This window comes from Colias eurytheme, chromosome 21 (assembly GCF_061535395.1).
Source record: "Colias eurytheme isolate Ceu_HAF_F1 chromosome 21, ilColEury1 Martin Lab GWU primary, whole genome shotgun sequence".
In the NCBI taxonomy this organism is placed as follows: domain Eukaryota; kingdom Metazoa; phylum Arthropoda; class Insecta; order Lepidoptera; family Pieridae; genus Colias; species Colias eurytheme.
Window position 1 is genome coordinate 5,885,542 of NC_143000.1, and position 218,881 is coordinate 6,104,422.

General features: G+C 32.1%; 6 protein-coding genes across 11 annotated transcripts; 3 read left to right on the plus strand and 3 right to left on the minus strand.

Annotated features, from left to right (window-relative positions):
- The first annotated feature begins 5,461 nt into the window (after window positions 1-5,461).
- On the plus strand, window positions 5,462-34,274 carry LOC149899164 (uncharacterized). Its single transcript, XM_090114113.1, has 8 exons — window positions 5,462-5,773; window positions 21,939-22,014; window positions 25,860-26,042; window positions 26,347-27,707; window positions 28,136-28,951; window positions 30,504-30,698; window positions 32,089-32,210; window positions 32,935-34,274. The coding sequence occupies exons 3-8, from the start codon at window positions 25,860-25,862 to the stop codon at window positions 33,171-33,173; spliced, it is 2,916 nt and encodes a 971-aa protein (XP_089970239.1). The 5' UTR covers window positions 5,462-5,773; window positions 21,939-22,014; the 3' UTR covers window positions 33,174-34,274.
- Window positions 34,275-36,638: 2,364 nt separating this feature from the next.
- LOC149899165 (uncharacterized) lies at window positions 36,639-94,774 on the minus strand. 2 transcript variants are annotated; one of them, XM_090114096.1, is made up of 7 exons: window positions 94,508-94,774; window positions 82,873-82,904; window positions 56,430-56,621; window positions 55,881-56,062; window positions 44,816-45,075; window positions 43,716-43,940; window positions 36,639-38,600 (listed from the first exon to the last, which is right to left on the minus strand). In XM_090114096.1, exons 3-7 carry the CDS (start codon window positions 56,592-56,594, stop codon window positions 37,468-37,470), a joined length of 1,965 nt encoding a protein of 654 aa, XP_089970222.1. In that variant the 5' UTR covers window positions 56,595-56,621; window positions 82,873-82,904; window positions 94,508-94,774; the 3' UTR covers window positions 36,639-37,467. The 2 variants fall into 2 exon arrangements, with proteins under 2 accessions (XP_089970222.1, XP_089970221.1); XM_090114095.1 differs by having other exon boundaries at window positions 44,801-45,075.
- Window positions 94,775-121,073: 26,299 nt separating this feature from the next.
- Window positions 121,074-168,420, minus strand: Rilpl (Rab interacting lysosomal protein like). Of its 5 annotated transcripts, XM_090114267.1 has the most exons (9): window positions 168,021-168,420; window positions 163,031-163,163; window positions 159,327-159,466; window positions 133,954-134,028; window positions 132,774-132,872; window positions 132,143-132,321; window positions 131,150-131,272; window positions 126,311-126,396; window positions 125,326-125,464 (listed from the first exon to the last, which is right to left on the minus strand). In XM_090114267.1, the coding sequence occupies exons 1-8, from the start codon at window positions 168,318-168,320 to the stop codon at window positions 126,321-126,323; spliced, it is 1,125 nt and encodes a 374-aa protein (XP_089970393.1). In that variant the 5' UTR covers window positions 168,321-168,420; the 3' UTR covers window positions 125,326-125,464; window positions 126,311-126,320. The 5 variants fall into 5 exon arrangements, with proteins under 5 accessions (XP_089970394.1, XP_089970392.1, XP_089970391.1 ...); XM_090114268.1 differs by lacking the exons at window positions 125,326-125,464; window positions 126,311-126,396 and adding an exon at window positions 121,074-122,973; XM_090114266.1 differs by lacking the exon at window positions 126,311-126,396 and having other exon boundaries at window positions 125,225-125,464; window positions 163,046-163,163.
- Window positions 168,421-169,269: 849 nt separating this feature from the next.
- Rph (Rabphilin) lies at window positions 169,270-206,324 on the plus strand. The gene is made up of 9 exons (XM_090114509.1): window positions 169,270-169,422; window positions 174,912-175,057; window positions 189,568-189,712; window positions 191,024-191,192; window positions 195,558-195,683; window positions 204,086-204,434; window positions 204,884-205,028; window positions 205,375-205,608; window positions 205,989-206,324. The coding sequence occupies exons 1-9, from the start codon at window positions 169,355-169,357 to the stop codon at window positions 206,284-206,286; spliced, it is 1,680 nt and encodes a 559-aa protein (XP_089970635.1). The 5' UTR covers window positions 169,270-169,354; the 3' UTR covers window positions 206,287-206,324.
- A 1,136-nt stretch (window positions 206,325-207,460) lies between these two features.
- On the plus strand, window positions 207,461-212,380 carry Dlish (Dachs ligand with SH3s). Its single transcript, XM_090114553.1, has 7 exons — window positions 207,461-207,660; window positions 208,078-208,271; window positions 208,497-208,684; window positions 209,063-209,229; window positions 210,169-210,267; window positions 210,429-210,580; window positions 211,289-212,380. Exons 1-7 carry the CDS (start codon window positions 207,612-207,614, stop codon window positions 211,451-211,453), a joined length of 1,014 nt encoding a protein of 337 aa, XP_089970679.1. The 5' UTR covers window positions 207,461-207,611; the 3' UTR covers window positions 211,454-212,380.
- A 913-nt stretch (window positions 212,381-213,293) lies between these two features.
- On the minus strand, window positions 213,294-215,066 carry bonsai (28S ribosomal protein S15, mitochondrial). Its single transcript, XM_090114497.1, has 5 exons — window positions 214,782-215,066; window positions 214,538-214,671; window positions 214,330-214,403; window positions 214,126-214,247; window positions 213,294-213,640 (listed from the first exon to the last, which is right to left on the minus strand). The coding sequence occupies exons 1-5, from the start codon at window positions 214,967-214,969 to the stop codon at window positions 213,337-213,339; spliced, it is 822 nt and encodes a 273-aa protein (XP_089970623.1). The 5' UTR covers window positions 214,970-215,066; the 3' UTR covers window positions 213,294-213,336.
- Window positions 215,067-218,881: the final 3,815 nt, after the last annotated feature.

Genomic DNA, 218,881 nt, shown 5'->3' on the forward strand with positions numbered 1-218,881 from the left:
TTTTGCCCTTTAGCCTGGCCTCCACGGTTTCCGGACATAAACCCTATTGAATTTTTTCCGTGGGAATACTACAAAGACGAGAGACTGCCACAATTTGGACGAAATAACCCGGAAATTCATAGTTGCAGAAGAAACCATTAAAAATTATAAAAGAGCATTCAGACATTAAAAAGACAACTTTTTACGGTGATGTCGCACTTGCATTGAGCAACAGCGGGGCTATTTTAAAAAAAATCTGGTAATTTAACAGCTATTTATTAGTTTTAATGATCATCATGTTAATAAATTTTTCCACTTACCACATTTAGATTTCAATGTTTCGATTGAAGCCTTCAGAATAATAAAATGAAATTTTTAGGGTAGCTACCTGATCGATAGAGCAAGTTTTTAAAAGCCAAATGGAAAACCTTTTTTATGTGATTTTATTTTTTTATGGGCCCTTGAAGTTATGAACATACTGGGTAATTTTATCTTTCTTGGCATTTAATTCCTTTTTTTATTCCATTCGAAGATCTAACGATAGTAAATGTTACCATACTGAATTGGCCTATCTTTCAGCTTAGCACACAAAAAAAAATCAAGCATCTAGCGCAATAATTCACGTCACCATAAATAAAAATCTCATCGTACTCGGCGATAGATGAAAAATTGAAAAAAATGTAATAACTCCGAAAATACGAAAAATCGCATAACACACATGGGGGTGATTCGGATAGCCCTCTAAGTCCTCTACCTCCCAGCTTCAGTATATCACTACTTTTTGGGACACCCTGTATAATTCAGGTAAATCGATATTTATTTTCAACCGACTTCAAAAAAAGAGGATGGAGGGATTTTTTGCCTGCATATTAGGTAGGCCTGGGAAACGGCCTACATCTTTTTTTCATACCCTTAGGTGATACGGTTAAGGCAGAACAACGTTTTCCGATACAGTTATGTAGTTTGCTTATATAAGTAAGGCAAGATAATAAATATAATTTGATTTTCTCATTTCGTCATGATGCTCCTTGCATTAAATTTATGTACATCCTTCATTTCATCGCACATAATATCCACACATGTAAGGTAGGAATGGCTGGACACAGAAGGCTGACCACAATTACTTGTCCCCAAAGAAAATTGATCAGTGAAACAGATGTATGCATAATGCATCTGCCCCTTATCACACTTGGGGACACGGGACTTCACTTTAAGGAAGATGAATCATAATATTATATGGTTGGCCGAGTGGGGTAGCTACTCAGGTCCATTTCAACCTTCAGTCCACGCCTTCATTCGTCAATCGGCGGCATAGCATTTGTAGACTATTCACATGTTTATGGGCGGAGGTGATCACTTACCACCAGGCGAACCACCAGGTTGGTTGCCGATGCCGGTAGAGACGATTAGAATAATTAGAAGTTTCCTAAGCCAAGAGGCTTAGGTTACCCAAACCATTTCATCAAAATTTGTTCAGGTTTTTTCAAGAATACAACAGATATTACACAATACAATATTATATGTTAATGAAAGAGCGACGCAACATTTCTGTAACAAGGCAAATGTCGCAACGCAACATGTGCAAATGTGATTGTACTCATTATGCATCTATTCGTTTTAGTTGGGATTAACATAATCATTATAATAATTAGATTTAAAACTGCGGAATTTAAAATTTCTATGCTTCTTTAGAATTTCTTTTGTATATTCGATTTGACCGTTTGAAGAAAGAATAAGGATAATAGGAAATATGGTGGTATGTTTTTAATTCTTTAACGCAAGATGAAGAAAAGCCTGTGTCTAATGCCATCTGCCATCTTATGAAGCAGAAGTAGTTCTGATGAATATTGTATCGTGGTATTTATGAACTGCTACTTTTTTGGTAACGGGGAGGAAATCATTGAACGTTATTTTTTGGGAAAAAGGATATGGCATTAAATTGGCCCTCTAAAACTTTATCAGTAGCCAAACCCGAAGCAGTCCGGTCCAGCAGTCCAGCAGTCCACCAGGGTCCTGAATATACTGTATAGTATACTTTAGAAATATTTAAATATGTGGACTAATAAACATGTGTTTTTCAATCAGATTCTTTGTTACACGCGCAGTTTATATATTTATTTGTATTTTTATCATTCAGCATTCAGTTAAGCTATTGATGAGTGATTGAGCTACAAACAAACTTTCACCTTTATAATATAACTTACTTAAGGTTCATCTTATCTAGGTTACATCTTTTATCTAAGATATCCAACCAAAGAATTATATCAAGAGGCTGGTATTCTAACGGTGCGTCAGTTATACATATTAGCAGTAATACTAAAATTTCATAAAATAGCTCCAAACACAATTATAACGAACGAGCGCTCTCGAAGAAATCCTACATGGAGGAAACATTGCTGTAATATGTCTTTTGGTAGCAGGGCTTTTATATTCATGGGACCTTACTTATACAACAAAATGAACAAATTACTAAATATCTTTCCTATGACCAAGTTCCGTTGTAAAAAATTTGTTACAAATTGGCTATTTAATCTAAACTACTTAGAAACTGAAAACCTCGTTACCATAATTTCTTGATTAAAATATAAACTTAAACATTTACTGAATATTAAAATAAACATATCCACCCACACACATATACACGTGCGCATATACACACACACACACTCTCAATACTTAAAATGGCAATTATTTGTTTAAAATATATATATTTCTTTTTTGTTGTTCTGTTATGTAATATGATGAAAGAGATTGAGCCTCACAACACAGGGGATCCTAGTGTGGGGTTCAATGCAACATATGTAACAATATCATGTAAAAATTTTTTGAAACAAATAAAGAAATTTTTAATTTTAATTTTTTTAATTTTAATTTTTAATCTCCTTGGCACGTGGTAGGTACTCGCAACATGGCTACACCGATCAATATATCATGGATAAGACACGGTCGATTATAATTAGAAATTTAATGAGCATTTGTCTTAATCGCCGTTAGTTATTCAAGCGATAAGTGTACTGGAGTGCAATTATGAGCCGGATAACGGGTTATATGAATTGCTCTGGTGTGATAAAAGCGTTAATTCTAAGAAAAAAGTAGTTTCCATGTTATTGAGCCAGTGTATCAACTGCGCAAATTTGATCTATGGCCAACTATTGGATATGTTCCGCTTTTGTTATCTGTAAAATTTATTACGTAGGTATATAAGTTAAAAAATAAAAAGTGCTAAATAGATTATCAGTAAGCAGTGAAATCTAATTCTGAATATAATAAGGGTTTGTCGTTACGCCTCTTCATTTTTAAATGCGTTGGGAAATGTCAAGAAAAATATTTACCTAATTTGTGTTTAAATAATGAAAAAGCGTGCATTCCCGAATTTATTTTTAATAAATAATATATTTTATTCATTTTGCCCGTTGTTCTTAAAAACAAGGAGGAGATAAGAAAATTCTAGAGTTTTAAGTCATCTTGTTGACCTAATAAATTCAACAACAGACATTTAAATAAAATTTAACCAAGTTTTAACTTTTAACTATGAATTGGAATTAATGTTTCTAAACATTTTGATTTTTTATTTTAACGCAACTCAATACTAAGCTTACATTTCGAAAATCTTCAGCTCAGACCAATAACGGTATGCGCTAGATGACTAGACGCTATAACCTAGGGCGATTGCGTTCCTAGCGCATTTCACAAACATTTGCTAACATAGCTACTGGAAACAGTTCAAGATAAATGAATATTTAATACCAGACATATTATTTGCATATTTTTGTATTAAATGTCAATGCTTTAATTTGTTAAACGATGTTTCGAAGGTGAAATACTTTGAACTTTCTAATGCCAGAGGCGATGTATCGAATGTCATGCGAATAAAAATAATGTCGTCGAAAGATGCTAGCCAATATATATGAGAAATGGCCATTGGATGTTAAAGTTTTATATTATTTGTATAGCTTTAGTAACTGCATAATATTATCACAAATGACAAGTTATACCTAATATGTATTATTATTCAAATTAAAACTTAAGTAGTAAGTAATAGATTTCCCCATTATAAAAAGGCACATAGCATATGTGGGGAAGTTTAATGCACTTCATAATAAAACTACCTAACCATAATTGTTTCCTACAATGAAACAAACCACACATGAAGGTTAAGACTTTAACTTGATCATATTTCACACTGCTTGAAGTCGTGGAATTTCCTGACCACGAACCAATGGAGATATGAATAATGAGCACATACCTAAATTGCCAAATCAGCAAATATTTTCATGTCTCGCTCGAGTCCCCGGCTTTTTTATTGAAGTGCAAGGTGCAACCACTAAGCGCTATACCTACACCAAGTTATATCTTGGTCGACTCTATATATTTAAATCTCGATACATTTAACAAGGGATCTAAAATTAATCAAACGGTTTGAATTTCCATTGCACGCATGCATTATATTCCATTTTTTTTTGTTTTTCATATGACTCTACAAAATCTTATGTAGCAACAATAATAATCTATATACATATATAAAAATGCAACCCCTTTTCCTTGGTCACGGCATCACGCGTGAACGGGTGGACCGATTTCGATAATTCTTTTTTTATAATATTCCTTGAAGTACGAGAATGGTTCTTATGGAAAGAAAACATTATCATGTATCACGGGCGAAGCCGGGGCGGACCGCTAGTTGTCTATAAATTCAGTAAATTCGACAAGGTCGGTGTAGCGCACATATGCTCTACATTTTTATTTATTTGTTAATTGTTTATGCAAGTCAACAATTATTTACAACAACACAAAGGAAAAATACAAAAATACAAATTAACATTTGCACATTTCTGCATTTCCACATTTTAATTATCCCCACTTACCCACAAAACAACATTAAGTATGGTATTGTTATTATGAATATTTTCTTAACTCATTCTTATGGATTTACGTAAAATGACATATTGTTGAAATTTGTTATAAATTAGTACATATATATTTACACATATTTATAACGAACATTTCTGCGAACAATTACTCAAAAGTACCGCAATTAAGATATTAATTAACGATATTGTAGTGCAAAAATATTCATTACGTTAAAAATGTTAATTCATATTTTGCGCTTTCACAACCTAAACTCGCTTCGAAGTGTCTAAACACAAATGTTAACTTTCACGGTGAAAATATTTATGGTATTGATCGTTATGTTGAATATTAAGTTAATGTCACCATAAATCGTAAGTCCTCATATACTTTTAGATATTTTATACGCATTCCCATGCAAATCACCCATAGATACTATTCATTTATTTAATTGGTGACAAAAATAGAGCGTTTTTTGTTGAAACTAAAATATGCGGAATGCATTAAATTTTATCTAAGTTTTGTTAATTTGTTGTAAGGACATGATGGTGAATTTCGATTTCCTAACATATATTCCAAAATGAAGCGCATCGCTGATCTCAGTATAGCACCGTTGTTGTGACTTGTGAGTGTTCTAAGCTCCAAAGCAGTTGACCATCGTCCGGCGATCACAAAGCACGCTCCCCACGCATGCACATCCTCCTTCGGCATGCGTTGCTGGCATGTGAGAAATTAGAGCCGCTTGTTAAAAAGAAAACATTGTCTATGACAGTTTGCGCGCGAACTGAGTTCGATTTTTGAATTGTATTGTGTTGTGATACATTTTTGTGATAAACTTTTCGTGCTGTACATACATACCAAATAAAATAAACGTTTTATTTTTGTTTATGTTTTAATTTGCGGATTTATGTTCTGAATTTTGGATATTGCATCACAAAATACTATGGTGAGTTTTATGTTTTTATTTATTAGACTTTTTTTTCGCAGTAGGTACGTATTTTATGTAAGATGTTTTCGAATTAAGGTAATGAGTATTTTTAAGAGTATCTATTAAACTTGTATGTACTCTTTTATAGTGATGTAATTTATTATTGCATTTATTTCGAATATTCACAGTGTTCAAGGAATATATATTTTGTTAATTTATAAAACTGAAACCAGCATTATATAATTTCATTTGCTTAAATTTAGCAGCATTTAATGTGTGCTAAAATACAGCACGCAGAATTTTTTTCAGGGCATCAGTATTGACTACAATAATAATATAATAAAAAATTTCTCAAGCAAGGAGATCATAGAGCTCAACGTATTTAATTAGAGAATACAGTAATAAATCGATATAAAAATTAATTTTACAATTAAGTAAGTACGTGGTCAACGCGTGAAAATATTTAATTTCTCGATTTTTAGTCTGTTGATAATAAATTATAGCCTGTACTATCACGCTATGCGGTATATATTAGTGTCTACCTACTTACCTATTGTACCAGCAACTCCTTCTTGCACGATACTATTTGATATTATATTTTATTGATGTATAATATCTATATCATTAACCATTATGATCCAAAGCTCGAATTTATCAGAGCTTTCGAGATTTTACACCCTAGTTTTCTTAATAATTACAAGAAATATTAGTAAATATAGAAAAATAATTCTGTTATTTTCGATACAGATGAGACATGAGATTAATATGACAATTTGTGATATTTTTTATAGCTCTACATCGTAAAAAAATATCTTTAAGTTCTCTTTAAATGATAGTTTAAACTTTAAAGATTAGCAATTTAAGTATATATGTTACGGCTAAAGGTAGGTGAGAACATAAACTTAAGATTAGCCGGCTAAACTTAGGTTTATTTTCGACGAGGTGTTAATGTTAGTTTGTTCTATCTTTAGCCGGCTAAACTTAAGTGTAACCGCAGGCCCGTGGCTAAAAATGTCGGGGTGGGTAGATTTGGTTACTATAATACATGTAAGGAACAGGGCGAGTGTTTTCTGGCACTTCGCCGGCTGCTGCCGCAGCACGCTCGCTGCGCTCGCTCGGCTCGTGCGGGTCTTAAGAGTTCTAACCTAACCTAACCTAGCCACCAGCTTTCTGCCCTGAGTCGGGGTGGGTAGATTTGGTTACTATAATACATGTAAGGAACAGGGCGAGTGTTTTCTGGCACTGTGCGGGCCCCTCAAGCCCTCCACCGGCCCGGCGCTAACCAAATCTACCCACCCCGACATTTTTAGCCTCGGGCCTGCGGTTACACTTAAGTTTAGCCGGCTAAAGATAGAACAAACTAACATTAACACCTCGTCGAAAATAAACCTAAGTTTAGCCGGCTAATCTTAAGTTTATGTTCTCACCTACCTTTAGCCGTGACATATATATGCTAATTTGAAAATATTATTACGGTATAATATAATATACGATATTTTTAATTTCATAACGTGTAGCTAAACTATATTTTTTTATTTCAATGTTAAATAAAAACCGACCTTATTAGTTTGGCATAAGGTTGATGATATTATACCAACTTTGGATAAGACATCGTCGCTGATCGGGAATTCTCTATGCATATAATCTTTTACTCAAAAGTAATACTCAGGGAGTTTTTATGTAATAGACTTAATTTGTGGAATAGCGTATAATTATGCAAAAAACGCTACTCTTACCATATAGCGATCATTTACCATATATCTTATAGTCTCTAGCAGATCTGTTACTGAAAAATATAATAAGTACATAAGTACATATAATTTTCTTTAAGTTTTTTTCTATTGTTTATCATTGACACTTTTAGATATGAGATATGACGAAGTGTCTATGATAAACAATAGTAAAAACTGTATTATAGAGCTTAGTTTTTACGAATATTCAAGTACAGGAGGTATATTAAGTCTATCTCTTCGTCCAACTTGAACATTCGGGGCTTCTAACAATCAGAGAAAAAATCCAGAAAGGGCGACTCTCTCGTTCTTTTGTTTAGGCTTTTTATCATAAAGGAGCCTATAAAATTGTATCAACATTTTATAGTGTTGTAATCGTAATACGATGAATTTTGTTGCTTTGTAAACAACATTAAAATAAATATTCTCTTTAGTAGCTTTTTAATATTGTTTAATTGCATGCTTATCAAGAATTATTACCTATTAATCTTGTTAGCCGAAGGTGCGTTATAAATTCAAAATTAAAGTGAAATTTAATTTGAGCCTTCGCGTAAATGCCGTACTCGTTGAATCTTAATGTAAAATATGAAAGTGCTGCGTATTTACAAATTATTGAGGAAAATATTACAGTCATACTTTTAATAGGTATTTTTGCAATATCACAAGTATGTTACCTTTTTAATAGTGATTAATTTATATGAAGGTTAAAAACAATGGTTCCAAACGATATTCATTTTGATGAATAAAATTCGTACGAAATGAGGAATGTTAAATTATACAAAAATATTTAACAATTTATATAAAGACTGTATTTATTTTTGACATTTCATCAATTATAATATTTGTGCTACATATGAATAGAGTCAAACTTTGTTTGTATTACTTTTTATGCATGTTTGTAGAAAGCAAGTTCTTAAGTCTATATTTTTGATTATAAAAGCTTTCTTTTCGCGTAGTTTACATCTCATATTTCTTTAAAATTGTATACATTTAGAGAGCTTAATTTCGACTGCACTGTATTATCTGTATAGCTATTACATAATTTATTATCTATTAAATATAACACAGTGTAAAATTTCAGAACTGATTATAAAATTTGAATATCGTCCGTCCTAAAGTAACACTGATTTAAAGTAATTAAAAAATATGGCTTTCAAATGTTTTTTTTAAGAATCGGTCGAGTATTTTTATTTTAAATGCATTTATAGTAATAGTATATTTAAAAGTTTTACAAGCAATTACAACAAAATTTGAATTATTCATGATTTCCTATTATACATTGATTGATTTGTTTCTTCAAAGCATGTAAAAGCAAACAATTACTACGTGGGAATTGACCAAATAAAAAGCTATCGATAAGTGTACGTGTTTTTATGATAAGTATCAGGAAGACTGGTTTTTCATAAACATGGTATTATATAAAAAAGTGCTTAAAATAAATTTGGTATACGCTTGTCCAAGGTGAAGAATGTTCAAAAGAAGATTGTGCCATATAACTACGTAGATAGAAATAAGTTGTAGGGAGATATTACGAAGAAAGATAGATATTTGTCAATATATATAAAATTGGAAGTTTTTAAAAAATATATGATGTTTGGACCCTTAAATGGTTGTTAGTAAATGCGTGCTCTACATTCATACATGTTTTCAAAATACTTAAAGTCACACACATATTCACAAATGTTTTACACGTATACGTATTACGTACCCATTGTCTGGAAATATTCACGTGGATTAAACCTTTACCGGAAAATCGGTTAAACGCTACCAATTATCGTATATTAAGTGCTATATAACGCTTATAAAAAAAAAACTAATAAAGTAGAGTTAATCAAAGTTAAACCAATACCATAAAACAATTAATTATTTAAATCGACATTAAAGATTAAAATCATTCTCTCATTTATTTATTTAAGGCATGTGAATTTAAATCCTGTTATGCAAATAAATCTTTCTAAAATATCGGAAAAACCTTGGTTAAACTTTCAAATGCATCAAATTGGGCGAAACTGATCTTACATAAGCTTTTATTCAGATTTTATTGATAAAGCGTTTATAGTTAAACGGTGCCCTAGCAGGTGATGTTTTGTATAAAGCCGATTTTCTAGTCATTTGCATACAAAACTGTTAATATGTATAATACGAGAATGATACAGTGAATTCTAATAACTTTATTAGTCTTCTATTTTCATTCGTGATTGATATGTTTGATTTGCAATAAAAATATGAAAATAACAACGTTCTTCTAATTTCTACAAAGTATTTACCTATGTCGTTCTATTTTTCAAGATGTTATATCTATAGGTACCTATGTACATATATAAAAATGAAACCCGTTTCGCGTTGTCAAGGCATCACGCGTGAACGGGTGGACCGATTTCGATAATTCTTTTTTATTATATTCCTTGTAGTACGAGGATGGTTCATATGTAGAATAAACATAAATATATAGCACGGGCGAAGCCGGGGCGGACCGCTAGTCTAGAATAAAAATCGAAAGCTCTTAAATTTTGATGATTGCTTTATTCATTGTTAGATTAGGTCATATAGTGTTAAAGAAAATTAAATTAAAATATCCATTCACATTTATTGACTATAAAAAGTATCGTTTAAAAAATAAATCGAAAGAGCATTCACTCTAGATGAGATATAACACACTTTCTGAATGACTCGTGAATAACCAAAAGTCTTTGACATCTGAAAGCTTCGATGATTGTTTAATAATAAGATTATAACATTTTCTAGACGTTTCTATGCAAAAAAAAAAATAATTTATTATGGCAACCGTGATGATGATTATAATTATTTTGTTTTATTCTTTTTTAATGAATTAAATAAATACAATCAAATAAAGTTTGAAACATAAGGTCTTCTTATTCATTCTTTATTCTGCCTCCTTGCTATAAAATAACTATCATAAATTATTAAATGAAGTTATAATACTATAATCACCTAAATTAATTTAATATCTATATTACAGCCTTGATCTTCAAAAATCGAGACCATTTTTCAGAATTGTAAAATTGTTCATAATTATTATAAAAAAAACTATTAAGTTTTTTATACCATTTATGATTTATTATTTTGAGATTTTCTATATATTATTACCTAATTTGAATTCCCCCCTTACTTCCTGAAATTGTTTTAAAATACATCCGTTACTTCATTGCGTACGAAAGTGTAAGGAAAAGGCCGTTTGCATTGGATTCATTAAAATTGCTAAGTACATATATGATTGTCGAAAGGAGAATGCATTTTCAGCAAACAAAAGCGAATTTCACTTAATGTATTGTGTGTCACGTCTCTCGAGTTTTGGTCAAGGATTTATTCACGACTGTAGAGTGTAGAGTGTAGGTATATGACTAAGCATAATAAAAGTTATGTTTTGTATCAGTGAAAGTAAGTGTTAAAGGTTACGGAGAACATTAATTGTCAATTCTTTCTAGAAATTTATAATAAAACTAGCGGTCCGCCCCGGCTTCGCCCGTGGTACATATTTATGTTTTCTCTACATAAGAACCATCCTGGTACTTCAAGGAATATAATAAAAAAAGAATTATCGAAATCGGTCCACCCGTTCTCGAGTTATGCGCTTACCAACACATTTTGCGATTCATTTTTATATATAAGATTACAATATTTTATTTTTTGTGTGCATTGTTTAACCTTGTTTAGAATAGGAAGATTGCATTTAGATAAATGAAGAATATAAACAAGATATGTTAATAATATATGTAGTCTTAAAAGCGAACTTTTATTTAAAACATTTTTTTTCAAACTTTCTAAAGTGCATATAGTTGTTTCTATTTTTATTATATTCCTACTCGTGCATCATCAACTGAATAGGTACATACTTCTTTTATAGTTCTTTTCCGTTGAGATCGGATGGGTCATGTGTTCAGATTTTCGTTTTGACATTGTTAGAATCTCTAGGTATCTATTAGGTATAGCTGTTATTTCTATAATTATTTTTTGTTAGTGGATTCTTCTTAGTACATACCTACCCAAAAGTATGTGATATCTAAGTGTCCTAACTACCTTACCCACCCCAGAGACAATTGCGAAAGGTTTTATGAGAAAGTAGTCCTAACAAGTCCTGGCATTCATAATATTCGAAGTTCGAGCACAACTCCCTAGAGATCATCGTCTAACATAGCCAATGCTAATAAATCAAAATCAATATTCAATATACATTCTAGACTGCGTAGCTATGCCGCTTTCTATGACGGGAAATGATTGCAGTACATATCTCCTGGAGTACTCAGATTGCACGTAATGCGATTTTAATTCTAGGAAATTTGTTGAAAAATCAGCGCAATTACTACAACTGTTACGTGCGAAAGAACGAATTGCTAGTTTGAAGGGTGTAATATGTACTCTGGATTCAATAGTGAGATTGCATTTGGCGGGATTTTAGGTTTTCAAAACGCTGAAATGTGTAATTGGTTCATACAAAATATTATTTTAAATACTACGAGAAAATGGTTTGAAAAAACATATTTCAAAGATAATTGATAGACAATTCAAGTAGCTTTCATTGACTCAAAGTACTGTGACTGTTATCATATTAATATTCCTTAAAGCTAGCAACGAGCTAGCACGAGCAACTTTGTCTCCGCAACTATTTTGTCTCTCCCGTCAATTGTATGGGGAGTTGCGTCACTACGTGCGCGCACTTTCATACTAGCCCATGGGTGGAGAGACAAAATAGTTGCGGAGACAAAATAGTTGCGGCGACAAAGTTGCTCGTGCGCGCTAGCTCTTAATGTTAAGTGTTGTTTGTGCGATGTGCATTTTTGTAAGAAAACAAAAGCCGCACCATTATTAAGAATCAAATAATTAAATAAACCCGTTCATTAAAATTTGTGGAACAATATGTGCATAATGAATAATTAAACTACATTTAATTAGTTAAACAATTCATAATTGTGTTACTTACTACGCAAATCAATGCAAATGGCTTTAAAATGCCTCAACTTGTCAAAATTAATAACAAAAATTGTTCTAGATATGGAATACGGAAGATTTTTTATGGTATAACCAACGTATAAAATAATGTTATAACGTTATTGTGTTATGTAACAACAAACCATATTTTAAGTAAAATTAACAGACACGCATAGAGAGAACCATATTATGGATCATGACTACTTGAATTATTTAACATGACTGTGTTATGAAAAACATTGTATGTAATCTTATATCAATAGCTTTGAATTCATAATTAGGTACCAGTGTATAGTCCGTATAGTTTTTTGGCTGCAAATAGCGAACACGGCTTATAAATGTTATCATCATCAATCAATCAATCAATCTTTTTTTGTTGTCCAAATTGTGTTGGAAAATAAAGAATAAAATAAAGAATAAAGAATCATCAAATTTAAATTTACTAGGTTTTGATTGGGAATAAAATAATACTTTATTTTTATCAATCTGTGGATAAAATGATTTTGCATATAAAAAAATAGACGCTAGATATAAATATTGGCACTTTATTGTAAATGAATTATTTATACATACTTTGGGTGTAGAAAGTATTCTTTTAAACCTAGATAATTTCTAAGCTGAGCTTTAAACATTAAGGAAGGAATTATCATAATGAATAGAGATAACGTCTAGTCGATAAACTATAAAAAGGACGAAAATATCTTTCACATAAAGCCAATAGTTTCAAAATGACTTTTTAATGTAAAATTCTGAATAAATCTAGAATAAAAGAAAGAGATTTCGAAGCTTTTTTATTTATAATTTATATTATAGTATTTAGATAAAGAGATTTCGAATTTGGTAAGTGGTATATATACGTAACTAGCTTACCGCCCGCCGCTACGCCCGCTTTGTCTAAAACCTAATAAATTATACATATACCTTCCTCTTGAATCACTCTATCTATTAAAAAAAAACCGCATGAAAATCCGTTGCGTAGTTTTAAATATTTAAGCATAAAAAGGGACATAAGGACAGAAAAAGCGACTTTGTTTTATACTATGTAGTGATTATTTTGCAAGTGTTGTTACATTTAGTCACATCTTTAGTAGATGCTAACTACCTATTTCCGTAGACCGATGCCTGTCCGATTGTTACGCTTCAGGGTTTCCTGTTTAAGTACAGTCACTTTTAACACGATTTTATCACGTATTCAAAGTAATTTAAATAGTAACTCTTTAACAAAGTGAGTAAGTACCTACCTACGTTTAACATTTTAAATAGAAAATTTTACTGCTTTAAATTAAAGCTAATACAAGAAAAATTAAAAATATTTGTATACGTATATGTAAATTTGTCTAAATTGAGTATTAATTAGTGTTATCATTGATCTTTTGAATAGATAACAATATCGTGGAATTCTTACTAATGTAGAGTCCTTTGAAAAAAAGGCTTTAAAACTTGATAAAGAAAACGTGTATTCGATTTTGATTATATTACAGCATAATAAAGTTTAATTTGGTGAGGATAGTCGTAACAATAATTAACCTTTCTAAATCTAATTGCTCGATAAATGGTAAACGTCGAAATTTTATAACATCAAATCGATGTAATAATAATTAAAATTTGCCATAGTTTACACAATATATTACGTTAGCCATTCTATAGTATTACTTTCACTAACATTTATAGACAATTTTTAATAATCGTGATTAATAGCAAAAGCTTTTACTTTAAACGTGAGGAAAACGAATTTAAATCCACCTCGCAGGAGATTTGCATAACTAACTGGTTCCGACACGGATAAAAAGAAAATCTAATATTGCCTATAACGCTGATACTGTAATTTATTTAAATCAACATTAGTAGGCTTTAGAAATTCATAAGTAAACGTTATCAATTATCATTATATCAGCTCTTATATGAAGTATTTAAGCATATCAATCATAGCAGGACTATAATATAATATTTATTAAATACTAGCTTTCCGCCCGCAGCTTCGCCCGCGCAGTCAAAAAAAACACCGCATAGTTCCCGTTCCTTTGGGATATCCGGGATAAAACCTATCCTATTTCCCGGGGTAAAAAGTAGCCTATGTCCTTTCTCGGGTATCAAAATATCTCTATACCAAATTTCATGGAAATTGGTTCAGTAGTTAAGGCGTGATTGAGTAACAGACAGACAGATAGAGTTACTTTCGCATTTATAATATTAGTATGGACTAGTATGGATTATATCATTCCATGAATGCTCAAGAAATAGCATTAAGCTAACATTCCCTTAGCACAGTTAGGTGCCAGGGCACCTTTGTACGTCAGGGGTACAAAGGTGCCCTGTATAAAGGTCCTAACATCAGACCTACCTTCAATAGGTTCTATAAATTCTTCTTTTCGAATATAGCAACCTACAGTGTCACATAATTTGTATTTAGAGATAAGTTAATTGGTTTATCTATACAATGAGTTGATTATACTGCGTAGTTTAGAGGTTCTCTTCTGGTTACGTCGATATTGTATTCACGTAGTATAATACACTATCAAAACATAATTATTTACGTTACATTCATCTTGTACACGACTTTTACATCGTTATGCCAATGTCTTTATATAATACATATAAGTCATGTTCGACGGAGATGCAATCTATCTACTGCACAAATTACATTTCTCAGGTATAATGTTCCTGTATGAGGAACAAATACAATCTTGAATCTGTGTTTAAGGGTAATGAACTACTCGTATATAGGCATTTTAAGAAAAATATAATAATTTTGATTTTAGAAATCAGTTTAAGTTAATAATAGTGAAGAAGTGAAGTGATTTTGTTAAGTTTGCTTGAAAAAGAAAAGACTAAATTCGATCTCTAACATAATACCTTGAAACAATTTTATTTCGCCTACTAAGTATATACGACTAGGTATAGAATACGACGAGGAAAAGTTTCCCTCCAATTTACGCACATCAAAGTGCTTTTCAGTCATTTTACCATAACATGAGACGTTATCACGAACTTAATGACAGGTCGTTGCGCGTATTAATGAGCAAGTGCAACATATAAACCTACATCCAGCACTCAGAGCCTTCTCGATCCATTTGTACTAACGGCACTTTATTCTTGTAACGTTATAATACATCTATAATTTTAAAATTGCTTAAGGTATTAAGAAATATGGTTCATTACGTTGAGTAAGTTTTTTCACTAAGTGTGCAATTTCATAATTTATAGACTCACGCCAGAAAGGAATTTGAGTAACTGATGAATTGTTACTCATATACAAAGGTCCTGTTTCCGATGATGGTGCAATACTAAATAGGAAGGTTGTTAATTATTTTTTATATTTGCGCTCTAATTGTTTTGCTATTTTTTGCTGTTATGATGTAGGCGGTAGCTATTTATGTAATACTATATGGATTCTATTTATAATATGCTTAGTTATTATACAAAAGGTATCTTCAGACGGTAAGACTTCATTGTCTTCATTGCATGCTCTTAGCATGTGCGAAGTGAAAATTTATTGCGTCTTATTTGAATATTGGAGTGAACTGCGAAGTAGACTGCATTTCACACCTATACGAGTTCGTATTATCTTTAATTTGACATATGTACTTGCCACATATTATAATTAATATTACTATAATAATATCTTAATATGCCGTTATGATCATTGTATTAAAGTGTTTGTGTTTGAACACTGGACAGGATAAGCCGATAGCAGCACACTATTTTATACTCTTTCAATTCTAATTCTGACTTTCTTTAGATTTTGGATTATAAGTGTAGTTAAATCCTTTTAAATGTATGTTTCATTTGGTACGCACCATCTCATAATAAAATTTCTATAAGGTACTTAATTTCGAAAATAATTTTTGCAATAAAGCCTGCATGAAAGCTATGATAGAAAGTTTAAACTAGAGCCATTACAGCTATGACTAGTACGAATTCAGCAATAAACCCAAAATGTGTGTTCAAATTCAGTATTTTCTTAGCATCCAAGTGTCCATCATCAAGACGAATGAGCGTCAGTGAAAGCGGGTGAACAACGTCACGAGATGACGAGAAAACTCGTAAATATTAACATGTTTATATATGCCTTTATGCTCAGCTGGTTTTGTTTTAAGACAATCGTGGTGATCTGTGGTATTATGGCTAATTGACGTATCGTTTTCTATTGGTATAGGTAGTATATTGAAATTAATTTGAGACAATATTAACGAAACAATTAAATGTAGTTGATATCTCTATTCTAGTCCTTTATATTACGTTTAAGTTGTAAGGAGTTAATCAGATTGTTCTATATGATTGCTCTACATCATATTTCAATTATTTTATTAATTAATTTTAGGCACGTTTCCTGTTTAGTAGCAAATCAATTATAATATACCTAAGACAATTCAATCAATGATTAGTATTACTTTCTTACAAAATAATCAATATAAAACTGGTTAAAAATGCAAAAAGTGTATCGCATTAGGAGTGCAAACGCATAATAATGTCAAGGCATTAAACCTGGTTCGCGTGTTATAATTAATCGAATAAGAAAACATCTCAAACCAGAATTATCAAGATGTGTAAACGGTAAACGAGAAAATTTTAATAGCAATAAGACGACAGTGAAACTTTATAATAAATTCACGGTGCTTACAGTAAGTGGGGTAAAGTAACTGTATGAGATGTAGCAGGGCAGTACGGTTCTGACACCGTTATGATATGTTCGATACGATCTTTTGATTGAATGCATCGTCCAATTTGTACAATTTATCGACTCACACATTGTAGCGAGATAGCCTAATGCGAGATTAATAAAAAAAAATATCTCTCCATGTATAAATTATGTAGAGGCTACACAGTACATACACTAACTATAATGTGTATTCATAGAGCTTATCTCTTATATATAAAATTCTCGTGTCACAATGTTAGTCTGCATACTCCTCCGAAACGGGTGGACCGATTCTCATGAAATTTTCTGTGCATATCGGGTAAGTCTGAGAATCGGCCAACATCTATTTTTCATATGTACCACGGGCGAAGCCGGGGCGGACCTTTAGTTTTCTTATAAAGATATTGTTCTAAAACAATATGCATTTCTTTTAAGTCTGTATAACGTGTAAATCATTATTTAAGTTATTTATATTATGGTCAGCATACATTCAGTATTATCCTTTTCCTTCGAAGCGTTTGACATAGCGAGACAATCAAACAATGTTCTACCGTTTTAATAATACAGTGGACAAGGTATTTATGAGCCGTTATTTATTTTCTCTCTATATCTATTTTACTTGCCTTTACGCAATTTAAGAGAACGGAAAGTTATTTTATTTATTAATATCACAATAAATTTGCATAATAATAACTATTATATAGTGTTAAAAAATGAATTGGCTTAATATATAATATGTTGGTTATGGCAATAATAAACTTATAAGTGAGTTTGAAACGCTTTTAATTTTAAGAAAAGATTTGAAATAGCCCACCTTTAAGCCATCATCAATTCGAATGAGCTATTAATATTTTTAACTATGATTGATATGGTGCTTGCATATTTAACGACGTTAATGGCGTTGTTAATAGCTGGATTATAATTTAATCTATCAATCATTTGCTCCTAAAAATTAATAGTTCTTATATCTTATTTCGTAGCCGAGTATATGCATTTTAAGGCTGTTCGTAGCATTAGATGAAGCATTTTCGTTAAGAATTACTTAGGATTTGTAGTACGCTTCTAAATGGTTCATACTCATAAACTAACAATTAAAATTATCTATTACCCAATTAAAATTAATTAAAAGCAAATAAATAATACATTAACCATATAGGACGAACATAGAAAACCTGTACGAAGACACACATAGATATAACAGTTACGTGCTCTTACGTAAATTAAAAGTGCGGTTAATTCAAATAATTGTTACGACCTGTTTGACGCACACTATTTATTAGGGATTCAACGTTTCGCAATATCAAAATAATGGTTGTAACGGAACATTCTTGTTCAAGAGTTTAACACGAATTTTGACGATTTACTAGGTCAAAATAGCAGAGGTGTAATTAGAGGTAGAGTCTCCGCATTGTTATTACCTGAATATGGTGTTTATTTATCTATTTAAACTGTGGCAAGATTTTATTTTTATTTTTTATTTTATTTTATTAATAAAAGGCACCCTACAGCTGTTATTAAGATAAATTATACAAATAACATATAAAAACCCCAATTACAAGGCACACCAATAATAGTCCAATTGTGTGACAACAGGAGGCAAATAAACTAAAAGGGAACAATAATTGTTTTCTTTTTTTTTAACCAAAGTACAATTGTTCTTGATGAAACATATTGTTCTTGATGATCACATAAGATATGTCGTACTCGTACCGCCTTAAAATGATTTTATTGTATTTTGCCTGATTTTTAAATAAACTTAATCATTTCTGATTTGAGAATAATGGGAAAGCTATCATACTAATATTATAAATGCGAAAGTTTGTAAGTATGTATGGATGTTTGTTACTCCTTCATTCAAATACTTTATCCCGTAAAACCCAAAGGGACGGGAACTATGCAGGTTTTTCTTTGAAAACGAGGGCGAAGCCGCGGGTGGAAAGCTAGTTAAAATATAAAAGTATTTACACACATAATTTACACATAATTTAATAGCTTTGAAGAACAATATAAAACAAATAATAATTAAATTTTTAATTTGCGTTTAACTGTTACCTTACCTACTTGTCGTGCTGTTATCTTGTTAGTGCATAATATTATGTGTGTTTGTTTGCATTGTTCATATTATTTCACAATAGATAACTACTGTGAATGAATTATTATAAATCTTAAAAGAGTACATTAACTTGTTCACATTGTAAAATAAATAATATTATGTATATAATTATGACTAGTATGTAATTATTTTGCGATTCAGTATTGAATTTTAATTTGTGGAGTCATAAGAAATTAACACTGTAGTAGGTATCTGGGACAATTAATTAACGTGATACATATATAAATATATAGCTCTGTTACCATTTCTTAAATTAATAGGTACATTCATGCACTTCGCATAAATTTTACACCTCATATCTCCCTGTTTATCGTACAGCTTCTTAACTATAGATATTTTAAAATAAACGTCATCATCATCCATCATTAGAATTTCTAATTTGCTCTATCTAAAAATATTTCGTTTGTTATGTTTGTCAATGTGACTGCGCCCTAAACAACTAATAAGTAACATAACCCCTGTTATTACTCTTGTGTCTGAACTGAACTTTACTAATTACTTCTGCTATTAATCATTCAAGCTACTGACAAGAAATGATCATGGAGTTTCTAGACAAAGCAATGGTTGATTATCTTAAATGGTTCTTTGGTTTTCAATAATTTATGATATATTTGTACCAATCAAAATATATGTAATGTGATTATGAATCTACTCAGTTTTTTCTTGGTTTAAGCATAAAGATTTTTAAATTAAATTAATTGTTAAGAATTTAATTATTCAATCGATCTTAGTTATAAGGTCATCAATAGCTAAGCTAAGCTCATCAAAATTACAAGGATAAATTTTTGGAAATGAATATCTGTTAGAAAATACTCTACATATCACGTAGGTATGTGTATTACCTAAATTGTAAACATCAACAGTTAATATTACGAGTTTTGTTCTTGTATCTACTTCATTTCCAATTCTAAGAACAATAAGGAATCGTTGCGGTTCTTAACAAATGGAAACAGGATTTGCAACGAAGAAAATAAATTGTGAAACCTAAGAGAAAACGCATTTTACGATTTATGTTTCCACTTATGTATATGAAATGCAAAGCTTCCATGGCTATAAAATATTTATATATTCAAGTACAGTTATTGCAATGGCTTTCATCATTAAATTTACCCATGATTTTGTACGTACTAATTAGATATTTTAAAATGTATGTTAATTAGAAAAACAATGAAAATTTGCCCTTAATTTACAAACATTTCGTATCATGAACCAGCGGTATAGCTGATAAAATTACTAGCGTTATAACAATTCCATTCTTTGTTTAAAACATTTAATGGGTGACAGCAAGGTGATTAAAAGAAAAGTTAAATTACCTTATGAAAACTTCGGTTAGGTACCTACTTAAGTTAATTTAAATCGATAAAGTCGATAACTTTAATCGTTTAATGCAGTTCCAACCGTAGAGGTATAATCAACCAATATATTTTAATGCACATATGTACATAAAAATCTGCTGATTTCAGCACATGATATTGTTAATTTTATGAAATTTAACATTATTGCATTGATAATTTTTTTGCATCTGAGGTCAAAATCATCAGATCTGTGATATTATAATGGTCAAAACTTATTTGGTAATTCCAAGGTGATTCCAATACAATATAAAATGTAAGAAGACTACGAAATATAGCAATGATAATAAATAATAATGTATTAACTGTAAAGCTGTGTGTGCGGAAGCATTTACGTAATTAGAATTATAATTTAATTATTCATTAAAACATTGATACTCACTGAGCGAATCTATTGCGGAATATTGCTGTATATTGGTCGTAAATCATTGTATTGAATGAACATGCTTTCAGCGTTGTATTTCAATTGTTCTACTTCGTATATGGTAATATAACACAGATTGTTATTTTAAACTGAGGATTAACATGTAACTTATGTGGCTCATTTAATTGTTGAAGTGTATTTAAAATACTGTTGAGTAAAAATACTGAATTAAATGCAATATTAAAAAAATAGAGCAGAAAGATTAGACATCGGTTTCATTTTTTGGCTCTAAATAAATCGATCTCACATAGGACATGCATTATGCATACTATGTAAATTATAATGTTTTGTCTTTTATGCAGAGTATTTTACGACAACGGTGATTTGGACCACGTGCCACTTTTACTTTCACTTTATGGTATAATTTGAATATTTTAAACATCAAACATTTTATTTCGCGTGAACCGTCTTTATTAACAAGATGAACTATGAAATATTCTTAATTGCCTACAATTATACTTTAACTATTATGGTAAATGGTTGCGTAATTCGTATATATTAACTTTTACTTATGTTATTTAATTGTTGTTTTGGTAATTGATCGTAATATATGTAATAGAAAAAGTTTATGAATAGACAGATATAAAGACTGATAGACGTACCTACATTATAAAGGTATACATTAAGCATTAACTCTGTAAGTAAAATATTCAGATGTAAATAAACTTTTATAGTATTGGTGTATTAAACCGATAGTCATAAAATTTTCTAGATATTTAACCGTTAACGACATATTTTGATTTTATTGAACGTGTATCAATAAATATATATAATAATTGAACTACTCTATTAAATAAGAGAGCATATGTGCTGACCTTTGCTGCAGAAGTGAAACTTCTTTGGCAAGGTTTAAAGATACCAAAATCGTCGCCTAACTCCATGATGCGACGGTATTGCTATGAAGCGACCTTGAAATTTTATTAAAAAAAATAATTTATATGTCTTTTCACAGTTTAAAAAGGTATATTATTATTTCAGTGTTTCGGGAAAACGGACGAGAGCGACACAAAATGCTAGCGACGAACGGGCCGGAGGCCCATGAACAGCTAACGAGGTAAATGATTCTAGATAAGTATTTATATTTTATGGTACCTATTTGAATTTTAATTGAAACTAGATACTTATTAATTAATACCTTCTTCAAGTACTACTATATTTAAAAAAAAATGCGCTTCATATCAGACAGCGACTGCGACTTTTATAATATGCAGTGAAGAACATCCTATAGTTCAAAACTATAGGTTGTTTGTGAGCACGCGAACACATAAGGAAAAAAAGTTATACATAGTTGTTAGTTAATTGCTTCATATAAAAAGCTATAACAATAACATATTCTGTGATTAGTTACTATAATTCTTGGGTAATAGTGAATTGTTTTGTTACTCAATTGATAAGTTCTATAATTCACGACTTCTATTGTTATCCCATCAATATATTCCCGCTGTTTTGTGTGTCAAATTATAACTGAAGTACGGATTGAGTTTATGACCATACAGACCATATACCATTACATTAATTGATTATTGCTATCGGTACACTGGAGTAACGGTCTTCGGTGAAAGTTGCCAAAAGCGTCACGTCATGAGACCTTCAAATGTCTTTATTATTTTTGAATTCAGTAATAAAAACATATATATGGGAGAAAGTTTTTTTTAGTTCGTGATTTGTAATAGTAATAGTAACTAATGCAATTTATAAAATAAAGAGATGATTTATATATTATATTATTTTTCATGTACAGTCCAGTATTTGTGAGATACTAAGTTTATATTTTTAAATAAAAACTGAACATATTTTGTATATTTTAGTAACTTTTCGATGAAAGTGCACGTTTCAAAGAAAGATTTATTTGAAAATAATGTATTTATCTATACTATTTTTGTAACGAAATTTCGCTTTCTATGACAATATTTCCTCAATTTCGTATAGAAGCATTAGGAGTATTAATAAGTAGAGAAACAGGAAGGTGTTATAACACATCAATCCATCACTATAATACTAATTTTCCGGTGCATATAATTCTGACTTCAATAGGTTTTAGCCAGTCAAGTGTAGAGTTATTATGGTATGTGAGGCGATTACGAATTTCTTGATTGATCCTACCAATATTAGTAGTATCTTGAAAGTTTATATAGGTACTCAGAATTAAAAAAAAATCATTTATTGAACAAGGTTCCTTACATCAAAATACCTATAGACAATATAGCTTTCGCTGTACAATACATCAGAATAGTTCAATAGTAATTGAAGGACCTTTTTTTGATCTTGTACAAAAAAATTGATTCAAGCAAGCAAGTAAAAGAGAGATTGATAGAATGATAGAACTCTTTTCTAATGAATAATACATATTATATTGTTCATTTTAGCTCAAAAGATCTCATTAAAACGGCCTATTTAAATTATTATTCTAAAACCTCTTTAAAAATACCACACAGATTTAATATTATATAAATTGTGCAAGCAAACCTACACTTTTATAATCCAGGCCTGTGATGAGAAAAGAAGAAATTTCAATGACAAGTTAATAATTTACACCTTGAGTTCAATGATTACAGCAATCGACAGATGATTCGTTATTGTTACATTAATTAGAGTGTTTTTCGAATCATTGGGTTTAATTTAATTGACGTGTGCTCTCACTTGAGGTATGTTACCACGCCCTAAAATAATACCAATCTTATATTGGTATCTATATATATAAAACTCAAAGGTGACTGATATAGTGATCTATCAACGCACAGCCCAAACCACTGGACGTATCGGGCTGAAATTTGGCATGCAGGTAGATGTTAGGACGTAGGCATCCGCTAAGAAAGGATTTCCCGAAATTCTTGCGGGAATGGGGAAAAACGGGGATGCACGTACAAAGTCGTGGGCGGAAGCTAGTTATTTTATAAACAACTAGCTTGGTCTGCTTACTAGTCTAGGTTACATAGGCGGTATTATTTTAACCCGTTATTATGTTAATATAGAGGGAACATTTCTTTGGAGATATAAACGTTAATATAGGAACTCGTTGTAATTGAACTGACCTTTTTGTAGGACTTTTAAACTAAGCCACAGTTTATTTCAGATAATAGACTAAGCTAACACCTTAATTCTTGCCTTAATTGGATAGTGATCGCATTATTTTATATTTAGTTTAGTTTATATAAAGGGAACATTAATTTGAAAAACTGTATTTATCTGTATCTACTTAAGGAAGTGTATTTTAAAAAAAGCTTCATTAGCTCTAGGTTATGTTTACAAGAACTTTCTTTTTTTATATATATGCGAAAAGTAGGTAAAGTAGAATGAAATATTAATAACTTCTCTCCACACCTAATAATATTATAATGAACAGTAACAGAGTTTTATTATGCTTCGTCATACTAATTAAAAAATCCCAAATTTTTACAAAGAAGTAAAAGCTATTCAAAATTTACAGTTATAGTATGTAGGCTTATAAACAATTGTTAAAAATCTATGAAACTTAATAACAAGCTCTAAAATTAACTTTTAACAGAAAGATGTTCAAAGAAGATAATCGTTATGTTTTTATTATCTAAATAATCTAAGATAAGTGTGAAATTGATTGTTATATTTCAAATAAAAGACATTATAATATAATTTGTCATTTTATTATATGATAAAACGAGTAGATTCTTAAGAAATACAAGCTCTATCTCACTTTTCTGCTGTAGAGCAACCATACCTAAAAAGAGCTAGGTATATAAAAAAACTATATATGCCGCGCGATACCACCCGTACGAACCCGTATAAAGTATGTATCCCGTGTTTTATTCGAATATATAACCCATATTACTGTAAAGTTTCACCCAAATCAGTCCAGTAGTTTTTTCCTGAAAGCGTAACAAACATGCGTCTACACTTAAAAACTTTCGAATTTTTAAAATTAGTAGGATACCTACCACGGCGATCCGACGCGAAAATGTTAGTACAAATTATGAACTTTAGCTGATTATAGGAAAATTAATATTCTGCATGGAATAGGTATGTTATCGATATAGATGCTGTAAAATCTGCTAATTTAGAACAATTACATATGAGGGGCTGATTTTCCTTATGAGATTTCAGAAACTTTCGATCTTTATAATAGAATAATATCGATGTATAATGAAAAATAATCTCTCCAAAAATTAATATTTTATGTAACCTTTATTGTACCTCTAGAATAATCGACAAGTAAAGCGTGTTCCTTACTCTACCATACCTTCGAATATAACATGACTCTTGACAGTTCGATCTTTTTCATATTTTCTATTAAAAAAAAATCTTTTTACTAAGTATCCATATTGAATCAAGTTCAAAGGTGTTATTATTGCAACAAACCGGCAAGTTATTGTTGTTACTTTTTAAACGTGTAGGATGGTTTAGTATCACCTGTTCGTTTGCCTTTCTGTATCATAATATAATAACCTGTTTGTTATGCTCTTTGCCACTTAAACATACACAGCACTTGACCGGCGTATTAATTGTTCACGTAAATGAGTAAAATCACAACGGCGTTACATCATGGTCGAGTGAAAATTTTTGAAATAAAGTTTCACTTTTATGTTATAAGTATTATGGTAATGCATAAGACCTACGTATTGCACATTTGAGTTGATTTAATGATTTAAGTACCTTGATACTTTCACCTGTTGTTTGCAGTAAAATTTATCAATTAGTGTCATCATAACTTATCTAAATCTTCTGAACTAATATTACACATTAGATTTATAGAACATTTTCTGTTATATCGATACTACCAATACTATAATAAAAACAACCACTCCTATCCAAACTGGTAAAAAAAATCAAGCTATCCAGAGATCTTTTACCCCCCGAAGTCACAAAGTAACATATTGATTGATGGCACTCGATCACGCGATGTAACACAGCAATGCACGTGCGCAGATGGTAACGTGCGACGAGAGCACACCTGTCGGCGGCTTCCACTTGGGTGGTCGCGAGGATGAGGGGCGCGCGCCGAGCGTCTCCTCACTCTCGCTGTACAAGCAGAAGATTGACGCGCTGTTCGATGACACCCGCTCGGTCACCAGCCTGCACGGGACGGATGTAGGCAGGCGAGACAGCAAGGTACCTATATCTATCTGTAGTGCTTGTTAAGTGGTCTATGCTGCATGTGAGCAAGATTTTTTTTGCCAATTTCCATGGCATTTTATGGAAGCAATGTGAATCGAATATGCGTCCTTTTATTCCATATTGGAAAACAAATTTAAATATTTTTACTAATCCCTCCCTGTGCTAGCCTGTATAATGACTTACTTGACTTACGGTCCTATGGCCCCTATGTGGGGCAGAGGGCGTCCACAGTGCGCCGCCATCGCGTTCGGTCTTGGGCAAGCCTGTATAATACAACTGTTATTTATTTTTTCCACAGATAAGTTTGCCGCAAGACAGTAAGACGATATTTGAAGATGAAAATGACTACTGCGAGAACAAAATTAAGAAGATCAATAATACAGTCCAAGACCGTATAGAGAAAATGTTTGCAGATATGGCGGGAGAATCCAGGCCTTTTGAAGGCATTGGAGTGCACGTGTTCAATGTACACTACTTAGGCTCTACACCCTTACAGAGTAAAGTCACGAGCCTGTCTGGACTGCAAACGCCATTAAAAGATTTATATTTTGCCTATAGAAGAAATTACCGCCATAAAAGTACATTAACAGGCAGACTAGAAATATCAAAGAGTGGACTGAAAGTAAGGTACAAAGGGGAGAAAGGAGATTTAGAACAATTAAATCCATTCCCAACAATAGCTGTTTGGTCGGCTGTTAAATTTGTCGTCCAAGACACGGACAAGGAACCCAACGAGCAGAGCTACGCATTTTTGCCTCTTATTACCGACCCTGATAACATAGATCGTCAAGCGTTATTCAAGTCATTGGAAACATCTGAAAAGAAATATATCCTCTCCCACAACGAAAACACCCATTCACCCCTTTTCGCTGTTGTGATGAGGAAAATCGGAGTCGCTAAACAACTCGAGTGTCATGGGTTTGTATGTCAGACGACTGAAGACGCTATCGTTATAGCGGCGACGTTGTACAAATCCCTTATGTCACACATGAGTCGTCAGGGCCACGCCGATAAAAAGAAGTTGAAAAATCGAAACGGAGTCAGTTGTATGAGCACGGCTAGTAGTTTACCGGCGAATGATATCCCGGTTAGACCTCCACGAAAGAAACGCAGCACGTCGTCTTATAGCGGCGACAGTGATAGAGCTGATGGATTCTCAGCGAGCGAGTCGTTCACGGAGCAATCAAAAATGGATAACTTTAAGGAACTATCCATTTCATCCCCACCCGTTCTCCCGCTGGATGCGAAAAGAATTACAGTTGAAGAGGTGAAAGCTAAATTAGATTCGATTAAACACAATGGTGCTCGTGATCATGAATTAAGGAAATCGCTAGAAAAGCTTTCACACCCTGTAAGCTTTCTGAAACAAAACCCTCTTAGCAGTAGTGAATCATCAGTTCGCAGTAAAGTTTCAGAGAAAATTGAACTATTTTGTGAAATGGAGCGACGAAAGAGTATACAACGACCACCGACATTACCACCGCCGATTCCTGTTAAACCAGCCCCGTCCCCAGATTCGAAGGAGCCTCTTAGAAGGACACAAAGTGGTAGAAAATCATTGGGAGAGACTGGTGATATTCTAACGAAAGTCGCTATACCGAGGTCGGGAAGTTTCCTTAACGCAGGGGGATTGACGCGTTACAAATCTATTGGCCATAGGTACGTTATTACATTATTATATTATATCTAGTATTACATTAAATAATGCTACATTCAAGAAGAGTAATTTCCTCAATAAAAATTATAATGGAATTTAGATATGTAACACATTTAACGTTCCACTTGATCAGTAATGCTAAGCACTTGTATTTAGGCACTGATTAAAAATTTGCTAGAATTTTTCAGTGTATTGCGTGTGGCTAATTGCACAATCACTTGTACACTAAAAATTTTAATAATTAATTACCTTTTTTTTTCGATTATAAGATTAATGCAAATAAATTGATAAGTAAACTAAAAGTAAAAAAGAAAAAAGTTAAGTATAACATAAAAAATATCACTCACACAAATAATTTATAAAGAAAGTCTATTACACCTTAAATAAATGTAATTTCAAAATAATAAAACACATTTTATAAAAATTCCAGGAACAATGGGAAGAAAGGAGGCGGGTCACCATTGGGTTTCAATGAACTATTTAACGAATTCAAAGTGCAAGAAAATTTACATTCGATGGATGAAATATTGAATGTCATTATCGACCCGGACGGAATGTCTTTTAATGATTTAAAACCTATTTATAAAGAATTCCTACTAAAACTAGCGGTAACATTAACAAAAGACGAAATCTTCCAACACAGTAAAGCCATAATGAAGAAACAAAAGAAAAAGCTGTTACGAAGGAACAGCACGTTCCAAATCAAGAGGAGGACATTTTTCAAAGGTGCTAGCGGACTACGAATGGTATTCAGGTTACCGTTTGGAAAAGATAAAAAGAAAGAGAAGAAACGATTACAAGCGTTGGAAGCTACCAATCCGTCGAAGGCTAAAGATCCCATATCGGAAAGCTCTGTGTCTACATCGAGTTACGATTTGAGACAGTTCAGACCCAAAGAGCCACCTGTACTTGCTCCCAAACGACAAACGACGAGACAGAGAAATTCAAGGCGTTCAGAAAAAGGGGTTCACGTTTCTGAACGGAAAGGGAAATCAAGACCTGGAGAAAGGACTTCTTCGGAAGACTCAGATTTCTTAACGTTAAGCAACAGATTGGGATGTCAAAACCGAAATAGTTCAAGTGGTTACGTTTCGTGCTCCGAATGTGAATCCGAAAGCTGTATGGACAGATGTTACTGTTCTCTCAAAACCAACTGCAAGTCCAAGTGCTATTGTGCAGCTCTGGATACCGGCAAAGACTCCGCCAAGGCGAGACTGCTAGGAAAAAACTGCAAAGAATGTTCCAAGTAAGTAAATAATTATTAAGACAATCATCACACTTTCTCTTCTCGCATTACTACTCCCCTTTCCAATTTGGCCATTTATAACAAAACCTTATCTTGCAATAGCAATTAATTTTATTGCTCATCAAGATCGCATTTGAACGTTATTTAGAAATAACACGAATAAGTAAATTGTTTCTGTTGCTATCTAATGGCATGTAAATTGATTTCTTGACATTTGTTTATTGCTTATTGCACAATGCGCCTGAAATCTAGGTTTTGGAAATGTAATTCTCTAATTCGATTAATTTATATCCTGACTGGTTTTGGTCGAACAAGTTGATCACATGCATTTCTCTACTTTCGTTTGCTTCGTATATATCATTCGAGTCTAATAAGAGTGCATCTTTGCGAAGAGAATTAATTACATTAGCAGAGTGGACTGTAACGAGCTCAAAGGAATGCGTGCCTTATTTATTAGCTATTTATAGTTGATTATTAGATTTTCTAAGTGAAGAAATAATACGTTAGGAAACAGAGCGTGACGTGTCTGTGGCTCGAGATGGCTCATGAGTAACTAAACCGAATTAAAATTACTTTACTATGAATTTATATTATCACTAATATGACTTTCCTCATCCGAATTTTTACTTTTATTGGCCATATTCCGTAATTCCTAGATTGTATTGCAAATAAAATATATTGTTCTCGTTCAAATTTTGTTCATAACAAACATTTACATATGTGTAAAGAAAAGTTTCTATGGAAATTACAATAAAAAGATAAGAAATAGCTTTACAATTATGTAAAAAATTGAAATGAATTATCATTGCATTCATATATTTTTGTGATAATTGAATATAATTTTTTTGTTAATTTTAAGCGTCAGGATTCAATTAAATTCAGCTTTTAGCGCCCGTCTGATTACATTTTTACTGTTTAACCGAGGTAATAAATAGCATTTACAAAAAATATTATTAAATAATAATAGATTATAGAAATACCACTTAATTTACACGATTATTCAACTCAATGAAATTCAATAATACAGTTTTTATTCCGTATATTACGATTTATACATAACAAATAATTTTAAACATTATTATTTATACATGTATAAGGAAAATGGTATTTCCTGAGACATGTAAGTATTTTAGTTATACATATTAGTATTTTAGGCAAACAGTCTTATCTAATTTATGGATTATGAAATGATGAAATATTTATGAACTTAAATTATAATAATTTATAGACATTTTAGGAGCAATTATTATCATAAGACGTATCTGACGATAAAAGTTCTATTGATCATCAATCATGGTATTTTTCAATATGTACAAATTATTAACATTTTTTATATCAAATAGTCTAGCAGTCATCATTGATAATAATCATAAATACGATTGTATCTATTTATTTTTAATTCCGTTTAATTAATGTGAAATGTGAGTTCAGCAATTGCATAGCTAATAATAGTGACCAAACCTACCATAATAATTAAACACAAGCTCAGATAATATAATATTATACTAGTACAAGTATTCAAGTATTATAACTACATTATTTACATTTTCAGAGAGGTATACGAAGGCGACTATAGCTATTGCTCTTGCGACTCCGAGAGTTGTGACGAAAGCAATAAATGCTACTGCAACGGACCACGGGCGGTACAATCGTCACAAAGTATGGAGTACTTGCAAAACCCGTCACAGAGAACGTATTCTGATAAACTGAAGCGGGCCTTTGATCACGATGGGAAACCGAGGACCAGGTGATTATTTCTTTATTGACTTCATTTTGTGGCAGAAGCCTTGTTTTAAGTCAGATCCCTCCGAACAATAGTTTATTTTGTATTGTTTTGTGTATTGTTGCTTAAAGACCACTTCTTTTCCTTATTATAGATTTGCTTTGCTTGCTGACGTCACCAACTATTGTTTTTATATATATGTATATATATCTCTCTTTTTTTGCGTTTGTACTATTTAGTATGTGTATGTATATGTATTCTATTTATATAATAATATGTATGTATATGTTTATTACAAAGCATATGTATGTATATATATGTATTTCATTTATTTGTATTATTATGTAGTAGTATGTATTTATGTAGTAGGTATCTTTGATACTTACATAATTTTATTTATTTATTATTATTGTTTTTTTTTCTTCTTTTTGCACTATCCCATTAACTTCATACATTTCCTTTCCATCAGGTTGCCTGGTAGAGATTGCTGCTTAGCAATAAGGCCGCCTCTTGTACAAACTATGTCTTTCTTATGTATTAATGGTATTTTTGTCATATTTTAGTTTGTGCAATAAAGAGTTATAAATAAATAAATAAAATAAATATTTTGCTAGCTGTTATTTAGCTTAAAGATTTCGTAAATTATGTTTTGTGGAAGAAGAATAAACATACTACTTACTCCGTATAAATTCGATCTATAAAAGATTAGTTTTGCTAGTTTTTGTGTGAAATTCAAACTTCTAAATTATCTCTCTAAAATAAATAGTACGTTAATGGATCACCTAGTGGGTTCTATCCTCTGTGGAGAATAACAATAAAAAACTCTACAAGGTACCAAAGGTTCATGTAGCATAAAATCTAAAACATACCTATGTCAAAAATATATCTGCCACCTGGAATAAATAACATAAACCAACACGCTAGGATATACATGAGAGGTTTACCGAAGCTTTGCCAGCTTTTTCATTCGAATGTAGGTAGGCTCAAAAAACTGCACAGATATTCCCACTCTTTTGGCATTTATACACGTTACGATCTACCTTTCACCCTAACCTTATAGGTGGACCTTTCAGATATATACCATAGCGTGTGTGGCAGCCTTAAGACACTATATTTTCATGTTTGATGTCTTCCCTTTTTTGGTAAAATGTGTAGCCTCTTTCTTAAAAATGAAATGTACATAAAACTATATTATTAGATAATACTAATAATACTATAAAAAGACGTGTGGCACTCGGGGACTGCCGCGGTAAAGCTATTGCATGCTATGCCTTCAAGCCACACCTCCGCGCCCGTCGGAGTGGGGAGCGTGAGGTTTTTCCGTTACGGAATTTCTCGATTCGGTCCCGCGCTCAAGGCAAGCTATGCAAGCTTAATAATATTTATATTTTAATACAAATAATTAATTCCACAGATCTGTAGCAAGTCGTCGTCGTGAAGAGCGTCGTCGTGCTCGCAGTACCGACAGTGTGGCGCTGGACTATGAGCTGCTGTTACAGAATAAAACTAGAGCTAGTAATATGCAGCGGCTTACAGGTAATATACAATCATTACTTTAAAACAAAAAAAAAACATTTATCATTGAAATTAATATTAGAAAAAAAGTGACATATATTTCTTAATATATATATAAATCTCGTGTCACAATGTTTGTCCTCAATGGACTCCTAAACCACATAACCGATTATAATAAAATTCGCACACCATGTGCAGTTCGGTCCAACTTGAGAGATAGGATAGTTTAAACATGTAGGTACCACGGGCGAAGCCCGGGCGGACCACTAGTATAATGATATATTTATAAGCCCGTGCAGGGTTGTTGATGCACTCCAAAATGCATGCGAATAAAGTTATTTGAAAATCAGTGCTATAAAGCATGATTGTCAGCGACTTTGGATGTTTCACATATGAAGCGATCTTTCGAAACTACATCCAGATTAATTAATTTCAAACGTTTGGTAATTTATATTCAGAGTAATTTTTAGAGATAAATTTCATACTTAAATAATATCATTAAAATTTAAATCTATTCTTTTATCAAAAGCTCTCTGGTATTTTTTACTGCTTACAATCACAAACTCGAGAGATTGAATTTTCCTATACTTATTTATTAATATTAGCATATCCTATTTCATAATTTCATTATGTTTCATATATTATAATAATAATTTAGGAATAAATTATATTATAAATATAAATAAATAATATTATAAATATGTGTGTGTATAATAATTATTCTAATAACATTAAATCCTTTCAGTTCGCAGCACAGGCGCGGGTTCCCACGACGCACTAAGCGTAAAAAAGTCCGCAGAAATGGCGGCATTATTCGCAGATGTTCGACTCTCTCAACGTACTGACGTTCGTTCCCTTGCTCAGGGGCGAAGGGCTAGGCCTCCGCTCTTACCCCCATCTAGTGTTCCCCTCTCTAGAATGTTCGAACATAGGCCTTTGAGTCGGAACGCGTGTTTGGAAGATACGCTGGGATATTTCCCTTGAGAATTGAACGTTTTGCTTTTGAGAGCGTCAGATTTTTTTGCTTTTTGAATACTTAAATTAATTTACAAAAGCAATTACGAATAATTAAAAATATTAAAGGTTTATAATCTTATCTTAAATCTTATGACCTAAAAGTTCATTTCAAATTTACAATGAATGTTAAGGAAGTCCTACATGGTTACAAAAGTAATAAAAATTGTATGAGTGCTAAATGAAAGTTTTAAAATTAACATTTTTTGGGTTTATGTAATAGACATGGTATAAATTAAAGTGATGGATCACCCTGACGGTCTCAAGAAACGAACGAATTGTATATAAAAATATAATAACAGTCATAATTTTGCAGAAACTATGAAACACGTAATAAACCTTTCTAAAATTTGTAATTTATAGTATGTTTTAATATTTATTCTTACAAAATATATGATGCACTTATTGCAAAATCTCATACATCTATGTAGAAAGACTGAATACATTAGAAAATGTACCACTTTAGTATTCAGCTAATATTATTGTATATGACTTGCGTATCTCAATCAATATACCACCTTATTTACATGATAAGGACAATAATTAGGTATAAAGGCTAATTTATCTATGTATGTAGTTATTTATTCAGTAAAATAACGTTTATTATACATAGGTTAACTGTTGAGTCAAATGTAACTTAAGGATTGATAAGTCAATTTTTAGATATTTTTTTGGTTATTTATTGGGATTTAAAATGGGGAAACAAAATTGTAAAACCATATTTAATTATGATATTTTCAAAAATTGGTAAAACATTTTTATTTTCTTGTTTGTAATTGTATACAAATTCTTAGGAATTGCTTCAATCGACACTAAAGCCATTTTAGTATTACTACTAAAATATAGGATCCGCAATATGATTATGTTCCGATGTATTGTTTGTAAGTGTAAATATATATTAAGTATCTTTTATACATTTATATGGTTTTATTCTAATTTAGTATTGGTTTATACCTGTGCAATAAAATTTGTGCAATACAATAAAATTGTAATATGCTAAAGAAATGTTACTGCGTGTGCAATATCGAATGATCTGAAATATATTTTGTTAATAAACTACTTATTTAATAACACTGTTTTATTATTTACCCGATTATATTTATAATTCCACATATCTATGCTACTGATATTATAATTTATAACAGCGAGTTTTTATGGATGAAAGGACGTTTCATGCTAAACCAGCAACTTTCATGACATTTGGTAAATAGATTATATGCGATGCCCCGGCATGACAAAAGACGTGGGTTCGAATCCCACCTCGTGATAATATCTTTCCTATTCTTTAAAAAGTATAGGCATTTGAATGCAAAAAATCTAAATATTAAACGTATTATCAGTCTGGATTTGAATCTAGGCTATGTTTCAGTCGAGTACGATGCGAGTGAAGCCTGAAGTGTTGTTGAAAAGTTTTACATAATATTTTAAAAGTCAGTATAAATAAAAATATATGTATACCGAATATAAAATTTGGTATTTCTACTTTTTAAAATAATTTTCAACGTTATCTGCGTCATTAAGCCTACATATACGCACACAAATTTAAACAAAATTGCGAGTAAAATCTCCAAAAAATTAAACGCCTGTTAAAAAATGTAACGTTTATTTGCATGCTATGAGATATGCCCGGAAGGGAAGTTACAACATCGTATGTTTTTCTTTACAAATTCAGTCTCCGAGGTGCATTTAAATGAGTTTTACTCGATGTACAGATTTTTTATCTACAATCCAATACATACACACAAATAAGCGGTTGGATAAACAAAAAATGAATTATACTACGTTTTTAAAAACGATTTTATGAACTAAGCCTACATACCAAGATTAAGATACAATGCAAGTTAAGTCGAGAAATCTCAAAGGTTAAAAAAGTATGCAGGAATCTTAAATTTTTCTATATGCAAAGTGCAAACGTTCTTAGTTACAAAGCTAATACATTTAAACTTTGACCCGCAACAGAAAGTCTTATTTGACTGTCTACAGCCAGTGCCAAGGTTATTGCTTTGATGTAAATAATTTCGTCTTTATAAACGGCATCGTCCGACCGAGAAATCAGAATCAGAAATTATTGTTTGTTTTTGTTTGCGCTGCTACAGTGCAGTCGCATACTAGACTTTATACAAGTAAGGGCTGATTTTTCAATCCTCGGTTAAAACTTATTCGTCGAATAATGTATAGAACTACCATTTTAAAAACGTATTTTAATTGCCCGTATTTGACAGTTTACGTGACATTTTAATATTATCGTGTAATAATTTATTAAATAAATAAATAAATAAATAAAATTCATTTATTTCAGGCCACATAGCCCATATAGTATTAGTAACATCATAACCTAGTGTTAGTATTACAAATTACAATTATCTATTAATTACATACATTTATTCCTACAGCCTAATTTACAAAGCCAATGTTTGCTAATAACATTATCCAAATAGTTTAATACCTTTAAAACAATATTTGTACTTTTACTTATCCGATCTCTAATAGAAAAAATCTTTTTTCTCATTATCGCATAAAAGTCATTTACCCTATATAATGTAAACATCAAGGAGGCACTACAGTAACGCGGCAGACCCATAAACATCCTAAATGCGTTGTTATATTGAACTCTTAGAATGTTTATGGTCCTACGCGTATAATTAACCCAGAGGTTGCTCGAATAAAAAGACTGACAATACGAGGTAAAAAGAAGCTTTTTAACATTTTTACTGCACTGCTTAAATCTTCTTATAATCATGTTAGATCGTACAGCTAAACCTCGCCTTTCTCTCTCTATGTCAGCTTCGTCGCTTAGAGTACTGGTGACAAAGTGACCTAGATATTTAAAATTTTCTACAATTGCTAGTTTCGTTCCGTTCAAATAAATAGGTGGGATGTTATCGGGACCCTTTCCTGAGCGAAATACCAAGACATTACTTTTCTTCTCATTGTACAATAACCCGTGTTCGCTAGCAAAATTTTGACATATATCTACCAGTACTCTAAGACCCTTGATCGAGGGGCTAAGGAGCACCATGTCGTCCGCGTAACTTATGTTATTGACATTAAACCCGCCGATATGACAGCCGACATGGGCTGAACTCAGCTCCTCGATCAGTGCGTTGACATAAAGATTGAATAGGATCGGAGAAGTCAGTCCGCCCTGTCTTACACCACAGTTCAATATGTATGTATCTGAATATGAACGCTGCCACTTTACAACATTCTTTTGGTGCTGATACCAATATTTCAAGATACGAATAATACTATGAGGTACACCCGCGTTAAACATTTTGTAATAATTTATTGGACGGATAAGTTTTAACCAAGCATTGAAAAATCGGCCCTAAATAGATATTGATATATAACTGACTACTACTACTTCTACTACTGCTACTCCTTTTTATTACTATTTAAGGGATATTTAAAGGAAGAAATAAAAAAAAAATGCTGTAATTTTTTACCATTTATTTAATATATTTGTAACAAATATATGCTTTACAATGAATGTTGATCCTAAAAGGGCTTCCCTTGTAAATAATATTTTAATAAAGGTACAGTTCTCTTTAAATCTATGTTATATTTGATTTAAGTATATAATTTATATTTACAAGTATGTCTGTGACCATATTTTGAGTATTTATAAAAGAGCACATATTTTGTTGACTAATTATTCCACTTTTAAGATATTATTATACATAAATAGGAAGAATAATTCCTATTCAATATTATTAAGGTAAAAATAGTATAAAAAACCTTTGTTATAAAAAATGTTATAAATACATTAAATCATAATCATTTAAAAAATGGTAACAAACTTTATTATACGTCTATTTTTACTGATAATAAAAATAGGATCTAGTACATTTTTTTCACTCTTCATTAGATCTAAGCGAATGAGAGCGAATTTAAATTACCTTTATGGTCTTTTCTCTGATAGTTGAATCTTTATGAGACATTTAATGTGACTAAAAATGGAATAATCAGTTTAACAACATTGTTTATGTGCATTATACAACGAGAAGATATATAAATGGTTTCGTCTGTTACATAAAATAATAATTTTTAAAAGACTAGGTATAAACATGATCGAAATCTTAAACAACGTATAGTTTAATCTCATACATACATCTATATGAACGTCTCTCATTAAAATGTGATGACAAACTAGAAATAACAATAACGCTCTATACATATAATATACCCATAATAATTTGTGATTACCAAGTTTATTAATGCAGGTATCTTTACAATAACGCTCAGACTATCTATTATGGCATTTTCAATACGGTCTGACGGTTCCGAGGCGACCCCTGGATATCGGTTCCGCGTAACTGTGGCGGAACTTCGTCGGCTGTCTCTCAGCGAGGTCGCGGAAGTCTCTGTAGTCCCTTTCGTAGAACCTATCCCGGTCTCCCTCCGCGTAGGATTGTCTCTGCTCGTCGAGCAAACGGGAACGGCTGAACGCTCTCTGCCTGTCGTTCCAGTCCCGTCTCCGTTCTTCCACTACCGGCTCGATGATTTCATCTTCATCCACGTGGCGGTCCACTTCCCTTCTGTCGCGCTCGCGATATCTGTCATAGTCCTCTCTGAGCGGTTTCGGCTCGATTCTGTTCAAATAGTCTTCTGTGCCGTACTCGTACCGCTTGAGGTCGTCGCGCTTTCTGCCGACTCGCGGGAGTCTTTCAATCTCGCGGTGTCCCAAGTCAGCGCCGAGATCTCTCACTCTGTCCTCTTTACGTCTCTCTGGCTCTCGGTGTGAACGCTCCGCGTCGCGGTGCGGACGCTCCGGTTCCCGCCGAGAGCTCACTTCCCTGTGACGCTCCGGCCGCTCGTCCCGTCGTTCTTCCTCAGGAGAAGAAGTCGAGCGACTGTTCCTCGCCTCTAGCATGCTCCGCCTCATGGCCATGTGCGCCTCGAGCTCCCTGTTGAATCTCTCCCGTTCCAAGTTCTTGAATTTCTCCTTGGCGACGTTGAATCTCTCTTTCGGTGACGCTTCTGCTAGTTTTAGACTGCCCTCGCTGGCTCCTCGCTGAAGTTTGCCGAAGCGGCGATCTTCGACTCTATCTATACTTCTGTTTGAAGGTTTGGTGTCTGGGACGTATCGCCGTCTGTAGTTAGGTGTGTCGTCGGCATATTTGTCAGGTTTTTCTTTGTTGACGCGCTCGAGAGATTCGTGTCTAAATCGCCGCTCGAAGGTGGCTTCCCGGAAGGGGGCTAGCGAGTCTCTGAACTGGTCGGCGAAGTCGTCGTTGTAAGCGGGAGTCCTGTCATAGTTGCGCGGGGAGAGGGTGCGGCGCGGGGGTGAGGCGCGGCGGGGGGAGGGGGCGCGGCGGGGAGAGGGGGCGCGGCGAGGCGGGGACGCTTCGAAGGCTTCGTGCATCATGTACGCGGTGCTCTCTGCCCAGTCTTCCTCTGAAAAGGATAAAGAACAAATTAATTATAGATAATAAACTCATCAAACTCTACAATCTATATGCCAATACGGAATTTGGATATAATGGTTTAAATATTTGATTGGCAAATTAAGAACTGCCTTGTTGAAAAGGTCATGGGCTGATATTTTATAAAGAGGATATCGTATTTATTTAGATTATTTTACGTTAATGTTCCAAATTATCCTTATCCAATTAAACCAGTTATGTATGATCGTGAATCAGCAAGATCAATACGACTTAAATTCGCCGTGACATTGTAATAATGAAGGACTACGGAAACCAGAATAAACATGACCGTGGCAAATTTGGTTTCAATAAAAAACGCAAAATATTATTTGCATCTGCCACTTACGAGACACAAGTTGGCCTTATTGCCGAACGAGAACAAATAATAACTGCCCATTATCATCGACAGACTTCGCATAATTTCTGCTCTAGAAGCCTACTTCGTAATGTATAATATATGCGTGACACCTGCAAACTGCGGCATTGTCTGTCACTTTTACTAACGGGACCGAATATCATCTTCGACCAGAACAAGTTTTACTCATTTCTAAAATCCGGATTGACATAGAAAGAACCTGTTGTACGTGCCGCTATTTTGACATTATCAGGCATCTCGGCTAAAGCATACGAGATTCAGGTTTCACTTATTAATTTCCTTTTTTCATTGTTGAACTTGTGAGAATGGAATAATCAGCTTTTGCTTTTTACTCAATTATTGTTAATTATTGCTGGTGTTTATGATTTACTGGCAGTGGGTTAATTAATCTATTATTGTAGAGTGCTCCGTAAAAATAACAGAAGACTTACTTAGTGGAAACTCAAGGTTGTTTTAGTTGAATAAAAAGTTTGACGTTGGTTCTTATAATGCTACATGTGAACGTATAAAAATAAGTGTGCATTAAGAGCACATAATGCATTTTAAATTAAAAATCAGTTCACGTTAGCAGTGACCCCGCCGGTTGTCTCCCTCGTGTTATGTTTTACGCTAGTCAACGTGAGAGGTGCTTTAAATAGCATACTTAATTCGATCGTGATTAACTCGTGAGGTTAACCAAACTTAACTGTAAGTCGTGTTTTATATTTAAGTATGGGTGAAGGAGTACAGGTAAAAATGTTTCACGTTTATTTTTGCTCATTTTACTTTTACCGTACTCTTTGAATAAATGGTATCAAGTGCTTTTGATGTGCTCATGTAGACGTGGAACGTATTAATTTAAAACTAAATTTAACGGGAATGAGATCAAAATTGTAATATTGAATATTAACTTCGAAAAATTAAAATAAGATATTTAATGAAATAAATAGTACCTAGATAGTTATTCAGGGCATGTGTTAGTAAGAACATCACATGAAAAATACAAGCATGGATAATCACTGTAATAGTAAATTTTATAACTAATAGCACCAATCAGTCATTCGTATGTTAAACTTTTGGTTTGATTGATAAATACTTGGTTCTAATTGATTGATTAGCACCACACACGTCGGGAAACCTTCGTATTAATTATAAATGTTTAGAAAGTATACGTACTACACTTGTTTGCCTCGTCTTTGTTCATACCACAGATAAATAATTATTCCATTACGAGTGGTGACGTCATTTACTATTCTTACTATTATCTGCAAACACGCGCCGTTATTTTTTTTTATGTTATAAAAGTGAAACGAATTCTGTATTTATGTTTATTATGGACAAACCAATGGGCCAAATGAAATAAAAAGTAACATGGAATACGGATATACTTTTAAGACTATGATATACAGTAGAACCTCTATAAGTCGAATACCAAGGGAGACGCCAAAAAATTCGAGTTATAGAGTTTTCAACTTATGGAGGATTTTGAACAGTCAGTGTCAGGACACCAATCAAGCAAACACGTGTTTACGTGAGTCAAATACTCCTAAAATGTTTTCTAAGAAACAATAGTGTACTTACATTGTCGGCACGTTCTTAAAGTCGGTAATTTATTTTTGTTCAAACAATAAAGGTGATAAATTCCTAATGATCAAGTTGTAAAGGTTGTAAAATAAAAAAAACGTTGCTATGTTCGACATACAGAGGTCAAATTTAATTTTTCGAGTTATAGAGTACAAATATGTACCAAAATGGCTTAGAGGGACTCGGTGATTATTTCGACTAACAGAGGGTAGAGATTTCAAGTAATGGAGGTTTTGGTGTTTGAAGGGAAGGGAACAAAACATTTTTTCGAGATTTGGAGGTTTTTGACTTATCGAGGTTCGACTTAACGGGGTTCTACTGTACTATAAAGTTACACATAAGTTGACTGTTGATGACGATATGAAAACATTGACCTTTGGCAAATATCGTCGAAATTTATTATGTCTAAAATAATTATAAACTATGGTAAAATGTAAATATGTATATTTTTCTCCTGACTTACAATTTGACACAGAGTCGTGAGTGTAAGAGAATTATACAATTTATAAGTACATTTTGAAAGAATGAGGAATTTATGCGTGCAATGTTCAGCGAGACGGAATGAAGGTAAGCTGGTGTTCTTGAACCATTTGAGAAGTGAGAGATTGTGATGTATTATGTTAAAGGCTTTGTATTTATTTCTATTAAAACTATAATTATTCTACTATACCTACTAATAACTCCTTATATTTTTTCAATCTTTCAGTAAAGTAGTGCTGTAGTAGTTTCACTAGTGTGTGTAGTAGTGTAGTATATTTACATCATAGTAGGTAATAATAAAAGTTATATGTACGGCTGTATCAGAATTTTTATGTGCTAGTCTAATTAGAGATGGCTTTTAAGTTTTGATGAAGTATTTTATAATATTTTATTACTACAAAGTAACACTTATAGGCTTTTGATTACGATCGAATATGAAGAAATCGAGTATTAAATTTGTTGGGTATAACTTGTTATTTTTTACAAAATATAATAGCACTTAATTTAATTTTATGTATCTCAAATGACGTGGTGAGCAGGTGTAAATGTTTCAGAGGCTCCAAAGGGTACACAATTTTTTCCTAGTATCGATAAAAAAATGTAATCCAAATTCCAGAAGTTACCAATCCATACTAATATTATAAATGCGAAAGTAACTCTGTCTGTCTGTCTGTTACTCAATCACGCCTAAACTACTGAACCAATTTTCATGAAATTTGGTATGGTGATATTTTGATACCCGAGAAAGGACATAGGATAGGTTTTATCCCGGAAATCCTACGGGAACAGGTTTTTCTAAGAAAACGCGGGCGGAAAGCTAGTACACTATATTTTTACATTACAACCTATGATACAACTTTGTGATTACATGTATGTTTTAATTATATACCTACCTACAGTGTTTGAAGTTGAAATAATAAATGTACTATCGATATCAAATCAAAACTTATAGAGACAGATTTTAAACGAATAATATTTTGTTTTTGTTTCAGTATCGCAGGCGCCAAACATGAGCGCTTGCTGGTGTGATAATAATATACTTTCTATTTAAAGTGGCAAAATAACATCGTGTACTAAATTTCATAGCATAATGCAACCGTTCTGTAATACCCTATTGAAACGTGATAACTTAATTACATACGACGCTCGAACAATTGAAGTCCTGGGTACAAGACATTGCTTCAAAGCAATATTCCTATGCAGAAAATGTCAAAATGTTAGCAATAATTAAGTATTTTTCTATGTAAGTACATAGTTAACTTTATAATAACCTTCCCGAATTTATTTTTCATATTTAATTTTAAAACTACGTGTGAAATACGTGTATAAGTATACATATTTATAATATGTATCAGCCATCAGGGGCCTTAGACAAAGTAACAATTAAAAAACGATAACGAAGTTAGAAAAGGAAAAATGTATGGGATTGACATTAGATAGACCACGTGATCTAACGCGGCGTATGTCAATCCCATACATTTTTGCCTTTTCTAACTTCGTTATCGTTTTTCAATTGTTACTTTGTCTAAGGCCCCTGGTTTCTATAACACAAGCGAAAGCTTAGTATGGGATCAGATCGTGCTGTGTGTGACAATTGTCCTGAAATATTTATTTATTAAGTACTTAAATACCGAGAAAATCGTCTAAATCCTTATTCTAAGTTTACATATAATTATAATAGTAATATATGGAAATTAAGCATGAATACATAAGAAAAGTATGGTCAGAGTAATAATATTGGAATGCATAAATGGATGATTGGAAGGTGAGCCTTGTAGAGTCGTGATAATGTTGAGCAATCTATGTATTAAGATGCTGATTTTCTACCCATTGACCACCGAGCGGCCCGATCGGGCCGAGACACAATAGATTTTCTATTGTGTCTGTGATCCGAGGACTGACGGATTAATCTTTGAGAAGCGAAGTTGCATGTTATTATTAGAAGTAAACACGATATTACGAACTATTGCGTAAAAAATAGTAGTAAGCATGAAAAACTCGTCACAGTTAAAAAACAAAATAATGTTATTAACTGCGTCATTTTAAAAAACTTTAAAATAAATCGATAAAAAAAAAATTAAAACAACAGTCGAAAATATCCATGCGCAGTAAAAAAATATTAAAAACAACTGTGTTTATGTAAATCATGATATTTAAACTAATTACATACAATTACTTGTACAACGTAAGTGGATAAACGTAAACAGCGACTGGTCACGAATGATGACGTTATATTATAGCGATGGCTAAAAATATTTCCTGCAGAATGCTATCATCACATTCTGTAGATTTGTACTGTAAGGACTTTATAACTAAAACTTAATCTTGATGTTCGGATTATTCCTTGTCATTTGTGAAACTTTCGGTTGATGACTAAAAAAGAGTACTAATTGCCTACCTATCTCTTGTTAAGCTATGATCATCTACCGAGAACAAATTCATTACTGCAATAAGGTGGTGTGTGTATAATTCAAGTGTATCGAGTTTTCGTGATCTTTACTTAAATATATGTTTAATGAAGAAGGTACTAAGTATTCTGCTTATATACCTATATTTTTCTTTGAGTAGTCGGCACGTGGGATATCATTAAATATTTCCTCCATATTATTTATTGCTACACAACTATTTTGTTCAGTGTTCTAGAACTTATACTCAAAAGGAACTTACCACTAGTACTATGATTATCATGTGGTCTATATTCATTCCGCTCTGGCGATGGGGCCAGATCGCTTCCAATTCCGGAACTACCACCAGATGACTCCAGTTTACGTCTTGCGTTCACACCAACTATGTTCTGGTTCAAGCAACGACGGGTGTCGATGTTGTTTAGGTTTCCCTTCTGTCTGTGGACTGTGTCGTAGTCCCGTGGTGGTAGGAGGATCGGGCTTTTACCTATAAGAGGGGAATGTTATGTTATAATATTTGGCAACTGTAAAAGGGACTTTCGGGTAATATGAATAATTTTAATCCAGAGATGGAAGAAGATTTGGGCTTTATATGTGAAAATTATGTTAAGTAAAATAATTATAGAATAATTGGGGAATTTGCCTGCATGTTGCAACAGCTAAAATAACTTTGGGTTGTTTAATTTGTTTATTGATTTTAGGAAAATTGTTTGATGATATTTATTAGGTATCTACGTTAATATTAAGAGACTGTCATATAATAAATCGGTAAAATTATCTACACCAAGCACCGTGCATAATATTAGCCACTAACCACATTGTAAATTAAATTACTAACTACAGACATCTATTTTGGTACAATAAACATATAATAATAATATAAGTAAGATAATATAAGTAAGTATAGATTTGTATCTGTGTTCAAAAGTGTTATTATAGTCGTAGTGTGGTATTTTATTTTAGTTTATATTGATTTGAATTTAATATTTTAATAAATAAACTTTGAAAGAAGTAAAGTAATATATTATCTTGTTTAAATCTTTCACTATTGCTTCTTTACAAATAACTGTTAGTTTAATTTTTCACAGAGGCTAGTATGTGAAACAGATTAATACAAGTTTCTTAAGCACTTTATTAATAAAAAAATTACTGATATCAAAGTCCTGATTTTTTAAGCTGTGTATTGAGGTGCATGTTTTACAAAATAATATTATACAATATACATATAATTATACATAACATGTATACCAACTGGACTGCAACAAAAAGCACACATAAATAAAATACATACCAAGTGCACACTAGCTCTACGAAGCAAGCTACTGAAAATTAAAAAAATTGACTGACCTAATCCCTTTTTACCTGTAGACAACTTTTGCTTCAACTCTGCTGCCAGACTGTCGTACAGATTGGCTACATTTCTGTCTTCATTGCTTCCAGAATCCGATTCTCTAGAAACTTCGCTGCCCAGACTGGAGTCTGGCGGCTTCTTACTGCTCGGCAAGGCACCCCTCATTTGAAGTTTTCTCTCAATGTCTGCAAATTTCTTCTGATTTTCCGGTCGTTCGATTAATGCCAGCAAATGGGTGTATAGCATTTCCGCGGTATGGTCAGAGTCGCATCTGAAAGGAAATGAATAGATTCATTTGTGTATAAAGTTACTATAAACGCTAATGGTGGTCACGAACAGGATGTGTAAAAATAATTTGTATATGGAAAGCTGTTCTTCGAGTATATTTGTGCATAATTCTAATTATATGATTATTGGTTCATTACATTAATGATTTCTCCTATAAAATTCATATGTTAGGGATCAGGCCATAATCCACCACGTTTCCTCACGTTTTCCTTCATCGTTAATAGCATAACTTATTCTTCTATAATCAACGCCAAATAGCATCCAAAATTCCTAAGTACAATCCTACCTCTCACCCCAACGCTCTACCGAAGCGCGCACTAAAAACTGCAATCACGATCCCCAGTTACACATGTTCTAAGGCCCTTGCAAATTAGGTTATTACTGCACCATATAAGGACGCACCGTCACACGAGTGACCGAGCCACTTGCAAGATTCCTTACTAAATCCGGCTCAATCAGTTCTAACCGTTTTATGAAAACGTGTCACATGGACATAATGGTGAACTGTTAAATTATAATCAAGAAATTAATTCCTGTATTCAGATTGTACTTGTATATGATGAATTTCTTGTCATTGCTCTTTTATGGGAACGTTCATAAGTTTGCCTCAGATTGTTTGGTAGGTTTTTTTGATCATGCCTTAGGAGTTCGATCAAAAGAAAGTTTACCTTTTATATCAAAAGTAATGTTAAAAATATGCATTGCTTCATTCCTTATTAAAACCTATGATTTTCCTCAACACATTTCGTTTTGATACGTTTCTACATTACAATATTTTGGCTACCATAATTATGATGTCAATCAGTTAGCAAAAACATTCCTTAATCTAAGATTAATGGTCGTTGACCATCGTTACGCATACAATTTGTAAATGATGTATAATTTAATTTAATGAAGTCGTGAATTTCTTCTAATGCTAGTCGACAATGAGAATAAACATTTACATCTCATGGTTTAAAGCGGTGATTATAAGCAAAAAAAAAATACTTAAAACGAAACCGAAAGCTCTTCCGAAATACGGTAGTGTATAACGAAGATGTAAAAAGTCAACAATACCATAAACATGAACATTTACTCCCTAATTACATTAAATAGTTCCTACATATATCTCATATTTTTAGGAAAGTAACTATATTCAATCAATCATAACTTCGACTCAAAGATTAATGTTCTAACCAATTACGTCCATACTAATAATTGACCTAGGCTTTAATTGCGGGCCACGTTTTCTTTAACCATAATAATTAATTTGCAGCTACGCATAAAATTCAAATTACCAAAACCGTATCAAATCGTATCTTGTACCGCGTGCTCAAGTATTGTGCAGTCAAATAGCTGTGTAATGTCAAAGTTGACTTTACAAGGCCTGCTTTGTCACAACATTCATCACACCTTACTTCATTGATCGACAGCTGAATTAACGAACATTGAATGAATAAACACGTGTTAAATAATTATGTGGTTATTAAATAGACAAATTTATCATAGTAAAGCATAAACTTATGTTAAATGGATTGGTTGTCGAAACCTAAACATTTCAATCACCGGTGTATTGCAATACAATTTACATCTGACTGTATAAATAAGTTGAAATTTCCTTTCCCTAAAATAATAGAATGAATAATTGTATGCATTCTGTTAATTAATTGCACAATGCCTAATTTACACGAATGCAAATAATACTTACAGTAAAAAAACGTTTGAGGTAGGTACTTATTTTTCGACAACCTTCAAATACGACAAATTATATCACTATAACGAGTTATCTGGAACTTTTAAATTCACGTTCCAAGCGGAGCAAAAGAATTTCGCAATAAATTCAATGAACCGTATAAAAGTATCTATTAGTATAGTGACTTTTAAAGAGGATGTTGCAACACCAAGAAACGTACACATGGGCGGGTCACATACGAAATACCATTAATACATTCTTACATTGAGCACAGATAATATAATAAATATACTATACCAGTATAAATAAGTAAATAAATATTTCAGGACAATTTTCACACACGGCACGATCTGATCCCATACTAAGCTTTCGCTTGTGTTAGGGAAATCAGATGGCTGAAAAACATACAATTTTAAATTTATTCAAAATTGTATGTTTTTCAGCCATCTTAAGTTTATTTAAAATTGTATGTTTTTCAGCCTTTAAGTATAGATAATTAACACCCAGATAAGGAGCAAACATCTATGTTCATCACACAAATATTTGCCCCGGGTGGGAATCGAACCCACGACCTCTAGCTTGGAAGGAAGGCCAATACCAACCAAGCCAACCCGTCAGTCAAGTATATTGAGTAATATAATCAACAATGTAATATGCGTAACTATTGTTGTACAGATCTGAATCTGTCTCCTTCTGGGCCCTTGGCCACCCACTAATACATTATTAGACAGCCCCTATTATTACGCTTATTACTTATGAAATTTATATGAAGTAATATTGTCAGCACATTAAAGTATATCTTGGTTAATAAATATGGTAAAATATACGGATTGAATGTATTGTTGATCTTTTGAAATAAGAAACTGCCTCTGTATTCAAATTGATGCACCTATTTGTTAACATGAAGAATATAAACTGTTTAGTTTAATACTTTTTGGATTAAGGTTTGTATGGTACCTCCAAACATTAAATAACCTAATGTCTCTAATTTTATTAATATTATTATCTAACAAAGCACTCACACAATTTTATTAAATTATTTATATAAAATATGAAGGATTTTTTTTCAGAATAAGTAAATGTTATGAATATAGTTATCACTTATTATAGGTATTATTTTATTTAAACCACAGTAATTATTTTCTAAAAATACCTAATAAGGTACAATAATTTACAAATAAAAATAAATCCACAATAACCATACGTTAAAATTATAATTTGCATATATTAGAGAACTCCCTAGTGTTTATCTCGCATGCGATGGTAATTAGCAATTATCGTAAATACGCATACCTACATTGGATAAATACATGAATCGTACGGGTAATGTATGATCGCGTTTTATGTACCTACATGTTCATTGAACGTGTTGGTGTGGAAATCGAATAATTTATGATTATTTATAATTTTTAATCATGCTATTCTTGTCCTACTAATATTATAAATGCGAAAGTTTGTGAGGATGTGTATGTGTGAATTTGTTACTCTTTCACGCAAATACTGCTGAACAGATTACAATGAAATTTAGCACACATATAAACCTAAACAACATGGATGTAACATGGTGACATGGATTAACACATAGGATAGGTTTTATCCCGGAAATCCCACGGAAACGAGAACTATGCGGGTTTTTCTTTGAAAACGCGGGCGAAGACGCGCGCGGAAAGCTAGTTGTTAATGTGAGAGTTATTTTAGCGTGGATATATAAACTTGTAGGTTTATATACCTACGATATATTTGAATATTGAACCAACCAAGTAATTAAATTTGTATGATGAGAATAGGCCTTTAAATAAAGTTAAAATGAAGCTCATCTGATAATTATTGTAGTATCAAAATGCTAAATTATGTTGTTCAACCTCAACTTAAGCTTTATGAAATAACTTGAATATATATTTTAAAACCAATTTAAGCACTCACATTTATATTATTTGCGTGTTGGTAATTGAGCTCTATAATAACATGAAAAAACTTGTCAGAATTATTATTTTTATAAAAAATAAGTTGTTATGGCGACATTTATTCAAGGTGTTTTATATAACTTAGTTTAATAGTAGTGTTGATAAGGTCGTCTTGACTAATGCAGAAAAAACTACAAGGTAAGTTTCTTGTATGAACTAACATAACATACCTATAATAAATAGCTATACAAGAAAAATACACTGAAACGAAAAGAGCTTTTGCGCAGTTTACATTTATGTAGCGCTTTTTCTTATAATTTATGTAGATAGAGCAAGAGGATTCCTAACTAATTTAAAACATTAAATTCTTTTAACAAGAGAATTGACAAAAATATTTCACAAACATTTTCTCTCAAACTAGCGAAACGAAAGAAAAAACTTACGAAAGCTTCATTATTGCTAAATATAATAACGCGTTGTTAAGATACACATGATGTACAAGTACTAGAATATTCATTAATGTATTTAATTTTGTTTTCCGAAAACAAATACATAAAGACAAATAGAAAAATAAACATAAAAAAATATTTATGAAACTCACCATTGTATCACACACAACCATACTACATATATGCAACTATATTAATAAATAATAAAACCAAATTTGATTCTCCAAGTGCATTATTAATTGACACAAAACTTGTTTAGATAATAGTAACATTATTAGCAATTAGGTGAACAATTTAGCAAATCCTGTTTCATTAAACTAATGTCAAGGTCTGTGTTATATGTTTTCGTATATAAAACCACTAAGATAAAAAAGACATTGAAATTCCACTGATGATCTGTCTACTATGATATTTGAGTTTTGTTATTTTATTCGTATATACGTATTAAGTTTATTTCCCTAACATGTTTTTATGGACCAGCATTTTATTGTTTTAATGATCATCTATCCTCTTCTGTTTCTATTTGTTTGAGTCTGAGAGAGAATATTTGAACTTTTCAATCTTTTATTTATTGTTAATTTTGTTGTAATTTTATTGTAGGTACCTATCCCATTTGGGTGTCACACTTCACTGTGTCACGTTATTACTGCATGGACGAGAAATGAGGAAAGTGTCAAAATTTTGACCTCAATCGATGCAGAATTTTTTTCGTTTTTAAGAAGTGCCAAACCAACTTAACATTTAACACTAGTTATTACTAAATATTATTACTAAATAGTGAGAGATTCAGAAGGATCTAGAATAATAATAATTAAGATGCGATTTTGACACAGTCAACCCAAGTCGTACCCTTGCGCAAAAATGCTGACAAAACACAAACGCCAAAGTGTCAAAACACATTTCACTTCATGGTCCGTCACCACCCATTCAATCTCGATATTTTCAACATCTTATTTTCGTGCCGTAAAGTTTTTTTCATCGAAAAACCGGCGGGGCGCGATCAGTGAAAGTTTACATTTTTATAACTTATAATACAATCATTATTAAAAAACCTGTCATAAAGAATACTTCGCACTCGAAACGGATTTGAGGAATTTGTAAATTCTTCTCCATTTCTCGACTAGTTTTGGTGATTAGCGAAAGTTGAAGCAATTTGTTTGTCGAAGTATTGAAAAGGAAGGAAAGTGATGGTTTATGGACGATTTGAATAATGGACGTTTTTATTATATTTAAAACAAAATTGTTATATTTTTACCATTCATAGAAATATCCTAGGATATTGTATAAGACGAAGACGGAAAGACGACAGACGAAAATTTCACATCAGTAATCAGTATTACGTAATTTCTATACATACTAATATTATTAAGCTAAAGCTACCAAACAAACTTGTTTGGTTGCCAAAACACTGCAAATCTGGAGACAAAATTTAAAAGTTACTTTGTATATTATGAATAAATTGGATAGCCGATTTATTCATAACATCAAGCCTTTTTCTCAAATAAATTCATATTCATTTGAGTGCCTCATGGCTAAATATTTATAATAAATATTTCATCTTCCCATTAGAATGTTCAACTATAAAATGTATATTTTATCTACCACACAGAATTTGAACGAAGTAGCACACATAAAAAAATAGTAAAAGAAATAAACTGTTATTTTCCCGCAGAATTTTTAATCAGCAAAGAAAACAAAAATGTAGGAAACTAAAGTATCAACAATCGACCATTAAAGGAACACACGTTTTTCACGAGGTCACCGCGTTCACCTCTGCGCTACAAACTTCTATATAAACACACCTCATAATTAGAAAGCTAACTAGTTTGTGTTTGTATCTAAAATATAAATAAGCGAGATAATGTCCATCTTGACAGCTAAGCAATGGACAGAGGTACTAAGTGCTAACGTCATTCGTTTAGAGCTTTTCAATTGTTAATTATTTGAGTAAACTGAAATTTTCCTATGTTTTACGTTATGTTTTGTATATTGTTATATATTTAAATGTTATATTTGCTCGTGCTTTAGTACAATACTACTTATTCGTGGTGAGGAACACGTTTATTAAATGAAAAAGAAAAATAAAAACACGTGAGTTCTTAATTACAATGGAAAAGATAAATTTAAGTATGTATAATTTAAATAAAATGATATAGCAATTTTTATACTGCTTTTTATATGTAACTATGCTTTTTTGTTAAACCACAATGCAATTTTAAATATATTTGTTAAAAACAAAAGTTCTATAGCAATAGATTTATTTGTCCTCCATCCTACCTTATTGAGGACTATTTTCACTTGAACTTTACAGGCCTCAGATGATATCTCGACTAAATCACGATGTCAAACTAGGTTACAGATCGAACCTTCGCTTTACACGAAATACTACTGTGAAATATTTGACAGTCGATTAGCATAATAAACACGTTTTATATGGTTATGATGGATATTGGAAACTTAATTCAGTTAATTTCATACAGTATTTCAACTAAATTTATTTTACTGCGAAAATATGTCTTGTCTAATAAATATTAAATAAACACGTTTTATAGGGTGTCCCACTGTTGGTATACTAAGCTCAAAGGAGCTTATAGTTTTGCATACGCTGAGTACGTAAAAAATACTTATAAAATTCCAGACGCAGTTTTTTTTTCAAATAGATGAATTGTTAAAACTCTATAATATGTGTACACCCATAACAAGCAACTCTTGTTGTAAAGTTTTGATACCAGCACGTGATTATGTTTTCATAGAAAAAATGCTCACATATTAGCGAAGCGGTATTTGCCGGCTGCGCGAAGCTAGAGGAGTAATTTTAGTCCCTTCGCGCTTAGTATACCAATAGTGAGACACCCTGTATAGTTATGATGGATATTGGAAACTTAAATAAGATAATTTCATAAAGTTGTCAACTAAATTAATTTCATTGCAAAAATATGCCTTTTCTAAAATATATTAGAATAGATTTATGAACGTTTCAATTACTGGTAAAGAAATAAAATCTAGATGCGCGTGAAAGGCTAATTGAATTCTAATTTAAATTACAAGTTTACTAACCTTCCCTTATTTAATCTGTTTCTCTTATTTTAACGATCCAAACTGAACGAGGTTATAACGTAATAATTTGAAACATTATTCATAAAACATCGATATCCAAACCAGGCCATACAACCAATTATTAGAAGTATTGTATAATGAAGCATAATCACATAAGTGCAGAATTTCCGATGGCAAGGGAAATCAGATCGCGAGATTGTACAAATTCAAACGCAGCCAATACAAATTAGAAATCGGTCAATTATTTTCATTTACTCCATGTAAGAGTATGGGCTATATTTACGAGATTGCTGCTTTTGAAAATGATGAGAAAGTTTAAATTTATAACACTGGTGTTGGAAATATTTCAAACTAACTAGCCATGTCGCTCACTTCGCTTTATGTTTTGATATCTAAGTTATTTGGTTTAATTAAACAGAATTAGCCAATCGATCATGTTTGTGTTTAGGTATTTTCATTTGTGCGAAATGAATCTTTTTATTATAAATTTGAGAGATACTTAACTGTTGGGTCAGAACATTCCTAATTTCTTGTAATTCTTATCCTATTATCCCATATATAGATTTATTATACAATATCTCCATATTTCTCCTCATTTCATCTCATTTCATTAAATACCATAGAACCAGAAGGACAGGATTACAATTTTCAATTTACAATCGCAACATAATTTTTGCTTTCTACCCGACTCTTGCGGTCATTGCTACCATAGTATAAATTACTGAACAGGTATGGGCAGGAGTAATATCTAAATAGTTTCAAACTAGCTTCTAATCTGATCCTTCGACTAGTTTCACCGAGGTCAGCGTTAATAACTGAAGAATTCTAGTGTCCATCACATAGGAAGTAAACTCTTTACTATTTCAGAAGCTACTACAAATAATACTTAATTTGGTAAGCTTCGGTTTACTAAAATAAAATAAAAGTTGTCATTCGTAAAGAGGTCGGTTTTTCTTTTTCATTCTTGTTTTTATGTTATGAATGCCAAGGGAAAATTCTAAATAATATGCGTAATAAGAACATGTCTGAAAAAATTTCCTTCGTCCCAAATATACTGCATACAAATTGTGTGTTTTTAATTAGGTGCCAACAAGGTAATCAGTCAGATTATAATTTTTATGGCTGGCTATCCGTTATCTCTCACGTTGGATAGGAAATAATAATTACTATATTCATGACAGTCTTTTATACTAAGAAACATATAGGTAATTATTATTTTATTATAATAATAAACTTAAATTGTAACATTATTTTAAGCAAAAACTCGGAAGACACGTCACCTTAAAAATATTTCACCTGTGCAATATTCATAAAAAACAAAGGTCAACGTTGTAGAAATCGATTCACAAAAATGCTTTTATTATTTTAAAATTAGCGCTATATTCAATACAATAGTCTTCATCAATTTAGTTTAATGTCACACGTCATACAAGATTGCGAAGGTGCCTCATTCCAACAGGTATGTAAGGTGTGAAATAGCCACGGGAGAATGAACTTTAAACTCTATTACCTAAGAGCAGATGTACTGTAACATATTTTTGACCTTCGAGGTGAAGATGGGCCGCTACTTGCGCCATCGCATTGAATACGGTAAATGTCAGATAAATGCATTTAGTATTGTTTTTCCACGTTTGTAGGTAAAGGGCAAGTGTTTGGGTAACATTTGCTTGCTAATTATATTGTTAAGGAGGCAAGGAATTTCGAGGCAATTAGAATTTATTAAGGGTATTTTTAGGCAAAGATGACCTTAGAAAATAAATATCACGTATTAGATTTTCCGAGTAATGTATGTGGATGAGTGAAAGAAGTAAAATAACAACTTTTATATAGGTAACAATTGTAATTTTTATTCATGCAGTTATTGTTATTCAAAAATTGAAAACTATATTTTAGCGCTCTATATTTAAGAGCTCTATATTTTATCTAGAGAATAGCGTTTTGGATTCTATGGATTGTACCTACTTTACCATGGGTTCATACGTTTACCTACTTCTTATATGTATAAAAAACTACATTTCAAACAAGATTCGCAAAGAAAGGGACAATCTCAAAATTGAATAGAGGGCAATTACCTACTTTTTATACCATACTACGTCACAATCGAGTTTGTTATTTAATCATAGTAATCAATACATTGATTATACAACGCTTTAAGAGGCGAGTTATAAAATATAGGTTGTTGAACCTAGGCCGATGTTACATGGTTTGCTTTAGGTCAATATTATGTAATCATACCTTCATATGAGAGATTCATTACCATAATTATATATTCTATAACTTAACAAACAAAATTACGCGATATTTATCTTTTTTGGGTAAAGATATCGGCAATTTGATGCAGAAAATGACCTTTGTGTTAAGGACAAAAGAGACCTTTGTGTTAATTATTATTGTTGGAAAGAATTTGCGAATGTTTAAAGTCATACTTTAATGTAAAATAGATGTAATTTCAACAGATATAGAAATAATAATAATCATTAAATCATCTCGTCAAATGTAGAGTCATAGTAGAAACAGCGAAATCGATTTAAATATTGTTATTGCGTCGTATAAGCAAAAGTATGCGTATATTGTAACACAAGAGAGCTTTTAACTGACCAACAAAAGTCTAAAGTTGAATAATATATAAATTTCATTTTTTAAATTAATAATAATTGATTCCTATTTGCGCATATTAAAATATCATATTCAAAGCTAGAGGTTACCAATATTGATAATCCATTGTATTCTTCGCATATTACTGAAGATCGAACAAAGGTCGTGTTCACAACAAATGTCAAAGCTGACTCAATATTTTTAACACTTCAATGACGTACGGCTTACGAAATAATCCTTAAAACTTTTTTTTTTTTAACATTCCACACAAAGAAATGTCAAAGTAAATACCACCTACTTTTCCGAGATTAATTTTATTTTCGTTTATAAGTACATAGCTTTTTATTATTCCTTTTAATTTATGTTTCTCTTCAAGATCAAAAGTTATCGTATTTACAACGATCATCTATAACTGCATTATTTCATATAAAAAGCACATAACTCATTTCATTTGCAAATAAAAACAGATATTAATAGAGCCGATCTCATGTAATGTAAATAGAAACAGAAATGGATAGCAATGATCATCAAGACGACTTTTTATTGTCTTTTCAATTTCCTGTCCATTCACTGGGAAATATAATCACTTATGTGTATACCATGGGTTTGTATTCACATGCATTGCGGACAAGCTTTATTGCAATATCGAATAATGCCCTTTGTGAGACATTACGTAGTATGTACTGGTTCTTGTGATATAAACAATGTACGGGTTTTATTGTAGCTTTGTGTATATAAAGTATTTTAAAACTAGACGTTTTTAATGCTGTCGCATCTTTTTCTATGAAAAGATAATATGCATTGGCAATCTAGATATTTTTTTTTTTTTTTTTTTTTTATTCATAACAGAGCAGGCATTTGACCGCGATCCCGCCTGGTGGTAAGCGTGGATGCGGTCGATCGCAAATGATGCCTGTCCTGAAAAAGCCTATTCACTCTGGTTTTAAACAATTCCAGAATAAGATAAGAAATATGTAAAGATAATTACTAAATATTTTAACATTACGGACGTGGCAGTGGTACCAAATATATGTAACAGTTTGGAAATACAATACAATTATTCAAAATCGAACGAACGTTGTCTATGCAATAAAGCTCTACCCACACGTACCGGTAAGCATGCACATGCACAGGGCAGCCGGTGATGGGGTTGTAGAGCAGCAGCACGCACGCCACCACGTCGCCTTGCACCACCGCGCTCGTGATCGAGCCGTGCGGGATGAAGTGCTTGATCGTCTGCTGCTTGCCCTTGCTCGTCACATTCTGGATGATCTTCAGACCTTTGTGTGACACCTGCAGAGGAATATTTGATGTTACAGAAGTTAAAAAGAGCGTGTGTACCGAGCACACATGTCAGAAGTGAAACTTCTTTTGCAAGATTCAAAGATACCAAAATCGTCGACTTACTTCATGATGTGACGGTATTACCATGACGCGACCTTGAAATTTTAATCTCAACGAGCTTAGAGAAGTTCCATTTTAAAAGTTACAAAATATATAGAACATACATTTAATAATTTACGTAAACAAACACGATACATTAAAAGCTTATTCGGTATTGTCATAAATCACGTATAACAAAAAGTGCATAAAATACCTGCTAAGGTGGGTGCAACAGCACAGTAAAAACACAATTTATTTCCAAAAATATCTTACTTACCTGTAAGGTGACCTTGAAAGGTTCCAAATCCCTTGCCCTCTCTTCTAGTATGCGTATCGCAGGTAACGCGAACTCCTCCCCGCGCAGACCGCGCGACTCCTGCGCACCGAGGAACCACACGTAGTACGACGCTTTCTTTATGTCCTTCTTGAGTCGTAGCGCCATTTTGACCGTTATGTCATTGTTGGCCACCTGCAAAAGGAGGTTTTGTTAATATTTGGTGTTACTTGGTCGGAATGTGGGTATTTTAATTGATCAGAAAGATACGGCGAAATCTTTTCTAATACATGTTTCATAGAGAAGATAATTGAAAAAGTTAGCAGATTTGTATTCATAGATTATACCAACTTCAAGATTACTTATTGGATAACTTTCAACTTTCATTTATCCGTAAACAATTAACGTCTGTATTCGCTCTAATCATCGAGGAATTTCATCAAAAACAAGAATGTGCCGTATTGATATTCCACGTTGCTTTCATACCGATTGAATCTATGTTTGCATGCCATATTAGGTTGTTAACAACCAGCCCACGCGTTGTGATCAAATTTGCCTCTAACTAGCTGGCCGGTATACAAATCGTTTGTAAATATTGCCCACAGTTGCAAAATAAGGGCGTCTGTGCATATTTTATATACATTTGTTATTAAGAATTCTCTCACGCGTCTATTACCACATCTGTTCACAGACCTTGACTTATTTTCTTAATTGGCCGAGGAGAATTAACACTTGAAAACCGCTAATTTTGACATTAATTCAATGCGATGTTAATCCGCTTAATTATGTTTCCTAATGCCGGTTATTTAAGTTAACTATATCTTCGCATTGTAGGCGTTATGTAGATTTTATTGCGTGAAACTGCCGGTAATATTTGTTTATGTAAACATCGGTTAAACATAGTTATCCACTTAAAATTTATCGAAATAGACGCTGAATCGGTTTGATAATCTTATATAATTTAAAATTGAACGCTTACTTGTTTCCGTAATATTATAGTGTGTTCTTCTGTTATGTCTCATATAAATTTACGAATAACAATTTGTGAAATTAAATTTATTATTGAACATGGAATAGCACAATACAAGTTTATTCAATCCGCAAAGCTTTCAAAACTCCTGTTATAAAATTATCGGTTAGTTAAGTTACATAACCGATGGAATAATTTTTTATTTCCCAATTTACTTCTATTGCAAACTAAATATCACATAAACACCGGTATAATGACCTGAATAGCGGAACAAATTCACATGTCAGAAAATCATCGCAGATTGAGCAGCGTGCAACACTAATGTACAGTCGCATTCACAAAACTTTCATACGAAGTGATACCCTCTTACTTCCACCGAAGGTACATTTCAACAGAGTCTCGCACTCGACTGTACTTTGGCAATATTGTCGGCTCGTAATTTGATAAAATTACATTACGGTAAGGCGGAGCGACGATTGCTGGGTTGTGATATAAAAACATAGCATATTATGCCCATAAAAACTTAATATTAGTACGTTTAATGGGATGATTTATTCTCAAATCGTCGTAAAAAGTCGGAGAATGTACCACATTAAGCTTTTTTTAAGTTTTTTCGAAGCGTACTTTGAGAGCGGGCGGTTTGTAGCAATCTGTGGCAATTTAAACTTATAAACTGATTTTAAAGATGAGAAAGTGGCATTTATTGTTTGTGGTAGTAGGTAACTATATTTAAGGCAGTTTTTTATTATGTTTTTTACAAATTTTCTTAACGTTCATGTCCAGTCCTCGAAGACAAAATAGGTGTTCATAGACTGATAATACCTACCTTACAGGCTTACAGTTACGACATAATAAATAACATGTATCATATTATATTCATACTGCTTGAAAACTTTGTTTTATCTTGCCTACCTTTAAGTTATTTAATTAAATATAATCGTTTTGACCTACTATACATCTGTTCATGAGAGATTTTTTACATATAAATTCAAATCATAACCTCTGTTTGATAATATTTTAAAATATAACCGCAGGCATTCAGTTTAGACAACCGTTAGATGTTTTGGGAGCGGTATAAGAATTCGATGCCGTTACTGCACTGAAAAAACTCCATGTTAAGAATATTAACATATCTTACAAGATTAGATACAAAAACAACTCACTGCTGGTTGTTACAACTGTAAATAAGTTGCTTTAAGTACTTGTAAATGTGATTTCAAATAAATAGAGATTTAGAATGGAAGAGATATGTATCTTTCAAGTACCTATATACAATAACTACCTATACTATAGCTGAACATATTTTGAAGTTTGTAAGACACTAAAAACTAAAAAGGTGACAATTTAGCAAATTGTAAGCATACAAAAATTGGTATCTGTATACATATTAAATAGGAAAGTAAACATACCTAATACGTGTTCGTTTAGTTTTTTTATGTGAAAAGAAATAAGCGTATCTTAATTATTGCAATGCAATTTAAAATATGTCATTTGTCATTTCCATGAAGATTGTATTTCATTGGAATTTTAATGATGTCCAAAAAACAGCCAAACAATCCCATACAATTATATGTTAACATATTATGCTAATTAATAACCGCATGACAATATAATATGATTGTTTTTGTGGCGCAATCACTATTTATGGAAAAACAATGGACAATTATTTTTATTCTATCATCAGTATAATTATATCTTCACACGGCTTCAATGCAAATCGTCACCTCTATTTATTTTTCCTTTTTATGGTCTGTATTGTCATTTGATGAAAAACATGAGTAGGTACGTCAACCAATTTTTAGATGTGATCAATATTTTTTTATAAGTAATAGTTAGGTATTATCTAACTTTAAAATTCTAAAGTTATCCTATGGTTATCCTGAAGCTTAACGTCACAATAGGCACATTTTTTCTTTCATTAGCTTGGTCAAAACTTACAAGCTTAAGAAAATAAATAAATGATAAATGACCAACCTTACATTTAACACTTAATTAACTTCAAAACTCCGTCAACAACTTTAAGAAATAGAAAGAAAGGAAAAGTGCTCATCGCGTGTCTGTGAAATTAAATAGTGGTAAGAATATTCAAAAGAATAATAAGCCATTGTCGTTAAAACCAATAGTCGTGGTTAAGTTCACTAAACAATGAATAATAAAGGTATATTGTCAAAAATCGAGGCCACTCGGTTAGGAGGTTCACATACTATCTTCACGAAAGTTATGTTGTTTTCTACCACCTCGTTATGTAAATAATAAATAATAATTAAAAATAATTACTCCTAACCTTCATATATAGGTTTTAATTCGCCTTGAAATTTTTAACAACGTTTTGCAATTGTCTATTTATGTGGCGATAATTAATAATTGAAATGTAATTATGTAAGTACATTTGATACAATAGGTTTGTTTATTACCTACGATGTAAGATATGTTGAACAAAAAACAATACGTTTCCCGCCCTTTTTATGTCAACGTACAAGTCACAAGATAATAAATATTGAGAACTATTTATTAATTGTTGTTTATGGTGCCACTAGAGGTCCGCCCCGGCTTCGCCCGTGGTACATATTTCGCAATAAAAGGTAGCCTATGTCCTTTCTCGGGTATCAAAATATCTCCATACCAAATTTCATGCAAATTGGTTCAGTAGTTTAGGCGTGATTGAGTAACAGACAGACAGACAGAGTTACTTTCGCATTTATAATATTAGTATGGATTATTTCTTTAATGAGATTAATAAAAAGTTTCTAGATGAATTTTTCATTAATTTAATTTCAACTAAAACTTATTCCAGTTCTTAAATTGTAAATTTACTTATATTAACAACTTCTTACTGAACAAAATGCTTTTCTCAGAGAACGAAATAAAAGAAGACATGGAAAAACATATTATAGTGAAAAGTTGTTACTCTACTCAGACATTCATACAATAAGCTTTGTAACAGAGTCCTCTGCAATGTCTAGAAAATTCCTGTTACTTGAACATGTCGTTTGAGCAAATTAACGATTAACTGTCACCGTTACTATTACCGCAATGTTACATAACACGTATTCAACCTTGGTTAATTCTTAGTTGTTATTTAATACATAGATAAGGAAGTACCTACAATATTCGTGCTGATTTCTATTAGATAAATTCGTACGCTTCGTTAAGCGGAAAACTCGGAGATGTTTGATATACCTACATCATTAAAGTTACTCAATTATATGCTGGTTCATTTATACGTAATATCGATAAAGTGTTGAAAATATAAAATGATTAATCTTTATAGCATAACTGCATCAAATGCTCATAATCAGTTATTATTTATTACCAACTAGGTACAACTGTAAGTAAAACTGCAAATTTGATTTAGTTTTAGAAGATGGATATTCGTATGAGATGATGTACCTTATTACGAATTTCGAGAAGATATTTTAAATGTTTTTTTTTACACAATTCATATACACATACAAGTTAAATTTAAACGATAAAAAACCTACAAAATTTCGATGATTCACCACTAAAATAATTTTCATACAATACAAACCTTGATAACAATTAAATGTTAACAGGTTATATTTCAATTGTAGCGAATAATATAAAACCATAGGATGTTTCTATTGTCAGTTAAGTCCCAAGTTGGTTCGTCTGTCTTCCGTCCGCACTGCATAATAGCTCATTGTTCTTTAACACCATGGTATGTACAGAGCATGGGTAAAACCTCTCCTCCAATTATAGTTTTTATCACATAACCATAGAGGACATAATGCTATGAAATATTTTATGGGTTAAAATTAGATGCGGAACTGTGTATGTTTGCTTGAATTCAATTTATATTTACAAGTTACACACAAGAACGAGTATTAATTTTACTGTTATAAATGGTTCAGAATCGCTGTTCTTTAATATTAGAATGTCAGCTAGATTTTAATAATTAATATCTAACGGCCTATATCTAACTGATTGAATTAACTTTGACGTTTTAATTTCAATTTCAGAACCGTAAATGGCGCCATTTGATACAGATAAAATATTACCGTAATCGACATTCAAATCAATTTGTAGCTACGTACTTAGGTATAGTACGAATTTCAATAAAAACAATTTCCATAAACATTTCAATATAAATACCGGATAAAATTTCGTCGCGACTGCAATGAATAATACAAAAAGAACCTGTAACCGTCCATTTCATATTTTCATTAAAAAGTAGATGATTTTACTAGAACTTTCAAAGGCGGATCACCCGGTGCTAGAAGAAATTTATATTTCTGTGCATTTTTTTGCTCACAAATTTTATGTTCGTCTCAGTCGAGCGAGTTGCGTTTTTGTTCGATTTAGCGCTAAATGAAAGTAGGAAACTAGCGGGAAACTTGTGACAATTAACTTCAAATCATGCGATCATATTCATTATGCATTTTCTCTACATTGTGTACATTTGGATAACATTTAATAGTAGCATAGTTGCATTTTTAATAAAAATAATAATATAAGAGATTATCTGTAGGTATCTGTGGATTTGGTTTGAAATTGGAATCTTTTTTTCGTTTGGATGTCAAACCAAATGGTTTCTTTTATGGTTCTGTTTTTGGCAATCTTTTCTTTTGTGACATAAAACTGTTGAAGTGATGACATAAATGCATTATTATTTATTACGTGTGATTTGCATTGCAAACTCTTCTCATTATATCTTTAGAAAAGATGGTTGAGTAATTTGAGTAAAACGTTTGCCGCAAAACTGTTACTAAATTTAAGTATTACCATATTGTGTTGCATATTATATATTGCAACTTGCTTGATGTATCCTAATTTTTTAAGCAGATAACGAATGCATGAGTATGTTTCGATGTGTTAAGATTCTAAATAAATCTAATTAATAATATTACCTTATACAATTAGGTCGTGTGATTAAAATGATTAAAATATAGAGTTTTAAATGAGCAAAAGAAAAAATATATAATATATCGTTATTCTTAAAGTAGGTGCACGACATGCAATTTTTTGCTTTGCGTTGCACCTTTTCGGTAAATGTCGATATCCGTTCTTGTAACAAGCATTGCATAATTTACTGAGAAGATTCTGAGTATATTTCTTCGTATGTTTAACGTATAAATGAGTTTATGTAAGCATGGAATGCAGGCAAGAGTCGAGAGGCAGGTGAGAAATTGCGAAAATTGATAAGGCCGTATATTACGTACATAATCAGTTATTATTTAGGTACGTTAATTGTAAGAAACAAATGGATTCTTTTACATATTTTTGTATGACGATATCATATAATTTATGATATTATGTAGATATATGTAATACCTACATAAGAATTATTTGTAATGCTTTGCAATTCTGAATAACACAATCTCGGTTTAGTTTAAATTATAAAATGAGATAAAAATGTTTGATTGCACCAATATTATGCACATGTGTTATATTTCATTAGCCTTTCACATCTATAAAACTAGATGGATTTAATTAAAATAAATGGGTATGAATATTTTTTATAATTCGCTTAACAGTAACTTTAAAGTGTAGTTTTCCTACAGGATATTTAGACATATTTTAATAACGGCAAAATCGCAACAAAGCCGACCAGCTATTTCTCCATTTACTAAATATATTTCTATTTGTGTACAACAATTACATTGTGCTAATTAAATAAGCAATATTTATAGAATATGTTTTCTAAAAAATATTATGAAGTGACCATACAAGTTATTATACTATTATCGATTTTACCATATCAATAAAAGGAATTTTGTACGCTAGTCGACCGACATACTAAATAGTGATGTAACTTCCTATTGCGGAAGTCGATTGAAGGTGCAGGCTTACTTTCATCTCGTTCGACATCACTTGTTTGTGATCAAAGTATGCGATATTCATTATATGTAATTGTTTTAACATTGTATAGAACATGTCAGTCACTAGGTATGTATAAGGAAAATTTTATTCTTTGTTTACTTACATTTTAACAATAAGTATAGGTGCCTACCAAAAATAGTTAAGAAACAAGATAATATTAAAGTTCAATTAACTAACCTTCTCCATCTTTAAAGTCGGTTAATTATTAATCTTTCCTATAGCAGGGTAATAGAACATTGATGTAAAAAGATGCCACTGTTAGATAAAGGCGTTTTATCAGTCTGTACCAGAAACGCAACCTACCCATTATAGTTACCAAGAAGGCAAATTTAATTAGTAAAACTTTCAATAAAGGATTAATATATCATATAATACATAGTAAGTAGGTTTTGCGGTGGTCTATTCTTAATTTAATTGCATAAGTTTTTTACTGTTTAATGTTTGAGTTTCTAGTAAGTATTTAAAATGTATATCCTTATATTTAGAAACATAATATCCTAAACATTTTTATGCAGTAATGTAGGCTGTAGAGATTAATTCATAACCTAATTTAATTCCATTTGACATCTCAATACTATATTAAACAAGTTTGAAATAAATACCAGATTAAAACCTCATTAGTAAATAAAGTAGTATAATTATGCAATAGTTGGTCCAATATGGCCATATAACATTATAGCTAGAGAGCTAGCGCAAAGCTACCTGTATGTATTTGACCAGACCTGGGTTTTTGTGTGTTGATTCCCCTATACCTACTATACATGAGATGAGGAGTCACTAAGCCCAGAGTGGTGGACGGGGCGCGCGCTCAGGTAAGACGGGTGGAAATTTTTGGCGAACTTTGAAACCATTTGACCACGTCTGCCATTTTGATATTTGAAAATAGATTATTATTACTATCGGAAAATAACAATGGCAGACCATTATCACGCGGATAACATTCTGGCAGACACTTATGAAAGTGCTGAAAAAAATACAATTTTGAAAGTATTTGACCAGATCTGCCATTCATATATTTTATTTATTAGGGTCTTAAAAACTTATTTTCGAAACGGCAGACATTTTCATTGCGTACAGACTTCAGCAGACAACAAAAACTAGCTACTACATGGTCAGATCTATGCATGTACTATCTCTGTAGCTATTTTTTTTTCCATATATATCAATATTATTCTCACTCTAGCCTATAGTATTTATATTTTATATAGTTACTAGCATTCAAATAGTCTAGGTTTTATACCTGAGAGGGCTCTTTTCGGTTCCCACTCTAACGGTTATTGCCAGATGTTTTCAGTATAGCACAGATTAGATACCTACTAGCAGATACATCACTTCCATGCAAAAGTGAAAATTACTACGCTATAAATAGCCTAAAAAATCTTAATAATAATAATTACGCTTCACAGCAAGAAGAAATGTACCTACTATATGTACCCGCACAAGGTCGATATTGTGTTGCCTACCGTTCGACTCAATGGCTAGGGTTGTACCTTTAATAATTATTACTAAACTAATAAACCGAGTGATGCGAAATAACCACAGACATGTATCAAGATAGACTAAGCGAGTGTATGTACTTCCCGTGTCCAAACTATGTTTATGAAACTTACTTGACGCTGGCCTACACTCAGTCCGCGCTTGCGGTTCGCCAAGGAAAGACGTGAAGCTGAATAAAGTAAAATGCCGAATTGCGCCGTTATAAACTGTAGAAACTCCACAGCTGTGAGTGGCCGAGTTAGCAGAGATGTTTCCTTCCACCGGTAAGTAATTTTCTAATCAGAATATGCACTATTTATTTTAAAATCAAATAAAGAATATCGGTGGAAAACGATCGTGACAAACACGTATACCAAATCATACGAAATGATTCGGAATACATTGCGGCTTTTACTTGTCACGGTAAAGATCGAGTCGTATGATAACAAGCAATGAATAGCGTCTTCTCATTTTTCTGTTCTCATTTTTCTGTCCAATTTTGTGGTTAGTGATGTTCATTTGATGCAACAGTTCTCGATTCTAATCGATTTTATAATCGAACAGAAAAATGATAATTTGAAGGAGCAATTTTTCAGAAAAAAAGGCATAGATTTTTTTGTCATTTAATACGACTTGACCTAGAACTTTTAAGTATTTTAATACAAAGGTACTAAAAATAAATATTAAGACATGGACGCCATTAGTTAAAGTGTCATCTTGGGAGTTTTTTAAGAAAACTCCTTATTGCTTAGACTATGTTTGTTTTTTCAGTTTTCCAAGTAACCCGAACATAAAAGATAAATGGATTGATGCAACGGGACATAAAGATTGATTGATTGACAGTTTCATTACTTTCTTTCGATGGCCTCTCTAGTACGTAGTACACGGTAACTCAATGGGCATATGTAAGAAAAAGCTAAAACACTTGTTTTGCACAACGTTTACTTGTTAGAATATTAAAAGGTTTATAAATTTATTTTATCATTCCTCTGTCTATGGTAATTATCATTTTTCTGTCTTGAATCGATTTAGTAATCGATTACGATTCATTTATTTAATTACCTCTTAGACATAGATCTAGTTTGATCTGATTTCTTTCGATTTACTTCGATGGGATAGGACGATACTAGAATCGCCGCGCGAGTGGCGTCCTAATCGATTTAGCGTAAAATGAAATTACCATCACTAAAAAGCGCTCGTGACGTCATAATGCGTCAAGGTCAGTACAAAAAATATGACACGCTTGGTTTTCATACAGATCGCGGTACTTGCGTAGTCTATCTATGTCTGTGGAAATAACCATAATTCTTTTAGAGTTTGATAAAATGATCAGGCAGGTATTTTCTTTAATCCTTCTCTGAATTCTCGGTTACTAAATTGTATCGTTGAAATTATTCTTAATCGCGTAAATTTAATAAATAATCATATGGAAAACACTTTTCATTTGTTTTTTTTACTTTCACGCCCAACTACTATAAAATAATTACGTTGTTTCGGTATTTTGACGAGAAAACGCATGAAACATCCGTTGTATCATTTTAGATAGATTGTATATTTTGTATCTGTAGAATTGAAATCAAAGCTATGTATATGTTGTCTCCATTCTTTTCTTATCGGATTGTTAATCCCAATGCGAATGCGTCACTTAAATTTTATAAAAGACAATTAAGAACATCAAAAATAAAGTGATAAGTAGGTACGTCTATATTTCACAGTGCAATATATTATGTAATTAATAATAATTATATACATATATTTATGATAAAATAATTACATCAGATTTAATAATCGTAATTGTTTTGAATGTACATATGAATAAATGATTACATCATAATAGTAATAATCACAATTGTTTTATTTCCCATTTGTTGCAACCCTAGCATATTTTCATGTAGCAGCAGAAGTACCTACACTGGCGGCGCGGCGGCATCGTGCGACATCAAAGGCATTGCCTTACTAGGTAAGTTTGTAATGATTAATTCTTTAATAATTATTTTTGACTTTACTCATTTCTTGTATTATATAATTTACGTTTTACTTTTACAGAATCCGATTCAATGGATTATGAAGACGAGTCACACAACGCCATACGATAGTGATGATGAATGAACATTTCAATAAATGCATGCGTGTTTTTTTTTACGTTGTTTTGTAATTGTTAATTGTTTCTTAAATAAAGAAATTAACTAAATATTTAAATGATGATTTGTTATTTGCAACACAACTTTATATTTGAGATTCTTTACGAATGTATTTAGTTTTGTATCATCAAATTTATAAATTTTATTCCATAGTTTTCAAAATTAAATGTAAATGACCATAAAAACATTAATAAAGTAAATCATTGATGTAAGGTCAGGGAACGTAATACATATATATACATCTGACCATGTAGAAGCTAAGTCTTGTTGACTGCTGAAGTCTGTAAAGTTTTGTTGTCTGCTGAAGTCTGTACGCAATGAAAATGTCTGCCGTTTCGAAAATGAGTTTTGAAGACCCTGATAAATAAAATATATGAATGGCAGATCTGGTCAAATACTTTCAAAATTGTATTTTTTTCAGCACTTTCATAAGTGTCTGCCAGAGTGTTATCCGCGTGATAATGGTCTGCCATTGTTATTTTCCGATAGTAATAATAATCTATTTTCAAATATCAAAATGGCAGACGTGGTCAAATGGTTTCAAAGTTCGCCAAAAATTTCCACCCGTCTTACCTGAGCGCGCGCCCCGTCCACCACTCTGGGCTTAGTGACTCCTCATCTCATGTATAGTAGGTATAGGGGAATCAACACACAAAAACCCAGGTCTGGTCAAATACATACAGGTAGCTTTGCGCTAGCTCTCTAGCTATATATTATGCAAGAGGGTCCAACGTAATGGTTTAATATGGTTTAATTGACCAAACAGGGTGAGAATGTATCGAATTCTCTAAATGCTTCTTAGTTCTATGCCCAGACGTTTAGAACGATTCAAAGAAACTTATGCAATTTTAAACTATATGTAAATATTCAAGAATTAAAAAGTAATATGCAAATGAATGCTAGATTGAGAAAGCTAGATTATATCATTTAGTTACTGAGTGCTAAAAGCTTGAAATTCGATCAATACCTACATTTTAAATTGCGCATTACCTAAGAGCATTACACATTTAGCAGATAATATGTAACATAACAAATTAACAATATCAAACGTGGACTACCTAATATCTAAGTGTACGTTTTTAAAAGAAGTGTAATAATATATTATATCGAAACGAAATATTATAAAGCTGAAGAGTTTGTTTTGAACGTACTAATCTCAGGAACTACTGGTCCGATTTGAAAAATTATTTCGGTGGTAGATAGCCCATTTATCAAGGAAGGCTATAAGCTATATATCATCACGCTAAGACCAACAGGAACTGAGCAATGCGGATAAAACTACGGGCACCTCTAGTTAACCAATATAATTACAAAAACCTATGTCTCAAGTATATTGCAGACTATTAATTCACTGGCCTTATAAAGTTCCCTAGTCTTTCTTCATGAGATCCGGATACATCTAATCCCATCATTAGAAATCTTGTTCGCGATGAATTAAACTAATAATTATATATGAATATACATATAAACGGGTTGCTATAAGCCATCAACTCCTTATAAATGAATGGTCGCAAATTATACGCTTACCTACTATAAATACGTCTAATCTTCAGATTGTAACTAATTTTCTTCGCCTTACCTTAGTATGTTAATTGTGCTTATCGGCCAATCACCCCGCGATAACACTCACGGCGCTAAGTAAGAACTTAGATTAAGTACGGTGTATGTAGGTCATTGCGTTAGCTATATTATAATTTAAATTCCTTTGCATAAAATTATTAGCTAATATGTTTTTCGACATAAAACTTTTTCAAACTTAATAGAGGTGGAATTTCTTTCATAATAGATAAAGAAGTTACGTTTATGTAAGTTCAACTTAATCTCTTTTGCAGAATGGTATGTTTATAAAAATGTTTTATTCTGCAATACATTTTATTATAGTTATCAAGCCAAGTGGATTATATTTGCGTTTACACATTTATGGTCACATATTTATGATTATCATGGGCTCATTTAAACATAGGATGTTCATCGTAAACTGACGGAAGTTGACTTCCAGTGTGGCTGCTTCTGAGCCTAATAAGGGTCTAACGAAGCTGCTTGAATACTTATTGACTTGGTTCTAATCACGCTTTGTTAGTCATACATTGTTACCAGAAAAATGTAAGACTTTTCAGCAAATTGCATTCATATTAAAAGTTATTATACAGGCTTCATTTACCAACTAATAAAGCACTATCTGCGTCCCGCGGTTTTACCCGGATTACTCCGCTCTTATTGGTCTTACCGTAATGATACATAGCCTATATTTTTCCTCGATTAATGGGGCTATCTATAAGACTGAAAAAAATCGGACCCGTATTTCCTGAGATTAGCGCGTTCAACAAAGCGAACTCATCAGCTTTATCATATTAAATAGTGCAATGATGATGAATGATGAATTATCCAAGCTCATTGCAAACAAATTGCATTGTGTTGACCTCAGGACGAACCATCACAGCCTCATTACAACTTTCTCGTGTGATAAGCGAAAGTATCAATACCAGATTCATACATTATTAATTTCCATTTCAACAGTTGGATTTGACAGGAAAATGAGCCGGAGCCTTTTGTTCGACGAACCGATGACCGCATACGGTAGTTTCCGATCGATTATGCTCAGTGAAAGTGTTTAAATCTAGGCTATATCTATACTTGAGTAATATAAAAATCTGGTACACGTAGACAGGTTGAATTCGCAACATTGGAGTATTAGCAAATAAACAACTTTTGATATTAAGCTTTTGTATAATCACGATGATAGAGTAATAAAAAGCTTATTTTTATATTAAGTCTACATCTTAAACAAATCCATGTATCTTTTACTAATGTACTTTCTATTATGTACATTTTTCAAGACAATTCTCCCAGTGATGAAAGTTGAAGCATTTACCTGTTCCTTCATAATAAAATCTTCAAAATAAGCACATTCTTATAAACTCTGCAGAAATTGCCCATTTACCGTCGTAAGCTGCGCTATTATTAAAGTTCCAACGACTGCAAAGAAGACGTAAAATAAGGTCGGTCATTTTCGATTACAAATCATGCTTATTGCAATAATATGTACATGATTTATGCAAGCTTTTTCTTTTACATGACGGAGATCGTTAAATAAGAAACGCTATCATAAATTCATGCTTAAAGGGAGTTTAAGATTGGTAAATCGTACGATAAAATAAGTTTTTGTACCATAGATAATATCCAAAATAAACAAAGCTGCATAATATTGAAGTGATAAAAATACACTTTGAACACGTTGAAAATATTTTCATTTTTTATACGTAGGTACGTCACTTGGGGTCACTGAAAATCAGTGGTGGTAAGGTATTAATCACCTTGTCATCATAAACTGAGTTGGCTCCATTTGTCAGGTCACTCACTGCCACATAACTGTTCTTAGGAATAAGATTCTTAATTATTTTTCTTTTCATTTCTTTTTGTTTTTCCTTTGTTTGTAAATGTATCTCGTGTTGTGATCTTGACAATAAATGTGTTTTATTTATTTATTTATTATTTATAAAAGTGTTGTAAATACACACCTAGATTACGTTTTCCCGAATTCTCTGGAACTCATAAATGCCTAGCCTGTAGGTATTTAATTGAATACCTAACCTATCTAGATCAGATAATAATAATTCTTTAAGATGCAGGCAACATTATAATATGTAAGTATTTCAAAGATAAACCGTATTCAACAGAGATAATGTTTACGACAATCAAGATAGTTTTTACTCGCTTATTCCTTGTCAGTGGAATTCATGTTCAAAATAGAAGTTACCTACAATTAGTGTCAGTTGTTACAGAGTTATCTAATTCAAGGTCTACATAGGTTTCCTGTTAATAAATCTAGCCTGTACGGACCGGTCTAGGGCCTTATAACGGGATCTTTTGCACTTGATTACGATGTACATGCATCCTGCTGTATCTATATTAATATTGTGGGGAATATCAATTTGTTTGTAGGGTAATCCTTGGAAAAGCACTTGTACCACTTTGTTTATAAAAACTAGGTAATCTATAAGACTGCTGTGGAAAACTATGTACCAAAGCGGAGTTTTTGTTAGGATTGTATAACTTATATTTGATGTATGTTACAATAATATGATTAGAAAAATTATATTTTAAGCTATTGCATAGCTTCTTTCGCGGGCCTTCAGCGCGGGGACCGAATCCAGAAATTCCGTAACGAAAAAACCTCACGCTCCCCACTCAGACGGGCACGGAGGTGTGGCTTGAAGGCATAGCATGCAATAGCTTTACCGCGGCAGTCCCCGAGTGTTTATGTTACGCTATCTCTACCTTTGCAATATTTCTATGTAAAAAGTTTTGACTAAGACTATTGTTGTAAATAACAGTTGTTGCTAACAAACGAACTCTAATTAAGGGTAAGTTATAAGATCGTTTTTTTATATATTCCACGAATTTCAAATTCGTAGTCAACAATTTTACTAAGCTTTACAACGTTAATCTCCATTAAAGATGTTTTAATTTCAAATCAGTTTCAAATTTTTTTGATAAAACAATGTTCTAGGTATAATTAAGATTGAGTTCCTGGAATAAAGACGATACATACGAGTATAAACAACGTCAATTTCGAAACTAACATCTAACAATGTCCATTTGTCCCAAATAACGAGGAGTGGTCATACAGAGTTATTTTAAAAACGTTTGTGTGCACCAAGATGAATGTTAAGAGCAGTTGACATCGCTGACCGTTATCGAGTACCACTACACTGATGTGGGCACCGCAAACAATCTATGTAAATATTAATGTGCTACAAAACAAACTCTACGTCCTTAGTTAAATGAGCTCTCTTTCGTTTATAAATGAGTATGGTATATATATACCTAATTATATAGGTCTGGGTAATAGTATAGGTAAACTAACTTTTCAACGATATTTTACATATAAATTTAATTTTGTAGTAAATGTAAGTAAATGTCGGGTTTTTTAGTAAGCATGTTTTAACATTACGTCTTTGTAAAAGAGGTAGCGGTTGTGTGGAATGTTCAAAAGATATTGCCAAATATTGTAAAATCAATTATTTTTATTTTTTATGTTACTTGTTACACCTTATTAAGTTATCCATGCTAAAGGTGTAAAGAGAAATTCATAAATTAAGTCAAAAGGAGTCAATAAGTCGCTTGGTATGCGGATGTAAATCTATTTGTAAATGTGCCAAGCTCGTGCGATGAGAGTACTCGTGCTGTTGAGTATATGTGCTTGAACCAGCTGTACATGTGTATTTAACCCGTACCCTCGGTTTCTGAACTGGAATACCTTTATTGTTTTATGGTCTTAAAGTAAGTAAGTAAGTTAAAGTAAAGTAACTGGGCCGGACACGTTGCACGTATGGACGACAACAGGGCTCCTCTGCGTCTGCTCGATGGAAAACCAGATGGACGTAGGAATCGAGGAAGACCAAAGCTCCGTTGGTTGGATGGTGTGGAAAAGGACTTGGAAGCGATAGATGTGAAGAATTGGAAAGCCCGGGCAAGGGATCGAGGGGTCTGGAAGAAAGTACTGGACCAGGCCAGGGCCCACTCGCGGCTTTAGAGCCTCAGATAGGATAGGATATAGGATAGGTCTTAAAGTAAAGTTAAATATTCGGCAAAAAATTTTTTTTTTGATTAAGTACAGCTTCGCCTTAACAATTTTTAGTGTAATTATTTAATTACGACAGATTTATTTTCCTTAGCTATTATAATATTCCAACTTATATTTCTAGGAATATAAATAAAACAAAACAAGATCATATTTTTTGTATTTATACATGTTTTTTTAATAAAAATAAAACTGCTACCACGTAACATTTTGTTAGTTTATACGTAAACTTTCTTATTGTTATCAAATTCGTGAGAACTGAGCTGCATCATCGACATTCTTTATCTATCTTTAGAAATTTCGCAACTGTCACTCGAGATTATCAAGTTGGAATCTGGTGAGTCAAAGGACACACCTTTTTTTTATTTGTAAACAAAAGTAGGTCATAATTTGTTTTTATTTTTCACTTTTTAACGAATGTATTAAAAACATTTTAATTGATTTTTATGGTAATTACAACGAAGTTATGAAAAATTACCAAAATATTTATAAAAAATATCAAAATATTCACAATCAAACATAGTAGTTGTGAAAACGAACACTGAAAGTTACAAGCTATTTATTTACAGACTTATTCCTTTAAATCGCACACACTAGGCATGTCGCTAAAGTAACTGTATGTACAAGTCATTAAAACAGTGATTTAACATGACATATGAAATATTACGAATTAATTACAATTATAAATGAATTATTGGATTACGCGTTTCAATTCATACATGTTATGAAACAATATCAACTGTTTGTGTTTTGTCGGAAAAGCATAATTATCTAATTTTTTTAGTCATGACGGAAAAAATAAGTTCAATAGTTTCAATTTTCATATTTGTGAAATGGATTCCGTGTTTACTATATTCCTAACAACAAAACTAATAGAAAGACACTTGTCGTTATAATTAAAGTTACATTAATATTATTCGACTTCATACGACAATTAGTTTTTTGTCTTTTAAATGATGAAAGTTTCATATAACAAAGGTCAATTAAATATTAATTCACATGCAGGCAGTGTTTCATAGTTGGAATAAATGTATCTTTTTTAAAAAATCATTAAGGTACCTACGTGCATGACAGCCTCAACATTATTCGTCTAGAAGAGGCATTATTTTTTATGCTTCGTATTGTAAATATTTACGATGAAAAAAAAGACCATAAAGACGTTCTTTAATCACAACTCTATTACGTATTGTACCATCTCAAGGTACATACGATAAAGGTGGATTGAATAAAAACAATTAAACAAGTGCATGTTACAATAGCAATTAAGCAATCAAATTATAAAGATATGTAAATGCCTGTCCTTGTTAGTTCGAATAGCTAACACGCTATGTCATACAAGATTTGCATTAAGCTCAAGCAGTGACCTCGGACCGCTGGCATGCGAGAGAAAACGATATTTGTTGATTGAATGTTCGTAAAAAGGTACACAATGGATACAGGTATTCACGGGACAATTCAGTTTGGAGTATTTGTCAATATGCAGAATATTTTACACAACAGCAGGTTTCTATTTAACCTTTATGTGCAAATGGAATGATAGGTTAAGGACATGATTATGAGGTCATACAGGTACATACATGAGTGGAGATGATTGTTTTTATTCGATTTTTCTTTGGTTTACCTATCGTTTATAATAAAAATACATATCGTACAATTTGATCTTAGCGATCTTACTTAGCAAAAATATTACTCGAGGCAGAGATAAAAATTCCATAGTTTTTATGGCATATTTCCGCCAAATTATTGTTTACGAGTTGGGATGAGGCACTAGCAAAAAGTGGATAAACTTTTGGTATACATATATTTGTAATCAAATATTTCTAAATGCGCAGTAGGCAATTAGTTTTAGTGTAAAACAAAATAAAACTAAAGGACCCATAACGGTTAACATTAATAGCAAAAACGAAATACATTTTGAGATCAATAACACCATTGTAACATGTGAAAGTTATAGATGGTGAAATAATTGCGTTCAATTGTAGATGTAATAATCGTTATGACTGAGGCTTTCATGGACAATTGTGATCGTATGGGTATAATAGGATACGCTTCACTGATCTTTGGTTATTAGCTTTTGAAAGTTCTCGCTAAGGATTCGTATTCATTTGCAACTGTATAAATAAGCTGTATAAATACAAAGTATAGGAATATTCTATTGGCAATAATATATCGAATACCACGAAAGGCAATGTTTCGTCTTTCGTCTATAATAATTTTTATATAAAAAGGTGTACAGATTTGTTATTTACCCTAATATTTAAGGCCAGGTCATCAATTAAATCAACTTAATTATTATTTTGTTTAAGAGTTCGCAAAAGATTTATTAATATTTTAATAAACTTGATTAAAATTAACTATATCTGAACAATTTCCTGTTTTATTGCGTTTTACGATACGTTCTATAAAATATTTAAATTGAAAGTAAAATCTAAAGAATTATAAAGTTATATTATACTAATCTTTGGATCTACTGTTTGTTGATACGAGGCACGTGTACGTACTTTTTAAATAATTGAGCATGCTATAGTTATTAGCACCTGTGTGCTATAACCGTGTTTATCATTTCATCGCTTATTTCATCAGCAAACACTCATCCCGTTAGGCAATTAAATGCTTCAGACAATTACTTTTAGACAGTTTGTTATTAAACATTTAAGATTCAGGCATGGACCACTTTTATTTGGTTTACTGATCGTTTTTCTTTAATTTTAGATAAGTATTATTAGATACTAGATTTCCGCCCGCGGCTTCGCCCGCGTTTTCAAAGGAAAACCCGCATAGTTCCCGTTCCCGTGGGATTTCCGGGATAAAACCTATCCTATGTGTTAATCCAAGTTACCCTCTATATTTGTGCTAAATTTCATTGTAATCGGTTCAGTAGTTTTTACGTGAAAGAGTAACAAACATCCATACATCCATACAAACTTTCGCCTTTATAATAGTATTGTTCTTCAAGAAAATATTTAATGTGCCTACTTATAACTAACTTATAAGAATTATATTTCGAATCTTTTATCAATACGATTGCTTAAAATAACCATTTATTATAGTATACTTAACTAACTTTATTATAATGTCCAAGTTCGATTATGTATCTAATTAATAATCCATTATTAATTAAAACTAGTTAAAACGCAAATCGCTTAACAATTTAAACTAAAAAAACATTAATATAAAGTTGTCTATCTTGTTAGACTTGTTATTTTCATATCCGTATTAACATACAGCTTCCTTTATCAGTTAATATTGATATTTGAGTGAAATTGGCTTGCGAAATATGTAGGTAAATAAATTACGTACTTAGTGTTATCAGGTAATAAATACTGGTTATGGCTTTCTCTGTTTTGCCTGCCTAGGTACTTAATGGTTTCTTAGACAAATCAATAATTCGCTTTATCGATTTACGAAAGGTTATTTTATTTAATTGTTGTTTTAGTAAGCAGCATCACTTTAATCAATATTGTATAGTGTTTAATTGATCAAGTAAAATAATTTTTCATGTGGTGTTTACGAAACCGTAAATTGTCTATGGACTGGGAATTAAATAGGCTGATAATCGTATCTAATAATTACCCAATTTTTACATGCCAAAGATTAACAAATAACAACTTGAACCAAGTATTATTTTTTAGTACAAATTCACATTTACTGACATAACATTTGTTTCAAATTTTGTTTTATCAACTGTGATGAAGACGAACATACACAAACAACTCTAGAACATTCTATCCCCGTCTCGCTTAAAATTCAATGCATAATACATCACCGAGATATACTGACCTTTAACATGAAAACATATCGAGAAAAACGAAAATAGACGATGGCTGTTGGAATGTCGACCGCCTCACCTTGACTGGAAGGCAACCGTTCGCCAGCAATGCCGTGCTTAATAGAGCCTGGTCAATGGATCCTAATTATTATTCGTATAAATCAATCATTAAACTATAAACTAGCAATCACGTTTGGCCGAAACTAGATTGGCTGAGATAAAAATGTAATCAAGACAAGACTTAAACAATAAAACAAAGGATAAATATGCTACAATATGTAGGTACAATGGTATGTGACATTTTTTACTAGTTAAACTTGATTTAATTCCAGTTTTTACCTTGATTAAAAATATGTTTATTGACACAAATTATAGGACAGAATTTTCTAAAATATTAAGTTTTTGGCTCAAATTGATTTGACCAAAAAAACGAGGATATTAAAACGATATTTTATTGTACAATTTCTTTAAAATTTCTAGCGAACATTTGGTATAGCGAACATTTGGTATTTGAACATATATATAGCATTGTGAAACAAAACACACATGTTTGTATTTCTATAATACATTGCGAATACGCAATCGTCACACTTTCCCCGAGTTTGTCTCCTTTCACATCAAAACAGATGGCGGGCGGAACACGACTTAATACAACCTATTAACCGTACGACTTGTATTAATTGAAAATTGCAGTGGAAGCAATAACCATTAGTGAAAGTTAGGATGCAATCTTCTTCCTTTTTACACGATACGATACCGACACGATTGCGATAACTTGGTCGTTAAATTTAAAAACACCCACGGCAATTAATACAATTTTTAACATAGAATATATTTTTAATATAGTGCTATAAATTTTAACTTTTATTCGTAATTACTAATTAGTGTAATTCTATGTCGGTGTGATACTATTCATTTAATTTACTTTTATTCTTTGATATTTTAGTTTTTCATCGACAAGTTTACATTATAGATTTTATTAGAGGTATTCACATCTATGAATTTGAATTTAAAAAACGTAGACGAAACTAAGGGAAGTAGGTGAGTATCATATTTCAGATGAGTCATTAGCAATCCTGAAGAAGTGAAGAGTATTGTTAACGGGATAAAATGAAAAGTGCAAAGAATTGTTATTTTCCTTTCTCTTAACACACCTGTAAACATAGTTAACCAATAATATGTAATGGCAATAAATATCCAACTATGTATACTTCACAATGACACTAGAACATTGTATTTTATTCCCCGCGAAGTAATCAAGTCTTTCAAAAACAGCAGTAAAATCTTTCAAAGCCTTGTGCTTTCGCCACGCAGGTCACTCTCAAGGTGGGAAAATGTAAGGTTTCATTTCACTGACGCTTGAATACGTGTTTTGTGGCGATATTATGAAAAGGAAAGTTGTATTTTATTTGAACATATGAAGTTTTAAACTAAATTATATGTGTTAAAGGGACATTCGGTTTTGCATGGACTTTCTCATCCGTTGTGTACAAACTTCGCTTATATTTTTATATGTATCAATTTAATTTACCACATTGTATACTACTACGGTAACATAATTTATGAGCAAGTCGAAAATTAATGAATTATTTATAGTTTTGTAACACTACCTTTGTATACGCCCACCGCTTAGTTTGCACCTGTTCTTACGTCGAGCTGTAGAATTTTGTAAGTACCTTACTACTAAATATTCATCGATACTTCTTGAAATCAAAACGTTTTATTTAAAAACAAGAACATTTGTGTACACGTAGCAGCTATATCGCTTAAGCACATTCCTTCTAGATCATTCTATGAATATACGTTATCGAAAAAAATGTTGTAAAACTATTATTTGGAACATTTTTATTAAATTTCATGTCGAAAAATGCTTGGGATTTATATCTGCTTGCATAAACTTCATATAAATATTTGCATAAGTCATACAAGAAGATAAGAACGAGGGGAATAACATCTTATAAAATTATATTTGGATATGAAATCATCACCAAATCAAGCTTGCGTTGGGAAGGACAAAATGACCAATGCAAAACAATATTTATAAGTCGATATTTAATATTATAATATCAGTGAGCTGAAATATAGGTATACTGAGTTTTATGTATCGAAATTTTATGTTTATATCATTTTTGTATTAGAATTATCGTCGCAGAGAATCGGGTCCAAATACCGCTTTGTGTTCTAATTTTCTTTTTCATTTTGTTTACTTTTAACCCCTTTTTATTTTTAAATGGCCAGAAACTTTTCGCTAGTCGTTTTAAGTCGTCCCCGATTAATTTGTTAGTAATATTTTTTATTCATCACATATCATATTTTTCATACCGCTCTCAGGTTTCACTATATACACATAAGGCGACAGACTGAAGGTCGGTTTGTTCGTGACGAGAATACGATCACTTCACATTCTAATGCTAATAAGTAATAACATACTTTATGGCTTTCCTCGCTACAATTATAACGTCCGCCATTGCCATTTTAATCAAAACTATCTGATAGCGAATTGAAAACACCAGTTATAATAAAATAGGAGAATACGATTGATATGAAGACCAGAGAAAAGAAACTGAATAAGTGCATGCAAGGCGACGTTTAAGTCTTGCCTGTCTATACAGGGTGTCCCACTATTGGTATACTAAGCGCGAAGGGACTTATAGTTTTGCATACACTGATCACGTAAAAAATACTTAAACAACAAAATAACGTCAAAAAAATTTTGCTAAATTTTTCCTGAAAATTCATGTTTTCTTCTCTAGCTTAGCGCAGCCGGCTTAAACCGTTTCTCTAATATGAGCATTTTGTCTATGAAAACATAATCTTAAACGATAGCTCACGTGCGGGTGGCAAAGTTGGGCGGGGAGCTTGTTATGGGTGTACAACATAGAGTTTTAAAAATACATCTATTTGAAAAAAAATGCGTCTGGAATTTTATAAGTATTTTTTACGTACTCAGCGTATGCAAAACTATAACCTTCTTTGAGCTTAGTATACCAACAGTGGGACACCCTGTATAACAATATTACTATGTATAACAATATTAAATACTGGAGGCAGTAGTTTCTTTCATTAGTATTTTTACTCACTTTAAATAACCTCAAACTCAAAAGAGCTTATAATAAAGAACCATTTTCATTATTTAAAGGTGTTTATCAAAACGGTATTAATATTGAACTAGTCCAGACATCATACGTGTTATAATTTGTAACTAACCGAAAAAGTGACCACTAGTTACGCAATGCCACGGAAGAATCGATTCATTTTAATTGACCGCTCGGTACCGTAAGCCGACCGAATGCTTGCCAAATCGGACAATGATTTCATTTACTATGGGTAATTGAAAACGTGTACAGGCTTCTATTACACTAATATCAGAATTCGTAGCCTTGTTATATTATACGTGACATAGGCTGGCATATTTACCACTTGGTGATAATGTTTGCTTGGTTGTCGCTATCACTGAACCGTTGCGACACTAAAACCTTGGAGTCACTTCCCTGTAGGCTTTGTTTTGTTATTTTAAGAAATCAATTTTTCACTGTTGCTAAGCATTTTGTATTATGTACTTGTTATACCATTTTATGCGTTTAACCTTTACCCGATTTAAGAAAGTAAGTAATAAGAAAAAGTTACATAAGTATTGAAAAACCCGTAATAAATTTTTTACGATTTATCGCCATAGTAACATGGCATGTAATCCAACTATGTAACCAAATATCGTATGACATGCACTTCTCAAATCATGATCAAATTCCAACGCTCAAAGTTATTAAAAACGAGCCCTATACAACTCTCAAAAGTAAAAAAAAAATACACAAAAAACATCGAGGCACGCGATCAAGAATCGAACTTGAAACATTAACGTGCCAGACACACCTACCTGTTTCGTGAAAAGTAACAGTGTACAGTCGAATACACAATGCTTAAATATTAAGGAATTTTTCTTAATAAGTAGTAGTTTTTCATATACCTATGAACTGTAAAAAAAGTATATTTACTTCATAAAACATGGAGAACACACAAAAAAACGTTCCATGCATAATTTTACTTAGTTTATAGTTGGTAATAAAAATATTTTAGTATATCTAAAGCGAAGATACCTACAAAAGTTTATTATTAAATAAAATTATATAAAAAGAAGAAAATATTCGAATAACCCTTTCTTTATGTGCGCTCGACTGTACTAAATATTTTGAACCAAACAAGTTTACGAATACCGTAGAAATAGGAGATATCTGGCCCTGGGTACGCTTTACTTTAGACTTTAGATAATGTTGATATCGAAGCGTAAACAATTCTATCTTACTGATACATTCAGTAAAATCCTTTAGTTATTCGGTAAGAGTAATGTGAAAGAGAACTTTTTAATAATAGGTATTGCAAGCAATAGTTTAGTTTTTAGACATTTAAAAGATTAAGAAGACATTTTTAAACTTTCCTTTTTTAATTCGATGTGTACAAAAGAAGGCTTTGACCTGTATTCCCAAAAAAATATTAAATAAAGAAAACATTACGTCCATTTGAGTGCCTATATATTTGAGTTTAAACCTTGGTTTATTGAAACCAAGACAAATATTTTAAATACCTACCCACCATAAACAACACATTGTCAACAGACAATTTTAGGACAAAAGCAAATAATACTTTCAACTTCAAAATTAACACAAATTTACGCTTGTTGTTAGAAGAGAATTAGTGTCAAAATCATTAACAATTTTTCGGATTATTATTAACTGTAATCCGCGAATACCGTGTTCTTAACAATTTAATAGGCAAATCAGTATGAGTGGATTTAATACGCCTACAGATACACCTGACTGGATTCACTTTTACTGTTAACATTCACGCGATGTAGTGAAAACAATTGATTTGAGAACATTACCTACTTTCTCGTATCCTTTATCTAATGGTGTGGATAATATCTGGTGATAAAATGAAATGCTTTTGTCGGAAACAGTAATTTTTCGGCCATTTACATATTTTAAAGTAAATTTGGAAATTTTACATAAAGTTGGGGAAATTGTTTGCTCTTGTAGTCTACAAGAGCAAACAATTTCCCCAACTTTATGTAAAATATTTGTATGTAATGTTGCTCTACAAGTTGTAGAGCAACATTACATACAAATATTTTTAATAAACAAAAACTTAGGATAACAAAATGGTACAACTGTAGAAAATAACGACTTCACACTTTGAGAATTTTTGTGGTTACAGAATTGTATAAGTAGTTATATTTATATCAGGTGCCAGGGGTCGATAGATTTTTTCATATAGGTAATTTTCCTTTTAATTCATATTCAATTTCGTTTATATCATAATTCATAACCATATCCTAACCTATATATTTAAGTAGTACATATTTATATTACCTTCAAGAAGTGCCTTATACAACTGACTTGTCACCTCAAAACCTTAATTTACGAAGCGATTATTATCTGTGCCTTAATGATATGTGACATTACCTAAATATAAAAAATAGGTAAATATGATACGAATCATATGTCCTCGTATAAGTTATACAAAATAAACACTTTATACGACCGTGAATTTAAAATATGTTAATCAACGTACTTTACACTCTCATAAATTTCCTCATTATCTTTTAATCTTATTACATTCTTAAAATGTATCTTACGAAAACAGGTATTAAACATCTTAGGCACGTATCTAAATGAATTATTATTCTGTTTATTTTTTTATATCAGTTGAATTATTAATTTAAGTATAATATGCCTCTTCTCATACTAAAACCTTTGAAATTTAATCACAATATTCAAATACATACATACTTTAGACATTAAATAGAGTTTTGGAGCTTTCACAAAAATATTAAATTTTCTCCAGAATTCTTACAACATACCTAAGTATCTATTTTCGCGCGCATTTTTTTTTCTTATCTATGCTGTCAACATGCGAAAGAAAAGTGTATCTAGACGTTCAGAAATCGAAAGTTCACATTGCGTTCCGTTTGTAAACTATTATCAAGAATTCAGGTATTTTGGCTTACGCATGCTACTTTCCCTCGTGTTTATATTTCACACGTTTGAAACTTTTTGAACGGTGTGTTGTATAATATGTGTTATTGTGGGAACTGACCATTGCAGTTGTCGAAGCAAATTTGATATTAACATAGTGCATTACGTAAGGCAATAAACAAAGTATAATACAAAAACATACTATCATTTCTGGCCGTTAGAATCTGGTTTTATTTAATGTGACAAACCTTATTTTAATTATTGAACAAAGATATAATGTTATGAATTTAAAATACCTTTAGATGAATCACAAATAAAATAAAATATTGCATTTTTAAATAATGTAGGTAATATCAACAAATTTAAGTTATTTAAGGAAAATAAGTTATTTTAACTAGTAAATAAAATTCACTTGATCGCATACACTTGTTACAAAATATCAAAGTTTAAGAAAACAACCTATGAATTAATAAATACAATAATTTAGATACAATCTGGGCCGGATAAAAAATAGATTAATGTATAGATGTTCAACATCAGAACTGCTTCAAAATACAATAATGCAATCAATCTTGATGAAATCTTTTGAATAAACTAGATTCATCCGCATATATTACAAACTATTAATGAATTAATTATACGTGTGCTAAATACCAAGTTATGTAATATTTTAAATACCATCGCTGACGCACTTACCAATTAAGATTCCAAATAACGTGGCAGGAGATCTGAAATGAGACAAATATTTGAGTAAATTTAACATAAAGTGAAGTAATAAAGCTTTTGTTCATGTTGAGATAACATTTGCCATTTAATTATAATATCGGTTTTAATGAAATTTACATCAATTTAATTTAATTTACATCAAATAAGCGAAATGCTCAATCTAACCCCACTATGTCAAATTATTTAAGTGTAAACAGGCGTAGAGCATTATTTCGTTGTACTTGGTGCGTTCGGAAAAATTCTATGCAATGTTTTTATACTGAACAACACTGAATACGAGTTTTTGAATACACTAAGATCACGAAAACATGCTCTTGCTCTAGCTCTATGTTCGTTTAATGTAAATGCACAGTAAGATATACAATTAAACTTTCGATTGTTTCGTAAACTTCACAATATATAGGTATCTAAAAAAAATAATTAATAAGTATATAAAACCTATAAACAGCGTCTTATTATATTGTTATTACTTGTTATATTAAACTAGACTTGACAAAGTGAAAGTCGATTATAACCTATATTTAAAAATGTAATTTTTCAAAATTTTAATTAGGTATATAATTTATGACATATTGATTGTTTGACCTTTGTTGATTAGGCATGATATTTTATATCCTTGAATGTTTTTTATAACAGGCAGGAAATTTGGTTTTAATTGCTTAAATAATATAATTCAGTCCTGATTTAAATATGGTAGATAAAAAATTGAACATATAAAGCAATATAATACTTACAAATAAAAAAAAATAATAACTGTAGGAAAAAAACTGTTTAACAAGAAGTATAAAATAAAGGCAGTTTGTGTACCGTGCAGTACCTAATATTCTTACAGTTTACAGTTTGTGTATCGTGTAATATTCCATGGCCTTTTGATACAAACATTGTTTAAACCATGGTTTAATCACACTATTATCTCAAAAGGATTACAGAGATACACTAATCCGAAGATAAGGTCCATCTTGTGTGCCCGCGATGCCAAATAGACAATGAAATGACCTCACACATTACCTTATTTTTGTTACAATGTAGAATACGATGTAGAGCATAAAATATACATAAATATTTATTTAATTATGTTTAACTATTAATGTTTCTAGAGAAAGAAATGTTCAAGTTTAATTAATCAAAATAAGTGGGTAATATGGCACTTAATTAGTTTTTATAATTTCACCTGAACAAGTTTAATTTTAGCCTATATATTAGCTGTGAATGTTGCTAATTACACTAATTGTTGTAAAAAAGCTAAAAAAGTTAATGGTTTGTAGTTAAAATGTAGTTCTGAATGGGTAGTAGTATATGTGTTGTATTGAATTTATTTCAATGCAGCCAACATGCATATAAATTGAAAGGTATTTTTAATAGGTTAGCAGAGTAGATTCACATCTAAGATATTAAAAATGAAATAAATATGAAGTCTAACAAATATAGCCATAAATTCTGCGACAAATACAGCTGTTAACATAATACAGGGTGTCCAGTGGCAGATTTCAATGTTTGAGGGCTTGTAAAAAAAGAAGTATTATTTCTAAACAAAATATTTTTATTAAAGTCAAAAGAAGACGAGTGCGGATTTTATCTCCTGAAAATTACATTTTCCAAATGCCGCCCTTCTACTCTCACCCACTCCTCAATCTATTCCGCATGTTGAGAAAAACTTGTTTGCAAAGGGAACTGGGAATTCTGTTTATTTCAGCCCGGATATTTTCCTTCAGTTGTCTTATGGTTGTTGGATTTGATTGGTAAACCACAGTTTTTAGATAGCCCTACAAGAAAAAGTCACATGGACTTAGGTCTGGTGACCTGGGTGGCCACGGGATGGTGCCGTTTCGGGATATGTGCTTTTCAGGAAATAACTGCCGCACTGAATTCATTGACACATTAGCAGTATGAGCCGTAGCAAATATTGAATAATCTGAATTTAGTATGGATGGAGCTTAACCTTTTTTCACATAATGACCTGAAAAACGATTTAGGAATTCCCAATATCGACGAACGTGTGCGAAGTGATAAACGAGGATTTTCAATTACAGAATTCATAACAAGTTTAATGTTTTCTATCGTGGATACTGATGGTGCTGGTCCCGGCCTAGGGTTATTAATGACTGAACCTGTAGCCCTAAACCTTGCTAGCCACGACTGTATCAAATTTATCGAAGGTCCATCTCTTAAACGATGAATTTGATAATGGTTATTAAACCGATGGCGTGTTTTTGCCAGTGAAATCACCCGAAAAGTATGCCTCAATAGCATAAGCGCGATGCTCTCCGCTCCACTGCTCCATGGCGACTAGTGTTGCCGCTCGATAGTCCACTATCGATAGTCTATCGATTAACTATCGATAGTTGGGGAAAAGCAATAGTATCGATAGCACTATCGATACTATCGATAGTGTCGATACTATCGATAGTATCGATAGTCCTTTAGGCGTAAATACTATCGACACATAGCAATACCATCGATAGTATCGATACTATCGAAGCTCAATATCGAACGAACTATCGATACTATCGATAGTGTCGATACTATCGAAGCTCAATATCGAACGAACTATCGATACTATCGATAGTGTCGATACTATCGATAATATCGTCCCATCGATAGTGACCTTTTTCTCGATAGTATTGCTTTATCAATAATATTATAGTGGATGACAGAGAACTAGATGTTTGGTTATAATACTTTTCAAGTTATCTATTGGCGCTTTGTACAATCCATTTTTTTTAGTTCGTTAATTCGTAATCCAATAAGCCCATTGACTGACCCATTATACCAAGAAATCGTGAACAATACTATTGCACAATTTACTACTATCGATAGCTCAAAACTATCGATAGTATCAGTACTATCGATAGTATCGATTGTAGTTGCAATATTCAGTAGCAATAGTATCGATACTATCGACAGTATCGATAGTATAGCAACTATTGGCAATCAATACTATCGATTTTATCGATACTATTGCAGTTCATCAATAGTATTCCATGATTAACGCTATCGATAGTATCGATAATATCGATACTATCGATAGTGCTATCGATATTCTGACTTATTTTCAAGGTCAACTATCGATAGTCAAACTATCGATAGTTCGGCAACACTAATGGCGACTAAAAAATCCGCAGAACTCACGCGCTGAATGACACCCCCCGCGTCCCCCTCGCACGTCGCGTTTTAAAACTAGAAGCGTTCAAACATTGAAATCTGCTGCTGGACACCCTGTATTATTCGTGATGTGATATAAATTATGCAAAAATTAAAATATTTACCAAAAAAATTATTTCCGCAACCTTATTTCCTCATGGAAAATTGATCGAAATATAGGTAGTAAACAATTAATTAAAATTATTGGATTAACCTATTTACGTAACTATTTGTGATAAGAATATTCAATATACCTACGTGCGCTTTATGCATTTAGTTCAAAGATTTCGAAAGAGTTTCTGCAACGTATCAGCAGTGACCTTTTTATATTAAAATGAGATGAGCTCATTTTCTACCTAATTGAAAAAAATGCATAAAAATTTTGCAAGCAATATAGTGTTTGAGATTTGATAATCTTATTTTAGGATTGTTTAAAGACGGTTTATTACACGCAGGGATTTATAATGGACGGATGGCTTATCAAACCTTATCTTATGCTTTGCCTTAATTAAAAACTTTTTTGTCAAACATTTGGTCGGCCAGCTAGTAAGGTATACAACGCAGTATTAACATAGTATAAAGAGAATTGTATATTATGGTATTAATATCAATTCTTCATTAATCTATACTAATATTATAAAGAGGAAAGGTTTGTATGTATCTATGGTTTTCACGCATAAACTACTGGACCGATTTTGATGAAATTTGGCACAGACAATCTTTAGACCCTGAGAAAGAACATAGGCTACCTTTTATTGCGAAATATATATACACGGGCGAAGCCGGGGCGGACCGCTAGTTTTAAATAAAGAGACCGTAAAATTTGTGTCTGATTTTGCTTATTTCAAATTAGAAAATACTTACCGGACGAATGAAATCATTATTGATTTAGTATTCAAAACGCATGCATGTATCCGCACGCAGTACCGGATTAGGTGAAAATGGGTTTATAATGTTCCGTGATGTGTATTTAATTAAAATATATCTGATGCGCATTTCTTGAATGTCAAATTAAGTTATTAAAGGTTTTACCTACGTCTTAATTTATCTACGAATATGATTCTTCACTAGTTACATAGTATTAAACAAACTCGCTTTCTCTGTCCCTATGTATGCTTAAATCTTTAAAACTACGCAACGGATTTTGATGCGGTTTTTTTTTAGAGTGATTCAAGAGGAAGGTTTTAGTATATAATTTATTATGTTTTAGACAAAGCGGGCGAAGCCGCGGGCGGAAAGCTATAGTAGTAAATATAGCATGTTTCATAGGGATATTAAATTCGTTCTAATTAATAGGTAGTATTGATTAAGAAGAATCAATAGGATCTTATTTTATAAGAAATTTCGTTACTTAATTCTAATTATCTTAAAACTAAGTGCAATTTTAGTTCCCTATAGGAGAAACTTATTTAGCAACCGAGTGACAGATTTTAACGAAGCGATTGCTTTTAAAAGTATTTAAACAATTGAGTAATGCTTGGTTTTGGGATCAAGAAAACCATTAGTCAATTCATATTTAGCGAGTGCGCAAGTCAGTTAACTCAATTTTTTTTGTGAGATTTTGGCAAAAGATTAGAGACGACGTAGCAATGTCGTAAATGATAAATTGTAAAGACGCAACTCAAAGAACAATATAATTTTTCCTTCAAAAAGTTGAGTTCTTTATAAAGTATATGAAATTATCAAATACTATCAAATACGAGGAAATGTTACTCTACAAAAATCTACCTTTCTAAAGGTAAAGTATTTTCAACATCGATTGAGATGTTTTTAAGCTTATTCCTTACCTACATACAAATCTTTGCTCTATATTAAATTAGTGTAGGTAAAAGCCTCCAACCACAATAATAGAATGGAAGAATGTTTCTATATTTAGAGATGAAGAGCAGTCACCTGAGGGCTGAGCTTGGCTTCCATTGAATCAAGACCATAAACAAATCCCAACAAGAGACATAAACAATGTAAGCGAATCGGATATTTTAGTCCTCATTTAGTTTCTTTTGGAGGCTTATTTATTTGCAAAGCAATGACACAAATTTAAAAGCAAATATATAATTTCCTTAATAAATATAAAATTTAATACTGACATCGACCCTTTATTTTTTAATCTTTACCTATAAGTTTCCTGTTACCTTTATGTTTACCTAGACCTACAAAGTAACACATATAAGAGTTTTTTTGCTTCGAATATTTTATTATCAGAGAAATATTGATAAAATTCCTACAGTAGGTCAATGGATGAGTTGTCGCTATAGTGAAAAATATTTAAAGCCAAGCATCAATCATAGTCTACAAATAATAACTTTCCAAGGTCGAGAGATAGATTTCAACTTTTACTATTTTTACTTAATTACAACATGCTTATGACATTTTGTCTAAGCTTTCAACCGCAAAACATAATATTAATTGCGACAGTGTGGTTGAATAGAAAAGTATATTTCGGCTAGACTGAATTTCTAAACGAAACGCAGTATTTTATTTTGTTAAAACTGATTTAACTTGTCATAAATATAAGTACCTTTTTTTAGTGGGGATATCTTGCATAGATATTAGATACCCACGGCCTCCAGGGAAGGGGCCGTGGGTTATGTCGGATTCCTACTGACCAAAACCCCACTGTGTTCCGTCAAGCCGCATCAACGACAGGGCCACGGCCCACGGGTATGGGTAGAATTCATCCGTGACATAAATATAATAAATAAATATTATTTATTTATTTATTTTATTTATTTGTAAAATTACGACTGGAAAAAGTAGGTAATTAATCGCATTATTTGTGCTTACATTATTATACACCCATTGACATAATATTTTTGCACCCATATCCTCTCGCGATAGTCAATTTTTCTTGATAATGCTACAATTGCATGCAATATGCTATTTATGAAGCCAAAATTGTAATAATACAATAAAAAGGGTTAGCAGTGTCGGTCATGTGTCATAAGGACCAAATAACGATATGAAAGCATCGTAGTTACGATAAACATGTAAGTTATTGTTTTGTAAAAACGTTGTACGAAACAAAATACATCTTACAAATCAGAACCGAATGGGTGGTCTCCAGTGGTCTCATTGGTGTTTATGTAATTGTTTTTTATAGATACTTACAGAGAACAGAATAAGTATCTACATATAAAAATTTAAAATTCGTTTAGAAAGACGTGGCTAGGTTAGCAAATTAATATTTACTCATTTAAATTGTTGATTAAGTATTTTGTTTAAATGTATCTATGCATTGTTTCAGAGGACAAGTTTATTTCTATTCTAAACCGACAGCAATTGAAAGCTTGTGTTCATTGTCGGTGCAATCTAAGAAGAAAAATTGTAACAGACATTTGCTTCTTCTATGAATAAAACTCTTGAGTAAAACCACAGGTAAAACGCTGGAAAACTCCAGCTGCATGTCCCATAGAAGAGTGAGGCTTACAAAAAAACTATTATATCACAATCCACAGAGATATATATATATATATCATCATAAAAATAACAGGCCTAACGAACTTTAGAAAGTCATCAACTAATCATCGAGTAGCGTTTGCCTCAGGCTGTAATGTTTTATAATATTAATGTGAGAAAGCTACGTTTAAAGCAAGTTAGACGAATTAAAGCCACTCTTATATTAGATAGAGGGGAAAATTTCCATCACCAATATTAGGTACCAGCTATGCCCTGCGGTTTTACCAACATTGCTCCGCTACAATTGGTATAAGAGTGATGATATACCTACAGCCTAAGCCTTCCTCGATAAATAGACTATATTATAACAGATCATAATAAAAAATTTCAAATCGGACAGGTGGTTCCTGAGATTAGCGCGTTAAAAAACCCTTAAAATATTAGCAATATTAGTATAAATAGCCTCGGCTTTAAATATTATAAATATTAATCGATATTATAAGAATTTCAAGGAACATGACAATGAAATGAGAAAACTAATTTATTTTGAAATGGACTTTCTACATTCAAGCGTTGACGTCTTTTGTATACGACTAGCGCATTCGTAATACATATCACTTTCAAATACAACATGAACATATTTTATTCCTCATAAAATCTAACTAAGATTTTAGGAGGTATAAAATATGTTTTCCTGCATTTATTTTCAAAATATGTAGAATTATACTAATAAGTAAAATAGAAATAAATATTGAATTGACTTGAACTCAAACATTAAAAATATAAACCAGGTAAAATAAAGGGAGAGTTTAGTAGTTCTATATTTTTAGAAGATATTTTACAAATTTACATGCCTTTTGAAATCTTTATAAAAAAAAATGTTGTGTGGTTTTATGAAATCACGGTAAAAGTGAAACTGTTCGAACGGTTCCGAACACTGCTTTGTGTAGCGCATGTCGCGTGACGGTCGGCGATACACGCGACATGCGCTACACAGACCAAACAGTTTGAGGCGATGTAATAAAAGTTTCACTTTAAAATGAAATTGGCATAAAATATTTAATAATAATGATACGAACGTAAAAAGCATTTTATTTTGTTGCATCTTTATGATATCAAAACATTTAATTCCACCTGCATAACCTTACGACTCATCTTTAAAATGTATCATTGTTTGTTAAGAATAATTGTTTATAAATAAAAGAACAATGTTATAACATTGTTGATGATTTATACTTTCGTAACACCTCATTAATGAATACTTCAATAAATATTATCTGTGCCTTCGTAAATCATTCTCACTGTCAAACTAATCATAGGTTTTTTTATTATACAACATAGGTATGCATGAAAATATTGTGTTTTATATAACGAAGTTCTTATGTAAATGACGTCACATTTTACCACTTTGGCAATTTATTGATGTCCTCAGTACATTATCATAAAAGAGATTAAAAGGTTGTTTTTGAATTATAAATGAGCCATTTTATCGATTTGACCTATGGGACAGAATATTAAATTATTTATAATTTAATTGTACTAATTTTTTGTAATGGGTCGAAATAACAAATTAAAAAAAAATCGTCACGAGAAATCTGCCACACAATTTCTAAGTAATATAAAACCGGCCAAGTGCGAGTCGGGCTCGCGCACAAAGGGTTCCGTAGCAGCAAATATAATAAATTACAGTTAAATCAACCTATCTCAAAAACTATAAGAGATACTTTGATCAAACCAAAAATCGTTGAAAGAGTTAATTAGCATGCATCACCTCTATTTTTTTTAGAATTTTATACCCCGTAGTTATAAAAATAGAGGGGGGGGGACATACTTTTTACGACTTTGAGAGCTGATATCTCAAAAACCGTTCACTTTAAGAAAAATGTTTTTTAGAAAACTTTATATCATTTTAAAAGACCTTTCCATTGATACCCCACACGGGTATGTACATCGAAAAAAAAAATTTCATCCCTCAGTTACATGTATGGGGGGCCCCACCCCCAATTCTTTTTTTTACTATTTAGTGTCATATTTTTGTAGCGGTTCATACAACACATATTCCCATCAAATTTCATCACTGTAGTACTTATAGTTTCCGAGTAAATCGGCTGTGACAGACGGACAGACGGACAGACGGACAGACGGACATGACGAAACTATAAGGGTTCCGTTTTTGCCATTTTGGCTACGGAACCCTAAAAATGAAAGAATCAGTACTTAGTAAGTTTTATTATTATAAATTGTTATGTTAAGATGCATCTAAAGATCTAAGTATTAATATGTCCAGAAATCTCTACTTTTTAACAGATTTTAATGTTGTTTTTTTGTTTGTTTATTGTTAATATTTTATGCTCGAATTAAATTGCAATATGTTTTGTTTAAATCCTTAAAAAAGACAGAACGAGACAAAGTAAAACATTTTAAGTACCTACATACCGACTTCCTGTCGGAATCTCAATCTATACTAATATTATAAAGCTGAAGAGTTTGTTTGTTTGAACGCGCTAATCTCGGGAACTACTGGTCCGATTTGAAAAATTCTTTCGGTGTTAGATAGCTCATTTATCGAGGAAGGCTATATATCATCACGCTACGACCAACAGGAGAGGAGCACGGGGGTGAAACCGCGCGGAGCGGCTAGTAAAAAATAGAATTTAATGCTTTTACTTTTCGGTAATGCTTATAAATTGATTTATTTTTTAAGTTAAACAATTAAAAAAATACGTAGGTACATAAACGTTCGTCGAGTTAAGAAAAATACTTAACTTTACCCAATTCAAAATAACCTTTAAAAACAGGTTGTATAAATTTACAAAATTTCGTGATTTAGGTTCGCATTTTGTAATTCATTTAAGAATAATTTCAAATTATAGGTAAACCAATAGGTATATTAATAAATACCTAATACAGGGTGTCTCATAAGTACCCAACGATTTCAAAAGCGTGTCTAGACTAGCCGGCGCAACTGATGGGAGCGGTGAGTGCGGCATTAGCTAGCGCGTTCCAAGGATTTTTAGTTGCCGCCATGTCGTTCACGGGAGAGCAACGCGGTTTTTGCGTTCGCGCCTATTTTCAAAACAATAAATCGACGGCGCCTGTATCGTCTCAATTATCGATTGAGGCATATTGATGAAACGCCCAGCAACTCTACCATACTCTCATGGATCCGGAGTTTCAACACTACCGGAAACACAACAGGAAGCAAGAAATCTGGGCGCCCAAGAAGTGTAAGAACGGATGAAAACATTGAGTTGGTGGCAAGTTCGGTGCGACGTCAACCTCAAATAAGCATTAGGTGGCCATGCTACGCAACTTTTTCGAGCCAGAGCTTCAAGAATGTGAGCATTATAATGTCAGGACATGGTTCCAACAGGATGGAGCCAAATCCTATACAACTAACCACTCAACTGAAGCCCTACACCAATTGTTTCCCGAAAAAGTCATTTCAAGAAGGGGTGACATTGAATGGCTCCCCAGAAGCCCGGATTTGACGACACCCGATTTTTTTATGGGGGTATCTTAAGTCAAATGTGTATGAAAATTCTTCGCAAACTTTGAACGACTTGAAGACCAACATCGGAGAAAAAATTGCGTCCGTAGATAGACCTCTTCTTCAGAAAGTTTTCAGAAACTTCCACCAAAGACTCGAAGAATGTCGGCATCGTAATGGACGCCATCTCAACGATGTAATCTTCAAAAAATAAAAATTCCTTTTGTTTTCTATTAAATTTGTCAATATTATATTTTAAAACCAATAATTAGTTAAATTTTTTGCATCATGAAATCATTGGGTACTTATGAGACACCCTGTATAAAGATTTACAATTTGAATCTCTGATACTATACTATATAGCTAATAGGTAGTTTAGATTAGGTATACCTATATTGTTTATGTGCCTACCAAATCATAATATGTAGGTACTTATGTTTTCCAGAGCGATAAGATCTTATCGGATTGTGATTTCTTTGTGTGAAGGAAAATCTTATTTAGGTATATATTTCTTTGTGATACATATAAATAAGATTTTCCTTCACTTACACATACCTAATTCAGATGTTATAATGTAACTTGTAAGTACATAGGTACCTAATTCATTTCAGCATCTCCGATTGACTTTGGTCATAACTAACTAATTAGGTATTACTACTAATTATTTTTGTAGTGAAAGGAAAAAGCTTCTATACATGTACATTGTACATGTTTAAATACGTACGTATGAAATGTGTACGTACAAGTGGATAATTACTTTATGCAGACCCTCTGCTTCATTTACGTACTGAAACGGCCGCGCGCGGCGCTTGAAAAACAGACATTTGAACTACCTTACCATGGATATTTTAATTTGAATTCAGGTGCGATACTGATAATTATTAGGCCCATTAAATCCTTATAAGAAGTAAATTAAATAGTTGCTAAAATAAATTACCTAGAGGTAGGTAGGTACCTAAATTGTTTTTTTTTTAACTTTGTTTTTTTTTAACTTATGAAAGCTGTTATTGACATTAAAGACAAACATCAACAAAACAAAATATTCTATATCACAAAAAAGTTGACAGCCCCTGCTTACATTTATGATTCAAACGATACAAATAATTACATCTTAGCGGGTAGATAAACGAGACGTTTATCCAAGATAAAGCAGTAAAACAGTTAGGTATAATTTATTAATCCAAAATATATATAAAGCGTTCAATCCCATACACCTTACAAGGCAAGGTGCGTTACTATTCAAAATACGCTTAGGCGTTGGATAAGGCTTCGATACAGTTACTCATATACCGCCATTGCTGTGAAAATCTGAGGTGAAGAGGTCAACGCGCTGTGGGCTATTTTTACACCTTACTTTTAAGCCTTTAAGCTTCATTCTACTCCAATACAATTTCACTTACGTACACAAAGCTGTCAACCTTTTTCGCAAACAAGTTATCTTAAGGAAAGTGAACATCGCCTTACTTTTATTTCGCAATAACTTTTTATTAGTAATTTACTTCACTCGTTTACATGCAACACCGATTCGACAGCCGAAATCTCCTGAGTTATGGCAATTATAACGCAACAACCACTTACCAATCCGTCCGTTAGCACGCGAACTTCCAAAATTCACAAAATTTTACCAAAAGTAATAAAGTGCACTGAAAACGAAACTTCACTGTCCTCGCAAACGATTTTGAGCTTCGGGCGCGTGTTTGATAGACGTAAATCTCGTGAATTTTAAAATCAATTCCACACTGCGTAATGTAACACCAATTAGCAGTAATTAGTTTTATCGGTCGTATGTTCCGAGCACACGTCAAGTTCGCGCAACTGTCCGCGGTTTACTAGAGGAAGAGAAGTGGAGACACGTCACACGCTGCGCCCGCGCCGAGCTTACCTTTACTTACTTGAAACTGCGATTCAACATTTTGATACTTTATATTATTTTTAACACTTACTTAAAGGATCTTTCCACTTATTATTTGGTGAATATTATAGTTTAATGTTGTATTCTTCAATTGTTTTTTTCTGATCTAAATAAAACATTTTGAATATGAGTCACGGAAATAAGACAGGAAGGATTAATATGTATTGCTCTTTATTCAGCCTTGTGTTTTTTGCACCTACTAAATATTTTATTTAAATATTCAATGTTTAATTTAGATTTAATTTTTCTTTAAACAGAAAAAAAGAGCAACATTTCACCATTTTACACATTATGAAGCAAAAGCTCACCCTCAAGTATCAAGCAGGGTCAGTCCAAGCACATTCATCGCAGTATGGCGGTACGGACCCCGGCCTCGATATTCGGCATCGTATACACACAGAGATACCTCTACGCTCCATCTAACTATTCCACATTCATGCGATGGATTGTTCTCCAATGACAGATGAGCGCAAAAACTCAGCAATTGGCACAAGTATCCAATTATCTAAATATTAGGCACGTATAATCTTGAGACTTGAATATTGAACTTTGAACAGATTTTTTGTGAAGCTCCATACGATAACTGGTTTTGATTTTTTTCTTGAAATGTTTTTATCCGCATGTTATTGAATGATCTAGCCATGTTTTATTTATGTACTTAGACAGGATAGTTAAAGGTCTTGTGTTATGAATGATGTCATTTAATTGTAACTTTTAATTTTATTCATAGCAGTCGTTATTTGCTATAAATCAGGTGGTATTTTACTTTTACTGGAATCTTAATCAATATTCTGTGATCTGTCGTTATAGAATGTATATTATTCTCATAATGTTGCTTACAAAATTTTAAATGAAATCAGTAGGTAGGTATTTACGTCCTCAATCCTCAATTACAATATTTAAAACAAAGTAGGTAGGTAATTATTAAATACTTACCTAGCCTTTTCCTCTCTCGGTCTCCTGGTATTTACAATTAATACCTATATCAAAAAAAATCCATGCAAAATAATATGAGCAAACAATAAATAATATTATAATATAATAATTGCGAAACATAATTTAATTTGTGACAATGATGTTCTCAACAACATTTGCAACCATTTTTTAATAAACATAGGTAATTGCTTTTAGTTGTATACGTAGTAGGTATATTATTATTAGTCTGTGCTTTTAGATATCTTTTTAAGGATCATAATATTGAGAAAAGATTCATTATAACATCGGTTCGATATTTTCATAAAATTGACGGGAAACGAATAGTCGAACTATAGATTTTTTATTTTATATAAAAATATGGGTAGCTCTGAATTGAGATGTATATCTATATTCATTCCTACCTATGTTTCCTTGTACGATGATAACATAATTTACATCACACTTCTAACTAAACTAATGTGTTAGGTGAGGCACGCACGTTTCTTCACTTCAAGTTGGACTAACATGAGTTCATTCATTATAAAAACGTGACCGTGAACATGCTATTAAAACACAATAAGCTTTCCAATTTCTGCGTAATAGGTAGACATAGGGAACGTTTTACAACCCTTCAATAAAACAATTACAATTTGTTCAATATAAGTTAAAAATACTTCTATTTACACTCTCATTGATCTTAGAATCACAGTGGATTTCGAACATTGATAACATATATACTAGTGTACACACGTAAGAATTGAAACTTCTTTATGACCTTATTTTTCAAAAAATATTTACTACTTATATGCAACTTTACAGAAATACGAATCACGCGTGGTAGGGATAAGAAAAAGATGGCGCGTAACGGAAAAATGTCACGCGTAACGAAAAAATGTAACACTAAATTTTTTTCCAACCCCGATAAAGAAGTTTCACTTCAAAAAATCTGACCTATCGGTTATTCTATGTTTTCAAAACGGAAGCCATTTCCAATATCCAAATTTAACTTCGTTAAAGTTGACCCTCAACAGTTAGAGTTAACCAATATTAGCACTTATTTCACGCAGTTTAAGTTATGAATTAATAGCATTTATAATGTCTAGATTTTTAGATTTAATTACCTCTATAACAAATCACGCAGACCTTATTCAATTTATTTCCAAGAGTAGAAACTTCAAATCATAAAAGGCATTAATATTACGATAGTTTTGAAATAGTTGCGTACAACTTATTGTCGACTTGAATGGCAAATTGAGACATTGCACGCAGAACATTACGAGTCGTTAAGGCGCCATTTTTAAAGAGATAACAGAAAAGCTTGCATTTCAACAATCTCCGACCATCTTAAGAGTAAAACTAAAAACTTTATTTAAATTATCCTGTCATAATAAAACATAATCCACCCATAAAAAATATAACCCATTTATTCGGTAGAATGAAGCTTTCTCAAAGAATTTTTAAAATTGCTCGAGTAGTTTCATAAGTAATGATAATTTCTCTGTTACAATTGTTACAAATAACATACCCTTAACCCTATAGCATTCAGGGATCACGTACAAACCCAACGGTGAAATAATTTTTGTAACAGGTCTCTTTGAATATTACCTACTACTACTGTTGCTGATAAAAGTCGTACAATATATTTAATCCTTTTATTAAGTAGGTATATCATACAATCTGTTGACATGTACCTATCGATACAAATACTATTAACAAAAGAGCATCATTGAACTGGCAGCACGCCATATGGTAAAACATGGGTTTCATCGTGGTTACCGGTCACGACTGTTTAGCTTTAGTGTTTATGTCCAACTCATTTTGTTAACTGAATATCAATAGGATCAAAGATATATTCCGTTATATTTGAGATTTCGGCATTTCATTATGGGAAACTGTTGCAAGTCAACCAACTCAAGCATTTAATTATTTAATTAGACTTCTTCTAGAAGCACTTTAAAATCGTCATAACAGTTTTACCATTTACCACCGAATCATTACCAAAAGCGACATGAAACATAAATATACCTAGGGCTTATTTACGGTTTAAGGTGATTGCAACGATCTGTTCCCAGCCAATATCCCGCTAGATGGCGCTGAATTCTACATTTCTAGTTTATTTGAGTTTTTGCGTAATTGGAATAGTCATCAAACCTAGGAATAGTCATGGCGGTTACTGAATATTATATTTTATTGAAATATGTTATATCATTGCCTTAAAATCCACCCAATTCGGTAAAATTATGCGTTTTAACATCTGTCATTGCATACAGGGTCGTTTACACACACAGACGTATACAAAAATGATAAAGATTTAACTCTAGATGGCGTGAATGTAAAGCGCGTCACACACGGTGAAGATACTACCACAGACTAATATACTACCTATAATATTTTATCTAATCTAGTAATATTTTATATTACAGTATCTTAAGGTATCCGGTATCAGCGTTCTGACCATCATTTTTCTTTTTTCGCTGTAGAACCGCCATCCTGTTACAAATGACCCACAAAGGAGAATGACCACGGGTGGTATCGGTAAAATTTTAGTTGTGCCACGTATTCGTTATATTGTTAATTCCTATTTGTATTTATAATGATCATATGTATCAATATTAAGTCTTAATTAAACCGGATAAATTGAAATAATAGTAAAAGTAAAAGTTTTTCTTTTGAAACATGTATGACTACGTATGGAATCGGTAAAATACTAGTTGTGTCACGTGTTCGTGATATTGTTAATTCCTATTTGTATTTATAATGATCATATTTATCACTATTAAGTTGTAATTATACCGAATAAATAGAAATAAAAGTAAAAGTTTTGTTTTGACACATACCTATATCTATCTCTCTTGCAAACGTCATATGTCATAGTTTCTATTTGAAATGTCAAATGAATGTGTTCGACGCATTGTTCGATGTTATTTTGAAATAATGTTTAAATTACGATTTACTTTTCACATTTGTCTTGTAAATTAAAATATTACCTATGTAATAAATGTAAAACTTAACGTTCATCGTTAGTTTAAACTCGATTAAGTAGTTTTTTGAAGTGTTGAATAAAACTATTGTTTTATTTTTATTGTCGCGAACTGCGGCTTATTTACATAAAAACTTTAATCATATCTAAAAGTACTAACATCAAGCTTTAAATTGAGCTATATTTCATCTTGACACAATAAGTTTGATTGCGATACCAAGTGCCATAGTCACTTGGGCAATCTCCTGTGGTTTTCATTTTTCTGTATGGGTAGACAAAACTTCAAAACGCCACCTGCTACGGTTTATATTATTATGAACGATTAGCTTTCCGCCCGCATTTTCAAAAAAAAACCCGTATAGTTCCCGTTCCCGTGGGGTTTCCGGGATAAAACCTATTCAATGTGTCCAAGTTACGTTCTATATGTGTGCTAAATTTCATTGTAATCGGTTCAGTAGTATTTGCGTGAAACACACACATACACATCCTCACAAACTTTCGCATTAGTAGGAAGTAGGATTGTTATAAAAATAAAAGTTATATTTGTTGGCGTAAACTATTTTATTGTAATTTTGGGAAATAAATAATGTCAAAATTGATTACCTACAATAAAACGCAGTTTTATTTTATTACCTACATTACACTATTGTTTTTTTTTTATCAAAACATGTATTTGAAGTAGCAAATATGATATTATGCTGATCCAAGCATTTTCACTCAAAACTAATATCACTAATGATTTGTAAAAGTAAATTATTTCAATATACATTTCATAACCAACAAGTAAGAATAATTATTCATACAACAACAAATCAAAAACACTATTTACTATGGAAAAAAAACCAGGAAGGTGAAAAACATATTTACGATTTCGATGCACTCGACTTTTAGTAAAATAATAGGTAAAAATATTATTATGGTTTTGATCACAGACATATCTGTGGTTTTGATTTTAGCTACTAGTATCAGAAAGCTGCATGTTCAATGCACGTCGGGGTCCCACAACTGTGGAGGAAGGAAGGTAGAATACCTCCATCGAATAAGTGAAGTTTCTCGACATACTCGATTTGCCGGCCGGCCTCAATGAAGATTGTCCGAAAGTTGTATATGTGCTCTGTAACGAAAAAATTTCGCTAGCGCGATTCAGAGTGAGGTGTCGTACAATATACCTAATGAAGTTTTTCATCTTTTTATTTTACTGCAAATACAAAATAAAAATTAAACAATGGTAATGTAAATTCTAAACAAACTACTACCAAAATACAATTAGAACAAAAATCATTTGACTGGTTGATTTCACCCAGAGGCCAGAGGCGGCTCGTGACAAAATTGTATGGGTGTTCACTTGAAATAAAACAACGAAAATACAATAGCGTAGCAGGATAATTTATTACAAAAAAAAATGAGCACCACATTTTATAAATGTCTATAACACTAAAAATTACAAAGTACAGGCTATTTCAAAACGAATTCAATGACTAGGTATCAATAATTAGTAAATCACCGAATTTGCATTCGCGAGCGTAGGTATCCATAGTGTTTGTCACTGACGGTCACTGACCTCTATAACTTATAGTTATAGAGGTCAGTGGTGTTTGTTGTGTAAACATGTATGTATTTGAGTAGTTAGTAGCATATTATATTCTGAATTTCTGATCCATGCCTATTCACTCAAAACTAATAACACTAATGATTTGTAACAGTAAATTATTTCAATAGGTAGGTATTTGAACATTTCCCAACAAGACGTAAGAATAATTATTCGTAGGTATACAAGATACAATAACAAATCTAATACACTATTTATTATTTTATTATTTACTAGCGGTCCGCCCCGGCTTCGCCCGTGGTACATGTTTACGTTTTCTCTCCATAAGAAGTAATAGCTAGAGAGCTAGCGCAAAGCTACCTGTATGTATTTGACCAGACCTGGATTTTTGTGTGTTGATTCCCCTATACCTACTATACATGAGATGAGGAGTCACTAAGCCCAGAGTGGTGGACGGGGCGCGCGCTTAGGTAAGACAGGTGGAAATTTTTGGCGAACTTTGAAACCATTTGACCACGTCCGCCATTTTGATATTTGAAAATAGATTATTATTACTATCGGAAAATAACAATGGCAGACCATTATCACGCGGATAACATTCTGGCAGACACTTATGAAAGTGCTGAAAAAAATACAATTTTGAAAGTATTTGACCAGATCTGCCATTCATATATTTTATTTATTAGGGTCTTAAAAACTTATTTTCGAAACGGCAGACATTTTCATTGCGTACAGACTTCAGCAGACAACAAAACTTTACAGACTTCAGCAGTCAACAAGACTTAGCTTCTACATGGTCAGATGTATATATGTATTACGTTCCCTGACCTTACATCAATGATTTACTTTATTAATGTTTTTATGGTCATTTACATTTAATTTTGAAAACTATGGAATAAAATTTATAAATTTGATGATACAAAACTAAATATACATTTGTAAAGAATCTCAAATATAAAGTTGTGTTGCAAATAACAAATCATCATTTAAATATTTAGTTTATTTCTTTATTTAAGAAACAATTAACAATTACAAAACAACATAAAAAAACACGCATGCATTTATTGAAATGTTCATTCATCATCACTATCGTATGGCGTTGTGTGACTCGTCTTCATAATCCATTGAATCGGATTCTGTAAAAGTAAAACGTAAATTATATAATAAAAGAAATGAGTCATTATAAACTTACCTAGTAAGGCAATGCCTTTGATGTCGCACGATGCCGCCGCGCCGCCAGTGTAGGTACTTCTGCTGCTACATGAAAATATGCTAGGGTTGCAACAAATGGGAAATAAAACAATTGTGATTATTACTATTATGATGTAATCATTTATTCATATTATGTACATTCAAAACAATTGCTATTATTAAATCTGATGTAATTATTTTTTCATAAATATATAATTATTATTAATTACATAATATATTGCACTGTGAAATATTTACGTATCACTTTATTTTTGATGTTCTTAATTGTCTTTTATAAAATTTAAGTGACGCATTCGCATTGGGATCAACAATCCGATAAGAAAAGAATGGAGACAACATATACATAGCTTTGATTTCAATTCTACAGATACAAAATATACAATCTATCTAAAATGATACAACGGATGTTTCCTGCGTTTTCTCGTCAAAATACCGAAACAACGTAATTATTGTATAGTAGTTGGGCGTGAAAGTAAAAAAACAAATGAAAAGTGTTTTCCATATGATTATTTATTAAATTTACGCGATTAAGAATAATTTCAACGATACAATTTAGTAACCGAGAATTCAGAGGATTAAAGAAAATACCTGCCTGATCATTTTATCAAACTCTAAAAGAATTATGGTTATTTCGCATCACTCGGTTTATTAGTTTGGTAATAATTATTAAAGGTAGTTACAACCCTAGCCATTGAGTCGAACGGTAGGCAACACAATATCGACTTTGTGCGGGTACATATGGTACATTTCTTCTTGCTGTGAAGCGTAATTATTATTATTAAGATTTTTTAGGCTATTTTGAATCAGCTGTTCTAATTTAATTCTAGAAATTTTTTTAAAAGTATATTATGAGTTTATAAATACCTCAACCAATAGTTATTGTGTCCTATCCTCATTTCTTTATATCTTGGTAGTTAACTAAAGTGTTAAATTTACATAACCTCAACAACAACATTTACACTGCCACTGCACTAAAACTAAACTAACTAGCTCTCTAGCTATAAGAACCATCCTCGTACTTCAAGGGATATAATAAAAAAAGAATTATCGAAATCGGTTCAGCCGTTCTCGAGTTATGCGCTTACCAACACATTTTGCGATTCATTTTTATATTAGACTAGCGGTCCGCCCCGGCTTCGCCCGTGGTACATGTTTACGTTTTCTCTACATAAGAACCATCCTCGTACTTCAAGGAATATAATAAAAAAAGAATTATCGAAATCGGTTCAGCCGTTCTCGAGTTATGCGCTTACCAACACATTTTGCGATTCATTTATATATATATACTAGCGGTCCGCCCCGGCTTCGCCCGTGGTACATAATATTTACGTTTTCTCTACATAAAAACCATCCTCGTACTTCAAGGAATATAATAAAAAAAGAATGATCGAAATCGGTTCAGCCGTTCTCGAGTTATGCGCTTACCAACACATTTTGCGATTCATTTTTATATATAAGAAGATAAGATTATGTGAAAATAACCAGGAAGGTGAAAAACATATTTACGAAAACATAACTTAACATAATATGGCTGTCGCTACAATAATTATATTTCAATTTTATCTTTTTATACCTAGTAGAACTGGCCGACGAATAAAAAAAATCGTATTAGAATAAATACAATAAATTACGGAACAAAAAAAGGATTGTAACTGAATTAGGTATGTTTGTTTCTGGGCGCACCGTTTTCGACGACGCGACGCGCGACGTAAGCGTATAGGTATAGGTACCTACTTTGCTAAAACAAACTAATAAAATTGTGTGTCTGTCTGAAAATTCGGAAAAGCATATTTTGCAAGTTTGTAATTACTTTGATAGTTTACCGATTTATAATAATTGTAATTGTAATTGTATAATATATAATTTGCAATGTGGTGAAATTTCATAAAAATCACGGGCCAATTTTTTGTTTTGAATCCCACCGAAAATATAATTGCGTTATTAGAATAATTAATTACTATACCTACCCACGATCAATTATTACAATATAGTCTCAAATGCATACTAGAGAAATATTGCAATTTGATTCAATTAAAATGCATAGCATACAAAAATAAATTCACAACACAAGAAATTCCGCGCGCAAATCATAGCGCGTGTCAATGAAATCAAGAATGTTTTATATCAAGCCGACGCGGACGACGACGCGACGCCGAACAAAAGTACCTACGACGGACGACCACGCTTCGAGTTGCCAAACAACATGAGTAATAAATTGTTTACAAAAAAAACAAGTTTTCCATTATTCTGTATGAGTAGACAGAACTTCAAAACGCCACCTGCTACGGTTTATATTATGAACGATTGTTATAAAAATAAAAGTTATATTTGTTGGTGTAAACTATTTTATTGATCAATAATTTTGGAATTTAAAATTGTCAACATTGATTACAATAAAACGCAGTTTTATTTTATTACACTATTGTTTTTTTTATCAAAACATGTATTTGAAGTACCATATAATATTATGCTGATCCAAGCATTTTCACTCAAAACTAATATCACTAATGATTTGTAAAAGTAAATTATTTCAATATACATTTCATAACCAACATGTAAGAATAATTATTATTATTCCTACCTACAACAACAAACCTAAAACACTATTTACTATGGGAAAATAACCAGGAAGGTGAAAAACATATTATTATTTACGATTTCGACGCACTCGACTTTTAGTAAAATATAGTAGGTAAACATAATATTATGGTTTTGATTTTTGCTACTAATATAAGAAAACTGCGTGTTCAAACTACCTACTTGTTTGTCTGTCTGAAAATTCGGAAGTACTTTGGTAGTTTACCGATTTATATTTATAATAATATTGTATATATCGTTGTTTAAAAAATATTCAAACACAATAAAATATGATATACTGATTTATCACTGGTTTCAGTGATGAACTGATGAGTCAATTATAGCCACTATACTTTCGTCATACGTGTGTATGATTGATGTGATTTGCAACGTGGTGATATTTCAGAAAAATCACGGGTCAAATTGTCCCACCGAAAATATAACTGCGTTATAAGAATAACTATACCTACGATAAATTATACATAATACAATATAGTCTCAAATGCATACTAGTGAAATATTTTATTTGAATCAATAAAATAAAAAAATAAATAAAAAATAATAATAATACAAAAATAAATTCACAACACAAGAAAATCCGCGCGCAAATCATAGCGCGTGACAATGAAATCAAGAACTTTCGAGCCGACGCGGACGACGAAGGAGCCTAACAAAAGTACCTACAATCACAGGCGGCTCGTGACAAAATTGTATGGCCGTGTTCACTTGAAATAAAACAACGAAAATAGGTACCTACAATAGCGTTAGCAGTACAAAAAAAATGAGCACCACATTATAAATGTCTATTTATACACTAAAAATTATAGAGTATTTCAAAACGAATTCAATTATTATTTAGCAATAATTAGAAAATCCCCGAATTTGCATTCGTGATCGTATTCATAGTGTTTGTCTACACTAATATTATAAAGAGGAAAACTTTGTTTGTTTGTTTGATTGTAATGAATAGGCTCATAAACTACTGGACATTTTACCAATGTTTGCAAGTTTGTGATTACTTTGATAGTTTACCGATTTATAATAATTGTATACTTATATCATTGTTTAAAAATATTCAAACACAATATGATATAGGTACTGATTTATCACTGGTTTCAGTGATGAACTGATGAGTCAATGTTAGCCACAATACTAATCACTTTCGTCATACATGTGTATGAACTATGATTGATGTGATTTGCAATGTGGTGAAATTTCATAAAAATCACGGGCCAATTTTTTGTTTTGAATCCCACCAAATATACATATATTACTAATTGCGTTATTAGAATAATTAATTACTATACCCACGATCAATTATTACAATTTACAATATAGTCTCAAATGCATACTAGAGAAACATTGCAATTTGAATCAATTAAAATGCATAGCATACAAAAATAAATTCACAACACAAGAAATTCCGCGCGCAAATCATAGCGCGTGTCAATGAAATCCATCGAGATATATTACTAGAGGGGTTATTCCAAACAAAAACATTGCGCGCGGCCGATGTGGTGGGGTACGTGTGGAACGAGCGAGGCGTGGCTTCAAGTTCAAAGATTAAGCAATGCGTGCAGATGCGACACATTGTGCAATCTGTTTACTCGGTACTATCTGGTGGTACTGATACTAGGGAATTAATAAAACGAGGATTTTATATTAAGGTTGATGTTCCGACCGTCCCTCCATACATTTTTGATTACCTCTAAACACTTAACACAGACACTATTTCTTTAAAACTAATCATTTTATCATTTCTCTATAATGAAATGTGTGCGCGTTCGACCTTTTTAATCAATAATTTACAATATTTACTTAGAAAAACAACAGTAAAATACCGGAAAAATTTGACACTTCTACAGTAGTGTGCGTGACTTTTGCCAAGCGAAACACGACATAAAGCACGACATCTAGCGCATAGACTATATACTTATTACAGATCTAGCGCGTCAATGTCTAAACGAAAGGCGATGTTTAGACATTGACGCGCTAGATGTCGTGCATTCGCGTTCGTTATCTTATGCATAATGAGCATAATTCTAATAAATCAAAGTTCTGTGTAAAAATTGAGTAATTTCATTTCCAATCGTTCAAAGAAAATAACAATAAAATAAAATAAAACTAATGACCTTAGAAACTATGTTTTTTTTTATTTATTACTCATTATTGTTCGTCCGTCGTAGGTCTGTAAACTGTATTGTACACTGAAGGTAAATGGTAGGTACTTTAGTTCGGCGTCGTCGCTCGTCGGCTTGATATAAAATTACATTCTTGATTTCATTGACACGCGCTATGATTTGCGCGCGGAATTTCTTGTGTTGTGAATTTATTTTTGTATGCTATGCATTTTAATTGATTCAAATTGCAATGTTTCTCTAGTATGCATTTGAGACTATATTGTAAATTGTAATAATTGATCGTGGGTATAGTAATTAATTATTCTAATAACGCAATTAGTAATATATGTATTTTCGGTGGGATTCAAAACAAAAAATTGGCCCGTGATTTTTATGAAATTTCACCACATTGCAAATCACATCAATCATAGTTCATACACATGTATGACGAAAGTGATTACTGATTAGTATTGTGGCTAACATTGACTCATCAGTTCATCACTGAAACCAGTGATAAATCAGTACCTATATCATATTGTGTTTGAATATTTTTAAACAATGATATAAGATACAATTATTATAAATCGGTAAACTATCAAAGTAATCACAAACTTGCAAACATTGGTAAAATGTCCAGTAGTTTATGAGCCTATTCATTACAATCAAACAAACAAACAAAGTTTTCCTCTTTATAATATTAGTGTAGACAAACACTATGAATACGATCACGAATGCAAATTCGGGGATTTTCTAATTATTGCTAAATAATATTTGAATTCGTTTTGAAATACTCTATAATTTTTAGTGTATAAATAGACATTTATAATGTGGTGCTCATTTTTAGGGTTCCGTAGCCAAAATGGCAAAAACGGAACCCTTATAGTTTCGTCATGTCCGTCTGTCCGTCTGTCCGTCTGTCCGTCTGTCACAGCCGATTTACTCGGAAACTATAAGTACTACAGTGATGAAATTTGATGGGAATATGTGTTGTATGAACCGCTACAAAAATATGACACTAAATAGTAAAAAAAAGAATTGGGGGTGGGGCCCCCCATACATGTAACTGAGGGATGAAATTTTTTTTTCGATGTACATACCCGTGTGGGGTATCAATGGAAAGGTCTTTTAAAATGATATAAAGTTTTCTAAAAAACATTTTTCTTAAAGTGAACGGTTTTTGAGATATCAGCTCTCAAAGTCGTAAAAAGTATGTCCCCCCCCCTCTATTTTTATAACTACGGGGTATAAAATTCTAAAAAAAATAGAGGTGATGCATGCTAATTAACTCTTTCAACGATTTTTGGTTTGATCAAAGTATCTCTTATAGTTTTTGAGATAGGTTGATTTAACTGTAATTTATTATATTTGCTGCTACGGAACCCTTTGTGCGCGAGCCCGACTCGCACTTGGCCGGTTTTTTTTGTACTGCTAACGCTATTGTAGGTACCTATTTTCGTTGTTTTATTTCAAGTGAACACGGCCATACAATTTTGTCACGAGCCGCCTATGATTGTAGGTACTTTTGTTAGGCTCCTTCGTCGTCCGCGTCGGCTCGAAAGTTCTTGATTTCATTGTCACGCGCTATGATTTGCGCGCGGATTTTCTTGTGTTGTGAATTTATTTTTGTATTATTATTATTTTTTATTTTTTTTTTATTTTATTGATTCAAATAAAATATTTCACTAGTATGCATTTGAGACTATATTGTATTATGTATAATTTATCGTAGGTATAGTTATTCTTATAACGCAGTTATATTTTCGGTGGGACAATTTGACCCGTGATTTCTCTGAAATATCACCACGTTGCAAATCACATCAATCATACACACGTATGACGAAAGTATAGTGGCTATAATTGACTCATCAGTTCATCACTGAAACCAGTGATAAATCAGTATATCATATTTTATTGTGTTTGAATATTTTTTAAACAACGATATATACAATATTATTATAAATATAAATCGGTAAACTACCAAAGTACTTCCGAATTTTCAGACAGACAAACAAGTAGTTTGAACACGCAGTTTTCTTATACTAGTAGCAAAAATCAAAACCATAATATTATGTTTACCTACTATATTTTACTAAAAGTCGAGTGCGTCGAAATCGTAAATAATAATATGTTTTTCACCTTCCTGGTTATTTTCCCATAGTAAATAGTGTTTTAGGTTTGTTGTTGTAGGTAGGAATAATAATAATTATTCTTACATGTTGGTTATGAAATGTATATTGAAATAATTTACTTTTACAAATCATTAGTGATATAAGTTTTGAGTGAAAATGCTTGGATCAGCATAATATTATATGGTACTTCAAATACATGTTTTGATAAAAAAAACAATAGTGTAATAAAATAAAACTGCGTTTTATTGTAATCAATGTTGACAATTTTAAATTCCAAAATTATTGATCAATAAAATAGTTTACACCAACAAATATAACTTTTATTTTTATAACAATCGTTCATAATATAAACCGTAGCAGGTGGCGTTTTGAAGTTCTGTCTACTCATACAGAAAAATGGAAAACTTGTTTTTTTTTGTAAACAATTTATTACTCATGTTGTTTGGCAACTCGAAGCGTGGTCGTCCGTCGTAGGTACTTTTGTTCGGCGTCGCGTCGTCGTCCGCGTCGGCTTGATATAAAACATTCTTGATTTCATTGACACGCGCTATGATTTGCGCGCGGAATTTCTTGTGTTGTGAATTTATTTTTGTATGCTATGCATTTTAATTGAATCAAATTGCAATATTTCTCTAGTATGCATTTGAGACTATATTGTAATAATTGATCGTGGGTAGGTATAGTAATTAATTATTCTAATAACGCAATTATATTTTCGGTGGGATTCAAAACAAAAAATTGGCCCGTGATTTTTATGAAATTTCACCACATTGCAAATTATATATTATACAATTACAATTACAATTATTATAAATCGGTAAACTATCAAAGTAATTACAAACTTGCAAAATATGCTTTTCCGAATTTTCAGACAGACACACAATTTTATTAGTTTGTTTTAGCAAAGTAGGTACCTATACCTATACGCTTACGTCGCGCGTCGCGTCGTCGAAAACGGTGCGCCCAGAAACAAACATACCTAATTCAGTTACAATCCTTTTTTTGTTCCGTAATTTATTGTATTTATTCTAATACGATTTTTTTTATTCGTCGGCCAGTTCTACTAGGTATAAAAAGATAAAATTGAAATATAATTATTGTAGCGACAGCCATATTATGTTAAGTTATGTTTTCGTAAATATGTTTTTCACCTTCCTGGTTATTTTCACATAATCTTATCTTCTTATATATAAAAATAAATCGCAAAATGTGTTGGTAAGCGCATAACTCGAGAACGGCTGAACCGATTTCGATCATTCTTTTTTTATTATATTCCTTGAAGTACGAGGATGGTTTTTATGTAGAGAAAACGTAAATATTATGTACCACGGGCGAAGCCGGGGCGGACCGCTAGTATATATATATAAATGAATCGCAAAATGTGTTGGTAAGCGCATAACTCGAGAACGGCTGAACCGATTTCGATAATTCTTTTTTTATTATATTCCTTGAAGTACGAGGATGGTTCTTATGTAGAGAAAACGTAAACATGTACCACGGGCGAAGCCGGGGCGGACCGCTAGTCTAATATAAAAATGAATCGCAAAATGTGTTGGTAAGCGCATAACTCGAGAACGGCTGAACCGATTTCGATAATTCTTTTTTTATTATATCCCTTGAAGTACGAGGATGGTTCTTATAGCTAGAGAGCTAGTTAGTTTAGTTTTAGTGCAGTGGCAGTGTAAATGTTGTTGTTGAGGTTATGTAAATTTAACACTTTAGTTAACTACCAAGATATAAAGAAATGAGGATAGGACACAATAACTATTGGTTGAGGTATTTATAAACTCATAATATACTTTTAAAAAAATTTCTAGAATTAAATTAGAACAGCTGATTCAAAATAGCCTAAAAAATCTTAATAATAATAATTACGCTTCACAGCAAGAAGAAATGTACCATATGTACCCGCACAAAGTCGATATTGTGTTGCCTACCGTTCGACTCAATGGCTAGGGTTGTAACTACCTTTAATAATTATTACCAAACTAATAAACCGAGTGATGCGAAATAACCATAATTCTTTTAGAGTTTGATAAAATGATCAGGCAGGTATTTTCTTTAATCCTCTGAATTCTCGGTTACTAAATTGTATCGTTGAAATTATTCTTAATCGCGTAAATTTAATAAATAATCATATGGAAAACACTTTTCATTTGTTTTTTTACTTTCACGCCCAACTACTATACAATAATTACGTTGTTTCGGTATTTTGACGAGAAAACGCAGGAAACATCCGTTGTATCATTTTAGATAGATTGTATATTTTGTATCTGTAGAATTGAAATCAAAGCTATGTATATGTTGTCTCCATTCTTTTCTTATCGGATTGTTGATCCCAATGCGAATGTGTCACTTAAATTTTATAAAAGACAATTAAGAACATCAAAAATAAAGTGATACGTAAATATTTCACAGTGCAATATATTATGTAATTAATAATAATTATATATTTATGAAAAAATAATTACATCAGATTTAATAATAGCAATTGTTTTGAATGTACATAATATGAATAAATGATTACATCATAATAGTAATAATCACAATTGTTTTATTTCCCATTTGTTGCAACCCTAGCATATTTTCATGTAGCAGCAGAAGTACCTACACTGGCGGCGCGGCGGCATCGTGCGACATCAAAGGCATTGCCTTACTAGGTAAGTTTATAATGACTCATTTCTTTTATTATATAATTTACGTTTTACTTTTACAGAATCCGATTCAATGGATTATGAAGACGAGTCACACAACGCCATACGATAGTGATGATGAATGAACATTTCAATAAATGCATGCGTGTTTTTTTATGTTGTTTTGTAATTGTTAATTGTTTCTTAAATAAAGAAATAAACTAAATATTTAAATGATGATTTGTTATTTGCAACACAACTTTATATTTGAGATTCTTTACAAATGTATATTTAGTTTTGTATCATCAAATTTATAAATTTTATTCCATAGTTTTCAAAATTAAATGTAAATGACCATAAAAACATTAATAAAGTAAATCATTGATGTAAGGTCAGGGAACGTAATACATATATACATCTGACCATGTAGAAGCTAAATGTATCTACAGACGCTCCGATTTGGTTGGTGCCAACCATATCGGAACCGACAAGGCAACCATTCCAACATTGCTACAGATTGTCCGACGGTTGGCCTTCCAGCTGTCAGTTGACCATAGAGTAATATGTCAGTTGACCATAGTACAAAGAGAATGGGCTAAATTCTACTATAGAAATAGAGAAAATTACAGTCATATGCGGCTCTTACAACTTATTTTTTAAGGTTTTTAATGTAGCCGCACTGTCAATTTTTTTTAATACTTCTAACATAATAAAATACGCTTGATTTCTGGCATCTCTATTTGCGTAATCTTTGTTACTTAAGTCCCACAAACAGGGAAAGTCTTTATATAGTTCCAGCAATTTTATTAATATGTCACGTTCGGTGACCGTAACTCCCTCGGCGTTCATGTTGACGTCCTACACCGGCGGCGTTGCGAATGTGAATGAGCCAATTACCTATATTACTCTATGGAATGAGCCGATTTGGTCGGAACAAAGCTTCCAGACGTTCCAATTTGGTTGGATCGGATAGGAAGTTGGTTTGGTCGGTATCGCCGGCACATCCGACCACGTCAAACCAATATTAATAATAATTATGTCGGACCGACCGCTCTCTACACTTTCCGATTTGGTCGTGGTCGGATGGTTGGCACCAACCAAATCGGAGCGTCTGTAGATACATTTAGTCTTGTTGACTGCTGAAGTCTGTAAAGTTTTGTTGTCTGCTGAAGTCTGTACGCAATGAAAATGTCTGCCGTTTCGAAAATAAGTTTTTAAGACCCTAATAAATAAAATATATGAATGGCAGATCTGGTCAAATACTTTCAAAATTGTATTTTTTTCAGCACTTTCATAAGTGTCTGCCAGAATGTTATCCGCGTGATAATGGTCTGCCAAATGGCAGACCATTATCACGCGGATAACATTCTGGAAAATAACAATGTTGTTATTTTCCGATAGTAATAATAATCTATTTTCAAATATCAAAATGGCAGACGTGGTCAAATGGTTTCAAAGTTCGCCAAAAATTTCCACCTGTCTTACCTAAGCGCGCGCCCCGTCCACCACTCTGGGCTTAGTGACTCCTCATCTCATGTATAGTAGGTATAGGGGAATCAACACACAAAAATCCAGGTCTGGTCAAATACATACAGGTAGCTTTGCGCTAGCTCTCTAGCTATTACTTCTTATGGAGAGAAAACGTAAACATGTACCACGGGCGAAGCCGGGGCGGACCGCTAGTAAATAATAAAATAATAAATAGTGTATTAGATTTGTTATTGTATCTTGTATACCTACGAATAATTATTCTTACGTCTTGTTGGGAAATGTTCAAATACCTACCTATTGAAATAATTTACTGTTACAAATCATTAGTGTTATTAGTTTTGAGTGAATAGGCATGGATCAGAAATTCAGAATATAATATGCTACTAACTACTCAAATACATACATGTTTACACAACAAACACCACTGACCTCTATAACTATAAGTTATAGACTGACGTCAGTGACAAACACTATGGATACCTACGCTCGCGAATGCAAATTCGGTGATTTACTAATTATTGATACCTAGTCATTGAATTCGTTTTGAAATAGCCTGTACTTTGTAATTTTTAGTGTTATAGACATTTATAAAATGTGGTGCTCATTTTTTTGTAATAAATCATCCCGAACGCTATTGTATTTTCGTTGTTTTATTTCAAGTGAACACCTAGGTATACAATTTTGTCACGAGCCGCCTCTGGCCTCTGGGTGAAATAAACAAGTCAAATGATTTTTGTTCTAATTGTATTTTGGTAGTACAGTAGGCGCTTGCTAATCCGGCACCGGCAATTTTTCCTCTATGCCGGATTGTATAGGAAATAAGACTTCATATTTAAAATAGTAAGTTGAATTTATTATAAAACAAAATTACATAAATTAATTAAAAATATATTAATTAATTATGTATTAAAATTACATATAAGTTCATCATTTGTGACGTTTTCGTTCAGTAGTCCGGCGTTCAGCTATGTGAAATGCCGGATTATAGAGCGGGCTGTCTGAGTCCCGAAGTGCCGGACTACCGAGCGTGCCGGATTGGCGAGCGCCGGATTATCGAGCGCCTACTGTAGTTTGTTTAGAATTTACATTACCATTGTTTAATTTTTATTTTGTATTTGCAGTAAAATAAAAAGATGAAAAACTTCATTAGGTATATTGTACGACACCTCACTCTGAATCGCGCTAGCGAAATTTTTTCGTTACAGAGCACATATACAACTTTCGGACAATCTTCATTGAGGCCGGCCGGCAAATCGAGTATGTCGAGAAACTTCACTTATTCGATGGAGGTATTCTACCTTCCTTCCTCCACAGTTGTGGGACCCCGACGTGCATTGAACACGCAGCTTTCTGATACTAGTAGCTAAAATCAAAACCACAGATATGTCTGTTATCAAAACCATAATAATATTATTTTTTACCTATTATTTTACTAAAAGTCGAGTGCATCGAAATCGTAAATATGTTTTTCACCTTCCTGGTTTTTTTTCCATAGTAAATAGTGTTTTTGATTTGTTGTTGTATGAATAATTATTCTTACTTGTTGGTTATGAAATGTATTTTGAAATAATTTACTTTTACAAATCATTAGTGATATTAGTTTTGAGTGAAAATGCTTGGATCAGCATAATATCATATTTGCTACTTCAAATACATGTTTTGATAAAAAAAAAACAATAGTGTAATGTAGGTAATAAAATAAAACTGCGTTTTATTGTAGGTAATCAATTTTGACATTATTTATTTCCCAAAATTACAATAAAATAGTTTACGCCAACAAATATAACTTTTATTTTTATAACAATCCTACTTCCTACTAATGCGAAAGTTTGTGAGGATGTGTATGTGTGTGTTTCACGCAAATACTACTGAACCGATTACAATGAAATTTAGCACACATATAGAACGTAACTTGGACACATTGAATAGGTTTTATCCCGGAAACCCCACGGGAACGGGAACTATACGGGTTTTTTTTTGAAAATGCGGGCGGAAAGCTAATCGTTCATAATAATATAAACCGTAGCAGGTGGCGTTTTGAAGTTTTGTCTACCCATACAGAAAAATGAAAACCACAGGAGATTGCCCAAGTGACTATGGCACTTGGTATCGCAATCAAACTTATTGTGTCAAGATGAAATATAGCTCAATTTAAAGCTTGATGTTAGTACTTTTAGATATGATTAAAGTTTTTATGTAAATAAGCCGCAGTTCGCGACAATAAAAATAAAACAATAGTTTTATTCAACACTTCAAAAAACTACTTAATCGAGTTTAAACTAACGATGAACGTTAAGTTTTACATTTATTACATAGGTAATATTTTAATTTACAAGACAAATGTGAAAAGTAAATCGTAATTTAAACATTATTTCAAAATAACATCGAACAATGCGTCGAACACATTCATTTGACATTTCAAATAGAAACTATGACATACTCAGAGGAATAAACCTATAGAGTACTTGTATCGAGCGTATACAATTTACATATATTTGTTTCTCTCTATCTAAAGAAAACGTCGTATGAAAGAATGAGATAGCTATAGACTACAAGCTACGTTTCAACATAGTCATGGCACCATTTTTACTATAGGTACGTATTTAGATAGATAGAAGGTGATAGTGATGGGATGTGCTTCAATCGATAAAATCGTGAATGCATTTTGCATTTACGGTTTCGTGAAATAATAAATAATAAAAAAAAAACAAAATTAATCATTAATTTCAGTTGAATACATTATTTGTTTAATCCTACGAATATAATAAATGCGAAATTATGCGAGAATGGATAACTTTCTCTTTCACTGCTGAACCGATTACAATGAAATTTTGTACATACACACATAGGATAGGTTTTATACCGGAAATCCCACGTGAACGGGAACTGTGCGGGATTTTCTTTAAAAACGCGGGCGAAAAGCTAGTATATTTTAAAATAAATTTTAAAACTTGAAATGTAACTAATTTAAAATAAAGATGGAAATGATGATAAAGTTAAAGGAGTGAGGAGAAAGGCACTGTCAGCATGAATTTTAACAAGTTCATAAAAGGACAGTCTTAAAGAAAACATTTTCCTTACATCCTACTAATAAAGCGAAAGTTTGTGAGGATGGATGTTTGTTACTCTTTCACGCGAATACTACTAAACCGATTACAATGAAATTTGGAAAAATTACTTTTGATCCCGTAAATCCCACAGGAATGGGAACTATGCGGGTCTTTCTTTGAAAACGCATGTATATTAAGTATGTATTTCAATAGTAGTTTCTCATCTATGAGAACTGTCATTTAATCAACCGTTTAATTTTCACATAGTTACACATTTAAAGTAAATGTGTAAAAAAATTTCCAAATAAAAATTCACTCACACACAAATGTATTTATTATCTAAATGAACAAAAAAAAACGTAAGCGTAAGATTGCACAATTCTTCTAGAGTATCCATCTTGATAACACGCAGGCTCGAAATGCAGTGAACACAATATAGCAAATTTCGACGGCGTCCAATCTACACGTCTCATGTTTTATACCCATTTTTTATTTAGCTGTGGAAATCTAAAACAAAATGAATTTATTAATAATCTAAAAGAGAAACAACAAACTAAACAGATAAGTCAAATAAAACAACCACGTGGTATTTTTTATTTTCCTGCTGTAGAAAATTTACATCTATTATTTGTAACAACAACTACATATAAATCTGATATAAGAAACAAAATAAATAAATCAACGTTAATATGAAATAGATTTTTTGTCATAAATCGATAATATACGCTAGATGTGTTACAACACTACGGTGGTAAACAAAATGCCAAACGTGATAATATTGTGACATTTTTTAAAAATTATTTAATTCTTTTGTATTCCACAACCCCATAAAGTGGGTAAATGTTACAGTTACAACATAAACTTATAAAAAAGCGCTTGATAAAACCTTCAAATAGGGTTAGAACATAAATATTTATCAATTTGCTGAAAATCACTTACCGATGGAAAGATATTTTTTCATTGTTTTCATCCAAAACTCCCATTCGACTAGTAATAGCCGATAGCTAAACATACAATAGTCATTTTAGCACACTGACAAATAAAAAGAAACACTATACACTTTATATTTTCTAAATATTTCGTTAAAAACACTTGACGCACTGAGCCCACCAGCTGGTTGGAAAACAAACTGACTGCCGGCGCGCTACGTTTAAAGACAGTGCAGATACTCTATCGCTATCTCAATCTGACTTATGCTGTTATTGACTAAGAGTAAGTAGATTAGAAAATATGTATTTTGTTCTGTCTCAATATAAGAACTCTATAGGTTTATTCCTCTGAGATGACATATGACGTTTGCAAGAGAGATAGATATAGGTATGTGTCAAAACAAAACTTTTACTTTTATTTCTATTTATTCGGTATAATTACAACTTAATAGTGATAAATATGATCATTATAAATACAAATAGGAATTAACAATATCACGAACACGTGACACAACTAGTATTTTACCGATTCCATACGTAGTCATACATGTTTCAAAAGAAAAACTTTTACTTTTACTATTATTTCAATTTATCCGGTTTAATTAAGACTTAATATTGATACATATGATCATTATAAATACAAATAGGAATTAACAATATAACGAATACGTGGCACAACTAAAATTTTACCGATACCACCCGTGGTCATTCTCCTTTGTGGGTCATTTGTAACAGGATGGCGGTTCTACAGCGAAAAAAGAAAAATGATGGTCAGAACGCTGATACCGGATACCTTAAGATACTGTAATATAAAATATTACTAGATTAGATAAAATATTATAGGTAGTATATTAGTCTGTGGTAGTATCTTCACCGTGTGTGACGCGCTTTACATTCACGCCATCTAGAGTTAAATCTTTATCATTTTTGTATACGTCTGTGTGTGTAAACGACCCTGTATGCAATGACAGATGTTAAAACGCATAATTTTACCGAATTGGGTGGATTTTAAGGCAATGATATAACATATTTCAATAAAATATAATATTCAGTAACCGCCATGACTATTCCTAGGTTTGATGACTATTCCAATTACGCAAAAACTCAAATAAACTAGAAATGTAGAATTCAGCGCCATCTAGCGGGATATTGGCTGGGAACAGATCGTTGCAATCACCTTAAACTATGTATTTTAATTTCCTTTAAATAATATCAATTTATTAAGCTTTTGTCGTTTTGTGTAGTAATCAATAGTTTTATCAGTTTTTGCTTCATGATGTAATTTAAATGGATACGATGATTCAATGTTGATGGCGTTTACGTATAAGAAACTCACATTTTGAAAAATCTCACGCGAGATTCGAGGATGGGGGAGGGGTTGAATAAATTCTCACGACATCTCACCAGGGGGGGAGGGAGGTGCAGAAAATTTTAAAAAACACCTCACGTAATTTATGGACGCCCCCTTACTCGATCACAATTTTTGTAACTTTACTATAAACGGAACTACATTTAAAAATATACTTTATTTATTGAGTTATAAGGTTGCTTCCATTCTGTTTATTTACATTCTCAAAAACATCAATCGCTGCAGAGGTGGCTTGCGACAAAGGCGGCTTGTGTCAAAGGCCTCGGCGATATCATTTAAGAACATAATATTATGTACTTTAGGCAAACTTGTTATAAGATCTATTTTACTTTCTTATTAGTCCATTTGACAAGGATATTGGGTAAGATACCTATTGGAATAATTTTATTATTATGTATGTACTTATTAAATCCGCGAAAAAAAAAATTTTTAGTCGTGAATATAGAAATTGGGTCGCATTTTTTTAATCCGCGAATAGTGAAAACACGAATAAAGGAAGCGCGATTAAGGAACTTTTACTGTATTAGTTTCTGTGAATGTTGTGTTTATTTGTAATTGTTGTGCATAATAATTTATAAATCCTATTGGAACAACTATTGATTAGGCTTTTTTTAATAAATAAAAATAGGTAAATAAATAAATATTACTTAATATAACCTACCGTTTTACTTTGCGTAGTCGGGTAAAAGTATAAATATTTAGGTACTACACCACGGTAATCTTTCCTAGTAGATATTGTATATACATAGTTAAAAAAATCCAGTTACATTTTTTTAACAGACTCATCGATAGTGTCACGTCTGTGCTGTTAGTCTATGAAAAATGGCGCGAAACGCAGAACGCGTGGTGATTTTTCGCAAAATGATAACAATATTAGTAAAATGCATGACTTACTCATAATAAGGAAACTTACTGGTGAAAAGTCACTCCTCGGGCTTTGTTTGTATTATGGGAACTGTTAAAACAATATCTAAGCAAACACGAAGGCATTTTGAACAGAGCAATAACACATGTTGACGCGGCAAGCGGGGGGCACAGTCCGACACAGACTAAAGAGACTTGTGATTCTTACCTCTAGCTCGTGTTAAAGAGAGTGTAGTAGCGATCGCCTCTCTAGTACGTAGTACATTCTATCTCGATGATGAAATCAAGAATGTAATTTTATATCAAGCCGACGAGCGACGACGCCGAACTAAAGTACCTACAGTACCATTTACCTTCAGTGTACAATACAGTTTACAGACCTACGACGGACGAACAATAATGAGTAATAAATAAAAAAAAACATAGTTTCTAAGGTCATTAGTTTTATTTTATTTTATTGTTATTTTCTTTGAACGATTGGAAATGAAATTACTCAATTTTTACACAGAACTTTGATTTATTAGAATTATGCTCATTATGCATAAGATAACGAACGCGAATGCACGACATCTAGCGCGTCAATGTCTAAACATCGCCTTTCGTTTAGACATTGACGCGCTAGATCTGTAATAAGTATATAGTCTATGCGCTAGATGTCGTGCTTTATGTCGTGTTTCGCTTGGCAAAAGTCACGCACACTACTGTAGAAGTGTCAAATTTTTCCGGTATTTTACTGTTGTTTTTCTAAGTAAATATTGTAAATTATTGATTAAAAAGGTCGAACGCGCACACATTTCATTATAGAGAAGTGATAAAATGATTAGTTTTAAAGAAATAGTGTCTGTGTTAAGTGTTTAGAGGTAATCAAAAATGTATGGAGGGACGGTCGGAACATCAACCTTAATTGTGATGAATACTTTTCGGCGTTCTATTGGAACTCGTTCCTTGTGATGGTCACAATCCACAAGATTCTTGTAGGCATCTATAAATTTCAATCATACCTACATTTTATTGTAGTGGAGTGCTTCGTTTAATGTGACTGATATTATCATGTATGAGCCAGAATTACTTATTAACCATGAATCAATTCCACCAGATGAATGGCTCTTAAACCTATAAGCTAGATAACTCCTGCTTCATAAAATAAGCAGCAAAAAGCTTTCGTAAATAAAAGCTTGAAAATGGAAAAAAATAAAATAAATGGAAATCCCAGTTTTACATTGTTCATAAAAGTAGGATGTCAAATATCTAGGCTGATAGAGAAGGCGAATTTACAAATCAAACCTATTCATTTTAGTTACTACCGTCATTCTTTACTACGAAATAATATAACTGGTTAGGAAGATCCACACCAAAAAGGAATTTAACGTTCAATCATCATCTTTGACAGGTTTTCGCCACAAATTATTATCAGCATGAAGAAAGTTTCCCCATGTAGGTTAACCTGTTGAATCTTCGAACCGGTCCACAAAAATTTTGTTATGTTTTATTCATAAGTTACATTTTTGTTATAACGATGTCATGACACCAAAGATTAATGTTTATCATCTAATCAATATATATTAAATGTTTAAAAATAAGAATATTCCAACCAGATATAAAGAATTTGATTGGTGACCTTATGAATTAAGAGCCTTTAATAATTACATTTACATACGATATTCTAAAAATTCTTCCTGTATTTAATTTCAAATTAGTCAGTTCTGTACTACTTTAGAAAGATAAAATTAGTACCTATTCAAATAGATTAAAAATAATAAAGCCTCATAACTGGCTTCTCAATTCTTATATCAGGATTAGGAAGCTTTCTCAATAACTAAATTTAGATATTGGTTTACAATCTCCAAAACATATTTTAGAAACGTTATATTTATTCAATTAGTTATAAGGAAGTTGAAAGCTCTGAGTGGACGATATTTTCCATAGATAACAATGTTTTGAAATGTGGAATAGATACATAATTTTGGCCTTTATTGCAATATGACCTATGACAAAATGCTGGTGTTAAATTCAAAGCTTCAAAACACGCCGTTACGATATACCTATCGCTAATGTTCTAAAAGTAATATTAGGCAATACTGTTTTAAAAGTTTATCACATTATTGGCTCGTTTTCAAAATTTATCTATACCTACTTACTATTATAAAGCTGAAGTTCGTTTGTTTGTTTGAACGCGCTTATCTCAAGAACTACTTGAACGATTTGAAAAATTATTTTGGTGTTGGATAGCCCATTTATCCAGGAAGGCTATAGGCTATATACCATCACGCTAAGACCAACAGAAGCGGAACCACGCGGGTGAAGCCGCCGATCGCAGGTAGTTATTAATCATTCCTGTTTCTTCACACACAATTTGATTCAATAAATCAGCAACCTAAAATCAATCTCCGGATATAGAAATAAAACACAATACATAATATAAACATATTTTAATTTTGACACCGTCAACATTAATCACAATAGATACCATAAATTGTCTCAGTTTTATTCTAGAAGTTTCATAACATTGAAAAGAATAATGAAATTATAGATTTTAGTGTTGATGTTCCCAAATACCCAATAATATTGTGATTTGATAAACTATACTGGCGACATGTTAGTTTGTTTCTGTTTGCTTCAGTCGGATCTATGAGTTTTCTTACATAAATCAAAACGACATAATATTTGGATAACATTTGACAGCACCACTAGGAGGTGAGAAACTAAAATACGTGATATAAAATGTAAGCTATACGTAAAAAACTTCTTCAAAATGAAGTCTTTTACGCATTGAAATATTATAATCTTATGCTAAGTATGTCGTCAATAGCGATAAGTTTATGTGAGAAAACTCATATTAGACCCAAAGTTCCGTATCTCCGTGTAATTGACATACAAACACACTAACATGCCGCCATAATGCCAAAACATTTCTTAACTCTAGTACCCAGTAGTACTGTGACTAGCATTAATGACATCGAAGGAATTATGCCATTATAAAATATATTAATAACGATTATTGCTCATTTTAAACTTCTGTCTGTCGTCGATAAAATATCTTTGACACTAAAGGGCACACCTTTATAACAATAATAATAAATATATAAATAGCATCCAGGGAAATAAGATGCAATTAATATTTTGCAATATCTATCCTTGTCGCACAGCCTCTAAATAGTCAAAATAGAATCGCAAAAAGAAATGTCATCAATGTGCCTTTCCTTCGTCGTTAGTCTTTATACGTTGCAATGTCAAAACAAATTCTTCAGCACACATTCTACCCTTATTTATTCATTGATAGGATTATTAACAAAAAGTCAAACATAATAAATTCAAAAGGTGTACCTACCTATCTAAAAAACAACGTAATCACGATGTTCAACGTCACGTTATAACCGCCAGCGTTTATACCGCGTTCACAGCAAAGCAGACGACAAACAGATTTATAAAACAAGCCATAGGAATGATTACATTTACTTATCCTAGCGGGCATTATGGTCCGCACAATTCTTACACTATCTTTAACTTCCTACAAAATACTATAAGATAAAATGTGATAACAGACTGTATGAGGCACATGGTCTAGTCGAGTTCTATTGTAATGTTTGTGACACTTTACAACTACCCTCCTATATGAATGGAAGAACTGTTCTATAACTTTCTAGTCTATAATCTAATTGTCTTTTCCGTTACGAAGAGAGAATAGTATAAATAAATAATATTGAAATGAATTTAAATCGATTCGGATTTTATATTTGGTAACTTAATACTTAGTAAATGGCTACAAATTTATGATGGTCAAATGATAAAAACAAATTTGAAGAATTCACATTTATTAGGCCATAATAAATTAAAAATTAATTATATAAAATTATTCCATATTATCATTAATTCGACTGCGTGTGTATAATACGAAATTGAAGCGTCTAGCGATACACTGCTTATAAATATTGGTTGTAATAAGTTGACATTTCACGACTATGTGGCAATGCAAATATACTTTGAATAGAATATACACAATATATGAAGAAAGAATTCAAGATTTGGTTTACATGAGTGCAAGCTCGTGCACTTGAGAACGTTGATATGTTAAAACATTTAAAGTATAGTGTGATGAGCATGTATTGATATTTTATTAAATTATTCCAGAAACTTCGAAGATGGCACACTATCGAATGTGTATTGAAATAGAGTTAACAAGTCCATTATTGATTCAATTTGTCACCCAAGCGAATAGTTACTATGCGTTGGATGAAAAATGCTAAAAAACGAAGATATTAGCTCTCATTCCATGACGGATTCATGAATATACAGTTGTTCAGCAATTTATGCCATCTGGAAAGATTGTGCACACAATTATCGCATTTATGTAACAAACACTATAACCCAAAATCGCATGCACATTAATACCTAAAAGTACAAACCATCATCATCATCCTACCGATATCTACTTAACTACTATTTCAAACTACTGCGATAATTAATTCCTTTAAAACATTATTACAATTTATTTCATTTCGTACGAATAAACTGATGTTTATTATAAAAAAAAAATGTCCAAGATTAAAAAGAAGAATAGGAAAGGATATTTCCAACTCAGTCGTTGTTTAAAAAATCGCAGTAATTTGATTTACAATATTTAGAAAAAACCCATTTCCTCGTACCAATCGCAAAAGTTCTTATTTACTTTTAGCGTAAAATGCGAATTAGCTTTATTACAGCTGGAATTTACAATATTTGACAAAATTGTATCGTCTGTATAAGCGCTTATGCGATGTTAGTATAACCACGCGCCAAAAAAGAAACGATTCTAAACGACAGCGAGACGCATGCCATCTCACTTCAACATTAGAGTCAGAATATGTATAATTTGTTCTAACAAATGTTCTAGATCTCTTTCGTTCTTATGAGATGGTATGCATATGACCGTCATTTAAGATTATAATTCTTTAATGCCACGGGATGTACCGAACAAAAACATGTTATAAGAATTAGTATTTTCATACTCATTTCTATATATTCTCAATACCGTTGTAGAAAGAATAAGATTCGCTGAAATAAAATAGTGTTTGTGTATGTTATAAATCTCATATTGTATTTTTCGTAATGTCTTGTGTAAGTATATTTAGTGTGAATTGTGAATGCATAAACGCCTTATGAAGAGATTATGTATTTAAATATTAATTTTCAGATATCGTTAAGAAATTGATAGACAGGAGATCGTGGAAAAGAATGTACGTAAAGAAATATAAGTAGTATGTACTTGATTTGTTTTGTATGAAACCGCGTTCAGTCGAATACTGTCGTTTTTTTCCATTAATCTATACTTTTCTTATAAATTTAACATAAATTCAACTTGAATATTTAGATAAATATCTTATATTTTAAATTCTACCAACATCAAACGATTAATTATGATCCGAATGCCTCAACCATAGCCCGAATAACAACTTCAGTAGATGCATTATGCAAGTGTACATTTCATTTTCACTCAAATTGTTGTTTTCGTCCCAACACGTCAATTTCCTAGCGGAATCCATATATGAAACAATTTTAACAAATAGTCTACTTAATTTATTTCCAAAGATATCAGGTTTTCTATCGTCGTTCTCGCAACATATACGACAGTCGCAGTATATGTCTGTTTCTACGCTATTATTTGGAGGAGGTGTTACGATCTTTGCAATTCTGTCAATACTGTTATCAGACGAGTATTCTTCTACAACAATTGTGGGCACAACTCTGCGTTCACGATATGGTACAGGTGTAAAATTGACTTTTCGCTTACGTACACTAGTTACATTACTACGTTGGTCTGCTTTTTTGTAACTTTCTTTTAAGGGAGTAAAATCCGAAACTTTCATCTCTGCTGAACTGCGTCGAGAGCAATTACCTTTGTTATGCTTAAAGATATCGTCGTAACTTTTCACGTGTGACAAATTTTGCTTAATCAGCAGTTCCTTTCGCAAATCATTGCTCGACTTCTGCTTCTGCCATTCATTAACGGTCACACCGAACCTTCTCTGTTTGATGGTTCTGTTTTCTCTTTCGATTCCTTCACTTGTGCATACAGATATGTGCCTATAAGATGGAACCAATAGGGTCATATCTAAATCATCATCATCATCATTGACGTTCCTATCTAAATTCTCAATGGAATTCTTGGCCGACGCTTTGAACTCATCGACGCTCTTGAAGGAGAACGTCTTTTGCAGCTTTTTCACTTGCGGCGACACCTTCATCTCGCCCATTTCCACATCTATGCCTTTGTAACTGTCCCTGAGCACGTTCAGAGCGAAACTGTTTGTAGACATCGAGTTGGTGACGTCCAAAGATACGTGTCTGCTTTTCGTCTTCGGAGAAGCGGGTATATCTTCGAAACTCCTGTACTGCTCCAGACGTAACTCAGATCGTCCATGAGACGGGAGGGACCACAGCGACGACGACGAGCCGGCCGACCAATCGGAGCCGAGCGTTTGCAGATAACTGACGATATCGAGCCCGCGGTCTAGCGAAATGGACTTTTGCAGTGGAATGTCGTGATCGAACGGGTCGGGCGGGTGTTCGAGGCGCTCGTCGAGCTCGCCGAGCCACGAGTCGAGTTCGCGGTTATCCAAGTTTCGGGCGAGTTCCTGCCGCAGGTCCGTGGGCCCGAGGTGCGAGTGTCGGCGGGCCGGCGGGGCGTGTTGTCTGTCTGTGCGTGTGGGGTCGGAGTGCCTACGCGGGGGCGGAGGCGGCGCCGGGGGACGCGGATAGCTTGCCGCCAAACGGCCGCCGGGGGAACGGGCCCACGGCGATATCAGACTCAGCAAAGAGCTTGCGAAAACTGTGGGACGATACAACTCTCTCAATACGTGACGGGAGTACTTTATAGCGTTTACTGGATGGTTGTCGAGACGCTATTCTGACGGGTTATTATGGCAAACTTATTAGCAAGTTTATATGATTAATTTCTATTACCGCTATGTTATTTAAAACTGTTTAAAAAATCATTATTAAGATTGGAATAGTCTCTAAAGATCATATGTAAAAAAATAGACGTTATAGTCGATTCATAATCTTACGATACTTAGAAACTTGTTAATTATTGTTCAGACATGAGAAAGAGCTAGTGAGTTATATGCACATAGTTACATAATTTTCAATTTTGTACCGTAATATGCCCGTCAGAAACAAAAGGATTAATATCATAGGAATATATCATTATCTGGAAGGAGTAATAGCTAACAGTAAAAAATTATTAAGATATTGTGCAGTAGCTAGTTTTACAAACGTTCTATAAACTTTCTAAATCTAATACAGGCAAAAATTCACTCTTAACAAACTACTATGCGCTACATGAGATCAAATTTACGTGACTACAAAAATATAAAACATTCACAGTACCGACTTAATTCTTGTCAATTCTTATTAAAATTACAACGTTTATAAATAATACGCTTAACTATTTAACTATCTTAAATTCAATTTTTTTTAATTCATAATTATTACGTGCCATTTTCCGATGACTCTCTTACTTTACCATAATTTGCAAGAACGAAATAGAATACAAAGCTTAAAGAGCGAGACAATTTTTTTCAATTATAAAAAAGGGGTTAGTAAACTTCAATATTCCTACTTATTCGGTTAATACTCAAGAATGAACTCGGCACCGGTTTGCGCAATGCAGTACCTTATTGGCATTAATACCATGGGCCGAAAGAGATCCTTGGTGGCGGCGACCGTCTGCCTTCCGCGCGCCAAGTCGCCAGCCAGAACCTAGCGTTACGGGTCGGGACGGGGTCAAACATATACCAACATAATACAAAATAATATAGGAAATATAAACGAAAAAAAATTGGTTGTCTGTAAAGTCGGTTTACTGACGATAGTTGAACGTGACAACGTCCGATTGTGCTTCTTTGTCGCTCGTTCCGCGCTCTCGCTTGCACTTCAAGTCTTACATTGAACGCCTCAGAGCGAGGTAACGCCGCATGAGTCATGTTTTTTGTGCGTGCAACCGGCTCTATCGAATTTTAAGACGTTGTCACGTCAAAATTAACGAGACGAACTGATAAATATATCATAATGTGTGATTAACATCATGTATGAATGACACTGTTAAGTGAAGCTCGAATCTGGCTCGAATTTTGTTTAATAGCAACACATAAGGATAGGATAATCTGTGGTCAAGCAAGCGGAGTGTTTACTTCGTCCATGCGATTCCGTGCGGCCGTGCTAGTGTATCGATGTATCCGTGAAAGATCTCTTTCGGCCCTGGTCTCATTTTCCACAAATTAAACAATAACACACCTAAAAACAAGTGAAACAATTTTGATATGAACAAGCCAAATATATGTATGGGGCAACTTAATGTACTCATGCGTCACTACGACCCAATATAACGAGAAAAATGTACCAGAACCAATCAAAAGCTGTTTTGTGTTCGAGTGAATGTTTTTAACATTAAGTTTATGTGAAGCGATGTGTGATTTGTTAGTACACAGCATCTAATGCTGAATTTTGAATTTAACGCCAATGCCTTTTGCATAAATTTTGATAGCATACACAGATTAAGAATATCTTTTTTATAGAAATAGAATATTTATTTATTTACATTTTAATACATACAGTAAATACATATAAACGATTCAATCGAGAAAAAAACTTATGTTTCAAAGTATATAAATAAAAGAATAATTCGCAATCATTTGTAATATACAATATCATTAAAAATTGAATTTTAAATTGTATTAGATTGTAAATTGTGTAAAATTTATGGATGTTTCAATGAAACTAAATATAGGTAATTAAATTATGTTTTTGTGCTTTTGAGTTAGTTGGTTGTACCGTGAATAAATATATTAAAGCTAAGCAAAAGCAATAGGCGAAATGATAACCACCATGCAACATGCAATCTTATTTCTATAGGTAGTTAGACACAAGATGGAATGTTTGAATGTTTAGTATTTAATCCCTTTTCAAACACGTTACTTATTAGTATTTTATATTGGTATCATTTATGAAATAAATAAGATACATTATTTGGGGATACAATACGTTTGAAAAGGGACCATATAAAATTAATTAGACTTGTTTTTTTAAAACGATTGGATGGATCCTCTTTCATAAAAGTGGTTAAAACATCAACAATTTCAATAGAATTTTTTTTAAATTGTGTCCATAGAACTAAATTTATCTAAAAAATAATCTTATTCAAATCCATTGTATGAAGAAACAGAATCATCCAAAATTTAATATTTATTCATCCCAAAACCGTGATCAAGTAATCATTAATGATTGCTAAAATAGTTGTTTCATATTAGAAAAAGCGTTAAAACACTTGAAATTAAGAGAAGCAATTTTGATAGAAAAAAATAAAGAATAGCAACCATTAATAATATTTCGACATAACTAATAACTAACTCGTGATTACCAGTTGGTTGACTGGGTTTCACATTCTATATACAGTGGTGGACGTTTAATTAGAAACAGGTAACACGATGAAGTAGTCATCAAGTTTATTTAACATTTGTGTATTAAAGTATTAGAGATTAAGCATTATTTCATATGTAATAGAACACCCGTTTATCTAGTTTTATAATAAATTGCTTAATTTTAATCAAACGTTAGCTTAAATTAATAAAATCAAACAACTTTAGGTGAAGTCTGATTTCCGCGTATTTTCAGTCTGGACAACAAATTAGAAACAGCTTGTTTCGAGTGTTCTAAAGTCAAAACCTATTAAAATGCCGTCAATATTTTTTTCATCTATAAATATTTGCACCGTTTTTTAAACATTCTATCTAAAAGTTTCTGAAAATTAATTTACTTTGCAGCAAAAATGGGTAAAAGTAAGATTCGTGACCCATCAACAAGAAAAATAATTTTAAGTTTACATTTTGACAAAAACTGGAGTTACAGGAAAATTGCAAATCATTTAGAGTGTTCGATAAAAAGATATTCAATGCTATAGTTTATTTCAAAGAGCATGGTACTTCTGATTAAGTGCCTAGAAAAGCTTGACCATGAAAAACTACTGCTCGCGAGGATAGGTAAATTATTCTTTTCGCAAAGATAGATCAATTTAAAGGTTCCAATTCTATTAGGAAATATGTTTTTGCAAACGTGTGAAAATCTCTTACAATCTGAGCCACGACGTTGTAAAGCCGTTGTTGTCTATCACTACATAGTATAAAACAAAGTCGCTTTCTCTGTCCCTATGTCCCTATTTCCCTATGTCCCTTTTTACGCTTAAATCTTTGAAACTACGCAAATTTTGATGCGGTTTTTCTTAATAGATAGAGTTATTCAAGAGGAAGGTTTATATGTATAATAACATCCATCAAATAGTGGAGAAGTACTGTTATTTTTGAGGTTTCTAATGTGATGTCGTAAAAAATTACATTTTTTCCGCTAACATTGCAAACGCAGGCTGAACCCTACGAGTTTTATCAAAATAATGTACTAAGTATTATACACATTGAAAAGGTCTACAGAAAAGTCCGCGGTGGTATATGTATATCTCTTATGGATAACCCACAATAACTTTTTTTTGTCATTTACTTTTTACGACAAATAATGGCTAATTTTCGAAGCGATTTCAACCAATACAGCATTAATCCTTAACCAATTAAATACCTTGAATACATTGTTCATTTAATATAGATCTATATGGCCCTTTACACCGTATGATTTAAGTGAATATTTTCGGAGATATTACAGATTTAAAAATTGCGGGACGTAGCGTTTGCGGCGGCACCGGCCGGCCGGCCGCCGGCTATATATTTTATACCCTTGCGAAGCCGGAGCGGGCCGCTATTTTTTTTTTATATACAACGTTCACAGTTTTTCTGTAGTGTATTTAGTATCAGCATTGCACCCGTGCGAAGCCGGGGCGGGTCGCTAGTAAAGATTATAACAATCTAAAAACAACCCCATACTATAATGTTTCCTCCGCCTTGCTTAACTGTTTTTAATTTATTATCTAAGGTATGGTTAACTGGACGACGCGCGTATCTTTTGCCATCAGAATTGATTAAATTAATTTGTTTCGTCCCAAAACACTGGCGGACTGTTCTCAAACAATATTTCTTAGTAAATGCAAATCGTCGTTCCCTGCCTAATAAGAAGCTGTACTTTCCTGGCGTCTCTCACAAACAATTTTGCCTCGACTTACCACCCGAAAACCGATCTCATCGCCACATGGCGTGGTTCATCTTCGGAAAAAACTAATTTTATAATAGAATTTGAGCTTTTAAATGGATCCATTTTTGCCAAAAGAATCATTTGCCTATCCTCGCGAGCAGTGATTTTTTATGGGCCAGCTTTTCTAGACACTTGATCAGAACTACCATGCTTATTGAAATAGACTGTAACATTGAATATCTTTTTATCGAACACTCTAAATGATTTGCAATTTTCCTGTAACTCCAGCTTTTGTCAAATTGTAAACTTAAAATTATTTTTCTTGTTGATGGGTCACGAATCTTACTTTTACCCATTTTTGCTGCAAAGTAAATTAATTTTCAGAAACTTTTAGATAGAATGTTTAAAAAACGGTGCAAATATTTATAGATGAAAAAAATATTGACGGCATTTTAATAGGTTTTGACTTTAGAACACTCGAAACAAGCTGTTTCTAATTTGTTGTCCAGACTGAAAATACGCGGAAATCAGACTTCACCTAAAGTTGTTTGATTTTATTAATTAAAGCTAACGTTTGATTAAAATTAAGCAATTTATTATAAAACTAGATAAACGGGTGTTCTATTACATATGAAATAATGCTTAATCTCTAATACATTAATACACAAATGTTAAATAAACTTGATGACTACTTCATCGTGTTACCTGTTTCTAATTAAACGTCCACCACTGTATATACCAATATGTTTTGGAATAGATTGAATGTAAAAATCAGAACATACAACTAGATACACAATAAAAAACAATATTAAAGAGGCGAGAGAACAAAAAACAAATGTTTGTAACTTTCTATAAAGGTTTAATGATTGTGAATCTAGTTAATAAACTAAAAAAAGTTGCATTATCATGCAAAAAAGTCTGAGTAATAGTGTTGATATTTCCTTCACTAAGATTTTTAGGTGATTGACTGTTTAAGATTGTAAAATAATAAATATACTGGACATTGGCGAAGTCCCTTTTTATTGGGTGGAGCCATTATTTAAGAGAAGAAGAAGTAAAATAATAATGACATGAAGCCACCATCTATATGGAAAATAAAGATTAAGGCACTGACGTTTCAGTCTTTCTTTTCAAATCAGTACTATCTAACTTGTTTGGTACCAAACTAAACCACCAAAAAATCTCAGTGAAGTCGACATCAACACCTCTTCCTTTTCATTCTTAATTTTATATCATTATATTATATGCATTAAATCAATAAAAAAAAATTAATAGGAAGAATTTCGATAGCACCAGTCGAAATCCCCCCCATTTTTATAAAAACCACAACTATCAAAATCCCCCCTTTTAAAAAACCCACTAGGTAATAAGCACGTATACTCACAACTTCCTTATCCCACTATTGCGTTTCCACGGCGCGTCATCGGGCTCCGCGGGGAGCGGACCTTGTACTGGCGCTTCGTCATCTGCGACCACGCTGCCGAGGGATGGCGATGTGTCGGAACCGCTGGGTAATTCGTTTAAAATATAAATACATAAATCATTTATTTTCACAAAAATTTTACAAATCAATGTGACCCAGGCTCCTAAAGTAGGACTATTTTTCAGGAGCCTGTGTGACACGGACACATGATAATAAAATCGAAAATCAATTAAAATTTACGTGCAATTAAAACTAATATGGTAAGAATGTTCTTTTTTTAACTTTTGAAGCATGAAAATTTGTATATTTGTAAAAATTTAAGTAAAACATTCTATCTTGGGGTGAGGGTTGAAAAATTTGCAATCATAATTTGCAATCTTAACAACTCGACGTTTCGATCCACTTAAAAAGAGCGTATAGTCGATCGTATACCAGTTTTTTCTCACGTCGGATGACTTAAAATAACAACAATTCTTAAATTATGTGGGAATTTCTGCATAAATGATGATTCACGCTACAACTTGGCGCGCCCGGGCCTTATATGACCGCCTGCAGCGCTTGCAGCTGCTCTACAGCGCTGTTCTGCACACACTTATATATTACCTGTCGGGTTGCGGCTCCGCTTGAAGCGCTTGCAGCTGCTCTTCAGCATGGTTGAGCTTCTGCTTGAGCTCGTTCCGCTCGTGTAGTATAGCACGCTACTCTTACTCACTGCACCTCGTTACTACCACACACTATGTGTATCTGATCGGTTGCGGCTCCGCTTGAAGCGCTTGCAGCTACTGCACGTCTACTACCACACACTATGTATTACCTGTCGGGTTGCAGCTCCGCTTGAAGCGCTTGCAGCTGCTGCACGTCTACTACCACACACTATGTATTACCTGTCGTGTTGCGGCTCCGCTTGAAGCGCTTACAGCTGCTGCACGTCTACTACCACACACTATGTATTACCTGTCGGGTTGCGGCTCCGCTTGAAGCGCTTGCAGCTGCTCTTCAGCACGGTTCAGCTTCAGCTTGAGCTCGTTCCGCTCGTGTAAGATAGCGCGCAACTCCCGCACGCTGAACGTTGGCTTCGACGATTGGTCCTCGTCGTCCGTGCCCTCGAATGCGACGCCGCATGACGCGCACTTCTGGCGGTTAGGGATAGTTTAGAAAAGAATTGAATTCTGGCGGTTAGGGATAGTTTAAAAGAAGCGGGTAGTTTGGTAAAAACCAAACTTTACTCAGAAATTTGGTTGAAGTAATAAATCAGTAGAAGTAGTAGTTGTATTAATATTATCAATGAAAATTACATTTAAATTTAAAATTTATTCGCACATAGAAAATCATAAAGGCACTAATGTAGATATAATATTTTGTTGGAAGAACAATTAATTTTAAATAAAAAATGGACAAAAATTATGTCCTACGACTAATAAATAATTGCACACAAAGATATGTGTTAATGCACAAGTATTATGTCCTGTGTCTCCTACGACTAAAAATACATACAAAGATAATACTTTGCAATCATTCGAAAAAGAGTTCTATGTCTATACTATTAAGGTTTATTTTACATTAGATCGAGTAAGAAATACATTACCTTGTTCTGTGCGTCCGCTTGCTGTAACGCGGCGATATCTCTCTGTTGCGATTGGACGATGGCCGATAGCTCCGTACGTTCTTCACATACTAAGCGCATCTGAAATTTATTAAGATCAATATAAATAAGACTTCTAAATAACACCTCGCAGTCCTATTTTTACCGACTTCAAAAAAAGTAGGAGGTTCTCAATTCAGTCGGTAAATTTTTGATGTATGAATATGCTCGGTACTAGTTCAACTTTCAAATTTCAATACATAACTGATTATCTGTTGAAAGTTGAAACAAGTACAATTTCCGTAAAACAACAGATACCCAAATAAATCAATGGTCTAGGTATCTGGTGTACATATTTGGTTTTAAAGACATCTATTAAGTATTTTCATCATTTCATGTAACCTTTGTGTATAAATCTTGATCATGATAAAGCCCTTTTAAAAATCTAAGTATTATAACGATGCTGATACCTATCGATTCAAGAGCGACCTTTCCGAGACATAATCGTCAACTTATTCATTTCTTTTATTCTCTCTTCCCTTAATTTATTTATTACGGATAAATATATATGACAGTAGAACATTATGTGTAAAAAATATTTACTAGTACATGAACTAGATTAACAATGATAAATGATGATAAGATTTTTTGTGCTAATCACTGTCTAATGATTTGTTTTCACGATTCAATACAAAAAATTTAGAAACTATTTTAAATGTTGCCATAACGTTTACATTACAAATTCTCACCTCGTTCTGTCGCAAAGTTAATATCTTTTTGATTTACGACTTGAAATGAGTCATACCTATGTCATTACCTAAATTAAAACATAAATAGAAACTATAAAACACAAAAAGCGTGTCGTGCCGAACACACGTCGTGTCAGAAGTGAGACTTCTTTGGCAAGATTCAAAGATACCAAAATTGTCGCCATACTCCATGACGTGACGGTATTGCCATGACGCGACTTTGAAATTTTACTCTCAATGCGCCTAAAGAAGTTTCACTTCAATAATTTAAAACGTAAATAATATGTAAGTACCTAGTTAACTAAACATATTACATATATAAAAAATCTGTTGACTTTCTAATGTCTATCTTTTAAAAATATGGAACATGAAACTACCCTCAAAAATTATAAATTTCTAAAACTATATCAAATACAAATATCGAAAAGTCTTACCTGATTTTGTAGCTGCTTATGCTTCCTACGGAGATCTCGGCTGACCTGCGCCAACTTTTCTACTTGATTCGTCAACTGTAACGTATCCAAAATTGCCATATTAGTAAAAGAAGTATGTTCTATACATAACACATATATCATATAAGGCGTCAAAAAAAAAACCAGTGTATCACAAAAGAGTAAAGATAAAATCGTGTGATATCCTCACTGCAACCAGATTAGATTGTGTCGAGTTACTAATCTTGCTTTGTAATATTGCAAATTTTGATATTTCTACATTTCATTTATGCAAGTGTAATACGATCGTGTATTAGAAAGTTAAAACTTTTGAAAAGTATATTTGATCAAGGTCGTTGAGAGCTAGAAAAGAGTAAATTACTAGGTGTTCTGCGCGGTTTCAGCCGCGGACGAATCCGCTGTAAAAATTAAGTAATTCTCTAACTAATGTGTTATTCCGATGCATGACCTATATTACTGTTAAGTTTCATCCAAATCCTTGTCGTACTTTTTAAGACATTTTGTTACAAACATACAAATCTTTCCTCTTTATAATATTAGTATTAGTATATAGATAGATGTATAGATAGTTCCACAGGCTTCACTTTTAATTTCTAAACTTTACACTAAATGTAGACTTTAAATAGCACACGTAAATGCATATGTAGGGCACGCGTGGGAGATCAAAGGTGAAATTATTTTGTATTCAGCATTTCTTTACGCGATCACTTGAAAAGGTGTTTGTGTTTCAAAACACAACTTTGTATGGACGATCCAGCATTTCAATGTGTAGTTATAAAAATGTTTTACAGTTTTATTTATCGTCCGTTTTTTATGTGAAAGTTCATTTTGATTTAAATACATATTTGTATCGGTTTGGAAAAGAGATAACAGTGCATTGAAGTTTTCCATAATAATATGTTTAATTTTCATGACTATGTATAAGGTAGATTATCCGTTAATATTATATGGAGTATACCAGACCGTTAGAACTGGAAGAGATATAAAAAGCGTATACAAAAAAGAGGTAAACACAATAATGTATTGTCTTATCTTACCATCCTAAAACTTGCCACACTGAGCCGTCAAAAGTATATCAATTTATGAATACATATAGACTACAAGCCCGCATAGGACAAAAATATGGGTCAAATGAACCACCAGGGGACATATCTAGAACGATAGCAGAGCAAAAAATAATAAGATTCATCACTATGCCGTCACTTGTAAGCTGTCCAACTGAGTGCAGATGAGAATTGAAAAGTACAGGTAGACTCGGTAAATTTTGGTCATATATTTTTGAACGGCATTATTAACCATCGATAGATCCATTAAAAATAATAAGAAACCGCTCAGTGCCGTACAAAAATGTTGGTCCACCAAGTCGGAATTTTTATTTAATTTCCGAGAGTTACCGGGGGTAAATTTGGTCATTTGACCATGTACGGCATCTGTGTCATACTATTGCTATACTGCTTTTAATCCATTATTCCGCAACGCCGTACAAAAATCATGGGGACAAGGGGAAAAAATCGAGAGTTGCAATCCCCTCTCTTTCCCCACTCCAGGGGGTCATTTGACTAAGTACGGCTTCGGTTCCAAAACATTATCTAGCACTCAAAAGTACTATTAAAAGCAATGCCGTCAAAAAATAATTGTTCTTTTAAATGTATACCAATAATCATCTTAATTTCATCGAATTCTTGATATAAAGAGCTGTAAGGTCATTTGACCCTGTACGGGAACTTTTTTTTTAACATGATATTGTAAAATTCAATTGTTGTATAGTATTGCCGTTCAAAAGAAACCGTTCAAAAAAAAGTTATAGAGAAATGCAAAACCAGAAATTTTGTTAAAGTTTAAACATCGTAGATTAATGAAATATAATAGTTTTCTACACTTTATCCGTTGTTTTAAATAGTATTAACATAGATAAATTAGGAAAAAACGATGCCGTACATTTTTGTGCAGACCACATCTTTTAGGCTGATGAAAGCGACGAAATCTACAATTTTAAGGGTGCTTTATGGCCATTTGATACAGTACGGCATTAACATATTTTTACCCAACTACGGCAAAGCAAAAGGAGGGTTATGGTTGTTTACAGGTCATGTATGTATGTTCATCTATTCCCTCGTAACTTCTAAACTACTTATCAGAATTCGACAAATGACATATCATTAGAAGCGTCTGAATTGTTCACTGGATAACCAGCGACCAGCTAGCTAAAGGCTATATGGGTTTCACAAAATCTAATGTGGCGCCCTCTAGCGGACAAAACATACAGAGTAAACAAATAAAGGTAAGATGCAGTGTTTGGTATCATTTGAAAGCGCTTTACTTGTACATTTTGAATATGTATATATTACTAGCATTTGCTTGTGACTTTACCTGTATTCATGGACTGATTGCATATAATTCACATCTTTTTCGTTCATAGCTTTTTTATTAGTTCATCAATTTAACGGAGTCCATTCCACCTGACTCCGACTTTCCAAGGTGATAATTAACCACCTAGAGCTTCTTAATATTAATGTATATTTATATTTTATTATAAAAATATAAAGCAAACATTTCGTTATATGGATTTTTTTCTTTTTCAGATTTTTCCCCTTTGAACCAACGAAAATGTACGGCACATGAAAAAATATTATCTATGCATAAAATACTTTAAAAATAAATTTATTTCGTGTTGTGTCAAATGACCCCCTGGAGTGGGGAAAGAGAGGGGATTACAACTCTCGATTTTTTCCCCTTGTCCCCATGATTTTTGTACGGCGTTGCGGAATAATGGATTAAAAGCAGTATAGCAATAGTATGACACAGATGCCGTACATGGTCAAATGACCAAATTTACCCCCGGTAACTCTCGGAAATTAAATAAAAATTCCGACTTGGTGGACCACTATTTTTGTACGGCACTGAGCGGTTTCTTATTATTTTTAATGGATCTATCGATGGTTAAGAATGCCGTACAAAAATATATGACCAAAATTTACCGAGTCTACCTGTACTTTTCAATTCTCATCTGCACTCAGTTGGACAGCTTACAAGTGACGGCATAGTGATGAATCTTATTATTTTTTGCTCTGCTATCGTTCTAGATATGTCCCCTGGTGGTTCATTTGACCCATATTTTTGTCCTATGCGGGCTTGTAGTCTAATAATGTAAACTACATGACGATAATTACAAATATCTTACAACAATTACATAAACGAAGGTCACAGAACTACATCTGCCCATCACTGTTCATTGCGATTTTGTTTCGCTCTGTTTCTAGCACATTACACTATGTCATAGTTTTACATACTTTACGACTTACGAGTTTCGTCAACACGCGTCGATTAAATAATTTGTAATAGTGTTTTATAAACATTCTTTTGTTACTTATATAACAATTTAATTGCTGTTGCTCGCAGTTAAACATTTGTAATAAATTACCCAAAAATCCTTTCATTGTATTGTGTTATGTCGTACCTTTTTAGTTTTTACCTACAAAAAACATAATACTAACTTTAAAAATCTGTACTCATGAAAAATACAATAGTATCTAAAATATAATTATTAGAATAGTTGCTCTTCTACGTTATTATTGATCTTGACTAGTTTAAGTAAAATTTTTCAAAAATTCAAAGTGTTAACTGTCTTTCTATGCAATGTAAAATCTAACTTCATAATTGCTGGATTCAAGCTTGATAATAATTAAAATATAAAAGCTGTAAAAACCTTCAACATCAAATAGCCTTTATTAAAAATAATGAGGTACTCTAGCAGAGAGATAAAAATGTCGATATTTTGAGTCTATTTTCATTTGTAACATAAATACCGCAAGTTGTGTATTTCTGTTGACACAGAAACGTCTAGAAATACAGGGTGTACCAAAAAGTAGTGATGAACGGAAGCTGAGAGGTAGAGGACCTAGAGGGCTATCCGAATAACCCCCATGTATGTTATGCGATTTTTCGTATTTTCGGAGTTATGACGTTTTTTTCAATTTTTCACCTATCGCCGAGTACGATGATATTTTCACTCATGCTGACGTCAATGATTGCGGAAAATGCTTGATTTTTTTGTGTGCTAAGCTGAAAGATAGGCCAATTCAGTATGGTAACATTTACTATCGTTAGATCTTTGAATGGAATAAAAAAAAGAATTAAATGGCAAGAAAGATAAAATTACCCAGTATGTTCACCACTTCAAGGGCCCGTAAAAAAATAAAATCACATAAAAAAAGTTTTCCGTTTGACTTTTAAAAACTTGCTCTATCTATCAGATAGCTACCCTGAAAATTTCATTTTATTATTCAGAAGGCTTCAATCGAAAAATTTAAATCTAAATGTGGTAAGTGCAAAAATTGAATTAACATGATGATCATTAAAACCAATAAATAGGTGTTTAATTACCAGAAATTCTTAAAATAACCCCGCTGTTGCTCAATGCAAGTGCGACATCACTGTAAAAAGTTGTCTTTTAAATGTCTGAATGCCCTTTTATCATTTTTAATGGTTTCTTCTGCTACTATGAATTTCCGGGTTATTTCGTCCAATAAATGAAAAGGTTTTAATGATCATCATGTTAATTCAATTTATGCACTTACCACATTTAGATTTAAATTTTTCGATTGAAGCCTTCTGAATAATAAAATGAAATTTTCAGGGTAGCTATCTGATAGATAGAGCAAGTTTTTAAAAGTCAAACGGAAAACTTTTTTTATGTGATTTTATTTTTTAACGAGCCCTTGAAGTGGTGAACATACTGGGTAATTTTATCTTTCTTGCCATTTAATTCTTTTTTTATTCCATTCAAAGATCTAACGATAATAAATGTTACCATACTGAATTGGCCTATCTTTCAGCTTAGCACACAAAAAAAAATTAAGCATCTTCCGCAATCATTGACGTCAGCATGAGTGATAATATCATCGTACTCGGCGATAGGTGAAAAATTGAAAAAAACGTCATAACTCCGAAAATACGAAAAATCGCATAACATACATGGGGGTTATTCGGATAGCCCTCTAGGTCCTCTACCTCTCAGCTTCCGTTCATCACTACTTTTTGGTACACCCTGTATAATAATTTACCAACGAGTTCACTGTTTATGACATCTGTTGTTGAAAGCCTCTGGATAGCCGACTGGTGCTCAAACAATGTTTTGCATATAATTTATGTATATTATTATTCATCGTAAAATAATCAAATAATCATTATTAATGGTAAAAAAAGGTAATGGAATGAAAAGATAATGGTTTAAGCCTAAAACAAAACAATTCAATATACATACATTTTACAATTCGGGATGTACCTAGATTTTTTTTGTGTAAATTTACTTGCAATGTAGTATAGAATTATGTATCGAGTAAAAAATATTTACTTAATACATATTTTTATACTACATTGTAAACAGCTAAGCTGAAAGCTTAACATTCAATTACATTTGTTATCAATAATTATTATAGCTGCTTCTCAGGGGCAATAATTTAATTGTGTCCAGTTAATTAAACATTTAATATAACTCTTTTCATTTTAAACGTTTAACAAAATACTTAAACAGGTGAATAAACTTAACATCAAAACGAAGGCATAAACGTGTACAGTGTACACCCATATAAAGTTCTTTAACAAATATTCCTTCCACCATTCATACAAGGGAATAAATTGTAACTCAACTGGACGAGGATATAAAATGTGCAATTTCTCTATATTTAACCATAGTTTATATGCAGATTCATGGAGAGCAAATATTCCCTTGCGAGACATTATGCGTGCTCACTGCTCACGTATACGTATATAAAATCATATGTGTTGTAACATTAATATGCATGAACCATCGGATGCACGTTAGAAGCGGTGAATTGCGATATGCAAAATAGCATTTGGTAAAGACGTTACATTCTATACTGAATAACCGCTGCAATTAACAGTTTCTCGTTAAATTTCTCTATATACGTAGTCTTCAACTTGTACCATTCTAAATAATATATTGTACTTTTTATAAGAGTTTTAAGAGGTTCGGTAGAACGATGGATGATTGCAACATATGACGAGTTATGGTTTTCATTAATGTTCCCTTCTTTTGAAAAGGTTAAATGTAGGACAAAATAAAATATCCCTTCAGATGTTCTTTTAAGTATAAAGAACACCATGCATTATAATATATGTAAAGTTACCAATAAATATTTATAAATTTCTTGAATAATATTTTGATTGCACAAATGTTAATTGGTACCTGTTAGCATTTGAATATAACTTTATGTTTTTAATTTCATAGTTATGTTTTTAATTCAGAATATTTACATATTATATTTATCATTACTTTAGAAACATAAGACAAAAATAGAACATCCTTTACCAACATTTCTCAAACACAACTTTCGGTAAACTCTTGGGTGTATAAGTCAAAGATATATTTAGCATTTAGCTTCAGGTCGTTCGCGAAATATTTTTGCATGTCAAAAGCGCGGTTTCCACTTAACCCCTTTTCCTGTATAACTACGAATACCTACGTCAAGTAAACGAATGGTAATATAGGTACTGGACTGGAGTGAGCCAATTAATGGCTTGATAGCTGCACTTGTATGAAGAAAGGTTTTGTTTGTTACATCTGTTGTGACCTATATTGTGAGGTATTACTTTCTGGTTGTAAGGCACAAGATGACGTCAGTCAATGGCGATACCACGTCGGTATTGATTACAATTATAATTATTAAGCATTCGCATAATTCGTTAATTAAATTGGATTATCTATGTTACAAACAGTGACCGATAAAGAAGCTTCTATATGGAATGTTACAATGCCGTAAAATATCGTGACTAAATCTACTGTAGTTTTTTTCTGTATATAAGATATTTTCACAGTATCAATTTTATGAATTCTAAATATTAAATAATATATGTCGATTAGAAGATAATTAATTATTAATTATTGTACAAATATAAATTACATATATCTGTAAATGTTTTCTTTTCTTCCACAATTGTAAGCTACAATCTTTCTCTATTTTCCCTTTTCTATTTAATTCTTCTATCCAAAACACTACAATAGGCAATAACGTTCGTGCATATCAGATTTTGTCACGTAATATTGGAACTTACTCATGCATACAGTTATGGAAATGTGATCTCATCTAAACCAAGATCATTTGAAACACAAACCTTTTAGGTGTCATTGCATGTAAGTACTTTTGTTATTTTAACACTTTTGATTTATTTTAATATTTTTACGATAAACATGCAAAAATACTTTGTATATTTTGTGAAATATAAAATGGGTTGAAAATTGAAATAAGGCATGAAATTTTGTATGAATTTCATGGAGGCGAAACCGCGGGCAGAAAGCTTAATCGGTATATTCAATATTGCGATTCTGTGGACCGGATTTACATATTAATGCGAAAATAAAGAGGAAATTTGCAGAGAATGAAAAAAATTAGGAGCTGTTCCGCGGCAGAAAGGCTATTGATGCGTTATTCTAAAGAAAGTATTTCTCTGTATTTTTCCTTTATCCATTCATATTTTGTGACCATTTAATTTTAAAATGATTACCTATTTCTATTACATGAGACGTTTTACAAAGAACAGCTACTTTTTTGATAATCCCCTAAATCATAAACGTATCGTACCAATCAGATTAGATAAAGATTAAAAACATTGATTTTAAAATGCTGCAAAATATATACCTAGTACCTACAGCTACATTGCAAAAAATATAGATAATGAAATATTGTAGTAGGTATTCGTTAGAAGACTACCTATCTCTGACTCTCAGAAACATTTTTTGTCAGGATTAGCACAAACTTTTTAATTAGGTACCTACCTACTAAGTGAACGAAGTTTAAAACTACATATATGACGTAAGAAATTTTTTATACAAATCGAATGAGCCATTTGTGTGAATGAGCTAAACACACTAAAAACTCTTGGACTTTTATTGTTTTTGAATTACGCCAATACGTTTCCATTTGAGGTTTTTATCAAAAAAGGTGATTTATTATTATATATTATCATAATTCATGCATAACTAGTATCAGTCGTCTATGAAATTTTTTGTACGTCATTCAACAATAATATTGGCTATTGATACCATATCAAGGAAGATCAAAAACACCGCCTTATCTACATAGAGGAAATTTTCTCAACAATCATACGGATGAAATAGATAATATACATGTCTTGAGTTATAAAAATGCTTATCTTAATCCGTAGCACTTAAATTTATTCTTCACTATTAGAATTAGTTTTTATAATAATTCTTAAGTTTTTACATAATAAGGAATGCACCTTTGCGATATCGAATATTAATTAAATACTGCATAGGCTAATTACAAACTGAATTGGGTACTATTATATGTACTAGTTATGTTGGCTGGTTTAACAATAATAAAAATTAATGCAAACTCAAAACAAAGTCAAGCTTCTTTAATCCAACTGAAGGGGAACGAATGATGAACAAACCATAATAACGCTCAAATCCTGAAAAAAAGAAGAATGATCCTAAAAGGAATTTAGCCACGTAAAAAATTTAATATTTCCCAACCTAGAAAAGCTCTGTAAAGATCAACGCAATAACTTTTTTACGCAAAGTAAAAGCTTGTTTACATTTCACTTTAAATGGCAGTTTTAATTAAATATCTTCATTGAATAATTTCGTTAAAGATTTTTTTTAGAATAAAATATAGAAACCGGAAAAACATGTTTCTTTAGTGTGAAATGACGCAACGATTTTAACATTGACTGCATTTTTTTATCGCGGCAAATTCGGTTATTTTTCAAGTGCAGTGTAAGTAAACAAAAGTGATTGAATGATTAATAGTTAATGTGTTTTATCGTTATAAAGCCAAACGTTTTATCACGAGAAAAAAAGAAAGCCAAAAGTATTATTTCGTGATACAACCAAACCTTAAAAGTAATTACAAAAATGCTTTGACAAAGCTTTCGCAAATGTTTTAGTATAAGGGTGCACTCACACACATCAGTCACCGTCAAGTCACCGATGACTGATCGGTGACGGTTCGTGTACGTATCCACAAACACCAGTCACCGTCATGTTGTCCGTCAGTCACGTCGCCGGTTTGACTGAATCGTTGAACACATACATCAGGTTAGTCACTGATTCGACGTGTGTCACGCTAGAGAACATGTAGCAATTGACGGTAGCACGACGCTGACTGAACTGAGACGTGACGGCACCGGGTGAGTGGGGATAAAAGTATGATACATGTATGGAAAGATTATTTGACGTGCCTGACCGGTGACGTCACTGTTAGATTTCGTGCCGGCGACTGTCGTGTGGGAACAGAGTCATACTAGAACTATTGATACATATTTTTTTTTAATCCTGTCCGGTGACGTGCCGTGACGGTGACTGATGTGTGTGAGTGCACCCTAAGGGTGCACTCACACACATCAGTCACCGTCAAGTCACCGATGACTGATCGGTGACGGTTTGTGTACGTATCCACAAACACCAGTCACCGTCATGTTGTCCGTCAGTCACGTCGCCGGTTTGACTGAATCATTGAACACATACATCAGGTTAGTGAGTGATTAGACGTGTGTTACGCTAGAGAACATGCAGCAATTGACGGTAGCACGACGCTGACTGAACTGAGACTTGACGGCACCGGGTGAGTGGGGATAAAAGTATGATACATGTATGGAAAGATTATTTGACGTGCCTGACCGGGGACGTCACTGATAGATTTCGTGCCGGCGACTGTCGTGTGGGAACAGAGTCATACTAGAACTATTGATACATATTTTTTTTTAATCCTGACCGGTGACGTGCCGTGACGGTGACTGATGTGTGTGAGTGCACCCTAATTGTTTATAAAAAAATATATAATAGGTGTCACCAATCACCATGTCAAGTATAAATCGTAAAAGTGTGAAATTAGAAGTAACTTCGTTTTCTTATCGAGTCAGTTTTAATATTTAAAACAGAAGGTAAAACTTCTCGAAAGAAACGGGATTCTTTAAAGTCATTCGATAATAAAGTTTTATTATCGAATGACTTTGCAGCAGGAGCAGTTGCTCTTTTAGCAAGAACACCTTAATTAGAAGGAACTGGATAGATAATTGTTTATTCAGGTTCATTTTGAAGAACAATTTTCAGTTAATTCAGAAAATCTAACCTTCTGGCTTTAAATGCCAAGATAACAACAAAAAGGTTATTTAATAATTGAAATTCATACCTGAAATATTATTATTACTTATATTATTTGTTTTATGCACAACTATCCATGTACCTACCTTATTTAAAGCTGTTTTCAAATTAACTCAATATAAATAAAGACTTAATTAAAACTTAAATAGATGTTTTGTACAGATAAAACCTTTCGGAGAAACTGTTAAGAGCCCACTTCATTCTCTTTATAAATAGCCAACACAATGAAGATTGAAAATTCAATCTAGATAGAGCTTTACAAGTTCATGATATTTTGCTTAAAATAAATGCATGAAATAATGCGTAATTTAGTAATTAGTTACGTGAATAATAATAGGTATGTCCTAGGCACTATACTTTTGTTGTCTTCCACTTACTATACTTTTCTAGTTCTCCAGTTCAGTAGTGAAAGGGAAACAGACATACAGACTTTCGCATTGATAATATTTGTTTGTACTAACCAAATCCTTAATTTCCATTAAAATCAACCATGTTACCAAAACAATCACGTACTTATATATACAAACAATTCCAATCACAATAGGAATGTTCCTTCATTAACACTTATCCAGGCGTCAAACAATCCAGAACACTAGAGCACGACCTAACCTATAAATTCAACCTTTTATAGCCCAGTGTTGTGTGTAACAGACAAATTGACATTTAGCCGGGCTAATAAAGGGGCATTTGGGAGTAATAAAGCTTTAGAATGGGCGAAGGCGTGACATAAAGTTCGCATGGCCCGTTGAGATCATCGCCTGTTTAGGGTTAGTTTGCACTGACAGACCACAGCTAAATATGTACCCGAATTGATAAAAGGGTGCGTGTGCACTATCAGATGTGCTCAGGTGGAAATAATAAATTTACTGCGAAATCAATGTTTACGTATCAAAATGCAAAAGAATCTATATAATTTATTATGAGGGGAGTTCATTTATCATAATGAAATTGTAGCATTCGAGAGTTGGAACTGAATATAAAAATTGTAAATCGTGTCTTATTATCCTTACTAAGCAACAAAATCCTGAAACACGAAACATGCATAATTTATTTTTAAATTCTCATTCAGGACCTTCGTCAACTTATTTCAACTACGCCTGAAATAGATAACTTGGATCATGACGCGTCAGATTTCTTCTCTCCCACATCTCCAGTGGATGATAGGCCTAAGGGAAAACACCCAACACATCCCATCTAATTTGATGTCTGATCAAATTACTTCGGTCCTATTTGTTTTCTTTTATTTCACGGCTCTATAAATGGAAAAATCCTTTTCACCATTGCTAAGTCGAAATGCCAACAATAGCACAAGTATTGATATTCTGAAAACGAATGTGTGACGCGACACATCTGAATCTATTTATATTTGTTATGCTGGACTTATATGGAATAGTACCTAATGAAAAAAGTGTAATGACAATAGAAAAAGAAACACATGCTAAACATGAATATAATATAAAGCCTGTTCTGATGAATTATAGGAGTATATATCATATATTTTTATCATTGAGAAATTGTTGAGTAAAAGAATAAACATTCTATGAAATATGCATATGATTTTGAACCGTGCTTTTTTTTGGATACTCATTGAAAAAGGGAAATTATTGAGGAAATTGAAATCTGAATATACGTTTATTACTATACATGGTGCATATTACCAATCATTTATCAACTAATGAAACAAATAAATTAGTCACCCTTTGTTTCTAAATAATATCTACTCGTGTACACGAACTATATATATAAAGAAAATCATTTGTTGGTGACAGAATTTGCCAGTATACCTATAACAGAGCTAAACGTTTTTAGATTTTTATTCGTTTATGATATGCCGAAAATTATCCATTCACAAAAGCAGCTGTATGATTGATTACGCAAGCCTCCAACTTCGTATAGACTTTCACAAGAAGGTATTAACTATTTTTGTATTGGTATCATTTTAGCAACCAAAGTGCTTCTTTATCTTAACATTTACAGCCGTACAAATAAACGAGTTATAACATTTTATGCAAAGAATAAACTAAGAATAAGGAAAAATCATACAAATAAACACGAAATAAATGTAACCTAGTATAACTTCGTAATAAGTATTCATACTAATGCTATTCCGTCCTTATTACGGCTACCACCCTAGTATAAGTCTGACATAACCGAGTTATAACATATCTTTTAGTACATTGTGCTGTGTTTTACAAGTTTTAGAAGCAATTTTCAATCTAAATTTGAGATAATAGCAATGAGAGTAATACGAGAAGTAGAAAAAGTTGAGCAAATTAATAATTTCATTACGTACCTATTGAAATGGAAAATTTTGTATGAAATGTCAAAATATACGAAATTATGAAAAACCCTTTTGATATTTATAATGATTTATTTATTTACAACATGCGCCAAACCAAATATACGAAATTATGAAAAACCCTTTTGATATTTATAATGATTTATTTATTTACAACATGCGCCAAACCATACATACATAAAACTTATTTCTAAACTTATCACAATAATATATACACTTTCGTTGAAAATATAAATCTTCTAAGCCTGGAGTTGTATGTTTTGAGTACCAGTTATTTGGCAACTCTCTATCTCAAGGTGGGTTTATCTTCGCATAGCGGATCGCGTTATCTATCATTTGCTTGCATATTTAATGATATATTTAAATTATTTCCAATAAATATTTAAAAAATAAATAAACAGAACATCGTATGATGAAACTTCACAACAAATTCGACGAAGTCAAACGTCAGCAAAATGACAGCACCAAGGCTTAACCGTAGACAATTTCAATGCTTTTCATAATTTTATGAATGAATTGCGACGTTGCCGCTTCGCGCCTATTGCATAGCGTGAGCATAGATACATCGACGTTATTCCAAATTTATTTGTAAGAAATTATGACATCCTTATTCTTTATTTATTCTTATCATATCTATGCATTGCATAAGGTTTGAATAAGCAAGTTTTTATTTGTACGGCTGTTAGACTTTAACCTTTATCGATCAAAGCTCTATTTTGGAGTACACGAGCAACTTTTATTTTTGTAACAGAAAGTTTCTCTAACCAATTGAAAAGCTAGGAACCTACGCTTTCTATTTACAGTACAAATTGATTCAGAATTTCGTTTAATAATTCAGAAACCTTTATTTTTACGGTTGCCTGGAAGAGATTGCTTTAAGCAATAAGGCCGCCAATTGTGCACTTACCATATTCATGTTCTCTATGTTAAATTATATATGTTTTTTATTACTGGTATTGTACAATAAAGTGTAAAAATAAATAAAATAAATTAAACCAAGCGAAATTGATTACAGCAGCCTTTATTACTTTATATCAGTCTACTAGCTGTGCCCCACGGTTTTACCCGCATTGCTCCGCTCTTGTTAGTCTTAGCGTGATGATATATAGCCTATAGTCTTCCTCGATTAATGGGCTATCTAACATAGAAAGAATTTTTCAAATCGGACCAGAAGTTCCTAAGATTAGCTCGTTCAAACAAACAAACTCTTCAGATTTATGATATTAGTATAGATAAGATTACTTATAGTACCTACCTATAGAGCATAATATGACAAAAGAACAATATTAGCATTTCAAATATTAAAATTCCATTGCTAATATTGTTGCATTAAATTCCGAATCAACTAGCCATACCATAATAGCGATAGACGTATGATGCATGGTTGGAAATAGACCTCCTGCATAGAATATCAGAACGGATCAACATTACCCAGTATTCAACTAGCTTGCCTTCACACAAGTGGATATCAGGAGGGTTATCATGATGTCTTATAACAGTTTAATTTCTAACGAAAATATATAGAGCGCTGTCATTCATCCATACCAGAAAAAATACTGCGGATCCATGGTACGGGTGCAGGAAAAAATACTGCTTTCAGAAATCATGATACAGACCTTTTTATGGAAGAGCAAGCACAGGGACAGGTGGGCCACCTTATGTTAAGTCACCAGTCACGACCACCCATAAAAACTTGTTAGTGTCTGTCACTGTCGTTGATGCAGGTGCATTGGTGACCTTTTACGGTCATAATATATGCTTTCTTGAAGGCTAAAATATCATAATTGTTCGGGAACACCGTTTATCTATAGTACTAAAACTTCATCAGCTTCATGGAAGTAATTATACAGTAATACCCCAGACTTACGTGATAGGTGAAATCAAGAGATAGCGTAAGTCATTCACGTAAGTCGGGGCCCAACTTTTCATTTAAAGCTTCACAGATCTATATTTTTCATTCAAAATCTTTCATTATATTTTCTTTACAAATATCTATAGATTTTTTAAAGTCAATTGATTCGTTATTTTCAATTTCTAAGATGCGCAAATGTGTAACTCCAAATTCGCGTATAACGGGGTAGCGAAGTCAGAATCCCAGAAACTAACAGCCGTACAAATAAACGAGTTATAACATTTTATGCAAAGAATAAACTAAGTAGTATAACTTCGTAATAAGTATTCATACTAATGCTATTCCGTCCTTATTACGGCTACCACCCTAGTATAAGTCTGACATAACCGAGTTATAACATATCTTTTAGTACATTGTGCTGTGTTTTACAAGTTTTAGAAGCAATTTTCAGCCTAAATTTGAGATAATAGCAATGAGAGTAATACGAGAAGTAGAAAAAGTTGAGCAAATTAATAATTTCATTACGTACCTATTGAAATGGAAAATTTTGTATGAAATGTCAAAATATACGAAATTATGAAAAACCCTTTTGATATTTATAATGATTTATTTATTTACAACATGCGCCAAACCATACATACATAAAACTTATTTCTAAACTTATCACAATAATATACACTTTCGTTGAAAATATAAATCTTCTAAGCCTGGAGTTGTATGTTTTGAGTACCAGTTATTTGGCAACTCTCTATCTCAAGGTGGGTTTATCTTCTGTTCTCCAGATATTGGATAGCGTTCTCTTTCATTTGCTTGCATATTTAATGATATATTTAAATTATTTCCAATAAATATTTAAAAAATAAATAAACAGAACATCGTGAAACTTCACAACAAATTCGACGAAACTTCACAACAAATTCGACGAAGTCAAACGAGCGTCAGCAAAATGACAGCACCAAGGCTTAACCGTAGACAATTTCAATGTTTTTCATAATTTTGTGAATGAATTGCGACGTTGCCGCTTCGCGCCTATTGCATAGCGTGAGCATAGATACATCGACGTTATTCCAAATTTATTTGTAAGAAATTATGACATCCTTATTCTTTATTTATTCTTATCATATCTATGCATTGCATAAGGTTTGAATAAGCAAGGTTTTATTTGTACGGCTGTATTACTTTATTTATTAATCTTATATATAAAATTCTCGTGTCACAATGTTAGTCTCCATACTCCTCCGAAACGGGTGGACCGATTCTCATGAAATTTTCTGTGCATATCGGGTAAGTCTGAGAATCAGTCAACATCTATTTTTCATATATACCACACCACGGGCGAAGCCGGGGCGGACCTCTAGTATTACTGTATTTTATTTTTTTATCTCCCATTGTTGTACTATCAATTACATCAGCAGGGATTTGCCAACGGTATGACGCATATCATGTCATCTAAGCCGAAGCCAGGCGAGTACAGCACGCTCATTCCTCACGCAGATTTTATATCGATTTACACCCATTACTTTGATATCTTTACAAACACGATTTACATGCGATTGAAATAACAATGAGAGAGTATTTGATCAAGCAAATTATTTGAACCTATACACACAGATACATAAGAATAGATATGATTATCTTTGACAAAAATTGACCTATACCAAGTTATAGGTTATTTATGAAAAATGCAATCCTTTCGTTTCGCATACTGTTGCGGACATTCATATTATTATCCCATTAAACAAGGAAAAAAATCAAGACTGATCACTTCCGCAAAAAATAATTAGCCAAGCGGGTTCTATAGTTAACTTTTTACCTCACGCGTTATCGACTCAACTAGTTGTGTAACATTACTTTCATAGCTTAAACTTTAATTTTGAAAGTTACGTAACATTTTGAAGTGGGTAATTGCTTGTGTCAAATTCTATGGTACTATCTATAATGATAGTTTAATCTGTGTTGTATTAAATCAAACGGAACGTAATTACGTGTTTTGGCTTTGCTTTGTCGGATGGTATTTTGGAAAAAGCAGATGCAGTTTTAAGATATTATACGGAACTAAAACTCATGTAAGTTTATGGCAATTGTATTCTCAAAATTATCACTTATTGGTTATCTTGAAGAGCCTTTCTTTTCATAGAAATAATTATTTTCCTGTATTTTGACGATTCAAAAGCGCTTCTAAACGAAGTCTAGTTGAATAAATAAATGTTTGAGTTTGAGTTTAATTTTTGGCAAGACCCGACAAACATGACTGATTTAAGAAGCTAAAATGTGATTGTCTGGAAACTGCACTATTAGGGAACCTGGCACATACGTATTTCTTCTGGACTTTAACACAACAAGTCAATAACTGCGTTAAAAACAACCGACTTCAAACTTGCACTTGCAACATTTACAAATACAGACAAAAATGCTCATAAAATAAAAACTACTGGGCCTATCCGAATAAAATTTTTATGGGACCAATTGTCACCATCCCGCATCGAACAAAAAAAGAATCACGTAAATCGGTTCAGAAACCACGGAGTAATCGGTGTACATACATAAAAAAAAAATTGATAACCTCCTCCTTTTTTTTGAAGTCGGTTAAAAAGGTGGTGGTAAAGGTGCTTTAGACTGTACCTAATTGATGTTCGTTACAATAATTTAGATTTCATTATAAAGTTTAAAATTTAAATAAAACATAAAATATGAAAGCAGATGAATAACAATAGACGTAATTATATATTTCCGGGTCGCCAAATTTGTTTCCCACGACAAAAAAAATGCCTTTGTTTAAAGACAATTGAATTATATTTTGACTTATTTGTAGCGATGTTAAATAAACTGTAATGTAGAGCAGAGGTGAGAAATGTTATATATTAATTTCAGTAGATAATATATGTAACTGTATCTGTTCTTTTTCGTCTTTTAAATATAGATAGCGAAAGAAATGTGAAAGACAATTTGAATACCAAATGAATGATTACATTTACTACTTTTATAAAGAGAAAATATGTTTTAGTTCGTTTTAAATACATTCAAAAATAAGTGGACCCGTTTTATGAATATAGGCATTATGAAAAATGCCTTAACTCTAACTTACACCATAACATATAAACACGCGAGACGTTACGGTCGATAATAAACACAAACATCGTCTAATTCAGTTTGATTTTGTCGCATTCACGCATCGGCACGCTTATTATTCGCTCGCTGGTCGCAACCGCTAAGGGCTATTGCGGTAATTCCAGACAGAATCAATAAAGTCAACTTTGACACCGACATTTTCAAGTTATTTGCGAAATTCTTCAAATTATTCCATCGCGATCTTTCCAACATAATTTACTATGAACCAACGTAAAATTATGATAGTATAGTATAGATAGATTTATAATACCTACGTAGGTATATCTCAATTGAAATCTGAGGAAATCTCTGCAAGTTTTAAGCACGACATAGTATACCTATTTATGTAATTTGGGAATACCAGTTAGAATTGAGATTTTCATGTATAATGAAACTTTCTGTTTGAAATAATTTATCTAGAAAATTCATTGTTATTAGATTTCAAATATCAATCAATATCAGCACGTGTTTTAAACTATTGGTATTGTACCTACTCATAAAGTACTACATCCTAGCAACGTTGTACCTATCTATTTACTTACTTATAATTGGATGATATCCTATTGCATTCAGTTAATTCGTATGTAATTATAGATTAAAGTGACGATGCATACTTCATATAAAACTTTAATCTATAGTGAAACGTTTCCATTTCACGAATACAAACTTTTATAAATTTTTACTCCTTTCGAAAATTAACATAATTCCATGTTTAATGTCAAAACATTTCACAATATTTATCTACAACTAGCGGTCCGCCCCGGCTTCGCCCGTGGTACATATTTACGTTTTCTCTACATAAAAACCATCCTCGTACTTCAAGGAATATAATAAAAAAAGAATTATCGAAATCGGTTCAGCCGTTCTCGAGTTATGCGCTTACCAACACATTTTGCGATTCATTTTTATATATAAGAAGATTATTCTCAAGTGCATTTAAAACGTAAGTTGTAATAATATTATGAAATACATTCCGTTTTTAATCATATCACCATTAAAATCCCAAAAAACGAACGTTTAAATAGCCTTGGAAATTACGCAAATTCTCATAAATAAGAAAGTAAAGATATAAATAAACTTTTGAGCAATGTATAAAGGCTTCTATGAATACCTTCTTCACCGATTCCCATTTTGCTAACATTACGAGAGAATATAACAAGACATCATTTATAATGGGTACTACCTACGTAAAGTATTGCTGATGTATCACGATCACGATTATAAACGGATTGAGATATTCGTTCATAACTATTTTAATTTATGAATGACTTCATAGAAATGACTTTCCATTCTACTAAGTTTCGATAAAATTTTGACAAAAGAAAAGTAAATTTTAAATTTCTTTTTTTTAAGTATAATGATTATTGTCTCAATTGTACCTTAAAGAAAAATTACACAGTAGTGCCTGTACATCTTCTACCATTTTTCAATAACTTACACCAGTTAAAATAGATAACCGATGATACCGAGTGAAAGGCTTGAGCATGTGACGACGCGGTCGGCAAGTTGCGTGACGTAATCCATTTAATACATCAGAGATTACAGTTTAATTCCATTTTGCGCTTAGTAAATATCAGCTATTATTGTAGAGCAATGTTTGTAGAATGTAAAAATAGATTCTTTGTAAAGATTGTCTTCGTCACCGAGGAAAGTTCTTTAGTTGCAGTCAATCGTATACATTGCTGTGGTATAAGAGGGTAACCGTGAAAATTCATTTTAGCGAGAGATATACCTATAAATAATTATGCCTACATTAATCGGTTTAATTATAAATTAGGTAAAAGAAAGGGATGCCTTTCTCCAACAACTCTCGACGGAACACTTTAAAATACTCTCTAGCATTAAGTTCTACTTTACTCTATACCGCATTGCGACCACTACCGCGTGCCAAAACAAGGTCTGAAGACTAAATCCTACCAACATTACATATCCTACTAATATTATAAATGCGAAAGTTTGTGAGGGCTGATTCTTGTTGTTCCCAGGAAAGCCACTGAATGGATTTTCATAATACTTGGCAGTGATATACCTTATGTATCAGAATAACACATAAGCTATAGAAATCATTGTTTTTGTACGCATCATCACTCCAAAACCCTGTAAAGGAACTTCACAATCATCACTTGCGTAACCGTGCAATTACCGCATCAAACGTTAAACCGTACTTTCCTCAAAGACACACTGTAATAAACTTGTACATCGCCGTTTGCCAAATTGCACTGCGCAATTTCATACAAAATGAAACAATACAATCGATGCCACTATATCATTAGCCTCAGTATACTTTCTTTCGATAGCATCAAGATTAACTTGTGCAGAACTCACGTAAAACATTGTAGAGACCATTTTGACTGACCGGTTAGTTGGTAGCTGGCTTCGAAGCCAGAGGTCGTGGTTTCGATTCTCACCTAGTTCAAATTTGCTCTGTTTCTGGGTGTTAATTATCTATATTATATAATATATTTAAAATTATATGTATATATATATATGTATATATATATGTATTATGTATGTATATGTATATGTTATTTTTATTAGCCATTTTATTTGGATTTTATTATGACATTAAACAAATGGAGAACTTAATATGGGATCACATCGTGCCGTCTGTGAAAAATGTCCTGAAATATTTATTTATACCTAATTAGAGTCAATCGTTATTGATAGCAGGAAATCGTAATTCTTACTACATTCAGTGTTGCCACGGTATGGTTACAAACGCGAGCGTAAGACAGTTGTAATTGCTTTTAAATTGATTTTACTTTTTTTTCTTGATGATTTTGTGAAACTTGTTATATCTAATACAACAAAATAAAATTGTTTGAACTAAGTAAGGTACCTACTAAATTACGTTATTTCATTAGCATAAAATCATTTAATATATGTGTATTCTTTTCTTTGTATACCGTATCAACCTGCAGGTAAAAGCCGGGGCAATTAGGTATCTAATATTTTATATTATGTTCATACTAAAACGCGCAATAACATGTACTATTTTACTCATACCATAAAATATAAAGACTAATAAATTAAACCAAACGGTATAATATATTTATTTACGCACACCATTTTACAATGAAATTTGAATTAGGTATTGAATAAGTCGTTGTACGCCGAAGAATTCAAACCTTGCCAAACATGTCCTTTACCAAGCTACATTTTCTCCGTGTGGTTATTGTAAAATTTCACGAGAAGGATTTAACGATCATTCTAATTAAAATTACGTAAGCAACTTGTAATTAAAGGGCGTTTGGTTTTGATACCTTAATATACTTTGAAATTAATATTTTCCGGTATACAATTTTCAAATACACTTTGGTAGTTATATTGCACTAGCGACCCGTTCCGCAAGGGTACAATTATACATTGTTATAGGTAAAAATGTTCCTCTATCTATTAATAAAACTCACATCAAAATGGGTTTCATAGTTTTAAAGATCTAAGCATAGGTATATATGAGTGTCAGACTACGGGAAGCGACTTTGTTTTGAAGTTAGTAAAGTGAGACTAGAAAATTAATCCTTTATTAAATTAGAGTTAAATTGGAAAACGCCTCCTTAATAATCGCTTTAAGATATCTATACTTTCGGTTAATAATGGATGATTTCGTTTTTTAATTCACACTTATAACGTTATGCAATATTCAACTGAGCGTAATAGAGCAGGCTCCAAGGAGATGTTCGTTTGCATAAATAGCGGACCTAAATCTGACTTCTGATATATATTGTATAGATCCCAGACATCCTATAAACATATGTTGCCAACCAGTTTTGTGGTCCCCTTCCCCGCACCCCGGTAATTAAATATGGCATACAAAGAAAAAAATAAACATTTCCAAAACATGCCGCGTGGGGTATCAAATGAAAGAGCTTATTGAGTAGATCACGAATATATAGCATACTATAACATTTCTTACACTTTCTCTAAGATTTTTTAGAAAATTTACGAAAATGGTCCATTTTTGAGTTTACTTTAAACCACTATAGATTGAAAACTCATGAATATATTTTTTAAATTATTATTTTAAATAATTAACAATAGTCCATTGTTGACGATTCAATAGTTCGTACAGTGAAATAGTTGCATGGGGGAGTGGGGGAAGCATTCAAAGATGGCGAGTATATTTTCAAGTTTATGCCATAAATAAAGGCCTAATACAAAAATATCCGTGTCAGGGCTTAGAATAATTATCTCTGCACTGTCGTTGTGTTTGACAGAATGAAAAATATGGCAGAACATTTTTGAATCAGCCTCTTAACTTCATCAGCCTCGTCTAAACTTGAAAATATACTCGCCATCTTTGAATGCTCCCCCCACTCCCCCATGCAACTATTTCACTGTACGAACTATTGAATCGTAAACAATGGACTATTGTTAAATATTAAAAAAAATAATTTAAAAAATATATTCATGAGTTTTCAATCTATAGTGGTTTAAAGTTAACTCAAAAATGGACCATTTTCGTAAATTTTCTAAAAAATCTTAGAGAAAGTGTAAGAAATGTTATAGTATGCTATATATTCGTGATCTACTCAATAAGCTCTTTCATTTGATACCCCACGCGGCATGTTTTGGAAATTTTTATTTTTTTCTTTGTATGCCATATTTAATTACCGTTGTGGGGAGAGGGGGACCACAAAACTGGTTGGCAACATCTGTCTATACGATGTCTGGGATCTATACAATATATATCAGTAATCAGAAGTCAGATTTAGGTCCGGTATTTTTGCAAACGAAACTCCACTGAGAGTCCGGTCTATAAATCTATTTATTTACTATATAGACTACAAGCCCGCATATGAAAAAAATATGGGTCAAATGAACCACCACGGGACATATCTAGTACGAAAGAAGAGCAAAAAATAATAAGATTCATCACTATGCCGTCACTTGTAAGCTGTCCAACTGAGTGCAGATGAGAATTGAAAAGTACAGGTAGACTCGGTAAATTTTGGTCATATATTTTTGTACGGCATTCTTAACCATCGATAGATCCATTAAAAATAATAAGAAACCGCTCAGTGCCGTACAAAAATGTGGGTCCACCAAGTCGGAATTTTTATTTAATTTCCGAGAGTTACCCGGGGTAAATTTGGTCATTTGACCATGTACGGCATCTGTGTCATACGATTGCTATACTGCTTTTAATCCATTATTCCGCAACGCCGTACAAAAATCATGGGGACAAGGGGAAAAAATCGAGAGTTGTAATCCCCTCTCTTTCCCCACTCCAGGGGTGACCCCCTTTGACTAAGTACGGCTTCGGTTCCAAAACATTATCTAGCACTCAAAAGTACTATTAAAAGCAATGCCGTCAAAAAATAATTGTTCTTTTAAATGTATACCAATAATCATCTTAATTTCATCGAATTCTTGATATAAAGAGCTGTAAGGTCATTTGACCCTGTACGGGAACTTTTTTTTTAACATGATATTGTAAAATTCAATTGTTGTATAATATTGCCGTTCAAAAGAAACCGTTCTAAAAAAAGTTATAGAGAAATGCAAACCCAGAAATTTTGTTAAAGTTTAAACATCGTAGATTAATGAAATATAATAGTTTTCTACACTTTATTCGTTGTTTTAAATAGTATTAACATAGATAAATTAGGAAAAAACGATGCCGTACATTTTTGTGCAGACCACATCTTTTAGGCTGATGAAAGCGACGAAAGCTACAATTTTAAGGGTGCTTTATGGCCATTTGATACAGTACGGCATTAACATATTTTTACCCAACTACGGCAAAGCAAAAGGAGGGTTATGGTTTTGACAGGTCATGTATGTATGTTCATCTATTCCCTCGTAACTTCTAAACTACTTATCAGAATTCGACAAATGACATATCATAAGAAGCGTCTGAATTGTTCACTGGATAATCAGTGACCAGCTAGCTAAAGGCTATATGGGGTTTCACAAAATCTAATGTGGCGCCCTCTAGCGGACAAAACATACAGAGTAAAAAAATTAAGTTAAGATAAATATGCCGTGTTTGGTATCATTTGAAAGCGCTTTACTTGTACATTTTGAATATGTATATATTACTAGCATTTGCTTGTGACTTTACCTGTATTCATGGGCTGATTGAATATAATTCACATCTTTTCGTTCATAGCTTTTTTTTTAGTTCATCAATTTAACGGAGTCCATTCCACTTGACTCCGACTTTCCAAGGTGATAATTAACCACCTCGAGCTTCTTAATATTAATGTATATTTATATTTTATTAGAAAAATATAAAGCAAACATTTCGTTATATGCATTTTTTCTTTTTCAGATTTTTCCCCTTTGAACCAACGAAAATGTACGGCACTTGAAAAAATATTATCTATGCATAAAATACTTTAAAAATAAATTTATTTCGTGTTGTGTCAAATGACCCCCTGGAGTGGGGAAAGAGAGGGGATTACAACTCTCGATTTTTTCCCCTTGTCCCCATGATTTTTGTACGGCGTTGCGGAATAATGGATTAAAAGCAGTATAGCAATAGTATGACACAGATGCCGTACATGGTCAAATGACCAAATTTACCCCCGGTAACTCTCAGAAATTAAATAAAAATTCCGACTTGGTGGACCACCATTTTTGTACGGCACTGAGCGGTTTCTTATTATTTTTAATGGATCTATCGATGGTTAAGAATGCCGTACAAAAATATATGACCAAAATTTACCGAGTCTACCTGTACTTTTCAATTCTCATCTGCACTCAGTTGGACAGCTTACAAGTGACGGCATAGTGATGAATCTTATTATTTTTTGCTCTGCTATCGTTCTAGATATGTCCCGTGGTGGTTCATTTGACCCATATTTTTGTCCTATGCGGGCTTGTAGTCTAATAGCAATGCAATGTTATTGGCAGTTAAGAACCATCCTTTTAATATCCAAAGTATCACTACATAGTATGTATAACAAAGTCACTGTCTCTGTCCCTTTGTATGTTTAATCTTTCAAACTACGCAACGGATTTTGATGCGGTTTTTTAAGAGATAGGTAGAGGGATTCAAGAGGAAGGTTTTAGTATATAATTTATTAGGTTTTGGACAAAGCGGGCAAAGCCGCGGGCGGGAAGATAGTAAACGCATAAAGACCAATCGAGATAAAACATATATTTTTAAAACTAACGCAGATCGTGTGTAAGTTGTATGTAAAAATATATGCACATTGTATAATGCTCTACCTACAACTTAAAATGAAATTTAATTACATAATCAGAAGGTCGTATTTAGTTAATTACATACAGTAACATCAAAGCAGTTAATCAACATGTTAAGCTCTCTCTTTAGAATTACCATGTTGGTTTTGACGGTACTTTATAGACCGATTTTTAGTACATTAATTGATTAAATTTTAATTTTAAAATTTAAAAAGATTAAAATTTAATGCATTCGTTTGTCAAGTTTAAATATTATCTACTGATAATTATTATGAAAATTAATGGTCATTTAGTGAAGCCACATACATGGTTTAGCAATTATGTATGTACTATTTACTATTTAGCGCTCCGTGCAGCGTGTTCACATGATTTACATCTATTAATGTTATAGAAACGTACAGGACAAACTGTTTTATAGTTATAACTTATATCTATTAACATGTTACTCGTATCAATCGTTATAAATACAAGAGACGTATTAATTTCCTAGATATTAACCACCTATCAAAATTCAAAATTCTTGCTGGGTAGTAGATGGTGTAAACAAATGACAAAATGATGCGCATTGTGAACCATTATCATTTTGATATCATGGTGATACAGCCCGTGATTACACTCGCTCTAAAGTCTAAATCCTTTTCTTGGCCAGATATATAGATAATATGTTATTAATTAAAAATTTTCCTACTCCGATTTCAACACTCCACGCAACACATTTAACAATATTAAGGACCTAGTAGTAGTAACAACAGAAATATTATAACTTATAAATTAATCATGTAAACAAAATCACTCACACTATCAATAAGCTGTTGTTTCTCTTGCAACTGCAGTTCTTGGTGGCGGAGTGTGGCACGCTGTTTTTCCGCCGTGCTACTAAGCCGGGATAGGACTTCTTGATCGTGCTCTCTGGCTGGTGATGGCGGTGCGCTTGTACCTGATTTATTTATTTAAAGTCATTAATATATTACATACATTATAATTACGGTGCATTTACATCAATCGAACATAGAGCTAGAGCAAGAACATTATTTCGTTATCTTTTAGTGTAAACGAAAACTCGTATTCAGTATTAGAACATCGCAGAACTTTTCAATTGCCTTCGGAACAACGAAAATATGCTCTACGCCTGTTTACACTTAATTTTATAGTGTTGTTAGGATGATATTGCAAACAAAGAGGATAACAGTAGAATGAAGATACAAACGACTGCGCCTGTGGGGTCTAATAAGACGCAGATTTTTAGTTAGAACTAGCTGGGTTCCGCGGTTTTACTTTTTTATAAAGATCTATCATAATATATTATATAGTTGATGAAACCATTTTTTGTGTCTGATGCAGAAAACTAGTCTCTCTACCGCCTTTACCAATACCTATAGTATTTACTTGATCATTCTTCTTCCTATTGATATTAAGTATACATTCAATTTGTTAGGTTATTACGCGATCGTGTAAAACATAGAAACCGTATTTGTATAATTTGACAGAATAAAAAGCCGGAATAGGATATAGATTATAGATAACTTCATGGTGGATAATATAGGAAGTGAGGTAATATTCTAATAACTTATTAATAGTGAACTAATATTATAAAGTTGAAGAGTTTGTTTGTATGAACGCGCTAATCTCAGGAACTACCGGTCCGATTTGAAAAATTCTTCCAATAGCCCATTTATTGAGTAAGGTTATAAGGCTATATTTTATCATGCTAAGACCAATAGGAGCAAAGCAATGTGGGTAAAACCGCGGGGCACGGCTAGTAGTGAATATTAGTATAGTATAATATTATAAAGCTGAAAAGTTTGTTTGTTTGAGCGCGCTAATCTCGGGAACTACAGGTCCGATTTGAAAAAATCTTCCGGTGTTAGATAGCCCATTTACCGAGGTAGAATATAGGCTACATATCATCACGCTAAGACCAACAGGACCGGAGCACTGCGGGTAAAACCGTGGAGCACAGCTAATGTATAAAAAGATGCGCTGGAAGCGGTTTTACCTTTGAGGAAATAACACAATATGGTTTGATGTTTTCAATCGTAAACCTTGTAATTAAATTAGTAAAATGTGTAATTAGTACTTAATGGTGAAGCTCACGATATATAGATTATAAATTATTATCATTGCTATTGAATAAGGCTATAAACATACATATTCCGCGGTTAATATTATAAACAAAATATCAATTAAAAATACTTTTTATTGCTACGTTTTTCAGGCGTGGGGATCAAAACCAGATTCATTGTCGCAATGGGAAGGGTCAGTAACCGCTGCACTTACCGGCTGGTTAAATTTATAAGCATTTGTAAGACATTCTTGACTTTGTGATTAAATACCTACTATGTATAAGTAGGTATTAATATCATAGGAAGTTAGGAAGATGAAGTAAAGAGGTGTTTTCATTATAAATTACAGTAGGTAGGTACGTAAGAACTTTTTTATTTGATATTAATTAATATGATTTGCGATTGCAACCTACCTACATCGCGTAAAGCGTCTTTTTAGCGTGCTCGCAAAAAAGCCTCAGATATTTTTAAAATATTATAAATTAGTTTCGATAAACATTATAGTGCATAAATTATGTATTATCTAGACAAAAAATATACAGCAAATTTTTAAGACTTTGATCTTCTTCTGATAGGTAGGTATATACGTTAAATAAGTAACACAGATATTGTTATAGTATTCAATTTAAAAATCTAGGTACTGATAAGAGTAGCCTGGAAAGTGATGTATGGCATGTGAGATAACATTAAATTCATGCTGTATTAAAAACTGTGGCATTTTATATAATGGTCTTTAAATTTTCTAGAAAGTTCTAGTTAAAAAAATATTCCTTTTTTTCCAGACCTCTTATCTGTATTAAAAAGAACGAAAAAGAAAATGTTTAGTTATTTAAATTACGCATGAATATTACATGAGCCTGAAACCTAAAACCCGTGTCAAGATAATAATGTTTCATTCAGAGCAAAACTTATCATTGTTATGTTTTTAAACAAACACAATAAACGTACTGTATATGATTTGGAAAAGGAAAATTGTCTCGTTATCTCTTGCAAGATTTGAAGTAGCCGCAATTTAATTATATTTTAATAATGGAATAAGAATGTACGCAACCTGTTTTCAACCAAATATCTTACCTACTTCGATTAGATCTGGATTCGAACCCAGCATTTTTGTTATAGCTAACTAATGTACTTATTTACTACAGACAAAGGATAACATGATAAACGCTATTTAAAATAAATAGTAAAGCCACATTTTACAAGCGAGGAACAAAAAAGCACGAGAAAGAATACTTCCCAATGTTATTGTCTTTTTTTTTTAATCTACAACAATATGATACATCAAGCCATCTTATCCGCTACAAGACAGATAATAATTTTATCAATTTCTCGATTTTTCATTTCTCGTGTTAGCAATCGATTTTCTCTATCTATTTTTTAGCCTTCATAGGAAATCGTATCCATATAAGTAGGAAGGTGATAATTCAGTTGTACTTATATGTGATATATATAGAATGTGGAAGGTTTCTTAATAGGGTATAATCAATTACAAAAAAAAAACACTACACGCTGTAATTTGATGAAGACATTCCATTTCTACAAGACAAATTAAACTCTACCGGAAACATCTAAATCAGGGGCCGTAGTATGACCTCTTATTCTTAGTCAATTTACGACGTGAATTGAACTGACTGGCAAATTCATATAATACCATAATTAACCATGGCTGGTTATTGCGATCATAAAATGAATTTGCCAGTCAGTTACAGGTCAGGTCCCTGTTCTGATAAAAAATAAATGTACCTATTGGCTATTAGAAATATCCTAAATGTTTTTCTTTTGTACCTACATGAAAACATTATGTTCTTTTAGGTATTGTTTCAAATGGTTTGAAAACACAATTTAGGTTACCAGATAAGAAACCCACATACTGATTTTCAAGGTATCGAATACCTACACACTAAGGTTAATCACTTGATGATAAAATTGCGAAATTCGGAACTATTAAGAACAATAAAATAATTACTTACTTATAGAGATTGTGTGATTATCGCCTTAGCTTTATCAACATTTCAACATCTCATAATAAAATATGAATAATAATTGTCTAAGGACAGTGATTTTACAAACGAATCTAGAATAATGGAATATAGTCACTCAAAATGTCAATTAAAGGGTATCAGCGAAAGTGCCCTCTTCACAGTAATAATTTAATTTATTTGTGAATTAAATTGAATAAAATACTGAATTCATTCAAATAAATGGTACAATTATTCATCGAAATAAACAACATGTTCATTAAATGCGTCCCTTGTATTCGTGTTATAACAAATTCAAAAAAGAAAAAAAAAACGCGCCATAAAAACGTAACCAACCAGTGTTACATTCACTTTAAGCGTTTTAAATTAAAAAAAAAACAGACCATAACATTATGAAAAAAAACAACCAATGACATGCACAAAAAAAACGAAAAGAAAAAAAAAAGAAGCGGCTCATACATTTTCCGAACTCACCGTCCGCGGGCGAGTTGACCGTGCGCCGCAGCCGCTTGTTCTCGTCCTGTAGCCGCGCGACGGCCGTGACCAGCTCGGCCGATTCCGTCCTCCATTGCTCCTCGATTGCCTCTATTTCCTGTGAAATGTGTTATTCATTACGATATGTATGTTATCAACTGAAGCGGCTAATTATGTAGGTGCAAGGTAGAACCTATTTAATGTCATTTGCATTATTACAAACAGTAAAAGAAATCGTCATTACACTTCATTAACAATATTTTTGCAAGTTAAAATATAAAAATTAAATCTAATAGGTTAATCTCAATTGAGCATCTATAAATTAAAATGCATCATGTTTAAAAAATGTTTAATTTTCAATTCATTTCACTATATTAGCTTTTTAAAGAGTACAGTGAAAGAAAATAAATAATTACCAATATTTTAATATAATGAGTCATCAGTTCATCATATTATAATACCACAATCAAGATGTACAGGTAAATTAGCTTGGAGAAATTTTTGCATATGTAGTGGTGTGTATATTACTCAGATCTTAGAGCGCGTTTCCACTATATCGTTCTGGCCTATACAAAAATGTTTCGATATCCTAACATTACTATTTAATTTTATACTTATTCCTAGCAACACTTTTGTTTTCAATAAAAACAAGTTTTTATTTGAAAGAAAATGGTTTTGACTTTATAAAAAAAAATATATCATTCAATTTTACGTCCTTGAGCAAACGACAAGGCGACTACCGTGAAACAATAAAATATCGTGTCCATAATAATTTGTTTCATAATTAATATTTGACCATAATAATTACGAAACAAAACAAATAAATAAATCGTCACTTGATAGTGGAAAGTGGAAACACGCACAAAACCAGAATAAACCAGTTTACGCTGTCCGCAGGTGCCACGTGCAGTCGTTTGGTAGCGTTAGAACATAAAGCACATTTCATTCAAAAATTATAATTATTATGTACGTAGTTTAATTGATAAATTTTGTATTTGTTGATTGTTGTTATTATTTGTTATTATTGTTATAATATTTGTTGAAGTGAATTACATGTCCCGCAGCCGGAGGCCCCAAATGAAAACTCAGATGTACTTAAAAACTACATTTAATAGCTAAAATGAGACTTTTACACCCATGTCTGCACGATGCAGACCGGAGTTAAAGAATGAATTTATACAGTTTAATAATTATAAAGACGTAAGCTTGGATGCTAACTAAGGGAAATCGCATCCACATTCTATTCCCGTGCGAACGGCGTATTCAGCAGTTTTGTATGAAGGCAGGGCCATAACTAGTGTTTAATTTGTGTGTAAGTGTTGTAACTTTATATTGTTAATTCAATATGGCTCCAGTGTTAAAACATGGTCGAGGCAAGCCTTTGACTTCTCAAACTAAAGAATTAAACTTTAAATGTCGTTTCTTTTTCAGGTTAGTAAATTTTTCATTTTAGTAACATTGTTAATGTAAAAGTTATATGTATGTTAAATGTGCAAATATTAAAATAAAGTCTCATCTTTTTCAGAGGAGAAACACATATAGTTTAATTTAAAATCCCTTATATATACAGGGTTACTTGTAAAACACCGGCAACCTCGCAGGACAAGATAGCTAACATCATAAGTAACAACATTTGTTCTACGACTTTTGATAATTTGTTAGATTATATTTTCATACAAAAATAAATATTCATTTAATTTTCCGTCTGAATATTATAAACTCTACGCCTCCCAAAAATTACGTAAACAAAAAGCGAACGAGAGGGGGAAGGGGGCGTCGCGTCGTCCATCCGATAATTAATAGAACATAGACTTACAAATGTAAGGAGAGTACAATAAAAGTTTAAAAAATCATTTAAAAATAATTTATTGCGTTATGCCAAAAGTCGTAGAACAAATGTTGTTACTTATGATGTTAGCTATCTTGTCCTGCGAGGTTGCTGGTGTTTTACAAGTAACCCTGTATAAAATAAAAACTAAAAATAAAATGTTGTTTTATTTTATTTGCTGACCATACACTACTACAAACGCAAAAATTTCTCCAAGCTAATTTACCTGTAATGACTTCATAATTGCCACTTGTAATTATGTAACTGAATTATTAAGTGGTTTGACATAATCTTAATTGATTGATTTCTTTGATAAATAATAAACAATGATATTAATTTTATGTTAAAAATTGTTTTTAAATGTTAATAATAAAAACATTCACTTCATAATGGTTTTAAATATCAATTTTATTCGAATAAGAGTAAATATTTATCTCAAGATCATTAAATCATTTTTAAATATTTAATTACTATATTTATTAGTAACAAAGCAATGCTTGTTACAAAACAAATGACTATTAATTAATTATCATTCATTTGTATTATAACTAAGGGAATAAGAGAAAGCATTGATGGCTATTTCAAATCAACTTATCAATCCTATTCCTATTATAAATACGAAAGTTTGTGAGGATGGATGTATGTTTGTTACCCTTTCACGCAAATACTACAGAACTGATTACAATGAAATTTAGCATACATATAGAGGGTAAGTTGGATTAACCCAAGCGGCGGGCGGAAAACTAGTCATTCATAAATTTGTAATAGCATAAATCTTTATCTAAAATTTGTGTTGAGGTCATATTGCATAATTTATTTAAATGTGTTGTGTATAATGATTTTGAAGGACATGTGCAAATTTTTTTCTTATTTTTCAATATACTGTTTTTTTACACATTGCATAAACTATGTTTCTTGTCCCCTAGTGGGGTATGGAGCAGATACATTATTCATACATGTGTTTCACTGATTGATCTTTCTTTTAAGGGACAAGTAGGTAAATTTTGTGTCCTACCAGGCAAAAACAATGCAAAAAAATGTCTCAATTTTTTTTATTCATCTCCACTGGGATAACATTGTTTAAACAATGTCTCAATTATCATATTCCTGTCCACTAGAAGTTTAATCCAGTCAAGATCTGAATCATTCTGTTAATCTATACTCATAGTAATAAGTCGAATGAAGAGTCGAAGAAATTCGTTTGAAGACGCTAATCTACTGGACCACTTTCAAAAATTCTTTCACCAGATGCAGCCACCACAGACTATGAGTTTATTATTATTTTCAAAAGGCTTTAATCTTTTGATTTTTTAAATTGTTACTAGCTTCATCCGTGTTTACAAAGAAAAACCAGCATAGTTCCCGTTCCTGTGGGATTTTGGGGATAAAACCTATCCTATATGTTAATCCTAGTTACTCTCTATATGTGTGCCAAATTTCATTGTAATTGGTTTAGTAGTATTTGTGTGAAAGATTAACAAATATATTATACATATATCTAAAAGCTATTAATCATATTGTATAGACTTTTATCACAGAACAAGTGATTATCATTTTAACTTTCTAGATTCTACACAAAAAATAGGCAAATAATATATTCTTAATGCATGTTACAAATTACCTCAGTCTTGCAGTCATTCTGAACTATTCTGAGTCATTATCATTACTCAGGAAGTAATACATTATTTTATAAAGAATGTAAATTGTGTAATTGTTTTCTATCTGCATTGTTTTATAATAAATTCTTATTCTGATGTTGATGAGATAACTTACTTATTTATTTTATGAAAATAGATTAGTTAATTATTAAGTTAAAATTAATAGCATTTGAACTTAATCCGTCAGTCCTCGGATCACAGACACAATAGAAAATCTATTGTGTCTCGGCCCGATCGGGCTGCTCGGTGGTCAATGGGTTATATCTAATGAAGTAAGAATATATCTGTTATTACAATAAAAGACCTTTATAGAATGGAAAGAAATGGAGACATTTTAACTTATCTGTACTAATATTATAAAGCTGAAGAGTTTGTTTGTTTGAATGCGCTAATCTCAGGAACTAATGGTCCGATTTGAAAAATTCTTTCAGTGTTTGATAGCCGATTTATCAAGGAAGGCTATATGCTAAGACAAACAGGAGCGGAGCCACACGGGTGAAACCGTGAAGCGTAGTTATGCATGCAGCAATATGCAACAGCCAGCAGTATGTTATGAATTGTCACTTATTAATGAAACAAAACAGTGCTTGAAAAAATTACCTAATTAATCAAGTCAGTATCAATTTAATATGAAAAAACTGAATATAATTCTCTACACATCATTCCTAAATCATAGACAAAATGATATTATTCTGTACCTTGTAAACTAGTATCTGATGTAAATACCAAATTAATATTTATACAAAATTCATTACAAAACAATGTTTACATGATAGTGTTACAACATTCAAAGCTTTCCTGTACATTCTTCCTCTTAAAAAGTAATAGTTAATATCCTCAAAAAGTATGTCAATTTGCACACAGACATTGAGTTAAATGTCTTTAGGTTAGTATCTATTTAGCAATATACACAGTGTTTACTTGTTCTTACTTCATTAGTTGTATTTTAAACACTTAGTACATTAATCATCATTTGTTGATGTACAATACTGTATAGACTGTAAACTATAATAAGCAATTATGGAATGAATGTAGGTATAGCTAAGGCCATTAATAGATTAACGACAGAATCACAGATATTTAATGTTGTTCAAATTATCAAAATAATAAGACACAATATAAATTTTACTTTGCTGATAAAAAAAAGCAAAAAATCTAGTTACCACAGATAAGGATGAAATAATACACAAAAACATACATACCAAATCTGTAGATAAATTAGATAATAGATTTTGCTTTCGTGCATGTAACACTTAAACAAAAACTGTAGGTACTAGAATATGAAACTTCAAACAATTAAATTGATTATAATTATTGTATCAATGTTCGGAACGATAACAATGTCGCGCAATATACTCGGCAGGTGTAAATTATTTGCAAGACTACAAGTGCACCCAATACACTAGCAGATGTCGAAACTGTGGCCAGTATTTCGTGTCGAAGTACGTATAAATTCAATCACCAAATAACAATGACCTCTACCGCTTACCTTTTCGAATCGTTGTCTGTATTCTGCCTTTTCGATCTTGTCGTTTTCTAACTGGGATATTTTCGCTGTCAATTCGTGTAACGCCTGGTTTTCTTTTTCGTTGCGTACTGCTAAGTTCTCCAGAAGTTCTAGAGCATTTATCACCTTCGGTAGAAGTGCAGTCACAGCCTCAGGGCCGTACTTCTCGATAATTATTTCACATTCCTTTCCAATGTCCGAAGCCAAATCGTACACATCAACGACGGTCACATCGTCATCGAAATCCGGCATTTTGACGGAGCAACGCCTGCGGTACGGCATCAAGATAACCACCTTTTCACTTCACCGCACAAAACAAACTTTATTAAAGAAACCTATCCACCTTTCGCAAGTGCGCCATCATAACTAAAAAAAATTGAAGTGTCAATGCACATCCGTCACTTCGTAATTTGACATATGTTACGTTTTTAAATATCATAGATAGCTAACAGTCAAATACCTGTCTTTTGGCTATCTATGAGGGTTGCTATCATAATGAAAACATACATATCCACAATCCACATATTGAATTTTTCTATATAAATAAAAATAATATTCAAATACTGTTTATTCCGAAAGTTGTTAGTATCTATTTTAATTATTAACAGCATCAATTTAATTATATCGAAGAAAGAACCTACCATTTTTTTAATAAAAATCCATAACTTGTAATAGAAATAAAGCTTTAAGTAATAAAATAACACTGTCTAAATTACTAGGGCTCTGCAAATATTATACTGTGTATAATTGGTATAATATTAAGATTCATAATGTTCATTGCATATTTTTTACTTCTAGTAACATTCATAATCGACCTCACATGGACCTCACAATGGCGCGATTTTTTAAATCAATTTCAAATTTTGGTTCCATGTTCTAACTGAATACTTATGTAATTATTTTGATAAAATTGATTAAACTTAATATATCTGTGGCTGTTAAGAACAATATTTTATTTTGAATAAAATAAAAACCATTAAAAACACATCGCAATGAACAGAGCGTCAAACGAAGGTATATTTCTAAAACTATATTTAAATATTCAAATAATTAATCTTTGTTTGGGATTTATACCATCGCATTACAAAGAACACATTTCAAAATAACAATTTAACTATGTATATCATTTCTAGATAAGTATTGTTCCTTGTCAGCTGTTTTTGAAAGCTTTGTTATACATAATATCGATTATTTGGCGTTCGTCACGCGCGAAGCAACAGTTGGATATTATCAACAGGCGGGAGTGCGTGGCGCGACTGTTCCCGTCCGGTGTAGCCGGGAAATTATTTTATAAATAATTTTTATCATTTCGAACAATGAATTATCAAAGTAAAGGCAATAAATATGTGTGTCCGAACGACCGGCAACTTTCTTTACGAGCAAAGTAAGTATTGTGTAAAAATAAAGTTCAGTAAGTTTGTTTTTGTTTAGTTGTTGACATTCGTTCTGATAATCTTGTTATCTTATCAGTTGGTTACTTGATCTGAAATATTTTTCATGTTTTTTATTTTTAATAAATTTGCGTAAAAAATATTATATTTAATGATTAGTAAAAAGAAGAAATATTTAGCAGTAGATAGTTACGTAACTTACTTAAAAAATAATATCATGTTAAGTGGTATAATTAAAGTACCTACTTAGTACCTACCTAGAGTAAATTTTAATGATTATTACTCAGATTACAATATTATAATTTCAACTTAAAAGTCTGTTATTAACAGATTTAATTTTAGTTCATTGGAATTGAAATGATTAAAAATTCATTTTAATAGTAACTATGTATAGGTTTTAAATTCTCGCATACCTATAATAATTATTTTATACTTATGTTATATATGTACCTATTAGTAATTTTGACTTTCCACGAGACTAATAAAAAATGTGTAATAACACAATTTGTAGGACGATATTAAAATAAGTTAACTAGCGAAGGGATAAAAATACATAACCAGCAAATAGGTTTCCACAAGTAATAAGAATAATTTTTGTAATCGATCCAGTAGTTTTTGAATCTTATATATAAAAATGAATCGCAAAATGTGTTGGTAAGCGCATAACTCGAGAACGGCCGAACCGATTTCGATAATTCTTTTTTATTATATTCCTTGAAGTACGAGGATGGTTTTTATGTAGAGAAAACGTAAATATGTACCACGGGCGAAGCCGGGGCGGACCGCTAGTTAAATAATAAAATAGTTCAGAAAGTCATTGTGAGTCGTGACTCGTGAGATAAGGTTTTGATTTTAAAGTAACTATTCTAATAAAAATAACAATAACTTTACTGTGACCAACTCGGTAACAAATGAATTATCCAATTAAATATGTTATATTTTGTTCAGATATTTTATCCCACAAATCACAATCATGTCACCGGAAAGCAGTTCGCATTCAATTTTATCAAAGTGACATCCGTAGGTGGTAAGTAGGCGTGATGTAAATAAAAAAAAGGTTCATTGTGTTAATTAGATTTTCTAAAAATAAAAGCAAGGTTGCCAGTTAATATGCAAAGGACCTTGCACCGCGCATCACTATCTCCGGTTTACATCCGCTTCCTATTTGTTTTGTTTTCAGTACTTAATCATCCTTAGTTTTTCATAAAGAATTAAAAAGTTTTAAAATTTTAGTTAGTAGTATTCGTATGGTTGTGGTGGGCTACATATTAAAGATGCACAATGCACATGTATAGTTTATTTTGAAGTTATAGGTACTGACTATTGAGTATTGCGTGTAGGATTTTACGTCCACAAAAAATTAGAAATATATATAATTTAATGGTTCTTTTGATATTATTATTAAAATCACTTAATGTAAAATGCTTGGTTGATTGTTCTTTGAGACTTCATGTTAACAGATATCTTCATAGTACTTACAATGATTTTTTTTTTACCAAGTACATAATTAATATTATGACCTCATCAATTAATGGTTGATAGGTACTTGATAGAGTGATAACTCGTGCGATCACCAATTTGCATATACATATAAATCACATGTGTATGTATGTGATCTATTACCTCTAAAGACAATTACCAAATTGTAATTGCCCAGTGAATTAGTTGATGAATGGGTAATTTTTATAATACATATATTTTTTTTTTTTTATATATTGTGTTTTTACATATTTAAATACTTGAATAGTAATTATTTCACCCGGGTATGAATGAACTGGCTATTAGATATAATTGTGTGGTTGATTAATTATTATTAATATAAGATGTATCGATGTATCCCACCGGTAGAAACGGAATAAAACATTACCTGCATTCCTTTCATTTTCCATTTTTTTGTTGTTTATTTTTTATTGTTTTACCTGTTTTCCTAATGTATTGCATGTTTGTTTTATAAGAAATGCTGTTAGTTTGTTTACTTTTATTTTAATAACAAAATTTTTGTTGTATCAACTCGTGTGACATTTGTGGCTACAACAGGCGCTGAAAAACAGCGGTGAAAGCACTGGCCTTTTAGTCATTGCTTCCACCATATGCTGAGTCCATAGCCTTTTCGTAGTAAACTGTTATTTTTCTTGTGTATTTTTTTTGTTTATGTGTTTGATTTTTACTGCGAATAAATTCTTATTCTATTCTTCTTCTATTCTAATTAACAAATATTGTACATACCTATGTATTCATACAGAAATTAATAAAAACACGTTATAACAGGACTATGTGCCTTTATTATGGGTTAAATAAAAATTAGTTCAAATTCAAACAGATTTATTAACCACTTTTTCAGGACAATGAACCATGCATAATATAATGTAAACTAAAAGTCTTCGAATATAACGTAAATAAATACAAAGTTATTTAGACTTTAAATAAATAAACAAGCAAAAGCCAACTGAGCAATAAAACTGTAATTTAAAACCTTTTGAAGTTAAAACAGTTATAATGGAGAAAGTTATAAAAGGTACTCAGCCATTTCATACTTGCGGCAATCTTCCATAGTATACAATATACATAGATCTGTTTATCGAGTTTGAAAAGAATTATGATTCAAGAAAAACAGAATTATAATGATCTCTACTTTTGTAGAAAACATAAAAATTCTTTAAAAAGCAATTTATATATGTATATTAAGTAACAATACAAAGTTTTTAATAAATAAAACCAACGAAGAAAAGCGTTCACCTCATATGTACTTATGTATTTGAAATAAGACATATTACTATACAATTGCAATAATTCGCAAAATGAATATCAGATTCCAGAAGATTCAAGATATAATATCAATGTGAAGGAATTTTTCGAAGGCCTTATATTGTAATATCAATCGGGACATCCGATACCCAATCAAAGGAGGATAGCTTCACACATGATGTTGTTTGGTCCATACTTATATTGATAATTTAAAAGGCTGAATAGTTTTGTTGGTTATAAGTATTGATTTGAAGTGGAAAATGATTTCCGTGTGTACCTGTAATAGTTCATTCATTGAGGAAGCCGGAAGGCTCGTAGCACCGCGCTACGACCATAGGACGCGAGTGAAACCACAGGTCGCAGATTGTATGTCAAAGTTATATAAGAAACTAGCTTTCCGCTCGAGGCTTCGCCCGCGTTTTCAAAGCAAAAGGCGCATTCCCGTGGGATAAATCCTATCCTATAAATAAATAAAATAAATAAATAATATTAAAGGACAATATTACACAAATCGACCTAGTCCCACAGTAAGCTCAATTAAGGTTTGTGTTGTGGGTATAATATAATATTTTATAAATACATATATGTATATAGATAACACCCAGACCCAAGAACAAATAATCGAGTTCAAAATGTGTTAATCCAAGTTACCCTCTATATGTGTGCTTATAATTTCATTGTAATCGGTTCAATAGTATTTGCGTGAAAGTGTTAACAAACACACACATACATACACATCCTCACAAACTTTGGCATTTATAATATTAGTAGGATAGATTTATCATCCTGAAACCATTTTCTTAACTGTTCATTATATGTATACTTTTTCATAAGAAAAAGTCACGACGAAAAATAAATCTGGATGTTTTGTTAATTTTCTGCGAGGATGAATTCAAGTGGATTGTTATAACAGACAATGTTTGTGAATACATGATGGAGCAGATTGAAGAAATAATTATGTTTTCTTACGTAGAAATAATTATCAAGCATGTATTACGTAGGTTCATTTTTAGCACAATATAAAATATTTTGCTAAATAAAAATATTATAAGAGTCGTATAAAAGAAATACAGCCGATATACGATTTGGTTATAATGCTTTGTACATGAACTCGTGCTATCATAAGTTTGTTATAATGGTGTTTTGTGCTTGCTGGGGTAGAGCGTTGTAAGCATGTTTCCACTCCTGCCAATCCAACACGTTTGCGATCTAGGTACTATATGTATTTGCGATATATGTGTGTACGCGAATGAAATATATTTCTTGGAATAATATTATTATCTACAGGATTATTATCGGTACTAATATTACAGCTGATGAGATAGTTTGATTGTTGTTTGAATGCGCTAATCCCAGGAAGTACAATCTCGAATTGAATAATTTTTCTGTTTGATTTTATTTATTGAGAACAGATATATAGGTATGCTGGGTATACAGGGTGTCCCACTATCAGTATACTAAGCGCAAAGAGATTTGTAGTTTAGCATACACTGATCACATAAAAAATACTTTAAAAAAAATTACGTTAATTTTTTTTTGCTACTGTTTTCCTTAAAATCCATGTTTTCTTCTCTAACTTCGTGCAGGCGGCATATACCGCCTCGCTAATGTGAGCATTTTGTCTATGAAAACATAATTTTAGAAGATAGCTTAGGGCGTATTCAGAAAGAAAGCTTGAAACTTATAAGCGCTTATAAACGCTTATCGGCGCTTGTCATGTTCATTGTCTTGCTTGTCATATTTATATGAACATGACAAGCGCCGATAAGCGCTTATAAGTTTCAAGCTTTCTTTCTGAATACGCCCTTACGTGCGGGTGACAAAGTTATAGTCTAGCCAATTTAATAGGCAACATTTGACGTCTATCAATTTTATCTTCGAAGAGAGGTAACCTGCTTAAAAACATCGATTAAAGTGAATTAATCGATACTGACTTGAAACATTTGTCAATCGAACTTGAAACACATTTATTAATTTATGATGATTTTTATTCACAAGTAATCAATGCATTCGATTCTAGATGTCAGATTTCGATTTTTAGAGTAACGTCTCTGGTATTTAAAAAGAAAAAAAGTTTATTGACACAAAATTGTATCGACGTCAGTTCTTTAATTCAGAAATTGTTTATTATGTTTAGAATGGTTTATCAGTAATATGAAATCTTAAAATTACTTGCATCGGTCATTATTATTATAAATATGTAATCGTATTTGAAAAAAGTTAAGCAAATGTGCAGTTCTAACAAAACGAAATATCATGTTATTCTATGTCGTCGTTACTAGGTTACATTGTTGAATTTAGTTGAACTGTCAAATGTTGCCTATTAAAATGGCTCTACTATAGGCGGGTTGCTTATTAGGGGTGTACACATAGAGTTTTAAGAATTCATCTATTTGAAAAAAAAATGCGTTTGGAATTTTTTAAGTATTTTTTACGTACTCAGCGTATGCAAAACTATAACCTCCTTTGAGCTTAGTATAGGTACCAACAGTGGGACACCCGGTATACTATTTACTATCAACTTTATGTATACTATTTAAACAATCATGCCACGACCAATAGAAACGGACTTAGACTTTGAATGTTGTAGTAATGGTCAAGAATATTCCTTTTACCAAACGAAATTGCTTCACCAAGTTACTTAGCACATTTAAGTGTACAATATAAAGCAAACCTAACTAAAAACGAACATCGACAAAGTCTTATTACTACCAAATATAAAATAATATTGGTCCAGACTTCGCACCGGCTGGAGTGCTGCCCGCAGCGAGCCCCCGCTGACGACGGCTGAGCGGGAGGCCATCGCGGAGGTTGTCAGGCGCGCTGAGAAGGTGGAGGAGACTGAGGCGAAACGGATTGGCAGACTTGTAGCGAGGCTTGAAGGTAAATTTGCTATTGATTTGATTATTGTATAGGATTTAGTCCGTTGTGCAGAATTGTTACATATTTTAATGTCAAACTTACTAGGTACTATTATAAAAAATGTCTGTAACTTCGAAAGATGGGACTTGTTCGTTGTTTTGAAATTAACCTCATCTTTTACTATTATTATTTCATAATTTAGGGACGTTTGTTAGAAAAAAATCTGAAAATTAAAAAGAAAAATTGAAAATTTTTATAGGCTTTAATATGGCTTTAATAGAACCCTATGATACAAGGAAACAGCCAAATCGTTAATGTCACATTATTACCAAACAGTTACAAAAAAGACGGTGAGATTATTTATAACTATATTTAAATAAATTGATTCGAATTTCTAAACATCGTTAGAGAAAAACATGTCTGGAAAAATCGATTCGATTCAATCTCATCGCTATGTAGGTCATGAAATTACAGAAAATTATGCAAATTAAACTCAAGAAAAGTAGGATAAAAACGGGAATACCAACTCCCACTTTCAATATGTACTGTAAATAATAATTATAGGTACTAAAATATCGATTGCTGATATCGTATATTCCGATAATCTGTAATTATTACCTGGGATTTCCCTGTACAGGAAAATTGGTGGTTTCGTTGCTTGCATATTAGAATAGCTCGATTTTATAGATGCTATGTGGTTAATTAATATTTAAATTTATGGGTTGAAATCTTAGATCATTAAGTAAGTTGAAATTCTATGAGAATATTGCCTGCCTTTGCAAAAGTTACGTTTAATAAAAATGTGAATCAGGTTCTAGGAAAATCCTAGTTGATTAAATTTCAATTATACAGGAAAATTTAAACGAATTAAATCATTTCATTTTAACTCTGTTGATCTGAGTCTAATTACACGAATTAAAACTCGCATCTTTCTCCGAACGAGTAAAATAACAAACAGAAAATTTAATAGATTATTAAGGGAATTATAAGTTGTTTAGAAAATAAATGTACAATTATTTACAACGAATGGAAAACCTTTGTAAATGTAGATTCTCATACTGCTTCTACTTACATTATTCATGTCCCATGAATCCATAAATCAATGTCAGGTGATATCGGTTTCCTTGCCTTGGTAAAAGATAGTAGGTAAAAACTCTTTGTTAAGCTCTACTAATTAGGGTACATAGAAACTGTTTTCCAATACGCTCCCTGTTGTATAATATGAATGTACAAAGCGCTTTTGAAAGAGGTTAAGGTAAGTTGAATGAATAAATGTTTGAGTTCAGGTTTCAGCTTGTTTGGGAATACCTACAAGCTCCGATAGTTTGAATACAAAGTCCGAAACTTTAGTGCTATTTGCAATATTGTGTTACATAAAACTGTTTGGAGCAACTCCACTGTTGCAACTCCTGTTTAGTCTGATACTATCCGCTTAAAATCTATTTGCTTTCTAAACAAGACAGAGATTATAAGTTATAAGCTTTATGTTTTGCTAATGTCCCGAGAGCCAGTGTTCTGGAAACTTCCTCTAGTTTGTGTTGTGACATATGCTGTTGTGAAGATCAGTTTTAATTAAATGGACCTTTTTTTTCACTTACACACACAAAACAAGCAGAGAGAGAGAACATTATAATTATTTATGAACGAAAAGAGCATAATATACATATTTATAACACTTTGTACAAGGAATAGAATACAATGTATTCTATATATATGTCATGTAGGTACTACTATAAATATAAAGTTGTTTACAAGAGGCTAAAACAAACAAGAAATTTTTAATTAAGTGCTCTGTCGTATAGCCAAATAAAAAACAAATAAGGTTGTTCATAACAGAGCTGATGTGTACACAAAAATCGGGACGCAAAAGCTTTTTCCTGTGACTTTTTTAAAAGATTTTTTATTTTGTGAAAAATATTATGAATCTCATATCATACGGTATGCAAATATGCGTAATTAAAATACCTTTAATATTAATAACATAATTAAAATATTACATTAAATATTTCAAAAATGCAAATGAAAATTACGCCCATGCCGAAAATTCAAGCAAATATACTTAACATTGAAAATATTTCATCATAAAAGGAAAATTAAATTAAATAATAATTAATCTTCGTATAATGGAAAGACTCCTACGGAATATTATAACTGTTTACGTAATTACAAGCTACTTAAATTAATACAGATTAACTTCAACGTTAATTACTATTATTAGACTGCGAAACGCGATCCAGGCAGAGGCTATTTACAAATATAGCTCAACTTTCATATAATTTTCTTATAATATATATTTTATCAAATAAAATGTTTATTATTCGCAAATAAATCGCGATTTCATGTCTGAATGAACGTGATTAGGGCGATTCTATTATATGCCTTGGAAAAGTTATTTTTCCAGACATGTTTTTCTCTAACGATGTTTAGAAATTCGAATCAATTTATTTAAATATAGTTATAAATAATCTCACCGTCTTTTTTGTAACTGTTTGGTAATAATGTGACATTAACGATTTGGCTGTTTCCTTGTATCATAGGGTTCTATTAAAGCCATATTAAAGCCTATAAAAATTTTCAATTTTTCTTTTTAATTTTCAGATTTTTTTCTAACAAACGTCCCTAAATTATGAAATAATAATAGTAAAAGATGAGGTTAATTTCAAAACAACGAACAAGTCCCATCTTTCGAAGTTACAGACATTTTTTATAATAGTACCTAGTAAGTTTGACATTAAAATATGTAACAATTCTGCACAACGGACTAAATCCTATACAATAATCAAATCAATAGCAAATTTACCTTCAAGCCTCGCTACAAGTCTGCCAATCCGTTTCGCCTCAGTCTCCTCCACCTTCTCAGCGCGCCTGACAACCTCCGCGATGGCCTCCCGCTCAGCCGTCGTCAGCGGGGGCTCGCTGCGGGCAGCACTCCAGCCGGTGCGAAGTCTGGACCAATATTATTTTATATTTGGTAGTAATAAGACTTTGTCGATGTTCGTTTTTAGTTAGGTTTGCTTTATATTGTACACTTAAATGTGCTAAGTAACTTGGTGAAGCAATTTCGTTTGGTAAAAGGAATATTCTTGACCATTACTACAACATTCAAAGTCTAAGTCCGTTTCTATTGGTCGTGGCATGATTGTTTAAATAGTATACATAAAGTTGATAGTAAATAGTATACCGGGTGTCCCACTGTTGGTACCTATACTAAGCTCAAAGGAGGTTATAGTTTTGCATACGCTGAGTACGTAAAAAATACTTAAAAAATTCCAAACGCATTTTTTTTTCAAATAGATGAATTCTTAAAACTCTATGTGTACACCCCTAATAAGCAACCCGCCTATAGTAGAGCCATTTTAATAGGCAACATTTGACAGTTCAACTAAATTCAACAATGTAACCTAGTAACGACGACATAGAATAACATGATATTTCGTTTTGTTAGAACTGCACATTTGCTTAACTTTTTTCAAATACGATTACATATTTATAATAATAATGACCGATGCAAGTAATTTTAAGATTTCATATTACTGATAAACCATTCTAAACATAATAAACAATTTCTGAATTAAAGAACTGACGTCGATACAATTTTGTGTCAATAAACTTTTTTTCTTTTTAAATACCAGAGACGTTACTCTAAAAATCGAAATCTGACATCTAGAATCGAATGCATTGATTACTTGTGAATAAAAATCATCATAAATTAATAAATGTGTTTCAAGTTCGATTGACAAATGTTTCAAGTCAGTATCGATTAATTCACTTTAATCGATGTTTTTAAGCAGGTTACCTCTCTTCGAAGATAAAATTGATAGACGTCAAATGTTGCCTATTAAATTGGCTAGACTATAACTTTGTCACCCGCACGTAAGGGCGTATTCAGAAAGAAAGCTTGAAACTTATAAGCGCTTATCGGCGCTTGTCATGTTCATATAAATATGACAAGCAAGACAATGAACATGACAAGCGCCGATAAGCGTTTATAAGCGCTTATAAGTTTCAAGCTTTCTTTCTGAATACGCCCTAAGCTATCTTCTAAAATTATGTTTTCATAGACAAAATGCTCACATTAGCGAGGCGGTATATGCCGCCTGCACGAAGTTAGAGAAGAAAACATGGATTTTAAGGAAAACAGTAGCAAAAAAAAATTAACGTAATTTTTTTTAAAGTATTTTTTATGTGATCAGTGTATGCTAAACTACAAATCTCTTTGCGCTTAGTATACTGATAGTGGGACACCCTGTATACCCAGCATACCTATATATCTGTTCTCAATAAATAAAATCAAACAGAAAAATTATTCAATTCGAGATTGTACTTCCTGGGATTAGCGCATTCAAACAACAATCAAACTATCTCATCAGCTGTAATATTAGTACCGATAATAATCCTGTAGATAATAATATTATTCCAAGAAATATATTTCATTCGCGTACACACATATATCGCAAATACATATAGTACCTAGATCGCAAACGTGTTGGATTGGCAGGAGTGGAAACATGCTTACAACGCTCTACGGTACGTTACGGGATCAAGTAAGATTTGTCGTGTAGAATCTGAAATGTTATTCTTAAAGATTCGATTAAATGTATTTGTGGGTAAAATTCTTAGTAAATCTGTAAGAGTGATTTCTTGGAACAATTATATGATTTCTCCTTCGACATAAAATTGTGTTTCATCATTATAAATTATAATATTTCGTACTAGCGGTCCGCCCCGGCTTCGCCCGTGGTACATGTTTACGTTTTCTCTACATAAGAACCATCCTCGTACTTCAAGGAATATAATAAAAAAAGAATTATCGAAATCGGTTCAGCCGTTCTCGAGTTATGCGCTTACCAACACATTTTGCGATTCATTTTTATATATAAGAAAGACGTATTATATGTTACATATAGTTTTAGCTTTGTATAAAGAGAGTTTTAGGTTAGATTATCTATCTTATCCTATATAAATTATATAAAAATGAAACCCGTTTCGCGTTGTCACGGCATCACGCGTGAACGGGTGGACCGATTTCGATAATTCTTTTTTTATTATATTCCTTTAAGTACGAGGATGGTTCTAAGAGAAAACGTAAATATGTACCACGGGCGAAGCCGGGGTGGACCGCTAGTACACAATATTAGTACACTGTCGAATAGTAAAGTTATTTTTCATGATCACTTTTACAGAACGTAGTGTAGTGTTATAGTATGTAGTAAATATAGTTCCTTCTATTCACAATATGAACCTTTACTCGATATATATCTTGACAAAGGGTAAAGGTTTCATTCATATAAAGGTTTCCATTGAATCAATTCTGCTGGAAACTTCATAAAGCATTTGGCAGGAAACGGATTTCATTGAAAGCACTAATAGGACTAAAAACATACCAGTTTCGTGGAAAGCCCTTTGTTCTAGTATTATCGAAAAGCGTTGGAAATCGAAACCTTAAAACTGCGCTCTGTTAGTTCGTTAGTTCCTTTGAAAGAGCAAGAAGTATATACCTATTGTCCGTACATTCAATTTAAAAATAGCCGCCCGTATTACAATGCCTTTTCTATATTAAAACCCAATTGGATTGGGAATTACAACGTTGTGAGTGCCTATTGGTTTTTACAGGAAAATGTAGCGATGTTTAATCATATTATTTGTTTCTATTTCATGTTATATTTTTGTAAGTACATAATAGTAATAAAATGGCCAATGGCCATATGCAATAGTAGCTCTAGGTATATAATCAATCAAAATAATTGTTGAATATAATAAATGCTAAATACTTGCCAAATCATGCTTTTCATAAACACATAAGCCTATATATATCGCTTATTAAAACTCTCTTAACCCAAATAATAACAATGACACATAAAATAATGAAAGCAGCCTATGAATATTACACTTATATTTTTATCACTCGTGATAAAAATATAAGTGTCACTCGTGATAAAAATATAAGTGTAATATTCATAGGCTGCTTTCATTATTTTATGTGTCATTGTTATTATTTGGGTTAAGAGAGTTTTAATAAGCGATATATATAGGCTTATGTGTTTATGAAAAGCATGATTTGGCAAGTATTTAGCATTTATTATATTCAACAATTATTTTGATTGATTATATACCTAGAGCTACTATTGCATATGGCCATTGGCCATTTTATTACTATTATGTACTTACAAAAATATAACATGAAATAGAAACAAATAATATGATTAAACATCGCTACATTTTCCTGTAAAAACCAATAGGCACTCACAACGTTGTAATTCCCAATCCAATTGGGTTTTAATATAGAAAAGGCATTGTAATACGGGCGGCTATTTTTAAATTGAATGTACGGACAATAGGTATATACTTCTTGCTCTTTCAAAGGAACTAACGAACTAACAGAGCGCAGTTTTAAGGTTTCGATTTCCAACGCTTTTCGATAATACTAGAACAAAGGGCTTTCCACGAAACTGGTATGTTTTTAGTCCTATTAGTGCTTTCAATGAAATCCGTTTCCTGCCAAATGCTTTATGAAGTTTCCAGCAGAATTGATTCAATGGAAACCTTTATATGAATGAAACCTTTACCCTTTGTCAAGATATATATCGAGTAAAGGTTCATATTGTGAATAGAAGGAACTATATTTACTACATACTATAACACTACACTACGTTCTGTAAAAGTGATCATGAAAAATAACTTTACTATTCGACAGTGTACTAATATTGTGTACTAGCGGTCCACCCCGGCTTCGCCCGTGGTACATATTTACGTTTTCTCTTAGAACCATCCTCGTACTTAAAGGAATATAATAAAAAAAGAATTATCGAAATCGGTCCACCCGTTCACGCGTGATGCCGTGACAACGCGAAACGGGTTTCATTTTTATATAATTTATATAGGATAAGATAGATAATCTAACCTAAAACTCTCTTTATACAAAGCTAAAACTATATGTAACATATAATACGTCTTTCTTATGGTTACCTATCTTAATCTCGAATTTTAATATTCCGAATATCATAATCCAGAAAACGTTTGGATATTTTTTCATAACCCCGAATTTTAAAATTTCGAAGTTTTGTTTGCCATATAATCGCAACTCCGAATTTCATTTGCCCATTTCTTCATTTGTACGACGTTTTACAATCCAGACGAATGAGTTCCAGACATACGAAATCTAAATGCACAAAATCCAGATGACCGTAATCCATATGCACGAAAGCCAGATTTTTAAAACACAAATTTTTAAAATACAGTTGATTGATATCCAGACAAACAATGTCCAGATTTTTGAAATTCAAATAAACGATATCCAGAAAAACGAAATCCTTCCAGGGGGTCGCAGCACGAACCTAACCTAACCTTCTGAATAGATTTTAACACTTTAACCTTTCTGTAATGGGCAAGTGAAACAATAGCGAGTCGGTTCTGGCACTCGCCGGCCGCTGCCGCGGCACGCTCGCTTCGCTCGCTCGGCTCGTGCATGGGAGGTCACAGTTCAAACCTAACCTAACCTACTGAGTTGAATTTGACACTTAAACCTTTCTATAATGGGCAAGTAAAACAATTTACTTACTGGTAATGTTTATTTTCAGGCAATAGTAAAAGGTATAATCACGATTGTATGGGAACCAAAATATAGAGATTATGAAAATCTGGCAATAGTTTATCTGCTATACGATTATATGGGAACCAAATAAAAAGATTATGAAAAGTTGGCAATAGTTTATTTGGAAAATGGTACGATGGGAAACAAAAAAAAGTATTCTGAGAATCTGGTATAACTATATCTGGATTATGAGAATACGGGAAACAAAAAAATACTTTTTAAAAATCTGGTTTTGGTGTATCTGGAAATTGATTCATCTGGGAAATTAAAAAAGGAATTTTAAAAAGTTGTCATTCATAACATCTGTCTTTTAAAAGTTCTAACAACCGTTTTCGGGATTTTAAGATTCGGGTAATAGAAATTCGAGTTTTTAATAGGTTACCCTTTCTTATATATAAAAATGAATCGCAAAATGTGTTGGTAAGCGCATAACTCGAGAACGGCTGAACCGATTTCGATAATTCTTTTTTTATTATATTCCTTGAAGTACGAGGATGGTTCTTATGTAGAGAAAACGTAAACATGTACCACGGGCGAAGCCGGGGCGGACCGCTAGTACGAAATATTATAATTTATAATGATGAAACACAATTTTATGTCGAAGGAGAAATCATATAATTGTTCCAAGAAATCACTCTTACAGATTTACTAAGAATTTTACCCACAAATACATTTAATCGAATCTTTAAGAATAACATTTCAGATTCTACACGACAAATCTTACTTGATCCCGTAACACGTAGAGCGTTGTAAGCATGTTTCCACTCCTGCCAATCCAACACGTTTGCGATCTAGGTACTATATGTATTTGCGATATATGTGTGTACGCGAATGAAATATATTTCTTGGAATAATATTATTATCTACAGGATTATTATCGGTACTAATATTACAGCTGATGAGATAGTTTGATTGTTGTTTGAATGCGCTAATCCCAGGAAGTACAATCTCGAATTGAATAATTTTTCTGTTTGATTTTATTTATTGAGAACAGATATATAGGTATGCTGGGTATACAGGGTGTCCCACTATCAGTATACTAAGCGCAAAGAGATTTGTAGTTTAGCATACACTGATCACATAAAAAATACTTTAAAAAAAATTACGTTAATTTTTTTTTGCTACTGTTTTCCTTAAAATCCATGTTTTCTTCTCTAACTTCGTGCAGGCGGCATATACCGCCTCGCTAATGTGAGCATTTTGTCTATGAAAACATAATTTTAGAAGATAGCTTAGGGCGTATTCAGAAAGAAAGCTTGAAACTTATAAGCGCTTATAAACGCTTATCGGCGCTTGTCATGTTCATTGTCTTGCTTGTCATATTTATATGAACATGACAAGCGCCGATAAGCGCTTATAAGTTTCAAGCTTTCTTTCTGAATACGCCCTTACGTGCGGGTGACAAAGTTATAGTCTAGCCAATTTAATAGGCAACATTTGACGTCTATCAATTTTATCTTCGAAGAGAGGTAACCTGCTTAAAAACATCGATTAAAGTGAATTAATCGATACTGACTTGAAACATTTGTCAATCGAACTTGAAACACATTTATTAATTTATGATGATTTTTATTCACAAGTAATCAATGCATTCGATTCTAGATGTCAGATTTCGATTTTTAGAGTAACGTCTCTGGTATTTAAAAAGAAAAAAAGTTTATTGACACAAAATTGTATCGACGTCAGTTCTTTAATTCAGAAATTGTTTATTATGTTTAGAATGGTTTATCAGTAATATGAAATCTTAAAATTACTTGCATCGGTCATTATTATTATAAATATGTAATCGTATTTGAAAAAAGTTAAGCAAATGTGCAGTTCTAACAAAACGAAATATCATGTTATTCTATGTCGTCGTTACTAGGTTACATTGTTGAATTTAGTTGAACTGTCAAATGTTGCCTATTAAAATGGCTCTACTATAGGCGGGTTGCTTATTAGGGGTGTACACATAGAGTTTTAAGAATTCATCTATTTGAAAAAAAAATGCGTTTGGAATTTTTTAAGTATTTTTTACGTACTCAGCGTATGCAAAACTATAACCTCCTTTGAGCTTAGTATAGGTACCAACAGTGGGACACCCGGTATACTATTTACTATCAACTTTATGTATACTATTTAAACAATCATGCCACGACCAATAGAAACGGACTTAGACTTTGAATGTTGTAGTAATGGTCAAGAATATTCCTTTTACCAAACGAAATTGCTTCACCAAGTTACTTAGCACATTTAAGTGTACAATATAAAGCAAACCTAACTAAAAACGAACATCGACAAAGTCTTATTACTACCAAATATAAAATAATATTGGTCCAGACTTCGCACCGGCTGGAGTGCTGCCCGCAGCGAGCCCCCGCTGACGACGGCTGAGCGGGAGGCCATCGCGGAGGTTGTCAGGCGCGCTGAGAAGGTGGAGGAGACTGAGGCGAAACGGATTGGCAGACTTGTAGCGAGGCTTGAAGGTAAATTTGCTATTGATTTGATTATTGTATAGGATTTAGTCCGTTGTGCAGAATTGTTACATATTTTAATGTCAAACTTACTAGGTACTATTATAAAAAATGTCTGTAACTTCGAAAGATGGGACTTGTTCGTTGTTTTGAAATTAACCTCATCTTTTACTATTATTATTTCATAATTTAGGGACGTTTGTTAGAAAAAAATCTGAAAATTAAAAAGAAAAATTGAAAATTTTTATAGGCTTTAATATGGCTTTAATAGAACCCTATGATACAAGGAAACAGCCAAATCGTTAATGTCACATTATTACCAAACAGTTACAAAAAAGACGGTGAGATTATTTATAACTATATTTAAATAAATTGATTCGAATTTCTAAACATCGTTAGAGAAAAACATGTCTGGAAAAATAACTTTTCCAAGGCATATAATAGAATCGCCCTAATCACGTTCATTCAGACATGAAATCGCGATTTATTTGCGAATAATAAACATTTTATTTGATAAAATATATATTATAAGAAAATTATATGAAAGTTGAGCTATATTTGTAAATAGCCTCTGCCTGGATCGCGTTTCGCAGTCTAATAATAGTAATTAACGTTGAAGTTAATCTGTATTAATTTAAGTAGCTTGTAATTACGTAAACAGTTATAATATTCCGTAGGAGTCTTTCCATTATACGAAGATTAATTATTATTTAATTTAATTTTCCTTTTATGATGAAATATTTTCAATGTTAAGTATATTTGCTTGAATTTTCGGCATGGGCGTAATTTTCATTTGCATTTTTGAAATATTTAATGTAATATTTTAATTATGTTATTAATATTAAAGGTATTTTAATTACGCATATTTGCATACCGTATGATATGAGATTCATAATATTTTTCACAAAATAAAAAATCTTTTAAAAAAGTCACAGGAAAAAGCTTTTGCGTCCCGATTTTTGTGTACACATCAGCTCTGTTATGAACAACCTTATTTGTTTTTTATTTGGCTATACGACAGAGCACTTAATTAAAAATTTCTTGTTTGTTTTAGCCTCTTGTAAACAACTTTATATTTATAGTAGTACCTACATGACATATATATAGAATACATTGTATTCTATTCCTTGTACAAAGTGTTATAAATATGTATATTATGCTCTTTTCGTTCATAAATAATTATAATGTTCTCTCTCTCTGCTTGTTTTGTGTGTGTAAGTGAAAAAAAAGGTCCATTTAATTAAAACTGATCTTCACAACAGCATATGTCACAACACAAACTAGAGGAAGTTTCCAGAACACTGGCTCTCGGGACATTAGCAAAACATAAAGCTTATAACTTATAATCTCTGTCTTGTTTAGAAAGCAAATAGATTTTAAGCGGATAGTATCAGACTAAACAGGAGTTGCAACAGTGGAGTTGCTCCAAACAGTTTTATGTAACACAATATTGCAAATAGCACTAAAGTTTCGGACTTTGTATTCAAACTATCGGAGCTTGTAGGTATTCCCAAACAAGCTGAAACCTGAACTCAAACATTTATTCATTCAACTTACCTTAACCTCTTTCAAAAGCGCTTTGTACATTCATATTATACAACAGGGAGCGTATTGGAAAACAGTTTCTATGTACCCTAATTAGTAGAGCTTAACAAAGAGTTTTTACCTACTATCTTTTACCAAGGCAAGGAAACCGATATCACCTGACATTGATTTATGGATTCATGGGACATGAATAATGTAAGTAGAAGCAGTATGAGAATCTACATTTACAAAGGTTTTCCATTCGTTGTAAATAATTGTACATTTATTTTCTAAACAACTTATAATTCCCTTAATAATCTATTAAATTTTCTGTTTGTTATTTTACTCGTTCGGAGAAAGATGCGAGTTTTAATTCGTGTAATTAGACTCAGATCAACAGAGTTAAAATGAAATGATTTAATTCGTTTAAATTTTCCTGTATAATTGAAATTTAATCAACTAGGATTTTCCTAGAACCTGATTCACATTTTTATTAAACGTAACTTTTGCAAAGGCAGGCAATATTCTCATAGAATTTCAACTTACTTAATGATCTAAGATTTCAACCCATAAATTTAAATATTAATTAACCACATAGCATCTATAAAATCGAGCTATTCTAATATGCAAGCAACGAAACCACCAATTTTCCTGTACAGGGAAATCCCAGGTAATAATTACAGATTATCGGAATATACGATATCAGCAATCGATATTTTAGTACCTATAATTATTATTTACAGTACATATTGAAAGTGGGAGTTGGTATTCCCGTTTTTATCCTACTTTTCTTGAGTTTAATTTGCATAATTTTCTGTAATTTCATGACCTACATAGCGATGAGATTGAAGACTTGCTTACGCAAATGCATGTGTAACCCAGTATTCCTTTATACGCGAGTCGGGTGCAGCCATACTTAATTAACTTTCATAATTACATCTCGCGCTATCTGCAGCCACAGTGCCTACAATATATACATTTAAACTTGTTTGTTTTCTTATCTGAAAGATTGGTACTAGGGTAAAGGATGGACAAGACTGAAATAACTATGAATACGCCTTTAGGCTATGCACGTCTTGGACCCAGTTGACCTTTTGAAACGACCTTCTGGATTATATTTTAATGTTTGTTTTTGTTTATTTGTATTTGTTGCTTTGGCTTACTTTATGTAGGTTTATTCGAAAATGAAATTGAATAGAACTGAAATATAAACGGACAAATAAAATTATTGATAAGTTTCACTTTTATTTGCGCTCTCATAAAAATAAGTCCGTAACTAATACGGCTCTTAATTTAAAAATTCCTCTACACTTTTTTACAAAAACGCTTTCAAACTTATTTCTCTCATTAATGAGTGCCTCTAGAAGTTTTGCGGGGATAATCCGGCCCTGAGAATGAAGTGAACTGATTGTAAAAGGGGACGCTATACAAATTTGTGCCTCCTACTCAATGCGAGGCGTATATCGTATTGTTGATATCCTATCCTTTATACCTCTAATGACGGTGTGGGAGCTTTTATAATCACAATCCATAAAGAAAAACTATCTCTATCTAGTTTGAGGTTTTTTTTAAGTATTTTCTTCTGCACTAGTTAAATTGAATCCAGGCTAGTATTATAAATGGGAATTGGGAAAGTAATACCTGTTTTTACGCCTATAAATCAAAATGAATACAAATCCCTTAATGCCAGATAGAAGCCCTAAATGGATTTTTATTTTTAGAATGATGGAAGTTTGGAAGCCAAGATTCCTTGTTGCGAAAATCAAACTAGATTTAAGCGTCGACCAAGGGTTAAAGTTAGTTTGGCCAACTGTTGTGTTCATGTAGAGTGAAGGCGAAGCCGCGGGCGGAAAGCAATTAGTATCAAAATATATAAAGAACATAACGTAGATAACCTATACCGAAGTAGATTTTTTTCGCCAAGCAAAATAATATTAATGTTATTATTTTGTGTGAATTCTCAGTCTGGTTTGTGGAAATATTGGAAGATGATAATACCCATACTGGCAACGAAATAAATTACATGTCGAATATCGCAAGTGCTTTAGGATCAATCAGAAATTCTTGGCAATATTTTCAGACAAATTGTCTGCATATCTACATTAATAATTTCTAACACGCTTTTATTACTTTTATATCTATATTCTATGTTTATACAGGGTGTCCCAAAACTCAACGTCAAGCCAAAACGGGGCGACAGGATTGATTGTAACCATCATGAGAAAAATCTGAAAAAAAATCTATCCCATGCAGTTTGAAAATTATGGGCATTTAAGAAAAACCTAAAAATTTGGTCAACCTGTTACTATTTTTCGGTTATTTTGGTTAATTTTTATTATTTTTGTTCATTCAAACTTTGGAACCGTAACCCTAAATAACATTTCTAGAATCACAGTCAAAAATAATGACACAATTGCCCCAAGTTTCCTTGAATTGAAGACTATTTGTTATACTATGAATTTAAAATTTTCAAAATTTGTCGACTTTGACAGCCCCTCCTTTAAAAAAAATGTACTAGAGTGTCTTGGCAAGTGCCATTAAAAGTTGGCGCATTTAATCAGGATTGTAAAATAGTACAATACTTGTTAGTTTCATACTAAAAAAAATGAATGAAAAAATAAAAACCTCAAGTAACCCGATTTTTGCTAACCCATTTTATTTAGTTAAAATGTTTTTCATTCGCACAAACTCTTGGTAGGTTCTTAGTTTTACGGCAAAATGATGAGAGAGATGGATAGTGGACATGTTTGCCATGAGTGAGCGAGACAGATAGTGACGCCACTTTTACCAAAGTCAACATAAGTAAGTAAAATTAAAAAAATAATTAATTATGTTTGTATGTGACCAACACGTTTGTATGTAAATCGATTTTGCGGAACCGTCGGAACGCGTGGGACTCGCACTTGGTGGTTTTCATTAAGTTTTTTTTTTAACTAAGTAAGTACATTAATTATTACATCCAGGTATGCGCCGCTCAGCACAAGGTCCGGCTCCTAGAAGCTGCGTACTCTGCGGCGAAACCCCAAGACTCTTGGCACCTCTACGAATCTGCTTCATGTGTAGGAACGCGGCTTGCCCGAAGTGTGTTATCGACACGCCACCCCATAAGTGAGTATAAACAAAAATATGTATAAATTTTCTTATATTTTAAGCGATTCTCTTCTTATTCCATGCAAGCATGCAAAAGTGTTGAATTTTATACCAACTTCTGGTTGAGGTTATTTTTAAGATGCTTATGCATAATATTAATTTCACGTTTTTATGTAACCGACTCCTTTAGATTTTGACCAACTTAAATTCACACTTGTACAGTTATATTTTTATAGTAGGTACGAATATTCGTATTCACAGTTGCACGTGTCGCCTATTTACGGGTTGGTGGGTCATCGTAAACAAGCCACCGACCCTGGTGCCCAGCGAAAGCCACTTTTTTATAAATTTTAAATATAAAAAAGTATAAAACAGCTCGCTACAGAAGTTTCCGTGATAAAACATGAAAAAATGTGTCAAGTGGCTATCACTAGCCACCGCACTGGCTGTGGTAGGTGGCCCGTCTGTGCTGACCCTAAGTATTTACATTTTTGATATGGCCTGACCGGTATGTGTCAAAAGTAACCACGTTGATAATTTTCAGAAGAGTACCTACATAGAATTTTGGACAAACAATATTTAGAGTGAAATTTATTAAGTGTTTACTGGTTTATTATCACAAGAGTCTGACAATTAACATGAAAAAATTATAGAATATAATTTATTTATTTATTTATTTAATTTGTTTATTTTTATAAAAGGCTCCTGTTAAATTTGAGAGAATTTCAAAATAGATATAATTTAGATATGAAAGGGTTATTTTCCAACGAAACTCAGAATTTGAACACTATTTTTTACGTAGATAATAAAAATTTCATAACAAGTCAAGCGCAAAGTACCTAAAAAGCGCCTGAAGTTAATTAATTACCCAAGAGCTTAAGTATGCAGTTTGCAATTATGAAAAAAAGATGGATGGAAAGATGCATTTTATTAAAATTTAAGCTTTACAAAATTACCTGAACACAAATAAGCTGTAAATTTTCATTATTATGGATTACACGCTTATTCATAATACTTACATAATTTTTTAATAATATCTATACTTGTCGAAGAAAATGGGGGATTTTCTACGATAGGCAGCTGGTTCTACATGTGTTGAACTTTTATATTGTTTATTTTCCTTTATTCAAACTTTTTTCTGACAACAACGTCTTTCTAACAGCAAAAAAATCCAATATTATTGAACTAGAACACAAGTACTTTTAAATTTAGAAATTTTAAATGCAGTAATTCGAAAACACAGACGAACGAACGAAATAGAACGAATCGTCAATCGACGATTCGTTTTATTTCCACAGATAAAAAAGCCAAATGTTACTATTTCCACAGCCACAGATCACCAATATACTCCCGAGAGCAATACATGTGCAATCTGTGCGCTGAAACCCGGGAAATGTGGAAGAAATCTGGCGCTTGGTTCTTCAAATCCTTGCCTAAGTATATTCTGCCTGAGAGGAAAACGAAATATAATGATACGGAGTTCTCGAGGTCTTTGCAGGTGAGAATTTTTCAGCAACATTAATAAAAAAATACATAAATAATGGTTGGCAATAAATTTTTCTTTAACGGTGAAAATATAATTAGTAGGTAAACCTACTTAATATTAAAAAAATACGACACTTAATAACTAAATACAACATAGGTTTCAGGTACATACCTTTAAAATGTAAAATATTATTTCATTAACTTAACTAATTAGTTTTAATTTTAGTCAAATTCTTAACTGTACAAAATGTTTTCAAACAAAAAACTTTATTTTCGTTTTCGCATAAACTTTCGTAATTAATTAAGTCATCGTTGAAATTATTTTTTAACCTATGTAACTTTGGTCGTTAAAATACATTGACATTTTGTAAAACATGTCGTTATAAATTACAACTGTACCCATAATTTTCTATCTACGGACCTTTTCGCTTTTTAATATGCTAATTGAGTTACATCCACATTTTGAACGGACGGACGGACATTCGTAATAATTAATATTTAATGATGCAAAAAGAATACGTAGTAAATTATCATATGAGAAATAATAAGGCAAGCAACAGATTTTTTTGTAGCCACATGTATCAAACTTCTTATTTTATAAGTTAGCAACGGGAATATGGTCTAGCCTCTTATAAACTAACTTAACTTCCTACAACGCCAACGAAATATTCCAAAGATATAATATTGTCGTCACTATTAAAATATAATCAAATAATTACATAACGACACTATTTAAAACTTACCAAGTATAAAGCTAAACAGTACCTAAATTAAATTTGCATTATTTCAGCATTTTACTACGTAGCTAATCATGTTATTCCGAATTCTAATAAGGGGCATGATATTTCAATAAAAGCTCATTTGTTAAAGGAGAATGGCGAACTCCCATAGGACTTTGGGCCTGATCGTTACACTGATGATTTATGTGGGGTTAAATAGATAAAAATATACAGATTCTATAAATATAACAATTAAAGATCTGTTCTATGGGATAGCAGAGATATTGAGCATGTAACGTCACTAAAATTGAGGTTAGGTTTGCTCGAGTTCAATGAATAGCTTTGTTTCTTTCTAAGTAGAGGTAAGTTTATATCCTATAATATACATTATTTAGATAAAGAGTGTAACAGAAGAACAGTTAGGTAATAGAGATATTGGATCGAACTTTTATTCTTTTAGAGTACCTACCAAAACATCGTAGGTACTTATATATAAAATAAAACACGTTTTTTCATAAATCGTTTATTCATCATTATCATCATAAACAATTAACACATCATCCAGAAACTGTGCTGGCGGCATTAAATCTGGTTGTTACCTTGCCCAGCTAAGGTACCATATTATGCACATAACGTGACAGCAGCAACCTACAGTTCTACTTCCTACTAAACAATTACAATAATAAACTGTTATTGCTTCCCTTCCTATGAGAGCCCTCACTCAGCAAGAATGACATAGATATGTTGCTCTATTTCCAATCTGTAAAGAAATACCTTGTTAAAACACCTTTCATTTTTTACTTTGAGATTTAAAAAGAAGATTACATATTGGCAACTTTTTACTTAAAATATTATCAAAACACTCAATAACTTAAATGACGAGGTAATATCCACTCTAATATCACTCTAATATCTTCTTTGATCGCGTTGAGAATCAGTTCTTAGTAAATGAAACCGTGTGCGCAATACAGAACGTCCACAATAAATGCATACACGTTGATGACCCAAAGTTACAGTCTCATCTTCATGATTTTCAATCTTCAAAGAATCATTTGCAAGTTTTCAGCATGCATGATGCATCACATATGTGATCAGAGTGAGTGATCTACAAATAAAGAATTAATATTACAATTGGACAAAAGAAAGTGAATATACATATATATTAATATATATAAATCTCGTGTCACAATGTTTGTCCTCAATGGACTTCTAAACCACTTAACCGATTATAATAAAATTCGCACACCATGTGGAGTTCGATCCAACTTGAGAGATAGGATAGTTTAAACATGTAGGTACCACGGGCGAAGCCGGGGTGGACCGCTAGTATATATATAAAACAATGTGTGTTTACGTTTTTGTTTGATTTCAATAGCTAGTACTAAATACCTTAGATAATACTAATCCACTAACCGTTAGAGGAGCAGCCCACCGTTGTATAATTGATATTATTGCGTTATCTTGTAACAAATGCATACGTATAGCATTGTTACGATTAGCATTAATACCACAGTTGATGCAGTTCATATTTGTAAATGAAAAATCGGATGCAAAGTCGGTGTCCAGGTAGGGTAGCAGTTGTGAGTCGTAAAGGCAGGTAATCAAAGTCCGGTGTGCAAGCGTTGGTTGGTAGTAATAACAGAGATCGTCAGTGTCCGTAATACGTAGCGAAAGTCGATAAAGATGAAGAAAATAAGTTAACCACGAAACGAAAAACCTCAATCAAATGTCAAAAGTCAAACGACAAACATGACATTGTAATTAAAATTGAAGCGGCCAGCTACATTTCAGAAATATTCTTACAAAGTGCGGCCGCCATGAATAAAAATGTATAGAAATACCTAAATAAATAGCGTGCTAAAAAGTTAAAAATAAAATATGTAACGCAGTTAACTTATATTTCTGATTTATAAAGCATTTGAATTTTATATAAAACTAAAAATGAAAATAAATATTCATTCGTTTTAATCGATATATCGACTATTTTACTCCTGACAGCACTGACAATCTCTGCTTGATAAGACCGGTAGTCATAGAAATCTAAATAACAATGCCGTTAGTGAACACATTATCTTTTTTTTTCAAACATTTGTTTTCCCATAGAATCAGAAGTCAATATTTTACCAAGAATTATTAAAAATAACAAAATGAATTTTAAATATATTATGATTTCTGTAAGGCCCTAATTTTGTTAGGCCCAGTTTCGCCATTCTCCTTTACCAAACCCACGTTGTATAATGTATTTGACATATATTTCGATCCACTTCCCCATGACTTTGCATAATATTCCATATTCATTACTGTTTTCGCAATCTACGATACGAAATTCGACCCTTACATTGTCAAACTTAGAAAACAAGGGTACGTTCATAATAATCTATTTGAAATCAAAATATGATTTGTGTAAATGCACTATTATACAACTTATAGTCTTCAATATCATTAATTATTGGAATCAAATATTGAATTTCATAAAAAATTGGTTAAATATCTAAAATATATAGTTATAGCACAGACTAATAATAATATACAAGTTATAGTATTTTGCGTAAAATATAAATATTAAATTTTGATTTATGAAACGGGAAGCAGGTATCAGGTATCGATAAGAACCTTTAGCGTTGTTATTCAAAGGTGTCGTTTACTAATAATACATCATTCTCGATCATTCACCGAATGAATTGAATCATTCATTTTTCATAATATTAAGTATGGGGAATAGGTTAATGGATTGTATCCTTTTGTATTGATATACATATAAATATGTTGTAAATGCAGCTGCTATATGTTGTAAATGCACAGTCAAACGAACATAGAGCTAAAGCTAGAGCAAGAGCATTCTTTCGTGATCTTTTAGTGTAAACGAAAACTGGTATTCAGTGTTGTTCAGTATGAGAACATTGCATCTTGTCGAACGCACAAAGAATTTGATATAGTGGGGTTAGAATGACCATTCGCTCGTTTGATGTAAATACACCGTTAGACACATAAATCTTATCTTATATATAAAAATGAATCGCAAAATGTGTTGGTAAGCGCATAACTCGAGAACGGCTGAACCGATTTCGATAATTCTTTTTTTATTATATTCCTTGAAGTACGAGGATGGTTCTTATGTAGAGAAAACGTAAACATGTACCACGGGCGAAGCCGGGGCGGACCGCTAGTCTATAATATAAAAATGAATCGCAAAATGTGTTGGTAAGCGCATAACTCGAGAACGGGTGGACCGATTTCGATAATTCTTTTTTTATTATATTCCTTGAAGTACGAGGATGGTTTTTATGTAGAGAAAACGTAAATATGTACCACGAGCGAAGCCGGGGCGGACCGCTAGTATGTATATAAAAATGAATCGCAAAATGTGTTGGTAAGCGCATAACTCGAGAACGGCTGAACCGATTTCGATAATTCTTTTTTTATTATATTCCTTGAAGTACGAGGATGGTTCTTATGTAGAGAAAACGTAAACATGTACCACGGGCGAAGCCGGGGCGGACCGCTAGTACTAGAAAAAATTCGATTGCTCTGGCGGAATCATGGGATGGCGTAGAGGTTAGGCATCGCCACGGAATGGCGAATCCCGCCTTCGAATCCCGCCTCGTGATCGATTTTTTTCTATTCTTTATTAATATATATTTCGCCCATTACAAAAACAGGAAGCTGGCAACAGCAGCAACGAAAAAACAGATTCAGAGCCGAGTTCCCCGCTAAGCTTACACGGGCCATCTTTCTCCAGGCAGCCAAGTAACACGGATAGTCGGAAATCTGTCAGCATTTCGCAGGTGAGTGACGTTCCATTTAGCCGGGTTATATCTCTTGGGTAATAATGTTTTAAGGGGAACGTGATATGTTTTTAAGTGGCTGTAGTAAAAATTGGATATGATTTTTTGTATATTTTTGAAGCGCTTCTTCTTAGGCCGCTATCTGAGTTAACCGTCAGGCGAGATCGAGGTCAAGGGCTGTCCTATAACCCTAAAAATTGTGCTATGAAAAAAAATATCGAAACCCGCCTCGTAATCGAATGTCCTTATTTATTAAAAATTTATTATTTGAAAAATTTTATTGCATTTAACTGCTATAAAACTAAAAATTAAATTAAGTTGGAATTAAGTATTTATGTAGATATATTTGGTAGTAGGTACAGAATAAATTTTATAAACATTGAACCATTCAAATCTTTATAATATTTTAAACCATTTATGATTTAATATTAAAATCCCAAGACACTTTAGCGCTATACTTTAAAGAAGTACCAACCCCTCCGTGAGGGTAACTCAATTCATTTTCTAGCACGCTCGGCGTTGTAATATAATGATATAAAAATTAGTGCAAGGTTCTATATCATAAACCTCTTTTGTTGATCAAATAACATGGCATCACGGATAATAAATACTGTATCTAATTTTTTTAAAGAACAAATTAGATCACGAATAAAATTCTAAGCTCAGTAACCAAACTTTGTATATCTATAGCTTTGTATATATGTCGTGGTCATATCGTAGATTTGCTCATTTCATGATATGATCGATCATTTCGTGAAATGGTCGCATTTCATGAAATGCTCGAATGTCTATTGGCCACATCATGATGTGGTTTGGGCAGATCAATGATAAGAAATCGTTTCTCGATATGGCCCACTAAACGCGCGGTTTTTTCATGAAATGATCAAAATTATTTGATCATATCGTAAAATAGTTACATTAATTATTGGTAGAGGCGCTGCAAGCGCTGTGTTTATGTGATAAGATGGCGGCCGCCGCGCTGGCGAAAATTTAATTATTCGCAGTTTAAAACTTCATAGTTCATTTTATTACAATATGAAGAAAGTCATAGCAAATAATTTACGACGAAGAGGTTCGAGTACTATGGAAAATGCGGATATCTTATATTGAGGAAAAAATGCGTCTAAAATCGTTTACATAAATATATTTATATATCCTATGTTATTATAATTGTTCCTTTTTTAAAAAGCGATTCGCTTCTGGCACTCGCCGGCCGCTACCGCGGCACGCTCGCTTTGCTCGCTCGGCTCGTGCGTTCTTTATTAAAGTCTAACCTAACCTAACCTAAATGTTTTCTATTGCAAAAACCATTCGCTTCTGGCATTCGCCGGCCACTGCCGTGGCACTAACTTATATGACAATAAACAAGTTCTAAAAATATTCAGAATTTTTTAATGTTTTATGGACTTTATATATTTTATACGATCTAGCCAAATGTGGATGACCATATCGTGAAACGTTGACGATTTAACGATCTGACCAAACCATGTTGGCCATTTCATGAAATGCGACCATTTCGTGAAATGGCCACTCATATCATGAAATGATCAAATCTACGATATGACCACGACATATATACCAACTTTACTTACTATTTCTATTTAGGTATCTTAGGTATTTGGAACTAATTATACCCTATATGCATTTTGGTCATTACTCATTCCACTGTTTAACATTAATGAATATTTATTTATGAAAACTAATAGCTTATTTAAATATTAAACAGTACAATAATTTAATTCTGTCAGTTTTGAAACAATAACATAAATTAATACACATATAAATGAGAATATACTGCGATATTATGATAATATTTACTTGCGTTATCACGATAAAAAACATCGTACATTTTGGCTACCATAATAGATTCTTGGAAAACCTCTTGACTTTCATAAATATAATTGATACTATTCGAAAGGAATTTTTATTAAATTTTCTTGGAAGATCAATAGTAGGTACGATCTCTACGTTTTATAACTCATTCCATTTATTTTTCTCAAAATACATTTTATATCTATATTTACCAAACAAAAAAACAAATATGAACAATAACCATTTAGGACTTGAGAATTTCAGTAACAAAGTACAAACACAAATGAACTTTTCACTAAAGGAAAATCAGAAGCACGGTAAACATGTGACACAAAGCTCAAATTTAGAATTTTTCATTATTGGGAAAATCGAGCATGCATTATATTTATACAGGATGTCCCGCTGTCGGTGTACTAAGTGTCTAATTTTTATTATTAGGAAAATTCTTAAACAACAAAACTACGTCAAAGTCTGAGTATTTTTTTTCAAAATTGTAAGCCCTTTTGAGCTTACACCAACCTTGGGTCACCCTGTATAATATGCATGCTCGATTTTCCACACACGAATTAAGGTCACGTTTTCGGGTGGTTTACTCAAAATATCGATGACATAAGTGGGATGTGCATATCCTATTTCGGTATTTAAGAGAGCCAACCCTTATCATTCTTATCCTACTATTCAGTATTGAGTTATCTACTTATGGTGTTGTGGAAATTGTTTCCACTTTATTGACGAAGGCCTACAAAGTATGGAAAAGTGCGGTTTGATGGATATCATGTCTAAAATCATTGCTTCTAGGACATTTCATAAGATTGCCTTTCTTCTCGTGATAATAGGGACATAAATAGATAGATTATTTTGTCGAATTCATCACTTCTCAAACCCGTGACTTTTTTTATAAAATTTTAAACCCATTATAGCCTAGTTACTGTTGCTATACAAGTGCTTTACAATTTGTAAATGAATATTTATTAATTACTAGCTGCTCCGCGCGGTTTCACCCCCGTGGCTCCACTCCTGTTGCCCGTAGCGTGATGAAATGTAGCCTATAACCTTCCTCGATAAATGGGCTATCTAACACCGAAAGAATTTTTCAAATCGGACCAGTAGTGTCCGAGATTAGTGCGTTCAAACAAACAAACAAACAAACTCTTCAGCTTTATAATATTAGTATAGAATATAGATAATATTATATTTCCTGCATTGTGAAAGCTATTCTCTTCGTTCGGTCGATAGGCTTGTTCTGTCTACTCCTTTTCGTCGCACACATTACTTTGGTAATTCCTTTACAGTCACTGCCATAAATCTATGGAATGAATTGCCGATAAACATCAGACAAGCCCAATCCCTAACTTGTTTTAAAAATCTCGTCCGAAATCATTATTTAAATCTGGCTTTTGACTCGGTATAGCATATTTAGCTAATTATATGTATTATAATAATATATAATATGTATATTATTTCTCTAATGACTCCTTGTCCTTTGTCTTTTATTATTTTTTAGGTATATGTATTTATATGTATGTATGTATATTATATATATGTATGTATATTTTTTATATATGTATGTATGTTTATTATTACTTATGTTATGTTTATTTTTTTTATGTATGTGTTTGTTTTATAGTATTTAGTTTATTCTTTATTTAATAATATTTTTGTTATCTTTGTATAACATTACTATTTATATTTTATCTTTGCGTATACTTTCTACCTACCTACCTCCTATTTCTAGTTTATTATTTATCCTTCTATCAGTTGGTTGCCTGGAAGAGATCACTCTTAAGTGATAAGGCCGCCTTCTGTGCTGTTTTTCTTTTAGAATAAGTTTTGTTTGTATTTTATGTATTTTGGCAGCACAATAAAGAGTATAAATAAATAAATAAATAATATAGCTGGCAGCCTTGGAGCGGTAAATAATTTAGATGCCTCTAAACCTACAAATAAAAATTTTATTCGTAAGTCCTCGTATATATTATCTGTGACATAAGTAAAACCCAGTAAAACCAAAAGAACATCCAAATACCAGTGTTATTTAACGTACAAGCCAACGAGTCCTTGTGATGTCAGTAAAAATAACATCAGATGAACCTTCGGGCCAAGGTCTTTATATTTGTAGGCGTAGCTTGTCTCAAATGGTAGTTACTTTCATTTGATCATCCACAATTTGGATCAAACAGTTTCTGTATTTTGGTGCTGTAATTTTTGCAAATAATAAAGTGGTATAATATATGTAGGTTTTGAAACTGAGTTTCTAAAATTTCGTGAGAAATGTCTCTCGTTGTTTACAAAATTAATGGAAAGTTATAGGCAGCTATAATCGTAAATTTAGTACCCACCTATGTATTATTTATTTTAAATCGATATAAGATCGATAATATAAGGTTAATCGATATAAGGTTATGTTGGTTATTTTATAATAAATTTGTATGCCCTAGAAACATAAATTCATATTTTTTTATTCCTACGCGCTTTTCACGAATAGATTTTATTACTTCAAAGTCGTTAACCTTTAAATAAGTAATTGCTAGAAGCCATAAGGAAATGTACTGGATATTTAATTTTCCGGCTCTTAAGTGATCCCTGACTCAATTCATTAAGGACCCGCCCGTAAAACTCTTTATTCCTTACGACAAGTACTTTTTCTTTCATAAAAAGATAATAATTATAATATTTCCCTATATTATATCTCATTTCTGTAGCTTTGATATTATGTTATCTTGTAAAAAGCTTATTGAACAAGAAAATTTAGAATTACTTCAGTAATAAAATCCAAAATAAATATATTCACCTACAAATATTATAGGTAACACATATAAAAATATGTTATAAGTATTCGTATTTTTATTTCCAGGATCTTTTGAACTTATATAGGTACTTAATATTTTTCACTTAAATAAATTCATATTATCCCTATCCATTAGAATAACAAGCGCTATTTTCTTTCACTCGTACAACTTCGATCTTATAAAATTACAACAACCTTTAAAAATGTACGTTAAGAAATATGCAGATCTACTTTACTATGCTTTCAGGGTTCAGTTAGCATTTAAATGTGTAATTACCTGACAATCGCTCCATCTATCTATTACGTTCCTAGATTATTTCTTTATTCACGAGTTACAGTTCAATATTCTTTAGAATAGATGTAATAAAAAATATACTGGGAAATTTTAAAACTGTTTCTAATCATCCATTCAAAATTAATGACCTCAAGTCCATACAAGTAACGTCAGCATACTGACAATATTATTCCGTATGCTGTTTGTCCCTAGGTCTGTATCTAGGTCCCAACGTTTATTCTAGGTTCGAGTGTAGGTCCCACGAGTTTACAATGCTGTTTACGTAGGCATTCAGGTGAATCGAAATTATTATCAATAAATTAAATATTTTGCGAGTAAATATCACCAAAAGTTGGACAGTTTGTCTTTTTAGAATCATTGTAGGTAATATATTCAAACTGTTTTCCGTTCTTAGTACTTACGTTAGACTTGTTACTTATAAAAAGTATCTCAATCTTGTGCTTCCGACAAAACTAATTGAATAAAAGTGTAAAATAATTTTAAAAAATATCTATAAATTAAACCTTTTGTTCATACGTTAAGATATTAAATGAACTCTAACAAACTTGAAAATATCTCTTTGATATTCCAAAACTCAATTTCAATGTAGACCTATTATACAAACGTAAAGATGAATAAGTAAATGTACGGAATTATTAGATCCCGTCGCGTCGCTACGTCAATGTATGACGTAGTTTATTTTACATGTAATTACAATTGTTCAACTCTGAGATTCAGCGTTTCATTCAGTCGATGACCTTTTAATGATTATTGCTAAATGTCAATGCTATTTATACGAATGTGATTGTATTGTTACTATATCAAAACCCGGTTTGTGTTAGGTTTTGGTAGCGTTTAGCTACTATTATGTATTCTGTGGTTTTGGACACACTTTTATATTCAAAATTTCATTCGCCCTTTATGAAACGCACAGATAAAGAATGTGATTAAATAATTATTGTTTATTAATGTACACAGGATATTAATTATTTAAATTATTATTATGCTAATATTAAAATTGAATTTTACTTCATAAATTTTTCGCTAAATACAGTAGAGTTGACTCTTTCACCTTTAATTCATAATAAATCTTGGGTCACTTCATAAAAATGTCCCTTTTAATAACCATCCTACGTTCTAGACGTGAAATATATCAAAGCGAAATCCCTTGACGTTCAAAAACATTCTATCTAAAGTTACTCTTTGAAATTTAAATACGTTCAACTTTGTAGCAGCTGGCTATTCCACTGTTTTCCGAACGCTTCAGCATAACTTCAACTGGCGTGTATTTAGAAAATGCTATTGAAAGAACTTTTGAATTGGCTAAAATGGCGCATTCAGCTTTGATTTCAAAATTTGGAATAGTTCAAATTGTACTTTTTATTAAAATGTCGTGAAACGTGATGACCTACATGATACATTTCTATACTATAGATCTTGATACAACAATGCTTAAAATATATCTAATGACTTCAATCTTTAAAAAGTGGCAGTCGAATGAGGTTTTAGTACAGATTGTGCCATAAAATAGCAGCTTTTTTGAAACATGTGCTTGTATCTTGCTTATCACATAGAGGTATATAACCTATATACACGTTGCACAGCAACAACATCGGAAAGTGCGGCTTAGATTTCTTGCACCTAACTTACCTACAACATACAAAATCTCATAGACTACAATTTGGGCATTTATAAACAGGTAACTAGTTTAATAAACTTATATCCATTTTATCACTGTTACCATCCTGGTTCATTTATTAATAATTACAATTTAAATCTCACAAACAGCAAGCAATAATAATAATAAAATACATTTTTGAAACTTCCTCCAACTTCAAAGGGCCGATAAAATCCTCATACCTTCAATATCTAGAGTATATTTACATTCTCTCGGAAACGTCTTGAAATTTTCCTTTACAGCGTGACATTGAATCAAGGGCTTTGTTCAGATTACAAAAAGATGTTATATCTATTGTGGTGATACTATGACGAATATAAAACATCCTATTTCGATACCTACTCAATGAAATTCAAAGTTATTGGAAAAATATTTAAATAAGAATCGTCTTTTCGTTTAGAATATAGGATTGAAATATTTTTTTAAATGTATACCTACTTATGGAATTTTGCATTTTTTTACTGCTCACTTACAAAGATACCTCAGAAATATGGTTTTTATTGCTTGAAACTACTACCAAATAAAACCTAAAGAATATTATAACTATATCTATTTTTTTTGTTCATGGGCCAACTATAATATTATAACCATAGTAAGAACGCTCTCCACGTGCGGATATAAACTAAGCGCAAGCTCAACAGCTTATTTATCTCACTTTATTTTTCTTTTGTAACTTGAAGCGGTTTTAAACTCTCCTAAATGATATAACCAAATAAAACCAAAAAGACACGCTATATTGTGAAAATTCTTTAAATTAATTACACTTTTTAGATGATTTTCTATACATACATATTATAGAGTATAGACTACAGAATGTATTTATTTATTTATTTATTTCAGGTAACTTAGGGCCCAAATATAGGAAGTGGTTGGTTCTAATTACACCCAATTTATTAGTCTTACCTATACATATAACGCAATAGACATAGTACCTAGACACAACTCGATACGCTTATACTAACGTAATTAATTACAAATACACTAGTCAACTTAATTTGTCGTTGGAAAAGTAATTCGCGACGAAAGCAAATTTATTTTGGCAGAAGCATTAAAAACTCGCTAAATATTCAATTTACTGCAAATGAAAGCTTTTGGACCGGATTGGACACTCTGAAAAGTATTAAGTTTTTTCGTCTCAGTCTAAATAGATTTTTCTTTTAACTTTTATTTTATCCTAAGCAACTAGTAACAATCAACAAACAATAAACTACTTGAGACCAAGTCATATTGATTTATCTGCGCTTAATTGAGGGTGGTCTATGAAGTAATACGTGACGTCAATATGTTGTTGAGATGATAAAATTGCTCTCCCTCGCTAGCACATTTTGTATCGTTTATTGGTTAATTAATTAACTTATAATCTCTTCTAGTAGACTCCACACACGTCGCTGTTTCTATCCGAAACAATAGGTATAAAGATTGTAGATTAGTTGATGTTTTTGGTAAAATAAAGCTCGAATCGATACCTAATTTTCACGTTTAAACTAATTAATTTCCGCTAAGGGACGTATGTAATTTTCAAAGTTTGATTGCTTGGCTTTATAATTTTAATTAATGTGATTATAATATGTAAAAGTTTATAAATTATATACGTTGCTTGTAGATCCTGGGTTCTGGGACATCTGGGATATTTGGCAATTTATGTTAAAATTTTGAAATTATTCGTTCAAAACTTTAACATAAAAATTGATAATTTTCTCTTTGTCTGGCAATGTATAATTTTTTTTCTTCCGCAGCACACTTTTACCCTCAAATTTTTAACAAATTTCCCATCAAAACATTCTGAAAAATAACAAAACAAGCGTACGTTTGAATTCTACTTGTCCATTAACAATATATTTTTCACACAGGACAGTCACCACGACTGGAGCGAAACTGAGATCCTTACACACGGTGTAAGTGGTCTCAGTCTGCATAGAACAGACAGTATAACCCAAAGATCAATGGGTCTAAAACGCACAGGCAGTAAAGGCAGTGCATACAGTCTCAGAAGTATTAGAAAGGATTCCAAACCCACAAATCAAGTGGAGAAGCCTCCAGTGATTCCAGATGCTGGTTTTGGAACTTTAGAGATAAAATTGGCGTATGATAATGGGACTTCGTCGTTGGCTGTTACGGTATTGCGCGCTAGAGGCCTCATTGGCATGGACATGACAGGCCTGTCTGATCCGTTCTGTAGATTGGAAATTTTGCCGATTGGTAAGGATTTTGTTGTATTTATAACGATAATAACGTTACTTTGTTTTGCTTTGTGTTTGCGTAAATTAATGGTGGGTACCTATTTGTTGTCAAGCAATTCTGTTTAAAAATTTAAAGTATGCTGGGTACAAAGGGTAGAGAAAAGCGTGTGAGGGACAATACCTATATCATACAATTTAAATCAATATTTTTCATATACGTGTTTATTATAAATATTTTTCATTAATTTTCATTGATAAATAAATGATTACGAGTATTATTTTTCTGTGAAATTCTCCATTGCGATTTCCAACTCACTCAGTATTTTAAACTCGAAACTGTTTTGTACTATCATAACTTTAAATTATACCTATTACCTTTCATAGTTTCCCAGAAGGGTCACCTTCCTGTCATAACAATATTTATCAGCTTAAAATTTCACAACTGCCTCAAGCCATTGCTCTTTCCAGAAGGGACGTATTCAAACAGATTGCGAACAAAAACTGTGCATAAGACAAAACATCCGGAGTTCAACGAAACTCTCCACTTTTTCGGGCTCACTGAGTCTGATTTGGGCACGAAGTCGCTGGAAATCGTCGTTTTTGATGATGACAGGTAATCTTGAACATTTATCACGATTATGTGAGAACATAGCGATGTCTATGTTTCCTAAAATTCATGTGACAATGCTTGAAATTGATTTTTCCACGTTTTGTTAATCCTTTATTAATATGCATTAAAGAAAATCAGTCTCATAAAAAATTATATCGTCTCTCTTTTTTCATCGTATAGTATAGACCTTCAATAGATACCTAGATATTGTGCTATTCTGTTTCCATGTTTTCTTGTTTCCACAAAAGTCTAATTTCGTTTCCAATTCTCCTTATTTATCGATCCAGATGAGATCAGGTAACAAACACAGAATTACTTTTATAATATAGATACATATTTATCTCCCTAGATACGGCTGTGACGAAATGGGTTCAGCAACCGTATCCCTTCGCGAATGTATCAAATCGCCAGCCCAACTCCGTCTAGCCCTTTCTGGAGCTACTAACACTGAACCTACAGGCCCTAGACTCCTCCTAGCGTTGTGCTATAGTACTAAACGAAGGGCTCTAGCTGTGACCGTATGTAGGGCTATGGAACTGCCGCCGCAAGATAGCAATGGGTACTCGGATCCGTTTGTGAAATTGTAAGTATTTTTTCAGGGGTAAATAGTTGGTAGGTTTTAAATAGTTAGAGTGAAAATACTGGACCAGGCCAAGGCCCTGTAGAGATTACTTGAATATATTAAATAGTTCAGAGAAGCTAGAAGAAAGTATAGTACTTAGTTGTTCGAGTTAAAGTATCTAAGTAGTGACGTCATTAATTGGCTAAGAGTAGGAGTAGTAGGCGACTTTATTATAAATAATACATCACATAGTGACATCCATATCATTTATTCAGCGCTTATTACAGATATAATTCTCACAAACTTGTTACAAACTGAATTGATGTTCAATCAGATATAATTTCAAACTTGTTGCAAACTGAATCGTACTCAAAATTCAAATTACTCGTCGATTTTCACAGACACCTCGACCCGGACCCATACCACAAAAAGCACAAAACATCGATCAAATGGCGAAACTTGAATCCCGTTTGGAACGAAGGTTTCTTCTTCGAGACGCGTTTGACAGAACTTTCGCGCCAAAACTTGACACTGACAGTTTGGGATAAAGACTATGGAAAACCGAACGACTTTCTAGGAAGTCTAGTTTTGGGTTCGAGCAGTAAAGGAAGGCGATTAAAACATTGGATGGATTGTATAAAATTCCCCGACCATAGACACGAACAATGGCATTCTTTGACGGATACACAACACATATAAATGCGTACAGATAATAAAATGAAAAGTACTTTAACTTTAACTTAAATCATTATTTTTATTGGCATTTTTAAAATGTATCAATGCTTTAAATATAAACCAACGTATCATTTATTGGCTATCATTCCTAATAAATGAATCAAAAAGTCGTTAGATGAACTTGACATTCAAATACGCAAGATTATATTATTTTCATACCTACTTAAAGATTATCTAATTCTGTTATAATATTTAATCTTCAACGTATTATGTTTTGCTACTCAAATGTTTTCAAGTTTCTTCTGTTCTTCTTGCAGGTATTTAATGTAATTATTTTATTTTTATTTTATGGTGGCGTTCTATTTCCAGCCGAAAATTTGAGTATATGAATCATGTGCCAAAATGAATTCCATGTAGTAAGCTTACATATTTTTATACGAAATTATGATATATAATTAATATAAGATATTTATGAAATATAAACTGTGCCAAATAATGTTGGATTATTTTGTTGCTGTTAAATTTATTACATTAAATGTTCACTGTATGATAAATTTATTAAAGTTAATAATTTAAGATTGTTTTATTTATTTACCTTTAAAATCTTAAGGTGCATTTATATATGAATTAGTGTTCCCATCGCTTTGACGAAACATTTCTGCAAATTATGTGGTCTCGAGCCACTGTTCGCAGATCGTCGCATATTCATAATAATATGTACGCGAATACGTAAATCTTTTAGAACGGCCGTACACGGGCAGCTCGAGCAGTTAATGGCTGAAACGTACACGGACTGATTGAGCGGTCGGTCGTTGACTGCTCGAGGCTCGAGCTGTCGCTACAAACCGCGCAGTTGACGGATTGAAGCGGTCGCGACGGCTCGAGCAGTCATGTGTACGGCGGTGAATGAATATCTATAGGTCAGTCCGTGTACCGCCGCCCTTACACATATGCGTTTTCGTTTATTCGTCTCGCTATACGCACGAATATGTAAATGCACCATTAAAGTTTCATGATGGTAAACGACTGCGTGTATAAAAAATATTGCTGAATATTCAGAAAGATGACGATTATATAAATGTTAGAACAACGCTCTTTCTTTTTGTTGTCAATTTTGATTTTATAAATTCCTACAGTAAATTTTGAATACTGGCAAGTATTTACTATTTATTTAGCAAATATTAAATATGGTAACACCAGGCAAAAGTTTCATTTGTGTTTTGTGAACTTTGTGACAGAAACAGCGTGAAAAAAAAGTTGATTTGCACCCGTTTTACGATGTTTGTGAATTAAAATATCTAGCTCATCACTCATCTTTTAATAAAGTATGATATAAAAACAAAACAAATATGGCATTCCTTTGTCCAGTGCGAATCAGAAGGGGAAAAAAGAAAAAATGTAAGTAACTTTACGGCACGAGCTTTCTGTGGGAAAACTGCAAGTCAATGACCTCAAACTTTCTATATATTTTATACAAATAAAAAATAGGACCTGTTTCCAAACTAAGTCTGTGTAATAAATCTTTATATAAACATTTATTCATATTATTTACGTCCTTGGAATATGGGCGATTCCAACTATTACAACTTATATTTTCTATAACACTCATTAATAAAAGTTTCTAAAATTCGCAACCTATATCTAATTAAATCATTTTTAATGTATTTGATAGTATGTATATAATTATTTTCATTGACCTAATTTTACATCAAGGGTTAAAATTATAGATTCCACTCATTTTTATTTAATGAATATTATTTAAATAAATATTAAATCTTCTTTTCTTAACTATAATAATTGTCCTGAATTCTTCAGCCAGCAGTGGCGATTCCGACAAGGATCTATCGCGACCAGGATCTGGGTTAAGCCCTGGCATGGGTCGTATAACAGGATCAGCAAGTATTGAAACACTGGTGCGAGTAGGAATTGAAAAAGAACATGGCCTCAGTCCTGATTCGAAAATGGTAGTCTTGCACGATTTTGCGCCATGTGTTGATGATGAACTGGAGGTTTGTGTATTTATTTATTTTATTAGCTTTATGTGTACGTTTGTATGTAACCAATTTTAAACAGACAGATTTAATTCAAACTTTGTACACTTATCCAGGATTGGTAACAATACATAATTTCATGTGTTTTTCATAAATTTTAGTGTGTTTTTTGTATTTTTTAAAGAAAAGTAAATCATGAAGAGAGAAACCTGTTCATATTTTATCTTTAATCAATTTTTTCAGGTTAAACGAGGTCAGATAGTAAATGTTCTATATCGAGAGAATGACTGGGTGTATGTGATAGTAGCAGAGTCTCGTAGGGAAGGCTTTATACCACACTCATACTGTGCTCCGTGCGAACATCATGATTTGAAGAAAAAGCTGCCGAGAAGCAGATCGCCAACTGACTTAGCTCATAGGGATGTATCACAGTAAGTAAATTCTACTAAGAAAACGTCACTTTTAATTATTATTGAAATTTGCTAAACCTAGTGTAAGAGCATATTAATTGTTATAATTATATTGTTTTACACAAATTAGTATAATTCCAAAAGAATTGTATGAACTATTTTATTCTTTCAATTAATATTTATCAATGCTGTGAATGCATTGTTGCAATTTTTAAATCATTGTAATTGAATGTTCCCTATAGTGCCAATGTCCCACTGAATAGAAAGATATGATTTTATTGTAACAATGTTGGAATAATCCAATTAATTAAAAGAAAAACAATATATAAATTAATTGAACTTAAGTATTATAACTATATATTTTAAATGCCAAAAAACGATTAAATCTCTCTCTTTTAGATTATCACTATCAGATGGAGCAACAAATGATGGTCACTCAGAGTTAGGTAGCGAGGGTGATGCATGTCCATTCAGTAAAGATCCCTCCGGTAGATATGTTGTGCTCTACACGTTTACAGCTAGAGATGAGAATGACGTTGATGTGGAAAGGGGCGAGTTTGTTACAGGTGAATGTTTATACATATAAAATTTTTTTTAAATAAACATTGTCTATCTTTGTAATTCACCAACTGAATAGTTGCTTTAATCAAGATCTTATTAAAATCCACGGACGGAAATAAAGGTTATTATTTAACATGTAAACTTAACCAAAAAAATGCACTTAAACACAATATTCAATATTTTTCTAAATAACTGTAATTTTATTATAAAAATTATAAAAAAATCTCAAACTTGCAGTACCTTTTTAAATTAAAAAACAAAACTACTATATATACATTGTCTATACAAATATTGATAATATTATAATCATAGAAATCTAAATAACAAGACACATAGAAGTGCTATAATGTCATAATTCGTATGAAAACCGCTGTCGCCAAAATCAACACATTCAAACCGAAAGCTAAACAGTACACACAAGTAAACTATGCCTTTTATTGGACAGCTTGATTTTAGTGAAAACTAACTTATCTATTAAATTAAGCTTTTGAATAATTATGTATCCTAACGCACGAATTTACGGTTTATTTTAGAATAACATCCCTAAGTATATGAGACTTTTTGCTCCAATACGAACAAACGTGATAATAAGAATGGTCGACTGTGTCATTCATTGTTATTTCGATTACTATGGTGACGCTCGTAATACTTGTAAATATTCTATAATTTTAAGGAAAAACGGCATTATTTCTAAAAAAAAAATATTTTCCGTTGAAATATTATTCCTTTATAAGTATAATTACAACTTGTGGAAGAATTTCCGCAATGGGAATTGCTGAAACACACCATGTATACACTCATACGTCTCCAGAGCAACTGAACAGTGACGAATGCACTGGTGTTGTGCAAATCACCTGAGTGGCGACAAGGTCACGCACGCTTACGACTTCTAGTGTCTTGTTATTTAGATTTCTATGATTATAATGTATAATAATTATTTTCAGTTTTAAATAGAGAGGATCCAGACTGGTATTGGATTGTACGAAGTGATGGCCAGGAAGGATTTATTCCATCTGGCTTTGTGTATCCTGCTGTTGTACAAGGTATGTAAAAATGGAAAATTTATTTGAATAAAAAAGTTTCTTCTAGTTAAAAAAAAATGTGTTTAGAAGTAAATTTAAGCTTGAAAATTCATATATAAATATTAATTTACAAATTAATTAAGAAACAAATTATTTATTAAGTTTATTCCTCCAATTTGCAGCGGCGCAACAAGAAAACAACCAAAACATGCATTCACCGCAAGCAAACCCGAACAACACAATGTTGTCAAACAACAACATTAACAACACAACACAACAGGACAATGATGGTCGATACCATGGTACTGAGTTGGTTATGTTGTATGACTATAAGGTTTGTATTTTTTTGCAATGTTTATCTTTATATTTATTGAGTTTTTAGTCACATAATTTTTATCTTACCCAGATTTTGTGTTATTAATAAATCTAGTGTTATAGTACAAAACGAAATATTGAAATAAAGCTCATTAAAAGAGTATGTATATACAATAATAAAATTAATAAAGCTAATTTTGAATTCCTCGGGACTAGGAATACGAACTTACGATCAGCTGAAAATCTTACCCTACATATACCTTCCCATTCTTCCTTTTCCGTTCAAGCAATCTGGTTGTGGAACTCCTTAGCAGTCACGATAAGAAAAGCGCAGACCCTTCACTCCTTTAAAAGTCAATTGAAGAACTACTACCTTCGCTCGATCACTGACAAATCGTTAAAATAAATCTTAATTTAAGTTTTCCTTCTATATAATTTTAATCTTATTGTAATATTTATGTATCAACTTATGTGTCCTTCATTATGTATAATACTTTTCTATGTTTACTCTTTCTTCTTTCCTTGTCTTACTCTACTCTTTAATTCTTGGTCACTATATCTATATCTACATCGAGTTGCTTGGAAGAAATCGCTCACGAGCGATAAAGCCGCTCTTTGTACATCTCTATTATAAGCTTAACTATGTAACAAAATTTATTACTGTGTATGTATATTAAAGAGTATTTCATTCATTCATTCATTCATTCATTCATTCATTCATTTCCAGGCACAAGCACCAGACGATTTATCAGTGAAGCGAGGTGAGTGGGTATACGCAGACCTAACTCAGCAAACGGTAGAGGGCTGGCTGTGGGCCCACGCGCCCAAGTCACGGCGCTCCGGCTTTATCCCCACCGCGTATGCTAGAGCACCACATACTACGTCGCTATAAGTTACATAATACATTTATTTAGCCCCAGCATATGATCTGTGAAATCTACACTAATTTTATAAATAACTAGCGGTCCGCCCCGGCTTCGCCCGTGGTACATATTTCGCAATAAAAGGTAGCATATGTTCTTTCTAAAGGTCTGAAGATTATCTGTGCCAAATTTCATCAAAATCGGTCCAGTAGTTTATGCGTGAAAACCATACATACATACATACACATACGTACATACAAACCTTTCCTCTTTATAATATTAGTATTATAGATTTGTTTGCTTGAATAGACTAATCTCAAGAAGTAATAGTCCGTTTTAAAAAAATATTTTAGTGTTATACATCCCATTTTTGAGGAAGGCTTCATGCTCTGACCACAATATAATTATAATTTCGACAAAAAAAGTAGTGATGATTGAACGAAGCAATCTGATGAGCTTTAAGAAAATCTCTATTATGCTTTTCATTATGCATAAAAAAATAACACAAGTTTTATAATTCGTAACGTAATTCATTTAATTTCTCTATGTTTTTCATTAATTAAGAAATATGCCAAGGAATTCTTATGTATCAATTTCCTTGTATTTAGCTTTAAATCCAGATGTTGAAATGGTATAAAAATGCATCAAAAACGATTCTTGCCATTGATAAATTTTAATACTTTATTTAGAGTGTAATCATAGTGTTAAGTGATCTTGTTATATTTTTCTCTTTTAAGACAAACTATCTGCGTAAATCTTAGCTTAATATGATGAAGGCCATATAATTTAAATTGTATTATACATATTTTTAGTCTTCCTTAGTGTTGTTTTTACCTGTAAGGTTCGTGTTTATAAATTTTGCATTTATGTAATATATTTTCCGTCCAAATTTGACTGCGCTTTATATTTTCTATTTTTATACATAAGGTTTAGTTTTATTAAACGATTTTTTTATATTTGTCTTTGTTTTATTTTAATTCCCTAATTGTCATTTATTCTATAAAATATACCTACCATGATTCTATAATGTTTACAAGCATCACTGTAATTATTAATTTGATTTATTGTAATTTTTATTTTACTAGCTGCTCACAGCATAATACTACTGGGTGGGTTTATCATAACTGAGAAAAAATAACTAAGTACCTACTTATCATATTTTACAGCTAAATGACAATGTTTCGCACACAATGTGCGAAATTTAATAAAAATTGATTCAGTTTGTGATTCTATAAGACACACAACGTGATACGAAATTGAATAGGGTTTCCCAGTTTTAATGGATAAAGTGGAATGTGCGGCGTGTAATTTTTTTGTAAAATTTTGAACAGTCCCTCTATTTGTCTTTTATAAAAGAATGTGACCGTACTCACACACACATGGGGCATTTCACACGAAGCGGACACAGATTTCAGGGTCCGTTTTCAGATTTCGGTTATATTTTAGTATGTTACACCTGTATATATACGAAATATTTTTGCATTTAGAAGCTTAGTTTTCAAAATACAGGTCTTTGAAGATGTCAGTAAGCACGTGGTATGCGCGACTTCGAATGTAATTACTGGTAATTACTAATTATCAGTTCATGAAAATGAATTTAATAAATAAATTGATGACTGAAAATAAACCACATTAAATAACCTTTTGAACATCATATTTTTAATTTCTGCTTCGTATATCAGATTATCCACCATTACTGAGAATCCCTGTATAATAAATTATTAAGATTTATATGCTTATATTATGTTACTAATGGAATTATCATTCCTTAGTTCCTTACATTACTATATATAACCATTCCTAACTTTTTTACTTCCAGTTCATAACTAAAATAAAGTTAAAAGTAAATGGGTGCAATAAAACACAAAATACATGTTAAAACTCTATATTACACTAAATAACACGATGTAATTTAATCCAACAAAAGATTCTTCTTCTTTTTCTTAGCCTGTTGTTTCTGTTCATCTTTAATCTTCCATTCATCATATTGTGCCTGAACTTTGCTAATATCTTGTTCAGTAACAGTAATTGGTAGTTGTAATTCAATTTGTTCACTTCTAATGAATTTAAGAGCATTTAATTTCTCTTGTAGGAAGGGACCTTGCTGACTTTCAAGTAGATTTCTGTAGTCGGAAAGCTTGCTGTTTCGAATTTCATCACAATGCATTTCAGTTAATTTTCTGATTGATTCTTTGCGAGATAACTTATTGAACGATCTGAAAGGAAATAAATTCTTATTTATATATTTAAAGAACTGTGAGGAGTTTCACAGTTGTGTATGTGAGCGCCACAATACATATTTACCAGGGCTTATTATGATAGAAATTTTATTATTAAACTAGCCGCCTAGGCTTCGCCCGTGGTACATATTTCGCAATAAAAGGTAGCCTATGTTCTTCTCGCCTAGGGTCTAAAGATTATCTGTGCCAAATTTCATCAAAATCGGTCCAGTAGTTTATGCGTCAAAACCATACATACATACATACAAACCTTTCCTCTTTATAATATAGATATTTTCATTGGAACTACCTGAATCATTTTACAGCATCCCTTTTTTTTAACAAATCTTAAAATAAAATATATTTTATAGTTACATTATTTTAGGAAAACAAGGTATAAATTGTTATATAATATATAAGGTATAAAGGGTTTTGGTAACAAAACTAAAATGCATGGTATAGTAAAACTTAAATTAACTCACTCAGGATGTCCCTTATATTCAATATTTAGTTTTTCAAGCAGCCATTCAAATTTCTTGTAGTCATATTGCCTCAAAAATTTCAGTAACTTTTTGCGTTTGTCAATCATTTCTTGAAGTGTTTGCTAAAAAGAGCACTTTCATTATAAAAATATGTTTATGATACATATTATTTTTATGTACTTATAATGTATATCTTACAAATACCTTAACTTTAACATTCCGAGGATGTTCTTCCATAGTCTCTTGTAAACATCTGATGTGACCAGTCATTCTAGCAACTGTAAGTTTTATTTAAGTAAGTATATGAAATTAATTTCTACAACAAAACCTAAACCTTATTAATTGAATCAATTTCAATTTGTTTTCGGAATTGAGTATATAAAACTAAAAAGTAAAAAGATATATTACATACTTCTCGTTTCAGTTGTGAATTCATCATATTTATGTCTTCTAACCCTATCTATAAGATCTTTCTTCATAAACTCTTTATACTCCTTCCTGCCAAGATGTGCAATAGAAAATATCTTTTTAACAGCTTCCGGAGCACTAAAATTATAATAAGATGTAAAATATCAAAGAAAAAATGAACCTTTGAATGAAATTATAACCTCAAAACATTAATTAGGTTTTGCAAAATACTATGAAGCTGGACCTACTCTTTAATTTCTTCACATTTAGCATAATCAATGCCACATGACGATTCTATATTGGTCGGAAGGGCTTCTAAATCCCCAGATTTTTCAGGTTTGTATGATGGTATATACTCTGGTCGTACCCATTTCACATTGATTTGCTGTTTAATTCCTCGCTGTTGAATGACCAATGATGTAAAACGTTTTAACATTGTGCCAATCAGTTATGTTATTAAATAGAACTTAATATTCTAATTATATTTATTTTAATCAAAATAAGCCTTCAGGTTACGACGAATGAATGTCAAATTGAAGGATTAAAACTTGACATTTGACAGTGACAAATGGTTACCAAATTCCAGGTTTCTCTAGTCTTCGTTGTCCCGTATTTATCCTACTAATATTATAAATGCGAAAGTTTGTATGGATGTTTGTTACTCTTTCACGTAAAAACTACTGAACCGATTACAATGAAATTTAGCACACATATAGAGGGTAACTTGGATTAACACATAGGATAGGTTTTATCCCGGAAATCCCACGGGAACGGGAACTATGCGAGTTTTTCTTTGAAAACCCGGCGAAGCCGCGGGCGGAAATCTAGTATTTCATATTTCATTCCATAGAGGGAAAACGGAATATAAATTTATCGTTTCATGTTTACAGTGGTGTAAGCGTAATGGCTCCTTTAAGCATTCGTGTTCGTCATTCGACAAAAAATACACATAAATACCTACCTATAGTCTATAGGTTCGTGACGGCACTGGGCACATCTTCTATAGGCTATAGAAGATGTGCCCAGTGCCGTTACGAACCACTGCTCACACATTCGTCTTCCATTTGATTACATCGTGATATCATCCTTCTGTTCTGCTGCTATTTATCAACACAAATATATAAACCTCAAAGTAAAAATCAGCTGTTTACACATGCGTGTTATTTGCATGAACTTTGAATGTGTAAAGATCATGTGATCACATATAGCTACTTTTTTGCTAGCTTCTCGTAATTCACTTTATTCCAATCCAAGGATATGAACCCTATCTATCTATCTACTAAAGCAAGTCATTAAAATTGGTGTCAGTGCTCGTTCTCATACTCTTGATCACTCAACATTTCATAAAAATGGCTTGACGAAATTCGGTAGATTGTAATAGGCTGAGGTCGGTTTAGGATTGGAACTGTGATGTTATTATAATATTATAAATAAGAAAAACAACATTTGTAACCACTCTTTTATTGCTTTAGATTATACAGCCACAAACTTACATTACTTAGCCGATTTTGTACTAATGTACCACTCATATTTTAATAAAGAATACATCTATTTTATCGCAATAGAAAATAATTCATATAAATGAAATAGTATGTAAAATAACATTAAATAAAAAAACATTCCATAGGTTACCTTTACATGCAGGACCATAAAACAATTTTTAGGTTAACATAAAGCAAATTAAATTTGCCTACAACTAAATATTATCAGTGGCATTAAATATTCAACATAATTTTAAAGAAATACTTTCAATTTAAAATGTGCAAATGAAAATTTTAGACAAATATACATAACGAAATAAACAACTTTCTTAAATAAAGTTACATTGATTGGACGCTCCTTAAAACTAACAAACTGTAAAAATACAATCACAATTTATGTATAATGAATGTGCGATTCTTTGACATACTATAAATACGTGAATCTTATCAATATCGTACCCTACAATTATCAAAGTTGTGTGCAAAAACAATATAAAATCGTGTAGCAATGTTTCGTGGAATGTAGAAACAAAGTAGGTAGGATACGAATATGGTTATAATTTGAAATGAATCTATACTACAGGTCTTGAACACGGCTATTTATGAACAACGTAATACATAGAATATAGTAAGATTATTATAAATAATCTGCGAAGACTAAGCGGAGAGCTATCATCTGCAGAATGCTTAAGTAAAAAGGAATGCTATAACCTTGAAACATTTCATAAAGTAAACTAATACTGGATAAAACTAGATTCTAATAATATTAGAATTCATACTTTCTAATTGATCCAGATTATGAAGCTCCAAATTGGTGAACTCTTAAACTTTTAACATGGTCTCTTATATAATGGGGCATTAAAGGCTACTCTTATTTAGTGGTTTTTAATGTAATAATATCGTTTAAAAAGATTCTAAAAAGCGCGTAGTTTTCTAATAAAAGAAAATTTTGAATCTGTGCTTGAGCTAAGAATAAACCAGTGTATCTATATAGCTTTTTATTTATATTTCCTTTGAATTATATTACATTATTGATCTGTGTAAAATGTTTTGAAATGTTTGGCACACTATTAGAAACTTGTTGGAAGGTAAATTACCTAAATAAAATATTATTACAACAGATCAGTAGTGTAGTTTTAAATTGCTAACATGCAAAATTCACACCCTTACGCTACTTTAGAATTATATCCGTTTGACTGTTACATTATGTAATGGTAACATATCAGACTAACTACGAAATTCTTACTAGCTATCTAGCCTTATTTTAAATTAGTGTCTTTAAAATCCGTTATGGCGCTAGTATCATCCAAGCGCAAGTATTTCATGAAAGTAGAGATCACTTTCATGAAATACTTTCATTCACTTTCATACTCATACGCTATTCTATCTATTTGCGTCGCTAATACAACTACTATCGGTTTATAATAGATAACTTTAAAAAACAATTACGATATTGCATTGCAATGTATTTCTTTGCACATAAACGCTATGTGAGTGAGACAGAAATAAAGAATCTTACTTCTACGTCCTTGTCTAACAACGTAATACTATACTCGATACAAAATGACGTCATATTCTCATTGTAGTGTATTTAAGTCGATCTAGCACCAACCAATGATAAATGCGTATTGCATGACGGTCCCGTGTTTCGGAGCAAAATCTTAAATTACTGTTTTTACGTGTAAAAAGCACATTGAGTACCAAATATTTGTATTTTTTTGGTGTTTTGACACCTATAAGTTTTAAATGTGAAAACATAGGCACCATTCTAGTACATAATGTTGTCTTATTGATTATATTCTGTGCTGTTTAGAATATAGTTATTATTAAGAATCAATTACTTATAATGAGGACATGAAACTTAAACCTACACACGGGTTCTACTGTTAATCTTTGCATCATAAAATCCTAAGTACGAAGGTGACTTTTATAAGGGATGTGAAATATAAGATTTTATAAATAAAAATGAATATTATGAGTCTGTAATATGTATTTTTTAAACTAATACAGTGAATTCTAAATAAATCTATTAATTTAGAAATCACAACAATATGATCAATGTCTTTTTAAATCAAGTTTTAGTCCTTATTACGATATATGTAAGAATATATATTCAATATGCCTTAATATATATTCAATTATGCCTTAATCAATTTTCTCTCCATTTTTTATCAATTACCTACCGTTTCCATGGATAAGATTTCAAATATTCTAAATGTCTTTGCGAGTTAATTGTAGAATAATGTTAAATTTCTATCAATGGGAATTGATATTAATGATAAAGCTATAATTCAATAGCTATTCTCTAACAATAAAACTTTATCAAAACCATTGAGTTACTATGTACTACGTACTAGAGAGGACATCGCTACTACACTCTTTGTAACACGAGTTAGAGGCAAACGTCACAAACTCATTTAGTCTGTGCCGGAATGTGCCCCCCGCTTGCCGCGTCAACACGTGTTTTTGCTCTGTTCAAAATGCCTTCGTGTGTGCTCAGATATTGTTTTAACAGTTCCTTAAAAACAAAGCCCGATGAGTGATTTTTCAGCAGTAAGTTCACCCACCCCACCGGCGCGGCCGCGCGCAATGTTTTTGTTTGGAATAGCCACTCTAGTACGTAGTACATAGTAACTCAATGATCAAAACTGATCATTTTTGCGTACATAGTTTTTTTTTGTTCGCTAAATATTTTCTTTAGAACTTTCGAGAAATAATGGACACGATGGATTAACATTATTCTATCCATAAATTCGATCCTTCCGCTTCTTATATTAAGTTTGTTAGTATCAACTAACTGGGCAAGATATCATTTGTCGTGCAATAGCTGTTTCTTATTGGACAGCTTAATTACGCGCCTTTTAAAT

Excerpts from the sequence above, each read along its gene's own strand:
- LOC149899164 (XM_090114113.1), top strand. The coding sequence starts at position 25,860 with ATGGTAACGTGCGACGAGAGCACACCTGTCGGCGGCTTCCACTTGGGT. Across the intron at positions 26,043-26,346 it reads TAGGCAGGCGAGACAGCAAG|ATAAGTTTGCCGCAAGACAG; the intron begins GTACCTATATCT and ends TTTTTTCCACAG. Across the intron at positions 32,211-32,934 it reads TAATATGCAGCGGCTTACAG|TTCGCAGCACAGGCGCGGGT; the intron begins GTAATATACAAT and ends AAATCCTTTCAG.
- LOC149899165 (XM_090114095.1), bottom strand. The coding sequence starts at position 56,594 with ATGGCGCTACGACTCAAGAAGGACATAAAGAAAGCGTCGTACTACGTG. Across the intron at positions 43,941-44,800 it reads TACAGGTAAAAAGGGATTAG|GTAAAAGCCCGATCCTCCTA; the intron begins GTCAGTCAATTT and ends CCCCTCTTATAG. Across the intron at positions 38,601-43,715 it reads TGATAATCATAGTACTAGTG|AGGAAGACTGGGCAGAGAGC; the intron begins GTAAGTTCCTTT and ends TATCCTTTTCAG.
- Rilpl (XM_090114264.1), bottom strand. The coding sequence starts at position 168,320 with ATGCCGTACCGCAGGCGTTGCTCCGTCAAAATGCCGGATTTCGATGAC. Across the intron at positions 159,467-163,030 it reads GGACGGTGAGTTCGGAAAAT|GTACAAGCGCACCGCCATCA; the intron begins GTATGAGCCGCT and ends TAAATAAATCAG. Across the intron at positions 132,873-133,953 it reads ATAAGCAGCTACAAAATCAG|ATGCGCTTAGTATGTGAAGA; the intron begins GTAAGACTTTTC and ends AATAAATTTCAG.
- Rph (XM_090114509.1), top strand. The coding sequence starts at position 169,355 with ATGAATTATCAAAGTAAAGGCAATAAATATGTGTGTCCGAACGACCGG. Across the intron at positions 169,423-174,911 it reads CAACTTTCTTTACGAGCAAA|ACTTCGCACCGGCTGGAGTG; the intron begins GTAAGTATTGTG and ends ATATTGGTCCAG. Across the intron at positions 204,435-204,883 it reads ATTGGAAATTTTGCCGATTG|AAGGGACGTATTCAAACAGA; the intron begins GTAAGGATTTTG and ends TGCTCTTTCCAG.
- Dlish (XM_090114553.1), top strand. The coding sequence starts at position 207,612 with ATGGCATTCCTTTGTCCAGTGCGAATCAGAAGGGGAAAAAAGAAAAAA. Across the intron at positions 209,230-210,168 it reads AAGGGGCGAGTTTGTTACAG|TTTTAAATAGAGAGGATCCA; the intron begins GTGAATGTTTAT and ends AATTATTTTCAG. Across the intron at positions 210,268-210,428 it reads GTATCCTGCTGTTGTACAAG|CGGCGCAACAAGAAAACAAC; the intron begins GTATGTAAAAAT and ends TCCAATTTGCAG.
- bonsai (XM_090114497.1), bottom strand. The coding sequence starts at position 214,969 with ATGTTAAAACGTTTTACATCATTGGTCATTCAACAGCGAGGAATTAAA. Across the intron at positions 214,672-214,781 it reads AAATGTGAAGAAATTAAAGA|TGCTCCGGAAGCTGTTAAAA; the intron begins GTAGGTCCAGCT and ends TTATAATTTTAG. Across the intron at positions 214,248-214,329 it reads CTCGGAATGTTAAAGTTAAG|CAAACACTTCAAGAAATGAT; the intron begins GTATTTGTAAGA and ends TGCTCTTTTTAG.